The 278,780-nt window shown below is 42.6% G+C and overlaps 9 protein-coding genes, 1 long non-coding RNA gene, 1 other non-coding gene and 1 pseudogene across 30 annotated transcripts; 8 read left to right on the top strand and 4 right to left on the bottom strand.

Annotated features, from left to right (window-relative positions):
• Positions 1–41,406: 41,406 nt before the first annotated feature.
• LOC140599049 (uncharacterized) lies at positions 41,407–49,566 on the bottom strand. The gene is made up of 2 exons (XR_012001720.1): positions 49,526–49,566; positions 41,407–42,178 (listed from the first exon to the last, which is right to left on the bottom strand). It is a non-coding gene; the product is annotated as an uncharacterized lncRNA (long non-coding RNA).
• On the top strand, positions 49,320–97,289 carry NUP160 (nucleoporin 160). Its single transcript, XM_072758961.1, has 36 exons — positions 49,320–49,718; positions 49,985–50,096; positions 55,037–55,247; positions 55,782–56,004; positions 57,278–57,356; positions 57,858–57,972; positions 58,464–58,622; positions 64,735–64,812; positions 65,048–65,145; positions 66,730–66,814; positions 68,613–68,681; positions 70,976–71,059; positions 71,353–71,523; positions 72,266–72,365; positions 72,640–72,805; positions 73,407–73,534; positions 73,624–73,784; positions 74,805–74,938; positions 75,595–75,665; positions 76,559–76,718; positions 77,612–77,681; positions 78,289–78,387; positions 79,531–79,650; positions 83,779–83,874; positions 83,974–84,068; positions 84,177–84,273; positions 84,368–84,473; positions 86,960–87,120; positions 89,147–89,207; positions 89,957–90,067; positions 90,252–90,375; positions 91,007–91,108; positions 91,935–92,076; positions 93,870–93,995; positions 95,612–95,716; positions 96,321–97,289. The coding sequence occupies exons 1-36, from the start codon at positions 49,619–49,621 to the stop codon at positions 96,408–96,410; spliced, it is 4,209 nt and encodes a 1,402-aa protein (XP_072615062.1). The 5' UTR covers positions 49,320–49,618; the 3' UTR covers positions 96,411–97,289.
• A 782-nt stretch (positions 97,290–98,071) lies between these two features.
• On the top strand, positions 98,072–98,169 carry LOC140599144 (U6 spliceosomal RNA; annotated as a pseudogene).
• A 10,375-nt stretch (positions 98,170–108,544) lies between these two features.
• FNBP4 (formin binding protein 4) lies at positions 108,545–150,223 on the top strand. Of its 2 annotated transcripts, none has more exons than XM_072758960.1 (17): positions 108,545–108,919; positions 109,820–109,909; positions 115,083–115,219; positions 115,572–115,758; positions 118,965–119,112; positions 119,265–119,385; positions 120,870–121,211; positions 122,131–122,341; positions 125,605–125,726; positions 127,193–127,297; positions 129,290–129,423; positions 130,425–130,612; positions 135,248–135,558; positions 135,686–135,830; positions 137,267–137,610; positions 146,763–146,920; positions 149,153–150,223. In XM_072758960.1, the coding sequence occupies exons 1-17, from the start codon at positions 108,691–108,693 to the stop codon at positions 149,241–149,243; spliced, it is 3,063 nt and encodes a 1,020-aa protein (XP_072615061.1). In that variant the 5' UTR covers positions 108,545–108,690; the 3' UTR covers positions 149,244–150,223. The 2 variants fall into 2 exon arrangements, with proteins under 2 accessions (XP_072615061.1, XP_072615060.1); XM_072758959.1 differs by having other exon boundaries at positions 108,549–108,925.
• A 2,097-nt stretch (positions 150,224–152,320) lies between these two features.
• Positions 152,321–195,872, top strand: AGBL2 (AGBL carboxypeptidase 2). Of its 13 annotated transcripts, none has more exons than XM_026003975.2 (18): positions 152,321–152,387; positions 153,033–153,223; positions 153,384–153,447; positions 155,509–155,643; positions 160,431–160,484; positions 161,179–161,361; positions 166,240–166,347; positions 170,898–171,051; positions 173,367–174,149; positions 175,840–175,996; positions 178,528–178,654; positions 179,318–179,418; positions 181,144–181,274; positions 185,584–185,650; positions 188,605–188,730; positions 189,250–189,357; positions 192,233–192,322; positions 194,600–195,872. In XM_026003975.2, the coding sequence occupies exons 2-18, from the start codon at positions 153,131–153,133 to the stop codon at positions 194,771–194,773; spliced, it is 2,655 nt and encodes an 884-aa protein (XP_025859760.1). In that variant the 5' UTR covers positions 152,321–152,387; positions 153,033–153,130; the 3' UTR covers positions 194,774–195,872. The 13 variants fall into 13 exon arrangements, 12 of the variants coding, with proteins under 12 accessions (XP_025859760.1, XP_025859762.1, XP_025859761.1 ...); XM_026003976.2 differs by having other exon boundaries at positions 152,329–152,387; positions 153,033–153,166; XM_026003977.2 differs by lacking the exon at positions 192,233–192,322 and having other exon boundaries at positions 152,326–152,387.
• On the top strand, positions 169,540–169,646 carry LOC112924380 (U6 spliceosomal RNA). Its single transcript, XR_003235860.1, has one exon. It is a non-coding gene; the product is annotated as a U6 spliceosomal RNA (small nuclear RNA).
• Positions 195,873–215,273: 19,401 nt separating the features above from the next.
• On the top strand, positions 215,274–236,479 carry MTCH2 (mitochondrial carrier 2). Its single transcript, XM_026003980.2, has 13 exons — positions 215,274–215,506; positions 218,190–218,274; positions 218,430–218,536; positions 223,860–223,886; positions 224,849–224,911; positions 226,860–226,917; positions 227,182–227,233; positions 227,646–227,705; positions 229,361–229,454; positions 230,491–230,538; positions 231,320–231,387; positions 233,168–233,243; positions 234,994–236,479. The coding sequence occupies exons 1-13, from the start codon at positions 215,420–215,422 to the stop codon at positions 235,078–235,080; spliced, it is 912 nt and encodes a 303-aa protein (XP_025859765.1). The 5' UTR covers positions 215,274–215,419; the 3' UTR covers positions 235,081–236,479.
• Positions 236,480–252,122: 15,643 nt separating this feature from the next.
• On the top strand, positions 252,123–256,489 carry C1QTNF4 (C1q and TNF related 4). Its single transcript, XM_072760417.1, has 2 exons — positions 252,123–252,578; positions 255,350–256,489. Exons 1-2 carry the CDS (start codon positions 252,191–252,193, stop codon positions 256,327–256,329), a joined length of 1,368 nt encoding a protein of 455 aa, XP_072616518.1. The 5' UTR covers positions 252,123–252,190; the 3' UTR covers positions 256,330–256,489.
• A 442-nt stretch (positions 256,490–256,931) lies between these two features.
• FAM180B (family with sequence similarity 180 member B) lies at positions 256,932–259,711 on the bottom strand. Of its 2 annotated transcripts, XM_026003989.2 has the most exons (3): positions 259,158–259,711; positions 258,255–258,325; positions 256,932–258,034 (listed from the first exon to the last, which is right to left on the bottom strand). In XM_026003989.2, exons 1-3 carry the CDS (start codon positions 259,417–259,419, stop codon positions 257,639–257,641), a joined length of 729 nt encoding a protein of 242 aa, XP_025859774.1. In that variant the 5' UTR covers positions 259,420–259,711; the 3' UTR covers positions 256,932–257,638. The 2 variants fall into 2 exon arrangements, with proteins under 2 accessions (XP_025859774.1, XP_072616520.1); XM_072760419.1 differs by lacking the exon at positions 258,255–258,325 and having other exon boundaries at positions 257,495–258,069.
• A 723-nt stretch (positions 259,712–260,434) lies between these two features.
• Positions 260,435–267,746, bottom strand: NDUFS3 (NADH:ubiquinone oxidoreductase core subunit S3). 2 transcript variants are annotated; one of them, XM_072760418.1, is made up of 7 exons: positions 266,686–267,746; positions 266,506–266,575; positions 265,245–265,342; positions 264,887–265,036; positions 262,160–262,285; positions 261,904–262,023; positions 260,435–260,683 (listed from the first exon to the last, which is right to left on the bottom strand). In XM_072760418.1, exons 1-7 carry the CDS (start codon positions 267,316–267,318, stop codon positions 260,516–260,518), a joined length of 1,365 nt encoding a protein of 454 aa, XP_072616519.1. In that variant the 5' UTR covers positions 267,319–267,746; the 3' UTR covers positions 260,435–260,515. The 2 variants fall into 2 exon arrangements, with proteins under 2 accessions (XP_072616519.1, XP_025859772.2); XM_026003987.2 differs by having other exon boundaries at positions 266,510–266,575; positions 266,686–266,827.
• On the top strand, positions 266,795–272,069 carry KBTBD4 (kelch repeat and BTB domain containing 4). 5 transcript variants are annotated; one of them, XM_026003984.2, is made up of 4 exons: positions 266,795–266,913; positions 267,860–268,477; positions 269,949–270,055; positions 270,469–272,069. In XM_026003984.2, exons 1-4 carry the CDS (start codon positions 266,895–266,897, stop codon positions 271,327–271,329), a joined length of 1,605 nt encoding a protein of 534 aa, XP_025859769.1. In that variant the 5' UTR covers positions 266,795–266,894; the 3' UTR covers positions 271,330–272,069. The 5 variants fall into 5 exon arrangements, with proteins under 5 accessions (XP_025859769.1, XP_072616469.1, XP_025859770.1 ...); XM_072760368.1 differs by having other exon boundaries at positions 266,869–266,913; positions 267,864–268,477; XM_026003985.2 differs by having other exon boundaries at positions 266,885–267,084.
• On the bottom strand, positions 268,919–278,565 carry PTPMT1 (protein tyrosine phosphatase mitochondrial 1). The gene is made up of 4 exons (XM_072760420.1): positions 278,048–278,565; positions 277,854–277,934; positions 274,340–274,531; positions 268,919–272,744 (listed from the first exon to the last, which is right to left on the bottom strand). The coding sequence occupies exons 1-4, from the start codon at positions 278,441–278,443 to the stop codon at positions 272,586–272,588; spliced, it is 828 nt and encodes a 275-aa protein (XP_072616521.1). The 5' UTR covers positions 278,444–278,565; the 3' UTR covers positions 268,919–272,585.
• Between the last annotated feature and the right edge of the window lie 215 nt (positions 278,566–278,780).

The following is a 278,780-nucleotide window of genomic DNA, read 5'->3' as shown; positions in this document are numbered from 1 at the left end:
TGCCTTGCATATTTTGATGCTCTGTTATTAGGTGCATACACATTAAGGATCTCATATCTTCTTAGATGTTGACCCGTTTCTCGTTATGTAATCCCTTTCTTTATCTCATGTTTCCTTGGTCTGAAGCCTGATCTGTCTGAAATTAATGTAGCCTCTCCCACTTTCTCGTATCAGTGTTAACATGATCTTTCTCCATCCCTTTGCCTTTAATCTATATGTGTCTTTATATGTAAAATGGATTTCTTATAGACAAAATAGTCTTGTTTTTTGATCCCCTCTGACCATCTCTGTTTTAATTAGTATATTTAGACCATTGATGTTTAAGGTGATTATTGATATGTTTGAATATCTGCCATATTTATTATTGTTGTCTATTTGTTACTCTTGTTCTTATTCCTGTTTTTTCTTCCATACTTCTTCTGCCTTCTGTGGTTTTAATTGAACACTGTATGATTGTATTTTCTCTCTTTTCTACTAAGCATATCAGTTATACTTTTTAAAACGTTTTGTAGTCGTTTTCCTGGAGTTTCCAATATACATTTGTGACTAACCCAAGTCCACTCTCCAACAGCACCATACCATTTCAGAGGTAGTGCAAGTACCTTATCATAACCAAATATTCCTAATTCTTCCCTCCCATCTCTTGTATCATTGCTGTTGTTCATGTCACTATACATGAGCATATATACATGCAGAAGCATACATAATCAAAAATGCTGCTATCATTTTGAACAAGCTGTTATCCAGTAAGTCAATTAAGAACCATAAAAATTAAAGTATTTATTTCACCTTCACTTATCATTCCCCAGTGCTTTTCCTTTCTTTGTATGGATTGAAGATTCTGACCTTTATCATTTTCCTTCCCTCTAAAGAACATGTAACAACAAATCCTCTCAATTTTTGCTTGTGTGAGAAAGTCTTTATTTCTCCTTCACTTTTAAGCATAATTTTTGCAGGGTACACAATTCTAGGGTGGTGGCAATTTTTTTCTCAATGCTTTGTTTTTTTTAAGACTTATTTATTTTAGAGAAAGTGAGAGAGAGCATGTGAGGTGAGCAGGGGGAGGGGCAAAGGGAGAGGGAGAGAAAGAGAAGCAGACTCCCTACTGAGCAGGGGGCCTGATCCCAGGACACTGAGGTCATGACCTGAGCTGAAATCACTGAGCCACCCAGACACCCCTCTCTCAAAACACTTTAAATACTTCACTCTTTTTATTTGCATGACTTGTGAGAAGTCAGATGTAATTTTTATCTTCGTTCCTCTTTATTCTTTTTTAAAAAGATTTTATTTAGTTATTCATGAGAGAATCACAGAGATAGGCAGAGACATAGGCAGAGGGAGAAGCAGGCTCCCTGTGGGTAGCCCGATGTGGGACTTGATCCCAGGACCCTGGGATCACAACCTGAGTCAAAAGCAGATGTTCAACCACTGAGCCACCCTGGCATCCCTCTTCGCTCCTCTTTATTATTATTATTATTTTAGATTTTATTTATTTATTCATGAGAGACACAGAGAGAAAGAGGCAGAGAACAGGCAGGAGAAGCAGGCGCCATGCAGGGAGCCCAACGCAGGACTCGATCCTGGGAACTCCAGGATCATGCCCTGGGCCAAAGGCAGGCACTAAACTGCTGAGCCACCCAGGGATCCCCATTCCTCTTTAGATAAGGGTTTTGTTTTGTTTTCCTTCTGGCTTCTTTCAAGATTTTTTCTTTATCTTTGATTCTCTGATGTTTGAATATGATATACCTAGGTGTAGTTTTTTTGGTCATTTATCTTGCTCGTGTGGGTTGGAGTCTGACATAAATTTAGGGAAATTCTCAATCATTGCTTTAAATATTGCTTCCATTCCTTTTGCTCTGTTCCTTCTAATATTCCCATTACATATATGTTAAATCTTTTATAATTGTCCCGCAGTTCTTGGATATTCTATTCCGGATTTGTTTTCTTGGGTTGTTGTTGTTTTTTTTTTTTTTTCTTTCCCTAGTTTTTTTTCTCTCTGCTTTTCAGTTTTGGAAGTTTCTATTGTCATATCCTCAGGCTCAGAGATTCTTTCTTTCCTCAGCCATGTCGTGTCTACTAATGAGCCCATCAGAGACATCCTTCATTTCTGTTCCAATGTTTTCTTGATTGCTAGCATTTCATTTCATTCTTTCTTAGAATTTTTATTTCTGTTTACATTATCTGTCTGTTCTTGCGTGTTGTATACTTTTGCCATTAAAGGCATATTAATCATGGCTTTTAAAAATTCCTGGTCTGATAATTCCAACATTCCTACCCTATCTGCTTCTGGTTCTGTTGTTTATTCAGTCTCTTCAAACTGTGTTTTTTGCCTGTTAGTATGCTTGTAATTTTTGTTGTTGAAAGGCAAGCATGATGGGATTGCAAAAAATAGGCACTTAGTAATGTGGTCGTAAGGTGTAGATGGCAGGGACACAGTCTATAATCCCACAATTAGGTCTCAGTCTTTTGGTGAGCCTGTGCCCATGGACTGTGAACTTCACCAGTGCTTCTCAACTCCTCCCCCCCATTATAGGTGGGACAGGATGGCTGGAAGGACTGGGATTATGTATTTCCCTTCCCCCCAGACAGTTAGGTTAGGCTCTGATAAAACCCCAGCAGGTTAAGCTCTGGTAAACTAGTTTCTCCTGAGCAGGCCCTCATTTGAGAACAACAAAATGCAGGATGCCTGGGTGGCTCATTGAGTTAAGCGGCTGCCTTTGGCTCAGGTCATGATCTCAGGATTCTGGGATGGAGCAGACTCATATCGGGCTCCCTGCTCAGCGGGGAGCCTGCCTCTCCCTCTTCCTCTACCTCTCCCCTCTGCTCGTCCACGTGTTCTTTCTCTCTCTCAAATAAATAAATACAATCTTTTTAAAAATAAAAATTTTTAAAAAGAACAACAGAATGCTCTGACATATTTCAAAATGACTCCTTTTTTCTCCTTCATCTGCCAAGAGTATGAGTACTTTTCTCCAATATTTACTGAGAGGACCTTATAGAGCTCCTGAAGGTAAAACTCACAAAAACAGCCCCCACCTCCTCCATGAATGGGTCTCCCTAGAGTTTTTAACTCTGAGAGCTGACCACGCTGAGCCTCCAGCAATTTGTCCACTACAGTTCAGATTTTTCTACTCTGGCACTGCTTCCCAAGGCAAGCTCTGCTCCTGTAAGTTGTGATTCTCTGTATCTACCTATCTGTCTTCCCAATTCTGGGAATAGCAGTTTGCTCTGTGACCTTAATTCCTTGACACATCTAAGAAAAGTTGTTGATTTCTCAGTTTGTTCAGCTTTTTACTTGCTGTTAGGACTGGCAATTTCTAAGCTCCTTACATGCTGGACTTGGAAACTACAAGTCCCCCACTATAATTTTTTTCAATATTAAGGTTCTCCTAAAGGTCTTACTCTGCTCCAGGAGAACTGAATTTCAGTTAACATTTGTCAAGCACCATCTACCAGCCAGATGTCTGGCAAATACTTTCATACTCCTATCCCCTTAAGTCCTCACAACAGCCCTGAGAAGTGGGGATTAAAACTATCCCCATTTTACAGATGAGGAAGTGGGAACTGGAAAAATTTTAACCACTTGACATAATTACACAAGTGGAAAGCAGGGATAATATTAAAAACCAGGTCTACCTCTAACTCCAAGGCTGGGGACTTAGCTTTAGAAAAGAAAAAGTCTCAAAATGATTTTCTGCTCCTCTTCCTCTTCTCTCTGGAACCTTCACTCATGTTTGGGTTGGTACGGAGGTGGGGACATTGGGAAAGCTGAATCAATGTCATAGCAGAGGCTTAAGCAACTATATGGCAAATGCAGTTCAAGTTCATTCTGACCTCCCAAAATATACTCCCAGAATGAGTGGACAACTGTCACTGTCCCAATTTCAGCAAGCATTTCTTCCATTTTTTACTATATAGACCAGCAGGGTTTTTTTTTCTAAGATTTTATTTATTTATTCATGAGAGACACAGAGAGAGAGGCAGACACAGGCAGAGGGCGAAGCAGGCTCCATGCAGGAAGCCTGATACGGGACTCGATCCCGGGACTCCAGGATCACGCCCCGAGCCAAAGGCAGACGGTTAACTGCTGACCCACCAAGTGTCCCTAGACCTGCAGTTCTTAACCAGGGTCTACAGATTCCTCATGGGTCCTCAGAGCCCTCAAGAGGTTTGTGAATCTCTGAAAAAAAATCGTATTCCATTTTGTAGGTGTGAGGAAATAGGAATTCTTCGAGGAGAGGGTTTTTCTCTTTCATTAAATACTCAAAAAGTACTCTGATGCAAATGAGGTTAAAAAATAACCCATACAGGCTTTGTCCAAGAAGAGTTTGTTTTTAAATTGTCTAACTCCAGACCAGGGAGAGGACCAGATACAAGCAAGGAATGCAGCAATTCGTATCAGGAAATAATAATCACACTAATACTTAGGTAATTACTTTTTTCCTCTGTGCTGATAGAGACATAGATCTGGCTTTGGTGAAACCAGAAAAAAGAAACCCCAACAATTTGTGCTGAGACCAAGAGGATGCATCTGTTTCCTGAATCAACCAGATCAAATGAGCACTGCATCAAACGCCGCCTGTGCTGAGACTTTATTTTCTTCCAAAGAAAGATGAAGCACTTACACTCAAAGGGGGTGTGGGGGGGATATGCGAAGCCAAAGGAAAATATAATCTCTACTTTGGGGTAATGCCAATAGATTTCTTGACATGGTGCCTTCTCCAAACTAAATTTCACTCCTAACAGGTACCATTTCTAAAGTGCCTGTAAAGTAACTCTTTTGTCTAAGATCTTTATACAATGGAGGCTTTGGCTCCCTCTGATTTATTTCAGCCAGTGCTACGTTGTATATTTGCCCCCCACTCCTGCATCTTCCCCACTCTTCTTCATACCTGTCATGATCCAGGCATGCTTAACTTTTTTTTTTTTTTAGATTTTTGTTTATTTATTTCAGAGAGAAAGTGCACGAGCAGGAGGGGCAGTGGGAGAGCAAAAGAGAGAGAATCTCAGCAGACTCCACACTGAGCTTGGAGCCTGACCCAGGGCTCAATCCTGACCTGGGCTGAAACCAGGAATCAGACACGTTACTGACTGCACCACCCTAGGCGCCCCCAGGCATACTTAATTCTTTGCCAGGTTTTCAACTGCCTCTGCACCTTTGCATTTGCTCTTCCCTCTACTTGAAATGCACTTCAACCCTCTTGTCACCCTGGCTATCTCCTCCCCAGCCTATGGAACGTGTCTCCTAGAGAGTTTTCTTCAACCCCTTAGGAGGAACTGTCTACCCTTGATAGCTCCATTATTATGGTTACATTTCTCCTAGCACCCAGTGCACCATTCCATTTGAAGCTCCTTGAGGGCAGGAGCCACGTCTTGCACCTGGGACCTCAAAGTGCAACTTACATGTAATAAGCTTTTACTGAATATGTGTAGAATGAATGAGTAATTAATTTCCCACCAGTGCCTAAGTAAGAGGCATTAAGTAATAGACCCTTGTGTAAATATCCTGCTGTTGAAAGTAATAGAAATACTGTTCTCTCTCTCTCTCTTTTTTTTTTCCCCTCTTGGAACCTGGGCGTTTTACAAATACTGACCTTTCAATATCAAAAAGCTCAATTTGGGCAGCCCCGGTGGCTTAGCAGTTTAGCTCTGCCTTCAGCCTAGGGTGTGTTCCTGGAGTCCTGGGATAGAGTCCCATGTCAGGCTCCCTGCATGGAGCCTGCTTCTCCCTCTGCCTGTGTCTCTGCCTCTCTCTGTGGGTCTCTCATGAATAAATATATAAAATCTTTAAAAACAAAAAGCTCAACTTAACACCCCCACCCATATCAGAGATGCTGTAAGATAAAAAGAAATGATTGAATAATCTGACACATAAGAAAACATTATATAAGACAAAAGTTTTGGATTTTAGTCTCAAAAATATCTGTTTTCTTTTTTCTGAGGACATTACTGTAATGTTCAGGGTAAATGGCCACCAATAACCATTTCTTTAAATCTGCTCCATGTGACATATAAATTCCTTTAAGTATCTGGTTTTCTAAGAGGCTGAATCAGGGCTGCTTATTTAGTCATAATGATATTCAGCTCTAAGTTTGAGAAATGTGCTTGCAAAATAGAGAGAACTATATAAAGCATTTAACTTCCTTCCTCTAAGAAAGATAATGTGTGGAGAGAAAAAAGGAAAACGAACCAGAGATCAGTGACTTCAGTAATTACATCTGATTGGGAAGACCTGAGCCTGGTCTCTGATTGCTTAATGTGCTTCAGGCAAATGAAATTAATTGAATCGCAACAAAAAGAAAGACTCCAATCCCAGAAATAGGATTTGAAACAAATCCATATTCTTAAAAGAACAGAATAGCTGCTCTCTTTCCTGGAGGCAGGTAGCTGCATAAAATGACCAGCCGCTGCTAGGCTTCTGATTTTTTCATGCTGAAATGGTATAAGATCATAAGTTTTTAGATTTAGAAGGGACTTTGAAGATCAATCCCTCCAGCTCTCACTTGTACCTATCCTGATTTGACTCATATTGCTGTCATATGCCTGGAGAGCACATAGGTGGAATCCAACCTAAAGGAGGCTTCCTGAGAAGAATGTGGTCCTCTGAATATTTGCTCCAAGGATCATCTGGTCTAAATGCCTTCATTTCTCTCAGAAGGAAAATGATGTCTAAATATAGGCTCCCCACAGACATGTCCATTGCCTTATGATGAACAAAGTATGTTCTCATCACAGTATCTAACTCATTAAAGAATGACCCAACAGCTCTCCAAGGTCACCCAGCTTGTTAATGATGGAACCTGGACCAGAATTCCTGCTGTAATACACTTTCCCCTTTACCATGATACTTCCTGAAAACTATTCCAAAATTCTAAGCAGGAGGGTTTGGTCATATCCAGAGATAATATGGAGACAAGTTAAAAGTTCTGCTGTTTTACAATGAATTCACAAATCCCTTCATGAAGCAGGCACATTGCACACAGCCCTGAAACAATGAAATGTGAAAGAGGTATCTTAAAGCAGAGGGGAAACTGGTAACATCAAAGTTGGTGGTGTTTTGTCTTATTTTAAAACACTTCTCAAATTTCAGTGTACCTAGAGGCATCTCAGGATCATGGTAAATGCAGGTTCTGATCCACAAGTCTGAGGTGGGGCCTGATATCATGCATTTTTAACATTCTTTCAGGGTTTACCAATGCTTCTGCTCCAGGGTGCACGTTGTGGAAGGAAGAGCATCAGTCTGGGAAGCAGAAGACTTGTATCCACATCTCAGCTGCACATTTATGAGCCATGTAAATTTGGGCAACTCTTACTCCAAGTTTGTATCCTCATCTGAAAAGTGGGAGTTATAACCACATCTCTATATTTATCAAGAGCCTTGACACTGTCCTCTGCCATTCATTTTCTGGGGCTCTGTCCTAAGCATCTCTGCATATGGGTGTGCAGGGACATTTCAACCATCCAAGGTATTTAGCACAGTATTTTTTTTTAATAGTGAAAAACAAGAAGAGACCTAAATAACCAAAACTAGGGAAACATTTTAGTAAGCTAGGATATATCCATTAAGTTGAATATTAAGTAGCCATTTAAAATCATATTTAGAGAGAAGACATAAGAATATGGGAAAATGTTCATGCAATAACATACTGAAGTGTTTTTTTTTTGTTTTGTTTTCTGTTTTTGTTTTTAAGATTTTATTTATTTATTCATGAGAGACACAGAAAAAGAGAGAGAGAGGAAGAAACACAGGCAAAGGGAGAAGCAGGCTCCATGCAGGGAGCCTGATGTGGGACTCGATCCCAAGACTCCAGGATCATGCCCTGAGCCAAAGGCAGATTCTCAACTGCTGAGCCACCCAGGTGTCCCACATACTGAAGTTTTTAAGCCAAAACACAAAACTTGTATGTATAGAATAGTCTCTACAATAAATATATGAAACCCTTTCCCTTGCTAACTCATAGGGGCACTGAGAATAAAATGAGAATTGATAACTCACTATATAACTAGGAGGTATTATTATGACTCTTTTCTAATGGCATTGAGAAAATCCAGGTCAGGTCTCACTGCATTCTTTGGCAGCCTGCCCTAATTCTGCAACATAACATTTCCTAGAAGGGCCAGCTCCCATCTGAACATTCCCTGTTAGTAGGAAGAATTCATTCTGACTATGCTCTAAAATATGAATCTAAGGAGCAAAGAATGTGTATTTCCTATGTATGTTCTTACTCATGAGAAAAAGGAATGAGGGGACAATCCTTCTAAGAATTTTCTGGGTCAAACTGTTTAAAAGATGGGATTTGAAGGGTAGGAGCCTATTTTAAGATCAAACTTGGGCTTGCATCTCAGATTTGTGATTTATTGGTGAGACCCTGAATAACTCAAATACCAGTTTCTCTGAGCTTCAATTTCCAGATCTACAAAACAGCTTTCACAGTATTCATCTCATAAAGTAGTATGAGGATTAAATGAAACAATTCATGGAAAGTGCCTTGTATAGTGTCTGGTACACGGTAGATTCTCAATAAGTCATAGCTAATTGTGGAAGACAGGCCCTGAGGTGGCCCCTATGCTCACACCTTGTGTGGCTATGGGTGGGACATTTGACTTGCTCATAACCAGTAGAATGTGGCAAATGAGATTACAGTTACAATTATATACATAAGGCTCTATCCTGCTAGCACACACCACAGGAGCTTCACTCTCTACTTCTGGCTTGGAAGAAGTGAGCTGCTGTGTTGCAAGAGGGCATTCAGGGGGTCAAACAGCAAGGAATTGTGGGAATTGTCAGCTGCCTCTGGTAGCTAAGAGTGGCCCCTGGCTTACAGCCAGCAAGAAAACGAAGACCTCAGTCATACAACCAAAAGGAAATGAGTTCTACCAACAACCTGAATGATCTTGGAAATTAATTCTTCACTACTGGAGTCTACTGATTACAATGCAGCCCAGCTGCCACCTTGATTACTGCTTGATGAGATCCTGAGCAGAGGATCCAGTGAAGTCATGCCAAACTCTGAACTGTGACATAATACATGTGCTGTTTTAAGCCCCTAGATTTGTAGTAATTAGTTACACAGCAATACAAAATCAACACTCATATAAAGTAGATAACTAACACTTATTTTTTGCCCATTGCAATGAATAAGCTCACCTCTGTCTCGCCAATGTTTATTGAGCACCCACTATTCTGTTGGAGCTGAATCTTTGAATAGGGACAGAATCTACCAGTGGTGAGCTAAAAGTCAGTAGAGGAGACAGAGAAAACAAACAAACAACAACAACAAAAAACAATAAAGGGCAACAAGTGCTCTGATCAACAGAGTTAAGTTTCACAATGTGAACAGTTCAGCTAGATCATGAGGGAACTGGCTGAAGTAGAAATTAGGCAGAGAAGAAAAGAAAGGTATTCCTGATAGATGGCCTGGCACAGGTGAAAGCCTGGGCATGAGGCGGTACCCACTGTACCTCAAGAAAATCAAGTGGTTAGCAAGAAATTTTCACCAGGTCAAAGTACCCGTAGATATTTATTATATTATTTATATTATTATAGGGATCCCTGGGTGGCGCAGCGGTTTAGCGCCTGTCTTTGGCCCAGGGTGCAATTCTGGAGACCCAGGATCGAATCCCACATCGGGCTCCCGGTGCATGGAGCCTGCTTCTCCCTCTGCCTGTGTCTCTGCCTCTCTCTCTCTCTCTCTCTCTTTCTCTGTGTGACTATCATAAATAAATATATATATTTATATTATTATAATATTATTATAATAAATGAGAATTATAGATTTAGAATATCATCATTTTGTAACCTTAAGTCCCTGATGAAATAATAGATCTAAGCAATCATCACTAATGTCTGCTAAAAGAGAAACCACCAGATGTCAAGTGCTTTTTTTATTGTGGTAATATCACGTAATATTAAATTCACCTTTATTACCCATTTTAAAGTGTACAATTCAGTGGCATTTAGTGCATTCACAATGTTATGCAACCATCAGCACTTTCTAGATCTAGAGTATTTTCATCTCCCCAAAAGGAAACTCCATACCCATTAAGCATTCACTCACCATTCCCCGCCCTCCTCCAGCCTATGGCAACCTGCTAACTTGCTTTCCATCCCTATGAATTTGCCTATTCTGGATATTTCACATTAATGAGAAAATCACACAATATGTGGCCTTTATGTCTGGCTCTGGCTTATCTAATTTAGCAAGTTTTCAAGATTCAACCATGCTGTGGAATGCATCATGACTTTATTCCTTTTTATGGCTGGATAATATTCCATTGTATGGATATGCCATGTTTGGGTTATTCATTTACTATTTGATGGACATTTGGGTTATTTCCACCTTTGGGTTATTGTGAATAACACTACAATGAACATTTGTGTGCAAGTGTTTGTTTTCTCACCTGTTTTTACCTCTTTTGAGTCCATACCTAGGAGGAGACATATGCAGGGCCATATGATAATTCTACATTTATCCTATTGAAAAACTGTCAAACTGTTTTTCACTGCCACTGGGCCATTCCCACCAGCAATACATGATGGTTGAAGCTCCCCCACATCCTTGTCAATCCTTAGTTTCAGGTTTCTTTTTGACCATCACAGTGGCGTGAAGTGATACTACCAACTGTCTTTGGTGGAAGTACACCTGTGAAGTAGTATTCTTTACAAAGCTGAACTGACTTAGATGAAGCCCCTAGAGCTGTGGTGTTGGAAAAAAAAAAAGAAAGAAAGAAAACCACCAACCAGTAACTACCAGCCACAAGCAGCTGTTAACACTTGAAATGCAGACTACCAACGCTTCAAGTGCTAATAGCTATGACCTGTGGCTAGTAGTTACTGTTTTTTGCACAGCACAGATGTATAGGAAGTATATAACACGTGCTGGATTTCTGAGGCCTAGTATGAAAAAGAATGTAAGATTGAGTCCAAGAGGGCAGTGGGGGAAGAGACCTTAGTTTCGTCTGGTCCCAGGAATTCAGCTGTATCGCTAGGAAATCATGCTGAACACCACGAACTCAATCTGAGATCTGAGAAAAGAATAGCTGCAACTCTACAAATGAAAAGGGGACCACTTTCTGCAAGGTAGGAGGTGCGGAGACGCAATTGGAGCTGGTCTACGGGAAGATAAACCGCGGGGGAGGGAGCCTCCGGCAGCGGCTACCAGAACGTGATAGAACATCGAGGCACAAAATCGGAACTTTTAGAAGTTGGCTCTGGTGAGGGACGTCCCCGCCTGAAAAGTCCTCAGGTGGTGAGGCGTCCTAGGTGGGGCAGTGTGGTCTCCTGATCCTCGGGGTCACAGGGTGGCTGGGGGTGTGGCGGAGTTCCCGGGATCGGAGCAGGGAGGCCGGCTGCAATCCGCGAGCCCAGGAGCAAGTGCGCTGCTCCGGGTGGCCAGAGGCTGAGAACCAGGGTACAGTCCACCCCACCGCTCCCTGAGCAGGGGCCCAACAAAGGGCTGCGTGACACCCCCACCTCCCCCGGAGGAGCCCCACGAGAGCAGCCTTAGGAGTCCGCGGGGCTTGGGGACTCGAATGGAGGTTGTGTTCCTGAGATAGAGACGTTCAGTCACAGGCTAGATGAGCACCGAGTGTGGACAGGGACCAGGGAGACAGGAGGGATGGACTGCTTTACCCTACCGGGGCCTGAGGAGGGGGGCCTGAGCTTTTGGCTCCAGGGCCGGAGATGGGGAGGCCCCCATTTTCACACTCATCCTCTAAAGCAGCACAGAAAGCCTTCAGGGAGCAAAAGCCACACAGAGCAATCCAGAGCCACATCTGTAGCCTGCCACCTTCTCACCACCACCCCCACCACACACACACACACCCAGGAAGGGCACTGCAATTCTCACTGGGGCAGAGACACCTAAGGATCAGCAACAGGCCCCTCTCCCAGAAGATGAGCAAGAACATCCAGCCAAGGCCAAGATTCCCGATCACTGAGAACCGCAAAACTCCAGCCCTAGGGGAATATAGCATAGAGAATTCACCGGTTTCCCTTATGATTCTTTGGTCTTTCAATTTTTTTTTCCTCTTTCCCTTTTCAAGCAATGTTTTATTTCATTGACTCTTTTTTAAAAATCTTTTTAATTTTCATTTTTACAGTTACACCCTATCCTTTCATTGTATTTGATTTATATATATATATATATGTTTTTCTTTCTTATAGTTTCTTAAAGTTTTTCTTGCATTACAATTTTAGAGTGCAGTTTCTTTTAACAAACTGACCAAAATACACTCAGGATATAGTGTATTGCTCTCTTCTGTTCATCTATTATTCCTTCAGGTTTTTTTCTTTTAATTTTCATTTTAATAGTTATATTCTATCCTTTCACTGTATGTTTTTTGTGTGTATATATATGTATATATGTATATATATGTATACATATATAAGTTGTTTTTCATTACAATTTTGGATCTAGTTTTCTTTTTTTTCTTTTTAAGATTTTATTTATTTATGAGAGACACACAGAGAGAGAGAGAGAAGCAGGCTCCATGCAGGGAGCCTGACGTGGGACTCTATCCTGGGTCTCCATGATCACACCCTGGGCTGAAGCCGGCGCTAAACTGCTGAGCCACCCAGGCTGCCCCTAGTTTTCTAACAGACTAAAATATACACAGGACCCATTGTATTGCTCTTTTCTGTTCACCTGTCTGGTTATATTCTCTCTCTCCCTCTCTTTTTCTGGTTTCAGGTCTCTTCTTTTTTCAGATTTTATTTATTTATTCATGAGAGACAGAGAGAGAGAGAGAGAGAGAGAGAGAGGCAGAGACACAGGCAGAAGGAGAGGTAGGCTCCATGCAGGGAGCCTGATGTAGGACTCGATCCCAGGTCTCCAGGATCAGGCCCTGGGCTGAAGGCAGCACTAAACCGCTGAGCCACCTGGGCTGCCCTAGTTTCAGGTCTCTTATGATTTACTTAGTATGTATTTCTCCGGGGTCGTTGTTGCCATTTTAGTATTTTGTTCTCTCATTCATCTATTCCCCACTAAGAATGACAAGACAGAAAAACTCACCTCAAAAAAGAGAACAAGAGGCAGTACTGACTGCCAGGGACCTAATGAATATGGACACAAGTAAACTGTCGGAACAAGAGTTCAGAATAACTATTATAAAGACACTAGCTGGGCTTAAAAAAAAAATAGCATAGAAGACACCAGAGAATGCCTTTCTGGAGAAATAAAAGAACTAAATTATAATCAATTCAATCAAAAATGGAGGCTCTAGGGACACCTGGGTGGCTCAGCGGTTGAGCATCTGCCTTCAGCTCAGGGCACGATCTCAGGTCTGGGGATTGAGTCCCACATCGGGCTCCCCACAAGAAACCTGTTTCTCCGTCTGCCTATGTCTCTGCCTCTCTCCCTGTCTCACATGAATAAATAAATAAAATCTTTTTTAAAAAATGGAGGCTCTAACTATTAGAATAAATGAATTAGAAGAGAGAATTAGTGATATAGAAGACAAAATGGGGGGATCCCTGGGTGGCGCAGTGGTTTGGCGCCTGCCTTTGGCCCAGGGCGCGATCCTGGAGACCTGGGATCAAAAACCACGTTGGGCTCCCGGTGCATGGAGCCTGCTTCTCCCTCTGCCTATGTCTCTGCCATTCTCTCTCTCTCTCTCTGTGTGTGTGTGTGTGTGTGACTATCATAAATAAATAAAACTTAAAAAAAAAAAAAGAAGACAAAATGATGGAGAATAAAGAAACTGAGAAAAGAGATAAACAACTACTGGATCGTGAGGAGAGATTTAGAATTACAGACCAAGATCTCATGAGGGGAGAATTCAAGAGATAAGTGATACCATAAACCGAAACAATATTAGAATAATTGGGATCCCAGAAGAAGAGGAAGGGGGGCGGGCAGAAAATGTATTGAAGCAAATAATAGCAGAGAACTTCCCTAACCTGAGGAAGGAAACAGGCATCCAAGTCCAGCAGCACAGAGAAACCACCCCCCTCAAATCAATAAAAATAGGTCAATTGTGAATAGTGAAACTTGGAAATCTCAAAGACAAAGAGAAAATCTTGAAAGCAGCCCGGGACAAGAGGTCCAGAACCTACAAGGGTAGAACCATTAGACTGGCAGCAGACCTATCCACAGAGACCTGGCAGGCCAGAAAAAAAACTAGCATGATATATTCAGGGTGTTAAGTGAGAAAAATATGCAGCCAAGAACACTTTATCCAGCTAAGATGTCATTCAGAATAGGAGAGATAAAAAGTTTCCAAGACAAACAGAAACTGAAAGAATTTATGATCACCAAATCAGTCCTACAAGAAATATTAAAAGGGATCCTTTAGCCGAAGAGAGAACCCAAAAGTAAAATAGACCAGAAAGGAGCAGAGAAAATACACAGAAACAGTGGCTTTACAAGTAATACAATGGCACTAAATTCATATCTTTCAGTAGTTACTCTGAATGTAAACAGGCTAAATTCCCCAAAGCAGACTGGATAAAAAAGCAAGACCCACTGATATGCTGTCTACAAGAGGCTCATTTTAGACCCAAAGACCCCTCCAGATTTAAATTGAGGGGATAGGGGATGCCTAGGTGGGTCAGGTCTTAGAAGTCTGCCTTCAGCTCAGGGCATGATCCCGAATCCAGGGATAGAATCTCACATCAGGCTCCCTGCAGGGAGCCTGCTTGCTTCTCCCTCTGTCTATGTCTCTGCCATTCTCTGTGTGTCTTTCATTAATAAATAAATAAAATCTTAGAAAAAAAATAAAGTGAGGAGATGGAAAACCAATAATTATGCTAATGGACCTCAAAAGAAAGCTGGGGTGGCAATCCTTATATTAGGCAAACAAGATTTTTTTTTAATATTTTATTTATTTATTCATGAGAGACAGAGAGAGAGAGAGAGAGAGAGAGAGAGAGAGAGAGAGGCAGAGACACAGGCAGAGGGAGAAGCAGGCTCCATGCAGGGAGCCCGATGTGGGACTCGATCCTTGGACTCCAGGATCACACCCTGAGCCAAAGTCAGATGCTCAACCGCTGAGCCACCCAGGCATCCCACAAACAAGATTTAAAATGAAAGCTTATAATAAGAGATGAGGAAGGACACTATATTGTAATTAAAGGGTCTATCCAACAAGATCTAACAATTGTAAATTGAACTTGAAAGCAACCAATTATATAAGCCAATTAATAACAAAATTAAAGAAATATGTATAATACAATAATAGTAGGGGGGAACTTAACACCCCACTCACTGCAAGAGACAGATAATATAAGCAGAAGATCGACAAGGAAATAAGGGCTTTGGATGACACACTAGATGGACTAGATGGACTTCACAGATATATTCAAACGCTCCATCCTAAAGCAACAGACTACACTTTCTTCTCGAATGCACATGGAACATTCCCCAGAATAGATCACATACTGGGTCACAAATAAGGTCTCAACTGGTACCAAAAGATTGGGATAATTCCCTGCATATTTTCAGACCATAATGCTTTGAAACTGGAACTCACAAGATGAATTTTGGAAAGAACTCAAATACATGGATACTAAAGAGCATCCTACTAAAGAATGAATGAGTCAACCATAAAATTAAAGAAGAATTTTAAAAATTCATGGAAACAAATGAAAATGAAAACATAACTGTTCAAAACCTTTGGGATGCAGCCAAGGTGGTCCTAAGAGGAAAGTATAGAGTAATACGAGCCTTTCTCAAGAAACAAGAAAGGTGTCAAATACACAACCTAACTTTATACCTAAAGGAGCTAGAGAAAGAACACCAAATAAACCCTAAACCCTTTCCATGAGGCCAGCATTACCTTGATCTCAAAACCAAACAAAAACCCCACCAAAAAGAATTACAGACCAATACCCCTGATGAACATGGATGCCAAAATTCTCACCAAGATACTAGCCAATGGGGTCCAACAGTACATTAAAAGCATTATTCACCATGACTAAATGGTATTTATCCCTGGGATGCAAGGGTGATTCAACATCTGCAAACCAATCAGTGTGACATACTACGTTAATAAAAGAAAGGACAAGAATCATATGATCCTCTCAATAGATGTAGAAAAAGAATTTGACAAGATATGGCATCCTTTCTTGATTAAAACTCTTCAGGTATAGAGGGAACATACCTCAATATCATAAAAGCCATATACAAAAAGCCCACTAAGAGCTTTTCCTCTAAGGTCAGGAACACGACAGGGATGTCCACTATCATCACTGTTGTTCCACATAGTACTAGAAGTCCTAGCCCCAGCAATTAGACAACAAAAAGAAATAAAAGCCATCCAAATTGGCAAAGAAGAAGTCAAACTGTCACTTTTTGAAGATGACATGATCCTCTATATGAAAAACCCAAAAGACTCCACCCCCAAATTCTTAGAACTCACACAGCAATTCAGCAACATGGCAAGATATAAAATCAATGCACAGAAATCAGTTGCATTTCTATACACTAACAATGAGACAGAAGAAAGAGAAATTAAGGAGTCAATCCATTTACAATTCCACCCAAAAACATAAGATACCTGTGCAAAGGATCTGTACTCAGAAAGCTACAGAACACTAATGAAAGAAATCAAGACACAAAGATATAGAAAAACTTTCCAAGACTCATGGATTAGAAAGACAAATATTGTTAAAATGTCTATGCTACCTAGAGCAATCTATATCTTCAATGTAATCTCTATCAAAATACTATCAACTTATTTAACAGAGTTGGAACAAATAACCCTAAAATTTGTATGGAACCAGAAAAGATCCCAAATAACCAAAGGAAAGTTGGAAAAGAAAGCCAAAACTGGTGGCAACATAATTCTGGACTTCAAGATCTATTACAAAGCTGTAATCATTGAGACAGTATGGTACTGGCACAAAAACAGACACATAGATCAATGGAACAGAAGAGAGAACCCAGCAATGGACCCTCAACTCTATGGTCAACTAATCTTCAACAAAGCAGGAAAGAATATCCAATGGAAAATAGGTAGTCTCTTTAACAAATGGTGTTGGGGGGATCCCTGGGTGGCGCAGCGGTTTGGCACCTGCCTTTGGCCCAGGGCACGATCCTGGAGACCCGGGATTGAATCCCACGTCGGGCTCCCGGTACATGGAGCCTGCTTCTCCCTCTGCCTGTGTCTCTGCCTCTCTCTCTCTCTCTATGTCTATCATAAATAAATAAATAAATCTTAAAAAAAAAAAAAAAAAAAAAACAAATGGTGTTGGGAAAATTAGAATGACAGCTTCATCCAGAAGAATGAAACTGGACCATTTCCTCACACCAGACACAAAAATAGACTCAAAATGGATGGGGGTTCCTTGGTGGCTCAGTCAGTTGAGCTTCCAACTCTTGGTTTCAGCCCAGGTCATGATCTCTACATTGTGGGATTGAGCCCCACGTGGCTCTGTGCTCAGTAGGGAGTCTACTCCTCTTTCTCCCTCTGCCCCTCCCCACATCTAGAATAAATAAATATATATTTTAAAAGACTCAAAATAAATGAAAGACCTAAATGTAAGACAGGAATCCTTCAAAATCCTAGAGGAGGGGAACCTGGGTGGCTCAGCAGTTTAGCACCACCTTCAGCCCAGGCCCAAGGTGTGATCCTGGAGACCCAGGATCAAGTCCCATATCAGGCTCCCTGCATGGAGCCTGCTTCTCCCCCTGCATATATCTCTGCCTCTCTCTGTGTGTGTCTCTCATGAATAAATAAATAAAATCTTTAAAAAAAATCCTAGAGGAGAACACAGGCAGCAACCTTTGTGATCTTGGCCACAGCAACTTCTTACTAGACACATCTCCAAAGGGAAAGGGAACAAGGGCAAAAATGAACCACTGGGACTTCATTAAGATAAGAGGCTTTTACACAACAAAGGAAACAGTCAACAAAATCAAAAGACAATCAACAGAATAGGAGAAGATATTTGCAAGTGACACACAAAGAGCTAGTACCCAAAAATCTATAAAGAACTTATCAAATTCAACACCCAAAGAACAAATCCTCAAGAAATGGGCAGAAGACATGAACAGACATTTCTCCAAAGAAGACATACAAATGGCTAATGGACACATGAAAAAATGTTCAATATCACTTAGTATCAGGGAACTACAAACCAAAATCACAATGAGATAACCACCTCACACCAGTCAGAATGGCTAAAATTAACAAGTCAGAAAATGACAGATGTTAATGCGGACAGGGAGAAAGGAAAACTCTTATACACTCTTGGTGGGAATGCAAGCTGGTACGGCCACTCTGGAAAACAGTATGGAGGTTCCTCAAAAAGTTGAAAATAGAGCTACCCTATGACTCAGGAATTGCACCACTAGGTCTTTACCCCAAAGATACAAATGTAGTGATCCAAAGGGTTACCTGAACCCCAATGTTTATTGCAGCAAGATCCACAATTGCCAGGCTACGGAAGGAGCCTAGATGTCCATGGACAGATGAATGGATAAAGAAGATGTGATATATATATATATATATATATATATATATATATATACACACACACACACACACACACAAAAAATGGAATATTACTCAGCCATCAAAAGAATGAAATCTTGCTATTTGTAACCATGTGGACGGAACTAGAGGATTTTTTTTAAGATTTTATTTATTTATTCATGAGAGACACAGAGAGAGAGAGAGGCAGAGACACAAACAAAGGGAGAAGCAGACTCCATGCAGAGAGCCCAATGTGGGACTCAATCCTGGGACTCCAGATCATGCCCTGGGCCAAAGGCAGGCACCCAACTGCTGAGCCACCCAAGCTTCCCAGAACTAGAGGATATTATGCTAAGTGAAATAAATCAGAGAAAAACAATTATCATATGATCTCACTCATATGTGGAATTTAAGAAACAAAACAGATAATCATAGGGGAAGAGAGGGAAAAATAAAACAAGACAAAATCCCAGAGAGAAACAAACCATAAAAGACTCTTAATCACAGGAAACAAACTGAGGGTCTCTGGAGATGAGGCAACTGCATGATGGACATTAAGGAGGGCACATGACATGCTGAGCACTGTGTATTATATAAGACTGATAAATCACTAAAACCAATAATACATTTTATGTTAATTGAATTTAAATAAAATTAAATGAAATATTTCATTAAGGATCTTTTATATTTCTTACATGCTGAACTGTTCGTATTTTGGTTATATTGGGTTAAATAAGATACATTATTAATATGAATTTTGGGGGCACCTGGGTGGCCTAGTAGGTTGGGCATCCAACTCTTGTTCTCAGCTCAGGTCTTGATCTCAGGGTAGTGAATTCAGGGCCTATGTTGGGCTCCATGCTGGATGTGGAGCTTACTTTAAAAAAATAATAATAATTCCATCTTCTCTTTTTCACTTTATTATTTTTTTAAGATTGTATTTATTTATTTGAGAGAGAGTACACAAGCTGAGGGAGAGGCAGACAGGAAAAGAGAAGCAGATTCCCTGCTGAGCAGGGAGCCCAATGTGGGGTTCATGACCTGAGCTGAAGGCAGACACCTAACCAACTGAGCCACCCAGGCATCCCTCATTTTCACTTTATTAATGTAGCTACTAGAAAATGTTAAGTTGTCTTTGTGATGTACATTATATTTTTACTGTATAACACTGCTCTAAATCTAAGTACCTGTACCAGAGAACAAACATGCTAAACACCATAAGGTTGCCATCATCAAAATCTAATATGTGGATAACTCTACAAGACAAAAGATCCGGTTTCCTCAATAAATAAATTGCATGGTTAAAAAAAGTGGGTGGGGAGCCTACGGTTAAAAGAAATCGAAGAGGCATACCAGCAAACCTTGTTTGGATACCAGTTAGAGAAACCAGCTGTAACTATCCATAGAAATAATGTCTGCTGGTTATTTGATGATAGTAAGGAAGTATTGTGGCATTTATTTATTTATTTATTTATTTATTTATTTATTTATTTAGTATTGTGGCTTTTAGGGTCATAATGGTATTGTGATGATCTTGTCTTAGGGCTCCTTAATTCATTTTAATTTATACTCTCTGAAATATTTATGGATGAAATAGTATGATGTTGGAAATTTGCTTCTAACTAATCCATTAGGAAGAATAATGGGGGCATGGATGGAACAAGATTGGTCATCCATTGATAATTGTTGAAGCTGGGTGATGATATATGGAGGGGTCATCATACTATCCTCTCTACTTTTACATATGTCTGACATTTTCTATAGTACATTTTTTTTCAGCATGGAGTGTTCAGGCAGCTGCAAGAAATTTTAAGTGTCCAAAGAATACAATGTTGACATATAGCAGGGGGAAGGAAGAAAGGAACCAACATGAGATTAAAGAGTTAAGATGAGGAATGCCTGGGTGGCTCAGTGGTTGAGTGTCCACCTTCAGCTCAGGGCATGATCCTGGGATTGAGTCCCATATCGGGCTCCCTGCAGGGGCCTGCTTCTCTCTTTGCCTCTGTCTCTGCCTCTCTCTGTGTGTCTCTCATGAATAAATAAGTGAAATACATTTTTAAAAAAATTTTAAATAAAAAAATAAAAAGTTAGAATGAGATCAGGCTACAGAAGGCCTAATATGCCATACTAAAGCACACTAATGCAATTAGATTTTACCTCCAAACTCTGACCTCTTACAAACTTTACTGTGTGTTGGCATAGCCTGTGAAGTGTAATGAAGCTGCAATTGGTAACATGAGTTATTTTTGTCATATAGGGCACTGCCCCCTCCCATGCCATGTGGATCCTCTACCCTGGTTAGATGGCACAGGAACCAGTATTTCTGTCAATAGTGATTTGTTCAAGAGGTGGAATGTGATGTCAGTGGAGCCAGAGTGTCTTTCCCTAAGATTGATATGTGAATAACAGAAGAAAAAAGTTCCCTTTTGGATGGCACTGAGAAGCTAGAATTTTATAAGCCTGGAAATGCCAGCAGCCATTTTTGCAGACACAAAGAAGACTATTTGTAGTAGGAGACAATGAACTTCAAATATATTTTATAAAGCAGGATCCAGGGTGCCTGGTGTCCCAGTTGGTTAAGCGTCTGCCTTTGGCTCAGGTCATGATTCCCAAGTCCTGGGATCGAGTCCTGCATTGGGCTCCCTGCAGGGGTCCTGCTTCTGCCTCTTAGACTACTCAGCCACATCACCCCTGCTTCTGCCTCTTCCTGTGTCTCTGCCTCTGTATGTCTCTCATGAATTAATAATAAAATCTTTAAATAAATAAATTAATTAATTAAAAAAAAAAGCAGAGTCCATAGAGAGAAAGAGAACATTTGATACTGACCAGTGCTATGCGATAGAAATACAATGTGAACCACAAGTGCAAGCTACACATGCAATTTTAAGTTTCTAGGGTCTATGCTATGAAAAGTAAAAAGAAACAGATGAAATTCTTTTTCATGCTGTATTTAATCCAGTATTTTGGATTTTTTGTTGTTTTTGTTTTGTTTTTTTATAGCATAGGGAATATAGTCAATATTGTAATGATACTGCATGGTGACAGATGATAACCACACCCATGGTGGCAAGCATTGAGCAATGCACAGGATTATCAAATCACTGCACTGTACAAGTTTTCTCTTTGTTACCCTCCCTTTGAAAGTCAGTATATACCTCACACATCACATTTCAATTTGTGCTAAGTGTTCAACAGCCACTATGTAGCTCATGGATGCTTTTTTTTTTTTTAAGATTTTATTTATTTATTCATGAGAGACACAGAGAGAGAGAGGCAGAGACACAGGCAGAGGGAGAAGCAGACTCGATCCTGGGACTGGGATCATGACCTGAGCTGAAGGCAGACGCTCAACCACTGAACCACCCAGGCATCCCTCATGGCTGCTTTATTGACAGCACATCCCTAAAGACATTCCCACTGAAGCCAGCTCTTGTTCTGTGTTTTCTTAGATTCTGTATTGGTCTATTTGGAACCCAAACTAACAGCTGAAGTTGTTTATATCTCCTTTGAGATCCCAAAGTCCATACTCTGAAATCACCTCCTTCAGCTAACTCATATACCAAGCCCTTATGTCCCCTGCCCTAAATCAACCCAGGGCGAGGTTATTAGACACCAATTGCTATGCCCTAAAAGCCACCTGATTTATTCAAAGTAGCTAATGCAAAACTGCTTTGCCTTTCCTGCAGAAATCCCAGTAAAGGCTGGAGCCTATGCCTCCCCTGGCCATCCCAGCCCTTGCTCTCTTCTGCCTCCCAGCAAACGTGATACTTCTCCAAATAGTCCTGTGTGGTATGGCATTGCCCCCTCCTCTCAGGAAATTAATTAATACATTAGTCTTTCAATGATATTGACCTCTCCATGTCATCATTCAGTCACCTCCATAAATTAAAATCCTACGGATATGGTTGAGATTGTTTTACCCCCTAGTCAAAAGAAATAATGGATTCCTTTTTTTGACCTAAACTAGTTTGAGATGAGTTACTGTCACTTACAACCTAAAGAATTCAGGCTAACATATACAGATCCCCAGGATCTATTCCGAACTCTAGGAAGTACATCTGAATGCAATGATTCTTTTATAGCCAACCACACAGAGATTAGGCTGGAGTTTGGGAATTCTTACTGTGGGCCAAAAGGCCATGGGGAGTTCTTAAGCAGATGGAATGAAATGTTCAGACTTGCCTTTTAGGAAAGTCACTTCCAGCAGTTGGTTTGGAAGATGGCCCAGGAGGGCAAGAGATGAGAGAACAAGGCCACTTGAAGGCCTGATGGGGCCACACAAGGAAGGATTGGCAGTTCAGATTCCCCAAGCTCATGTGCCATTCCCAGGCCACTGGGTGTAAAAGGAAAGGGAAGGGATGTGGGCATTTGCTGACGCCGAGAGCTGGATCTGCTCCCTTTGTGCTGCTTGCCCAGGAGGGCGTATTTTTGGGAAGGGGTGTGTTCTGAGTGTAGGGAGGAAGTCGCCACCCGATTGGAAAGAATCTGCCACCCTGCCTTCCAGCTGAAATATCAGATAGAGTCTGTTCTTCTCCATGGGCAGCAGCAGGGAATGGAATGGTCAACGGGTTTTTTTGTGTGTGCGTTTTTTTTTTTTTTTTTTTTTTTTTTTTTGAGAGAGAGAGATTATATGAAAGAACATGATGTCTTAGGGCTCACAACGGGGGGGGGGGGAAGATAAGGGAAAAGTGGCAAGTTAGAAAGTCCATTGTGTATGTTATCTCTGTTATTTTAGATTAAGAAAAAGTAAATATGGCACAAAAGGTTTACGGTTCGTGCCAGCCTGGTCCAAAACTCTTGCTTTTATCCTTTTTCCTTGGTTTTGTGTTTTGGCAGACGTTTTCCCTGGGAATTTTCTGGTGCTCAGCACAACATAGCCTTGTAAAGGAAGAGATCGGGAGGCCCACTGAGTCAAGCAAGGGAGCAGTGCAAGAAAAAGAAAAAGACAAAAAAACATCTCCCAAAATTCTGGAGATATTTGGAAACCTGTGGCAGGCAGGTGCATAAGAACACATTACTTTCCAGTGGGTATATAAAATGCTTTCTATAAAAGCAGGGCTGGCATTGCAACACTGGGGTTCCAGACGGAAAGAGAAGGGAAGGGTTGGGCATATCTAGGGAGTGCAGCAAGCTGGCTCCTGAGAAGCCTTCCTGCTCTAGTAAATACAGTCCAGGCCAGGTCTGTTCTCAGCCTAGCCATTCAGAATCCAGATCTTGTTAGCACCCCAGGGCAGCCTTAGCTCTTAGAGGAAGACACACATTAGCTAAGCTTGTAAGACTAATGGATGAAACTAGAATGCCAATTTATTAAGTAGTACACTTTGAACAGTAAACTCACTGAGCTGGGGCTCAGACACTTAATGTACCCAAACTGTAATACATGACCAAAATAGGAAAAGTAACAATAAAAGCTAATTTTTACCAAGCTCCTCCTATGAGCTACTCACTGTACTCATGCTTTACATGAATTTTTTCACTTAATCTGAAATAGGTACATCTGTTATCTTCAAATTAGAGATTAAAAAAAATTAGGGGTGCCTGGGTGGCTCAGTTGGTTAAGTGTCTACCTCTAGCTCAGGTCATGATCCTGGGGTCCTGGAATCGACAGGGAGCCTGCTTCTCCCTCTCCCTCTGCCTGTTTTTCCTCTCCCTCTTCCTGCTGCTTCCTCTACTTGTGATCTCTCTCCGCCCACCCCGTCAAATAAATAAATAAAATATATATATTTTTTTAATTGAACTGAGGGACGCCTGAGTGGCTCAGTGGTTGAGCATCTGCCTTAGGCTCAGGTCATGATCCCTGGATCCTGGGATTGAGTCCTGCATCAGGCTTCCTGCATGGAGCCTGCTTCTCCCTCTGCATCTCTCATGAATAAATAAATAAAACTTTTAAAAAAATGAATTGAAATTGAACAGGACAGAAAGTTGACAGAAAACTCGAATGGGAGACTTTGTGAGCACAAGCATCATTACTTGGAGCATAGGTAGAGCACATAACACCTCCAAACCCCGACCCAGATCCAGTGACTTCTGCTCCTCACCCAGAAGATGAGTGGCTTTAGAAGCCTGAGGAAGAGGCATTGGCACACACTTGCCAGTTCTTACACTGAGACCCTTAAACTTTGGCCACAGGAATTCTCCATCAACTAGTCTCATGGACAGGGTGTCTGGGTAAATGGAAGCCACGCTGAAGAAGCAGACTGATAGGCTGGTTTAAGAACATGTGAGACATCCAGTAAAAAAAAATTAAAAAAAAAAAATATGTGAGACAGGGGCGTCTGGGTGGCTCAGTCCATTAAGCATCTGCCTTTGGCTCAGGTCATGATTCCAGGGAATTGGAATTCAGCCCCATGTTGGGTTCTCTGCTCAGCAGGGAGTCTGCTTCTCCCTCTCCCTCTCCCTCTGCCTCTGCCACTCCTCCTGCTTATGCACCCTCTCCCTCTCTGTCAAGTAAATAATTTTTTTTTTTTAATGTGAAATGTTCATCTCTGAGAGCTCACAGAAGTTATTTGGGAGCACTATAGTGGCACAAGCTAACAATGAGAAGGAACTGCCAGGAAGACCCACATGCCTATGTCAGCAGGACCAAGATATTATTTCCTTGAAGACAGACCCACAGGGAAAACCAAACTCTAATCCATTTAAGTGGATTCCTCCCTTCCCTTCTTCAGGTCCCATGTGACTGTAACAGACACAGCACCCTCTGCTTCTGATTTTAGCTCTTAGCAAACTGGAGTTGAATAAATTTCTCAACTGTCTTTCTCCTCTGCTGGACTGTCAGCCAAATGAAGACAGGAACCACATCTGTTGGCACTTGTGCTCCAATCTTTTTTTTTTTTTTTAAGATTTCATTTATTTATTCATGAGAGACACAGAGAGAGGCAGAGACACAGGCAGAGGAAGAAGCAGGCTCCCCACGGGAAGCCCAATGCGGAACTTGATCCCAGGACCTCAGGATCACACCCTGAGCTGAAGGTAGATGCTCAATCACTGATCCACACAGGTGCCCCTTCTGCTCCAATCTTGGCATCTCATCTGATGACAGAGCATAGTAAACATTCGATAAATAGTATTCTCTGCTCCTAAGCACAGACAAGCTTCTCAAGTCATCATCATCACCTATTCACTCTCCTGCCTGCTATAATCTGGTGACCCCTCATCATTCTGCTGGTGTCACTACCACCTCCACATGCCAAATCCAATAGACAATCTCAGACTTAATTTACCTGATCTTGGAGCAGCTCTTGACAGGGATGACCACTGTCTCTAGTTTAAAATGCTCTCTTCTGGGATCCCTGGGTGGCGCAGCGGTTTAGCGCCTGCCTTTGGCCCAGGGCGCGATCCTGGAGACCCGGGATCGAGTCCCACGTCGGGCTCCCAGTGCATGGAGCCTGCTTCTCCCTCTGCCTATGTCTCTGCCTCTCATTCTCTCTCTGTGACTATCATAAATAAATAAAAGTTAACAAAAAATTTTTTAAAAAATAAAATAAAAAAAATAATAAAATGCTCTCTTCTAGGGGAGCCTGGCTGGCTCAGAGCATGCCCCTCTTGATCTCGAGGCTTAAGTTTGAGCCCCACACTGGGTGTAGAGGTTACTTAATATTAAAAAAGGAAAAAGGGATGCCTGGGTGGCTCAGCAGTTGCCTTTAGCTCAGGGCGTGATCCCGGAGTCCCAGGATCGAGTCCTGCATCGGGCTCCCTGCATGGAGCCTGCTTCTCCCTCTGCCTGTGTCTCTGCCTTTCTCTCTCTCTCTGTGTGTCTCTCATGAATAAATAAACAAAACCTTGGGATCCCTGGGTGGCGCAGCAGTTTGGCGCCTGCCTTTGGCCCAGGGCACAATCCTGGAGACCCAGGATCGAATCCCACGTCGGGCTCCCGGTGCATGGAGCCTGCTTCTCCCTCTGCCTATGTCTCTGCCTCTCTCTCTCTCTCTCTGTGTGTGACTATCATAAATAATAAATAAAACAGGGATCCCTGGGTGGCACAGCGGTTTGGCGCCTGCCTTTGGCCCAGGGCACGATCCTGGAGACCCGGGATCGAATCCCACATCAGGCTCCCGGTGCATGGAGCCTGCTTCTCCCTCTGCCTGTGTCTCTGCCTCTCTCTCTCTCTCTGTGTGTGACTATCATAAATAAATAAAAATTAAAATAATAATAATAATAATAATAATAATAAATAAAAGAAAAAATTAAAAAAATAAATAAGCAAAATCTTAAAATAAAATATTAGAAAGAAAGAAAAAAAGATGGGAGGGAGGTAAGGTAGAAAGGTAGGAGGGTAGGAAGGAAGGAAGGAAGGAAGGAAATTAAACACTTTCCCCTAAACACAATGAGATACCACTTCACACCCATTAGGATGGTTATTAATTAAAAAAAAATTAAACAGAAAATAAGGCTGATAGGATGTGGAGAAATAAGAGCCCTGTGCACTGGTGCAGCTGCCATAGAATATAATACGACAGCTCCTCAAGAAATTAATCATAGAATTACCATAGGATCCAACAATTCTACTTCTGGGCATATACCTCCCAAAAAATTCAAAGCAGAGTCTCAAAGAGATATTTGTACACCCATATTCAAAGCAGCATTATTCACAATAACCAAAAGGTGGGTGCAGCCCAAATTATCCATCAAGAGATGAGTGGATAAACAAATGTGATATCATACAACAGAATATTTTTTTATTTTAAAGATATATATATATATATAAAGATTGATTTATTTATTCATGAGAGCCACAGAGACAGAGAAAGAGGCAAAGACATAGGCAAAGAGAGAAGCAGGCTCCCTGCAGGGAGCCCGATGCGGGACTCCATCCCAGGACCCCAGGATCATGCCCTGAGCCGAAGGCAGATGCTCAGCTGCTGAGCCACCCAGGTGCCCTATAAAAATATTTTTTAAAAGCCTTAAAAAAGGAAGTTCTGATAAACGCTAGATGAACCTTTTAGACATTGCACCAAGTGAAATAAACCAGTCACAAAAGGACAAATATTGTATGAATTCACTCATATGAGATACCCAGAGTAGCCAAAGTCATACAGGCAAAAAGTAGAGTGGTGGTTCCCAGGGACAGCTGGGAAGAGAGGATGGCGAGTTGTTTAATGAGTCTCAGTTTAGAAAGATGAAAAAAAGTTCCAGAGATGGATGGTGGTGATGGTTGCAAAACGATGTGAGTGTACTTAATGCCATTTGAACTGTATATTTTTAAATGGTTAAAATGATCAATTTTATGGGTTTTTTTGTTTTTTTTTTTAATTTTTATTTATTTATGATAGTCACAGAGAGAGAGAGAGAGAGGCAGAGACACAGGCAGAGGGAGAAGGAGGCTCCATGCACCGGGAGCCCGACGTGGGACTCGATCCCGGTCTCCAGGATCGCGCCCTGGGCCAAAGGCAGGCGCCAAACCACTGCGCCACCCAGGGATCCCAATTTTATGTTTTATACATATTTTCTTAATAAGCTTTACAATCAACATGGGTTTGAACTCACAACCCCAAGATCAATAGTTGCATGCTCCACTGACTAAAGCCAGTTAGGTGCCCTGTTATATATATTTTACCTCAATAAAAAATGCTTTATTTCTCAGCTTCTATTCTACTTCTTGCTCCTGGCTTCTCCTTTGCTACCTCTCTGGCCACTTTTCAGCCTCCTAGTCAATTCCTTCTCTACCTGAATGAGAGACACTGTAGCCCTCCCTTGCTTGCTTGCTTCCTTCCTTCCTTCCTTCCTTCCTTTCTTCCACAAATAAATTTGAGTGTCCACTGTGTGCTAGGAATAAGCAGTGACCAAAAGACACAAAGTTTCTCCTTATGGAACATATTGTTACCAAACAGGAGATACTCTATAAGCCAAAAAGTGACTAATAGTATGTTAGATAGTCATAAAAGACACTAGGAAAAAAAAAAAAAAGGTTAAGGAAGATTGGAAGAGCTAAGAATGGAGGGTGCAATTTTTTATAGGATGGTCTGATAAGGTTACAATTGAGCAGTGAAATGAAGGTAGTGTGAAATCAAAGAAGGTTATTATACAGAGGAGCTTTCTAAGTAGATTGCAAGTGCAAAGGCCCTGAGGCAGAATGGGCCTGACCGTGCTTGAACGATAGCAGAGGCCAGGATATGGGAAACAGAATGAGAAGAAAGAAGGCAATGGGGCAGGGGATGTAGGTCATTAACAGCCTGAGAGACAGTTTTAGTCTAAGTGACATAAGAAGCACGTAGAGTGTTTGGGGGAGAGGAGTGACATGATCTGACTAATGTTCTAACAGGACCACTCTATTCTGTGTTAAGAATAGACTGGAGGAGAGAAGGATAGAAAAGGGAGCTACTGCAACAATCCAGGGGAAAGGAGAAAACTGCTTGGATCAGGTAATTCAAAGTTTGGGGCTTAGGGGTGCACGGGTGGCTAAGTCAGTTAAGTATCTGCCTTCAGCTCAACTCATGATCCCGGGGTCCTGGGGTCCAGCCCCACCTACATCGGTCTCCCTGCTCCGTGGGGGTATCTGCTTCTCCCTCCAGCTCTGCCCCTCCTCCCTGGCTTGTGCTCGCTCTCACTCATTCTCCTCACTCCCTCAAATAAATAAATAAAATCTTTAAAAAAAAAAAAAGTTGGGGGCTTGAGCAATTGGGAGAATGGATGTGTCATTTACAGATTTAGAGAAGACTGAGAGGGTGAACATCAGAGTTGGGCTTTGAACACTGAGTCTGAGAAACCTATCAGACAGCCAAGTGGGGATGTGGGGTAGGCAGCTAGACACATGGACCTCTGTGTAGTTCAGCACAGACACAGAACTTCAAGGTCCCATCCTGGTCCCTTCCTCCCCTCTCTCTTCCTCCTCTATGTGATCTCATCACCTGTTTCCTCCGCTTTCAGTAGCCCCTGTAGGCTTTGTGGACATTTGCTCTATGCTGGTATTTAAACGTCAGACAGTACTATGAGACACTGTCTCCCTTCCCCGAACCTCTGTGTATGTGAGGTCAATGGTGGTTTCACTGCCCTCCCTGTGTGCTTTAGTGAGGTTGGCAATTGCTAACAGACGTGTGCCCTCATGCAGCTGTACAAGAAACAAAATATCACATTTTTTAGGGTTCCTGACTGTCCAGGATTTTTTTTCCCAAAAGTTTTCTGTAGAATTTTCAGAACAAAAATAGGTGTGAACTGTATGCACTCTGGAAAGGAATGAGCTGGCCACTGTAGGACTAAGATCGGTATTGTTCACAGAATGAAATTCCTGTTCACTGATGTTGTTTTGGGTTGGGCTGACCTTATGAACTGGATTTCTTTTCAGATGGGTGTATTTTTCCTTATTGCAAATTTCCTTCAATTCATCAGCAGAAATTCTAGCCACTTTGCTGGGAGCTTGTGACCCTGGGATGGATGGCTTATGTACTCGCCTTTTGACAAATGCTTATTTATTTATTTTTTTGGAGTTTCTGCTTGGCACTTCCTGCTTTCCCTCTGGTGACCTTTTCTATCACTGCTCTCTGGTTTCATTCCCTATGAATCACTTCCTTCAGGTCACTTGAGTCTTTCTCCTGTAGGAGAATCTAGTCATTTTTAACAATGAAGTTGAAAAAGACCTTCTAGGTCCCTGCTGTACCATTCATTCAGCAATTCCAGGGTTTCATGACTTGGGCGCAATTCGCACATCCGTTGCTATATTTATCCATACCATAGGAATTGCCATGGTATTCCAAAGGGCATTGCATTTTCTAACACAATCCATACAGCCCCGCGGGTAATTTGTGGCAGGCCCAGGTTTTCCCAGTGTAGCTGAGTGTGGCCTGAGACAATCCATTTTATCTGGATTTTCATACCCACAAATGTTTACTTATTTATCTATAACCTGCCTTCTTGGAAGAACACCACAAGGCTACTTACAAAAATGCATGCACCGTAGCAAAATAAATGTGAGATGAGAAACATACAGCAAAGGGAAAAAGGATGCAACTCATAAAGTCTTTGCTATAAATGGGACAAAAGTTGGCTCAGAGTCACTTCATAAGCAACACAAAGAGAGAAATACGAGTTACAAAATGCAGAGCCCCTAAAGGAGAAACACACAAGTTGCATGGACCCAGCACCACTGCTCTATCTCCCATGGGTCCTCCCAAGACTTTTAGAAAACAGGGTCCTAGTAATGACTTTCTGAAAGCACAGTGAAGGATTTCACAGGCCCGCCTTATAATACCAAAGCACCAGTTAGTAGAAATATTTCCACCTGAGGCTACAAAAACATGATAAACCGGGGATGCCTGGGTGGCTCAGTGGTTGAGGGCTTCTGCCTTTGGCTCAGGGCGTGATCCTGGAGTCCCAAGGTCGAGTCTCACATCGGGCTTCCTGCATGGAGCCTGCTTCTCCCTCTGCCGGTCTCTGCCTCTCTGTGTGTGTCTCTCATGAATAAATAAGTAAAATCTTAAAAAAAAAAAAAAAAGATAAACCTGCCACACTACCATAGGGCAGAGGACAGATGGAATGACCTCCATGGAAATATTGTGAGGGCTTCAGGGGAGAGAGATGAGAAAAGTATCTAGGGACAATCCTCCAACTTTTGGGGCACTATAAAAATACCAAACCCCACCCAGGAGCTAAAGATTTAATCAAATCTGTTATTGGGGACAATGATGACCAAAGAACTTGTTTGTCTTAGTAACTTCAGTGCTCTGAGTGCCACGCCCTCCCCTAATCCTTTTGTCCCCCCAAGAACAGGATAGGAGGACTCAGTCTTAGGAGAGGCTGAGGGACAGTCCCAAGAAAGGATATGTAAGAGGGCCTCATTTAAATAGGGCCTGATTGGCAGCCCCAATGCCCCAGCAGTTTAGTGCCGCCTTCAGCCCAGAGTATGATCCTGGAGACCGAGGATCAAGTCCCACATTGGGCTCCCTGCATGGAGCCTGCTTCTCTCTCTGTGTGTCTCAAATCAATCAATCAGTCAATCAATCCATCCATCCTGATAAACTTCCATGGGTTCCTTTGGTCCCATACTCTCTATTGTTTTTCAGCTTTTAATGAAATTCAGGTGGGTCAATTGTACATGTTGACACTGCCTAGCAAGGAAAGTAGTGTTAGACATTAGGTTTGGTTTATTCACTGTGCAAGTTCACATAGCATCTTTCCCACTAAAATCTGACTTAGCTTCTTCCTATCTGGGCCTGTTGGTCTAAATCTCATGATATAACTCAAAAGATGGACAAACTGTTTCCAACTCGAGGGGAAAAAATGAATTTAGATCACTAGAACTTAGGGACACTCAGTAATTGAGCGTCTGCCTTTGGCCCAGGTCATGATCCTGGGGTCCTGGGATCCAGTCCTGCATTGGGCTCCCTGCAGGGAGCCTGCTCCTCCCTCTGCCTATGTCTCTGCCTCTGTGTCTCTCATAGATAAGAAAAATCCTTAATTAAAAAAAAAAAAAAAAGATCACTAGAACTCAGCTCTTGTGGCCGTCATTTAATTGTTGCTAATGTGAAGTTATAGTGTTCTCATTCTTTTTTTTTTTTTTTTAAGATTTTATTTATTTATTCATAGGGGAGAAAGAGAGAGAGAGGGAGAGAGAGAGAGAGGCAAAGACACAGGAAGAGGGAGAAGCAGGCTCCATGTAGGGAGCCTGACATGGGACTCAATCCCGGGTCTCCAGGATCAGGCCTTGGGCTGAAGGCGGCGATAAACCGCTGAGCCACCCAGGCTGCCCCGTTCTCATTCTTAAGCCTAAAGAAATCGGTATGTAATTGGAACATGAATTTTTAGAACTGTCCTGTGAAGCCTACAAGGGTTCTAAATGAATCCAAGAACACGAGGCCTGTATGTTTCTCTTCGTTAAGGAAATGGAGAAGAGGAGATGGGAAGGACGGGAATGAAAACTCAGAAATACTGACAAATATTAATCATCAAAAATTGAAAGTCTCTCAAAAGGAAGGATAATAATAGCTTTCTCTGAATCACCATTCAATCTGCACAGAATATCATCACCAACAGGAATCCTGCACTTACAGGAGGTGGGGGAGGTGATGGGGGGGAAGCATTTTTTTCTAACTTATTTCGCAGACTAATGACTACCCTAATCTCCAGTATGGTAATTCAATATCATCTAAAGCTGAAACGAATGCTTCCATATAGGCCAAGGTATGCTAATAAATTTAATTCTGAAAAATTAAAAATAAAAAGAGTTTCAAAAGTATGTTACCAAACTTAGAAATTGAAAAAAAAATGCTAAGACTTTCAAAACTGTATGTTACTAAAAATAACACTGACCCTTGATATTTGTCTGAAGCATCCTCTGGAGAGAAAAGGATTTCATCCACTGGAGATAAACAGGGCCAACTCATCCACGATCTTTGGTTTAATTAGTTAAACTCTTCCAGATGGAGAACACTCAAAGCAAAGGAATATTTCTGAGCCCCCTGGAATTGTTAATAAGCATAACAATATGTTACATGTAAAAGAAAATATGTGTCTTTTATCTTGTCTTTAAAGGGCAAATGAGGAAGTACTTGGTAGCATTATGATTTTCAGTTTGATAATTGAAAAAAGAAATGCTCAGATTTTATTCAATATTGAACAAACAGGCTTTGAGTACATTTGCTTTACTCCTAGGCTAGGCCTGGGTTGAGAGGGGGTGGATAAGACAAGACCCCGGCCCTGATGGAATCCATAATTGAACTAGAAGATACATTCCAGGGCCTGGTGCGTAGCAAGGGCTGGATAACTACTTGTTGAATAAATGAGTGAATGATGTGGACACTTGTATAAGGGATTGCATTAATTAAGGTCTGAACAAGTTAGTGTGGTCAGAGGGGAGCACGGGGGACCCACAGACTGCCAGAAAAAGCTTCACAAAGAAAGTTGTCTGAAAGGAGTACAAAGGACTTTGAGACAGAGAAAACAGAATGCTTAACGGCATGATGGAGAAAGGGGTGCCCTGGTGGCTCAGTTGGCTCCGCAGCGGCCTTCTGCTAGGTCATGATCTTTGCTCTTTGCTCAACAGGGAGTCTGCTTCTCCCTCTACCCTTCCCCCTACTGGTGTGGACCCACTTGCTCGCTCTATCAAATAAATAAAATCTTAAAAAAAAAAAAAAAAAAAAAAACAGCACAGAGAGAAGAAAGAGTAATATGTGGTTAGGCAACAGCTAGTAATTTGGTGTGGCTGGAGCATAACGTGTATATACAGTGTGCCTGGAAGGTAGTGAGACCACAAAAATGAGTTGGCTCATGTAAAGAGGATCCTGAAAGCCTAAGGTTAGACTTGATCCTTTACTACGTTATCAGCATTTTAGAAAGATAACATGAGACACAGTAGAGGATGTATGGAAGAGGAGAAGGAAGTATAAGATTCTATAGGCTAAGTGCCTCTTTTGTGACTGGCTCTAGGATGGATCCTGCACATATTTACATTTAGTCTCCTGTAATCCTTGGAATACTCAGAGTTGAGTACCTAATACAGTCCTCATTTTCTAAGAGGCAGAGAGGTTAGGCAACTTTCCACAGATCATGCAGCTAAAGATGGAACTAGAATTTGAAATCAAGGTTCTAAAAATCGCTAAAAATACCATTGGACCCATATGAATTAGTATTAGGAAAAATACGCGTGGAAGTTTGGAGAAAGTTAGTATCAAGAAGACACATATGTAAGACAAGGAGAAAGAAAACCATGACTATACAAAAGGATATTTACAGTAAGGGAGATACAACACAGGAAGTGGGAAGATAATCATAGAAAAACCACAACATGTGTTTTTAAAATGCAAAGCCCCAGGGAGGAGAAAGCGAACGATACAATAATGCCATTCACTCTGGCATCCTGTGCATTTGGTTTTGCTCTTTACTTTTTTTTTTAACTTTAAACAATTTGTTACGAGAGTAACAAAGATACAGCTCATGATCTTGCAACTCTAATGCCCTAAATCAGAAACAGATGGTGCCTAGTGTACCCTGTTTCCTAGAAACTGCAGAATTTTGAGGACAACACCCTCTATGCACCGCACCACTGATTCCAGTTCCTTCACAAATACTAATACATGGCTAAATAATGTGGTTTCTGAGCATTGTATTGAAACATCTGTTTTTCTTGCTCGAGAACCTTCTTGAAGATCAAAACCTCTCCGTTTGTATTGGGTTTTTCTTCCCTCTGATTTCAAAACTAATTCATTCTTATCCTTACTGAACAAGGAAGAAAATTAAAATCCCCTGGAATCCTTCTACCCCGCAATAACCACTGACCATTTTAACATTTTGACATCCTTCTAGTTCTTTTTCTACACACATACACAGGCACACACACACACACGAACACACAAACTTCATAGAAAATAGGATGTGTACAAATTGTCTTTTGATCTGTTTTGTTCACCAAATGTATCACTGATGTTTTTCCATATCACCAAATATTTATGATGACCACTAGTATTTCATCACATTTTTAAAAAGATTTATTTATTTTAGAGAAAAAGAGAGCACAAGTGTGAGGGGAAGAGGTAGGAGAGAGAATCTCAAGCAGACTCCACGCTGAATGCAGAGCCTGACATGGGGCTCCATCTCACCACCTGGAGATCATGACCTGAGCTGAAACCAAGAGTTGTACCCTCAACCAACTGTGCCACCCAGGTGCCCTCTCCATCATATTATATAAATTATTTAACCAATCTCCTTTTCATCCAACCAATTCTATACATTCAACACCCGTATGTGTCAGAACTGTGCTTGGCACTCAGTGCATAGCTGGGAGTATAACCGGCAAAATTCCTGCCCTCATGGAGTATACAGTCCTTTTACTGATGTGTAGCTTATTTGAGAACTTTTATTATTAGAAAATAGCACAGTGAAATCTGACAAAACACTATCTCTGCTGTGTGATTAAGCTTAACATCATTGGTGAAAGCTCCTATAAACAACTTGTCCCCCAGATATGATGTGACATGAGTGGTACCTACAGCTGTGGCTTTCCTACCAAGAACCAATAACCCCAGTTTAATGATTTTTTAAGGGGCACCTGAGTGGCTCAGTGGCTGAACGTCTGCCTTTGGCTCAGGTCCTGATCCCATATTGGGATCGAGTGCCACATTGGGCTTCCCACAGGGAGCCTGCTTCTCCCTCTCCCTATGTCTCTGCCTCTCTCTGTGTCTCCCTATGAATAAATAAAATCTTTTTTAAAAATGATTTTTTTAAAATCAAGAGACAGTCTACAAAATACCTGACCAGCGTTCCTCAGAACTGTCAAGGTCATCAAAAATAAGGAAAATCTGGGGGGCCTGGCTGGCTCAGTTAGTAAGAACACGTAACTCTTGATCTCAGGGTTTTAAGTTTGAGTGCCATGTTGAGCATAGAAATTAACTAAAAATAGGGATGCCTGGGTGGATCAGTGGTTGAGCGTCTGCCTTCTTCAGCTCAGGGCGTGATCCCAGGGTTCCAGGATCGAGTCCCACATTGGGTTCCCTGAATGGAGCCTGCTTCTCCCCCTGCCTGCTTCTCCCTCTGCCTGTGTCTCTGCCTGTCTTTCTCTCTGTGTCTCTCATGAATAAATAAAATATTTTTAAAAATTAACTAAAATATTTTTTTTAAAAAAATAAGAAAAATCTGGCAAACTCTCACAGTCCTGAGGAACCTAGAGAGACATGACAACTAAATATAGTTGGTGTTCTACATAGAATCGTGGAACCGAAAAAGAACAGCAGGTTAAAACTAAGGAAATATGAATACAGTATGAATTTTAGTTAATAAAATGTATTAATACTGGTTCATTAGTTTCATTAGTTGTGATGAATGTAATATACTAATATCAGTTGTTAAACAATGAAGGAAATGAGGAGGAAAGACAGATGGAGTACAGAGGAACTGGCTGTACTATCTTTGCAACTTCTCTGTATATCTAAAACTATCCTACAATTAAAATTTTTTTAAACACAAACACTGTGACAGTCATCCTTGCAAATTGAAGCATGTCTCTGATTACTTCCTTTGGATAAAGCCCCAAGAGTAAAATTGCTGAGCCAAAGTGTATACAAAATCTTATTTACTAGAGATTTTTTTTTTTTTTTAAGATTTTATTTATTTATCTGAGAAAGAGAGCATGCACAGGGTAGGGGCAGAGGGAGAAGCAGATTCCCCATCGAGCAGAGAGCCCCAGGACCTTGAGATCATGACCTGAGCCGAAGGCAGCCACTTAATCAACTGACCCACCCAGGCACCTCTCTAGAGATTATTTTTAAAGTGTTGCATATAGTAAAAAAAAAAAAAAAAAAAAAAAAAAAGTGTTGCATATAGACATTTTGCTGGCTTTAAAAAAAAAAACTTTTTAAAAAAATTTTTGCTGGCTTTTTAAAGATGGGTTCACCTTATGCCTTTATCTCTGCATTTTCCTAGTTGCTGACCCAAAGCTGGAAAGAAACCTACGAGACCCTAAATCCCAACTACCTTGTGTCTCAAATGAGGAACCTGTAAATCCAGAGAAGTGAAGTGACTTGCCCAGGGTCAGGGACCTAGCGAACTGAAATAGGACCCATGTCCCTGTGAACTATAATGTGGGTTGGGCTATCTCTGAGTGGGCGCAAAAGAAATAAAATTTTCTGGCTGATGGTGGAATTAGTGATCAACAGCCAAATCTGCCTCTATTTTCCGTAGGTAAATATAAGGGTTTGCTTCCTTTGTCTTAGACACAGTTGCAAGAAACAAAAAGGATTTTTAACATTTCAGAATGGATTTTTAAGAAAGGATTTTTAAGTTTAAAGAATGGATTTACACACAGCTACCAGAATTGCTTGACTAAATCCCTGGGCAAGTTACTCCTTTCTGAGCTATTGCTTCCCAATCAGAAAAGTCAGAATTCCTAATGCCTACTACTTCTAAGTCTTCTACTGGGGACCTTGTAGAAATTAAGTAGCTAGGGCAGATAGATCTGCAGAAGCCTTGGAGACAAATGTCATTTAAGGAAAAGGCATTTGAATGAGAACAAAAGGCACCATTTCTGTTAAGCGGTCTGTCATATCCCAAGAAAGTTCATTTCCTTGCCTGTATGGTCTCTAGACAAGGAAAATCCCAGACTTGGCATTGGTAAGGAAGAAGAGGGCGATAGGAAGGAAGGGAGAGAATTGTTAGACTTCTTGGCTGGAAATCAGAAACAAATAGTTCCCGAGCCTGGCATTGTCAGGGGCCAGCGTCAGGACCAGCCCAAGAAGGCAGACGAGGAACATTACCGGTCCTGACTTGGCTCCACACACCGTTACTCAACAGAAAGTGGTGCGTAAGCAGGATCCTAGAGGATGCAAGAGGAATATAAACAATCTCTGGGTGGGGACCTGTGGTTGCCTATAGAAGCTTTGCCAGGCCTAAGATTGCAGGCATCCATTTTGCCTTATTTAATTCCCAGACATTCTTGCAGGATTTGGGCAATGACAAAGGCAAGCTAAAATGAACTAAAGTCTGGGATTTAGAAATGCCCTGGCCTCTGACCTCAAAATGGAGCCTCTAATCAAAATGCTAAGCCTGGCTCAGGCCAGTGAGCATCCTTGCTCTGCCACATGGAAATGACTTTATTTGCCTATACACATCTGTCAGCACCTGCACTGAAATGAAACTTGACAGACAAAATGAGGAAGGGGTAATACTGCTAAGAATTCTTCCTATTTTTATAATCTGAACCTTCTTATTTTTTGAAGCAGTAGGAGGGGAGAAAGATATAACTTTCAGGATCAGATGAAAGGAGAAAAGAAGTAAACAGATGGCTAGAAATCCCCCATTTTTATTCATTGCTGTCATTACTCTGCAGACGTGCAAAGACGTGGGCAGCTTGATTGGCACTGTTCGTGATTGTGTGGCAGCTAAAGAAGTGACAGCCCAAGGGTGTCAAGAAAGGACAGGATGAGATGGAAGCATCTGGGTGTGACCTCACAAGAGTCCTTAACTAAATGAGAATCTATACTTTAAAATGTGGGTTTCTAGCTTAATTGCATTGGCTTCTTTTACACAAAGTAGTTCTGGGCTCTATGCTGGCAAATCCAAACTTTACTGGATCGGCTATGACCTTGGTCTGTAAGGTCAATGTCAATCCTATTTTATTGATGTGACTTAACTGCCCCCTGTCGGGGCTACCTATGAATTCGGTTCCTTGTTGGTGCCTTCAATTCCACCACTGGAGTTCCATTCCTTTGAATTAGATGATAATCAGATGATGTACCACATGCCCATACCAGCCAACTCACAGCAGTTGTCTGAATCACTGTGTTGAAACAATACTAGAGTGGGAGAGGCTCCCACAACGAATTAGCAAGATGAGTAAGAGAGGGAAGAGAGGCAATGTCTGTGGCTTAAGGCAATGTGTCCCTCCTTCTGGAAAGGGCTATCTATTTAGCTTTTATATGTGGATCCATGTCAGATCACTTGGTAGATACAGCATTTGTATTTTTAGAAGCAAAACGCAGGATGTATATGGTTCAAGCAAGGATTTTCTTTTTCTGATTTTGTGAATTAAATCATGTGAAAGCTCTCCCAAAGATATAAAAGTACATTTAAGTATAAGGCGGTGCCTGGGTGGCTCAGTCGGTTAAGTGTCTGGCTCCTGGTTTTGGCTCAGGTCATGATCTTGGGGTTGTGAGATGATGCCCCTTGCAGGGCTCCACTCTCAGAAGGGTGTCTGCTTGAGATTCTCTCTCTTCATCTTTCTCTGCCTCCCCCCAAAATAAGTAAATCTTTAAAAAATAAAAGTAACATTTAGTTAAGCATGTAATGAATGAATCACAACCTACTGAAATTTGTGGGAAATATTATTACATGAGAGGTAATAAAAACAATTCAGAGCACATGGTCACCAAGAATAAATCCAAAGCACAGGAGGATCAGGTCTGGGTGGAAACCCTGGGCTTTCAGGGGCCATCAGAGGGACCTGGTCTCTGAAGTCATGGTGGTTTCATAAGCAGGTAGAAAGAATAACAAAAAAGGAAGTGAAAAGTCACTGACATACTTCACTTATTCCACAATTTTGCTTTTTAAATTTCTCTTGCATGTCTCTGCATTAGGCATTTCCTGGGGAGAGTTTCAGAATTCTAGACAGCATGTAGGGGTAATTACTAATTACTACAATGTCATCCTGGCTTCCCCACTAATTTACCAACCTTTATGGCGAAGGCTCCACTCTTTCAGCAAGGATCCTATGGTCCCACACATGCGAAGGCTCTCTATCCTAAGGTCAAATCAACCTTTCAAAAAAATAACCAACAAAGTTTGATTTGAGCTGAAATAAAATTCTTATATCAACAACAAGAATTTACCGAGCACTTTAAGCCCTGAGTTATAAGGAAAAATGTTTAAGTAAACTTGAAATCCTTGGCAAGAAAGGAAAAGCTCTCCTCTGTGACCTCAGTCTTTTCAACCACTCTTCACCCTGGTTCTCTCCATGCCTTCCTGACTTTTTGCCTAGAATGCTCTTTCTCCTCCTCATACATATCTTTTATAATAATGATCATACTTTACGGTATTTGTAGTTCTCCTTTGTCTTTCTGTTAAACTTCAAAAACAGAGAATGGGAAATGTGTATTCTGTCCAAAGATACTTCATGAACACCTCGTCAGTGCTGGGCACTGTGCCAGGCACTAGAAATACAACAGAAAACCATGTGGACAAAATCTCTGACTGCAGAGCTCAAATCCAGAGGGATCTTTCTAACCCCAGGGCCCAGCTCTTGGTAGGTGTGCAATCAAGACTGAAAGAATAGAGGCGCCTGGCTGGCTCAGTGGGTATAGCATGTAATCTTTGATCTTGGGATTGTGAGTTCAAGCCCCACATTGGATGTAGAGCTTAGTAAAAAAAAAAAAAAAAAAAAGAAGAAGAAGAAGAAGAAGAAGAAAAGGAAGAAAAGAAGAAGAAGAAAGGAAAGAATGGAAGAAAGAAAGAAAGAAAGAAAGAAAGAAAGAAAGAAAGAAAGAAAGAAAGACTAAAAGAATAAATGAAGCTCCTGTCAGGAATTCAGAGATTTGTCACTTTGGTTAATACCACAGCACGTAGGTAAAAGGCAGAAATAGAAAAATCTTAAGTCATTTGCATTGTGGTTGAATCCTGGGTCATTTCTGCCATTGCTAATAGCAAGTATTGAAAGTAACAGGCCAAACAGCAGGAAACCACATTCCTAGAACCCAAAAGAAAGTAGATTTTGTTAAAAGAAAAAATAAGTTTTAATATGGAATACTACTCATACCAATTAAAGAAATGATTACCTAAAAGCTAAGATTCATGTAAATATAAGTTATGACTACTCACTTACTCTGATGCTTTCTAAACTGTATCTAGAACACGGCAATGAAGGTCAAAGTAGGCTTTGTAGGCAGGAAATGCTGTGCGCTAATAGATATTTTTAACATATGGGGAAAATGACAAGAAAGCAGTGTCTCTGAAAACTTTTTTTCCTGTAAAACAATGGTCCAATGAGTTGTTCCTTGAAAAGAACATAAAGCATCTGGAAAACATATCACATATAAGCCTCTTGTAGAGCTTCACAAAGCACACAATCATATTAATGTTTCTGAAAAGTTCTGCAGAAGGTAAATACATTTAACTTTATTAATCGTCATTTCCCATACTTCTTAAACCACCAAATTCTCCTTTCAGGGAGTAGCTAGTGTGTTAGGTTAGGAAAAATCTGCTTTAAAGTTCTATTTACAAAAACGTTCATTTATACTTATTCATTAGTGGTGACTTATAGTGTCAAGTGATAACCACTAGATGGCAATATGATTCCATTTATATGACAACTACACCTTGCCAGCAAATCAGTGGTTCAAAGGGTTATTTCAGTTTTCTAAGGATGCCTATGTGAATTGATTCATTTATTAATTCCTTCAAACATTATTAGGTACTTTTAAGTATAAAGAACTCTGATGGATGTGGAAGATAAGTAAAGGAATGAGACAGCTCACTATAAAAATCTAATTACTAGGTTCCTGGGAAACTGTAAGACACCCCATCAACTTAACCACCACTTTTTTGGAAGGAACAAGGAAGGAAGGAGACTACATAAAATACGCATACTGATTACATGACATTTTATTTCTTTAAACATAAAAAAGTTAACTATCAACAAAGAAGAAAATTGTGCATATGGAAAGCACGGTGATAGACAAGGATCTAAGAAATTATCACAGTTTGAACTAAGTGTCCCAAAGGCCAAGAGTTGTGCAACCCAGAAGTCAATTTTGACTCAGGAAGGACATGCCTGTCCTCAGTCCTGGGGAGCTTCTGGAGGGGGTTCGGTTCTGAGCCTGGAAATTAGGGAGAGATGAAGGTGAAGATCCAACCTGTCTCTGGCTTTCAGGCCACAGACCTGGAGCTGTAGGGCCAGAGGTAATCTTGAAGATGAGTAAGTCCAACACCCTCTTCTTAAAAACGGAGGCAGGGATACAGGTGTCTTGACAAGAAGTCCTTAAGGCAAAGCTAGAACTTGAACCCAAGTTTTCTAATGCCCAGCTGATGTTCTCTCCAGTATTTCATCACCAATTTTGGAATTTAGAGTAGGTCCTCCCTTAACCTTTTTCCTTTTCCAAATTCTTTTTCTTGCTGGTTCCCAGCTGGCTGCCCATCCTTGGATAAGATGTTGTGTGCAAGTGTCTCATGTTGGATTCCCCAGGAAACAAACTCAAGGCAGAGATTTGCATGCAGGAGATTTACTGGAGAGTGGTCTCAGGAACAGTGCCTTGAAGAGACTAAGGGAGGCAGGATCAGGCAGAAAGGGAAGTTGAGGCCTCAGGTGATCCCATACAGCACTTTGGAGCTGAGATGGCCCTTTACGGTTGTCCTAGATCAAGACAGCGGGGCAGGACCTTTAGACTTTCCACGTTGATTACTCACTGGATACAGGGGGGCATTACCAAAGACAAGGCAGTTCCCTTTGTCTAAGAGCAAAAATCAACGGACTAAAATTGAGGTGTTGGGAAGGTTCCATCCCTTTCTGGAGGCTGCAGGGGAAAATCTGCTCCTGTGCCTTTCCCACCTTCTAGAGACTGCCCACATCCCTTGCTCATGGCCTCCTTGCTCCATCCCAAATGACAGCAATATCACACATGTATGACCTTTCTTCTGTCCTCACATCTCTTTAAAAGAAAAAAGATTATTTGAGAGAGAGAGAGCACAAGCAGGGTGAGGAGCAGAGGAAAAGGGAGAAGCAGGCTCTCTGTTGAGCAAACAGCCCAATGCAGAGCTCGATGCTGGGACTCTGGGATCGTGACCTGAGCCAAAGGCAGATGCTCAAGCAACTGAGCCACCCAGGGGTGTCTTGAATCTCTGACCTCAGAGGGAAAATCCTCCCTTCTTTTAAGGACTATGTGATTACATGGGGCCCATCTCTAGGTCCTTAACCTTACTCACACGTACAAGGTCCCTTTTGCCATGTAAGGTAACATATTACAGGTGGCAGGGATTAGGATATAGACATTGGTGGGAGACCATTATTCTGTCCACCAGACTCTGCATTGAACATTTTTGCAAGAATACTTTATATGTTCATAATAGCCAAAAAGTAAAACAACTCAAATGTTCAGCAACTGATGAATGGATAAATAAAATGTAGTCTATTCACACAATGGAATATTGTCTGGCCAAAAAAAGGAATGAAGTCCTAATTCATACTATAACATACATGAGCCTTAAAAACATTATGCTAAGTTAAAACTAAATGACCACATATGTACGACTCCATTTCCATGAGATGTCTAGAATAGGTAAATCTATAAAAACCTAATATTGAGGGACACTTGGATAGCTCAACTGGTTAAGCATCCAACTCTTGATTTCAGCTCAAGCCTTGATCTCAGCGTTAGGAGTTCAACCTGTTGGGGCTTGAAAAACAAGCAAACAAACAAAAAAAGGGGTGCCTGGGTGGCTCCATCCATTGAGCATCCAACCCTTGATTTAGGCTCAGGTCATGATCTTGGGGTAGTGAAATAGAGCACCGTGTTGGGCTCTGTGCTCAGCAGAGTCTACTTGAGATTCCCTCTGCCCCTTCCTTCTCTCTCTCTCTCTCTCTCAAATAAATAAATAAAATCTTTTTTTAAAAAACCATAAATTTTTTTAAAAGATTTTATTTATTTATGAGAGACACACAGAGAGAGAGAGAGAGAGAGGCAGAAACATAGGCAGAGGGAGAAGTAGGCTCCATGCAGGAAGCCTGATGTGGGACTCCATCCCGGATCCCAGGGTCACACCCTGAACCAAAGGCAGACACTCAACCACCGAGCCTTCCAGATGTCCCAAAAACCATAAAATTGATTAATAGCTTCCAGGGGCTGAGAAGGGGGGAAATTGGCAGTGATGTTAATGGGTATTAGATTTCTTTTGGCAATGACACAAATGCTTCAAAATTAGATTGTGGTGATGGTCACACAGCTATACAAATTTACAAAAATCATTGAACTTTGGACTTTAGAAGGGCAAATTCTATGATATGTTAATATCTCAAGTTGTTTAAAAATCTTTTATAGATAATGCCATATCCTTCACTTTGTACCACCCAAGAGACATTTTATATCTGGTTGTCCTTATTAGCGAGTAATGCTAAGACTGAACCCTGGGTTAAGATGGTAACAACTGATAGGAACTATATTTTTAACAAGTGCTTCAGAAAAGTTATCTACCTTACAAGAATAATACTACCATTCAAGGATGTTACAAAAATGAAATTAGAATAGGATATATTTAGTAAATCATAAATATGGTGGTTAGAGGGGCAGCCCCGGTGGCACAGTGGTTTAGCGCTGCCTGCAGGCCAGGGCGTGATCCTGGAGACTGGGGATCGAGTCCCGCATCGGGCTCCCTGCATGGAGCCTGCTTCACCCACTGCCTGTGTCTGCGCCTCTCTCTCTCTGTGTTTTTCATGAATAAATAAATAAATAAATAAATCTTAAAAAAAAAAAAAAGAATATGGTGGGTAGAAAAATGCCCCTTCCCCCCCACCCAAGAAAGATGTCCACATACTAATCCTTGGAACTGGTGACTGAGTTACCTCACATGGCAGAAGTCATTTTGTAGATGTGATTAAGTTTAGGAATCTAGAGATGGGGAGATTATTCTATTATCCAGGTAGGCCCAACCTAATCACAGCAGAGAACTCTTCCCTGAGGTCAGAGAGAGAGATGACATTGCTGGCACAGAAGATGAAAGAAGGAGCTACAAATCAAGGAATGTGTTGGCCTCATGACGATGGAAAAGATAAGGAAAGGGACTCTCTCTGACAGTCTCCAGAAAGAATACAGCCCTACTGACCCCTCAATCTTCGCTCAATAAAACCCATATTGGACTTGTAACCTATGTAACTGTTTAAGCCACTAAATCTGTAGTGACTTAGTATAGCAACAATGAAAAACTCATATAGTAAAGCACCAGAGCTCTACTAGGATGACACATACAAGTGAAATAGTCCAAACACAGTAAAACCCAAATTTCCCCAACCTGTGGCTAAAGCACAGTTACATTAAAAGCATGAATACAGGGATCCCTGAGTGGCGCAGCAGTTTAGCGCCTCCCTTTGGCCCAGGGCGTGATCCTGGAGACCCAGGATCGAATCCCACGTCGGGCTCCCTGCATGGAGCCTGCTTCTCCCTCTGCCTGTGTCTCTGCCTCTCTGTGTGTCGCTATCATCAATAAATAAAAATTAAAAAAAAAAAAAAAGCATGAATACACTCCACTGACTTCTGCCCCCACCTACTCAGGCTGGCAGATTGTCAATCCCTGCTAGAGTCCCTAAAGCATTTCTGGGAGTATCTGGGGAGTGTCTGTTCATGAAATAATCTGTTTATGAAATAATCCATTTCCAAGTAATCTAGGTAAATCCACCAAGTTACTATTGAGAATTGATTTGCTGGCCAGGCTCCAGTCTCCTTGGGGAACCACTCCTGCTCTATAGGACACCAGTCCTTGCCAGGTACTCACCCTACCTCTTTTGGTCACCAGACTTCTGGAAGGCACTCCCTCCAATATGCTGGAGTCTTTAAACTGGAAAAACTGCTCTGGGGTCATTTGCACAGGAGAGATACTGTGCAAAAAAAAAAAAAAAAGGCTCTCTCCTTTTCATGCACTTTCTACAAGAGCAGTCTCAATGCAGTACCCGAGGGCCTCAATGTTTTATAGATTTTGTAATGTACTTAGTCTTTTTGTCCTCCTAGTCCCTGACTCTGCTCTCCATAGGTATCAGATGCAAGTCCAGTAGAGGCCAGGGAGGCAGGCAAATCACAATGTACTCAGTGTACAATCTACTACAACTAAGCCCCAAATCCAATTACTACAGATTCCATCTGTCCTAAGGCAAAAATTTTTCCCAACTCCTTTTCAGTCCCTTAGCAAGTAGGCTCCGGGCATACCCATTACACAGATATGCGCCAGATGACTGAATCCCACTAGGACTGTATGAGAGGGTGGTCTACAATTGGGACAGCATAAGTCTTTCTCCTTCAAGGAGATGCAAGAATTTAAAGGTGGATAAGGTTGAATTGGGAAAAAAAACCTTGGAAGTTAAGGCAACAGGGAGCCCCTGAAAGATTTTAAGAAGTGCTGGAGGCTGAATGTTGTGTTCCCCCACCCATCCACATTCACCTGTTGAAATCTAATCCCTACAGTGATGTTATTTAAAGGTAGGCCTTTCTGAGGTCCAGTGTGTGGGATTTTCCACACCACCAAGCAATTAACTCAACTTCTCTGAACAGAGACCAGGTATCCCACAAGTTTAACTCAATCTTGACACTACCTACCTGGAAATAATGTCAGATCCCATAAGGTAAGGGCTCAGTCCCACAACACTGTTCCCGTTTCAGATGCCAATTACAAGTGGAGGTTGTCATGTGTGCTTCTGACCACTGGCTACAAATTGGAGGTTCCCATAAGCCCCACCTTGGGTTCGATTCACTGCTAGAGTGGCTCACAGAACTTAGGAAACCATTTTACTTACTAGATGACTGTTTTATTACAAAGATATTAAAGGATATGAATGAACAAAGAGATATATAGGGCAAGGTCCTGAATGCAGAAGCTTTTGTCCCCATGGAGTCTGGAGCACAGTACTGGATTCATTCTGGTCACCTACCTGGAAGCTCTCCAAACCCATCCTTCTGCAGTTTCATGGAGGCATAGTTGATTAAAACATTGGCCACTGATGACCGAACTCAATCTCCAACCCCTTAAGCCTCCCCAGAGATTGGGGGATGGGGTAGAGCTGAAAGTTCCAACCTTCAAATCATGTGATTGCTGCCCTTGGCAACCAGCCCCACCATTAAGTATCTTGGGGGCTTTCCAAGTCACTTCATTAACATTAAAAAAAGACACCTTTATCTTCTCAGCACTTAGGGAATTCCCAGGGTTTTAGGAACTCCATGCCCAGTATGATTCCTAGATTTCTAAATCAGGTCACTGGGTAGTGATAGGCACATAGAGAATCACATAATAGTGTGAGTGAAGTAAAATGAGTTATGTCTTAGATATGTTGAGTTTGAGGTATCTGTGAGGAAATCCCAGTGATGTTAGTAGGCACACGAATGTAAAGACTGAGAGCTCAAGGGGCACGTGGCTGGCTAAGTCGGTAGGGTGTGTGATTCTTGATCTTGGAGTTGTATGTTCAAGCCCCACCCTGGGCCTAGAATTTAAACTACAACTCTAAAAAAATAAAAGAATAGGCAGGTGGATGTCTAAAGTGAGAGTTCAAAGGACAAAGGCTTAGACTGAAGATATACATCGGGAATTATCAGAATACAGTAATCTAGTATTTAAAGCCAAAGACTGCATGAAATCCTCAGGAATTGCATACTGGAATGTGCAAAGACAGGACCAAGAACTGAGCTCTGGGACATTGCAACATCAAGAGGTTTGGGGAAAAGAGAAGCAACTAGCAAAGCAGTCTAAAAAGGAACAGTTTGTGAAATAGGAGGAAATCAGGAGTGTGGTGTCCTGGAAGCCATGTGAAGAAAGTGGGCAAAAAAGCAATTCGTCGGGCAGCCCGGGTGGCGCAGTGGTTTAGTGCAGCCTGCAACCCGGGGCGTGATCCTGGAGACCCGGGATCGGGATCGGGATCGGGATCGGGATCGAGTCCCACGTCAGGCTCCCTCCCTGCATGATAGAGTCTGCTTCTCCCTCTGCCTGTATCTCTGCCTCTCTCTCTCTCTCTCTGTCTCTCATGAATAAATAAATAAAAATCTTAAAAAAAAAAAAAAAAAAAGGAATGAGAGTTCAGTGTTCAGTAAACTGGATGTCATTGGAGATCTTGAAAAAAGCTCTTTCAGGGGATCCCTGGGTGGCTCAGCGGTTTGGTGCCTGCCTTTGGCCCAGGGCACAGTCCTGGAGTCCTGGGATCGAGTCATGTGTCAGGCTCCCGGCATGGAGCCTGCGTCTCCCTATGCCTGTGTCTCTGCGCCTCTCTCTTGCTCTATGTCTATCATGAATAAATAAACAAAATCTTTAAAAAAATTTTTTTTTAAAGAAAAAAGCTCTTTCAGTAGTAGAACAGGCACAAAAGGCCTGATAAAAGTGGGTTTAAGAGAGGCTGAAAGAAACAGAAAGCTCTTGAATTCTGCTGTCACAGTGAGGAGCTCTGAGGTTGTAGACAGTAACAAAAGAGTAGAGATCAAATGAGGGGTTTTGTGTGTGTGTGGTGAGAAGGAAAAATAACAGCATGTTTGTGTGCTTGGGGAAACAACTCAGTAAATGGGAGGAGGCAGAGATGAAGATGTAAGAGAGGAGAGAACTGCTAGAACGGTGCCCTTGAGCAGGTGATCTGGAGAAAATGTAAAAAGGTTACCGTTCCATAAGTTCAGAGACACTTCATTTTATAGTAACAGGAGAAGGCAGAGTATGCGGGTACAGATGAAGGCAGGTAGGGAAAGGTGGTAGTGGGGGAAATTCTCTTTTTGATTTCATTAATTTTTTAAGCAAAAAGGCAAGCTTAGAATGAGGAGGAAGGGGTGGTGGTGTTGCAGGGTGGAGAAGTTGTGAAATACTCGTCTAGGACAATAAGCAGACAAGGGAAATACAGCGCGTTTGCTGGGCCGCAGTATGGACCCACTGGAGGTTTAGAATCACGTTGGAGGTGCAGAATGGCCTCTCTGTATGGCTGTATATTTTTCTCCAGCCTTGCTCAGCTGCAGATTGGGATTCAAAGTTGTAGTTTTTATTACGGCATAACAAAGAGAGAGAGAGAGCGCTCGGCAAAGGAGTAATTCAAATGGAATTTAAGCAGAGCAAGAAGGAAATCTCAAGGGAATGGGGGGGGCAGTGAAAAGGTGGTACAAGAGTGATCATAGGTGGGCTGGAGGGATCGCATTGCTAGAGTTGAAGTCCTAGGAGTAAGCTGGAAAGATGGGGGGTGGGGGGCGGGTCGTGGTCAGAATAGGATCAATGCGACAGAGAAGGGCTGAACTCGCTGGGAATAAATAATAATAACAGAATTGTTTAACACACGTTGGCTATCGAGGAAAAACCCTTTCCCCCTGAAAATCAGTACTTTCCCCCAATACTGAGCATCCACTGTGCCCTACATACGGGGAGAGCCACAGTATCTTCCAAACATCCCGATCAGGAATGGAACGCAAGGTAAATTCCTTTCACGCAGGCAAGTGAGCATGCAGATCATCTCAGCAAGTCGCGCGAAGCCTTTCCCGAACGCGCGGTGTCAGAGCACGAGAACACACGAATACAGCCTCTTGAAAATTCAGATTCCAGCACAAAAGCTCCCTCCCCAAGAACTCCCCCTTCTCCCCATTCCACGTGTCGCCGAAGGCCGAAAAGTCGACCAGGCGATTTTTACCGACCGCCAAGGGCGACCGCGAACTCGGACCCCGGCAGAGGGCGCTCAGCTGCCCAGACTCCGCGGACCTCGCCCCTCCCGGGAAGCTCAGCCCCGAGCCCGCCGCCCGCGCCCGGGTTTTCAAAATGGAAACAAACCCGGCCCCGCCCCCGGCCCTGAGGACGCCGGGAGGAGGGTGCCGCCCCCAGGGGAGGGGGTCCCAGCCTGCTAGGCGAAGGTTCCCGCGGGCACAGTCGGCTCCCCCCGCCCCCCGGCCCCTTTCTCTTCTGGCTTCCTCCGGCCCACTCTCGCTCCCCAGCCAACTGACGGGAAGCCTCGTAACGAGCGGTCGGGAGCACCCTCCCTCCTCCGCAGCCTCCTCACCTGTCCGCGTCTCCGCCCGCCCCGCCCCCGGAAGTGACGGTAGCCTCTCGGCCCGGCTCGCGTCCCGTCGGGCCTTGCGGCAGCGGCGGGAAGATGGCGGCGGCGGGAGCCCTGGAACGGAGCTTCGTGGAGCTCAGCGGTGCTGAGCGCGAGAGGCCGAGACACTTTCGGGAATTCACAGTTTGCGGCATTGGTACGGAAAGAGCCAATGAGAATGAAATCCGATCCTTCCCCTCGGGCTTCTCCCACGGGTCCCTGCATGACCCCGGGTTCATACTCCTCTAAGTCCACATGCCCATAGCCCCGGGATCAGAGCTTCCGTAGTGTCCTACTTCGTCCTCTTTTCTTCCCTTTCTCTCTGTATGGATTGTCATTCGTCACTCTCTGCTTTCTCAGCGCCCTCAGTCTCTGTCATCCCGAGAATACTGGGTGTGCAGGCTGACCGCTCTCCTTTTGCAGGGACTGCAAATGCCTTGGCTGGAGCCGTGAAATACAGTGAGAGCGCGGGAGGCTTCTACTATATGGAAAGTGGCAAGTTGTTTTCCGTCACCAGAAATAGATTCATTCATTGGTAAGTGCTGTGGTCGCCCAACCTCCCTGGAAGGTCGGGTTTTGGGGCCTTTGAATTTTCGCGGCTGTTGCCAAGAGTGTCATTCTCCGAGGCGGTAAATGGACAAGTCAGGAAAAGAGAAAGACTGTTTTCTCTTGATTGCTGAATCAGGAGAAAATTAAGGAAATGCAGAGTTCTAGGAGAGATGCCTTTGCAGGCAGCACTGGAAGCAGAGGAAATGAAGCTTATGGGATAAAGCCCCAGAGACAAGTTTTCAACTTGAACTCATTGTGTTTTTATAGTGTATTATGGCTCTCTTCATTCTACAAATACATTTGAGCTTCTTCATGTCAGGCACGGTGCTAAGTTTACTAGACATGAAGTGGCGAACAAAAGCAACGACGTTTTCCATCACGGAAGAGGTTGTAGCTGTTTGAGAAAAGATGTGGAGCCACCTTTCATGGGGCAGTTTTATGAAGGAAAAAGACAGAAAAGTAAGGGGCCACAGTATAGGTGTATAAACATAAATTTTTCTTACTTGCCTCTGAGGAAAAGTGTAGGGGCTGTGAGAGGCTAATGAGAGGACCAAATGTTATTGGTAGAACAGAAATGCCTTCACAGATAGCACATTTAACCTGAGATCTGTAGGACGTGAAAAGTTGGCCAGGCAGGGGGTTGGGGAGAGAGTAGTCCAGCAGGTGGGATCACCATATATGCAAAATCTATGAGGTAGAAAGAACTGGGCAAGGTTGACAACTGACTGGTGGTCTTTGTGGCTTAAGTTCAGCGGGTGAAATGGAAAGTGATGTGAGAGATGCTGAGATGGGGTGGGGATGGGGGTGGTAAGCAGGATGCAGATCCTTCCTAAGGATTTTGGATTTTTTTCCCAAGTACATTGACTAATCATTGGAGGGTCTTAAAGAGTTACTGATTACTAACATCATCAAAATTGCATTAAGAAAAAGTCAGTTTAGGAAAATGGATTTGGGTTAGGTAGGTATGATACCAAAAAAATCTTGTTTTTATAATGTCTCAAGTAAGAGGTGCTAATGGCTCAGTTGTGGGAGTATCTTGGAAAGGAGAAATAGATGGATTTAAGACATGCCTTTAGAAGGTAGCTTTACTAGGACTTGGTGATAGATTGAATGTGGGGTAGAAGATGGGAAGAGAAATGGAGGGAGCAAAGACAGTTCCCTGGTTTCTGGTATGACTAACAAGATACTGGGTAGTAGGGTTGCCTTTAACTAATATACAAAAGATGGATTTTGGATAGATGTGAAAAAGTACCTATGTAGCAACCCCTCAGAAATATGTAGGCATTGAAATTTATAGGTATGAGGCTCAGAAGAAAGACCTATGTCAGACAAAAAAATTAAGAAATACTTTTCTAAGGCATCCTGGGTGGCTCAGCGGTTTAGCGCCGCCTTCAGCCCAGGGCCTGATCCTAGAGACCTGGGATCGAGTCCCACATCAGGCTCTGTGCATGAAGCCTGCTTCTCCCTCTACCTGTGTCTCTGCCTCTCTCTGTCTCTCATAAATAAACAAAAGTAAAATCTTAAAAAAAAAAAGAAGAAGAAGAAGAAAGAAAAGAAAGACTTTTCTAGTAAGTGTTTAGGGATTGAGAAAATAGGAAACAAAACAAAGTCCCTACTCTCATGGGAGGAGATAGGAAATAAACAATAGTAATCGCCCAAAATAAGTAAGTACAGCTTGTCTGGTGATAAGTGGAATAAAGAACAGGGAAGCAAGGTTAGAAGGAAAGGGGATGCCTGCAGGAGCTGATCTTTTATTTGGGAAAGACTCAGTGATAAGTTGACATTTGAGCAGAGGAAGTAGGTATCTGGAGGATGAAATTTTCAGGTAGAACCTTCCTTTAAAAAAGGAACAAAAATGTGAAGAATCCTGAGACAGGGGCTTATTTGTTCAAAGAATGTCAAGGGGCCAGGAATCTGCAGCTGCGTGATCACAGGATAGAACAATAAAGTAGCCGAGAATCAAAATCAGGGTTTTGTTGGTAATTTTAAGGCTTTGAGTTCTACTCTGAGTTAAATGGGAAGAAGCCAGTGGAGGGTTTTAAATGAAGAAGTGACATGATCTAAGTTGTGTTTTTAGAGGATTACTATGGCTGTTATGTTGAAAACAGTATATAGCGGGGAAAGACTGGGAGCAAGGAGACGGATTAGGAGGTTGGTGCCACAGGCCAGGTGAGAGACGATGGCAGCTTAGACCAGGATAGTACTGGTAGAGACAGTGAGAAATATTCTGATTGTGGATATGCTTTAAAGGTGAGTTTGTTAGAATTACTACTGGATCAGATGTAGGGTATACAAAAAGAAAAGAGTCAAGAATGACCTCCAGATTTTTCGCTTGAGCAACTGGAAGTTACAGAGATGCCATTAATTGAGTTGGAAAAGAGTGTAGGTAAAGCAGGTGTTTTTCAGGTGTGCTACTCTAGGCATTCTGTTTGGGACAGGTTTCATTTGAAATCCCTGGTAGATATCCAAGTGGAAGTGTTGAAGCAGTAGCCACTTCAGTGGAAAGTTTGGAAGATACAGATTTGGGGATTCCTGGCATTAGATGGCATTTAAAGCTGTTACACTGAATGAGATCACCTAGAGATCACCTGCACTATTGGCATTTGGGACCAGAAAAGTCTTTTAGTGGGGGACTTCCCTGTACATTGTAGAGAATTGAACAGCATCCTTGGTCTCCACCCAGTTCAGACCAATAGCAACCCCCTCCAGTTGTGACAAGCAGAAATATCTCCAGACACTCTTAAATGTCCTTACAGAGTGGGGTAGAATGACCTGCTATTGAGAACTTGTGTGGATGAGAGGAAAGAGGTCTGAGGACTAAACACTGGGGGCACTCCAGTATTTAGGAAGATAAGGAGACCAGAAAGTAATAGCTAGGGAAGTAAGAGGTGAATGAAACAGAATGGTGTCCCAGAAACTAAGGGAAATATTTCAAGGCAAAGAATGAAAAACTGTTAAGTACTGCATATAAGTCAGAGAAGTGAAAATAGACCTTTGAATGGTGGAGGTCATTGGTGAGCTTGTCAGAGACTGCTCCATTGGGGTACAAACACCCGAAGTGGCTGAGCTCTGGAGAGAAGAGGAGGACAGGAGTTATGAGAACAGAACAGCTCTGTAAGGGGCATTGCTGTGAGAGAAGCAGAGGACTCAAATGGTAGCACGAGGACCATGCAATGGTGTGGAAGAAATAGAAGAGTATATTTATATACATTCAACAGCAATCATTAAAGGAGGGGAACTGAAGAAAGTGAGGTGTTAGAAAAAATATAGATATGTCAGAGGGGGCAGCCCGGATGGCTCAGTGGTTTAGCGCCGACTTCAGCCCAGGGTGTAATCCTAGAAACCTGGGATCAAGTCCCGTGTCGGGTGCCCAGCATGGAGCCTGCTTCCCCCTCTACCTGTGTCTCTGCCTCTCTCTGTGTGTGTCTCTCATGATAAATAAATAAAATCTTAAAAAAAAAAAAAAAAAAGATACGTTAGAGGAAGTGTGGGAGTGACTGAGCAAGGAGCTAGTCCTTAAAGAATGAAAGAGGTCAGTAGGTAACTGCAGTGGGCAAGGGTCACAAGTGGTATCTAGTTGCACACACTTGAGAGCTGAGTGGTTTGGGCAGGGAAGGAGGAACAGTCACCCAGAGTGGCAGTGACGAGCAAGCAGGACAACGGTGCTCTACCTTGAGAACCCCTCCCTACAGGGAGTGTGATAGAGAAAGCTTACCACCATTAGAGAAGGCAGGTGGGATGGGGGTCCTCAGGCAAGATCCAGGACCTACCTTTAACCATAAGGCAGGAGAGTGAAGCAATTGCTCAGAGATGAAGATGAGGATCCAGAAAACTGTGCTGATGCCGTACCATGAGTTTAGTAGAAGGTAGCCTGAGGAAATCGTCAGAGTTCACATGGTACGTACAGCTTTGGGAGTAGATGAGATGTGCCTTGAGAGAATATGTACAGTAAGCAGATAAGATGACCCAGGATCAGGGTTCGAGGAAATAAAAAGTAGGCGTCAGGTCAAAGAAGAGAGAGAATGCCTAGAGATAGGAGAATAAAACCAGGAGAGGGTAGTATCACAGAAATCAAGAGACTTCAGGACAGCATGGTCAAGTATGTGGAATGCTGCTAAGAGGTCAAGTAGGAGCAGGACTGAGGAATCCAGTGGAATTGGTGTGGTGACATTGGTGAGAAGATGGCAGGTGGGAGAGTATGAGGGAGGCGAGGAAGTAGACAAGACATGGCCACAGAGGAGAAAGATACTGGAATAGCTACATCATGGCAGGAACAGGGCGATAGAGAGCAGCCAGGGAAGAGCATATCTGACTATGGAGAGAAAGTTTTAAAGAAGGAGAGATGGATGCAGGAAGGATATACTTGAGAAAGTCAGAGATTGCCATCAAATTGCTGGAAGGAGACTTGTTCTTTGGGGGAGTATGCAGGCAGTATGGTACACAAGGTAATGAGAAGTTAGGGCTTTCCCAGCATGGTGTTTTCTATGATTCAAAGCTACCATATGGCAGAGATGTGCCTGAAGAAGTCTGCCCTGCATCCCAGCAGGAACAAGTCATAGAAGGGGAAATAGTCAAATTTATTAAGGTCACTATAGTATGATGCTGTGGCACGTTTCATTGCAAGTAATGGAGGTGTGCGGTGTGGATTTCTTTATAGTGGGACTTAATTCCATTGAGTATCATCATTCTAAATAAACGGGCCATCAAGTTTGGAAATGGCTTTATTGTAATAAGATTTGAATTTTATGTTCTATGTTTTGTAAGTCAACGTATTGTGATGGTTCGGATTGTAAAAGTTGATCTGAATTTATTTACCCAGAGCTTTCAAATTAGGAAAGTTCACTTGGAAACTACTCCCATATATTTCAAAGCAACACTCAGAAGGAAAAGCATAAACTTTGTAAACAAATGTCTCTTTTTTAATAGGAAGACCTCTGGAGATACATTGGAGCTGGTGGAAGAGTCACTGGATGTAAATCTGTTGAATAATACAGTTCGCCTCAAATTCCAAAATTGCAGCCTCTTACCTGGAGGGGTTCACATCTCTGAGACTCAGAATCATGTGATAATCTTGATATTAACCAATCAAACAGTGCACAGATTACTTTTACCACACCCTTCCCGGATGTATAGGAGTGTAAGTTGGTTAAGTGTAATATCCTTTGTATCCCAAATTACTTTTCTAGCTGTCAGAAATTTAATGCAGGAGCAATATCCTTTGGAAATTGAAGGAAAATTGGCTTTGTTAGCCCTCACCAAGCATACTTTGATAGTTACTATTTAAAATGATCAGATACATTTTTAAGTTGAAGAAATCATTAAAAAAAAAAAAAAGAACTACCTTTCCTTTTAGGCTCAATTATTTCTTACTTAAAAGACTTGTAGGGGCACGTGGGTGGCTCTGTTAGTTAAGCATCTGACTTCATCTCAGGTCATGATCCCGGAGTCCTGGGATCCACCCGTTTCAGGCTCCTTGCTGAGCAAGACATGGCCACATCCTCCCTCTCTGTCTGCCCCTCCCCTGCTCATGCAGGTGTGCATGCTCACTCTCTCAAATAAATAAAATCTTAAAAACAAACAAACAAACAAACCTTTTATAGCAGTTGAAAGGAACTGAGGAAAATTCAGCGTATTCTGATTTAATGGATTTTTCTTTTTCATTATTCCACAGGAGTTGGTAATTGAAAGTCAGATGCAGTCCATATTTACTGACATTGGAAAAGTTGACTTCAGGGATCCTTGCAACTCTCAACTGATTCCCGCAGTACCTGGACTCTCCCCTAACTCTACCACCTCGGCAGCCTGGCTTAGCAATGATGGGGAGGCTCTGTTTGCTCTACCATCTGCTTCTGGGGGAATCTTTGTTCTTAAACTGCCTCCTTATGACATACCTGGTAAGAATGGGAACTGAAAAAAAAAAAGAATGGGAACTGAACTTGGACTTAATTTTAAAGAAGGAATATTGGCATTAAAACACCTTAGAAGTCCATATCCATCATCCAAGGCAGGAATCGCCTCTCTACACCCTTTGAATGATCATTCAGTGTTGCTTACCTAAGGAATCTAATGCTTTTACTGGGTTTTTGTTTTTTGTTTTCTGAGAAGGAAAGATTTTATACAGTGGATGAGGAATTGTAAACCTTTGGAGTGTGGGAAGACAGATGACTGTAAGCCTATTCTGAGGCCTGTAGTAGAGACGAATTGACTAGTTATCTATCTTCAGTTGAGGTTCTATAATTAAATTAATTGACACAAGGAAGTTTGCTGCTGATAACCTGCTCCAAGTCACCGCTATCTCTTGCCTGGGTTATTGCATTAGCTTCCTAAGTATCCCTCAGATCCGTACTTACCTCTCTACAGAGACTTTTGGGACAGACCTACACATTTAAAACCTTAGTAGAGTCCTGTCACTTCATTGCTCAAAGCCCTTGAATAAGGGTTTGTTCTTCATTAATTCTGAATAAAACCAAAGTCCTTGTATCGCTTTACAGTGACCCCCTGCTGCCTCTCTAACCTCAACTTCTCTTTCCCTTCACCCACCAGCCTCATGCCTTCTTGCAGTTCCTTGAACATACCGGGCATACTCCTCCATCAGGCCTCATTCCCTCAACTCCTCTAAGTCTTTAATCAGTGATTCCTCAGTGTGAGGATTTCCTTGACCACCCTTTCCAAACTGCACATACATACACATGCATCCCCCACCCCAGTATTCTCTGTTTTCACCTATTACCATTCTGCTTACTTTGTTTTGTCTCAGCTTCTGCCTTCCTCCCAGTGAAATGAAAGTTCTATGAGGATAGATGGTTTTTTATGTTTTGTTTACTACTGCATCTTCAGTACCTAGAACTGTGCCTGGCACATGAAAGGAAACCAGTGATTCTTTTGGAAAGAATGATTGTTCTGAGCAGTAGAGTTACTGTTTATAAATGGCACAGGTTTGCCCTAGGAATAGGTCAGTGTTATTTTTATTGATCCAGTAATGATTCAGAGTATTTTAAGTGGGATGTATGTGGATAGGCTGCATCTTAAAACTTTTTTAGTATAGAAACATAGAAGCTTGTCATCTTTTGTAAGGTCCTGATTCATGGTTGCATCCTTCTTGTTGGGTTTCTCTGCGTCTGGTCAAGAGGTTCCTTGGATATCATTGGTCTATTTTCAATCTTGTAGGGATGGTGTCAGTTGTGGAACTGAAACAGAGTTCAGTAATGCAACGACTGCTTATAGGCTGGATGCCAACAGCCATCAGGTAAGTGGTGGCTGGTAGGTAAATCAAAGGGCCCAAGAATTTAATGTTTGCACTGGTCAGCACCTATTAGTAATTCCAGTCTTACTTAAGGCAGAGAAGCATCATACTGGAAAGGAGAGGAGTCTGTAAAACATCACATTCTATCTTAGGAGAGCCACACTTTTGATAACTTGATAGCAAAAAGTGATTTTCTGTATATATCTTCACAATATTCTGTTCAGAGCTCTGCCCTGACTTACCAAATCCAATTTTATGTAATATTAGAAATAGAAAGTTTTTGATGATTAGAAGTCTATTCCTGTCTTATGTAGAACCTTTTTAAAAGTATCATAGTGATTTATTTTAAGTCAAATAGAAAATAGTCTTACACCAGTACACAAGTGCCTGGCTTTTTCTGTTGACTAAGAGTGTACATTAAAACTGTATTTTATCTTTTTAATTACAAATTCTAGTCCAATATTTATAATACTAAAACCCTAAAATCAGGTCTTATGTTTTTAGAGGTGATCAGGGGCCTTCAGATCGTCCCTTTGCTCTTGCTGTCCATTGTGTCGAGCACGATGCCTTCATCTTTGCTCTGTGCCAGGATCATAAACTACGAATGTGGTCTTATAAGGTAAATACTACATTTATAGTTACTGGAAGTTAAAATAGGAGTGTGAATTATAAGAAAATTGAGGTCAATCTTGCTGTTTCTCTCAAAGATTATTAAGATCACTTTTTTGGAAATCATGAGCCATTTCTAGACTCAATTCCATTTAGCTTTATTTTTCACACATTTCTCCTCTTTTATATATATATATTTTAAATTATGAATCCTACAGGATTAAAATAGTAGAAAATACTCTTAAGAGGAACAAAACTTTTAAAAAGGAACAAATGTCATTTTTAAATGCAAGTCGATAAAATAATTTTTAGGATTCATAAAAGTTAATGATTTTATCAGACCGAAGAGATTTTCATCTCAGCCTTTAAAAAAACCTGTAGTGTCCCACAACAGATAAAAGAGGAGGAGTGGTAGATATAATGGGTGCATCCTTTAAAAGAGGAGTTTGTTTTTCTAGCTTGGATATTCTTTGACGCTACTTGTTGACTCATCTTGGGCAGGACCAAATGTGCCTGATGGCAGCCGACATGCTGGAGTATGTTCCTACCTTTAAAGATCTTCGGCTTGCTGCTGGAACTGGACATAAATTACGACTTGCCTATTCCCCTTCCATGGGACTCTATGTAGGGGTATACATGCATGCGCCAAAACAAGGACAGGTATGAAACAACTAAGACATCTGTCAAGCTATGCTGTATGTACTGACGTGAAGAAATAGCTAGAGTTACTGGATCTATTTAACTCTTCACACCAGTGCAGGTACTTCAAGTGTTGTTTCTGTGGAGAGGAGGGGTTTTGTGCTAACATGTGAATTAAAAGATCTTAAAGAAGTCAAGATGAGGGGATCCCTGGGTGGCGCAGCGGTTTGGTTGCGACTCTCTCTGTGACTCTCTCTCTCTGTGACTATCATAAATAAAAAAATAAAAAATAAAAAAAGTCAAGATGAAAGGGAATAGAGAGTTTAAAGGAATTTGAAAGGAAAAGTTAAAGCCAAACAAGAAAGAGCCAATTTGGACATCTGGGTGGAAAAATGGATTTATGAAAGGGACATAGGTGTTATTGAGTGGTTGGAGGGAAATTAATTTTTTTTTTAAGATTTTATTTATTTACTCCTGAGAGATACAGAGAGAGAGAGGCAGAGACACAGACAGAGGGAGAAGCAGGCTCCTCGCAGGGAGCCCGATGTGGGACTTGATCCCGGGATGGGGATCACATCCTGAGCTAAAGGCAGATGCTCAACTGCTGAGCTACCCAGGTGTCCCGGAAATTAATTTTTAGAAATAATTTTGTTCATCTTCCAAACACAAGTTGTGTGTAGATGAGGTATTTAGGGTGTAATAAAATGGTATAATTATATAATAAACAACCATTTGTTGGATAGTTTGGCATGATGCCAGGCCCTTTATGTACATTAGTAGCAAATACTTAGGACTGTGCTTACTCTGGGCTCACATATTATCCATTTACACATATTATCCATTTAATCCTAATAATATTCCAGTGAGGTAGGCTCACTATGCTGAACGTGCCCATCTGGGTGCCCCCTTCACTCCTGTTGGGCTCTGATGCCCAACTACAGGTTGCCCCTCTATATGGATGCCTTCTTTACTATCTTTGGGCTGAGACTCTGCCACCCCCATTCAGTGGACACCCCTTTTTCCCCTTGGGCTCTAATCACTGGTACAGACTGCTACTTTGTGTGGACCCCCTCCTCATCCTGCTTGAGTTTTCACCCTATACCAGGCCTTCCATATGTGTGGAACCCTATACCTTACTCATGCATCTATACTCTAAGCCAAATGTGGATACTCTTTTTACTGTCTTGGGCTCTTTTTTTTTAAGATTGATTGATTGATTGATTGATTGATTGATTGATTGATTTGAGAGAGAAAGGGAGAGAGGCTGGGGGGTGAGGGGTGCAGAGCAGGAGCGAGTGAAAAAATCCTAAGTATACCCTGCTGAGTGCAGAGCCCAATGCAGGGCTCTATCTCACAACCCTGAGATGACCTGAGCCAAAACCAAGAGTTGGATGTTCAGCTGACTGAACCACCCAGGTGTCCCTTTACTCCCTTGGGCTCTTGATTCATCCCATGACCTGTCTTTGGTCTCAATTTCCTAGAGTAGCCCATGGAACTCAGGAAAATACTAACTTACATTTGCCAATTTACCATGTGATAAAGGATATAGATGAACAAATAGATGAAGAAGTATATAGGGTGAGGTCCAAAAGTATCCTGAGTTCAGAGGCCTCTGTCCCTGTCATGTTGTGGTGTGCCACCTTCTTGGCACATGGGTGTGTTCATCAATCTGGAAGCTCTCCACATACCATATTTTAGGGATTTTTATGGAGGCATTATTTAATTAAAAAAAAAAAAAAGTCTTTTATCATCCAGGAAATTCCAGGGATTTAGGAGTTCTGTATAAGATGTTCCTATCATTCTATCACTCAGGAAATTACAAGCATTTTAGTTCAGTGTCAGGAGCCAGGGAAAAAAAAAAAAAAAATATATATATATATATATATATATATATATATATATATTTCTTATTATTTGACAGATTCTCATAGAGATTATGTTGGTTCTATAGATGATACTGGAAAATATTGCCATCTTAGTATCATTAAGTCTTTTGGTCTGTAAAACTACATGGTTTTGTAGTTTTCAGAGTGTAAGTTTTGCAGTTCTTTTGATCAGTTTATTCCTAGGTATTTTATTCCTTTTAATACTAGTATAAATGCAATTATTGAAATAAAATTACTATTTTTTTCAGTTTTTACATTGCACAATGCAAGTTTATAGAAAAACAGTTGGTATTGGTATATTGATCGTGTATCTTGCAACTTTGCTGAATTTTTCTGTTCCAATAGTGATACAGTAGAATCTTCAGAATGTCTTTTTTTTTTTTAAGATTGATTGATTGATTTGAGAGAAGGAGAGCACGCATGAGCAGAGAGAGGGACAGAGAGCATGAGCAGGGAGGCTGATATGGAGTTCAATCTCAGGACCCTAGGATCACAACCTAAAGGCAGACACTGAACTGACTGAGCCACCCAGGCACCCCCTCAGAATGTCTCATATACAAGATAACCTCATCTGCAAATAAAATTTTATTATTTTCTTTCCAATTGAATCAACTGAATGCCTTTTTTTTTCCCCTTTAAATGCCCTGGATAGATCTTCCAGTACAATATTGAACAGAAGTAGGGAGAGCTTACATCTTTGTCTTGTTGCTGATCTAAGGGGAGAAAGCTTTCAGTGTTTCACCATTGAGGATGATGTTAGCTGTGCATTTTTCATAAATGCTCTATCGTATTGAGGAAATTCTTTCTACTCCTAGTTTATTGAGTGTTTTTATCATGAAGGGGCATTCTGTTTGGTGCCATTGCCTTGATTCATGTTAAAACACCAGTAATTTTACCCTGTATTTGGGCTTTTGCATCATCAATGCAAAAATATCAACACAGTGAAAAAGGCAAATAATGTGGTATCATTATGAAAAGATTTTCAGCCTTGAAAGGGGTCAAGGGGCTGGCTGGCTCAGTTGGTATAGCATGTGACTCTTGATCTCGGGGTCGTGAGTTTGAGCCTCATGTTGGATATAGAGAATACCAGAAAAAAAATAAAAAGAAAAGGATTTCAGCCTCCTCCCTGTTTCAGCAGTCTGTGGCCTACATTTTCAGAAGCAGGCTAAAAGATTCAAAATTGAATGTAGGAGTGCTGTCAAATTGAGCAGAGCTTTTTTTCTTTTTTTTTTTTTTTTTAAGATTTTCTTTCTTTGAGAGCGAAAGAGAGAGAGAACACATGAGCGGCAGAGAAGGGAGGGAAGGAAGAGGGACAAATAGTTTCCCCACTGAGTACAGAGCCCTAGGCAGGGGGTGGGGGGGAGGGTGACCCTGAGATGATGACCTGAGCTACCTGGGCACTCCTGAACAGAGCTATTAGTTCCTTTGTTTTGAGCATTATGTTTCTATATTTCCTTTGTTTTGAGCATTATGTTTCTATCAGTGAAGCCTAAAATCAGATAAGCTTGTAGTCCTTCTTTTTCCCCTTTATAAAAACTGCTCTACAGCCTGTTTTTTCCTGCTAATCTGCGCAGTTGAAGTTTTTCTTTTATCTGTAATATTTTACATCCATTTCTATTAATTTCATTTGTTTCTTGTTTCTCTTTTGGTTCTTTGGATTCTGATTCATTAGTAAGTGTATTTCTTTGGTCATTCCCAGTTTCTTGTTCTCATTGATATTATAGACATGCCACTTGTATTCCACCTAAGACACTAATACAACTCTCAGAAGTTCTGTAGACCTATGGAGTGTGATCTGTGGAATGGTCCTGGACCACAGATTCTTGGTTACCAGGTTGCAGTAAAATAACTGCAGAAAGTGAGAGAAAACTTTTAGACATTTATAGTGGTTTTACTTTGCTACAGACATCCACATTCAAGGTTTCTCTATTTTATAAAAGTATCAATCTGCAACAGGTTAAAAATTTAAAAACAACAACAACAACAAAACTAATCCTTTACCACAGGCAGTTTGAGAAGCTCTACACTAGTCCAGCATTTTTCCAACTTGTTTTTCAGCTAGAATCTATAATAAGATATATCTTGCTTTGCTACTGAGTATACATTGTGATGATGGACATGTAACAAAAATTTTCATGAAACATACTTAACCTTTACTGGGAGTAATGAACTGATGAACTCTGATACTTTGTGGTTTTTTTTGTTTATTTGTTTCTAAAGATTTTATTTATTTATTCATGAGAGACCGAGAAAGAGAGAGAGGCAGAGACCTACACAGAGGGAGAAGCAGGCTCCATGTGGGGAGCCTGATGTGGGACTCAATACCCATATTCCAGGATCATGCCCTGGGCCAGAAGGCAGACACTCAACCACTGAGCCACCCAGGTGTCCCTTTTTTTTTTTTTTTTTTTTTTTTTTGAATACTGGCTGAGACCTACTGATTTATATGCCACTAAGGAGTTGAGACCTGCAACTTGTAAAATACAGCTTTAGGCTAGGGTGAATATAAACACTGCATATGTTTTTCATATTTTATGGATTCTTATTTTTTTCTCAAAAGGGACTCTCACTGTATATTTTTCTTTTACTACTTTCTAATGGACAGTTGCTTGTGTTATAAGGACAGAACCATTGTCACTCATCAATTTATGGTGAATTTTCTTCATCCACAAAAAATTACTTAAAATATCCCTTAGGAGCACCTGGATGGCTCAGTTGGTTAAGTGTCTGCCTTAAGCTTGGGACATGAGCACAGGGTCCTTGAATCAAGCCCCACATCGGGCTCCTTGCTCAACAGGGAGCCTGCTTTGCCCTCTCCCTCTGCCTGTCACTCTGCCTACTTGTGCATGCTCTCTCTCTCTCTGTCAAATAAATCTCAAAATATCTATTAAATATCATTTTTGAAATTGAAAATTTCTGTTTTGGTAGTAGAATTAAATACTGTACTTGAATTTAGAGTTTTGTTTTTGTAAGGGTTAACTAATATTGATTTCTATTTCACATATATTTATTTTTATTTTTTTATTTTTTAAATTTTATTTATTCATTCATGAGAGACACACAGAGAGAGAGAGAGAGAAGCTGAGACACAGGCAGAGGGAGAAGCAGGCTCTATGCAGGGAGCCCGACATGGGACTTGATCCCGGGACTCCAGGATCACACCCAGGGCTGAAGGCGGCGCTAAACCACTGAGCCACCCGGGCTGCCCTCACATATATTTTAAATTGTCCCTAGTATAGGGCACTTTAATGCCTCAGTTGGTTGAGCAGCCAACTCTTGGTTTTGACTCAGGTCATGATCTCATGGGTCATGAGATTGAGCCCCACATTGGGCTCCGCACTCAATGAGAAGTCTGCTTGAAGATTCTCTCCCTATGCACCTTCTCACTCTCTTTCTCTCTCAAATTAATTAATTATCTCTAGTACTTTAGTAAAAATAGAAACTTAAAAGCAGGCTTCTGACCATAATGAGATACCATCTTACACCCTTGGGATGGCTACTATCCAAAAAAACCCCAGAAAATAGCAGGGTTGACAAGGATATGGAGAAATTGAAACACTTGTGCATTGCTGGTGGGAATGCAAAATGTTGCAGCCACTGTAGAAAACAGTGTGTCAGTTCCTCAAAAAATTGATCATAGCATTACCCTGTGATCCAGCAAATTCCACTTGTGGGTTTATACCCCAAAGAATTCAAAGCAAAGTCTCAAAGACATATTTATAGCATTATTTACAATAGCCAAAAGGTAGAAACAACCGAAGTCTTCCTTGACAGATGAAGGAATAAACAAAAATTGTTTATACATAAAATGGAATGTTATTCAACCTTAAAAAGGAAAGAAATTCTGACACATGCTACAACATGGATAGACCTTGAGGATGTTATGCTAAGTGAGGTAAGCCAGTCACAAAAAAGAAAATACTGTTAAGGTGCCTAGAGCAGTCAAGTTCATAGAGACAGAAGGTGGAATGGTAGGTGATGGGGGCTGGAGGGAGAGAGGAGTATGCAATTGTTTAATTAGTATAGTTTCAGTTTTACAAGATGAGAAAAGGTCTGGAGAGAGGTTGCACAATAATGTGAATGTATTTAACACTACTGGACTATATGTTAAAAATGGTTAGGATGGTAAATGTTTTGGGTATTTTACCACAATTTTTTAAAATATTGGTTTCTGAATGTTTATAACTCTTAGGAAAGTAGCATGTTGATTACTTCAAGTAATAAATTATCAACTTATGTTTCAACAGTTCTGCATTTTCCAACTGGTGAGCACTGAGAACAACCGCTATAGTCTAGATCACATTTCTTCCCTATTCACTTCTCAGGTAGGTTGGATCATTCTTTGCCATATCATGCACATACTGGAAACACGTACTGACTGATGCAACTATGTTATAAAGGGATGGAAATCTTAAAATGGAATATTTAACAATATATGCAAACAAAATTCCATGGTACTCTTTTTTTATGTTTTTACTTCTCATCTTGATAAAAATTTAAGTTACTATAAGCTATTAATCTTTCTTATTTTAACCTCTTTTTCCCCACATTTCCCTGTAGGAGACACTGATTGACTTTGCCATCACCTCTACAGATATCTGGGCCATGTGGCATGATGCTGAGAACCAAACCGTTGTGAAATACATCAACTATGAACAGTATGGATCACTTACTTCTGTCATGCTGCCTCACCCCAAGGAGTTTGATACTTAGAAAACAGCAGAGCTTTTTATGTAACCAAAGTCAAGTGTTTGCATTGAAAGGATTCAGCCCTGGGTTCGCCTGTTATCTGTTTTCTGAAACTTCCTTTTTTATTCTGTGTTATTTCTTACTTTTTGGTTTTAGAACAAAATGAAGGATACTTAGGGTTGGAATGAGATAAAGAAAATACCATATTTCTTTTTTTTTTTTTTTTTTAATTTTTATTTATTTATGATAGTCATACAGAGAGAGAGAGAGAGAGAGGCAGAGACACAGGCAGAGGGAGAAGCAGGCTCCATGCACCGGGAGCCTGATGTGGGATTTGATCCCGGGTCTCCAGGATCGCGCCCTGGGCCAAAGGCAGGCGCCAAACCGCTGCGCCACCCAGGGATCCCGAAAATACCATATTTCTTGAGAGAAATGGCATGTACCCGAAATACTTGTAATTTGGGATTTTTCTTTGTTTCTGAGCAGAATGTTTCTGACAGCCACAACTTCCAAAAGATGTTGCAGCCCCTTTGGGTTCTCAGTTTTCTAATAAGAAGAGAAATTGATGTATAAGTATAGTGCTTTTCAAACCTTAACACAACTTAACGTGTTGGTAATAACTAATATTATGTATATTAGGTCTCTAATATTTTTAGTGTACAGGATAATAGTATAAAATGTTTTAGTAGTTACAAACTACATTAAAGAAATAATTTTGAATCAAACATTGGTATACCCCTGAAATAATTTGTGTAGGATTCTCTGGAATACAATTTAATGCCTTAACTAAACTAATTAAACCTTAGGGATCTCTCTTAATCCTGTATTCTAGAACAGAACTATAGGAATAGTTGAGCCACATCTCAGAAAATATGAGAGTACTCCTTATAGATAGCATTCAAGCAAAGTGGTAAAAAGCAAAGACTCTGGTATCAGATGAGAGTTTGAGTCTGGTTGTGAAACTGAGTAGCTGTGAGATGCTCTAAGCCTCACTTTCACCATCTGCAAGATGGGGTTAAAACATCCTTCGGAGTTACCATAAGGCTTACATGAGTAATACCCTTAACTACATCTAGCATAGTGTCTAATATATAGTAAATGTAGACTATAAGTAAGCTATTATTTGTAGATTTGTGATTAGTGTTTTAATTTCAGGAGGATGCCTGTTAAACTAAGATACTTCTGTAAAGACAGACTACTGAAAATAAGTTTTATTTATTTGTTTATTTGTTTATTTATTTGTTTGTTTGTTTGTTTGTTTATTTATTTATTTATTTATTTTAAGACTTGAAAGATCAACAGCAGGGGTGCCTAGGTGGCTCAGTCAGTTAAGCATCTGCCTTCAGCTCAGGTTATGATCTCAGGCTCCTAGGATTGAGCCCCACATTGGGCTCCCTGCTCACAGGGAGTCTGCTTTTCCCTCTGCCTCTCCTCTCCACTTGTCCTCCCTCTCTTTCAAACAAATAAATAATTAAATATTTTTTAAAAAAATTAACAGCATAAGCTTTTAGTTATTTTTATGTAGACTGATGGCCTTTTTTGTTTCCCTGTAGTAATGCTGCAGGTCAATGGAATTCGGTTTTTATGCACTCTCTGCCAGAGGAAGAGATCATTCTCAGAGATGATCAAGACCCCAGAGTAAGCAACATTAAAGTTTTATATAAGGGTATGATTTACTCTGATCATTAGTTTGAGAAGAATCAGTTGTATTAGTCTGAGTTCTTTCAGCTGCAGGTGAAAGAAACCTCAAACTGACTTAGGCTTAAAAGGAAAATATATTGGGGCACGTGAATGGCTCAGGTTAAGCGTTTGCCTTTGGCTCAGGTCGTGATCCCAGGGTTCTGAGATCGGGCTTGAGTCGGGCTCACTGCTCAGTGGGGAGCCTCCCCTCTCTCTGCTCATGCTCTCTCTCTCTTGCTCTCTCTCTCTCTCTCTCTCTGTCAAATAAAACCTTTGAAAAGGGAGTGGGGGGAACCTATTGATTTGAGAAGCTGAGAATTACCTAGCTTCAGCCATGGCTGAAACAAGCTTTCAGAGCTTAATCTTTCCTTTGTCTCTATTCTGCTTTCCTCCTTGATGGGTTTATTCTCAGGCAGGTTCCCTAAGTATGTGCCTTCCATGAATTTAACAACCCCAGGGGAAAGAGAGAGCCTCTGTCCCTGGTCCTGAAATAGACTCATTTACCTGGCTTGAGCCATGCTGATTTCTGACATAGTGAGCCGAAGGAATAGAATAATCTGGCTTGGCATGAGAAACCTGTCCAACCTGCTTTTTGCTCCTGTGGAGATGATAAAGTCAGTTTGAGTATGGGTCAAGGAGGAATGGTTCCCCAGAGAAAGCTAGGGATTAGTTAGTAAAAGAAGGGAAGTGGATCGTGGGCAGACATGAACACTAAGTATCCACTATACTGACCATGTTGGTATATGCATATAAACTAGAAATCAGATAAATTCTGTTAGCAATATATGCTATGAAGAAAATAACTTTAGGGATGCCTGGGTAGCTCAACGATTGAGCATCTGCCTTCAGCTCAGGTCATGATCCCAGGGTCCCGCCTGTGGCTACCCGTAGGGAACCTACTTCTCCGTCTGCCTATGTCTGCCTCTCTTTGTGTGTCTCTCATTAATAAATAAAATCTTTTTTAAAAAGAAAGAAAAGAACTTTAATACAATAGCAAGCAAAACAGGCCAATCTCCCTGTTTTTCAGAGAGCTACCTTCAGGATAAGTAGAAGCAAAAACTGTCAGTTGATGTCTTCATGTTAAAATGAGGTTAAAGAAAAAAATAAAATAAAATAAAATAAAATGAGGTTGAAGGTGAGGGGCCCTAGGTCATTCCCTAGAACCTCAGTAGAAAGAAAGAAACTTGAATGAAGGTCAGTCAGGTTTGCTACTTCCTGGCAAATCTGATTTAAAAATTTGGGCAAAATAATTAGGCAACATACAACTAACCATTTTTTTTCTTTCTACTTCATTTCCCTAGCTACAGCTTATTGCAAATTTTTATTTGTTTTTACATGTAATGCCTATTCTTGGTTTCTTTTCTTTTATATGTGAGACACTTTGTGGATGGTGTAGAAGCCAGTTTAGTTTAATTGTTCTCTTCCTGTATCACCAATAAACTGGGTTTGCCTTTCCCACTTAAGGTTGGCATTTGACAAGCTGTTTCCCAGTGGAACTCTATGAAGTACTCCATGAAGAACACACTGATTTCTTATAGCATGCCTAATTGACTCAGAGGCACTGCAGTCTCCTCAGTGTGAATAGAACTACTCTAATACTTGGTATTGCTCAAATATAGAAAGGCCATGTTCATATAATGGAAACTCAAATGTTGGTGCTAATGTGATGAATTCTTCCTTCAAAATTTTCTAAATTATATCTATTTGGTGTTAATTTTTTTAAAATAATACTAATTTTTGTTTTACTGTTCTGCAGGAGATGTATTTGCAGAATCTATTTACACCAGGACGATTCATAAATGCAGCTTTATGTAAAGCTTTACAGGTCAGCAAGAAAATACTTAATGTTTATTTAAAACTACCTCTTATTTTGTCATTATCATTGTGTAATTAATAATTAATGTTGGGACGCCTGGGTGGCTCAGCGATTTAGCCCCTGCCTTCCACCCAGGGTGGATCCTGGAGTCCCAGGATCAAGTCCCACATCCCTGCTCCCTGCATTCTCCCTCTGCCTGTCTCTGCCTCTTTCTCTTTCTGTGTCTCTCATGAATAAATGGATAAAATCTTTAAAAAAACAATTACTGTTAACTTTTGTTGTTTTATATACACTAAACACCAAACCTATTTTTGCAGCTGTAGATACATGTGTTTATTAGCGTGATTGTAAAAAAATTTGTTTCCATTAAGTAAAGACTCCCAACAGGGAGATAGACCTCTAAGTACTTTCCCAATGACTAGTGAAGCATGCCAGTGGTAAAAAAGAAATTTGTGCTTATAGTATTATAAAAAGATACCATACTATACTACATATAATCTCAGTACTTGAAATAAATTTCAGATGTTTTCTTAGTTTTGATGGTACTCTATTTTTGCCCTTTTGTTAATACAGTGAAGGTCTGACTTAGTTCAGAATCAAAAAACCTCTGAAAATCTAATCTTCAAAAGTCACATGCCTTAAGAGATGCTTAATGCTTTACAAAAGGATTCTTTAAAGTCACTTTGGCTTCTTTAAATTGCCATTGACTTCACGGATTGCAAATAGAGTAATCACTCATAGAATTGGAAGGTTCCTCAGAATCTTCTCACCCAACCTTCTACACCAAGAAACCCTGCTGAGGCTTCTCCAGCAGCTGTTCAGCTTCTCATTGTCTCTGCCTCCAGTGATGAGTTTCTCACGGGCTCCTCTGTGAGTTACTGTTCCCAAGCTGTGTCATTTAAAAGCTCTTCCCAGGGATCCCTGGGTGGCGCAGCGGTTTGGCGCCTGCCTTTGGCCCAGGGTGCGATCCTGGAGACCCGGGATCGAATCCCACGTCGGGCTCCTGGTGCATGGAGCCTGCTTCTCCCTCTGCCTGTGTCTCTGCCTCTCTCTCTCTCTCTGTGACTATCATAAAAAAAATAAAAAAATAAAAGCTCTTCCCAGGGATTCCTTGGTGGCCCAGCAGTTGAGTGTCTGCCTTCGGCTAAGGGCCTCATGATCCTGGGGTCCAGGATCAAGTCCCACATCGGACTCCTTGCAAGGAGCCTGCTTCTCCGTCTGCCTGTCTCTGCCTCTCTCTCTTGGTGTCTCTCATGAATAAATAAATAAAATATTTAATAAAAAATAAAAGCTCTTCCCAGTATTGGATCAAATTTAGTCCTTATCCTTTTGGTGGGGACTTCCTAAAACATGTCTCTTTGCTCAAAAGCAACTAGTCAAATATTTTAGAAATCCTTCCATATTGTCTCTCTCCAGATTAAATACACCCTGTTCCTTAACTTTCTCTCAAGTGATACCCCTTCTAGACCCTTGACTTTTCTTTTACACACATTCTTAAATATATGCTTATTGGATGTTTTCTCTTTTCCCTCTGCTAAAACTTCAAAGTGACATGGTCACTCTCTCCTAAGAGGTTTTTTTTCTTTTCATTCCATCAGACTTTTTATTTGCTAACAATTAAATTTATGTGTTATGCTATCTCTTGCACACTGAAATAGTAAATAATCAATCTCTAAGGCATTTGTTAAATGCTCTCCTCTAGTAGTCATTTCTAGTAGAGTGACCAGCCACAAGACCAATTCCAGCTTGCTTTTGTGCCAGTCTTGGTTGTGTGTATTGAGCATCATTTTATATTTGCCTTCTAGCTGAGCAATAGTCTTTCTAGGTTTTTTCTCTTTCTAATCCAACTGTACCGTTATTATTCTGTCAGATTCATGTATATCTCTGGTTTACTCTGGTCTACAGAAATGACTTCAAAAAAAAGAAAGAAAAATGATTTCAAACTTGTGATTTTTTACATACAGAAATTACTTACAGTATTAGAAATAGATGGGTATTGGGATGCTTGGGTGGCTCAGCAGTTGAGCATCTGCCTTTGACTCAGGGCTTGATCCCAGGGTCCAGGATCAAGTCCCACATTGGGCTCCCTGCATGGAGCCTGCTTCTCTCTCTGCCTATGTCTCTGCCTCTCTTTCTCTCTCTCTCGTGAATAAACAAATAAAATCTTAAAAAAGAAATAGATGGGTATTTCAGCTATATTCAGTTTCTATTGTATTGAGAATGCCTCAGTGCCTTCTAAATTGAAATATTTTTCATTCAGTTTTAGGTAGTACATAATACTCTAAAATGTCTCTTAATTTTAGATTTTCTGTCGAGGAACTGAGAGGAAGTCCGATCTTTCCTGGAGTGAACTGAAGAAAGAAGTCACTTTAGCTGTTGAAAGCGAGGTGAGGTTTGGGTAGAGAAAGAATGGTAATTTCTTGATCTAGGGTAGATTGGTGCTGAGGAATTGTTCACATTGTTCACTGGACCTTATTGGTAGGAAGTATACATGTTTAAACCTTTTGAGAATTAGAGAGATGTATAGTCTATAGGGTGTAATGCGTAAAGGATATTTATTTGGCTATAACTGAGTAAAATGATATTAGATGATTATGTTTTAGGAAAGAAAGATCCCAAATGGTATTAAGAGTGTCTATCTCCCCCCACCCCCACCCCACCCCTTTTTCTTCTTTGCCAGCTCCAAGGAAGTGTGACAGAGTATGAGTTTTCCCAGGAGGAGTTTCGAAATTTACAACAGGAATTCTGGTGCAAGTTCTATGCCTGTTGTCTTCAGTACCAAGAAGCCCTCTCTCATCCTCTTGCCCTACATTTGAATCCACACACAAACATGGTGTGCCTGCTGAAAAAAGTAAGGGCACTAAAGCATGTAGAACTCCTTTAGATGGTTCAGAAGATTTTTCAGAATATCTGTCATATGTTGTAGTTAGCTTGTAGCACCTTTTTTTTCTTTTAGAATTATAGCTCATTTGTCTTTAGGTAGTCTTCTACATTACTTTAAATTTTTTTGCATTTTATTAAGTACCTTATTAAGTACTGAAGTGATTTCAAACTTGTAAGAATTACAAGAGTAGCACAAAGAGCTCTTGTATACCCTTCACCCAGATTCATCATTTATTAACTTCCATATGCTTTCCTTCTATACATATTTATTCTTCTTGAGCTACTTGAGAGTTAGTCATAAACATTATGCCCCTTTATCCTTAAGTATTTTATCACGTATCTTAAGAACAGTGTATTCTTACATAACCACAGCACAATTTAAAGATCAGGTAATTCGATATTGATATGATATTGTCCAATTACATTCTGATTTTACCAGATGTGCCTGTAATTTTTCTTCTGATCTAGGATCCAATCTAAGATCTTGGATATATTTGGTTGTCATGTTTATTTAGGTAAATCTTGTGCTTTTGTCAGCCTTTCTTTGTCTTTCATGACATTGACATTTTTTTGAAGACTATACCTGTTTTACAGAGTGTCTTTCATATTGGATATGTCTGGTGTTACCTCATAATAAGATTCAGGTCTCAATTTTTTATACCTGTAAACATTCATTGAAAAAAGTGTAATTGGAAGATTTGTATTTCCAGGGGTACCTGTCTTTCCTTGTGCCTTCCTCCTTAGTGGATCATTTGTATCTCCTGCCTGATGAGAACCTTTTGGCAGAGGATGAGGCAGCTATATCTGATGGTAATAATAATTATTGTGTCCATATTTAAGCCCCTTCCTACATAAATCCTATGCTATGTTTCAAGTGGATGCAAAAAAACTTTGATTGCCCCTATGACCTTTCCTGGTCAATTTACCACAATATAAATATAGTAAGGAAAACTGAAGAGGCCTAAGCATCTCCAAGACCTCAGATAGATCCTTGGCATTTAATTACTAATATTTTATTTTAGTATATACTAAATCAGTGGCTTTTCATTGACTTGAGTCATGAACGTTAACTTTCTCTTAATAGATGTGGATATTGCTCGAGATGTCATGTGTCTTATAAAATGCCTTCGGCTGATTGGAGAGTCAGTAACTATGGATATGGCAGCAGTGATGGAAATGAGTTGTTACAACCTACAGTCACCAGAAAAGGCTGCAGAACAGATTCTGGAAGATTTGATCACTATTGATGTGTAAGGAGAATTTAGGGTAAAGTGCATTTCCTAATAGAAATTTAGCAAATTTTAGTGCCAGAATCAAGTTTTTACTGTACATTCAAGTCTATGCAAAGTACTGATTTGAAGTTAAAATGAGTACTAAATAGGTGTCTCCATTTTTAAACAAAAAAATCTAACACATGAATTCAGATCTGGAAGCAGACTCAAATTATGGTCTAGGAGCACCGTGGTGGCTCATTTGCTTAGGCATCTGCCTTCAGCTTGGATCATGATCCTGGGGTCCTAGGATTGAGCCTCATATCAGGCTCCCCACTAAGTAAGGAGCCTACTTCTCCTTCTATCTCTCCCCTCAGCTTGGGCTCTCTCTCAAATAAAAATCTTTTTAAAATAAATAAATAAATTAGTCTATTAACTCTTAACTGAGCTATAAATTCTAAAACATAAAAGTATTTTCTCACATGCATTTTGTCTTTATTTCTGAAAAAAATGAGGAAAAATTTGCTATGTGAAGTAAAAGTATCTGGTCTTTCTGTTCCTTAGAGCGTTTAGCGTACAAGACTTATAGAGTCTGTGTTACATATTCTCAGTAGTAATAGTTTTCTAATTATCCTTCTAGAGAAAATGTGATGGAGGATATTTGCAGTAAGCTGCAGGAGATCAAGAACCCAATCCAGGCCATTGGACTACTTGTGCGGGAAATGGATTACGAGACAGAAGTGGAAATGGAAAAGGGGTTCAATCCAGGTGAATGACAACAAACATGTCTCTTTGATTTAGAGAAAATAATTTAACTCCTTTTACATTCTTTTCCTTTTTTTTACTCTTAATTATAGCTCAGCCTTTGAATATTCGAATGAATCTTTCCCAGCTGTATGGTGGCAACACGGCAGCATGTATTGTGTGCAGAGGTGTGTGTAAAATTGCCAGTACTCGCTTCCTCATCTGCCGAGACCTTTTGATCTTACAGCATCTGTTAATGAGGCTGGGAGATGCCGTAAGTACTGCTAGAGGGAAACTTGTAAAATCTACTTAACACAGAGCAGAATGTCAGCTCTGTGAGAAGTCTTTTGTCTTTGTTCACTGCTCTATTACGTTTGACCTTTAGTAGATACCTAAAATTGCAGATTAAGAACATACATAACAGGGGATCCTTGGGTGGCTCAGTGGTTTAGCCCCTGCCTTTGGCCCAGGGCGTGATCCTGGAGACCAGAGATCGAGTCCCACGTCAGACTCCCTGCATGGAGCCTGCTTCTCCCTCTGCCTGTGTCTCTGCCTCTCTCTCTGTCTCTCTCTCTCTTTGTCTCTCATGAATAAATAAATAAAACTTAAAAAAAAAAAAAGAACATACATAACAAGGGCACCTGGGTGGCTCAGTTGGTTAAGCATCTGCCGTCAGCTTAGATCACAATCCCAGGGTTCTGAGATCCACCCAGACGCCCCAGTTTATTGTACCTTACATAGCTTATCAGTATTTTCACATGTAGTTACCTAGCACAGTTTTATTCAGCCAGTCCTGTTTGTGGCCATCCTGTTTGTTGCCTTTTTTTTTTTTTTCATAAATGTAAATATCTGTACACCTCTGACTATATCTCTAAGATAAACTCTTAGAACTAGAATTGGTCACAGGCTATGCCCACTTTTAAGGCTTTTGATGATGATGATGCCAAATTTTCCTCTATGTTCACAACTATTTTTATCTAAAAATAGTAGCATGAGGAAGGTCTTAGATTTCCCTGTTCCTATTTTTGAATTCTAAGCTCAAAGATTCAGTGAAAGTTAACACCTTTGTTTTTTTCTCTTTCACCATCAGCATTTTTGTACTGTTAAATGTTTGGGTAGATATTTTTGCTACTCTAAAATTTAATAGGTGTGTTGCCTTTATGTACATATGTTGCTTTTTGTATGCCCTTTGTAACTGTGTTTGCTATCTATTTTACCTTTATCTGAACCTTAAGAGTTATCATCACTAATTGCTGTGTATGGTCTCACCTACCTACCTACCTATCATGTATAGGTGATCTTGGGAGCTGGTCAGCTAGTTCAAGACCAGCAAGACCTACTACACCGAACAACGCCTCTACTCTTATCTTATTATCTCATTAAGTGGGGAAGTCAATGCCTGGCAACTGATGTTCCAGTTGACACATTGTGAGTTTCATTATTTTGATTATTTTTAAAATAAATTGTGAGCTTGAGTATTTTTTTCATTGTCTTAAAAAAATCTCAAACATAATGCAGTTATGTGCTTATAATATTCAGAGAACGTTTAGCTGCTTCATTTTCCAAAGGTCAAAGGCAGCTTATAAGAATCAAAATACTAAGTATACATTATTGTATGTGGTTTTTTGAAAAGAAAAAAATGTTTATTCTGAAGTAGAGATGGAAAATATAATTTCTAAAATTTGTCTTTTCTTAGAAACTCATTTTTTATGCCTTTTTTTAATCGAACTATAGTTGACACAATGTTACATGAGTTTCAGGTATATAATTATTACATATTTGTGTGTGTTTGATGTAAAGATAAATCCTGTTGAAGGCAAAATAGATGAGGTCACAGGGCAAGTTAGACCACACACAGAAACGTACTAGTTATTAAAAGTAGGCTGAGCTCCTTTATAACCAAAAGAAAAAGGAAAAGCCATTATTTGCAAGAATTACATTTTCAATAAGATAAACTATCCTGTTTGGTAATGTGCTTTCAGTAGAGCTTTCATGTGCAACTCATTAATTAAAAGAACAGTGTTGTTGGGAAACTTTGTAATATTTGTGTAGAAGAACTGCTGTCTTTTTCTCTTTTCTCACAGGGAGTCCAATCTCCAACACTTGTCAGTACTGGAACTAACTGATTCTGGTGCTGTAATGGCAAATAAATTTGGTAAGGATTAGACTGTGTATACATTTGATTTTAAATTTGGCTTTTATTGCATATTCATTAAGGTGGTCCTTTGCCACCTCTGCCTCACAAAGATTAGGTAGGCTCTGCTTTCATTTTGGGAGGTTTATAACCAAGCTGTGGTCTGAGGGTTATTACAGGATGTTCATGAAACCCCGTGAAGCCTAAATCAGGCATAAACTAAGGGTGTTGCCTTATGTATGTATTGCTGCTTTTCCATTATATGTTGATGCTCTGAGGATTAATTCAAGAAAATTATTTTTAAAATTTACTAAGTTCGTGATAGCTTTTATAATCTAAATAAATATTTAAAAGATGTCATCTCTCATACTTGAGAACCATTCTGGAGAATTTTATATTATTTTGGTATAAAACTTGGAATCTGGGCAGCCCCTGTGGCACAGTGGTTTAGCGCCACCTGCAGCCGGGGGTATGATCCTGGAGACCCGGGATCGAGTCCCACGTTGGGCTCCCTGAGTGGAGCCTGCTTCTCCCTCTGCCTTTGTTTCTGTCTCTCTCTCTCTCTGTGTGTGTGTCTCTCATGAATAAATAAATAAATAATCTTAAAGAAAAAAACAAAACTTGGAATCTTGAGACCATATTTAGTGTAAATACTCCCTAAGGAAGAAGCTTAGGTATAATGAGATCAGTGAAAAGAAAAATGAGTACAGTGTTAAGTGGCTTTTTATTGTGTTTGTATAGTACTTCACACTTTACAAATTGCTTTTATTATATTGCTGTTACACCCATAATGCATTTTATGTTTTGAAATTATGTTCTTTATTACAAGGATAAAATGAATTGGTAGACTATCTTAATTGAAAATTGACACTTCTATCACAAGTTGATGATTGTCATAACTTTTTATTTTTAAGTATCTAGCCCTCAAACAATTGTGGAATTATTCTTCCAAGAAGTCGCGAGAAAACATATCATATCTCATCTCTTCTCTCAACCAAAGGCACCTCTGAGTCAAACTGGGTTGAACTGGCCTGAGATGATTACTGCAACTACCAATTATTTATTGCAGCTTTTGTATCCTTTTATTTAAAAGCCAATTAGGGATTCCTGGGTGGCTCAGTCAGTTGGCTAGGTGGCTGACTCTTGACTTTGGCTCAGGTCATGATCTCTGGGTCCTGGAATCAAGCCCTGCATCGGGTTCCACACTCAGCAGGAAATCTGCTTGTGGAGTCTCTCATCCCTCTCCCTCTGTTCCTCCCACCATGTGTGCATGCTGCATCTCTCTCTCTCTCTCTCTCTCAAATTGTTTTTAAAAAATAAAAGCCAGTTAAAAGATTTTTTCTATCTAAACAGCCTAAGGCTCTTATTCTCCCTATATAATGAAGATTTTTAATGAGATTGGGTGTTTATTGCCCAAACGAGATGATACTTACTTTCAGATATCCCAATTTTTATTTTATCTTGTTTTATTTCCTCAGGAATTAGCCAGATTTATTGGTACACAAATGTTAATACCTAGATCCCTTTAAAATATTATATGTAAAAAATAAATAAATAAATAAATAAAATAAAATATTATATGTTCAAGTATTTATTGAATGGCTCCATATGTCACACACTGTGGTAGGTGCTACCCAGCATCAGCAGTGCTATCCACTGGCACCAGCAGTACGAGCAGTATATCAGAATTGGGAGTGATCGCCCAGGGATAAAATATATGGTTTAGCCCATAGTTAATGGAGTTCTGAGCTAGGTAGGTGACTAGGCTTCTAGTATATAACCTTTAAACTGTATTTGTCTAATATTAAGGTTACGTAGTTATGTGGAATGAACACGTACTCTGCCATCTTCTCTACCTTCTTTTTTTCTCTACCTTAAGTCATTGCATGAAGTTTGATGTCCAATATGTATAAATATTTTTAAATTTTGCCCAAAAATTAGAAAAAATCTCCTTATCCAGTGACTAGATGGCCTAGCAATCCCGGTTGTCTCTTTCTGGAATGTTTGATGGGAAATTGTCAGTATGTACAATTGCAGGTAAGTACTATTGAATATTTCAGGTTTAATCATTCTTTTAAAGAAGGTGATTTCTGGACATTTTTTGTTTATAAATGTTACCTGCAACTTAGTTGTCTAATAGTAAGAACCACAAATAATTTAAACTTGATTGCAGCAAAACATACCCCAGAAACATTTTCTTTACTTATCTCTTAACATGTCATTCCTAACTATTTTTAGAGTATCTTGTTTTGCTTTTTTAATCCTGTTAGGTTCTCTTTATATTAAAACAAAGGTACCATTGTCTTCATGTAAATCATTTACTGGAGTCATCTAGTCATTAAACCAGTAAATAACAAAAGCTGGAAAATTGCTTAGTTGGAAAAGCGTATGTGTGTTTACATGTGGTGGTGTTACTGGAGTCCTGTTTGCTGTTTTAAAGTGTCTAACCTAATACAAGAATAGATTAATAGGATGAGATTTTAATTTACAGATAATTTTAGTAAATAACACCTTTTGTGTTGATTGACCACTATCCTCTTTCCCTCTGTGAAGAACTTGGGAATGGAAAAAAAAAAAAAAAGAACTTGGGAATGGTTATCTCATATTCATTCTCTAATCACAAAGCACCTTTTATGCCTTTAAGGATTATATTCAACTGCTACGTCCCTGGTGTCAAGTCAATGTTGGTTCCTGTCAATTTATGCTGGGACGGTGTTACCTCGTTACAGGAGAGGGACAGAAGGTAAATCGCATTCAAATGATGAACCAAATTCAGTGCAAAGAGGACACTCAGTCTCCATCTAACTAGTTAGGGGAGATGGGAGGCAGAATCCTCTAGATAAGGATAAAGATGATTAGTGCCAGCAAGAGCCATGTGGGGATTGTTCAGCTTTCATGTGCTTTGCAAATTAGTTAGAACGTGGAAAAACATGAAGAAGAAAACATGAAAACCCTTTTGCCACTGTATAGGTGTTTTTAGGGATGGATTTTGTACATCAAATTTATTACTCAACTACATTGTTTTTATTATATATATTTTTAAATTTTAGGCTGCTTTCTCCCCCCACCCCCATTATGGAAGTTTACCATTCTGATTTATTCCCTGACATCCTATTTATGTAAATTTTCAAACATGCAGGAAAGTTTAAAGACTTACTAAAACAATCAGATACTACTCAAATTTTACAAATGTTAACATGTTCCTCTGCTACCATATTTCTATCACTTTTCTTATTAAAGTTTACTTTTTAATAGCATTTAAGTTGGGCAGCCTCGGTGGCTCAGCAGTTTAGTGCCACTTTCAGCCCAGGGCCTGATCCTGGAGACCCAGGATCAAGTCCCACATCGGGCTCCCTGCGTGGAGCCTGCCTCTCCCTCTGCCTGTGTCTCTGCCTCTCTCTCTCTCTCTCTCTCTCTCTCTCTGTCTCTCTCTCTGTGTCTGTCATTAATGAATAAATAAAATCTTTAAAAAAATAGCATTTAAGTTAAAAAGTGAGATAAGTTAAAGAGAAATTCTAAATAATGTGTCAGAATTTAGAATGGCAGAAATTATAAATACAACCAACAGTCTTTTTTTTTTTTTTTTAAGATTTATTTATTTATTCAAGAGAGATGCAGAGAGGGAGAGGCAGAGACATAGGCAGAGGGAGAAGCAGGCTTCCCATAGGAAGCCCAATGTGGGACTTGATCCTGGACCCTGAGATCACACCCTGAGCAGAAGGCAGCTGCTCAACCACTGAGCTACCCAGGTGTCCCTATAGTTAACAGTCTTAATTTTTCTTTTTTGGCTTTCCTTTAGAACCCGAACACCCCCTTGCCCCAAATTTAAGCACCTAGAATTAGAACAGTCCATTTTAAGTCATTTTATATTCTTTTATTCCTCCAGGCTCTGGATTGCTTCCGCCATGCAGCATCTGAAGTGGGCAAAGAGGAATTCTTGGATCGCTTGATTCGCTCAGAGGATGGGGAAATTGTGTCCACTCCCAAGATGCAGTATTATGATAAGGTACATCACTGTGTGGTTTGGTCCCTCTACATCACCCTGTGTAAAAATGTACCTGAAATCGTTATGGTATTTGGAGAGAAAAATAATGTAAAAATTTAATCAGTCCCTGAATTTCCAAGATAAGAGAAATGAACTTACCTGGAGAAATTAAAGAAATGTACATTTTAATGAAATAAAATGTACATTTTAATGAAATGAATTGGTTCTTAACTTAAGCTAAAATCCCATCATGAAACCATTTTATTAGCCCAGTCATCACTGGAATTTTATTGATATTAGTCTTGCCAAAATCTTGAAGAATTAACTTAAAATGCTGTGTTTAGCCTTAGGTTAAGATTTGGCCCTTGATACCTCTCCTGATACCATAGCAAGAGTGGCCTACTTAACTATCTCATGCAAGCCAGGTATATACTCTATTCCCTTCAAGACCTTTCTACCTGCTGTTCCCTTTTTTCCATATACTTAAGCCCTCGTGTCATTGAAATCTCTGCGCCTGTGTCACCTCCTCAGAGTTCCTCTCAGCCTTTCCATGTAGAATAGCTGTGGTGCTCACCCTCTCCATGTTCACCTGCCCCCTCTTTCCCTCACATGCAGATTGAAGCACTGTGGGCAATTTCTGTCCTTGACTGGCTGTTTTATCTTCTTTATAACATTTAACCATGCATCAAGTTAGATTTTTAGATAACCATTTCCCACCAAAAAGTAAATGCGACAAAGGCAGGCTTAACCCTCTCTTGTTCAGTCCTTGAAAAAGAGACAAATGATTGTTTTCTTTTAAGTGAGCTCTACATCCATCGTGGGGCTTGAACTCATGACCCTGAGATCAAGAGTCACATGCTCTACTGATTGAGCCAACCAGGCACCCTGAGATAAATGAACTTACACTGAAATAGATTGTAGCTTTTTTTTTTTTTTTTTTTAAGATTTATTTAGGGCAGCCCTGGTGGCTCACCGGTTTAGCATCACCTTTGGCCCAGGGTGGGATCCTGGAGACCCAGGATCGAGTCCCATGTCGGGCTCTCTGTGTGGAGCCTGCTTCTCCCTCTGCCTGTGTCTCTGCCTCTCTCTCTCTCTCTCTCTCGCTCTCTCTCTCTCTATGTCTCTCATGAATAAATAAATAAAATCTTAAAAAATAAAAAGCTGCCCAATCGCTAAGCCACCCAAGCATCCCTAGATTGTATCTCTTAATAATCCTCCACCATCCATCTGATAAGAAAACTATTTAGAATTCTAAGGATTTTTTTAAAGATTTATTTGAGAGAGAAAGTGTGTGCATAAGCGAGAATTTTTTTTTTTTTAAGATTTTATTTATTTATTCATAGAGATGCAGAGAGAGAGAGAGAGAGAGAGAGGTAGAGACACAGGCAGAGGGAGAAACAGGCTCCATGCAGAGAGCCTGACATGGGACTCGATCCAGGGTCTCCAGGATCACGCCCTGGGCTGCAGGCGGCGCTAAACCACTGCGCCACCAGGGCTGCCCCATAAGCGAGAATTTTAAGCAGGCTCCACACTCAGCACAGAGCCCAACGCAGGGCTCAATCTCAGGACCCTGAAATCCAGACTCGATCACTTAACCCCACCGACTAAGCCACCCAGCCACCCCACTTTGAGTTTTTTTGCTTGTTTTTTTTTTTTTTTTATCTATTTATTTTTAAGTAATCTCCACACATAGTGTGGGACTCAAACTCACAACCCCAAGATTAAGAGTTGCCCACTCCACCTTTTAAGCCAGCCAACCACCTGAATTCTAAGGATTTTTAATGAAGCTAGATAGGTTTGAGGAATTGGTAAATCCCCTGAAAGTATGTGCAAAATGTTGCTTGTTTTGTTTTGTTTTGTGTTTTGTTTTTTGTTTGTTTTTGTTTTTGTTTTTGTTTTTTTTGTGGAGAAGCTCCATAGCTTTCATCAAAAGTAACTTTTTGATTCGGGGATCCCTGGGTGGCTCAGCGGTTTAGCGCCTGCCTTTGGTCAAGGGCGTGATCTTGGAGTCCCGGGATCAAGTCCCACATCGGGCTCCCTGCATGGAGCCTGCTTCTCCCTCTGCCTGTGTCTCTGCCTCTCTCTCTCTCTCTCTCTCTCTCTCTCTCTCTGCATCTCTCATGAATAAATAAATAAAATCTTAAAAAAAAAAAGAAAGAAACTTTATTGATTCAAAAAATATGAAAAATCACTGCTGCAGACTCAACCACTAAGCCACCCAGGCATCCCAAGATGTGCTGATGCTTAATAGAAGGATCAACCCTAGTGCTCTTAGTTGGTCCTTTTACCAGGTTGTCATTTGTCATTTAGTTTCAAGGCATCTGAAGGAAGAGTGAGAGTGTCACAGCTGGGGCGGGGATACAGAGTGGCCCCTAAACCACTCCATTTGATTTCAGTAGATTTGCTGGTTAATTTGTTTTACTTATGATACTGCTTCATTTTAATTAAAATCACCCTCACAATTTTTAAAAATTCCTGGGCAGCCCAGGTGGCTCAGTGGTTTAGTGCCGCCTTCGGCCCAGGGCGTGATCCTGGGGACCCGGGGTCGAGTGCCGCATCAGCCTCCCTGCATGGAGCCTGCTTCTCCCTCTGCCTGTGTCTCTGCCTCTCTCTCTCTGTCTTTCTGTGTCTCTCATGAATAAATAAAATCTTTAAAAAAAAAAAAAAGATTAAAAATAAATAAATAAAATCTTTTTAAAATAACTAAATTAATTTGCTTTTTAAAAAATAAATAGGGGATCCCTGGGTGGCTCAGCGGTTTAGCACCTGCCTTCGGCCCAGGGTGTGATCCTGGAGTCCCGGGATCGAGTCCCACGTCGGGTTCCTGGCATGGAGCCTGCTTCTCCTTCTGCCTGTGCATCTGCCTCTCTCCCTCTCTCTGTGTATCTCATGAATAAAGAAATAAAATCTTTTAAAAAAAAAAAATGTTATAGGGGATCCCTGGGTGGCACAGCGGTTTAGCGCCTGCCTTTGGCCCAGGGCGCGATCCTGGAGACCCGGGATCGAATCCCATGTCAGGCTCCCGGTGCATGGAGCCTGCTTCTCCCTCTCCCTGTGTCTCTGCCTCTCTCTCTCTCTCTCTCTCTGTGTGTGACTATCATAAATAAATAAAAATTAAGAAAAAATAAATAAATAAAATAAATGTTATATTTCAAGAAAAAGTATAAAATAAAAACTAAGCATCCAAAACAAAAAGATGTTTTATACTGTTAATAAAGAAAAGAATAAATAAGTACTAACAAGTAAAAGTAATTCAAAACTATTACTATTAAAAAAAAAAACTATTACTATTTTCTGTATTTCATCTTTCTTTAAAATTATTTATTCAGTATGTTATACATATTAGCTGTGTGTACATAAGTAAATACATGTGCGTACAGACATTAATGGGGAGATAATCAAAAAAGTTTGAAGAGCACTGCTCTGGGACTGCTGAGTGGCTCAGCAGTTGAGTGCCTGCCTTTGGCTCAGGGAGTGATCCTGGGGACCCAGGGTTGAGTCCCACATCAGGCTCCCTGCATGGAACCTACTTCTCCCTCTACCTGTGTCTCTGCCTCTCTCTCTCTGTTAGTGTCTCTCATGAATAAATGAATAAAATCTTTTAAAAAAAAAAAAAAAGGAAAGAAAAGGATTATGTCAAACATTATTCTCTTTAGGTTTTATAAGGCTATGGTGGCAATTTATTTTCTGGGCTTTAAAATCATCTGTAATCTAAATAGTTACTAGGAAAAGTTAGTGAAATTGCATGTGTTCCTTTAATAAATAATAAGAGCCCACTTTGTACTAAACATTGAACATACAGCCATGAACAAAAAGAACAATAGGAAATTGTACAGTAAGCCTGTTATTTGACAATAGAATCTAAAGGAGAGTCTTTCTTTTTTTTATTTCAATTATTTAAGTAATCGCTACACTCAATGTGGGGCTTGAGCTCACAACCCTGAGATCAAGAGTCACATGCTCTTCCGACTGAGCCAGCCAGGCATCCCTAAAGGAAAGTCAAATATTAACCAAATAATCCTGTCTTGTGGTCAACATCTTTGACTTAATCTTCATCTTACCTAGTTATCTTTCTGATTGATTTAATTCCTGTTTCAATTTGAAGTGCACTATCATATTAATTTTAATGGAAACTCTATTTCTCCTTAGGTTTTGCGTCTACTAGATGTTGTTGGTTTGCCTGAGCTGGTTATTCAGTTGGCTTCGTCAATATTAACTGAAGCAGGTGGTGACTGGAAAAGTCAGGTAAGAACTACCTGTAATCTAGTTATTTCCCATTAGATTTGTCATGAATATGGGATTTTAATTGTTATTATTCTTTTTCCCTCTATGTTTGACATTTAGGCTACTTTAAGGACATGCATTTTCAAACATCATTTGGATTTGGGTCACAATAGCCAAGCCTATGAAGCCTTAACCCAAATTCCTGATTCTAGCAGGTAGTCAACCCCAGTCTTTTTTTAGAGGAGGCAATTTACCAGCCCTGTTTATTAATCCACTGAGACAGTTTGCCCTTACATCCCCTTTTTTTTTTTTTTTCATTCTAGGCAGTTAGATTGTCTGCGGCAGCTGGTGGTAGTTCTTTGTGAACGCTCACAGCTACAAGATCTTGTAGAGTTTCCCTATGTGAATCTGCATAATGAGGTAATTTTTTTTTGTCTACTGATGACTGGACACAGCTGTCTGGGTTATCTTGCTAGCTACTAACTCTGATATCTAATTGCTTCCCCTTTATTAGGTTGTGGCAATAATTGAATCTCGTGCGCGAGCTGTGGACCTTATGACTCACAATTACTATGAGCTCCTCTATGCCTTTCACGTTTTTCGCCATAATTACCGAAAGGGTGAGCAGTTGAAGCCAACAGTCTTTGTTGGGGGCCACCTTAGAGAAGTTTAACCATGTTTTATAAAAATGCTGTTTGATTTGGTAATTTTTACCTTATTTCTGCCATTGAATGAGTGTTCTCTATAAGCATTTGGGGAAATTAAGCTTCACCCTTTTAAAGATTACCTGTTAGCCTTAAAAACATGTGCTTATCCCATTCTAGAACATTCTTGACACATTTCCAGTGAGATGGCATTCTGTCTATATCTTCTGTCTGATTTTTTTAAAAACTAAATTTTTTACCAGAGGCGTCTTGAATTCTTGTGGCTAGTTTTGAGTTCTTGTGCCAACTTGCTATTGGCCTTTTCTTCTTTTTGCTGACTCTTTTGAGAGTAAGTTGTAGATGTCATGTTGCAAGGCATAAATATTAAAGATGCATCTGCAAAGGACATTTTCTTACATGACTTCAATACAATTAACAGATTAAGGAGATAAAACTAATTTAATGAATTAAATGTAAATATAATGCTGTCATGTTGTTTTGGAGGAGGTTTTGGTTTGGGTTTTTGGTTTTTGGTGGGCAGTGCAAGCACCAGATATGGCAGGTACTTGGAAATATTTGTTGAGGGAGGAAAGTCAGTCAATTTCATTTTAAATAAAATTATATAAATTTTAAAACTGTTGGAATGAAAAATAGTTTCATTTGAAAACTAAAAGAAATGTTAAATGCTCTTTGGTTTTTGGAGTCTCATGCAGCCTCAAACAAGATGTTTTTCAGTATCTTATTCAACCTGTATAACTAAAGTATTATGAAACTTCTTAATACTTCTAATCATTCTTAATCAGAGAATCCAAACATTTCTTGGTCTCACTGGTTGGAATTAGGTAACAATATGGCTGAAAGTAGCACTCCAAACTACTCTTCTGTACTGTCTGGGAATGTATCTGAAAGTTAGAGGTAGGGACACCTGGCTGGCTCAGTTGGTAGTTTGTAACTTTTGATCTCAGGATTGTAAGTTCAAGCCCCAGGGGCACCTGGATGACTCAGTGGTTGAGCTTCTGCCTTCTACTCAGGTCCTGATCCCAGGCTACTGGGATCAAGTCCCGCATCTGACTCCCCACAGGGGCCTGCTTCACCCCCTGCCTATGTCGCTGACTCTCTCTGTGTCTCTCATGAATAAATAAATAAAATCTTTAAAAAAAAAAAAGTTCAAACCACATGTTGGGCTTAGAGATCACTTAAAATGAATGAACCAGGGTGCCTGGGTGGCACTCGGCTAAGTGTCTGCATTTGGCTCAGGTCATGATCCCAGGGTCCTGGGATCGAGCCCCACATCATCAGGCTCCCTGCTCAGCGGGGAGCCTGCTTCTCCCTCACCCCACTGCTTATGCTCGCTTTATCTCTCTCAAATAAAGTCTTTAAAAAAAAAAGTGAATGAATGTCAGAAGTAACATTTACAGATTTTATATACATAACATAAATTTTACTAACTTAACCAGTTTTTAGTGTTCAGTAGTGTTATGTATGTTGTATATATGGTTACTGTGTCACCAATGTCCAGAACTTTTCATCTTGCAAATGGAAACACTATAGTCATTAAACAACACGCATTTTCACCTCCTGCAGCTCCTGGCAACCATCATTCTACTTTCTGTCTCTGAATTTGACTACTGGAGTCATATGGTATTTGTCTTATTGTGGCTGGCTTATTTCACTTAGCCTAATATCTACAAGGTTCATCCATGTTACAGCATGTCAAAACTTCCTTCCTCTATTATATGTATATGTCACATTTTGTTTATCCATCAATGAACACTTGGATTGCCTACATCCTGGCTATTATGGGTAATGGCCGCTATGAACAGGGCATACAAATATCTCCTCAAGGCCCTGCTTTCAATTTTCAGTCTATATGCCTAGAGTGAAATTGCTGGATCACCAGGTAATCCCATTTCAATTTTTTAAGGAACTGCCATATTTTCCATAGCAGCAATACCAGTTTACATTTCTGTCAGCAGGGTACAGCTGTTCTAGTTTTCCGACATGCTCACCAACACATGATTTTTTTCTGGTTTTAGGTTAAACTCAATTTTGTTTTCAGTTTTAGTATTTGTGGGATGCCTGGGTGGCTCGGTGGTTGAGCATCTGTGTTTGGCTCAGGGCGTGATCCTGGGGTCCAGGGATTGAGTCCTGCATCAGGCTCACTGCAAGGAGACTGCTTCTCCCTCAGCCTATATCTCTGTCTCTCTTTCTGTGTCTCTCATGAATGAATAAATTAAAAAAAAAAAAAAAAACCAAGTTTTAGTATTTGCTAAGTATAACAAATTTTCTAAAACACATCTTTTTAAAAATATTTTTTTTTTAAGTAATCTCTACACCCAACATGGGCCTCAAACTTACAACCCCAAGCTTAAGAGTTGTGTGCTCTTCTGACTAAGCCAGCCAGGCTCCCCTCTAAAACACATTTTTGAAGTTTTGGTGTCTAATTTATTATTACCTCCTAGCTGGTACAGTGATGTTTGAGTATGGAATGCGTCTTGGCAGAGAGGTTCGAACTCTGCGGGGACTTGAGAAGCAAGGCAACTGTTATTTGGCTGCTGTTAACTGTTTACGACTTATTCGTCCAGAATACGCGTGGATTGTACACCCAGCATCGGGTGCAGTGGTATGAAAGCTTCCCACCTTGGGGTTTGGGGATCATTTAACTTAATTTGGTTTGGTCCTTTTGAAACCATCACCTCATTTGCTTCATTTTGTTTAAAGTTTCTACTGGGATATTTGTGAACTTCATCTATTTTTGCAGCAAAACCCTTGTTATATATTACCACCCCTTTAGTTCTCAAGTTTCAAATTATTTTAGGAAGAAGTATTGCAGTATGATTTTGGATTTAGACCTAACTTCAAGCGAATTACTTAATTTTTTGCTGTCCAGTTATTCTCTTGCATAAAATAGGGATGATGGTGGTGATAATGTCTGCCTCATAGGATTGTTTGAGTATTAAATGAGGCAATTCATTCAGATTGCTTAGAACAGTGACCCTGCCTGGGCTGCAAAAAATGCTCAGTACATGGTAGCTGCTTTTATTTTATTCATTTTTGTTCATTCAGTCTGCAATTACTGTTTTTGTTTTTTTGGGGGTTTTTTGTTTGTTTTTTTGCAACTACTGTTTTAAAGGATGTGTACTTTAAAAATGCTGATGGGGTCATATATATGCAGCTACTCATGTTGTATATAATTCCTGTGTTTACTAGACTGTTTCCCAGAGTCAGTGATAGATAATATAACTCTGGAACCAAGGAATGGCAGGTGGTTTATATTGGAGGTTAAATCTACATCCTTAGACCCAGAAACATGTTAGAGCTAAGTGGGCCAACTTGGCAAACAACTCCATTCCTTTGTCTGGTTAATTACAGTACCTTTGTAAAAAAAAGCCATACCAGGGGGCACCTGGGTGTCTCGGTTAAGCATCTGCCTTCAGCTCAGGTCACGATCCCAGGGTCCTGGGATCTAGCCCCACATCTGGCTCCCTGGTTGGCAAGGAGCCTGCTTCTCCCTCTTCCTCTTCCTGCTACTCCCCCTGCTTGTTCTCTCTCTCGTTCTCTCTCAAATGAATAAATAAAAGAAGACCCATGCTAGTTGAAATAAACATAATTTATATGGAGAGAATTTAACCATGAAAGCTCTGGATCACAGTTAGTGATATCAAAATAAGATACGGGGCAGCCCAGGTGGCTCAGGGGTTTAGCGCCACCTTCAGCCCAGGGCCTGATCCTGGAAACCCGGGATCCAGTCCTGTGTCAGGCTCCCTGCATGGAGCCTGCTTCTCCCTCTGCCTGTGTCTCTGTCTCCCTCTCTCTCTGTGTGTGTTTCATGAATAAATAAATAAAATCTTTAAAAAAAAAAAAAAAGAAGATACAGCTGACCCTTGAGCAACATGAATTTGAACTGTGCAGGTCCACGTATACATGATTGTTTTCAATAAATGCAGTAATGTAGGAGGTGCCTGGGTGGCTCAGTCAGTTAGGCACCAGACTCTTGATTTCAAATCAGATCATGATCTCAGGGTCATAGAATGGAGCCCTATATCACGCTCAATATGGAATCTACTTGAGATTCTCTCTCCCTCTCCCCTTCCCCCACTCATACATTCTCTTAAGAAATTTTTAAGGAATCTCTTTAAAAATGTAAATGTATTTCTCTTCCTTACGATTTTTTGAATAACATGTTCTTAGCTCACTTTATTGTGAGAATACAGCATATAATACAGATAACATAAAAACATGTTAATGACAGTTTATGTTCTTGTTAAGGCTTCCAGTCAATAGCAGGCTATTAAGTTTTTGCCGGAGTCAAAAGTTATATGCAGATTTTCTTTTCTTTTCTTTTTTTTTTTTTTTTTAAAGATTTGTGTACTCATGAGAGACACACGGTGGGGGGGGAGGCAGAGACACAGGCAGAGGGAAAAGCAGGCTCCCCACTGGGAGCCCGATGTGGGACTAAATCCCCGGACCCGGGATCATGCCCTGAGCCAAAGGCAGACACTCACCTGCTGAGCCACCCAGGCGTCCCTATATGCAGATTTTCAGCTACACAGGGCATTGGTGCCCCTAATCCTCGTGTTGTTCAAGGGTCAACTGTACTAATTTTTCAGCTTTTCATTAACTTTTAATCACTTATTTTGTCTTCTCAGTATGATCGTCCTGGAGCATCCCCTAAGAGGAATCATGATGGAGAATGCACAGCTGCTCCAAGTGAGTTGGGGGTCTCCCTTTGTTGTATTATAGTGTAATCTGTATTAAATGTGTGTTTTTATATAGTAGTTGTAATATGTATATAGCAGTGTAAAAATACTGTAAAGTTTCTTTTAGCTTATTTTCAGTATTTTAATTTGCTAAAAGTTGTCTGGTTGCTCTTTGAAAACTTCGTATGGCTGCATGAGAAATGAAAATGCTTTAAAAAGAGTGTTGCTTGCTGTTATTTAGATCAGCTTATTATCAAACTTGTTTAATCAGGGTCCTTGGATATTACCATGGAGAAATGCTATTCCTCCTTTAAGAGCCTGGGCTCTAGAGTTGGACACACCTTGTTTTAATTCTGCCTCTCTCACTATGGGCATGTTCCTTGCTTACTGATCTAGTAATAGCATCTCAGAGTTGGTGGGGTTTTTTTGTTGTTGTTTTGGTTTGGTTTGGTTTTTTTTTTTGCATCTCAGAGTTGTAAGAGTTAAATGAAATTCTGTGTAAAATACCTTGTAAGCATCTCCTTATCTGCAGCTGTTGTTATTCGAGTGGTTTGATTTGACTGAGCTGCATGCTGGAAGCAGGGCTGTTGCTTTATCTTTAAGGTTGCTTATATGGAGCCCCCTGCTTTCCCTCCAGTGCCTTTGGAATTGATGTTGAATTAATGTTTAGTGAAAATTGACAGGCTGAGTTAATAGGCACTGATGATAGGCACTTCCTTTGTACTTTGGGAATCAAAAATATTTTTCTTTGGCTTCTAGCCAATCGGCAGATTGAAATTCTAGAACTGGGAGACCTGGAGAAAGAGTGTTCCTTGGCCCGTATTCGCCTCACTCTGGCTCAGCACGACCCGGCAGCAGTTGCGGTTGCAGGTAGTGATGCGGCAGTCTGGGAGGAGGCTTCGGGGCCAGCCAGCAGATGCAGTGTGCTAGACCAGTGTACTAGATGGGCCAGGCACCTCTCACTGTTACTCTTACAGACTCGTCACCAGAGGCAGCTTTGGGTCATTGACAGGCACTGTTGTTGCCACTAAATAGCTCTTTTCCATTTCCACAGGAAGTTCATCAGCAGAGGAGATGGTCTCTCTCTTGGTTCAGGCTGGCCTTTTTGACACTGCCATATCACTCTGTCAGACTTTTAAGCTTCCCCTAACACCAATCTTCGAGGGACTTGCTTTCAAGTATGTATGAAATTGTCTTTCTCTAGTCTTCATTTTCTGCTGCAGAAATACTGTACTGCTGCTTAGTGTGAATGAGTAAATATAGCCAGTTGTGTTTTAAAGACGTATTTTTGTTTAGTCTACTACAGTGACTTTAAAATTTATTCTAGTTAATAATGACTTTTTTTAAATCTTGATATATAGCCTTTCTTGAGAAATAAAAAAATCTGAGATCTCTAGGCCCACATTCCCACAGGACAGTAGTTAACATGGCCTAAATAGGGGTATCCATTTTAGAAAAGGCATGTTCTCTTCAGTCCCTTAGGGACAGCCATCCGCCCCCATAAGCATTATTGAAAAGTGAAGTATTCTGAGTGAAGAAGCCTTGTATCTAAATATTAGGTAATTTGTGAATTGGAAATATTTTTTTAAACTTTGAGAATTTTTCCTTTGGAACTAAATTCTCTCTTAACACCTACCAATGGCTGTGTGGGTCATCCAGTTGTATGGCTGTGAGGAAAGGAAAGAGCCAATACCCTAATGGTGAATCCAGCGGCAGACGAGCACTAAAGTTATCTCATCTCTGGTTTTAGTAACAAAATAATGTTTTCAGCAAATTAGTTTACCATATGTGGAACGCTTTTCATTGCAGATGCATCAAGTTGCAGTTAGGAGGTGAGGTGGCACAAGCAGAAGCCTGGTCCTGGCTAGCCGCCAATCAGCTCTCATCTGTCATCACCACTAAGGAGTCTAGGTACAGCCCTAATGCTCATCCACCCCGAAACGGCTTATACCCTCCATACACTTACCTCATGCACCTATTTAGTGTCTACTGAATGCACTTCACCTTCTTTAGAATCCTTCCCTGGGTACCTGGATGGCTCAGAAGTGGAGTGTCTGCCTCCAGCTCAGGTCATGATTCCAGGGTCCTGGGATCAAGTCCTACATTGGGCTCCCCATAGGGAGTCTGCTTCTCCCTCTGCCTGTGTCTCTTTCAAAAAAAAAAAGAATCCTTCCCTAACCCTGATGTCTCAGTAAACTTCCCTTCCTTGAATCGCATTTATAGTTTCTATTGTACAGCTCAGCGCTTCAGAATTGGAACATTTTACAATTTGGGAGTACTCTGACAATAATTTACAATCCCTTAATAAGCACCCCAATATCACTCCTAAGACAGGTATATCATCCTCTGGTTCTAAATCAGAACTTCGTGATTCTTTTTTTTCTTCTCCATGATTCTAATACTTGATCAGGTTTGGAAATAGTGATCCGAGGCAATTTCCTTGTTTTAGAAATCTGGAACAAAGAAGTTAGTTGAATTGTGTAATCATGTTAAGATATGGTTAGTGAGAGAGAAATAGAATCCATGTCATTTGGTTTCTAGTACTACCCCTATGTCACATTGACCCTAATAATATTAGTTGCCATTTAGTTATATTATCAATTCAGTTGTGAGCTTCTAAAGATTTTTTTTTCCTTATAAAATGGCACTGGAAATACCTGTTAAGAATCTGGAACTCAAAAAAAAAAAAAAAAAAAAAAGAATCTGGAACTCACTGCTCCGTTCTGTTTTTCTCAAGTGCTACAGATGAAGCATGGAGACTATTATCAACTTATCTGGAAAGGTACAAAGTCCAGAATAATTTATATCACCACTGTGTAATCAACAAGCTCTTGTCTCATGGAGTACCTCTGCCTAATTGGCTTATAAACAGTTACAAGGTAAGTGGTATCTTGTATAGAGTAAGCTGATCTTTACCATCATGAATAAACTTCATGAGATGATTAAGAAGAAAAGGTGGTAATTTATGGAAATATACTGGTGTGTGCTTTGCGCAGCTTCTCAATCTTAGCTTAAAAACGCTAAGAACTGGGCAGTCCAGGTGGCTCAGCAGTTTAGCGCCGCCTTCAGCCCAGGGTGTGATCCTGGAGACCCGGGTTCAAGTCCCATGTCAGGCTCCCTGCATGGAGCCTGCTTCTCCCTCTGCCTGTGTCTCTACCTCTCTATGTGTCTCATGAATAAATAAATTAAATCTTAAAAAAAAAAAAAAAGAAAGTTCTGCAGGTTAGTGATTAAGCTAATACCTGCTGTGTGTTCACTGAACAACGAGTATATATTTAGAACAATGACTATGTGCATGACACGGTATTTACTGTTTGTTACTCAAAAAATTCACAGAAGTGGGTAAAGTACTTTTCAAAACCAAACAGGGTTTAAGTTTTTGTCAAACTTGGGTGTTTGGACTGTCTGCATCTGAATTATTTGGGAAGTGGACTTCTTCAAAATAAAGATTACTGAGCCCCATTCCACACTTAACACAATCAAATTAATCTGGAGCTAGCATCTGGGATCTATTTTTTTTTTTTTTTTTTTTTTTAAGATTTTATTTATTTGCTCATGAGAGACACAGAGAGAGAGAGAGGCAGAGACACAGGCAGAGGGAGAAGCAGGCTCCACGCAAGGAGCCTGATGTGAGACTTAACCCCAGGGCTGCAGGATCACGCCCTGGGCCGAAGGCAGGAACTCAACCGCTGAACCACCTAGGTGTCCCTGGGATCTATATTTTAACAAGCTTCTGATTTGATAGGAAGCATGCTTAAGTTTGAAAACTATATCTGAAATACATTGGATGGAATAGGGAAGAGAGAATGTAAAGTTTAAAATCAGGAAAGTTGATCTGGGGAAAAAAAAGAAAAGGAAAGTTGATCTGTTATTTCTTTTTGGGGTTTCATTTTTTTGTTTGTTTAAGTAATAAAGTAGAAAAGGTAGTTAACGATGGTAAAAGTTAAGAAAGTGAGCAATTCAGAATATAGAAAACATAATTACCTAATTAATCTTCCAAACTGAGGTTGTATTCACTTTTGTTTCACCCTGAGTTAAACCAACTTAACTCAAGTAATTAAAGTTGGTGATTCTGGGATCCCTGGGTGGCGCAGCGGTTTGGCGCCTGCCTTTGGCCCAGGGCGCGATCCTGGAGACCCGGGATCGAATCCCACATCAGGCTCCCGGTGCATGGAGCCTGCTTCTCCCTCCGCCTGTGTCTCTGCCTCTCTCTCTCTGTGACTATCATAAATAAATAAAAAAATTAAAAAAAAAAATTTATAAAGTTGGTGATTCTTTTAACTTCTTTTTTTTTTTTATTAACTTCTTTTGCTTTTGCCATTCATATATTTCTGAGAATTAGTGTGAATATATTGCTATTTAGTACTCAGCATTTCTGAAAAGGTGTGTTGGTTTTTACTACTGTGGAAACTGAAGTAGAAAACTATTAAATAAAATGTGTCTTAGACTGCAACACAGGGTGGGAAGGCCACTTAACAAATAGTCTCACAAGGTACCCAAAAGTGACTGGGCTCTTAGGAATCCAACCTTTATCCCAAGATAAGGAAACCCAGATGTTCATTTACTTACATTGAGAAGTATAATTGTCAGGTAATTAACATTCAGCATCCTTCGATCATTGCCCAGATGTAAGATGGAAATAGGGATGTTCTTAATCTCTAACTTTTTACAGAAGGTTGATGCTGCTGAGTTGCTCCGTTTGTACTTAAACTATGACCTTTTAGAAGAAGCTGTGGATTTAGTTTCAGAATATGTGGATGCTGTATTGGGGAAAGGACATCAATACTTTGGAATTGAGGTAGGCATGTATACATGTTTCTTTTTAATTCTGTATTATCACACTAATAAAGTCAGGATGTGAAAATAGATTAAACTATAGGACAGTGGATTTAAACTTTACTTTTGGTAGTAATACGACTAGTTTTCTCCATGAACAGAAACTGGCACTGTAGGAGACTCCAGTTTCCTGTTTATAAAATGGGAATACATTTCATTTTTCTCCATCAAAGGCAAGTAGCTTTAGTTAGTATTTGGAGGAGAGAAGTAATTAAGAACAAAATGCTGTTTTCTGTGTGCCAAAAACTGTGCAGTCTCTGCAAGTGTTTTCTTTTCTTTCTTTTTTTTTTTTTTTTTTTTTAAGATTTTATTTATTTAGCGCAGCCCAGGTGGCTCAGCGGTTTAGCACCTCCTTTGGCCCATGCCGTGATCCTGGAGTCCCGTGATCCTGGAGTCCCGTGATCGAGTCCCATGTCGGGCTCCCTGCATGGAGCCTGCTTCTCCCTCTGCCTGTGTCTCTGCCTCTCTCTGTGTCTCTCATGAATAAATAAGTAAAATCTTTTAAAAAAAAAAAGATTCTCTCTTTAAAAAAAAAAAAAAAGATTTTATTTATTTATTCATGAGAGACACACAGAGAGAGAGAGAGGCAGAGACACAGGCAGAGGAAGAAGCAGGCTCTTCACAGAGAGCCTGATGTGTGGGACGATCCCTGAACTCAGGATCATGCCCTGAGCCGAAGGCAGACGCTCAACCCCTGAGCCACCCAGGCAAGTGTTTTCTCATTAAATCCTTATAGCTGCCTCTGAGAGATTGTGATAACTCTTGTTTGTTTGTTTTTTACCTGTGAAGAAACAGGCTCAGAGGTTAAGTAAGTTGCCAAAGTTCACATGGATGGTAAAGAAAAGTGCATTTTTCCTTAATAGGCCTTAGGGCTCGGGCACCTGAGTGGCTCAGTAGTTGAGTGTCTGCCTTTAGCTCAGGTTGTGATCCCAGGGTCCTGGGATCAAGTCCCACATCGGGCTTCCTGCCAGGAGCCTGCTTCTCTCTCTCTGCCTATGTCTCTCTCTGCCTCTCTCTCTGTGTCTCTCATGAATAAATAAATAAAATCCTCTTATAAAAAAAAAGGCCTTAGGGCTCCTTTAAGAGAAGAGGAGACATGAATTTAAAAATACATATGAAATGGGATACCTGGGTGGCTCAATGGTTGGGCAGCTGCCTTTGGCTCAGGTCTTGATCCCAGGGTCCGAGATCAAGTCCCACATTGGGTTCCTGCAGGGAGCCTGCTTCTCCCTCTCCCTGTGTCTGCCTCTCTCTCTCTCTTTGTCTCTCATGAATGAATAAATAAATCTTAAAAATAAAAAAATAAAAATACCTATGAATAAGTAAATAAATACCTGAAAACACATTTGACTTAGCTGAGAAAAGGACAAGTTTCCCAGTTGAAGAGAAACAAGGGTGTTAGGAATGGTACAGTTATGTGTCTATATGTGTGTTTGTGCACACACACAAAATTTCTTATTGTGAAAAAAAAAAAGGATAAGTAAAGAGTTTTGTTATCTAAACCTGTGAAACTAACTACCCAGAAGAAATGGTCCACTTTTGAGATTTTCTTCAAATAGTAGGTATTTTCCCTTTCAGTTTCCACTGTCTGCAACAGCTCCAATGGTGTGGCTCCCATACTCTTCTATTGACCAGCTTCTCCAAGCCCTGGGAGAGAACAGTGCCAATAGTCACAACATTGCTGTAAGTCAGTCCTTTCATGAGGCATGCGTCTTTTATAAACCCTTGCACTGCCACATACTCTTAAAGCTTGCTCTCCAGTTCTCGAGGATTAAGAGGAGAGCAGAAGCCATTTGTTGCCCTTAATATGCTGGCCCGGTCCCTTTCTAAAATGATTAGCTAAGTCAGATTCAGTCTGGTTCTGAGAAGAGAACTAGTAATGCTTTTATTAAAATAATGGTGTGGGGTGGGGGCATTTGTGAGGGCACGGGATGTGATGCGCAGTGGGTATTACATGCAACCGATGAATCATTGACTTCTACCTCCAAAGCTAATGATGTACCATATGTTGGCTAATTGAATTTAAATTTTAAAAAATACTGGTGTGATTTGCATGTTGAGAAGATTCGTTAGGATGACTGGATTGGGATACTGCATGTAACAAAGAAGTCTGATTTGACCAATAGTCACAGAGCAGACTCCCATACTGAATACTGAATAAATGAAGCAGAGTGGCAAGCCTCTTTACTATGGGTAGTCTGGTTGGTGAAGTCAAAGTGCTTAAAAATTTCAGTCTTTTTTTAGTCCTTGACCTATTCTGTAATGATTCCCTTTTTTCCTCTTCCAGCTATCTCAGAAAATACTTGATAAATTGGAGGACTACCAGCAAAAAGTTGATAAGGCAACACGGGATTTATTATATCGTCGGAATTTGTGATCCGGATGGTTGCCCAGCCTTTGTAACCGCTTGGTGCCTCTTAGGGCTTAAGACTTTACCCTACAGGAACCGTGTATTCCAGGACAATTTTTATATCTGTAAATGATGTATACGACATCAAGCCTGCATTCTGTGCAAAAGAGGAGGGCAGATGAGTCAGAACCTGTGCTTGCTGACGGTGCTAACACACAATTTCTGGTTTTCAACCTTGGTCTCAAACAGCTGCTTTTGTATATGATTCACAAGCTTTTTTAGAGTTTCTATTTTTTTAAACTACCGAAGACATTCTTTATCTGCAAATTAAAACCCACCCTCACTTTCCAAAATAGCCGATGGTGGTTGGTTGGTTGTAGCTAACCACCAGAAGCAGTCACTGCAAATCCTGCCATTCTTCCCTATCACTTTTTGTATTTCAATGGAATTATTTTGGTCCAGAACTGACATGTATTTTCTGTATTGCAAACAGAGGCTAATGATTTTGCATACTCTTTTCATTATTTATTGTGGAGTTTTTGTATGATCTTCAATAAAGTATTAAATAATTTGCCTAGATTAAACCTAAAATGATGACCAGCTGTCAAAGAAGATACGTTATTTTGAATCTGGTTCTGAGGCTAAAGTTGAGTAAACTCTTAGCTAAGAAAAAAATTGGAAATTTTATCTATAAGAATAACCAGTTTTGAAAGTAAATTCTGTTAACTTATATGATTTATGATAATCAAGCCGGACTTGATCATACTACTTGTGTAATAATGTATTGGACCAAAATATAAACTTTCCTGGTCAGATTCTGAAGTATTCATGCCCACAAATTTTGGGAAAGGTGAAAAAAAAATCTTGGATTTTATTCTGTATATTAAAATTTATCTTTTAAGGAAACAGTCTGTATATTACTTGCTTGTATGCCCTTTGACCTCTCTTGAGTTTTCCATAAGCCTTTAATTTTTATACTGTCAATGCCGTATTTACATTATATATTTTAAATAACAATGTGAGCTTCACTGTGGTACCATTTACTGGTAGATATTGAGATGTATGGTTCTTTATTCGTTTTAGCTCTGCTATGATTAATATGAAATGTTTGATATAATTAGGGACTGGGAAAGCCCTCGCCCTGCCAGAGCTCTATAAACCTGTAGCTTCCAACTCTAGCAGGAAATACACATGTATAACCAAAGAACACATATAAAACCAAGAGAAAGATTTCACAGAATATGTATCCTCATTCACTATGTATTCTGATATTTTCATGCGTGACTAATGGATCATAACCCATAGTCTGAAAAATATCAAATCCTCTTCTAGCCATTTTGGAGAATAACAAGTAACTTGCGACTGGCCCTGTTCCAGAAACTTACCCACTTGTGTTGCTCATCAGAGCAGTGGTTTCCATGGGGCAGTTCACAAGACCCTGACCAGTTTTTCCTGTTGTCACTATTTTGGTTCAAGACCTAACCCATGCTAGAGCCAATCCAGCTCTTCTGTTCATTTTCTTCCAGACCAGAAGGTGGAAATTCTTTCACTAAACTTCTCTCTCTGCTTCAGGTCTGCATTTTTGTTTTCCTGGACCATGTGATAATTTAATAATAGCATTGTTATCCCTTGTTTTTTCCACCCCAAAATTTTCTGATAATCAAGTGTTATTAAAAGAGCTCCCTCCTTTGGTCACTTCAACTGCAAATAAACTAAAAAGGGAACAATACAGAGAATATTAGCGTGGCCCCTGCTGAATGATAACACTCAAATTGTGCTCACTTTAGCAGCACATATACTAAGATAACACACAAATTCATGAAGTGCTCCATTAAAAAGAAGGAAAAGACCTCCTTCCTTTTTTAGTACTTAGCTACCATTAGGGGCACCTGGGTGGCTCAGTCAGTTAAGCAGCTGACTTGATTTCAATCAACTCAGATCTTGTTTTGAGTTCAAGCCCCATGTTGGGCTCCACGTGGAGTGTGGAGCCAACTTAAAAATAAATAAAAATAAAGGTGTGACTCTTCTTTTAAAGAGATTTATCTATCTATTCGTGAGAGACACAGAGAGAGAGGCAGAGGGAGAAGCGGGCTCCTCGCAGGGAGCCTGATGTGAGACTTGATCCTGGGACCCAAGATCACGCTCTGAGCCAAAAGCAGACGCTCAACCACTGAGCCACCCAGGCGCCACAAAGTGTGACTCTTACAGGAAAAACGTAATAGTTTTTAGTGTAACTGATAAGGTACCTACCTTCCCAGCCATTGACGATAAAATGGCATAATTTCTGTGAATAGGATATATGACACACATTAGTTTCAGATTGACCATTCTTACCAAGTTTATCACTGATTTTTGTGATAAAACTAATTTGTTTTATAAGCCATCTCGTGCATGGGCAGCAGTACATTCTCACTGCTGCCTGTTGTCCTCACTATAATGCTCAAGGATCAGCTCTTGCCAGCTCACTACTGCCATTCCAATTCCCTCCCAAAGCCCAGGCTGTGTTCCTCCTAAATATCTCCTGAGCACTTAGGGATAAAGAAAAACAAGCTCGAGATGCCTGAGTGGCTCAGTGGTTGAGTTCTGCCTTCGGCTCAGGGCATGATCCCGAGTCCGGGGATCGAGTCCCACATTGGGCTCTCTGTGAGGAACCTATTTTTCCATCTGTCTATGTTTCTGCCTCTCTCTCTGTGCATCTCTCATGAATAAATAAAATCTTTAAAAAAAAGCTTAAATAATTCAGACACAAGATCTGGAAGCTTATAGAAACCATAGACTGTACCCATCTTCATAGATTCTACTATTTGGCCACGTTTTAGTTGCCAGCCTGATCCGGTATGGCTGATACCAACATTGCTCTCACAGAGGGGAATGTAAATATAAATGGGATTCCTATTAGTCAACAAATGAAAATTCTATCACGTGCTAGGTAATAGAATTTACCCAACTTACCTCAACCTGATACATTGTTTTCTATTAGAACATAGTATAACAGTTCTAAAGTGTCTTAATCTTCACAGTTCTTGGGGATCCCTGGGTGACTCAGCTGTTTGGCACCAGCCTTTGGCCCAGGGCGTGATCCTGGAGTCCTGGAATCAAGTCCCACGTTGGGCTCCTTACATGGAGCCTGCTTCTCCCCCTGCCTGTGTCCCTGCCTCTTTCTCTCTCTGTCTCTCATGAATAAATGAATAAAATCTTTTAAAAAAATAAATGAAGGGAAAAAAAATTAAAAAAAAAAAAAAAATGAAGGGATGCCTGAGTGGCTCAGTGGTTGAGCATCTGCCTTTGGCTCAGGGTGTGATCCTGGAGTCCTGGGATGGAGTCCCACATCAGGCTCCCTGCATGGAGCCTGCTTCTCCTCCCTCTTCCTATATCTCTGTCTCTCTCTGTGTGTCTCTCATGAATAAATAAATATTTTAAAAAAATAAATTAAATGAAAATAATCTTCACAGTTCTTTCCAATTTTGTCTGTACCCAGAAACTGATAGTCCTGTTACTGCCTTTTCACAAATTGAGACCTTGGTATAATAAGTAATTCATTAACCCCAAGCCACAAGAATGTATCTTTCCATAACTGCATGGAACTCTACCATAAAAGACCAATTTATTATTCAAATGACCCATCCCAGGGGATCCCTGAGTGGCTCAGCGGTTTGGTACCTGCCTTTGGTCCAGGGCATGATCCTGGGGTCCCAGGATGGGGTCCCAGGATCCAGTCCCGCGTGGGGCTCCCGGCATGGAGCCAGCTTCTCCCTCCTCCTGTCTCTGCCTCTCTCTCTCTCTCTCTCTCTCTCTCTCTATCATAAGTAAGTAAATCTTAAAAAAAAAATCAAAAAAACAAATGACCCATCCCAGTCTGTACAGACTAAGAGTAGGTATTCCAGGGAATGAGGTTTCATGGTTTAAATGAATTCCTATAAAACACAAGATCAAAAATAATATAGTATAATGAATAATATAGGGGGATCCCTGGGTGGCGCAGCGGTTTGGCGCCTGCCTTTTGCCCAGGGCGTGATCCTGGAGACCCGGGATCGAATCCCACGTCGGGCTCCCTGCATGGAGCCTGCTTCTTCCTCTGCCTGTGTCTCTGCCTCTCTCTCTCTCTCTCTCTCTCTGTGTGTGTGTGTGTGTGTGACTATCATAAATAAAAATTTTTAAAAAATGAATAATATATCGGGGCCTCTGACTGACTCAGTCAGTAGGGCATGAAATTCTTGATCTTGGTTGGGGCCATGAGTTTGAGCCTATGTTGGATGTAGAGGTTATATATATTAATACTATTAACATCAATTATTAATAGATAAAAGTTTAATATATTATAGTCATACACACACACACACACACACACACATATACGTCTATGGTCTTTGTCCTTGATTCCTGTCAGAGAGCTTCAAAAACCCTTGGAATTTCATGAGTGATAGAAGTCTCTGTTGGGGGGGAAAAAGTTTGTGAGGCTAATCAGGTGAGTAGTGGGGAACCCTTAGATAGCTTCAGAATTAAAAAAAAAAAAAAAAAAAAAAAAAAAAGGAAAGCTTCAGAATAGGGCCAATCACCAAGAGGACCAGCCCTGTGATGGTGATTACAGGGTTGGAACTTTGGGCCAGCCCAACCTAGGAGGACGGAGACTGGAGATGGAGTTCAAGTACAGTCACACTGGGCAATGATTTAATTAATCATTCCTATATAATGAAGTCCCAGTAAAAACTACACCAAGGCTGAACAGAGCTTCCTGGTTGGAGAATACTTTGTTGTGCTGGGAGACATGCTCTAATTCCACAGAGAGGCAGGCAGCATGGGAGAGCTCTGTGCTCCTTCCCAGACTTCACCCTACGTTTATCCTTTATAATAAAAGTGTAACCGTAAGTATAGTGCTTTCCTGAGGTCTGTGAATAGTTATAGAGAATTATCAAATTCCCAATAACGGGAACCCTAAATTTTATAGCCAGTTCTGGGGAACCTCACTTAGAGGTGGCTTCTGAAGTAAGGGCAGTCCTGTGGGGAAACTGAGCCCTTAAACCCATAAAATCTGATGCTAACTCCCAGAGGGAGGAGTCATCAGAATTTATCAAAATGCACCTACTTAAGGGGTGAGACTGAATAAGTGATACAATTTAGATAAAACACACAAAGCTTCAATCTACCCTCCTAAAGCTGGGAATTCTGGAGACAGTTCACCTCTGTAGGTGGCCTCTTGAAGTTTCAAAACCTAGAGCTTTAGGGCAGCTCTGGTGGCTCAGCGGTTTAGCGCCACCTTGGGCCCAGGGCGTCAGTCCCACGTCAGGCTCCCTGTGTGGAGCCTGCTTCTCCCTTTCCATGTGTCTCTGCCTCTCTCTCTCTCTGTCTCTCATGAATAAATAAAATACAAAGTAATAAAATAAATAAAATAAAATAAAAAATGGATTTAGGAATGGGGCCCTGGGTGACTCAGTCAGTTGAGGAGTCAATTCTTGATTTCAGCTTGGGTCATGATTTGAGAGTCAGGGGATCGAGCCCCCTGTCCTGCTCCCTGCTCAGTGCAGAGTTCACTAGAGATTCTTTCTCCCTCTGCTCCTCCTCCCTGTACTCACCCAAGCACTTGCTTTCTCTCCAAATAAAATCTTTAAAAAAAAAAAAAAAAAAAAGGATTCAGGACGGTCAGCTTTTTTTTTTTTTTTTTTTTTTTTAAGATTTTATTTATTCATGAGAGACACACAGAGAGAAGCAAAAACAGAGACAGGGAGAACTAGGCTCCCAGTGAGGAGCCTAACGTGGGACTCGATCCCAGGAACCTGCAACCACAACCTGAGTCAAAGGCAGACGCTCAACCACCGAGCCACCCAGGAAGGTCAGCTTTTGAAGTAAATATCAAACACCAAGCAAAGACATTGCCTCATTGCACACCAAATATAATTAAATATATTTGAAAATACGTGTTTATTTGGATGATTGCTCTTCCCATTTTTCATTTGTCAAATGTCAGCCCCTGATCATGTGGTTTTACTGAAACAATATTATCACAGCAACTAAAAATCTCGGTAAATCCAGAGGTACTAAGTCCCTGGAAAACAAGGATCAGGCCTCATTTTTCTTTAAAAGGAGTGACTGATTGCTTTGAGTCTAGATATATGCAAACTTTCCTGTAAAAAGAGCCATATAATAGTTCAGGCTTGGGATCCCTGGGTGGCGCAGAGGTTTGGCGCCTGCCTTTGGCCCAGGGCGCGATCCTGGAGACCCGGGATCGAATCCCACGTCAGGCTCCCGGTGCATGGAGCCTGCTTCTTCCTCCGCCTGTGTCTCTGCCTCTCTCACTCTCTCTGTGACTATCATAAATAAATAAAAATTAAAAAAAATTATTAAAAAAAAAAGTTCAGGCTTAATCTACATATGGTCTCTCTCATATAGTCTTTGAAATTTGTTTGTAGGGAACGCCTGGGTGGCTCAACAGTTGAGCCTTCAGCTCAGAGCGTGATCCTGGGGTTCTGGGATCCAGTCCCACATCGGACTCCCCGCAGGGAGCCTGCTTCTCCCTCTGCCTATGTCTCTGCCTCTCTCTGTGTCTCTCATGAATAAATAAATAAATCTTAAAAAAAAATACATTTGTTTGTTAGAACCCCTTAAAAGGCCTGATTTAACTACAATTTGCCTATACCTGGTACAGATCCTACCTTCTCTGAAGCCAATTATAGCATAATATGTCTCCTTCAAAAGCCAGTAGTTCTCAACCCTGGCTAAATATTAGCATAACCTAAAGAGCTCTTATTTATTTTTTATTTTTTAAAGATTTTATTTATTTATTCATGAGAGACACACACAGAGAGGCAGAGACACAGGCAGAGGAAGAAGCAGGCTCCCTGCGGGGAGCCTGATGTGGGACTCAAGCCGGGACTCCAGGATCCAGCCGAAGGCAGACTCTCAACCACTGAGCCACCCAGGCATCCCCCACAAAGAGCTTTTAAAAAAATAATTGATAGGGGAGCCTGGCTGGCTTAGTCAGAGGAGCACACAACTCTTGATCTCAGGGTCCTGAGTTCCAGGCCTACACTGGGTGTAGAGATTGTTAAACAAAAAAGAAAAAAAATAGGGGCATTTGGCTTGTTCAATCAGAAGAGCATGCAACTCTTGATCTGAGGGTGGTGAGTTTGGGCCCCAAACTGGAGGGAGAGATTACTTAAATAAATAACAACAAAAACTAAAAAAAATAATAAACTTTTTTAAAAAGTTTTTTTTAACATTTTATTTATTCATGACAGACACACACAGAGAGGCAGAGACACAGGCAAAGGGAGAAGCAGGCTCCATGCAGGGAGGCCAATGCAGGACTGGATCCCAGGTGGATAGGATTACACCCCGGGCTGAAGGCGGCGCTAAACCGCTGGGCCACCGGGGCTGCCCCCTTTTTAAAGATTTTATTTATTTATTCATGAGAAACATAGACATAGGCAGAGGGAGAAGCAGGCTCCATTCACAGGGAGCCTGATGTGGGACTTGATCCTGGGTCTCCAGGACCGCACCCTGGGCTGAAGGTGGCGCTAAACCGCCGAGTCACCCGGGCTGCCCTTAAAAAAGATTTTTAAAATTTGTTTGAGAGAAGAAAGCATGAGTGGGGCGGGGTTGGGGGGGCGGGGGAGCTGCAGAGGGAGCGGAAGAAGCATTGAGCAGAGAACCCAATGGGGGTGGGGGATTCAGTCCCAGGATCCAGAGATCTGAGATTTTGACCTGAGCTGAAGGCACATGAACTAAGCTACCCAGGTGCCCCTAAATAAATAAACTTTTAATATAATTGAATGAATGGATTAAATAAATAAATAAATAAATAAAATTAATATTGGGGTGCCTGGGTGGATTGCAGCTCTTTTTTTTTTTTTTTTAATTTTTTATTTATTTATTTATGATAGTCACAGAGAGAGAGAGAGAGGCAGAGACACAGGCGGAGGAAGAAGCAGGCTCCATGCACCGGGAGCCTGACGTGGGATTCGATCCCGGGTCTCCAGGATCGGGCCCTGGGCCAAAGGCAGGCGCCAAACCGCTGCGCCACCCAGGGATCCCAGATTGCAGCTCTTGATCTTAGGGTCTACACTGGACATAGAGCTTACTTTAAAAGAAAAAAATTGATATGGGCTCTGTACTTCCACCCCCAATCCTGATTTAGATTTTTATACTGCTTTAGCACTCACTCTCCAGATGGCTCTGTGAACAGTCAGGGTTGAGAACCCTGGTTATAAATATTATAGTTATTTCAGTCACCTCCAGAAATGTAAGTTTTCCCCCAAGGATAAAAACCTTCCCATTTCTGTGCACTCTGGTTTAGCTCATAATCTCAGCTTGGTTCCAGACAGTTTTATTTTATTTATTGTTTTAAAAGATTTTATTTTATTTATTTATTCATGAGAAACACAGAGAGAGGCAGAGACACAGGCAGAGGGAGAAGCAGGCTCCCTGCAGGGAGCCTGATGTGGGACTTGATCCCGAATCCCAGGATCACACCTGAACCAAAGGCAGATGCTCAACATCTGAGTGAGCCAGTCACTCAGGTGTCCCTCCAGCCAGTTTTATAATAGCATCTACCCTTCTGTGTACACAAAAAGCTTATTAATAGTAATAATAGCTACCATATGACGATTACCTATCTTGTTCCTGGTACAAGGCAAAGATCTTAAAACTATGATCTAATTTATTTATTTATTTATTTATTTATTTATGATTTTATTTATTTATTCATGATAGACACAGAGAGAGAGAGAGAGAGAGAGAGAGACAGGCAGAGGGAGAAGCAGGCTCCACAGTGGGACCCTGATGGAGGACTCGATCCTGGGACTCCAGGATGGTGCCCTGGGCCAAAGGCAGGAGTTAAACTGCTGAGCCACCCAGGGATCCCTAAGATCTAATTTAAACTTCACAATAACCCTATGAATACTGTTACTGGCATTTTACAGCGCTGAAACAAGTTTACAGTTTACACATTTTACAGTACTGAAACAAGTTTATAGTTGTTAAGAAACTCAAACTTGTTCAAGCAACCACATCTGAAAGGTGCTGAAGCTGGTTTGAATTCAGATGTTTAGCTCCAGAATTCCTATGTGCAATTACAATATTTCAATGCTTCTTCCCTCAAGAAATAAGTCAGAAAACTGCTAACAGTTTCAAAACAGAAAATTCTCCCATTTCTAGCTGCTAATTTTTCAGAAATCTTGGAAGTCTAAACTCAGGACACTAGTCCAGATATTTGTCCTATAGACAAGAAAAGAACTCTTGCTACTGATTTCAAGTCTGTATATATTCATGCACTATATTCATTTAAAAATTCAGTGCTTATGTTCCGGAAAGTGCATTTCATAAACAGGGAACAAAATGAACAAGTCACTGTTTTCATGGCTTTTGCATTCAAAAACTGGCTGGTTCATTCACAAGAGCATGCAGCTTTTGTTTTGTTTTGTTTTGTTTTGTTTTTTGAGCATGCAGCTTTTGATCCTGAGGTCGAGTTTGAGACTTACCTTGACTGTAGCGATTAAAAAACCAACTTAAAAAAATAAAAAATAAAAATAAATAAAAATAAAAAACCAACTTAAGGGGCGCCTGGGTGGCACACTTAAGTGTCTGACTCTTGATTTTGGCTATCAGGGTTGTAAGTTGGGCTCTGTGCTCAATGTGGAGTCTCCTTGAAATTCTTTCTCCCTCTTACCCCCTATTTTATTTTATTTATTATTATTTTTAAAGATTTTATTTATTTATTTATTTATTTATTTATTTATTTATTTATTACAGACAGAGAGATGCAGAGACACAGGAAAGAGGGAGAAGCAGGCTCCATGCTGGGAGCCAGGACGTGGGACTCAATCTGGATCTCCAGGATCACACCTTGGGCTGAAGGCTGTGCTAAACCTTTGGGCCCCAGGGCTGCCCTACCCCCCCCTTATAAAAAATTATTTATTCATGAGAGACACAGAGAGAGTGGCAGAGACACAGGCAGAGGGTCTTTCTCCCTCTTCCCATCCCATACCCTCTAAATAAATAAATAAATAACATAACATAACATAACATAACATAACATAACATAACATAAACAAAACCAATTTGGGGGCACCTGGCTGGCTCAGTCCCTACAGGACAGGACGTTGATGGCGGAACACAGGACTAGCTAAAGACAAAACACAAGCCTGGGCAGCACATAGACAAGTCCTTGAAACAGGCAAAGGGACATTCTTCTACAGACTCAACTGCCTCAATGTTAATACTTTGCTAAGGGCAAAAGGCAATCTTAGCCGGACCCCCAGGCTCCTGTAAGTCTACTCTAACATATAAAAATTCCGTTAGAGGGACGCCTGGGTGCGGGGAGCCTGCTTCTTCCTCCCACTGTGTCTCTGCCTCTCTATGTCTCTCATGAATAAATAAATCTTTAAAAAAAATTCCTTTAGAAATTTCCTTTTACCTGTACTTCCCAAGATACGTGTTGGCAATCATCCCCCAAACGTAAGACCCACCAATATACATCTGAAGGGTCTCATGACTCAGGTTTTATTAGACGGTAATAAGTGACTTTTTCCCAACAATACCTAGCCCCCTCAAGGTCCTGGAAAACTTGCTTCCAAAATTCCATAGAGAGTATGCTATCCCTAAACCCCTCCCAACTCCCAGGTATATAATCAGCCACCCCTCACAGGCCTGGGGCAGCTGCTCTTCCTGACCATGGGTCCTGTCCCCATCCTTTTTTTTTTTTCTTTTAAGATTTTTATTTATTTATTCATAAGAGACAGAGAGAGAGAGAGAGAGGCAGAGACACAGGCAGAGGGAGAAGCAGGCTCCCTGCAGAGAGCCCGATGTGGGACTAGATCCAGGGTCTCCAGGATCACGCCCTGGGCTGAAGGCAGCGCTATACTGCTGAGCCACCCAGGCCGCTTTAATAAACCCGTTGTTTTGCACCAAAGACCTCTCAAGAGTTTTCTTTCTTCTCAGGCCTCACCCCACCAAACCTCACCCACATTCCAAAACGTCATCAACCTCATCTGGGTTATACGCTTTCTTGATCTCGGGGTTGTAAGTTTGAGCTGCACTTAGGTATAGATATGACTTAACATAAAATCTTTTTAATTTTTTTATACATTTTATTTATTCATGAGACACACACACACACACACACACACACACACACACACACACACGCAGAGGGAGGTTTCATGCCGGGAGTCCGACGTGGGACTTGATCCCCAGGTCCTCAGGATCACACCCTGAGCCAAAGACAGGCGCTAAACCACTGAGCCATCGGGGCTGCCTTTAAACATAAAATCTTAAAACAAAACAAAACAAAAAACCCACACACACGTCCCGGGGGATCATCTATACATTATGGATCATGATTACCTACCATACAAGGTTGTAGGGAGAATAAAATACAATCGTACTTGTAAAAGGTGCTTAGTGCCTCACACATAGTAAGTGCCCAGTAAATGTTAGATAGTATTGGTGTGCTCCAGTAAGACCTGAGCTGCTGGGGATATAAAAATAAATACCACCCAATTTCTTAGGCTAAGTTAGAGGGAAACGGATACAGGGGTAGGCCAGGAGCCCTGGGGAGGAGCTCAGCACTGAGATGCAAGGTTGCCATAACGCCTGCCCCAGGTCTTGAGGAATGCAGTTTTGCCATGTGATGCCGCACGGTAGCTCGCGATCGACTGGCCGGCTCCGGGGTAGGGAAGGAGACAAGGAGGGGCGAGGGCTCAAGGAACGTAAACCTCAAACATCAAATGTGTGCTCTAAGAAAAAAAACTCACAAAAGCATAAAAGACCCGCTATTTTATTTAGTGTTCAACGTCAAACCCAAGGTAAGCCACAATAATCAGGACAAAACTGCGGGAAGGGCCCGAAAAGCAGCACAGCTTCCCGATGGACAAAAACAAAACAAAACAAAAAACAACGAACAGCCAGCAGAGAAGAAGGGCAAGATGGAGGACAAGAGGATAAAGAAAAGGACTCCGCAGAAGACGCATGGGTGGAGTCCGACGTAATGGAAAGTCATTCTAACTCAGGCCCTTCCGCGCTATTGGCTTGACGCTCACTCTTTTCCCTTTTCCATTGGCTTCTGGTTCCTTCAATAGATCAAAATAGCCAATCGTCTAGCAGCGTGGGTAAAGCCCGCCCTTCCCCTCTCGGGGGGCGGAGCCAGAATAGCGTCAAGAGCCCAAGGCGCTTGCGCGGGCGTGCGCTCCGCCGGTTAAAAGCGGATTCTCTCAGGAGGCGGTGTCGCGGTGCATGAATATTGATTACGCAGCGCCGCGCGGAGCGCCCGCCCCTCTCGGCTGGCCGACGCTCGCGGCTCGCGCTCGGGCTCGCGATGGGGAAGAAGTCCCGGGCGGTACCCGGCCGCAGGCCCATCCTGCAGCTCTCTCCGCCGGGCCCCCGGAGCAGCACGCCGGGCAGGGATCCGGAGCCGGAACCCGACACGGAACCGGACTCGACGGCGGCGGCGCCGAGCCAGGCAGCTTCGGCGGCACCACCGACCACAACGACGACGGCCACGGTGACTACGGCCGCCGCGGCCCCAGAAGACTCGCCTTCAGAAGGTAAAGGTGCGCAAGGGGCCCCGACACTCAGGTGGGGCGTCCAAAACTCGAGCTCGGGACTTGCGGCCTACGGCAGGGCCCTGGCACGAAGAGAAACCCGGGCGCGCGGGCTGCCTCCGCACCCGCGGCCTGCTGCGTGGGGCCCGAGGGGAGGACGGCTGGGGGCCTCAGGGCGGCGGAAGGGGCCGGCGGCGCCATCTCTGGCGCAGGGCCGGGCCTGGCTTCCCGAGTCTCCTCAGCGTGCACGCTAGGGTCTGCGTAATTTAGGGGGTGGTTGTGAGAGGACGAGCTTTGCATCCGAGGCCCGGTGACCGGGAGCCTGGCCTTTTCCACACGTCCTGCGCTTTCCCCTTCGTGAAGAAGAATGAGTTCGGAAGTGAGCAAACTCATTAATGCCGGCCAAGGCGAACGTAGCTCCGAATTGGCAGGTACCCCTCAAATTCCCGGAGAAGTAGAACTGGAGGGTTCCTGAGTACTTGTTTGTTTCTCCCCGGGACCGTATTTGGATTAAGAGCAGCTGTTCAGCGCTCCTTCGAGGGCCAGATGCCCGAGAAGTCGGCGGCCGTTTCCGGCGCTATCCCTGTGGTGTTGTAAAGGCCCGATCGGAGCCCGGAGATGTATTCTGTGCGTGTGTATTTTTAAAATTTCGAATTACTTCAGATGTACTTTCATGTACCGTAGTCCTGTTCTTAATGTTAAAACCACTAGTCACGTGGAAGAGTCTAGCTCTCCGCTTCTTTATCATCTCCCCACTATTTGGGTCAGCGATGGATTTACACACCCTGTTTTCAAATTGGTGAAATTTAGACTTGAAAGGTCAAATCGAAGATTATGTTGTCATCTTGTTTTCTCTAGTCCACCGGCAGATTAGTTTTCTTTTGTTCCTTTTTAAAAATCCAGATGAACAGGAAGTGGTGGTGGAGGTTCCCAGAGTTCAGAATCCTCCTAAACCAGTCATGACCACCAGACCTACAGCCGTGAAAGCAACAGGTACAGTTTTGTTTTTTCCTCCATCTTTTCTCCAAAGTCTCTCATAAGGATCAAATTGGGCTTTTATATAAAGTATTTCATTGAACGCTTCAGTGTGGTTAAATTACACATTCTCCCATAAAATGGAAATGTAAAATTTCCGAGAATAAAAATAGCTTTTTTTTTTTTTTTTTTTTTTGTCTGAGGGCTTGCTGGTATATACGCTTTAACCAACATAAAATTTGTTGCTTTTTTCCCTGTACCCAAAATACTTTGTGCTACTTCTCTTCTAATGCTTTTTGGTGGTTTTCTGGCTCCCCACTATCTGGGTGTTCCATGGATGTCTTTCATTCTGTGCATTTCTTTAAAGATCAAAATATGTTTGATACTAAATATCTTATAACTGATAATTCATTCTTTTCAGTTTGGAGTTCTCTCTGTGCTATAGGGCACCTGAAAAAAGATGCTCGTTCTACTCTTCCATTTGCTGCTTTTAAAAAATTGTTAAAATATGCTTTTATGATATAGTAGAGCAAGACTATCTAATGCTTTCATGAAGAAGAATATTATGGTAATAGCATGTGAAACTCTCCAAGAAAAATTTCAGAGTAAGCTCTGAAATTAGTTCAATAGACTACTGTGATACTTTTATCCTATTGAATGTTAATAGTTTCTGTTACCAGAAGAAATAAAACCACTGTTCAGATGTTAACAGTTGCTAGAAATATGACAGTTACTGTTTGAAGCTTATCAAGAAAGGTATACACCTAAGAAATTATTTTCTATCTATGTAGTTAGTTGATTTGCAAGTTGTGCTTATTGAGGATTGAGCAGTCAACACTCCTCAAAAAAAAAAAAAAAAAGCAGCAGCAGCTAAGGACTATGGCTCTGAAGAATGTCCTTGCTTCCTCTGGTTTTAAGTAGTAACAACATTTCAATAGTAGTCTGGGATAGGTCCTGTAAGTCTTTTATTCATTTATTTATTTTTAGTTAAACAACTTTACATAATACGTATGACTTTATCATTCCTGTTCCTTATCAAGGATGGAATGTCCCTTATCAGTGATAGACTAATTCATGCTTGTTCCTTATCAATGATGAACTAATTTTCATAGGTGTGATTAGAACTTACATACATTTCATGACTTGCTTTTCTGTCCCCTTAGCATTTTTTTTTTTAAGATTTTATTTATTCATAGAGAGAGGGAGAAGCAGGCTCCATGCAGGGAGCCTGATGTGGGACTCGATCCCAGGTCTCCAGGATCACACCCTAGGCTGCAGGCGGCGCCAAACCGCTGCGCCACCGAGGCTGCCCCTGTCCCCTTAGCATTATTTCATGTAGTCTTATAATGATCTGATTAATGTAAATTAATATTGTATCAGGTACTGTGCTGTAATTTGCTTTACTAGTCTCCTATTTGAGAGGATTTGAGGTGTGTACAGCTTTCATGTATTTAAATAAAGCTGCCAGAAGCTTTGTGTGAAAAGAATTTTTGAGTTATTTTGGGGGTTATATTCTCAAAGATGGAATTATCTAGCTGTAAGATTTTTTTTTTTTTTTAAAGATTTTACTTATTTATTCATGAGAGACAGAGACAGAGACACAGGCAGAGGGAGAAGCAGGCTCCCTGCGGGGAGCACAGATGTTGGACTTGATCCCAGGATTCCGGGATCATGCCCTGGGCTGAAGGCAGGGGCTAAATGGCTGAGCCACCCAGGCATCCTTCCCTCCCCACCCCCAAGATTTTATTAAGAAATTTGAAGAGGTTTGTGGCTCTTGGTATATGTGATCAGATTATTCTTAAATAATTTATGTTGTCTCTACAATATTAAATATGCCTATTTTTCCAAAATACTATGTTTAATCATTTTCATTTACTTTGCTATTTAATACCCATTGTTATTAGCTTGTAAGTGGTTTGATGTGTGTACTGTGAAAAGCTCTGAGGTGAAGAAAAAAGGAATAATTGAGGGGAGCCTGGGTGGGTCAGTTGGTTAAGCATCTGAGGTGCTTCAGGTCATGATTTCAGGGTCCTGGGATTGACCTCTTTTGTTGGGCTCCCCAATCAGGGGGGAAGTCTGCTTCTCCCTCTCTCTGCCATTCCCCTGCTTGTGTATATACACGCATGTTCTCTTTGTCAAATAGAGTAAAATATTTTTTTCTTTTTTTAAGATCTTCTTTTTTTTTTTTTTTTTTTTTTTAAGATTTTATTTATTTATTCATAGAGACACAGCTAGAGAGAGAGGCAGAGACACAGGCAGAGGGAGAAGCAGGCACCATGCAGGGAGCCCGAAGTGGGATTGGATCCCGGGTCTCCAGGATCACGCCCTGGGCTGCAGGCGGTGCTAAACCGCTGCCACCGGGGCTGCCCTTATTTATTTCTTTTGAGCGAGAGAGACAGAGCAGCTTGCAAGCAAGAATGAGCAGTGGGGAGGGGGAAGAAGGAGAAGTGGACTGCTGAGCAGAGAAGCAGACTGCTGAGCAGGGAGCCCTGACAGCTCCATCCTGAGCCAAAGGCCAACACTTAACCAAACCAACTGACTGAGCCACAGGTGCCCCTAAAGTAAGATCTTTAAACAGCAAAAAAGGAATAGGTGGAGCCTTGGCTAAACCTATTGACTGTTAGACCAACTTTAAGCATGGGAAGTTACCCCTGCTTGGGGAATTTTGTAATCAAAATTCCATGCAGCTCACCTGGTTGCAACCTTTTACCAAAGGATGTAGAATTAAGGCTAGTGATTCAGATGATTACATACATGATCATCTGTAAGAAGTGTTGTTTTTGTTTTGTTTTGTTTTTTAATTTTATTTCTTTATTCGAGAGAGAGAGAGAGAGAGAGAGAGAGAGGGGCAGGCTCCATGTGGGGAGCCCGACTCAGTCCCAGGTCTCCAGGATCAGGCCCTGGGCTGAAGGCAGCACTAAACCACTGAGCCACTCTGGCTGCCCTGTAAGAAGTGTTTTTATGTAAAAATACAAATTTCCCATCCTTTCTTCCTTCCCCCAACCTTGCCCCCCCCAAAAAAAAATCAGTGTTAATACTAAAGTGCAGATTTTTTTCATACAGAAAGGTCTCTCTCTCTCTCTCTCTCTTTTTTTTTTTTTTTTTTTTTAAGATTTTATTTATTCATGAGAGAGAGAGGCAGAGACACAGGCAGAGGGAGAAACAGGCTCCATGCTGGGAGCCCTGGGACCCGATCCCGGGACTCCAGGATCCACGCCCTGGGCCAAAGGTGGCGCTAAACCACTGAGCCACCCAGAGATCCCAGAAAGGCCTCTTTTTGTATTACTACTCTTACAAGGCTATTATTATCTCTTGTTCAGAAAATCAGAAAAGTTGACTGATGTGCCCCAAAATGTTGAGAAATAAAATATTTGGTAACCGGAAAAATGGAACACTGTCAGATGTCCACTTAAAAATCTTCCTAATCGGGATCTCTGGGTGGCGCAGGGGTTTAGCGCCTGCCTTTGGCCCAGGGCACGATCCTGGAGACCCGGGATCGAGTCCCACGTCGGGCTCCCAGTGCATGGAGCCTCCTTCTCCCTCTGCCTATGTCTCTGCCTGCCTCTCTGTGTGTGTGTGACTATCATAAATAAATAAAAATTAAAAAAAAAACTTCCTAATCATTTTTTTTTCTAATCAGTTTTAAATATTTTAGAAATTAGTATTTTAGTGTAAGGACTTACTTATATACTAAAGGTAACGAAGGCAGGATTTAAATGAAGCAATGAATGTGAACTACTATAAATGAAGCAATTTATGTTTATTTCTAAGTGATCCCATGAATTCATCTATGGAATTATGATAAAACTAGATTTTATCTACTTCCTGATAAATCTGTTCATTTGCCAAATATTTATTGAGAACATAGAATGTTACAAAGCACTGGGAAATTTAGTCTTATTGATAGCTGAAAGTTTAGCTGGAGTTGAACATTTAATGTACCTATTATAATAAAATGATCTATAAAAAGAGCATAGGTGCTTGCTTAATTGTGCCACAGGTGGTACAAAAAGAAATGACATACATAGCACAGCATTACAGAGGCCATACCTGATACTCTTGAGTTTAAGGAAGAACATTGATGATTGGTTCTAGCTGGATTTTTGTTGTCTGTTTTGGTTCTAGCACTTTGAATTCTATTATGATTTGATGCTTCTTGTTTGAAATCATTCAAAATGATTTTAACTTTAAAAATCTCTGTTTCTGGGTGCCTGGGTAGCTCAGTCTATTAAGTGTTTGACTTTGGCTTAGGTCATGATCTCAGGGTTGTGAGATCGAGCCCATCAGGCTCCATGCTATGTGGGGAGTCTACTACTCACTCTCTCCCCCTGCCCCTCACCCTGCTTGTGCTCTTGCTCTCTCTTTAATAAATAAAACCTTAAAAATTTTTTTAAAAACTCATTGTTTTCATCTACTAAACCCTAATTGCTTGTTTGAGATGGGCAGATAAAGCAACAAATTCTAAAATCACGATTTACTATGTGCTTTTTTTTAAAGATTTTACTTACTGTTTTTACGTTTATTTTTTTTTATTAAAGCTTTTATTCATGAGGGACACAGAGAGAGAGAGGCAGACACACAGGCAGAAGGAGAAGCAGGCTCCATGCAGAGAACCTGATGTGGGACCCGATCCCGGGTCATGCCCTGGGCCAAAGGCGGTGCTAAACCTTTCAGCCACCCAGGGATCCCCTATTATGTGCTATTTTTGACAGAGTGTGAGGCTAATTGAAATTGAGTGTGTATTTTGAGAAGGATGTCAAGCGGCTATGTGGATGATTTTATTAGCTCTAAATGCATAATGTAATGTATATCTTTCTGGTAGTTCAGTGATGATTTATTTTGAGGTTGTATTCTAATCTGTAGTAAATGTAATCTCTGGGCAGCCCGGGTGGCTCAGTGGTTTAGCGCTGCCTTCAGCCCGGGGTGTGATCCTGGAGACCCAGGATCAAGTCCCACGTTGGGCTCCCTGCGTGGAGCCTGTTTCTCCCTCTGCCTGTGTCTCTGCCTCACTCTCTGTGGGTCTCTCATGAATAAATAAACAAAAGCTTTAAAAATAAATAAATAAAAATAAATTCTCTCTTTTAAAAAAAAGGAAATCTCTGAAGAACCATGTCTTTTTTTTTTTTTTTGGAGTACTTCTGGGGCATACTGGCATTGTTGTTAAGGATGTTGTTTACCGTTTTATTTCTAGGAGGTCTGTGCTTACTTGGTGCATATGCTGACAGTGATGATGATGAGAGTGATGTTTCAGAAAAACCAGCACAGTCTAAAGAGGCGAATGGAAACCAGTCAGCTGATATTGATAGTACATTGGCCAACTTCCTAGCGGTTAGTGGTGCTTTTTGGATTTTTAGTTACTGAAGCCACTTTGGGACCTGGATCCCAGGTGGTTAGCCTACTTTTCTCAGTCTCAATGTCTCCCTCTCCCTTCTTTTCCCTTTCCTCTCTCTTCCTTAGTCCTCCCCACTGCTGTCTTCTCTTTTTTGTAAAGCTTGTAAACAGAGGGAAAAAATGGATAATTAAAGGGTTTGGGAGGTTTTATGTATTTGGAAGATGAGAGTTTTGATTCAAAAAGCTGAGAACTGATCACGTAGAATTTTTTTTTTTTAATGGTGATTGTCATTTCCTGTTTTCTGGTTTTGAGGTTATTAATGCATCTGTTAATATTTTCATTCTAAAGGAGATTGATGCTATAACAGCTCCTCAGCCTGCATCTTCTATAGGAGCTTCTGCTCCACCTCCAACTCCACCTCGACCAGAGCCAAAGGAATCCACAACATCTGCCCTTTCTTCTACTACTTCAAATGGAACAGACTCAACTCAAACAGCAGGGTGGCAATATGATACTCAGTGCTCACTAGCAGGAGGTAAGCTTAATCCTTTGATTTTATTTACTTATTTTTTTATCCTTTGATTTTTTTATTTTTTATTTTTTTAAGAAATCTAAAGTGCCATCTTTAAAGGTGTTGTAGGCGGCTTTGAGATTCCCAAAGATGAAAGCTTGTATCCTTTAGCTTGAGACTTTAGGATTCTGGCCCATTAAATACACTATTTGGAAGATGATAAGGAGGACTGTTTTCTCTGAGAATTACTAGGATAATAATTGTATCTTTTGAAAAATAATTGCAAAAAAGGAAAAAAAAATTGCTTGCCCTTTTCACCAGTTGGAGTTAGGCCAAGTGAATAGTAAAGGCCATTGTTTTAGAAATTGGGGAGGGGAGCATTGAAAATATATTTTTGGACTATCAAACTGCTTTTTTGAGCCATGTGTGCAAAGATGATTTGAGAAGGAATTGATCCCCAGGGGACATTTGCCAATGTCTGAAGACATTTTTGGTTTTCACAACAGGGGGTGGCAAATTGTTAATGCATCTAGTGAGTAGAATCTGGGATGCTAAACACTACATAGGACTGCCCCCACCACAAAAAGAACTATCCAGCCTCAATTCTTTTTTTTCTTTTTCTTTTTTTTTTTTTTAAGATTTAATTTCTTTATTCATGAGAGACACAGAGAGAGAGAGAGACAGAGACAGGCAGAGGGAGAAGCAGGCTCCATGCAGGGAGCCCAATGTGAGACTCAGTCCCAGGACTCCAGGATCATGCCCTGGGCCAAAGGTAGATGCTCAACCACTGAGCCACTCAGGCATCCCTAGCTCAAAAGTTAACAGTGTTATGGTGGAACCCTGTGTTAGATTGTTACAGCTTTGAGCTGGCTTGGGATAGGAGGTCAGAATTATCTGAAATTTGTGCTTTTTTTTTTTCCACTTTTAATTTATTTTTAATTTTATTTTTAATTTTTATTTATTTATGATAGTCACACACAGAGAGAGAGAGAGAGAGAGAGAGAGAGGCAGAGACACAGGCAGAGGGAGAAACAGGCTCCATGCACCAGGAGCCCGACGTGGGATTCGATCCCGGGTCTCCAGGATCGTGCCCTGGGCCAAAGGCAGGCGCCAAAGCGCTGCGCCACCCAGGGATCCCCTAATTTATTTTTAATTTATTATTTTTTTAATGTTCTTAGTTTATTAGTCCTCTCATGAAAAATCTGCACAATCACCACAGATAAAGCCACTGCAGAATCCTTATTCCTCCTTTTGTCCAATCTCCAGCTCACTTTTTGCCAGCACCAATGTTGGCTTTTGCAGTCCCCCCCGACTTTCTTCATTCTGTTTTTGCGTTCTTTGCGGTTTTCTTGAAGTCTTTTTCTTCTTATACAGGCCGTGTCTTGCAAGTCTACGTTTGGGTTCATTTTTCTTTGCATAATCCAAGGAATCATAAGTCATGCCGAAGTCAGTTATCTTGCTACCAGCATAATGGGTTCTGTATCCAAATACAAATATGACATCTGGTGTGGTCTTGTACGTTTTGGCTGGTTTTTCCCGAATTTCTTGCTTGGGTACTATTGCCTTCCCGGGGTGAAGAACAGCAATAATCATCTGTTTCCCCTGAAGCAGTCGGATGGTCATGAACTTCCTGGTCCGGATAGTTACAGTGTCGTTCATGATGGCAGCCGAGGTTCAAGCAGCCGGGGAGGAAAAGAGTCACTTTTAATTTTAATTCCAGTATAGTTAATATACAGTGCTATATTAGTATTAGGTTTACAATATAGTGATTTAGCAATACTGTCCTTATTCCATGCTCATAAGTGCATTTCTTAATCCCTATTACCTATTTTACCCATACCTACCTACCCTCTGGTAATAGTCAGTTTGTTCTCTATAGTTAAGAGTCTTTTTCTCGGTTTGTCTCTTTTTGTTTTTTCTTCCCCTTTGCTCACTTGTTTCTTAACTTCCACAGGAGTGAAATCGTATGGTATTTGTTTTTCTCTGACTGACTGAACTTTGCTTAGCATTATACTCTCTACTGTCTGTTGTTGTAAATAGCAAAAAAAAAAATTTTTTTTTAAGATTTTATTTATTCATGAGAGAGAAAGAGAGGCAGTGACATAAGCAGAGGGGGAAGCAGGCTCTGTGCAGGGAGCCTGATATGAGACTTGATCTTGGGACTCCAGGATCACTCCTTGTGCCGAAGGCAGATGCTTGACTGTTGAGCCACCCAGGCATCCCATAAATGGCAAAATTTCATTCTTTTTTTGTCTGAATAATACTCCATTGGGGGTGTGTGTATGTATGTATATATATGTGTGTGTGTATGTATATATATGTGTGTGTGTATATATATCTATATATATCTTTATTGATGGATCCTTGGGCTGTTTCCATAATTTAGCTATCATAAGTAATGCTGCTATAAACATAGGGATGTATATATTATCCTTTCAAACTAGTGTTTTCATAGGCTTTGGATAAATAACGAGTAGTGTGATTTCTGGATTGGAAATCATATTTTAAATTTTTTGAGGAATCTCCATACTATTTCCCATAGTGGCTGCGCCACTTTGCATTCCTACCAACAGTGCAAGAGGGTTCTTTTTTCTCCACATCCTCACCAACATCTGTTGTTTCTTCTGTTTTTGATTTTAGCCATTCTGACAGATATAGGATAATATCTAGTAGTTTTGATTTGCATTTCCCTGATGATGAGTGGTGTTGATCATCTTTTCATGTGTCAGCCATCTGTATGTCGTTTTTGGAGAGGTCTTCTGCCCATTTTTAATTGGATTTTTTTTGGTTGTGTAAGTTTTTTTTTTTTAATGTATTTGAGTATTTTTTTTCTTTTTTTCCAATTTTTAAAAAAATGTCTATTATTCATGACACACACACACACACACAGGCAGAGACACAGAAGGAGAAGCAGGCTCCATATAGGGAGCCTGAAATGGGACCCGATCCCGGGTCTCCAGGATCACGCCCGGGCTGAAGGTGGCACTAAACCGCTGAGCTACCCAGGCTGCCCTGTATTTTGGGTATTTTTTTTTTAATAATAAATTTATTTTTTATTGTTCAATTTACCAACATACAGAGTAACACCCAGTGCTCATCCCGTCAAGTTGTATTTTGGGTATTAACCATTTATCAAATATCTTCCCCCATTCAGTAGGTTGTTCTTTAGTTTTGTTGATGAGAAATTTGTCCTTTTTAAATTTTTTAAATTTTGTTTTATTTTCTTATAGTTGGAATTGAGATGGGAGATTGGCAGGAAGTCTGGGATGAGAACACAGGATGCTATTATTATTGGAACACACAAACGAATGAAGTGACTTGGGAGTTACCCCAGTATCTTGCCACCCAGGTACAGGGATTACAACATTACCAGCCCAGGTAAGAATAGACTTGAAACATAAATTACTTGGAAGTTAGAGTCTTATCTTTTGTTGATAATATTTGTCTCTGTTTGTCTTTTTAAGTGTGTGTGTGTGTGTGTGTGTGTGTGTGTGTGTATACATATATACATATTTTTTGTTTGTTTTTAGTTCTGTAACAGGTGCTGAAGCTAATTTTATGGTTAATACAGACGTGTATACTAAGGAGAAAAACGTTTCTGTTTCCAGTAGTAAAAGTGGACCAGTGATAGCAAAGCGAGAAGTTAAAAAGGTCAGTTTTACCAACTTATTTCATTTGCTTATTTCAAATCTAAAGAATTTGTTACACTGGCACAGGTATAGAAATCTTCTCTTGGGCCCCTGGGTGGCTCAGCGGTTAAGCATTTGCCTTTGGCTCAGGGCATGATCCTGGGGTCCTGGGATCGAGTCCCACATCGGCCTTCCTGCATGGAGTCTGCTTCTCCCTCTGCCTGTGTCTCTGCCTCTCTCCATGTCTCCCATGAATAAATAAATAAAATCTTAAATACAAAAACCCTTCTGTTAATATTTTACAACCAGCTATGAAAAGAGAATAAATGCCGTTTTTTAAAGCTTTATTTAATCTAATGTTTATATTTAATGTGTAGCATTTATGACAGTTGTCCATCCAGTTCAGTGGTTCTTTGGAACCTTAGGGTGCCATGCTCATTGGGTCATTTGAAAGATGTGTGAGCAGCCAAGCAGGCAAGGCTTCCCATTTCCTTCTCCAGTTCAGAATAGTACTTTCAGGGGGTGCTTGACTGGCTCAAGTTGATAGAGCATGCAAATCTTAATCTCAGGATTGTGAGTGTAAGCCCCACGTTGGGTGTGGAGTTTACTTAAAAATAAACATATACATACATACTTTTAGAGTAATTTGGTCTTTGCAACTCTAGGAGGGAGGTAGACTAAGTATTACCCAAAGGAGGAAATGGGTGCTTTTAAGTATAATCACATTTCATTTTAGAATTATTTCCCTTTCCTCTAAATCACCTTTCTAGCATTTCTGTCATTATATAGAGGGTGGCTATTTATCCAGTCATATGTTGAATTGACAAAACTCAGATCTTATTTATTAAAGGTTTTATTTATTTATTCATGAGAGAGAGCGAGAGCAGGGCAGAGACACAGGCAGAAAGAGAAGCAGGCTCCATGCAGAGAGTCCGATGCGGAACTCGATCCCAGGACTCCAGGATCACACCCTGGACCAAAGGCAGGCGCCAAACCGCTGAGCCACTCAGGGATCCCCAGATATTAATTATTTAAATTCTGCTTTTTTTTTCTATGATTTTATTTATTCATGAAAGACGCAGAGAGGCAGAGACAGGCAGAGGGAGAAGCAGGCTTCCTGCAAGGAGTCTGATGCGGCACTTGATCCTGGACCGGAGGATCACGCCCTGAGCAGAAGGCAGACGCTCAACCACTGAGCCACCTACGCGTCCCTAAATTCTGCTTCTGCTAACCTGCCTTTAGATTTGGAGAATAGAGGGGAGGATATGTATGAATCCCATCCAGAAGTAGGTTCTAGTCCAATAGTGCTTTCTAAAGTAAACAGTGTTCATGATACGTTCATGTGAAGAGAATGGTACAAATATATGTACTGACCTTTTGGGAGTTAATGGTTTTTAAGAATATCCAGTGATTGAAAAATCGTCATTTCTGGCATGAACAATTGGATATATACTTGGGTGAGATTTTGTTTTGTTTTAATAAATGAGGTTATTTTAATTTTCATAGGAAGTAAATGAAGGAATTCAGGCTCTCTCAAATAGTGAGGAGGAGAAGAAAGGGGTGGCAGCATCACTGCTTGCTCCTTTGTTGCCTGAGGGAATAAAAGAGGAAGAAGAAAGATGGAGAAGAAAAGTAATTTGTAAAGAAGCAGAGCCAGTTTCAGAAGTGAAAGAAACAAGTACAACAGTAGAAGAAGCAGCAACAATAGTAAAGCCACAGGAAATTACATTAGACAACATGGAAGACCCTTCTCAGGAGGATCTTTGTAGTGTTGTTCAATCTGGAGAAAGTGAAGAAGAAGAGGAACAAGATACCCTTGAGCTGGAGCTTGTTTTGGAAAGAAAAAAAGTAAGTATTTTAAAATGCTTTTTCTCCCCTCAGTACTGTTACACTCTGGTATCATTGTGCTCAGTGTATTACTTTTATTGGTGTGTTTTCCTTAACCTTTTTTCTAGATAGGTTTAAGCTTACACGATAAAAACTTAAATTAGGAAGTTGTAATTCTTTTGGTTCCTGATGATGCTTTTGATAGTTGACAACTAATAAATACCCATATTGCTCTGATTTAAAGATAGCTGGATACAATGAGTAACGTATCTTTTATTTAGCTTCTTAACAAATGAGCATTTTAAATTCTTGGTGATAACTTGGTTTTTAACACATAAAGTATAGACTGACTTCCAGTGATCATCCATGGCATTGTTTGCAAAGTTAGTACATGGGCTTTGTAAAATTAAGAGGAACCAGTAGTTTCATGTGCTTCCCTTTCAAAAAAGATGGCTCACAGGAAACTTTCCTGATTGAGAGGTTGATTTTTACTTATTTTCAGTCCTGGCTTTTCTTGAAACAGTTTCATCTGCTACTTTTGAGTATGAACAAAATCTTAACAGGTGTTAATGACAGCAATATCTTGAAGCTTTCCCCCTTTTGAAAAATTTTAAGTTATGGAGAGGGACAAGCTAAGCTAGACTTTATTGTGTTCATGTATTGGAAAATTTGTCTCAGTGGATCTCTAGAACCTATCCCTTAGAATCTATCCCCTTTAAATTGATAATTGTTAACTACAATCATGAGTAAACTTACTGAGTAATAATAAAATACAAGCATATAATGCTTGGCTCTCATGGAAAAATGTATTAAGAAATATTTCTATTCTCAAAAGATTTTAATTCTTGTAACACATGGTTCTCATTCTTGGTACTCACAAATTCTTAAATGTTGATAAACAGTTAATGACAATCCAACTTTGTTGTCATGTTCATCACAGGCAGAGTTACGAGCCTTGGAGGAAGGAGATGGTAGTGTGTCAGGGTCTAGTCCATGTTCTGACATCAGCCAGCCAGCATCTCAGGATGGAATGCGTAGACTTATGTCTAAAAGGGGGAAATGGAAGATGTTTGTTCGAGCTACAAGTCCAGAATCTACGAGCCGGAGTTCTAGCAAAACTGGACGGGAGACTCCAGAAAATGGAGAAACTGGTAATACATGTGTTACATTAAACTTTCAGAGTTGAAAGATACAAAAGGGAAATCTTTACCCTTCTTTGGATCCCTCTTTAGCAAAAAGGAGGAGATAACACTTTGAGCCTTTTATTTTTTTAAAGATTTTTATTTATTCATGAGACACACAGAAAGAGAGGGAGAAGCAGGCTCCATGCAGGGAGCCTGATGTGGGACTCGATCCCAGCTCCCCAGGATCACACCCTGGGCTGAAGGCGGCACTAAACCTCTGAGCCACCAGGGCTGCCCTGAAATTTTTTTCAATCACAATATATAATATGAAGTAGATATCTAAAAGTCTCCCTTATTCTTTTCCCTATTCTTATTCCCTACCCCTGAGGTCTATTTTTGCTGTCCTTTACCTACCTATATCCTTCTAGAACCTTTCCCTCTATATTCATTTTCTAGTTGTGTATGTATGTATAGTACACATGTGCATATGTAATTTTTTGCCACAGATGAACCACATGGATTGTTAGGGGACATACTTTTTTCACTTAAAGCATTTAAAATTATTCTGTGGTATAGATATTTTCATTTAACTATTCTCCATTCATGGACATTTAAGTTATGTCCAGGTTTCACTGTTAACAATATTGCATTTGTATTATCCAGCAATATGTACAAGGCCATTCAAATCTCCAAGATAGAATGGATAAATTCTAGTGTATTCTTGAAATTGAATACTAAATGACAGTGAAATATGGATGATCTACAGTTAATATATTAACATGAATCTAAGAAACAATAGTGTTGAATTTAAAAAACTACAGGAGAACACATATGTTAATATTTCCTGTATATAAGTTGGAAAATTGGGACGCCTGGGTGGCTCAGCGATTGAGCGTCTCCCTTTGGCTCAGGGTGTGATCCCAGAGTGCTGGGATTGAGTCCCACATTGGGCTTCCTGCACGGAACCTGCTTCTCCCTCTGCCTATGTCTCTGCGTCTCTGTCTCTCTTATGAATAAATATATAAAATCTTAGGGACGCCTGGGTGGCTCAGCAGTTGAGTGGCTGCCTTTGGCTCAGGGTAAGATCCTGGGGTCCCGGGATCAAGTCCCGTGTTGGGCTTCCTGCAAGGAGCCTGCTTTTCCCTATGTGTGTCTCTGCTTCTCTCTATATCTCTCATGAATAAATAAATAAAATCTTAAAAAAAAAACCCTTAAAGTTTAGATTAAAAAATAAGTTGGAAAATGGACAAAAATACTGTGCTTAAAGATCTATCCATGATGAAACTAAAGGAAGGTACTTAACACCATTGAGGTAGAGATGATGTCTGTTGTGGACATGATGGCAGAGACATTGGGAACTTAAGAAGTGGCAGTGATAGTCTTCTATTAAGCTGGGTTGTAGTTACTTGAGTGCTCACTTCGTTGGTTGTATTTCTTATGATATTTAATGATTAAAATAAAGCTCTAATAAACGTGCTGGTGTATATATATCTTTATGTAGATTTTAGTGTTATGGTACAGATTCCTAAAGATACATTGCTAGGTCAAGGGGTATATACATATTGATCTAATTACCCTCTAAAATATTCTAATTTTAGGGATGCCTGTGTGGCTCAATTGGTAGGGCATCTAACTGGCTTAGGTAGTGATCCTGGGGTCCTGGGATCAAGCCCCACATCTAGGTCCCTGCTCGATGGGGAGTCTGCCTCTCTTTCTCTCCTTCTGCCTGCACATGCACACACACTCTTTCTCTCTTTCAGATAAATAATAAAATCTTTTAAAAATATGTATATATATTCTAATCTTAGAGCTCTAGTGGTGCTTTAAATTGTTAAATTCTTATACCTGCCACCAAATGTAAGATCTTTAATATACAAATGAATTATAAACTAATAAATGGAAGAGAGAAGGAGTTGGTTCCAATTTGAAAACGCAGAAGGAGTATTAATGATAAGAGCAAGGCCATTATATGATGAGGTTAAATACTTAGGATATAAACTTTTAGGCTAATAAAAGCTGTTGAAAGTGATGTTAAAAACACGTTACTTCTTTAGATCTAAGATTAACCAGAGTCCAGAAAAAACTTAAATGTGGTTATTTTATTTATTTATTTTAAGGAAAGAACACAAACAGGGAAGATAGGGAAAGAGTAAGGGAGAAACAGACCCCTGCTGAGCAGGGAGCCTTTCAGGGCCTGATCCTACTATCTGCAGGATCATGACCTGTACCATGTGCCACCCACACACCCCTGGTTTGTTTGTTTGTTTGTTTTTAAAGATTTATTTATTTATTCATGATGGGGGGGTGCAGGTAGAGACACAGGAGGAGGGAGAAGCAGGCTCCATGCCGGGAGCCCGACGCGGGACTCGATCCCGGGACTCCAGGATCGCGCCCTGGGCCAAAGGCAGGCACCAAACCCCTGAGCCACCCAGGGATCCCCTGTTTTTTTTTTTTTTTTTTTAATGACTGAAAACTTCATGACAGAATGATCTTACATTGTATATGTGAATTAGTTTGGTAAGCAAGTGGTAAGCAGGTAACACAGTTCATATATTTTACTCCAGTAGACATCACCAATCAGAAGAGTAAGTGTGTCCAATAAAGACTGTCTGCAAGGGCACCTGGGTGGCTCAGTGGTTGTGCATCTGCCTTTGGCTCAGGTCATGATCCCGGGGCTTGGAATCGAGTTCCACATTGGACTCCCCACAGAGAGCCTGCTTCTCCCTCTGCCTATGTTTCTGCCTCTCTCTGTGTGTCTCTCATGAATAAATAAATCTAAAAAAACAAAAAAAAAAAAAGACTGCAAGCCTTAATCAGTTCAGAAAGGAGGTTATTAGGTTGTTTAAAATTAATGTTCCTCTATTCTGAAAGCTTTTTTTTTTTTTTTCCAAAACCCAATTCATAAAGAACCCTTATATCCTAGGTTTGATATATAGCCTTGAAAAGTAATTGAGTCAATGGTATTCTGGAATAGAGGATTAGAAAGGATAAACAGATGAGGCAGAAAGGGAAAGCAGAGACTGCAGTAGTAAAATGAATTAAATGTTAAAGAATTTTTGTTTGTTTGTTTGTTAAAGACATTTTAAGAAAGATTATAAAGGTTAAAGTATTTTTATACTTTATAAAGATGGTAGGTAAGTCATTAGGGTTTCTTGAATAAGGAAAACCACAAGCATAGGAAAAAGACCTAAGAACTTTTTTCAGATATGTGCTACAGGGATAAGAAAATATATATGTAGGGTACTATGTATTTGTCCTTTTGATTTAATTTCACATGGTTTCTTTTATAGTAATTGGTGCTGACACTTCAGAAAAAATAGACGAGAATTCAGACAAAGAGATGGAAGCAGAAGAATCTCCAGAAAAGACAAAAGTACAAACAGCACCTAAAGAAGAAGAACAGGATTTGAAAGTATGTATATTAATACAGCTTGACAATTTTTTTAAATTTTTAAAAAGATTTTGTTTATTAGAGTGAGTACAAGCATGGGGGAGTAGCAGAGAGAGAGGGAAAAGCAGGCTCCCTGCTCAACAGGGGACGCCCGATGCAGGACCAAATTCCAGAACCCTGAGATGATGACCTGAATGAATGTAAGACAGGTGCTTCAGGGTTCCCTGGGTGGCTCAGTGGTTTAGCACCTGCCTTTGGCCCAGGGCGCGATCCTGGAGTCCCGGGATCGAGTCCCACGTCGGGCTTCCAGCATGGAGCCTGCTTCTCCCTCCTCCTGTATTTCTGCCTCTGCCTCTCTCTCCCTCTCTCTCTCTCTCCATAAATAAATAAATAAATCTTAAAAAAAAAAAAAAAAAAAAGATGCTTCAGCTGTCCAGGCACCCCAGCAAATACTTTTAAATGGGGGTAACCATTAAAGTAATTCTTCATTAGCAAGTAGTAAGAGTGATCTTTACTTCTCTCCATATATAAATAATTTATGTCGTTAGTTGAAAAGGTCATAGGTCACGCTGAAACATTAAATTATAGGACTGACTTGTTGTAGAGAAATTATCTAAAGATAAATTTTACTTGTCTTAATTGCTTTCTTAAAAGTTAAGCCTTCATTGGAAAGCAATAACAGCTTATCAAATAGGCTTTCTCTAGTTTGGATGTACTAAAGAAACAAAGTTACAAGTTTAATTCCTTTGTGAACTATTTGTCCTTACACAAGGGCAAATTTGGTTCTGATTTTATTTCAAGCCTAATATGAGAATGGATCACATAGTATGTGGCTATTTAAGGATGGTCTGTTATAAAAACCATTTAACACATTCTTTTGAACTGAAAGAGTTTATCCAGTCACTGGCTAGTGTATAACCATGTGAAAGGGACTGGGAGAATTAATTTTGTTCAGTGTGTAGCTAGTGTAAGCAATTAGTAATGGATAAATGATAGTTTGGATACTATCAGGAGTTGTGTCATTTAATATCTGTTCACACCTGTTGAATCCTGTGTTGTCTCAGAGTACATATGCATTTAATTTCTCTAGACTTGTCATTTGTCACTTGTTATGTGAATTCATTTAAACTAGAATCTTGTCTTCTGTACATAACTGTTTATATGCAGCTGTTTAAGAAAGGCTGTTTCTAGGCAGACCCATTTTTTAAAGCATATTTAAGAGTAAATGAAACATTTTACATAATACAAAGAATATTGCTCAGGATACCTGCATGGCTCAGTGGGTAAGTGCCTGCCTTCGGCCCAGGGTGTGATTCTGCAGTCCCAGGATTGAGTCCCACATCGGGCTCCCTGCATGGAGCCTGCTTCTCCCTCTGCCTGCGTCTCTGCCTCTCTCTCTCTCTCTGTCTCTCATGAATAAAGTCTTTAAAAAAAATACATTGCTGATTCGATTTTATTTCTTCCTCTTTTTCTTTCCCACATTACAGTTTCAGATTGGAGAACTGGCAAATACCCTGACAAGTAAATTTGAATTCCTAGGCATTAATAGACAATCCATCTCCAACTTTCATGTGCTGCTTCTACAGACTGAGGTAATTTAGCCGTTTTTGGTATAATTGGTATTTGAGTAAAATGCTGTATTTGTGAGGCATTTGTCTTATGCGTTTTAATCCTAAATTTAAATTTTTAACATTGGATCCCTGGGTGGCTCAGCGGTTTAGCGCTGCCTTCCGCCCTGGGCCTGATCCTGGAGACCTGGGATCAAGTCCTGCGTTGGGCTCCGGCATGGAGCCTGCTTCTCCCTTTTCCTGTGTCTCTGCTTCTCTCTGTCGCTTTGTCTATCATGAGTAAATAAATAAAATCTTAATTAATTAGTTAATTAATTTTTAACGTTGACGCATATTTGAACCACCAACCCAGGAAATAAAACTGTGTATTACCCAATGCAAAATATAATAATGAAGATAGATACTGAGATTTTATGTGTGGTGATACTACCTTCAATAGGCATATATTGGGGACACCTAGGTGGCTCAGTGGTCGAGCGTCTGCCTTCAGCCCAGGGCATGATCCTGGGATCCCAAGATCAAATCCCACATCGGGCTCCCTGCATGGAGCCTGCTCCTTTCCTGCCATGTCTCCACCTCTCTCTGTATGGGTCTCTCATGCATAAATTTTTTTAAAAATAGGCCTTTTTTTTGTTGTTAAAAATTTTTTTGAGGGGCACCTGGGTTTAGTTGATTAAGTATCTGCCTTTGGGGCATCCCCAGTGGCGCAGAAGTTGAGCGCCGCCTGCAGCCCGGGGTGTGATCCTGGGGACCTGGGATTGAGTCCCGTGTCAGGCTTCCTGCATGGAGCCTGCTTCTCCCTTTGCCTGTGTCTCAGCCCCCCCCCGCCCCCCCCCAAATAAATAAATAAATAAATAAATAAATAAATAAATAAATAAATAAATAAATAAATCTTTTTTAAAAAAAGTATCTGCCTTTGGCTCAGGTCATGATCCCAGGCTCCTGGGATTGAGCCCTGCATCAGGCTCCCTGCTTAATGAGTCTGCTTTTCCCTCTTCTGTTGCCCTCCCCCCTGTTCATGTGCTTGCGCGCGCTCTCACATTAACTCTCTCTTGTACTCCCTTGCTCAAGTAAATAAATAAAATTTTTTTTTTTAAAAATTGGGGGTTGGCTCAGTTGGTTAGGCATCTAACGTTTGATTTCAGTTCAGATCCTGATCTCAGGGTGGCAAGACTGAGCCTCATGTCGGGCTTTGTGCTCAGCATATCAGGTCTTCTTTTCCCTGTCTCTTGCTTGTGCATGAGTGTGAGCTGTCTCATAAAATCTTTAAAAAGTGTTTTTTTGTTTTGTTTTGTTTTTTTGTTTTAATGTAAGCTTTATGCCCATTGTGGGGCTCAAATTCAAGACCCTGAAAAAAAATTCAAGACCCTGATATCAAGAGTCACATGCTCCACCAACAGAGAATGGGATGTATTTTAATATCGACCTGTTTTCTAACAAAATTCTATTGATAGTGATCAGATGAGGCCATGTAATGTTGAAAGACTTTATAAGTGCTATAGGGTTACAAATCTTTTTAAGGAGAAAAGTTCTGAGTCCTATTTGTAGTTTGCATAGTTCGTAACGTGGCAGGATAGGATTCAGTAAGGAACAGTTCCCATAGGAAGCTGACTTCCCTAAGGACTGAACCTTTGGGGTTTTTTTTTTTTTTTTTTTTTTTTTGAATCTTTGTTTTTTATGAATCACATTACTGAACTGGCTGAACTATCTACCAAACAAAGGTAAAATTGCTAAGGAATTAATATAGTCCAAGGGGAAAACAAAACTGCTACTCATTTTTAGATACTGGAGAGTTGGCAGTATAAAAATGTACTATAGTCCAGTCACCTTTTTTAGAACTCTACAGAGCAAACAAGATTTTTTTATGAAATTAAGAGCAGCTTTAGCTCTTCTTTTTTTGGTCTGTTGTCCTTGTGAGAATCCAGCAATATGGTCATGGACCAGAAAACATGTCCCTTTTACTTCTGCTTCCTGACATAACAATAAGCCTTTAACTTCTCCATTTGTTGATTCTAGACTCGGATTGCGGACTGGAGGGAAGGGGCTCTTAATGGAAACTACCTTAAACGAAAACTTCAGGATGCAGCAGAACAACTAAAACAGTATGAAATAAACGCCACTCCTAAAGGCTGGTCCTGCCACTGGGACAGGTACGCACTCTTCTCCCCTTTTCACCTTTCACCTTTGACATCTCAGACATGATTTGTGATCACCACCACCTGACGACATGACAGCCTGTCTGGAGACTGAGAGCAGCTGCAGTTAGCGGTGCCGGGCAGGCAAAGCACCGCAAGCACTTACAGAGTCTGGGCCAGCCATGGAGAAACAAAAAGCAATGTTTAAAGTGTTCCATGTAACGGATTTTTTCCCAAGATGGACAAAGCTGGTTTTTACTCTCCAGAGTGTTGTTGCACGGAGTAGGGCGGGCTTGGGGGTTAAGCGCATGCGAGAGCTCTGTGCGCTTTACAGGACCTCTGGAAGCAACTACTCCTGATTAACCTCGGTGAAGTTAAGGAAAGCTTCGTGCCTGAAGATGTGAATGAAGAACAAGATTACTATCTTCTGCCAGCAGGTCAGATGAAAACATTTCTTTTTATATTTGGCTTTTCTTGATTTTTTTTTTTCGTTATTTGAAATCTTTGCTCTTTTATTTTTCAGCTCCCAGATCCTCTCCCTCTCTTTAGCTTTCACTGTGTTTGATATCAAGAGTATGAAATGTGAATTCCACGGTCCAAGAGGGGAAGAGTCACCTTTCGCAAACTTCGTTGTTCTCTTCTTTGGAAGGGAAATTAGTGTTCTAGGAGATTGAGTCCCTTCGTTAATGAAACTTGAAACCCTGTTAAGCATTGGCAAAAAAAAAAAAAAAAAGAAAAGAAAGAAAAAAGTGTGAGAGGTGTTTTCTAAGTCATCTGTTGGAATGAGAGGGCTCAGGGCTGTATTCACAGAGCTGCTGGCAGTGCAAATAGCTTTGAATTATCCTTGGTTCTTCATCCTCAATTGTCAAAGCTCTTTGTTGCCTTTGTGAATAGCAGTCCATTAAGAAGAGGTTCGTCCCTGTGAGAGCAGACTGCTGTCCTGGGACAGGACCAAATGGAAGTGTCTTTGTAGGAGAATGGGTCTTAAAACATGTGTTTTCTTTCTTGTAATTTAGGGATCATAGACGATATTTCTATGTAAACGAACAGTCGGGCGAGTCTCAGTGGGAGTTTCCAGATGGTGAGGAGGAGGAGGAAGAAAGCCAAGCACAAGAAAGTAGAGACGAGACTCTTCCTAAACAGACCTTGAAAGACAAAACTGGCACTGATTCAAATTCTGCAGAATCCTCTGAGAATTCCACAGGTGGGACAATTTACCCTGTATTAATTGGAGAGAAATAATTTTGAAGGGAAAAAAAGACTTGTATTAGTTGATACCATAAAAGGAGAAAATAATTCAAATCATAATAACATTTCTGGTTAAAAAATAGTGGCTTGACATAAAATTGTAAGAGTTAATCGGGAAGAAAACTAAGGCAGTGACTGCTTGGAAATCACACTATTAATATCAGACTTTGGTAAAACCTGAAATGATGAGCCAGTATATTTTGATTTTAAGAGTGTCCCATGCATGCTCCCATCTACTTGCTAGGTGGGATGCTTTCCAATTCTTGAATCATTTAATAAAGCCAGTTAGATTAACAAAACGATTGTCCTATAACCACTCTCATTCCACAGACAAGGCTGTGTATCCACTAATAAATGGTAGTTAATATTAAGGAACTAGTAACTGAATTGTCAGTATTTATGTGGAATGATAATGGGAGATTTATTCTGCCTGTCTACAGAAACCTTTGTTGATATTTCAACCTCATTTTTCACTCCACTAGTCTTAATAAGGCATGGTTTGCTACAAATCAAAATGTTCTGAAGAAATGGTATGAAACTATGACCATTATTTCAGAGAAGCAAAATAATTGGTGCAAATTGCCAACAGTAATCCAGTATAAAACAATCAGGGTGGCTCTCAACCCATTTAAAGTTCTCATAGTCTTTAGTTTCATTACATACATCTGAAAAGCTTTCATAGCTCCTCAGTTACTTTGAGAATCTGAGAGATCCTCTAAAGAGAAGTGGCTTGATTTCCCCATTAGTGAAGATGTGCTCCCCCCGCCCCCAATCTACCATTCTTGGAATGACAAAAATAAGTGAAGAGTGAAGCATAGTCAAGACTATGATTAGCAACCTTTTTGATCTAAAAAACTAGTGGCTGTTTGTTAAAAATGATAGCAGATAAAGCAAGAGTCTGTGGTTTGGCTTATAAAGTAATAAACCTTTGAAGATAAAGACATGGAATTTGTTGGTAATGTATGAAGAGCTGAATTCTTTTGTCTTCTATTTATCAAAAATAATACTTTGGGATCGGGGACCCAATTGAATACAATCAAGAAGTTGGTAATGTGCCAAATGAAACTGATAGGTTACCAAATGATTTTGTTAATTTCTTATCTTAATTTCTTAATAGCCTAGGGGTAATTACCAGATGAGTAAATAAAAACCTACATTGGCTGCAGTGATTTTGCACATAGCAAAAGGGTGGTTTCATTCTACTTCATATTTCAGAAATATATTTTCTAAAGTTCTCGGGTATTTCAACATTTTCATGAAGAGATTTCCTTGATTATTTTCCTCATTCTTTTGGTAGTAATGATAAATGCATCTAATAAGTTGGTTTTATGATTTGTTTGCTTTTGAGTACTTAGTAAATTGAAGAGAGGCTTGATGGTAGTGCTGGGTGGTCGATTTTACTCCTGACCACTGCTTCATGTCCCTTGTATGTTACTGAGCTGAATATTCTAGAATTACCAACTCTTATATGTTCTGTGAACACCTTAGAGCCAAGTTTTTTGTTTTTATTAATAACAAACACAGTTGGGTACTGTCTGGTAAAGGGAAGACTTGGAGACATAACTGATTAAAACAAAACTAATTGCGCTGTAGGAAAAAGCCACTGATATATTTGCTTATATTCTTAAGCCTCTTTAATGAGAGACACTAAAATTTGATAAACTTGATTTAAATAAAACCAAATCTTGTACTAAGGTCTTTGGGATTTAAGAGCATTTCTGATGGCTATTTTAAGCCTGTAAAGTTTTTTAAATATGATCTGTTTGTCATCCCAGCAGTGGTTAAAACCATATTTTAAAGAAGAAAAGTTATGTTATGGGGAACTAGGAAGCTTCCAAGTTCTGTTCATTTTTAATAACTTGTTCATTAATGTCCTGTCTCTAAAGACCAGTGAGATTTGAAGATATCTAATACATCTGTCTTATTAGATTTTGTCACTTAGGTTAAACTTAGCTTCTTTTCAAAAGTCTGTGGAATTATTTTTTGTATAATAAGTCCCTTAAATTGCTAAACTGGCCTCTTGGTTCAAAATACTAAGCAAAAATTTTCTCTTTGGAGAAATATTGGAAACCAATAAAGGAAGCCTGCCTACAAATAGAAACAGAGATGCATAGAAAAAGTAGGTTCTTGAAGAGCTCAAAAATAGGTCCCCACACTATTCTAAGTCTGTAGTTTTCAAATTTATTAGCATAAAAAATAAAAGCTGTTTACTTTTTTGTTAAGATTTTACTTATTTATGAGAGAGACAGAGAGAGAGGGGCAGAGACACAGGCAGAGGGAGAAACAGGCTCCATGCAGGGAGCCCGACATGGGACTCGATCCCGGGTACTAAACCTCTAAGCCACCCAGGCTGCCCAAGCTGTGTTTACTTTTAATCTCTCCTTGGACTTCAGGCTTAAGTGTTCTCTTAAATGGCAAAATATACCAAATAGGTTATATTGAGAAACCAAGAGAAGCGTCATGTAATAGGACATCTGTGGATATTCAGATGGAGATTTCTTAAGTTCTTTATGTTTAAGATAAAGAAGATAATTATTAAGACACAGCTTTTGTGTTTTCAACAAACTTAGTATGGGACTCAAATATTAACCAAAAATGCTTCCTATTTGCTGCCAAATTTGTCAAGTCTAGTTTATCTCATATTTACACAAAGTTTAATTCTGATTATCTTTGCTGGAGGTTGTAAACCACATTATTAACCTTGAAATCTGTATTTCCTTGAGTTGCTTTGCATAGCAACACCTTACTATCCTGAGTATATCCATTGCATTATCTTTCCAGATGAGAATATGTAAAATTCAACTTTATTACCTACCAAATGTTGTTGAAAGTTTAGTAGAAGGAAGTTTGTTATTAATCCTCGTTATTTATTATCTTCTGATGTAATCTTGATGTTCTATTATTATGTAATAGATTGCCTGGTCATACCTAGACTTTATTTGTCTGAAAGTTAGTGTGCAAATTCATATTAGATATGACCAAATATAAAAGTTTAATGAGGCATTTGAAGTCTTTCTAGCTGGAAAACTACATTCCTGTTTTCTGGTACTTTCTTTTCAGTGCTCTTTTCTTTTACTGAGTAAGCAACTTCTCAAAATAATTCCAGTAACCTTGTGAATCATCATCTTGAAGTCTTTTACATAATGTATTATTTATCTGTTTCATAAAAACTAAAACTATCCTAAAAGCCAAATGGTTTATGGTGGCTTTGGTTTTACCTTATTGAGAACCAGTGGTGCTTTTTGAGGCAACTAAGGTGGTAAAGGATTCAATCTTTATTGTGGAGCCTTTTGTTATAGAGCCTTTATTTAACCCACTACTTTTGACCATGAAATTTAACAGTTGATTCATTTGGAACTCTATTCCATGAGAAGTGAGATTTGATTCAACTGTGATTGCTAATGCTTTTAGACCCCTGGAATTTTATGAGGACTTCCTGGTAAAATATCACTAGACTAGGAGTCAGACCTGGCCACTGAGAGCTATATGATGTTGGGCAAGTCATTTTCCTCCTGGGTTTCATTACCTTTGAAGTGAGAGAGTTGAACTAGATGATTTCTCATGTCTCTTCTACTCCTAAATTCTATGATTTTAGGGAGAAAATTCCCTTCAGCATTCCTGGGATATATATCTAATAGTCCCATATATTGTGAAACTTCCCTATTGACGATAAAGAGGGATGGGGAAGGCTACAAGTAAGTATATCCTCCTATTTTCTCTAACCCTTAAAGCTCTTCCCAGGAGAGAGAAAGGACAATGATGAACTGGCTTTTGCAGAATTTGAAGAAAGCTGGTCCTGCAGCCTTTGAGCTATAATTTTTTAACTTACACTCTAGCAGCAATTTCAGATTCTCTGTATCTTCAAACACCTCTTTTGTGTGTGCCTTAGTTACTTACCTTGAAGATATGTTGCTCTAAATTTCCCTTTTCTCATTACAGAAATAAAAAAATTACCCTTCCTGATTTGTGTTGCTATGATTTAGCAAATATAATTCATACAAAGGTGCAAAGGAATGATAGAGTTGACAAGAGCACCTTGTAAGTGGATTTTTAAAATTTTGTAATCCAAATTAATTAAAGTAGGTAGAATTCAAAACTGGTGTTTTGAATGGGTACTTATCTGGGTCATTCCCAAACAGTTATCTGGCTCACTAAAAAAAATAACATGGGATCAGTATTGCAAATATACATTATTCATTCCCCTCTTCTCTCTTGAAATAAAAAAGACCCAGAGTGTTGCCTTCTACTTGTGTGTGTTGAAACTGAATGTTTGAAATAAAAAACTTTAGGGTTCAGAGGACCAAATTTCTCATTGAATTGATGTGGTGTGCTTCATTTATTTATTCATAGATCTGGACCCAAAGACTAGTACATAATATAGCTGGGGCAAGTGCTAACTGTGAAGTTCATAAATTTCATCTTTCCATGGTAGTCATTTTTGAATTGAATTATTTAATATTTCAGTGACCTTAATGTAGAATAGATGCCTGTGGGTCTGATTTTGTATCACTAGTCACTTGAACATTGCTGTGAATGTAAGGCACAGAGTTTTTTGTATTCCCTTTTCCCTGACTTATGTTTGTTTTCATAGGTTCTCTTTGTAAAGAGTCCTTTTCTGGGCAAGTTTCTTCTTCATCACTCATGCCACTTACTCCATTCTGGACCCTCCTTCAGTCAAATGTGCCTGTGCTTCAACCTCCATTACCTTTGGAAATGCCACCGCCCCCACCTCCCCCCCCAGAATCCCCTCCTCCCCCCCCTCCTCCCCCTCCTCCTGTAGAAGATGGTGAGATCCAGGAGGTAGAGATGGAGGATGAGGGAAGTGAGGAGCCTCCTGCCCCAGGAACAGAGGAAGATACTCCATTGAAACCTTCAACACAGACCACAGTTGTAACTAGCCAGGTGAGAAATACCATTTGGCCTTTTGAAGAGTTTTGGGAGACTGGGGCATGATTGACACCATATTTTATTTTAGAAGAAAATGTTTAATCAGGCCTTTTAGCCACTAACTAGATTCTCTGTGTTTCAGAGTTCAGTCGATTCTACCATCTCTAGTTCTCCTTCCACTAAAGCGGTAAAAAGAAAAGCTACAGAAATTAGTACTGCAGTAGTTCAGAGATCAGCTACCATTGGTAGTTCTCCGGTACTCTACAGCCAAACAGCTATAGCTACAGGTAAGCACTGTGATTAAAATAAGTTTTCCATAATCTGTTATCTTTGTTTCAGAATTTTAGATGTCATCAAAGGCCTATAGGTGTCATGTAAAGGCTCTTCATTTCATTGTTTTGTTTTCCCTAAGTAGGTACCACCCCCCAGTGTGGAGCCCAGTGTCAGGTTTGAACTCACAACTTTGAGATCAAGAGTCAGAAACTTAACCAACTGAGCCACCCAGGTGCCCCAAGGGCTTTTCATTTTAAAAACTCGTGGGGCACGAGATGCCTGGGTGGTCCAGTGGTTGAGCGTCTGCCTTTGGCCCAGGGCATGATCCCGGAGTCCTGTGATCGAGTCCCACATTGGGTTCCCTGCATGGAGCCTGCCTCTGTCTCTGCCTGTGTTTCTTTTTTTTTTTTTTTTTTTTTCTGCCTGTGTTTCTATCTCTCTCTCTCTGTGTCTCTCGTGAGTGAATAAATAAAATCTTTTTTTTTTTTTTAAGATTTTATTTATTCATTCACGAGAGACAGCAGAGGGAGAGGCAGAGACATAGGCAGAGAGAGAAACAGGCTCTATGCAAGGAGCTTGATGTGGGACTCGATCCCGTGACTCCAGGATCACACCCTGGGCCGAAGGCAGACACTCAACCGCTGAGCCACCCAGGCATCCCCCATATTGTTTTCTGTGCGATTACATGACTTGAGTAATTTTGATGTTTCAGTACTTTAATGCTGGGGCACCTTAGTGGTTTAGTTGATAGACCATGCAACTCTTGATCTTGGGATCACGAGTTTAAGCCCATGTCAGGGGTTGAGCTTATTTAAAAGAAAAGACAACCAAAAAATGTACCTTATTCCTAAAGTATCAAAAATATTTTGCTACCAGAAAATGTGGCTATATATATATAGATTTTAATTTACTTAGTTGAGAGAGAATTCGGGCATGTGCACAGAGTGCTGGGGAGGGGCTGAGGGAGAGAAATCCTTAGGCACATTCCCCACTGAGCACAAAGCCCCATAGCAGGGCTCAATCTCAGCTATCTGGAGATCATGACCTGAGTGGAAACCAAGAATCAGTTAACTGAGCCACCCAGGTGCCCCATGGCTATTTTTTTAAGATTTTATTTATTTGAGAGAGAGAGCATGAGCAGGGGAAGAGGGGCAAAGGAGGGAGAGGGGGGAGAAGCAGACTCCTTGCTGAGCAGGGAGCCCATTGCAGGGCTCCATCCCAGGACCCTGGGATCATGCCCTGAGCCAAAGATAGACACTTAACCAACTTAGCCATTTAGGCCTCCCACTGTGGTTAATTTTTTTTTTTTTTTTTTTTTTTTTTTGAGGAAAAGGTATCATTTTGACGTCATTTTGTAGGTAATCTAACCCTCATTTCTCTCTTTCATCTTTTCCTTGTTTTTGCTTTGTCACAATGTCCTTACAGTTTCATTTTGTGTTTTCTGTGTTAGGTCACCAAGCAGCAGGGATTGGACACCAGTCTGCAGGGATTGGACACCAGGCAATATCAGTTAGCCATCCGGCAACAGGAATGGGTCATCAAGCCAGAGGAATGAGCCTGCAGTCAAATTACCTAGGACTGGCATCAGCTCCTGCAATTATGAGCTATGCTGAATGTTCTGTTCCAATGGCAGTGACTGCTTCCACATTGCAGCCAGTCCAGGCCCGAGGTGCTGTGCCTACCACTGCCATTATTGAACCACCACCTCCTCCTCCTCCTCCTCCACCACCACCACCACCACCAGCTCCCAAAATGCCACCACCGGAGAAGACAAAGAAAGGGAAGAAAGATAAGGTATAGTAAATCTGTCTTAAGTTCCTATTCATTCATTCATTCATTCATTCATTCATTCATTCACTCACGAGAGACACAGAGGCAGAGACATGGCAGAGGAAGAAGCAGGCTCCATGTGGGGAGCCCGATGTGGGACTCGATCCCAGGACTCCAGGATTACGCCCTGGGCCAAAGGCAGGCACTAAACTGCTGAGCCACCCAGGTGTCCCTTAAGTTCCTATTTAAACATTTTTTTATCATTGAAGTAATATTCATGTAAAATTCATCATTTTAAATTCACCATTCTCCAACTTCATATATATCTTTTCAATATTGACTGTCCAAGTTACCGTGTAATTTCATATGAATTTAAAGCTTTTTGTGCTCTCGTCAGCAGCACGTATACTAAAGTTCAGCTTTTCCATTACTGCATAAAAAGCCAGTGGAGGGATGCCTGGATGGCTCAGCGGTTTGGCGCCTGCGTTTGGCCCAGGGCGTGATGCTGGAGTAGTGGGATCGAGTCCTATGTCGGGTTCCCCGCGGGAAGCCTGCTTCTCCCTCTGCCTGTGTATCTGCCTGTCTCTCTCTCTCTCTCTCTCTCTCTCATGAATAAATAAACTTTTAAAAAAGCCAGTGGAAGTTGATAGAGATTGTATTAATCTGTAGATATGTTCGGTTGTGTTGCCATTTTAATATTGTGTTGTTTAATCTGTGAATGCAGATTCTTTCCATTTAAGTCTTTGATTTTTTTATTTATTATTATTATTTTTTTTTGTAGTTTTCAGTGTAGGAGTCTTTATTTTCTTTACTGAGTTTATTCTCAGGTATTTTATTCTTTTTTTTGTTGGATACTATTGTAAAAGATGTTTTAATTTACTTAAATTTACACTTTTAGCATTACATAATATTCTTCATTATTTTTTTTTCCATTATTTCTTGTAACGCTTTTTGATTTAGTCTCTCTTGTCTCATTAATGTTGTTATCCTTGCTTTCTCTTGGTTACTATTTGCATGGAACATTATTCTGTCCTTTCACTTTAAACCTGTATATGTCCTTAGAAAGAAAATTAATTTCTTATAAACATCACTACTTGGATTCTGGGATTTTGTCTTTAAATTTTTTTTTTTTTAAGATTTTATTTATTCATGAGAGACACAGAGAGGGGGATGGGGCAGGGACACAGGCAGAGGGAGAAGCAGGCTCCATGCAAGAAGCCTGATGTGGGACTCGATCCCGGAACTCCAGGATCACGCCCTGGGCCTAAGGCAGGTGCTCCACCACTGAGCCATCCAGGGATCCCCCCCCACTTTAAGATTTTATTTATTTATTTTTTAAAAAAGATTTCATTTGTTTATTTATAAGAGATTTTATTTTTTTTAAGATTTTATTTATTTTTTAATTTTATAATATTCATATATTTGAGAGAGAGTATGAGTGGAGAGGGACAGAGGGAGAAGAGAGAGAATCCCAAGTAGATTCTGTGCCAAGCACAGAGCCTGATGTGGGGCTTGCTCTCATGACCCTGAGATCATGACCTGAGCCAAAATCAAGAATTGGATGCTCAACCAACTGAACCACCTAGGCACCCCACGATTCTGTGTTTTTAAAATCATCCTGGCAGTATATGACTTTAATTGGAGTCTTGACTTCCTTTCCCTTCCCTTCCCTTTTTTCTTTTTTTTAAGATTTTATTAATTCATGAGAGACCCAGAGAGAGACAGAGACGTGGGCAGAGGGAGGAGCAGGCTCCCAGAGTCCCATGCGGAACTCGATCCCAGGACCCCGGGATCATGCCGTGAGCCAAAGGCAGATGCTCAACCACTGAGCCACCCAAGGGTCTTATGGGATCTTTCATTTATATCAGTAAATTACTAGTTTATTATCAATAATCACTGATAGAGAAAGACTTACTGTTACTATTTTATTTGTTTTCTGTATATCTTATAAAGCTTTTTGTCATTTTTTTCCCTTACTGCCTTCTTTGGTGTTTAATTTTTTGAGTGACACGTTTTGATTCCTTTATTTCCATTTGCATATATTCTATGTTTATTTTCTTTATGGTTATATGGATATTATATATAAGGTGCTAAAGGTAAACTACTCTATTTTTTTTTAATTTTTATTTATTTATGATAGTCACAGAGAGAGAGAGAGAGAGAGGCAGAGACATAGGCAGAGGGAGAAGCCGGCTCCATGCACCGGGAGCCCGACGTGGGATTCGATCCCCGGTCTCCAGGATCGCGCCCTGGGCCAAAGGCAGGCACTAAACTGCTGCGCCACCCAGGGATCCCAAACTACTCTATTTTAAACTGATAATACTCCATTGCAAACAGAACTGCTATATAGCTGCACCTCACATTCCATTATTGGTGTTACAAATTACATCTTTATGTACTGTATACCCATATATTGTATACTCATTAATATAGATTTATAATTAATATCTTTGTTTTTGTCTTTTGAATTTTGTAGAAGAATAAAAAGAGTTAACAAACCAAAATCATAATCATACTAGTTTTTATACATGTCCCTATATTTACCTTTATCAGAGAACTTTATATATTTTTGAATGACAAGTTACTAACTGACATTTTTTTTTTCTTTCTTTTTTTTTTTTTTAACTGGCATTTTTTCATTTCAATTCGCAGGACTCCGTTAAGCATTTCTTGTAGGGCAAGTCAAGCAGTAATGACCTCGCTGAGTTTTTGTTTATGTGGGCATGTCTTAATGTCTTTATTTTGGAGTTCAGTTTGCCAACATATAGCATAACACCCAGTGCTTGTCTTCCTCAATTTTGAAGGAAAGTGTTGCTGGTATGCAATTCTCAGTTGACCTCTTTTTTTCTTTGACCCAACTTTAAATACAGCCTCCTGCCTTTTGGCCTGCACCATTTCTGCCAGAAATCCTCTGATAATCTTATTGAGGATCCCTTGTACATGACGAGTCACCTTTTTTTTTTTTTCCTGCTTTGAAGATTCTCCTTGTCTTTTGGCTTTTGACAGGTTATATCACAGTGTAGTCTTTTGAGGTTTATCCTATGTGGAGTTTGTTAGGCCTCTTGCATATGTCTATCCATGTCTTCCTTAAATTTGAGAAGTTTTTGGTTATAATTACTTTTCTTTTTAATAGTCTTCATCTCCAGCATAGAGCCCAGTGTGGGGCTTGAACTCATGACCCTAAGACCTGAGTCAATGCCAAAAATTGGATGCTTAAGGGACTGAGCCACCCAAAAGTCCCAAGGCTATTCTTAAAATAAGCTCTCCTCTTTTCTTTCCATCCTCCTGGGATTCCCCAAATATATAAATTGATCTACTTAATGGTGTATTTTAAGTCACTTAGACTCTGTTCTCTTTGCTTCATTCTTTTTCTTTTTTGCTCTTACAGACTCTTAATTTCAAATGACATACCATAAGTTTTATTGATCCTTTCTTCTGCCTATCAGAGTCTTCTGTTGAGCTTATGAATTTTTCAGCTTCAGAATTGCTAACTGGTTTGGCTTTTTTTATATATATATCTTTTTTTTTTTAATCTTTGTTGATAATCTCGTTTTGTTCCTGTGTCTTCTGTTTCCTGATTTCCACTAATTCTTAGCCAGTGTTTTCCTCATCTCCTTGATTGAACACATTTAAGACGACTGCTTTAAAGCTTTGTCCAGTAAGTTTTAAGCATGTGTTTATGGTGGGTTTCTAGAGATGAATTTTTTTTTTTTGTCATTTCATTTTTCATTCCGTTTGTGTGATTTGTGATTTTTTTTTTCCTTTGTTGAAAATTAGGCATTTGAAAAAAAAAAAAGAAAAAAAGAAAATTAGGCATTTGAGGGGTGCCTGGGTGGCTCAGTCAGTTCAGCATCTGCTTTCAGCTCAGGTCATGATCCCGTAGTTCTGAGATCAAGCCCCGCATTGGGCTCCCTCTGCCTGTAGCTCCCCTTGTGTGCGTATGCGCATGTACACAATCTTTTAAAAAGGAAACGAAAATTAGGCATTTGAGAAAACAATTCTTCCAGTCTCTGTACCCGGGCTCTATTTGTAGAAAGACCTTCATTAATTCACCCAGCATGAAGGCCTAAGATCTTTTTGGGCCTTTTCTGGGCATTTGTATTCGCTGGATTTGTGCTTGTTCTTTTTTTGCCATCCCCTTCTATACATTTAATTTTAATTTTTCTTTTCTTTTTTTTTTTTTTTTAATTTTAATTTTTCTAATAGTCTCACACCTGCATTTTTCCTAGGAGCTTTACATGCTGTATTGTATTCCTCTGCCCATAATCTCTCACTCCCAAGTATCCACATGACTGTAGTTTCCCTGTGGTTTTCATATACTACAGTGTCTGCCACTGCCTTTCATGGCTTCCAACCAGAGATCCAAAACATGCTGCCATTCCTGCTTGAGCTCCAGGTTAAGCAGTATACAGAAACCAGTCCCTCAGACAGCCACAGACAGGCTAGAATATTTTACTCTTTTTTTCTTCCCTCCTGAAGGAGATAACTGAGAATTGGATATTTTTCCCCAACGACGTGGGAGAGGGTGGTGCAAGGGCAAGCAAACATGCCACACAATTTTGTATTGTTTTGAGTGTGGATGCTGCTGCTTTTCTTCTTTTTTAATATTTTATTTTTACATAATCTCTATATCCAGTGTGGGACTTGAACTTAACCCCAAGATCAAGAGTCACATGCTCTACCTACTGAGCCAGCCAGGCATCCCAAGTGAGGCTTCTTGTTTGAATATTCTCTTGGTTGCTATAGATTCTCAGTTCGTCTCCTAAATCCATTTTAGTTTGTATTTGTTTACAGTGGTGTTTCAGTGAAGAAGCAGGGCCTGAAGCTTCATAGTCTGCCATCTTTCTGCTGTCACATCACATTCCTGGGTACTTTTGAATGTCCTGATCACCCAAAGAAACTTTATCAGCTTTTATCCTCTGTATTGGTACTTTATTTATTGTCTGCTTCAACTGTAATCTTTTGCCCTGGTGGTCAATTCATTTGCCTTACCTTGGTTCAAGGAACCTTTTTGAATGGGTTATTGTATTCACACAAAATAGACAATGTTTCCAGATTAAACCACTTGTCCAAGTTGGTACCATAGTTTCAGAAATTATCTGGAAACGAAGTGAATATTATAGAACTCAATAATAAGAATTAAGACAATGACTAGACTGTCAAGCCCTATACCAAAGCATATATAGTTCTCCTGAACCAAAATACTGTTTATCACTTCCATGTCTTTACTTTGTCCATCCGTCCCACTACTGTTTGTTCTTTACACAATTAAATGTTACAGATTTTTTTTTAAGATTTTATTTATTCATGAAAGACACAGAGAGAGAGAGAGGCAGAGACTGGCAGAGGGAGAAGCTAAGCTCCATGCAGGGAGCATGATGTGGGACTCCATCCCGGGTCTCTAGGATCAGGCCCTGGGCTGAAGGTGGCTCTGAGCCGCCCAGGCTGCCCACAATTAAATGTTAGAACAACTAGTTCGCAGGAATCATTTCTTTGTGAAGCCTTCTTGACACTCTTGACACTCTTCTTCCAACCTTCCAGAGATAATTGTTTCCTCTTTTCATGGAGTAATTTCTTAGCCAATCATGCTTTTATGGTCTTATAAATAATAGTTTGGAAAATCCAGAATTGTAACTTGTTAATATATCATTTTTACATACTTTATTAAAACAAGTAATGGCCTATCTCTTTTGAAAACAGGCCATTTTAAAGGAATATAAAACAGTGCTTGGCTGGCTTAGTTTTAGTTTAGGCGTCCTACTCTTGATCTCAGGGTTGTGAGTTCAAGCCTCATCTTGGGCTTCATGCTGGGCATAGACCCTACTTTAAAAAAAGGAAAATATGCTTAATGTCTCAAATGTCCAAAAATATTTGAAATATATGTTTTCAATCTTCTTTGCTGAAGAGTTTTATGTGCAGCTTACTAGAAAATAAACTAGAAAACATGGGTAGCGTGGGTGGCTCAGCAGTTTAGTGCCGCCTTCAGCCCAGGGCCTGATCCTGGAGACCCAGGATCGAGTCCCAAGTCAGGCTCCCTGCATGTAGCCTGCTTCTCCCTCTGCCTGTGTCTCTGCCTCTCTCTCTCTCTGTGTCTCTCATTAATAAGTAAAATCTTAAAAAAAAAGAAAAAAGAAACTAGAAACCAAGTCCTAACCATTCAATCTAGATTAATTCATCTAACTGCAATGTTTCCCTATGAAAATGTGCTTAAACAGGCAGTGCAACTCTCTATGGGTTTGAATGTGATTGGCAATAAATAACTTCTAAAACATAACTAATTTTCCTATGACCAATGGGAATTAAGTGTGATAAAAAAAATTTTTTCCCCACAAAACTATAGAAGTCCAAATGAAACCACACTGACTTTACTCAGAGCTTTGGTTTTTGAGCCTGTTTACGTGTTCAGTGAGTTACACCTCAACTTGCCCTGTGTGCACATGTGACCATTATAAGTTCATGTTTCTTTTTACTCAGTTGGTTCCATGCTAAGCCAGAATGGGCTGTCTTGGAGTTTATTGGAAGAGTGTGAATCCAGTGTGTTGAGGTTGTGCCACAGGTGAAATGACTGACTGGAATGTGGGAAGGTGTGTGGAGCTAAAGGTGTAAGCACAGCATATAGGCACTCATTTCCCCAGAAGATTAAGAACTGTGAATTATAATCAAAATAGAGTATCCAGGGATGCCCCGGTGGCCCAGCAGTTTAGTGCCTCCTTTCGGCCCAGGCCGTGGCCCTGGAGACCTGGGATCAAGTTCCACATTGGGCTCCCTGCATGGAGCCTGCTTCTCCCTCTGCCTGCGTCTCTGCCTCTCTCTCTCTGTGTGTCTCTCATGAATAAATAAATAAAATTGAAAAAAAAAATAGAGTATTAAATAGGGAGCCAAGTAACAGAAGACAAACTGAAAATATTCTTATTTTCTCAGATTTGGGGGGACTTAAGAAATCTCTCTCAAGGCAGGAAGAACAGGTTGGGCCCCCATGCCCTATCCAGTATGAGCAGAGCAGCAGTTAATCACACTTGTACCACTCAACTGCCTGCCTGTCGTGTTTATAGTGTGACTTGGTCAGGCCTTCAAGCACACAGCTCTACTGGTCTTCAAAATACAGGGATAAAAATGGATTTTTTTTTTCAACGTCTAATACAATAGTTATTGAATTTCACATAACTAATCACAGATTCAACAGGTTTGGGTTTTATTTTTTTTTTTATTTTTTTTTAATTTATTTATTTATGATAGTCACAGAGAGAGAGAGAGAGAGGCAGAGACACAGGCAGAGGGAGAAGCAGGCTCCATGCACCGGGAGCCCGATGCGGGACTCGATCCAGGGTCTCCAGGATCACGCCCCGGGCCAAAGGCAGGTGCCAAACCACTGTGCCACCCAGGGATCCCTGGGTTTTATTTTTTAATTGAAGTATAATTGGGACACAGTGTTACATTAGTTTCAGGTCGAGTATATTTTTAGTGCAAACGATTTATCAGATGTTCTCCTTAGAACCTTGGGATTCAGTAGTGAATCAAACAAATCTGTTTTTTGGAGATTCTGTTCTTGAGGATTGGAGAAGGGCGAATGGGGTGCTTCAAAATGCAGTGAGAAAAAGTAAGCAGTGTTAGAGGACAGAAAGTTGGTCTTTGGGAGGTGGTGCTGTTTCAGAGAGGGTCAGGGAAGGCCTCTAAGCTAGAATGCCATTGATGAGGAGCCTGAAGGTAGTGCTAGAGCAAACCATGTTGGATGTATATACAGTTCTACTTTTATAAGTATCACAAGTATTTTTTGTTGTTTTGCTTTTGCTATGAAAGGACATATTATTTTTTTTTTTTAATTAATTTTTATTGGTGTTCAATTTACCAACATACAGAAAAACACCCAGTGCTCATCCCGTCAAGTGTCCACCTCAGTGCCCGTCACCCATTCCCCTCCAACACCCGCCCTCCTCCCCCCTTCCACCACCCCTAGTTCGTTTCCCCGAGTTAGGAGTCTTTATGTTCTGTCTCCCTTCCTGATATTTCCCAACATTTCTTCTCCCTTCCTTTATATTCCCTTTCACTATTATTTATATTCCCCAAATGAATGAGAACATACACTGCTTGTGAAAGGACATATTAGGGCAGCCCTGGTGGCACAGCGGTTTAGCGCCGCCTGTAGCCCAGGATGTGATCCTGGAGACCCAGGATCAGGTCCCAGGTCAGACTCCCTGCATTGAGCTTGGTTCTCCCTCTGCCTGTTTTTCTTTTTTTTGTTTTTGTTTTTGTTTTTTGTTTTTTTTTTTGCCTGTTTTTCTTTCTTTCTCTCTTTCTCTCTCTCTCTCTCTCTATCTGTCTCTCTTATCAATAAATAAATAATAACATTAAAAAAAAAGAAAGTACATATTATAGACAGTTAGAAAATGAAGATGCAGGACACCTGAGTAGCTCAGTTGGTCAGGCGTCTGCTTTCAGTTCAGGTCATGATCTTGGGTTCTTGGGATCAAGCGCCACGTTGGGCTCCCTGCTTGCCCAAGGGGAACCTGCTTCTCCCTCTCCTCCCTGCTTGTGTTCCCTCTCCCTATCTCTCTCTCTCTCTTTCTGTCTCTCTGTGTCTCCTATGAATGAATGAAAGAGAGAAAAAGAAAATGAAGATGAGCCAAAAGAAGAAAAATAAAATCTCTTAGAACTAATCATATTAATATTTGATGTAACTGTGCTATATTTTATATCTGCTATCATTGACTATGTTGCTTTTTCCAGAAAACCTGGCCATTTATTTCTCAGCTCTGTTTTTCACTTGATGTGAATCTGGCATCTATTTAAATTTAGCCAAAGGAAAGACTAATTCTGAGACCAGGGCAACAATTTTGAATTCTATAGAATAATGAGGCTAAAGGAAATTTTTCTGATCTCATTTAATAAAAATACACTTAAAGTCTTTAGATTTTTTTAATAGTTTGTAGATTTTTATTTTTTTAATTAAAAAAAAATTTTTTTTTAGTTTGTAGATTTTTAACCAAGCATTACATTTATAGTTGGTAGAAATTTTTGGCAAGAACTTATAGTGGCATTCATTTTCTGTGTTTCTGTCCTTTGATTTTAAGGTCCACTTATTCCTTAGATCTAAGAAGAGATCTTGATCTTGTATGGCTCTCATTTTATGTATGTATTTTATGTATTCTCTTCTTTCTGATCTTTAACCTTTGCCCTAGGCAAAGAAGAGTAAAACCAAAATGCCGTCTCTGGTAAAGAAGTGGCAGAGTATCCAGCGTGAGTTAGATGAAGAAGAGAACTCTAGTTCCAGTGAAGAGGACCGGGAGTCAACTGCACAGAAGCGAATTGAAGAGTGGAAACAGCAGCAGCTGGTCAGGTAAAAGAAGATAGGCCACAGAGGAGTGGGAGCTTTTAGAGTAGCAGTCATATTTTTTGAATCACAGTCCTTAATTTTTTTTTGATATTTTGGTACAAACTTTCCTAAAAGTTTATAATTCACAGTAATTTTTTTCCCTGTAAAAATTATGATTTACCCTTTTTCAAAATTAGAAACATCAGAGCTTTAACACTTTATCCTACTGATTGTTCCTTTTTTTTTTTTTTTTGATTGTTCCTTTTAAGAATAGGACTGTCTTTAACTCTGAGCATACCAGGAAAAACAGATGTCCCTTTTATCATGTAGATCCAACAGGCCCTCCTATAAATTTTTAAAAAAATATTTTACAGATTTACAAAAATAAAAGATCAGGGCATCTGGCTGACTTAGTGGAGAATGGAACTCTTGATCTTGGGGTTGTCAGTTCAAGCACCACATTGGGTGCAGAGCTTATTTTTATTTTTATTTATTTTTTTTTTTCAGAGCTTATTTAAGAAAAAAACTTTAAAAAGGAAGGGGAGAAAAACTTCACTATCGAAACTTTGCAAAGAATTTAAACATAGCTAACTAAGATATTTTTCCTGGTTTTGAAGGTATATAGGCTAAACTGAGAAACATTCTTTGAAGGCAACTAATTGTTTGATTGTCATGCATGACTTGGAACATAAAATAGTGCTGCCATATTTCCCATTCTTCTGCTAGGTTCTAGCTTATCATTACTTCTGATTCTTAAACTTGAAACATCAATAAATGCAGTACTTATGAAAACATTTGGAAGAGGATCATCATCTTTTGTTTCATAATTCAGAACATTTTTATTTTTAGATACATGAACCAATTGGAATGGTCATTATAAGGAATTTTTTTGTTCCTAAAGTATCAACTTCTCCACAGTTATTACGCACCTGCTTTCAGCATTTTTCTACTTATGAACTCTCTGAAATGAATTGTAGCATACAGCATCATAAAACCCGGAAGATTCCTATCACGTGTTATCTTAGGGAAATGAAATAGTCTTAGTTCCTGTTACAAAATAACTGATGTTCTTTTTTTTTTTTTTTTTTTTTTTTAAGATTTTATTTATCTATTCATGAGAGAGGCAGAGACATAGGCAGAGGGAGAAGTGGGCTCCCTGTAGGGAGCCTAATGTGGGGCTCGATCCAGGATCACGCCCTGAGCTGAAGGCAAACGCTCAACCACTGAGCCACCCAGGCGTCTCTAGACCATGCAACTCTTGATCTTAGGGTCGTGAGTTCACACCCCTTGTTGGACATAGAGCTTACTTAAAAATAGTAATATTGGGGTGGGAGGGTACTATGAAGAGGCCTCCGGACTTCTTTACTTCCATGAAAGGTTGTATACTATTTTGTACTATTTTGGGTAACAATAAGGAAACTGAGGAATGCTATTAGTGACATTTTATTATACTGTTGCCTCATCCTTGTAGGTGATTCCATTATTGTTTTCCTATTATTTTAGGTTTTTTTTAGTATTGCTGGGAATTGAGTAATGATTAATTCCTATAATGATAAAATAGACTATTTCAAGATGATAGGTGGGGAATCACAAAGATCCTATAATAAGATTATTTTAGATTTATAAAAGGGTCCAATACACCCATTCTGGTTATTGTAGACCTAAACTCTAATCAGAGTTTAGGGCACCTGGATGACTCATTCAGTTAAGCATCTGCCTTCAGCTCAGGTCATGATCTTGGAGTCCCTGGATCAATTCCCATATAGGGCTCCCTGCTCAGTGTGGAGTCTGCTTCTCCTCTGCCCCTTCCACTGTTCCAGCTCTCTCCTTTGTCCCTTTCTTTCTCTCAAATAAATACATATATGTGCTGCCAAAGCGAGGACTCTCAATTAAATAAATAAATCTTTAAAAATCTGAATTTAATCTGCTTTGAAAATTATTGAATAAGCCTTGAGGTATCAGTCCTTAAGTATTTAGAAGTGTTCAAAGGAGAATTTTAAAAATCCAGAGGTTCCTGATGGTAAGTTGAGGGTTAAAATATATCTTTCCTAAAGAATTGAAACTCTTTGGGGCCAAGAAAAACTTTCACAAGAATTGTTGTGATCCTTCAGTGTGACTTTAATGGTTACTGGAGGTAGATAAAGATAAACAATGCACTTAAGTATCCATAAAATTGTAGAGAGGCTGTGTGTGTCTTTGGTTGACCCATCAGAATTAAGAAATTTGATGAAGAATATGTTGGTGTTGTCTTCACAGTGGCATGGCAGAGAGGAATGCTAATTTTGAAGCACTTCCTGAGGATTGGCGTGCAAGGCTGAAGAGGAGGAAAATGGCTCCAAACACATAGTTTTTGGGGGGAAGGGGTTTTTTTTATTACTGTTTTTTTTGTGGTTTTTTTTTTTTTTTTTTTTTTTTTGCTTTCAGTTAAGAGTCTTCACAAGTTTTACTGTTGTCAATAAACTATAAATGTTATGAGGGAGAGCATATGAATTTCCTGGGCAAAAGCATACATGTATAGAGCTTTCACATTTGTGAAATGTCATTTTTCTATTTTGCTGAAGGGTGAGGTTGACCAAATGCTTTGACATAGCCGCCTTTATTCTCACACTGGCAAACTCAGCGTATCAGGTACATTAACCTCATCAATCTGGAACATGTGATTCAGGAGTGTGATACCTCAGCAGAGGACTCACTGACAATAAGTGAAGGATTTTCCTGTTTCATAGAGGCTCCTTTAGTTCCTAGTGCAGCTCTCTCTCATTCACTTCTACTCCAGATCAAGTGCAATTAAGAAGGCAGCTCTGTATTCTATTTTGCTGAACTGGGATTTTCAGAATCTCTGACCTCTTCTAGCCTGCCACCCCTGAAGTGCTGAGGTATATGGAGGTGTTTACTTTTTCTGACAGATGGCCACACTCTTTAGAGAACTCTTTCTCACAAATTCTAGAACTGGTAGCTCAGTCATTTCACATACTAGTGATGTATTCAGATTTCATTACAGGCAGCAGCAGGCGTTCAGATCTTTAATTTTGAGGATTTCCCCTCATGTATGTGGCAGTAAATGTAATAAGAGCCACTATATGTATTGTGTCTCCATTGTCTTTGTTCCAAAATTCACCTCCCTTTTATGTGAATGTACTCTCCATAAAATTCCAGTATTTAAAAAGCAGTTTACTGTTCTGTACTTTCTATTGTATCACAATCAGGTAAAAGTCACTTTAAACTGAAGAAAAGGCAAATTGTGTTTTAAAGCTCTTTGTATTTCTCCAGTTTCTGACCTTGTAAATTTGTACATATGCTCTAATAAAGCTTTTTTTATACTTCTGATTTGTTATCCTTTTTGCTCTTCTAAGCCTGTTATTTCATTGTTGTGTAATCAAGATTTTAAGTCCAATCTTTTTTTTTTTTTAAGATTTTATTTATTTATTTATTTATTTATTTATTTATTTATTTATTTGTGAGAGATACAGAGAGAGAGGCAGAGACACAGGCAGAGGGAAAAACAGGTTTCATGCAGGGAGCCCGACGTGGGACTCGATCCCGGGACTCCAGGATTGCACCCTGGGCCAAAGGCAGGTGCTAAGCTGCTGAGCCATCCAGCCTGCCCCCTAAGTCCAATCTTAATTGTTTTTTTCTTATCAAATACAGCATAAGGCAGGTGTAAATACTGAAGGATCGCTCTCAGGAAAACAGGATCTTGAATCAGTGGAGGTGAGAGGTGGTGGGGGCAAGGGGAGAAAATAGGCATTATTTGAAAGAGCATGAGTAAGGGGGCACATAGGGGCCCAGAGGCGCAGAGGGAGATGCAGGCTCTCCTTTGAGCAGAGAGCCCAATGCAGGGCTAGATCGCAGGACCCTGAGATCATGACCTGAGCCGAAGACAGATGCTCAACTGACTGAGTCACCTAGGTGACCCCAGAATGGAGCATTCTAAAATCTGACAATCTGATGGTCAAAATGTGTGGATTCCGTTTTCCTGTAAGTTTTCAAATCTAGCTATGGGGTGGTGAGATATAAGGTCAAAATGATGTAGTTTAGGAATGTTGAGGTTTGGTGGGGTGAGGTCAAGAGCCAATGACCAAGAATGAATTCTTGAGACGTCTTTGGTACAAAATGGTGGTTTTATTAAAGCATGGGGACAGGACACATGGGCAGAAAGCTGCTGCGGTTGTGAGGGGTGGCTGATAATATACTTGGGAGTTGGGGGTAGGGGAAAAGGGAGGTTTTCAGAAGAAATCACATATGCTAAAGACCTACCTAGAGGATACTGGAGGCCTTGCCTTTGTCAAGGTTTTTCCCTCTAGTAAGACAGGAACTTCCTGGGGAAATGTCACATGTCCCACCTGGGAGCGGGGGTGCAGAGGTTGCAGGATGTTAGCTTGTGCTTTATCAACTATCCTGCACCTTCATCAAAAGTAAGAGACAGGGATCCCTGGGTGGCACAGCGGTTTAGCGCCTGCCTTTGGCCCGGGGTGCGATCCTGGAGACCCAGGATGGAATCCCACGTCGGGCTCCCGGTGCATGGAGCCTGCTTCTCCCTCTGCCTATGTCTCTGCCTCTCTCTCTCTCTCTGTGTGTGACTATCATAAATAAATAAAAATTAAAAAAAAAAAAAAGGGACAGGCAAGGCTAGGTAGGGAGAAGTAGGGGGGACTATGTGATCAGGCTCACAGAAATCTCCAAAATGAGGTAAGAAAACCAGAGATAAGCGAACACACCAGACCACGCTGCCCTAGGTGTCCAAAGGCTGTGTGTGTCTTCATCACAGCGTCCTATGGTCAACAGAAAATAACCAGACCCTAAGAAGAAGTAAGCGATTAAAGATGTTAATCACCAGTCCTTAATGGTGCTGCCAGTAGAGAAGCTAAAAAGATACAAGTTCCCTGGTTAGCTTTCAATAAAAGACTGAACCTGAAAGCCCTCAGTGGCAACCTGTCAGGACCCCTCCCACTCCTGATAAAACTCCTTGCTTTACTCCCTTTTATCTACGAGATTCATTCTTTGACTAGGTGAGACAAGATCCTGACTCTCTGGCTGAAAAAGGAGAGGGGAACCCACTCCCTTTGAGCAACCCCTAACAGTTACCTAGTTTTAACTTAATTTTAAAGATTTTATTATTTTAGAGCACGAAAAGGGGAGGGAGAGAGAATCCTAAGCCGACTCCTCGGAGGCCCTAAGATCACGACCTGAGTTCAAACCAACCAGGAGTCAGATGCTTAAGAAGTCTGGAACATCTTTGAGGACCACTACTGGCCTTGTATTCAATCCAAATTCGGTAACCCAGAAGCGGAGCTGCAACACCGAACCAAGGCAGAAAAGCTTCCGAAACCTCAGAGGCCAGCGGCGCGGGACCCGCCCCGGCTTCACAGCCACGCCCACGCCCTTGCCCTGGAGGCGGGGCCTCGCTGCCGGAAGCGTCCAGCCGCCCCGCCCTCCCGCTTCCGCCTCGCGGTTGCTAGGCTACCGGGTCCCCAGCGGAAAGCGGTGGCAGGTGAGCGCCGGGAGCGTGTTCTGCGCGGGCTGCGGGGCTGGGCCGCTGTCCCCGCCGTGCGGTGGCCTCTGCCGCTGCAGGCGCCGCGCACACCCTGCTGCGCGAGACGGGCCGGGGAGCGGGGGCCTCGCACCCTTCCTCCCCTCTGCCCTCCTAGGCAATCTCTACGCCTCCTCTCCGACTCAAGGAAACTGCTCCTCACCACCTTCCCCGCGACCAGAAAACCCTGAGCCCCTGAATTCCACTTTCAGGGCCCACGGTCCGGGCCCCCTGACCTTTCTTTTATCTCCTGCGAGGCGGCTCCGTTGGATCCCTCCGTCCCCATTTCTTTCACTTTCCTGTTGCGTCCTGGTGGTGGGCATCTCCCTCCTCCGAGAGGGAAGCATGGCACCCCCGCAAGGGTCCTGGCGCCGCGGGAGGCGGAGGCCGCGGGACTGGCCGCCCTCGCTCACTGCTCAGGTGTGCCCCCGAGGCCTCGGACTAGGTGCCGGGAGCCTGCGGCTTGCACGCCCGAGAGGCTAGGTTGCCCGGGCCGAGGGAGCGACGCGGCAGGCTTTCCTGAAATCGCTTGGGGCGACTTTCGGCAGTTTTTTTCAGGTGTCCCGTTCTGCCTTTTTTTTTTTTTTTTTTTTTTTTTTTTTTTAGCTTCTGTGTAATCAGCTGCCCTTTTGGAAGTTGGGCAGGGGTTGTGGCTGGATGCCGGTGTCACGGACTTATCTTCAGCAAACCATGCGGAAGTAAACATGTTCCCAGCATTGGAAACAGAGCTAAAGCAGGAGGTCGGTACACTCCCTCTCCGGGAACTCCACAGAAATCCAGTACTGCTAGATCAGAAGGTATATTCTGGTGGCGCCTTTTTCTGGCAGGAGATCTTGAGCCCCCAAGATAGAATAACGTGCATGAATGTCGCTCACTTGGTTTGTTGACGCAAGTCCTTGGGGACTCAAGAACGGTTTGGAAGGACTTTGCTGATGGAGATGGCTTTTCCTTTCACAGACTTGCCCTGATCCCTATGAAGACTTTATGTACCATCATCTTCAATACTATGGCTACTTTAAAGGTACTATCTCATTCTTACCCAGCATGGCCTTTTCTGCCTTTGTGAACTGTTTGATTAACTCGGGAGTTACACTTGGATACACTAATGACAGATTTTTCTAGGGCCAGGAGGGAAAGATGAAGGGGAAAGTACCTCCTTTCCCCATTGATGTGCTATATCACCTCTTTTGAGGGCCTGTGTAGGCAAGGACCTGTCTGTCCTTGTACCAAGGCCACACACTCTTCCTTAATTTCACCATAGGACATCAAAATCGTTTTACTGATCGGCAAAGACACATCACATCCTCCATTCTGTCCTTCAAATTCTCTTGGCCATTCTCGCCTTTTCCGTGTAATTTTAGAATTAGCTTGAGATGTTTTTTTAAAAATGGAGGTTGCATTGAATCTACAGATCAAATTTCACAAGAAATGAGAGTTTTCCAATGTTGGGTTCTGCGATCCATTTTTATTAAATTTTAATTTTTATATTTTGGGAGTTCTGCGATCTATGAATGTACTCTATTTCTTCATTTACATAGGTCTCACTGTCTGCCCATAAGATTTCTAATTTTGGGGATCCCTGGGTGGCACAGCGGTTTGGCGCCTGCCTTTGGCCCAAGGCGTGATCCTGGAGACCCAGGATCAAATCCCACGTTGGGCTCCCAGTGCATGAGCCTGCTTCTGTCTCTGCCTCTCTCTCTCTCTCTCTCTCTCTCAGTGTGACTATTATAAATAAAAAAAAAAATTTAAAAAAAGATTTCTAACTTTTTTTTTAAAGATTTTATTTCATTTATTCATGAGAGACACAGAGAGAGGGAGGTGGGGCAGAGACACAGGCAGAGGGAGAAGCAGGCTCCATGCAGGGAGCCCGACGTGGGACTCGATCCCCGATCTCCGGTCTCCAGGATCAGGCCCTGGGCTGAAGGCGGCGCTAAACCGCTGGGCCACCAGGCTGCCCCAGATTTCTAACTTTTTCATGAAGCTTCATATTGTTATGCTACCATAAATGGTATTGCTTTAAATTTTGATTTTTGGGGCACCTGGGTGGTTTAATGGTTGAGCATCTGCCTTTGGCTCAGGTCATGATCCTGGAGTCCTGGGATCTAGTCTTGCATCAGGCTCCCCATAGGGAGCCTGCTACTCCCTCTGCCTGTGTCTCTGCCTCTCTGTGTCTCTTATGAATAAATAAAATCTTAAAAAAAAATTTATTTTCTAATTTTGTTCCTGGTATTTAGAAATAAAATTAAGTTCAATATTGATTTTATTTCCATCAACCTTATTAAACTTTCTTATTAACTATTTCATTATTATTATTATTATATTAGTTTTTATTTATTTATTTGAGAGAGTGAGTGATAGTGAGAGAGAGCACGAGCAGGGGGGAGAGGGAAAAGCAGGCTCTCTAATGAGCAGGGAGCCTGAGGCAGGGCTCCATCTGAGGACCCTTGGGATCATGGTCCAAGCTAAAGGCAGACGCTTAACCGACAGAGCCACCCAGACACCCCTTAACTATTTCTTTTTAATTAATTAATTAATTAATTAATTTTAAAGATTTTATTTATTTATTCATGAGAGACACAGAGAGAGAGAGAGACAGGCAGAGGGAGAAGCAGGCTCCATGCAGGGAGCCCAATGTGGGACTCGATCCCAAGTCTCCAGGATCACACCCTGGACTGAAGGCGGCACCAAACCACTGAACCCCCTGGGCTACCCAACTATTTCATTTTTAAAGTGATTCCTAATTTGTTGAAAACTGAAATTCCAGTTTGCCAGATTCAGCAGAGCCCTCGAGACGAAGCAGCTTTGGGCATTTTTCTCTTTCTACTCTACCATGCTGCTTCTCAAGTCTCTCCTCACCGTGCAATGGAGAAAATGATGCTTAAACTCATGTAAATTGTAATATGGAAAGCTCTTTGGAAATGTATTCTCTTTGGAATGTATTCATTGTAAAGGCCTGTGGTGGTGATGGGTGGTAACAGATGTAGGGGCAGTTTTGGTAGTAGTGATACTTTTGGTATTGATCTAGATGTTACAGATGATGAACCAGCCTTCCAGTACCTTTAATTAAATTGCATATTTGTAGCTCAGAGAGGCAGTTTACCAAACTCAGCTTCACACCAGCATGTTCGGAAGAATAATCCTCGATATGGGCTGAGTGGCTCTTTTGGAGAAAGAGAAGATGTGATACCAGACCCCCTGCAAAAGGAGAAGCTACTATGTGAGTAATGATCAGTGTGTGTGAACCCCAGAAACCTCACTGCCAGAGCAACTCCTTGGGTATTCAGGAGAATGTGGGAAAAGCCAGAGGAACAACTTTGGCCAGTTTCTGATACCATTCAAAAATGTTATATTTAGATCCACTTTGGATTACAGGTTTAATTAAAATACTATACATTCTGGATTATTTTTCTTCAAATATTTGGAAAATTTGTTAGGATTCCTTAGTTAAGAGTAGCACATTGATTTTTACACAATTTTTAAAAAAGATTTATTTTATTTGAGAGAGAGAGCATGAGCAGGGTGAGGGACAGAGGGAGGAGCAGACTCCCTGCTGAACAGGGAACCCGGTGCAGGGCTCCATCCCAGGACTCCCAGATCATCACCTGAGCCAAAGCAAGATGCTTAGCTGACTGAGCCATCCAGGTGCCCCGATTTGTATATGGTTTTGATGGAGATATTTGTTAAGGCACTTTGTGTAAGAGTGGTGGAAACCAATTTCAGCTAGCTTAAGCAAAACTATTTTATTTTATTTTATTTATTTATTTGTTTATTTATTTATTTATTTATTTATTTATTTATTTATTTATTTATTTATTTTAAGAGAGAGAGAGAGAGAGGAGGAGAGGGAGAAGGACAAGCAGACTCCCTGCTGAGTGTAGAGCCCAATGCAGGACTTAATCAAACAACCTCAAGATCACCACCTAAGGTGAAACCAAGAGTTGGAATGCTCAGCTCACTGAGCCACCCAGGCACCCCCCAGAAATAATTTTTCATAAGAATTTCACAGATTCCTTCTGGAATTTAAGGAGGGAGTGCAGTTGAATTTCTCCCTCAATGCATAACCAACCAGACATCACTTCACTTTTCTTTTCCCCACATCCTCCCTGATTCCAGTTGGACTTAACATCATTTCTAACTATTCAAACAGCCTCAGTTACTAGTCTCTTGAATTCCTCTCTTATTTCATACTAATTTCTTTCAATCCATTTCCCACATAGCATTCTTTTTTATTGTGAATCTGATTGTGTCCTTTTTCTAGTTAAGACCTTTTATTTTTATTTTTTTTAAGATTTATTTATTTATTCATTCATTCATTCATTCATTCATGAGAGACACAGGCAGAGGGAGAAGCAGGCTCCCTGCAGGGAGCCCGTTGTGGGACTCGATCCCGGGTCTCCAGGATCACGCCCTGGGCTGAAGGCAGCGCTAAATCACTGAGCCACCCAGGCTGCCCTAGTTAAGACCTTTTAAAAAAAAAAAAAGATTTTATTTATTTATTTTACAGAGAGAGAACAAGCAGGGGGAGCTGCAGAGGGAGAGGGAGAAGCAGGTTCCATGCTGAGAAGAGAGCCCAACTCGGATCTCGATGCCAGGACCCTGGGATCATGACCTGAGCCGAAGGCAGACGATTAACCAACTGAGCCACCCAGGCACCCCTAGTTAAAACCTTTGGACCACACAAAAGCCAAAAGCTATAAAATACCATTAGTAGAGTAGAATAACAGGGACACCTGGGTGGCTCAGCGGTTGGGCATCTGCCTTTGGCTCAAGGCGTGTTCCTGGAGTTCCAGGATCGAGTCCCACATCGGGCTCCCTGCAGGGAGCCAGCTTCTCCCTCTGCCTGTGTCTCTGCCTCTCTCTCTGTCTCTCATGAATGGAAAAATAAAATCTTTATAAAAAATGAATAAACAGTAACAAACTGAAAAGAGTTTGTGACAAATGTCAGAGGACTACTTTATTTAACATAGTAGCTCTTACAAATCAATATGTAGAAGATGACCAAATTAAAAAAAAAAATGAGCAAAAGACATGATCAAGCCTTTCATAAAAATAAATAGGGTGCTGGGTGGCTCAGTCAGTTGGGTGTCAGACTCTTGGTTTCGGTGCAGATCATAATCTTATGGGTTGTGGGATTGAGCTCCAAATCAGGCTCCATGCTGGGTGGAGAGTCTGCTTGAGATTCACTTGCTCTGTCTCTCCTCCTGTGTGTGCATGCTTATGCTCTCTCTCAAAAAAATAAATAAATCTCTAAAAAGCCACACACTTATGAAAAGATGCTCTTTTAACCACACTTAAGCTTATGAAAAGATGCTCAATTTAACTTCTAATTAAAGATACAAATCAAAATATCAAGGTACCATTTTTTAATTAGTGGGATTTGTGCAAAAAAAATTTTTTTTTAAATTACATCTAGTATATATATATATATATATAGGTCAGAGTGTGGGGAAACACTCCTACACTGCTGTTAGGGCTGTGCATAGGTAGACTATTTTTTTTTTTTTTTTTTTTAGGTAGACTATTTTAGAAAGGCAACTTGGCAATATCTGGGAAGTTTAATATAGCACATAACCCTTGATGCAGTAATCCCATTTTCAGAGAGATGTTTGCTCACACCTCAGTGCCTTGAAATCTTGTATCCCAAAGCTCCTGGCAGGGAGTAGAAGGGCTGTGGTTGAGCAAAGGAGACTCATCTGGATGGGATGGCTTACAGCTTGCCCCTCTTCTGTTTCCTTCTGCCCCATTAATAACTCAACGTTAATAAGAAACATTTGAAAAAAAAAAAGAAACATTTGGCAGTGTCAGTATCATAAAAACCATGAAATTAAAAATCAGCTAGTAGGGATGCCTGGGTGGCTCAGTGGTTTGGCATCTACCTTCATCCCAGGGCATGATCCTGGAGTCCCGGGATCAAGTCCCGCATCAGGCTCCCTGCATGGAGCCTGCTTCTCCCTCTGCCTGTGCCTCTGCCTCTCTCTTTTTGTGTCTCTCATGAATAAATAAATAAAATCTTAAAAAAAATAATAAAAAATAAAAGTCAGTTGGTAGAGGTAACAACAATGTGAATGAGTTTTATTTATTTGTTTTTTAATCTTTTTTAGATTTATTTGTTTATTTATTTATGAGAGACACACAGAGAGAGGTAGAGACACAGGCAGAGAAAGAAACAGACTCCATGCAGGGAGCCCGATGTGGGATTCGATCCCAGGACCCCGGGATCATGACCTGAGCCGAAGGCAGATGTTTAACCTCTGACCCACCCAGGCATCCCTAGTGAATGAGTTTTATTTTTTTTTTATTATTATTATTTTTAAAAGACGTTGCATGCCATATAATATTTTTATTTTGAAAAATATTTTGTTTACTTATTTTTTTTTAAAGATTTTATTTATTCATGATAGTCACACAGAGAGAGAGAGAGAGGCAGAGACACAGGCAGAGGGAGAAGCAGGCTCCATGCACCAGGAGCCCGACATGGGATTCGACCCCGGGTCTCCAGGATCGCGCCCCCGGCCAAAGGCAGGCGCCAAACCGCTGCGCCACCCAGGGATCCCGAGTTTTAGAATATATTGATAATAGGACTTCTTTTTTCCTGTTTTGATCATTTGCTTGAAGAAGACATTTTTTTCATCCATCTTTGTAGCAAAGCATTTTATTTATTTATTTATTTATTTATTTATTTATTTATTTATGCAAAGCATTTTTTTTTTTAAAGATTTATTTATTTTGGAGAGGGAGAGAGAGAGCATGAGCAGGAGAGGCAGAGGGAGAGGGAGAGAGAGAGAAAATCTCAAGCCGACTCCCCGCTGATCATGGAGCCTGATCCCACATTCCTGAGACCATGACCTGAGCCAAAATCAAGGGTCAGACATCTAACTGACTGAGCCACCCAGGCATACTACCAGTTTGCCTTCTTGCCAGGCAGGTTCTGAGAGTACCTGTTTACTTACACTTGTGCCAGGATGAATGTAAAAATACATAAATGTTTTTCATGTCTGTTAGGTAAAAAACATATCTCCTTGTCATACTGGTTTACATTTCTTCATGAGTGAGATTGAGCAGCTTTACCATCTTTTCAAATGTTCATTGCCCTCCCCCACCACCATCAAACTAAGGAAAAGATTAAGAGATGGAAAAAACGAGGCCCTAAAATTTAAAAAAAATTTTTTTTTTTTTTTTTTTTTTAAAAGAAGGAAAAGAGGGATCCCTGGGTGGCGCAGTGGTTTGGTGCCTGCCTTTGGCCGAGGGCGCGATCCTGGAGACCCGGGATCGAATCCCACGTCAGGCTCCCGGTGCATGGAGCCTGCTTCTCCCTCTGCCTATGTCTCTGCCTTGTGTCTGCCTCTCTCTCTCTCTCTGTATGACTATCATAAATAAATAATAAGAATTAAAAAAAAAATAAAGAAGGAAAAGAGGGGTGCCTGGGTGGCTTAGTTTGGTAAGCCTCCAACTCTTGATTTCAGCTTAGGTCATGATCTCAAGGTTGTGAGATCAAGCCCTGAGTTGGCTTCAGCCCTCAGCATGGAGTCTGGTTGTCCCTTTCCCCCTGCTCCTTTCCAGGTTCACACATTCTCTCTAAAATAAATAAATAGGGCAGCCTGGGTGGCTCAGGGGTTTAGCACCACCTTCAGCCTGGGGCCTGATCCTGGAGACCAGGGATGGGGTCCCACATCGGGCTCCCTGCATGGAGCCTGTTTCTCCCTCTGCCTCTCTCTCTCTCTGTCTCTCATGAATAAATAAATAAAATCTTTAAAAATAAATAAATAAGTAAATAAATAAATAAATAAATAAATAAATAAATAAATAAAATAAAGTCTTTTTAAAAGAAGGAAGGAAAGAAAGAAAAGAAAGGAAGAAAAAAAAATGGAGCCCTAACTTGTAGTTGAGGGGTGGTAGAAAGGGACAGGGAAACAGAGGGGGGGGGTTGGAGGGGGGGGATCTGGGGGGGGGGTAGCAAGTCACAGATCCCTAGGACAAACCAGGCCTCCTCCTTCCTCTTTCTAGGGCCCACCTGTCTATCTTCAGCAGCGCACAGACAGATAGAAGCTGTGAGCAGAGGTATTCCATATCCTTCCAGACCTGAAAACTCAACCTGCTTTACGGTGTCTTCACTTGCTGCTCTCCCTGCCAGATATGGCACTCCCCATGCCAGGGACCTTTGACCTTTCCTCTCCCTTCTTTCCTTCCTTTTCCTTCTTCCCCTCATTTTCCTTGTTCTCTACCCTGGAAGCCTCTTTTCCTCCCTTTTCTCTCATCCTGTTTCCCAAGAGTTCATCTCTCTCCTGCCTGCTTGTTCCTCTGCCCTCCCCTAGGCCCCCATGTCATTCATCTCTCTGTCCTCCCAACCACTGTATTTTGAACTCGAAAGTTAATTTATAGAGTGTTTCACCCTAATTAATAGAGTCCTAGCTACTTTTCTCTACAATGCTAATGGGTGAAATGAAAGTTTCCTGTTTTGTCTCTCTCTAAACAAAAATAATATGACATAATTTGATTTAAAAAACAAAAAATTTCTCCAAGCTTTACATTTAAATATTTAATAGACTGCACAGAATGTGTATGTAACTTTGGCAATTTTGATGCTGTTATCCTGGCCGAAATCTAATTTTTGAAGGAGATGCACGTCATAGGATTGTGCACCTGTGCTCCTAATTCTAATACAGTGCTTCAAGTCACTTAGTTGTCACAGTCGAGCAGTAATGTCCCCGGAGAGGAAAAGAAAGCTGCTCACTCATTCCCTTTCCCTCCGCAGATCCCCTTATGCTTAGTTCACCTCTTAAGAGCAGACAACTTCTTCATGATGAATTTGGTGAAGTAAACCCATGTCTTCGAGAACCCCGAGATCTCTTTACCTTCTTCCCTAGCAGTGGACCACTGCAGGCACCAAGGTGGCCAATAGAATGTGAAGTCATCAAGGAAAACCTTCATCATATCGGTAATGTGACTTATGTGTCGCAGCCATGCTGTTCTGACAGACACTGTTATGAGAATCTATTAAGTCCAGCATAAGTACAAGGCAGGATAGATTCAACATCTGTTAACTCATCTGGAAATGATTAAGCTATGGGAAGCTGGTACACACTGGTCAAAGTAAAAAGTTATACTAGTGTGTAAACATAGATGCTTCTGAGGTTGTTGGAATGGAGGATCTCTTTCTAAAAGCCAAAATATATCGATACTTAAATCAGTTTTCTAGTATTCCTATCTCAGTATTAATATGCTTGGTTGAGTTTTATGAGTTGTATTTTTTTTTAAATATATATATATATATATATTTATTTATTTATGATAGTCACAGAGAGAGAGAGAGAGGCAGAGTCACAAGTGGAGGGAGAAGCAGGCTCCATGCAGGAAGCCTCATGTGGGACTTGATCAGGACTCCAGGATCATGGGATCACACCCTGAGTCATAGGCAGGTGCCAAACTGCTGAGCCACCCAGGCATCCCTTGTTGGAGTCTTTTTATGGAAATGGTGGAGACTATTTTTGTGAGATCACTAATTATATCTTTGAGCTGTTAGTGGTACAGATACAATCTATAGCCTTATTTATATGAGGCCTTTCAGAAGTGGGTTGCATTAAAAAGTGGGCCCTTTTCTAATGGCTGGAACTCTTCTATCAGGCATTGTATCTGTCTTAGACTGCTAGATAAACAACTGGATGTTTCTTACTTTCACACTTCCCCTGGACAATTTCCACTCAATATGTATTTATTAAGCATCTACCGTATGGAAAGTACAGTACTTGGTGTTATGGACATAAGGATGAACCAGGTGAAGACACCCAAATTTTGCCTACTGGTAGGGTTGTTGAAGATATAACCAGGCAATTGCATAGAGTTTAGTCCCTCTGGGAACACTTAACCTGAGCCTGGAAGATTAGGGAGGGTTTCCCAGAGGAGTTGACATGGTAAGCTGAGATCTGATGATAAGTTACAAGTGATCCAACTGAGAGGGTCAAAAAAGGGATTTTAGTTAGAGGACATAGAAAAAGAGCATGGCATATCTGGACAACCATGGAGCACTGAGCCTGAAAGACAAAGAGTTAAAGCTAAAAATACAGGGATGTGCTCAGTGTAACTGGGCACAGAACTGTTCTTAAGGTGTTTGGAAATGTGGGGAGGAGGTGGCATTTTGCGTTAGCACAATAGCTAAGAAGTCCTAAGATCATCTGTTCCTACCCTGTTCAATTTTTATTTTTTTTTAAAGAGAGAATCTTTTTTTTTTAAGATTTTATTTATTTATTCATAAAGACACAGAGAGAGAGAGAGAGGCAGAGACACAGGCAGAGAGAGAAGCAGGATCCATGCAGAGAGCCTGACGTGGGACTCAATCCAGGGTCTCCAGGATCACACCCTGTTCAATTTTTAGATAAAAGTTCCAGTTTGATCAGGATGAACAATAGGATTTTACTATTATTTTGCTGTATCAAATAGGCAAAATTCCTGTGAGGTTTTTGGACTCAGTTCCAAGAGACGAAAAAAGTGGGAAACTAGAATTTAATAACCACATTATTGCAGTGATAATCGACCAAAGCTCGAGATATCTCTCTGTCTCTCTCTCTGTCTTTTTAAAGTAAGCTCTAGGCCCAACATTGGGCTTGAACTCACCACCCCAAGATCAAGAGTTGCATTCTCTACTGACTGAGCCAGTCAGGTGCCCTAGTTCTAGATTATTTATTTATTTATTTATTTATTTATTTATTTATTTATTTATTTATAAAGATTTTATTTATTTATTCATGAGAGACAGAGAGAGGCAGAGACACAGGTAGAGGGAGAAGCAGGCTGCATGCAGGGAGCCTGATGTGGGACTTGATCCCAGGACTCTAGGATCACACCCTGGGCTAAAGGCAGGCGCCAAACCACTGAGCCACCCAGGGATCCCCATACTAGATCTTTTAAAAAGCATTTTTTTTTAATTTCAAGGAAATTTATTTTATTTTATTTTATTTTATTTTATTTTATTTTATTTTAATTTCAAGGAAATTTAATAACAAACACCTTATGGTTTAAACCAAATTGACAGCCTTATCACTCCCTATCACCTTAAAAATAAGAAATTAGCATTGTTTTTTACTGAGTTGTGTAATTATTGTTTTTTCTTTATTTTTTTTAAGTTCAGTCAATCAAAAGATAATATTAGAAGCAGTAAAGAACAGCAATTTTAAGCACAGATTTTGGAGTAATTCCAATAAGGTTCTGGGCCCAGATCTATCACTTACTTGAGCCATATGACCTTGAGCTAGTTTTTTTTTTTTTAATTCAAGTTTATTTAAACTGAAACAATCGGTGTCTAGGTGGCTCAGTTGGCTGAGTATATGACTTTTTTTTTTTTTTTTTTTTTTTTTTGAGTATATGACTCTTGATCGTGGCTCAGGTCATGATCTCAAGGTTGAGAGGTTGATCCCCACATCAGGCTCTGTGCTTAATGAGGAGTCTGTTTGAGATTATCCCTCCCTCTCCCCCTACCCCTCTAAAATAATAAATAAACAAATCTTTATCTTTTTAAAAGGTTTTATTGATTTATTCATGAGAGACACACAGAGAGAGGCAGAGACATAGACAGAGGGAGAAGCAGGCTCTGTGTGGGGAGCCTGATGCGGGACTCGATCCCAGGACCCCAGGATCATGCCCTGAGCCAAAGACAGATGCTCAACCACTGAGCCACCCAGGCGTGCCTGGTAGTTCAATTTTTAATCTTTGGAGGAACCTCCATACTATTTTTCATAGTGGCTGCACTAATTTACATTCCCACCAACACAAAGGGTTCCCTTTTCTCCACATCCTCAGCTAACACTTATTATTTCTAGTCTTTGGGAAGGAGGATAATTTTTTAATAGATTTCTTTTTTTGTTTAGTTTCTTTTTAAATTTTTATTTTATTTAAATCCAATTAATTAACATATAGTAGACTTTAGTGATTCATCACTTGCATATAACACCCAGTGTTCATTATATCATCATATGCCCTCCTTAATGCTCATCACCCAGTTACCCATCCCCCCCCACTTCCCTTCCAGCAACTCCTAGTCTTTTTGATTATAAGCCTTTCTAACTGGTATGAGATGATTCTTATTGTAGTTTTGATTTGCATTTCCTTGATGATTAATGATGTAGAGCATCTTTTCATGTACCTGTTGGCCATCCATATGGTTTTTTTTTAAATTTAGATCTTCTAAATTTATCTTTAGAATAAAATATCTTTAGAATAGATATTTTGTTTGCTATGAAATTGTATGAATTCTTTTTTTTTTTAAGACTTTATTTACTCATGAGAGGCAGAGAGAGAGAGAGAGAGAGAGAGGTAGAGACACAGGCAGAGGGAGAAGCAGGCTCCATGCAGGGAGCCTGATGTGGCACTCGATCCTGGGTCTCCAGGATCACGCCCTGGGCCAAAGGCAGGCACTAAACCGCTGGGCCACGGGGCTGCCCTGAATTCTTTTTTTTTTAAGATTTTATTTATTTATTCATGAGAATATACGAGAGGAGAGAGAAAGGCAGAGACACAAGCAGAGGGAGAAGCAGGCTCCATGCAGGGAACCTGACATGGGACTCGATTCCGGGTCTCCAGGATCATGCTCTGGGCTGAAGGCGGCACTAAACCGCTGAGCCACCCAGGCTGCCCAATGAATTCTTTATATATTTTGAATACTAATCCCTTATCAGATACTTGACTTGCACATATTTTTTCCCACTTAATGGTTGTCTTTTCATTTTGTTTATGGTTTTCTTTGCTGCAAAGAAGCTTTTTAGTTTGATGTAGCCCCACTTGTTTATTTTTGCTCTTGTGTCTTGTGCTTTTGGTGTCAGATTAAAAAAAATCATTGCCAAGACCAATGTCAAGGAGCTTATAGCTGCCTGTGGTTTCCTCTATGAGTTTTATGATTTCAGATCTACATTCAAATCTTTAATCTATTTTTTTAAAGATTTTATTTATTTATTTGAGAGAGAGCACATGCACAAGAGCACAAGCGGTACAGAGGGAGAAGTGGGCTGCCGTTCGATCGGAAGCTTGATGTGGGGCTTGATCCCAGGACTCTGGGAACATGACCTGAGCTGAAGGCAGCCACTTAACCAACTAAGCCACCCAGGCGCCCCCTTTGATCCATTTTGAGTTTATTTTATTTTATCTATTAGAGAGAGAGAGAGAGAGCATAAACAGGGGGAGTGGCAGACAGAGGGAGAGGGAAAAGCAGGCTCCCCATGGCAGGGAGCTCAATGCAGGGCTCCATCATGGCCTGAGCCAAAGGCAGACACTCAACCGCTGAGCCACCCAGGCGTTCCATATATTCTTGACTTTAAAAAGAAGCTTGGCACACCTGGCTAGCTCAGTCTGTGAAGTATGTGACTTTTGATCTTGGGGTTGTGAGTACAAGGCCCATGTTGGGTGTAGAGATTACTTAAAAATACAATCTAAGGGGATTCCTGGGTGGCTCAGTGGTTTAGCGCCTGCCTTTGGCCCAGGACGTGATCCTGGAGTCCCGGGATCGAGTCCCGCGTTGGGCTCCCTGCATGCATCTATTCTCCCTCTGCCTGTCTCTACCTCTCTCTGTGTCTGTCATGAATAAATAAATAAAATCTTAAAAAAAATAAAGTTTATACTTCTGTTGTATATGCTTTTTGTTAAAAATCTCTTCATAGTCTTTATGGAAAGAGAAGCAAGACAGTTAATTTACAAACAAATTAGAAACAAGGTGAAAATCTGGTTTGATTCAACTAATCACTTGAATAATAATTATGATAATCATATATTACTTTTAGATAAAACTTTATTTATTTTGTGGGTTTTTTTTTTTTTTAATGTTTTCTTTCAGAGTGGGTTCCACCTCAACCAGAATATTTCTATCAACCTACAGGAAATGAAAAGTTGCCAGAAATTGTGGGAGAAGAAAAAGGCACAGTTGTCTATCAGTTAGATTCAGGTATTGTTATTAAGTTGATGATTAATCATGACAGAGTTATAATAAATATATTTTGTATAATAACAATGGTTTTTAAAAATCTATAGTTTTAAAAAAATAAAAAATAAAATAAATAAAATAAAATAAATAAAATAAAAATCTGTAGTTTAGTGATAAATAAATAGTCTTTCCAGACCAACCTGAACAGGGAGCCCTGAAATTCATGGCCAATCAGCTTTAAAATTTCATTTGTATTTTAAAATGACAGTACCAGGCAGCCCCGGTGGTACAGCGGTTTAGCGCCGCCTGCAGCTCAGGGTGTGATCCTGGAGACCTGGGATCGAGTCCCGTGTCGGGTTCCCTACATGGAGCCTGCTTCTCCCTCTGCGTGTGTCTCTGTCTCTCTCTCTCTCTCTGTGTGTCTCTCATGAATAAATAAATAAAATCTTTTAAAAAAATAAATAAAAAATAAAATGACAGTACCTTTTTCTAATAATTCTAAGCCCATTTTAGAGCTTCTTCTGTGGGGCAGCCCGGTGGTGCAGCGGTTTAGCGCTGCCTGCAGCCCAGGACAGGATCCTGGAGACCCTGGATCGAGTCCCATGTTGGGCTCTCTGCATGGAGCCTGCTTCTCCCTCTGCCTGTGTCTCTGCCTCTCTCTCTCTCTGTCTCTATGAATAAATAAATAAAATCTTTAAAAAAAAAAGAGCTTCTTCTGTGTCATTCCCCTTCTTAAAAATCAGATTATTGGATATTCGGGGAACTTGCTCTTCTTTTCTCCATCTTTCTATTCATTAATGAGTACTTTGTAGTATATGCATATGACTATCATTTACTATGTGGTTTAAGGAAATTCCATTAATTTGCAGACTTCCTACAGTAAAATCCGTGTCTTTTTTTTTTTTTTTTTTAAGATTTATTTATTTATTCATGAGAGACACAGAGAGAGAGGCAAAGACATAGGCAGAGGGAGAAGCAGGCTTCCTGCAGGGAGCCCGATGTGGGACTCGATCCTAGATCCCATGAGTCAAAGGCAGATGCTCAACCATTAAGCTACCAGTCATCCCAGAATTCATGTCTTTTAAAAAAATGTGTAGAACACTGTACCCAACAAAAATAGCAAAATACGTATTTGTTTCAAAAGCACATGGTACATTCCCCCAGTATACACTATATGTCGGTTGTTAAGAAAGTCTTGAAATCATACAAAATATATTTTCTGACCACAACAAAATTGAATTAGAAATTAGAGCCTAAAAAAAAACCAAAAAAACAAAAACCAAAAAAAAGAAATTAGAGCCTAGGTGGCTCAGTCAGTTGAGCATCTGACTCTAGGCATCAGTTCAGGTCTTGATCTCAAGGTTGTGGCTTTAAGCCCAAGTCATGGAGCCTATTTAGTATTAGAATTTTTAAAAATCAACAACAGAATGAAATCTGGGAAATATACAAATATGTGGAAATTGAATAGGACATTTCTAAGTAACCCATAAGTTAAAAAAACCATAAGAAGAGTTAGGGGATCCCTGGGTGGCGCAGCGGTTTGGCGCCTGCCTTTGGCCCAGGGCGCGATCCTGGAGACCCGGGATCGAATCCCACATTGGGCTCCATGGAGCCTGCTTCTCCCTCTGCCTATGTCTCTCTCTCTCTTTCTCTCTCTGTGACTATCATAAATAAATAAAATTAAAAAAAATAAAAAATAAAGAAGAGTTAAATGTTTTCAACTGAGTAAAAGATAAAACAGCATATCAAACTTTATGAGATGCAGGTAAAGCATTGCAGGGTAAATATATGGCTTTAAATGCCTGTATTTGAAAGGAAGAAAGATCTCGAATCAATTACCTAAGGTTTCATATTAACGAATTAGAAAGATAAGCACAAACTAAGTCCAAAGAAACCAGATAGAAGGGCATAATAAAGATAAGAATGGGGATCCCTGGGTGGCGCAGCGGTTTGGCGCCTGCCTTTGGCCCAGGGCGCGATCCTGGAGACCCGGGATCGAATCCCACGTCGGGCTCCCGGTGCATGGAGCCTGCTTCTCCCTCTGCCTGTGTCTCTGCCTCTCTCTCTCTCTCTCTCTCTCTCTCTCTCTCTCTTCCCTGTGTATTCTCATGAATAAATAAATAAAATCTTAAAAAAATAGACAGAAAGGAAATATAATGTTCAAGAGTAATGAGCCAGGAAATAATAGGAACCTTCCCAAGGAAGAAGAAGTAGTTTTGAATTAATAATGTCAGGATGGGGGCACCTGAGTGGCTCAGTTGGTTGGGCACCTTCCTTTAGATCAGGTCATGATCCCAGAGTCCTGGGATCAAGCCCTGAGATGGGCTCCCTGCTCAGTGAGGGGCCTGCTTCTGCCTCTCCCTCTTCCTGCAGCTCCCCCTACTTGTTCTCTCATGTTCTCTCTCTCTCTCTGTCACATGAAGTCTTTAAACAAAAAATAAAATCAGTCTCACTGAATTTGTCTGAAAAATTGCTACCCCAGGGGCAGCTGGCTGACTTTTCAGTGGAGTAAATGACTCTTGATCTTAGAGTTGTAAGTTTAGGTGTAGAGATAACCTAAAATCTTTTTAAAAATTGCAGGGGCACCTGAGTGACTCAGTCAGTTGAGTATCCAACTCTTGGTTTTTGCTCAGATCGTGATCTTAGGGTCATGGGATTGAGCCCTGAGTGGAGCACTGTGCTCAGCAGGGAGTCTGCTTAAAGATTCTGTCTGTCTCACAGCATTCTTCCTCTTCCCACCCCCCAAATAAATAAATAAACAAACAAAATTTTTTAAAGATTTCATTTATTCATTTGAGAGAGAGAGAGAGAGAGACAGAGCATGAACAGGGGAGAAGAGAGGGAGAGGGAGAAGCCTACTCCCTGCTGAACAGGGAGCCTGATGCAGAGCTGGATCCTAGAATCCTAGGATCATGACCTGAGCCAAAGGCAGACACTCAACTGACTGAGCCACCCAGGCACCCCAAGATATTTTTTTAAACCAAAATATATTTTTTTAGGTTTAATTAATTAATTTGTTTGTTTGTTTGACAGAGAGAAAGTACAAGCAGTGGGAACAGCAGAGGGAGAGGGAGAAGCAGATTACACCTGAGCCAGGAGCCTGATGCAGGACTTGATCCCAGGACCCTGGGATCATGACCTTTCCTGAAGGCAGATGCTTAACCACTGAGCTACCCAGATACCCCTAAAATATTTTTTTAAAGTTACAACCCCGTGCTCGCTTCGGCAGCACATATACTAAAATTTGAACGATACAAAGAAGATTAGCATGGCCCCTGCGCAAGGATGACACGCAAATTCGTGAAGTGTTCCATATTTTTTAAACCCAACAGACAATTTAGTATTACTGAATCTAGGAAACCAGAATTTTAATCTATACAATAAAACTTAGCAAAGCAAAAAATAAATAAATAAATAAATAAAGTTACAACCCCACCAAAGAGATAGAAAGAAGTGATTGTTATCTAAATTTTGTTAAAATAAATTTTATACTTTTTTTTTGTTTTAGTATCAGTTTATTTTATTTTTTTATTTATTTTTATTTTTTTATTTTTTATTTTATTTTTATTTATTTATGATAGTCACAGAGAGAGAGAGAGAGGCAGAGACATAGACAGAGGGAGAAGCAGGCTCCATGCACCAGGAGCCCGACGTAGGATTCGATCCTGGGTCTCCAGGATCGCGCCCTGGGCCAAAGGCAGGCGCCAAACCGCTGTGCCACCCAGGGATCCCAGTTTATTTTATTTTTTTAAAGATTTTATTTATTTATTCATGGAAGACACAGAGACAGAGAGAGAGGCAAAGACACAGGCAGAGGAGAAGCAGGCTCCATGCAGGGAGCCTGATGCGGGACTCGATCCTGGGACTCCAGGATCGCACTGGGCTGAAGGCAGGTGCTAAACCACTGAGCCACGGGGCTGCCCTTAGCATTATTTTATTTTATTTTATTTTATTTTATTTTATTTTATTTATTTTTTATTTTATTTTATTTTTTCTTAGCATTAGTTTAAAGATAAAATTTTAATCCTAACCTTTTCTTTTCTCTAATTACTACGATATTTTTGTTCCCTTCTTAATTTAGCCATGCCAATTCTTTTTGAACTTCTAATTTTTTTTATATTTAAATCTGGAAGGATATTCCAAAAAAATTTACATAGAGTATATTTTATTTTCTCTTTTTTTCCTCCTTTACCTTTTTTTAAATTAATAAATAGGTGCTTTTTTTTTTTTTTTTTAGAATTAAGATTGTAAACTTTTTCAGATGCTGTATGTGGAATATCATTTGTCAACCTGCTTTTAATTTAGGGCTTAATTGGGTACAAACAGTATCTGATGCCAGGGGCACAGCCACACAGCAAAAGGCAGCCACACAGTCTCTACACCACCGTAAAGGTCCTCAAAGAAATCTGATGTTTCAAATGAAAAATCTCAGCAAGGATGGTTGAAAATCTGCATATTCATTATTCTTGACCTCGAATGGCATTGAACACACAATGGAACTCAGTAAATACTGGTTGGATAAATGGAGTCTAAGTGGAACCTACCCTAAATATAGTGTGTCTCATCCACAGTGCCCACCGAGGGTTCCTATTTCACCAGTTCCAGAGTGGGAGGCAAGCGAGGGATTATCAGGGAGCCGGCTGTCACGCTGCAGGGACCCGAGGATAATACTCTCCTGTTTGAGTCACGGTTTGAGAGCGGGAATCTGCAAAAAGCTGTCAGAGTGTGAGTAACAGGAATTTCCCAAAGGGGCAATACCTGGAGTGACTGACACATTCTCTAGGAGTCATATTAGGAATCAGGAGTGTTTTCAAGAAAAAGAGAGGTGGTGAGAAAAGGTCATGGGAATCAAGAATGGAATAATTGTGACTCATTCTCCCCCAGAGCACAGATTTATCTACATTGTTTTTTCTGCTTGTGAAAGAAATTAGTGCTCATTTACAATTTGTATTAATAGGGGCACCTGGCTGACTCAGTCAGTAGAGCGCCCAACTCTTGATCTCAGAGCCATGATTTCAAGCCCCACTTGTAGGTAGCAATTACTGAAATAAATGAAATCCTTAAAAAGTTTTTTGTATTAACAAAAATGCATAACATTAAAAATATAAAGTCTTATAATCATACCTCCCCAGATTCAGCAACTGTTAATAGTTCAGTATATATGCAGTAATTTTCCCCCTTTTTCTGTGTATGTAACAAACAGAAATTATTCATTTTTTAAAATAAGATAATGGTATGCATACTGTTTTACAAATTGCTTTTTGCTGGGATAGCTCAGGTGGTTCAGCAGTTTAGCACTGCCTTCAGCCCAGGGTGTGATCCTGGAGACCCGGGATCGAGTCCCATGTCTGGCTCCCTGCATGGAGCCTGCTTCTCCCTCTGCCTGTGTCTCTGCCTCTCTCTCTCTCCTCTCTGTGTTTCTCATGAATAAATAAATAAAATCTTTAAAAAAATTGCTTTTTTGCCAATTGATAAATTTTACTTTTAAAGATTTTTATTTATTTCTTTGAGAGAGAGAGAGCACAAGCAGAGGGGTGGGGCAGGGGGTTGAGGGAGAGGAAGAAGCAGACTCCTCACTGAGCAAGGAGCCCAATGCAGGACTGGATCCCAGGACCCTGGGATCACGACCTGAGCTGAAGGCAGATGTTCAACCAACTGGGCCACCCAAGTGCCCACCAATTAATAAATTTTAGATGCTTTCCTATAGTAGTACCACAGGTTTATGTCCTTATTTTTAATAATTCATATTATTCTATTTTATGGGTATTCCATATCTTATTTAGCTTGCCTTCACTGATAGAAAATTAAGGTGTTTACTATTTTTTGTTTAAATTAATAGAATTAACATTCTTAGGCATTTATATTTTTATCATTTATTTATTAAGATTTTTATTTATTTATTCATGAGAGACACACAGACAGAGAGGCAGAGACCCAGGCAGAGGGAGAACCAGGCTTCATGCAGGGAGCCTGATGCGGGACTCGATCCTGGGTCTCCAGCATCAGGCCCCGGGCTGAAGGCAGTGCTAAACTGCTGAGCCACCCAGGCTGCCCGCATTTATATTTTTAAATATTTGTGGTTTTACAGGATAAATTTTAGAAATAAATTTGGTAGGTCAAAGGGTTTGAATACTTTAAGTATCACTATTTTTTCCTAAACTGCCCTTGAACATGATTCTAGTTCCTGTCACTAGTGTGTGAGAGTGACTGTGTCCCAAGCTGGAATATTCATGAGTTGGAGGGAAAATAACAGCCTACTGTAATTTGCATTTCTTTATTTCTTTAAAGACCTTATTTATTTATCTGAGAGAGAGAAAAAGAGAGATAGAGCAGGCACGCACAAGCAGGAGGGAGGAGCAGGCTCCCCACTTAGCAGGGACCCGGATGCAGGATTCACTCCTAGGCCCCTGGGATCTGAGCTGAAGGTAGCCACTTAGCCAACTGAACAACCCAGGCATCTCTGTAATTTGCATTTCTTGATTTAAGCTTGTGGGTGAGCATCTTTTCAGGATTTGGGATTTGTATTTCCTCTTCCGTACACTCATCCTTCTACTTTTCAGTAAGGTGAATGCATTCCAGAAGTGCCCCCTCAATGATCAAAGGTACAGTAACACCAGAGGTGGAGGGGTCTTCACAGTGGTTACCTCCAGGATATAGCCAATAGCCAACAGAGGGCTCTGGCTTTGCTGCTATTCAGGGAAATGTACTGAAGTGCTACTGAACACTCCAGAAAGATACTAAGAAGCTCACAGAGCTTCCAAACACCCCAAGTAAAGTTTCTTTACCCAAATTTCTTTTTTTTATTATAAATTTATTTTTTATTGTTGTTCAATTTCCCAACATATTTACCCAAATTTCTACCAGCCTAATAGTGTAAGTTGGGGAACTATGTAAATTAGAAAATTAATAGTTGATGTAGTAGGCTTTCTGGTTGTAATAAGATCTGTTTTTGCCAGCGGGAAACAATGGACTTTTTGGATTTGTTTTTTGAGAGAGGGATGTGGGGTTACAGAGATACTCTTCTATTTTCTCCATTGCAGAGATACCTATGAGTATGAACTCACCTTGCGAACTGACCTCTACACAAACAAGCACACTCAGTGGTTTTATTTTCGTGTTCAGAACACTAGAAAAGATACTACCTACCGCTTCACCATTGTCAACTTGCTAAAACCCAAGAGCCTTTATACTGTAGGGATGAAGCCACTCATGTACTCCCAGCTGGATGCCAACACCCACAACATTGGCTGGAGGCGAGAAGGAAATGAAATCAGGTACTATAAGAACAACACAGATGATGGACAGCAGCCCTTTTACTGTCTCACGTGGACCATTCAGTTTCCACACGACCAGGACACTTGCTTCTTCGCACACTTCTACCCCTATACATACACTGACTTGCAATGCTACCTGCTGTCAGTGGCGAACAACCCGGTGCAATCTCAGTTCTGCAAGCTTCGAACGTTATGCAGGAGCCTCGCTGGGAACACCGTCTACCTGCTCACCATCACCAACCCATCCCGGACCCCTCGAGAGGCAGCTGCAAAGAAAGCTGTGGTCTTGAGCGCCAGAGTCCACCCTGGAGAAAGTAATGGCTCTTGGATCATGAAAGGCTTTTTGGACTTCATCCTTAGCAACTCCCCAGATGCCCAGCTCCTCAGGGATATCTTTGTCTTCAAAGTAGTTCCTATGTTAAATCCAGATGGAGTGATTGTGGGGAATTACCGGTGTTCGCTGGCCGGAAGGGACCTGAACAGGCATTACAAAACCATTCTGAAGGAGTCTTTCCCTTGCATCTGGCACACCAGGAACATGGTCAAAAGGTGAGCCCCTTTGTCTGTTGATCTTCTTTGAACGCCAGGTGGGAGGGCTCTTCTCATGTAGGACTCTCATGTAGGGCGGGGCTTGGGAGACCATCTTTACCATTCTGTTTGCAGTTATATGGGTGTGTTCAGTTTCAAATTTTTAAGTCCTGTTTCATCTTTGGGTTGAAGCTGAACATGCAACATTTCAGCCAGAGGCATTTAAGTCAGAGAAGTTCATAGGCCTTCATCATGAAGCATGTATAGTAATAATAGTACCTAACAATTAGGCAGTGTTTGTATAGAGGGGGCAGGCAATATTCTCAGTGCTTTACACATGGGACCCATGTAGAGGTTGAGCCTTCACGTTAAACCTTTGACGTAGGCACAGTCGGTATCCCCAGTATGTGAGTGGTGAGGAAATTAAGGCCCCAGAAGGTCAAGCAACTTGCCCAGGTCATAGAGCTAAATAGTGGCAGAGTAGATAATTGAACACAGGCTCTCAGGTTCCAGAGTCTGAGTTCTTCATTGCCTCTTGTAGTGCCTCTCGTAGAGAAAGAATAGTAAATAAATCAGTTCATATTTTCCAAGCCTGTGTGAAAGCAGTTGAAGGCTATGGTGTAATGGCACCCATCTTACAGGGAATGGAACCATAGCATAGAAGAATCTATGGGTGCACACCCCCAATAACCAGATCTGTGTGAAAGGGTGGGAGTTGTGTTGGGCTTTCAGGCTAAATGGCTAAGAGCACGTACTTGGGAGTCCGACAGGCCTGGCTTTGAGACCTGGTGTCACTACTGGCTGGTTCTATGACCTTGGAAGTGATTGTACCTCTCTGTGCTTCAGCCTTCCCGTCTGTGGAGTAGGGCTAGGCTCATCTGCCCAGGTGTTTAGCTGTGAGGATTAAAGGAGAGGATCTGTGTCACCTGCTCGGCACAGTGCCCTGAACGTTTTATGTGTCATTACTGTCATCCTCTTCATGCTATCATCATCATTATGGAGAAGGTGACCATGTTTGGAAGACTGAGTAGGTGCCCTAGGTGAGCAGGAGACCAAGGAACTGAGCCTTACAGGAACTGGCCCCAGAAATTCAGGAACCCAGGCTTTCTCTGTTTCTCTTTTTCATTCTGACACTGAACAGCCTTTCTACTTCTGTCCCTCTTTCCCCAGGTCTGCCCCAGAGTGGGCTTTCTTTCAATAGATTTCTTCCACTTCCTTGTCAGCTTACACAAGGCCTACCCACCACCCCCTTCCACGTCAGGACGTTTTCATTTCAAGTACCTCTGGCTGGCAGTGGCGAGGAGTGCTGGTAGCATGTTGCTTGAGGGTGGGGGTATGCAATGGCTGAGGGTGGAGATAGGGTCCTTTGAAGGGGTTGAGATTTATTTTATTTTATTTTATTTTATTTTTTAAGATTTTATTTATTTATTCATGATAGTTACACAGAGAGAGAGAGAGAGGCAGAGACACAGGCAGAGGGAGAAGCAGGCTCCATGCAGGAAGCCCGACGCAGGATTCGATCCCGGGTCTCCATGATCGCGCCCTGGGCCAAAGGCAGGCGGCAAACCGCTGCGCCACCCAGGGATCCCTGACATTTTTTTTAGAGGGAAGGTAGCAACCACATATTTATTAAGGTAGAAACTATAAAAGGTCCTTGATTATTTCATGCACGTGGATGTCCACTGAGTCCTTTGTTTACCCCTCTCAATAGACTTCTGGAAGAAAGGGAGGTTCTCTTATACTGTGATTTCCATGGCCACAGCCGCAAGAATAATATCTTCTTGTATGGCTGTAAAAACAACGATCGCAAGTACTGGCTTCATGAGCGCGTCTTTCCTTTAATGTTAAGCAAAAACGTACCAGATAAGGTAAGCGCATAAGGTAATTATCCATCCACTGCCTAAGGAAGAATTCACTGCATCCTATATGCCACTTTGCATCTCTTTTCAAGGTGAACCTTGAAAACTTGTTGCACAAAAGAAGCCAGACCCAAAAGGCCATATTTTTGTGATTCTATGAAATGTTCAGAAGATGCAAATCTGTAGAGACAGAGAGTCCTTTAGTGGTTGCCTTTGGTGCGGAGGGGGAGGGTGGCATCACTGCTGAGAGACGCTGGGTTTCTTTTGGGAGATAATGAAAATGTCCTAAACTTAGATTGTGGTGATGGCTGCTCAACTCTGTGAATTGTGAAAAGAATGAATTTTATGGTATGTGAATTGTATCTCAATAAAAAGCGGGAGGTAGGGATCCCTGGGTGGCGCAGCGGTTTGGCGCCTGCCTTTGGCCCAGGGCGCGATCCGGGAGACCCTGGATCGAATCCCACGTCGGGCTCCCGGTGCATGGAGCCTGCTTCTCCCTCTGCCTGTGTCTCTGCCTCTCTCTCTCTCTCTCTCTGTAACTATCATAAATAAATGAAAAAAAAAAAAAAAAAGCGGGAGGCAGACGGAGAGAGAATCTTTTTTTTTTTTTTTAAGATGTTATTTATTTATTCATGAGAGACACGGGGGGAGAGAGAGAGAGAGAGGCAGAGACACAGGCAGAGGGAGAAGCAGGCTCCATGCAGGGAGCCCGATGTGGGACTCAATCATGGGTCCCCAGGATCATGCCCAGGGCCGAAGCCAGCGCCAAACCGCTGGGCCACTGGGGCTGCCCCTGGGAGAGAGAATCTTAAGCAGGATCCATGCTGAGCCTGATGCAGGGATCGATCTCACAATCCTGAGATCATGACCTGAGCTCAAATCAAAAGTCAGATGCTTAACTGACTGAGCCATCCGGGTGCCCCAGGGATCTATATCTATCTATCTATCTTTCTTTCTTTCCTTTCTTTCTTTTCTTTTCTTTCTTTATTTCTTCTTTCTTTACTTTTCTTTCCTTCTCTTTTCTTTCTTTTCTTTCTTCCTTTCTTTCTCTTTCTTTTTCTTTCTTTCTTTTTCTCTTTCTTTCTTTCTTCTTTTTTTCTTTCTTTCTTTCTTCTTTCCTTCTTTTATTCTTTTCTTCCTTTCTTTCTTTTCTTCCTTTTCTTTCTCTTTCTTTCTTTCTTTTCTTTCTTTTCTTTCTTTCTTTTCTTTCTTTCTTTCTTTCTTTCTTTCTTTCTTATTTCTTCTTTTTTCTTTTCTTCTTCCTTTCTTTCTTTTCTTCCTTTCTTCTTTTCTTTCTTTCTTTCTTTCTTTCTTCCTTCCTTCCTTCCTTCCTTCCTTCCTTCCTTCCCTCCCTCCCTCCCTCCCTCTCTTCCTCCCTCCTTTCTTTCTTTCTTTCTTTCTTTCTTTCTTTCTTTCTTTCTTTCTTTCTTAGTTTTTATTTATTCATGAGACAGAGAGAGAGAGGGGCAGAGACACAGGCAGAGGGAGAAGCAGGCTCCATGCAGGGAGCCTGATGTGGGACTCGATCCCAGGACTCCAGGATCACGCCCTGGGCCAAAAGCAGGCACTAAACTGCTGAGCCACCCAGGGATCTCTTTCTTTAAATAAAATGGCACCCAAATAATCTGTCTTGTTAAAAAAAATACATAAAAATTTTTAAAAATGATGTTCAGAACCCAGTATTTAAAACAATTAAAAGCAGAGCTGTACTCATTGAAGACAGATACAGGGCTTGGAATCTTGCCTAGTTGGCCTCGTGTCAGGAATGCCCGAGGCTCCTCAGTAGAACCCCTGGATTCCAGGGTGCAGAAATTAAAAACCACTAGGTGGAAACATACCTTCCAACTGTAAAGCATTTTCAGCAGGATAAGATAGGTTGGGATGAGTGCCAAGTATGTTACAAACCTCAATAAGGAAAGAGGGTTGGATGGTCATGAAAGACAATGGAGCATATTGAACTCCGAGCTGAGAACAGTAAGTCAGAGGGAGTGAGAGTTCCGGGCAGAGATTACAGGGGTGAGGCATACGTCAACCATAAATAGAGGATAAACCCAGTTGGATCCAAAGACTCAAGTTGGGGAAGAATAGAAAATAAATCTTAGAAAAGTTGGCCAGTGTCTTGAATCCCGAAGTAAGCCAGCATTCCCAAATAGGAGTTCAAGGAACTCTAGTCCTTGAAAATGTCCCTGGGAAAGATGGGGAAGGGAAAAAGGGGACCCAGGGAGTAAGAAGTAGAATGTGTACTCTCTCTCCTTTGGAGACTCACAGTCTACAATAACATATTAAATGCTCTGAGAAGTCCTGCACAAGAGGTCTGTGTAATTTTGTTCACCCTTCATCCTCCTGACTAACATGACCACAGAACTCATTTTCTCTTCTGTAAAACCTGTTAACATCCTGTAGAATTACTATTTTAAGGAGCATACTTTAGGAAATAATATATAGACTTCCAGGAAACCATTCTTGTATCATATAAATGAATCTTAGACATCTTACATTTGCCAGTTTAGGTTTAACAGAGACTTTTGGTTTCTCTTTAGTTCTCTTTTCAGAGTTGTAACTTTAAGGTGCAAAAGTGCAAGGAAGGAACAGGCCGAGTTGTGATGTGGCGCATGGGGATCCTGAATAGCTACACCATGGAATCTACCTTTGGGGGGTCCACCCTGGGTAAGTTCTATTTTTTTTTAATTTTTATTTATTTATTTATGATAGTCACACAGAGAGAGAGAGAGGCAGAGACACAGGCAGAGGGAGAAGCAGGCTCCATGCACCGGGAGCCTGACGTGGGATTCGATCCCGGGTCTCCAGGATCACGCCCTGGGCCAAAGGCAGGCGCTAAACCGCTGCACCACCCAGGGATCCCAGTTATCTTGTATATCGTAGATCAGCATGACAAGGGGAAGCCAAGCAAAGTACAGAGGGCATGAAATCCCTTTGAGTGCTGGAGAGATGATTGACCTACAGGATTTTCTTAACTACTCCTTATGCTGAATTTGATCAGTGTAAATATGAGTGTGAAATGTAATCCTTGATGGGGCAGTAGAGCAAAGTGGTTGCTGGGGACCTAGAATCAGGCAGATCCGGGTTTGAATTTCAGCTCCATTTACAAGTTGTGTGATCCTGGTGCAGTTACTTAACTCTTTTTTTTTTTTTTTTTTTTTTTTAATTAACTCTTCAAACCTCATTTTTTGTAACTGTCAGTAATAGGTAATAATACCTGCATTATAGGTACTACCTAATGAGATAATGCACATAAAGCCCTTGGCACAGTGCCTACCACAGATGAACTCATTAAGATTTAATAAGAAATGTTTATGGATTTTTTTTCAGGTAATAAAAGAGATACACACTTTACCATTGAGGATCTAAAGTCTCTAGGTTATCATGTTTGTGACACTCTTCTGGATTTCTGTGATCCTGACCGAACCAAGGTAAAAATGGGCTTTCAAGAAATGTGGTGATGGGAGCACCTGGGTAGCTGAGTCAGTTAAGCATCTTCCTTCGGCTCAGGTCATGATCCTAGGGTTCCGGGATCAAGCCCCATGTCAGACTCCCTGCTCAATGGGGAGCCTGCTTCTCCCTCTCCTCTCCACTTGTGCTCTCTGTTGCTATCTCTGTCCCTCTTTCAAATAAATAAATAAAATAAAATAAAATAAAAAATAAAAACACCCTGCAGGTCTACTGTTATTTTTTTAAAATTTATTTATTTATGATAGTCACAGAGAGAGAGAGAGAGGCAGAGACAGGCAGAGGGAGAAGCAGGCTCCATGCACCGGGAGCCCGATGTGGGATTCGATCCTGGGTCTCCAGGATTGCGCCCTGGGCCAAAGGCAGGCGCCAAACCGCTGCGCCACCCAGGGATCCCCTACTGTTAAAAAAAAGAAAAGAAAAGAAATGTGGTGATGCTACTGTGATCAGTTGCACTGGGTCTCAGCCCAGTGAGATTATAGATGGTTTTTATTTTCCTCTTAATATCATTCTGAAGTTTTTATAATCAATAAAAGTAAGAAAACCCCAAGCCTGCATACTCTCAGCAAATGCCAAGACCTCATAACTCACCAAGAAGGTAGAAGCCTTCATACCAACTATCCATCAGCACATACTCCCTCACTTTGCCTTTCAGAAAAGCAGGAGTCCTTTCTCACCTCCAAAACTGACCCTACCAGCTTTTGTGCACCTGCCAGCTCCCCAGCCATGCCCCTCCCCCCGACATCTTGCCTCATTCATTCTTTCCTCCTTTTTCTGTGTCCTCAGCGTTTTCATCTTCTTATTTCTTCCCCTAAACTGCACATGTTCGCAGGCTGCCCCTATCCTGACACATGCACAGGTTTCCTTCTGTCTCATTTCTCTAACAGAGAGTCAGGATGGTATTTCTATTTCCCTTCATCACTCAGCTTCTTTAAAGGGAGTCTGTGCTCATGGGCTTGATCTAACTCTTCTCCTATGTCCCCTCTCAGTTGGGGCACTGGGGACATGTGATATGTACTGCTCTGGGTGCAACTTTTCACCTGTTTAATGAAACTTACTTACTTACTTACTTACTTACTTACTTACTTATTTATTTATGTATTTATGTATTTATGGTTTTATTCATTCATTTGACAGAGAAAGAAAGAGAGCACAAGAAGGAGGAGCAGCAGGCAGAGGGAGAGGGAAAAGCAGGCCCCTTGCAGAGCAGGGAACCTGATGCAGGGCTTGATCCCAGGACCCTGGGATCATGACCTGAGCCAAAGGCAGACACTTAACTGACCGAGCCACCCAAGTGCCCCAATAAAACATATTTAAAGGAGAATTTGACCACAGCATGGCCTGTTAAATCACATCTGCCATAGGCCAAAATCTGAATAACACTATTCTAATGTTTCCTTCCTTGCAATTCAAAAAAATAAAATAAATTAGACCTCCGCATTATTTACTATTGCTGATAGCCAGGGGAAAGTGCCTAAAGCAGTGTTCACTAATGTTCTGCCCTAGAAACACGTTTACTACAGTGCATATAATTTATATGTTAACATTTCCTAACTAGCAGAGGTAACAGCCTGCTCATCTTTTATGTCCCTAGCAATAAATAAAGTGGCTTTCAGCGTATACTGAGTAAAATGTTTGGTAAAAAAATTAATGAATAAACAAAAATATTCTTTTTTTCACTCCCACAGTTCATGCAGTGTCTAGCAGAGCTTAAAGAGCTCTTAAAACAGGAGATCCATAAGAAATTCAATGAACTTGGACAAGATATGGATTTAGAAGGAAATTGGAGTGACATCTCTTTGTCTGACATTGAATCCAGGTAACTTCATTTCAGAGAAGAACCGGAGAAGTTCAATTGTTTTTTATTTGTTTTCATTTGCTCCGCTGTATCATTGGTTTTGAACCTCAGGTGCACAATATTGATTAAATCACAGCACGCTTAATATATTTCATTTCTTCAATAACTATATACTGAGTGCCTGTTCTTTGACAGCCTCATTTCTCGGTTAAGGAAGTGGGCAGGCAGTATGTCTAGGGCCCTTAGGCAATTGTAAAGCCTTTGTCTTTTACTCCAAGGGATGCAGAAAGCCTGTGGAAGGTTTTAAGTAGAGAAGAGTCATGTTCTGACTTGGGTTTTAGTTTCAGCAGGAATACCTTGGTTGCTATGTGGAAAATAGATTGCAGAGAGGAAGGATGTAAGCAGGGACATTCATTAGGAGCCTCGTGCAGTAGTACAAGTAAATATAGATGGTGGTCTAGACTTGAGTAGTTATAGTGGTTAGGGGTAGATGTAGATGGTAGGGGTAATTCTAGATGTATTTTGAAATTTCAAACCTTAGGATTTTCTTATGGATTGGATATGGAGCATGAGAGAAGGAGAATGAGTCCATAATTGGTTGGATAGAGTTGCTCACTGAGATGGAGAAGACCAAGGGGTGGAAAAGGTTCGGGAGTGGTGAAGATCTGGAGGCTAGTGTTGGACATGTTCAGTCAGAGACATCTATTAGAATCTTAATGGAGATATTGGATGGGCAATTGAATATATGAGTCTGAAGTTCAGTGGAGAGGTCAAATAGAGTTATCACTGGATGGATGATATTTAAATCTTAAGACTAGGAGTGGCTGGGTGGCTCAGTCGGTTAAGCATCCAACTCTTGGTTTTGGCTCAGGTCATGATCTCAGGGTTGTAAGGTCGAACCCCTCATCAGGCTCCACACTCAGTGCAGAGTCAGCTTGAGATTCTCTCCCTCTGCCTTTTTCCCTGCTCGCATGCATGGTCTCTCTCTCAAATAAATTAATAAAATTAAAAATAAATAAATAAAAAGACTAGATGAGATTCCAGGCGTAAGTGCAGATAGGACAAAGAGGAGGTCTAGGTCGAAACTGAGTATCATAGCTCTAAGAGATCACAGAGATGAGGAGGAGCCAGCAAATGAGGTAAAAAGTCCAAGACCCCATAGTGACTTCCAGGCTATAGGATCTAGCCATTTGATACCTTATAACCTCTACCCTCACCCTCTCACACACTGCTGCAGCTACACTTGCCTTCTTACTCTTCTTCGGACTCACCAGGCCCTCTTCTGTCTCAGGGCCTTTTTTTTTTTTTTTTTTTAGAATTATTTATTTGTTTGTTTATTTATTTATTTACTTATTCATTCATTCATTCATTCATTCATAGAGACACAGAATGAGAGAGAGAGAGGCAGAGACACAGGCAGAGGGAGAAGCAGGCTCCCTGCAGGGAACCCGATGCGGGACTTGATCCTGGGTCTCCAGGATCACGCCCTGGGCTACAGGCGGCGCTAAACCGCTGCACCACCGGGGCTGCCCTGTCTCAGGGCCTTTACGCTAGCTCTTCCCCCAGATACCTACATGGCTCATTCCTCACCTCCTTCAAGTCTTTGTTTCAATGTCAACTTTGTCAATGAGGCCTACCCTTGTTACTCTAATACAGCCACTTGCTCTCCTGCCTTTGTCTTCCTGCCATTCATTCCCTATCCCCCTGCAGTGCTCTAGCATTTTATCACCTTCGGTCCTTCTATGTTATTTCCATCTTTATTGAGTTTACTATGTGTTATCTGTTTCCCCCTATGGATGTAGGTTCCACAAGGTCAGAGATCTTTATTTTGTTCACCTTTGTATCTCATGCATCTAGAACAGTTACCCAGCACATAGGGAGAGCTCAATAAATATATTTATTGAATTAATTTCACTTGTAGGATCTCAGCCCCACCCTCATAATCTCCACAACTATTTTAGGAAGTCCCCAGGTGGGTGGGTATCTCACAGGTGTGCAAGAACACCTTCTACTCTAGCTTACTGGCCAGAGTGCCTCAAGCCTGCCCCAGTGCCCTCAGTCGGATCTCTGGGCTATGCTGTAGACTGTAGTGGACAGGGCAAAGGGGATGGCTCTCCCTCCTACTCTATGTGGCACATTAACTTCCGGACCCTAAAGCAGTTCTGCTGCCTGCATCTCCCAAATGTCTCCATAGGGACTTTAAATCAGGCTGGGCAGTGTGCCCAGTCACCATGTTGCCTTTTCCACTCTCCCAGAATTCTCTGCCTAGCTCTCCATGACGGCCACACAAACCACTCTTCACTTTCAGCCTCAAAAACAAAAAGCCCGGATCCCTGGGTGGCGCAGCGGTTTGGCACCTGCCTTTGGCCCAGGGCGCGATCCTGGAGACCCAGGATTGAATCCCACGTCGGGCTCCCGGTACATGGAGCCTGCTTCTCCCTCTGCCTATGTCTCTGCCTCTCTCTCTCTCTGTCTCTCCCCCCCCCCCCCCGTGTGTGACTATCATAAATAAATTAAAAAAAAATAAAAACAAACAAACAAACAAACAAACAAAAAGCCCCTGCCTGTTGACTCATTAGTATAGAGCCCAGGGGGAGTCAACTCAGAAACAGGAAGTCTACATTCTAGCTGGCTCAGCAGGGTACTCTGATATACTTAGTTAAGAATGATTGAAACCAGTTTGTCAGTGTCTGCATCAGGAAACCATCTATCACAGCCTCCACGGGGCTCCACCTGTCCGCTCCCACCATGACACAGAAAAGCAGACTGTGAGTGTCCAGGCCCAGCTTCAGTGTGCCTTATGTGTGCATCTACACGGTCGTCAACATTTTCTGGGACACACTGCATCTAATGCTCTTATCCTGTTCATTAAAGTTTTCTGTTTTCTCCAAAAGGGACTTCAGAGACTATTATCTGGAGGCCTCAAAGGCTACTCCTTAGACTAGAAAAGGCTTTTGAGGACAGGGAATTGGGAATGAGATCAGAGAAGAGAGGGCTATCTTCCCGCTGTCTTACTGTGGGGCTCCGCATTGTGTACCGAACAGAGGGAGGTGGAGCATGAACAGGATGAAAGGCCTAAGCAAAAGAATGGTTTGAAATGCCGTCTTGTCCCAGGGGATCTGAATTTTGTGCCTAAGACATTTTTTAATATATGGAGGCTAGGTGGTAGAGCACAGTTCCCAATTCTAGCCAGCCACACCCCAGGAAAGAGGAAAATGTAATGTGACACTTGAACAATGGATGTGATGAAGGCAGCAAGGATGGATTATCTGAGCCCTAGGCCTTGCAGGAAAGGGGCAGACCATTTGTGGGGGAAGACTGTAGATCAGTCTGGACATGCATCCATAACCTTTGAAGCAGGAATTGGGATAATGACAGCAATATTCTTGGTCTCTGACCTATGGATATCTTGTTATCAAATAGGTTTATGTGTATATTCAATACAGTTTTAAAGAGCACTTGGTAGGATCCTTGTTCTCTGAACTGGTCCTGGCCAGACGGAACAAATGAAACAAGCCATGCTTCCAAACAAATCACAGTGTCCTGGTATTCTCTAGGGCTGCACAGTAAGAATCTTCCAGCATTTTACAGGCACTGCCAAGGGCAGCTTTGCCCACCTGGCCAGTTATTTTGCCACATTAATTGCAAACTCCTTGGGGGCAGGAGGTCTTTCACATTCATCACTGTGCTTGATGCACTGCCTGGCATGAAATACATGTTCAGAATAAATGAAGAGGGCAGCCCAGGTGGCTCAGCGGTTTGGCACCGCCTTCGGCCCAGGACGTGATCCTGGAGACCCGGGATCGAGTCCCATGTCGGGCTCCCTGCATGGAGCCTGCTTCTCCCTCTGCCTGTGTCTCTGCCTCTCTCTCTCTCTCTCTATCTCTGTGTGTGTGTCTCTCATGCATAAATAAATAAAATATCTTTTTAAAAGATTTAATTAATTAATTTATTTAAAGATTTGATTTATTTATGCATGAGAGACACAGAGAGAGAGAGGCAGAGACACAGGCAGAGGGAGAAGCAGGCTCCATGCTAGGAGCCCAGCACGGGACTTGATCCTGGGACTCCAGGATCGTGCCCTGGGCCAAAGGCAGGCGCTAAACTGCTGAGCCATCCAGGGATCCCCCCAAAATCTTAAAAAAACAAACAAACAAACAAACAGAATGAATGAAGAACATGCTAGTCAAGAATTCTTAGTCATTGAAACCCAGGCTTTGAGGGCAAAGCAGACTGGATATCCTAACTCCATGCTGCTGGTCTGGTGGTTGTTATCTTTCCTAGACATTACTAACAGATATTTTCCTTTCCTCCTTCCTTTTGGAAACAGCACCAGTGGTTCTGACAGTTCCCTCTCAGATGGTCTCCCTGTTCACCTACTGAGCATGGCAGATGAGGTAAGATGGTACAGACTCACACCCAGGAAGTAGCAGCCTTAAGGAAAGGATGACCCTCCCAGGTAATTCCTGGTGGAATGTTCCAACTAAAATCTGTGAAGGGACTCCTGGGTGGCTCAGTGGTTGAGCATCTACCTTCTGCTCAGGGCGTGATCCCGGGGTCCTGGGATCAAGTTCCGCATCAGTCTCCCTGCAGGGAGCCTGCTTCTCCCTCTGCCTCTGTCTCTGCCTCTCTCTCTCTGTGTCTCTCATGAATAAATAAGTAAAATCTTTTATTTATTTTTAATTTTTTAAAAAAGATTTTATTTATTCATTCATGAGAGAGAGAGAGGGGCAGAGACACAGGGAGAGAGAGAAGCAGGCTCCATGCAGGGAGCCCGATGTGGGACTCAATCCCAGGTCTCCAGGATCACGACCCTGGGCTGAAGGCGTCACTAAACCGCTGAGCCACCCAGCCTGCCCAGTAAAATCTTTTTTAAAAAATCTTCAAAAAATATAGCAACCTGGTTACCCTACCCTAGAGTCTGTCACTTTGTCCTCTATAACTTTCCTTTTAAAAAATCTAGGGAAGGGCAGCCCAGGTGGCTCAGTGGTTTAGTGCCGCCTTCAGCCCAGGGCCTAATCCTGGAGACCGAGGATCAAGTCCCATGTGAGGCTCCCTGCATGGAGCCTGCTTCTCCCTCTGCTTGTGTCTCTGCCTCTCTTTTTTTTTTTTTAATTTTTTAAAAGATTTTATTTATTCATAAGAGACAGAGAGAGAGAGAGAGAGAGAGACAGGCAGAGGGAGAAGCAGGCTCCATGCAGGGAGCCTGACGTGGGACTCGATCCAGGGACCCCCGGATCACGCCCTGGGGTGAAGGTGGCGCTAAACCGCTGAGCCACCAGAGCTGCCCTCTGCTTCTCTCTCTCTCTCTCTCTCTCTGTCTCTCATGAATAAATATACAAAATCTTAAAAAAATAAAAATAAAAATAAAAATCTAGGGAAAAATCTAAGGGAAAAAAATGTGAAGACTCCATGTTTATTAGAAAGTTAACTAAAACAAAAAAAAAAAAAAGAAAGTTAACTAAAACGAGAAAAAGAGTTTAACTAAAAGTGAAAACCATCTTAAGAGAGGTTGTTAAAAATGACTCGTAATTATTTAAGATTTTATTTTATTTATTTTTTTTTTAAAGATTTATTTTTATTTATTTATGATAGACATAGAGAGAGAGAGAGAGGCAGAGACACAGGCAGAGGGAGAAGCAGGCTCCATGCCAGGAGCCCGACGCGGGACTCGATCCTGGGACTCCAGGATCCGCCCTGGGCCAAAGGCAGGCGCGAAACCGCTGCGCCACCCAGGGATCCCTAAGATTTTATTTTTATATTCATATCTCTACACCTAACATGGGGCTTGAAATCACCACCTCAAGATCAAGAATTGTATGCTCCACCCAGGCGCCCTGATGCATACTTTTTAAAGAAGTGTGTAGTTGTAGATAGTTTTTTATACTTCCATACATTAATTTTTTTTGCTCCATCTTGTTCACAGACTTTTTCTTGTGTAAATTATATAAGAGCTTTAGAAACAGCAAAATATTTGTTGGTTCATTATGCACATGATTTCCTAGTTGCATTAAGAAATATCTCCATCATAAGCTGAGGTTAAAGCTGTGTCAGGGGCAGCCCTGGTGGTGCAGTGATTTAGCGCCGCCTGCAGCCCAGGGTGTGATCCTGGAGACCCGGGATCGAATCCTATGTTGGGCTCCTTGCGTGGAGCCTGCTTCTCCCTCTGCCTGTGTCTCTGCCTCTCTCTCTCTGTGTCTCTCATGAATAAGTAAAATATTAAAAAAAAAAAAAAGGCTGTGTCAGGTGGAGCCAGCCAGATCAGATTAGACTCTATAATGTTTTTTTTTTTAATATTTTCTTTATTTATTCATGAGCAACACAGAGAAAGAGAGAGAGGGAGAGAGACGCAAAGATACAGGCAGAGGGAGAAGCAGGCTCCGTGTAGGGAGCCTGACGTGGAACTTGGTCCCGGGTCTCCAGGATCACACCCTGGGCTGCAGGCAGCGCTAAACCGCTGTGCCACAGAGGCTGCCCACTATAATGTTTTCAAGCTGGATTTATAACAATATCGATATAAGCTTCACCCTAGCATAGGTCTCTGGATAATTAGTCCTTAGCCTCATTTGCTTAATTATTAAAGCCACCTTGTGGTCAGAGCCAAATGGGACGCCTGGGTGGCTCAGCAGTTGAGCATCTGCCTTTGGCTCAGGGCGTGATTCCGGAGTCCTGGGATTGAGTCCCACATCAGGCTCCCCGGAGGGGAGCTTCTCCTTCTGCCTGTGTCTCTGCCTGCCTCTCTGTGTTTCTCATGAATAAATAAATACAATCTTTAAAAACATTTTTTAAATCTTTTTCCTTTTTTTTAGAGAGAAAGTGAGTGTGAGGAGATGGGGAAGGGTCAGGGGAGAGCCAGAGGGAATGGGAGAGAGAAACTTAGCCAGGCTCCTCCACACCCAGCACAAAGCCTAACAAGGGGTTCAATTCCACAACCCTGAGATCATGACCTGAACCGAAATCAAGAGTTAGACACTTAACTGACTGGGCCACCCAGGTACTCCAACCAAACTGAATCTTTTAACCACAAACCTGATAATATTATATGTACCTGACATTATTGCTGTAAGTAATCTGGCTTCATATTGTAAAAAACAGATATTTGGTTATTAGTGTAACTGCCCCTTTTGCAGTATACCTATTCTAGAGGGATTTGGGATGTTAAATGGGGAGTGGACTCTGCTAAGGAGGTAACTGAACTGTTTGCTCTCCAAACCAGCAGCAGTTCAGTACCATGAGGACCTCCATACTGGACTAGCCATCGTGTCTTGAGTGTCGTGTGAAAGACTGTTCCATGTGGTGGGCGTACCTCGGGAATCCTCAGTGACTACTTTCTCTATGCTTTCTGGAATAGGTGAATCAAAAGAAGAAGATATATAAGAAGAAGAAAAAGAAGCCACTTCAGACTAGGAAACAGCGAAATGAACAGTATCAGAAAAATAATTTGATGCGGGAGTTAAAGTTAATAGAAGATACCCCGGTAAGAACGCTCGGTTGCCCACTTCTGCTGTCTGGTTAAAGAGCATTCCATGGAGGGAGCAGGACAAGGGGTTAAAGTTTACTCTAAACCAGCAAGGGAATGGGATGTAAGGAAGCTATTTTGAGTTCAGAGCTCTTTCCTGAGTCTTCTGGACATCTCTGAGCAGATGTCAGCCTTGACCCACTGATTCTGTACTACACTCTGGAATGGTACTCTGGTCTGGGTATTGACCGTGTCTGGATTTCCAGAGGAAAAGGTGGTACTGGAGAAGTGGTGGCTGGAGCCAGTCCAGGGTCCCCACGTGGCTGAGGTGTCAGGCCTCGTCCAGTATGAGGATGCCGGGCTCCTTCCCAGTCTCCTCCCAGCCACTACCCCCACATCATGCTCCCTGCTTCCTAAAGATGAAAATGCTTGCTTTCAGACGTGGAAGTGTTAACAGAAGTGAATTGGGTCAATTATGAGTAGATTAATTACAGTAGATCAATTGAAAAATATTCTCTTTGCGCTCAATTCTTCCAGGAAAGGGCAGGGTTTGCTTCTACTCTGCAAAAACAGCCTACCTTTTTCAGAAATTCAGAGAACGCCAGTTCTTCCATGATGCGAAATGAAAAACCAAGGTTGAATAAGGTAGTAGTTTTGCTTGCCCTTTTTTTTTTTTAAAAAAAAAAAAACTCATTCGTGGAAAATTTATCAAAACATTTTTTGGGTAATATACTTAAAGTGTACAACATGATATTTGATATATTTACACACCATGAGAGGGTTCCCAGCACTGAGTGAATTAACACATCTACCTAGTATACCTCTGGTGAATTAACACATCCTCCACCTCATGTAGTTACCTCTTTTTCCTTTAATAACTGAAAGGTTATGCCCTTTTATCATCTCCTCCCTATTTCCCCCACTCTCCAGCAACCACCATTCTACTCTCTGTATCCATGAGTTTGACCTTTTTTTAGGCTCCACACATAAGTGATACCATGCAGCAGTTGTCTTTCTCTCTTGGGCTTCCTTTACTAAGCATAATGCCCTCCAGCTTCATCCATGTTGTCACAAATGGCAGGATTTCCTTCTTTTTTAAGACCGAATAACATTATTTGCAAATACTTTCATCCCACAGGTTTCCTTCTGATTCTGTTTTTTGAGGGGGAGGGCTAAAAAAAAAGATTTTTTAAGTAACCTCTACCCCCCACTAGTGGGGCTTGACTTCACAGTCACATGCTCTGCCAACTGAGCCAGGCAGGCACCCTTGCCTTCTGATTTTGTTGATGATTTCCTTTGCTGTGCAGAAGCTTTTTAGTTTGATCTAGTCCCACTCTTAATTTTGCTTTTGGTGTCACATCCAGAAAATCATTGTTAAGACCAATGTCAAGGACCCTATGTTTTTTTCTAGGAGTTTTATGGTTTGGGGTCTTAAGTTTAAGGTTTTTTGTTTGTTTGTTTTTTAAATTTTTTTAAATTTATTTATGATAGTCACACAGAGAGAGAGAGAGAGAGAGAGAGAGAGAGAGAGAGAGGCAGAGACATAGGCAGAGGGAGAAGCAGGCTCCATGCACTGGGAGCCCGATGTGGGATTCGATCCCGGATCTCCAGGATCGCGCCCTGGGCCAAAGGCTGGCGCTAAACCGCTTGGTGCGCCACCCAGGGTTCCCTAAGTTTAAGTTTTTAAGCCATTTTGAGTTGGCATTAGTGTTGGTATAAGCTAGGGGTATGATTTCATTCTTTTATATGTAGATATCTAGTTTTTCCCCAATACCATTTGTGGAAGAGACCATCTTTTCCCCATTGTATATGTTGACTCTTGTAAAAAAATTAATGGATGGTATATGCATGAGTTTATTTCTGGTCTCTATCCTGTTCCATCTTTGACTCCTTGTGGCAGATTCTCTGATTTTTCCAATTAGCATGTCTCTCCCACAGGCTGAAGAATACAATAGGCCTCTAGGTCACTCTTACCTGTCTGTGCCACCAGGAGCAGAGGAACATTAAAATTACTGAGGACATTGACATTGCTTTGGATTAGACATTACTAGTCTGGCAATAAATACTGGTGATTTGATTTTATACCTAGAACATAAGAACAGGCTGCTCCATCATCTGTCCATCCCTCCATTCAACAAATTGAACTGTGTAGCCACTACATGCCACATGCTCTGCTGCCTGCTGAGAATGTAACATTGAACAAAACACTATCTCTGCCTTAGGGACCTTAAAGTCTACTGGGAATTTTAATAAGGACACAGGAAATTACATTCACATAGTAGGATGAAGTAGGAGCACAGAGGAAAGACGCCCAGTCATTTTTTTTAGTACTTTGGAATTATGTGGCTATAAAATCCTTTCTTTTAAAAGATATATTTATTTATTTTAGATTGAGAGAGAAAAGATATATTTATTTATTTTAGATTGAGAGAGAGAGAGAGAGAGCAACCAGGGGGAGAGGGAGAGGAGAGAGAGAGAATCTCAAGCAGACTCCTGCTGAATGTAGAGCCCAACAACCTGGGGCCAGATCTCATGACTCTGAGATCATGACCCAAGCTGAAATCAAGAATTGGACGCTTGACTGACCGAGCCACTCAGATGCCCCCCTTTTGTTTTTTTTTTTATGTCTAAAAATAAGTTTTGGGGGTACCTGGGTGGCACCCATTCAGTTAAACATGTGCCTTCGGCTCAGGTCATGATCCTGGGGTCCTGGGATTGAGCCCTGCATTGGGCTCCTTGATCAGCAGGGAGCCTGCTTCTCCCTCTCCCTCTGCCTTCCTGTACACACTCACTCCCCTCTCTCTCTCTGTCTCTCTCTATGTCAAATAAATAAATAAAATCTCTTTAAAAATAATATGTTTTGGTGGGGAGCTTGGTTGACTCAGAAGAGCATGGAACTCTTGATCTCTGTGTGATTTCAAGACCCATGTTGGGTGTAAAGATTACCAAAAAGAAAAAAATAAACTTAAAAAATCTTTTAAAATAAGTTTTGGTATAGTAGTAGATAACTCTTAGTGTATATGGTACAAAATAAGCCCTCATGCAAAATGCTACCCTGTGGTTAACAGTGATATAATGAGGTCCCACTGTGTTACACTGAGGAATCCCCACAGAGCACTGCTCCACATTGAGGGCCATTTGGTGTCTAGTGTGATAGTAGCAAGAGCACAGCTTTCAAGTCTGTCTTGAGTTCAGATTCCAGCCTATCATTTTCCATGAGTTACTGAACTCTGGGACTCAGTTTCTACATCTAAAATATTGGGGTGATAATACATACATCACAAAGGTTGTTGAGAAAATTAGATGTGAAACTGTGTAACATGCCTGGCAAATAATAGGCACTCCATAAATATCAGTTTCCTTCTTTTCTTCAAATTATCATTCATTTGCATTTTGCCTCTCTATCTGTATCATATGTAATGATCTAACATGCAGGAATAAAAGAACCCTCACTGTATATTCTATGTAATCACACTTGTGCAAGTGGAAGCTTTAGTGAGATTGTGTTTGCTTATCTCAGTCACAGCTACGTGGAAGAGACAAGGGCACCTCCTTGGACCCATCAAAAATGACCTCCTTGATTCTGACGAAGAATAGAGAGGGGATGCAGGTATTTCACTACTACGTATACATATATGCCAGCCACTAATTTGATTTGGCTTTTTAAGTATATGACATGGTTTGGAGAGGTAGCGATCCACACTTTCACCTTCTAGAATTCATTCACTCAGGTGAACGTCTAAGCCACCTGACCATCAAGGTATACAATCCACAAGGGGCCACAAGATGGGAGAAATCCCACCTAGGGCTTAAAGCTTGCCCTGGAGGGATCCCTGGGTGGCGCAGTGGTTTGGCGCCTGCCTTTGGCCCAGGGCGCGATCCTGGAGACCCGGGATCGAATCCCACATCAGGCTCCCGGTGCATGGAGCCTGCTTCTCCCTCCGCCTGTGTCTCTGCCTCTCTCTCTCTCTCTGTGACTATCATAAATAAATAAAAAATTAAAAAAAAAAAATTAAAAAAAAAAAAAAAAAAAAGCTTGCCCTGGAGAATTTAGTTTTTATTTTAACAAACATTTGGTAGGTGGCTATTATTTTGTAACTCCATGGCAACAGTTGAGGAAACAGTGATAGTGAATAATGTGGTGGTTCTCAACCCTAGGAGATGTTAACAACAAACAGGGGTGCCACCATCAGGCATGAGGTGTGCCTCACACACAGTATTACCAGTGATCATTCAATACCGAGGTTTGTGAATGATTTGCTTTTTTAAAGGAATAAGTTAGAATGAGTTAGTATTTGTCCCCTCTAATAAGTATCTCTCTTGCACATTTGCATTTGCATATTCTTTCCTGAGAAGGAGGAATAGAGTTGGAGAAACAGCTAGTAAGCTGTTATGTCAAATAGCCCTGGGTACGTCTATGGGAGGGTGCTGCTCACAGGCACCCAGGGTGAACAAAGATTGAGAACCATCAGACTAACATGGCTACACTAGATAGAAAATGGACAGTTGTCCCAAGGGGAGGTCCCTGTTGTTTTGCCAAGGCTGTCGTTTGGGACTTCTCAGACTGTGCTCCCATTTACCCCACAGTATCTTATAGAGATCCTATGAGATGCGGGACCACTTGAGGACTGGAAGACCTGATCCCTCCCTTAAGGCAGCCACCCTCTAGGAGGGGTGGTGAGACATAGTCCAGTCACTGTGGCATAACAGAGCCTGGAGAGCAGTGGGAAGAGAGGTGTAGGTAAATTCAAATCAAAGAGGATTTCTGGGGGCACCTGAGTGCCTCAGTGGTTGAGCATCTCCCTTTGGCTCAGGGCGTGATCCCCGGGTCCTGGGATCCAGTCCTGCATCAGGCTCCCCTCAGGGAGCCTGCACCTCCCTCTGCCTGTGTCTCTGCCACTCTTCTCTGCGGTGTCTCTCATGAATAAATAAATAGAATCTTAAAAAGCAAACAAACATGGATTTCTGTCCTGCCAGGCAGGGGAGCCACAAACTGCCCCCTTGCCTCTTTGGCATTCACTGCAGGAAGCCACATCCCACAGTTGAAAGCTGCTGGTTAGGCTGTAACATGTAACCAGGGATTCAGTGAAACCCAGTGTAGCAGGTAAATGCCATTCAGGCTTTTCTCTTCTCTTCTCCCCTCTCCCCTCTCCCCTCCCCTCCTCCTCTCCTCCCCTCCTCCCCTCCTCCCCTCCTCCCCTCCTCCCCTCCTCCCCTCCTCCCCTCCTCCCCTCCTCTCTCATCCTCTCTCCTCCTCTCTCCTCTCCTCCATCCAGGCTTTCTTACCTTTACCTCCATTTTCTTACCATTTCTGGCAGAATGTTTTTCTAGCTGAGACATAAGCATTTAACTCACAGGTGTAATCAGATAAGCAGAGTCACAAACAGTGGGGCAGTCTCCTATCTTGACAGATCAGGTTCTTCTCTTTGTGTAATGTCTCTAGATGGCGTATGAAAGCAATCGTTGAGCTCAGGGCAATTAAGGACTTTTTTTCAGCTCTCCAAAGGACTTGGGCAAATGCTTGATTAACCTCTGCCCTGGTGCAACATTAACTACTTTGTATTTTGGTATTTGGGGGAAAATGCAAATACTTCTCACTAACTCCTTGTAAAACCAACTCCAACTCTGACTGTAACTTTAGAAATTGAGGGATGCCTGTGTGGCTCAGCGGTTTAGTGCCTGCCTTCAGCCCAGGGCGTGATCCTGGAATCCCAGGATCGAGTCCCACGTTGGGCTCCGTGCATGGAGCCTGCTTCTCCCTCTGCCTGTGTCTCTGCCTCTCTCTCATTCTGTGTCTTTCATGAATAAATAAATAAAATCTTAAAAAAAAACAAACTTTAGAAATTGCAACCTAAAGCGATTCAACCTTTCTATCTTGTTTGCACAGACACAGAAGCCGAGATTCACAGTGTCATGCTGTCCAAAGAGAAGCACAAACTCCAGCCAAGAGCCAGCTCCAGATATGAAGCCACTCTGGTCCAGGAACAGATATCCTGCCACAAAGAGAGGTCGCGCCACCATGATGGTGTACCCATCCTTGCACATATACACATACCCCTAGGATGCCTTGGCCATGCCACACAGGTGCTTCCTTGGCCTGTTTTGGGTTAGATACATTTTGTAATGAGAGGAGTTGTATGATTGGGAGCTACATTGACTCGAGACATACTGTGTTGTGTGTTCATCGCACGCTGACCTTATGCTATGTGCTTACATTGTGTGCATGCCCCTGGGATGCATATCTCATGAATTAGATTGCTCTTTTCACAAAGTAAAATTTTATAATGATGTATAGAAAAGCATCCTTTATCAGAAATTGAAGTGTGTGCTCATGAACCTACAGCACAGATATACCTCATTTTAACCAATAAATATTCTCTCTAAAATTAGTGCAAATAAATATTAAGAGCTCAAATTCCATTCTAAACATAATATGGGAGCGTGCTACGTTACAAAAGCAGTCTTGTGTCAAAGCTTTCTAGCAACAAAATGGCTAGTCAATGATTTATCAGGTTTGCTGGTGCTGAGGATTACCACATAGAGAAAACAATACATGTATTAGCTGGAATTCAGGATTACATATATTATGTTCAACACAGTTACATACATTTTTAACCCATTGATTAAAATTCTGTCTCAGTAGCCAGTTGCTTCCTTTGATTGGTTAATCTTGTAACTTTAAGTGAACAGGTACTTTATATTTTTAGATCTCTCGCAAGCATCAAGTGTAGCCTGCTGGCAGCAGCCTTTTACATCAACATGCTGGAGTCATGTTGAAGAAAGGTCACTCTAGCTCATCCCAGGTCTCCTGTTTTGACTTTCCCCTCTTCCTATCACATTGGATTGAAAGTTTCCTGTTTCTTTTTTTTTTTTTTTTTTTTAATTTTTTTTAAGTTTATGATAGTCACACACACAGAGAGAGAGAGAGGCAGAGACACAGGCAGAGGGAGAAGCAGGCTCCATGCACCGGGAGCCCGACTTGGGATTTGATCCCGGGTCTCCAGGATCGCGCCCTGGGCCAAAGGCAGGCACTAAACCACTGCGCCACCCAGGGATCCCGAAAGTTTCCTGTTTCATGTGTTTTTTATGACCACTTGTAAACTCCTTCAGCCACCAATCACCTGGATGACTAATAATCAGAACCACAAATTTTATTACAATTCCAGTGTCTGTGCTATTTTGTGTGTGTGTGTGTGTGTGTTTATAATTAATAGGTTTTATTTTGAGAACAGTTTAGATTTACCGAGAACTTGAAGGGACAGTACTGAGAGTTCCTATATACTGCCCACCTCACCCCCCTCCTTACACACTGTGTGTCTTTTTAAGGGGAATATCTGCCCGAGTTCCTTTTCAGTTGTTTGGTTTGATTTCTAATTTGGAACACTTTACAAATTTTCATGTCTTCCTTGCACAGGGGGCCATGCCAAATCCTCTCAGTATCTGTACCCACGTTAGTATTTGTGCTGCCAATGTGAGCATCTGCCCTCCTATTCCATACCTTACTCACACCCTAAAACCTAAACTCACAGCTTAAAACTCAGCATTTTAAGTAGAGAGCACACAGCTAAAACCTCACCTTTTGTCCCTAAGAGGATATCTTTCAAGGACAAATTCCCAAACAGCTATAAACTGCTGAGGGCAAACCTTTGTTTGAAAGTTGTTCAGAAAAAAAAAAAAAAAAAAAGTTCAGAAATACTTTTTTTTTTTTTCTTATCTTTTTTTGTTTCAAGTAATTTTGGAGAAAGTTTATAAAAAGCACCCCAGTGTGATGATATTTTTGGAATAAAAAAATCATATATGGGGCCACCTGGGTGGTTCAGTCAGTTAAGCATCTGACTCTTGATTTCAGCTTAGGTCATGATCTCAGGGTGGTTGGGATTGAGCCCCGCATCCATGTCCATGCTCAGCTACGAGTCTACTTGTCCCTCTTCGTCTGCTTCTTCCCCTACTCATGTTCTCTCTTTCTCTAAAATAAATAAGTAAAATCTTAAAAAATAAAATAAGTCAATCTGTAAAAAAATCAGAATATGTGATCAGATTTTTTTCCCCAAAGGTATGAGATTTCTGTTTCATAAAACATGCCCTTTTATATTCAATACTGAGGATTTTATGATCTGAGATGGTTGGTGATAGGGAGTTGATGACAATGTATAGAAAAGAATCATAATACAGTTATTGTACTTCACCCATTAGACTACTGGGAGTGATGGCATGAAATTTTGACTGCTTAAGCAATCAAGATCTGTGGGGTTATCAGATTTTTAAAGTACTTTTTTAAAAAGAGATTTTATTTATTTGAGAGAGACAGCGCTCATGCACAGGAGGAGAGGGGCTGACAGAGCGGGGGAAGAGGAGAGGAGAGTCTCCAGCCCACTCCGAGCTAAGCACAGAGTGCAACACAGGGCTCGATCTCATGACCCCTAGATTGTTACCTGAGCCAAAATCAAGAGTTAGATGCTTAAGGGACTGATCTACCCAGGTGCCCCAATAAGTACTTTATCTTCCCGAGGTGGGGAAGTAAAAATCTTCCCGAGGTGGGGGAAGGGGGAAAGATTCCTGAGAGATGTGGTTTGGATGATAAGGTATCGAAGGGGCAAAAAGGAGAGAACACTGGGTGTTATGCTATATGTTGGCAAATTGAACTCTAATAAAATATACAAGAAGAAAAAGGAGAGAACCCTTGCCTTCAGGCACAGCCTCCACATCCGGTAGCCTCCACAAGGCTGTGCAGTTGGAGTTTGAGCCGGCTCAGCTCACAGGCCTGCAAACGAGCAGCTATTTGTTTTCTTTAGAGGAGAGGCAAGAAGTGCCCCATAGGGCGTTTGAATGCTGCAGCGTCTAACAGCCAGTGTGCCCGTCATTTCTCAGTGTGAGTTCGGGAGGAGGCTTCAAGGACTGCCCCTAGCTGGAAGCTTTAAAATGACAAAGATCGGGGACCCCTGGGTGGCGCAGTGGTTTGGCACCTGCCTTTGGCCCAGGGTGAGATCCTGGAGATCCGGGATCGAATCCCACGTCAGGCTCCCAGTGCATGGAGCCTGCTTCTCCCTCTGCCTCTCTCTCTTTCTCTGTGACTATCATAAATAAATAAAATTTAAAAAAAAAATTTAAGGAGAAAAATTGTTTATAAATAAATAAAATGACAAAGATCATTGATTCTGTGTGGACATAATAAATCTCACACTGAAAATAAAATCTTTAAAAAAAGGGTGGGGGGGCAGCCCCGGTGGCGCAGTGGTTTGGCGCAGCGGTTTAGCGCCGCCTGCAGCCCAGGGCCTGATCCTGGAGACCCGGGATCCAGTCCCACGTTGGGCTCCCTGTATGGAGCCTGCTTCTCCCTCTGTCTCTCGCTCGCTCGCTTTGTATCTCTCATGAGTAAATAAAATAAAATCTTAAAAATAAATAAAAAATAAATCTCACGCTGGACAAACCACCCAAAGCATTTTTTAAAAGATTTTATTTATTTATTCATGAGAGACACACAGAGAGAGGCAGAGACACAGGCAGAGGGAGAAGCAAGCTCCATGCAGGGAGCCCGAAGCGGGACTCAATCCAGGACTCCAGGTCATGTCCTGGGCCGAAGGCAGGCACTAAACCGCTGAGCCACCTAGGGATCCCAACATCTTGATCACTAAGAGTGAATCATGAGAATGGAATCAGGGAAAAGTAGAAAAAAGAGCATTTTGGGCAGCCTGGGTGGCTCAGCAGTTTAGCACCACCTTCATACATATATGTGTATATATGTGTATTATATATGTGTATATATATATATGTCTTTAAGGGAAAAATAATGTAATTTATACTCTTTCCTTTATAAATTAAATGCACAGTCACTAATAGCATGTTTTAAGATTCAAGATGATTTCAGGTGAACATGTTTTCTTTAGAAGTCTTACTTTTGGCTGGGGATCCCTGGGTGGCTCAGCAGTTTAGCACCACCTTCGGCCCAGGGCATGATCCTGGAGTCCCGGGATCAAGTCCCACGTTGGGGTCCCTGCATGGAACCTGCTTATCCCTCTGCCTGTGCTCTGCCTCTCTCTTTCTCTCTCTCTCTCTCTGTCTCTAATGAATAAATAAAATCTTAAAAAAAAAAAAAGAAGAAGAAGTCTTACTTTTGGGACCACATGGTCACAACTAAGGTCCTGTGTCAGTACTCCTTTCTATCTTTGGAGAGGTGACAACAGCTCTTGGAAGTGGTAGAAACGAGTCCAAACAGGTAAGGTGATGACAATAAGCATTCCCCTTAAGTTTCTGATGGAACATTAGCTCTAGGAACGCAGTATGGACATAGAGGCTTCTTTAAAAAAATTCTAGGTGGTTTTTATTTTCCCACTTGTCATTTAAAAAGTGCAAGAATTTTGGAGATCTCCTGGTACCTGGCCACTCTGATACCAGTGATCTCTGGTTTAGTGACGTCACCAATTTTGATCCCAGCTCTCAGCAAACATCCCACACAAAAGTCTCTGCTTTACAGAAATAGAATTGCTACTTCTGGTTTTCCAGGCTGTTCTCAGACTAGTTCTGCTTTCATTACCTAGAATAGCAGAGATGTTTCCAGAGCACAGAGACTTGGCACCTTCTGCCCAGGATGCTTTTGACTCCACAAAGCCTACTCTGTCCTCTAAACTACAAAAGCAAACTGTAAGGCATGGCTAGCTTTAGCTGAGCTGCTTCCCATCAGGGACCTTTCTATTTCTTAGTGGAATATTCCTAGGGAAGATAAGCTCTTCTCTATTGATGCTTGCCAAGGCCCATCATCTTTGTTCCCTTTTCCTCACCTTGGTGCTGCCTGATGAACTAAAAGGAAGCTCTGGGGGCCCCTGGGTGACTCAGTCAGTTGAGCATCTGCCTTCAGCTCAGGTCATGATCTCAGGGTCCTGGGGTCGAGTCTCACATCAGCTCTCTGTTCATTGGGAGTCTGCTTCTCCCTCTCTCCCTCTATGCTCTCCCTCTCTCTTTCAAATAAAATCTTTAAAAAATTAAAATAATAAAAGGAAACTCTGAATTAATTTTCTACTTTAAGTGGGTTCCAACTAAACTTCGTGCAGCTGAGTCATGTGGTCTGCAAGAAACAAGCTTCCTTGTAAAACTGGGTTCAGAAAAGCATTGCTTTATTTATTTTTTTTAGTAAAGCATTGCTTTAATTCGTACGTCTGCAGATGAAGCTCTGGTGACGAAGCATACACCGCACGTCCAGAGTAATGCTGGCTTAACAAGGGTCAAAAGAAAGGAAGATCCCTATGAATATAGAAAGAAATAATGCTACTTGGAAATTCGGACTCCCCGGGATACTTCTTCCCGAAAATATGCGCTCTTCCCACCAATTCATCCATCAGAAAGCAAGCCCCAGGCAGCAGTGAGGCGGGAGCTGTGGAGAAGGCAGGGAAGCCTGGACATCTTCAAACCCAGGTACAAACCAACTAGAAAACCAAGACTCGTCCTGCACTAAAACGAGCCAGGCGGGAAGACGCTCTGTGAACTTCAGAGCGTGGTCCTGGGCTAATCAGAGGCACCAACTTAAAGCTCCTGGGTCTGAACCCCATCCAGGCTGGTGGGGGCGGGGGGTCAGCTGCTTTGCAGCCCTTTTTTTTTTTTTTAAAGATTTTATCTATTTATTCATGAGAGACACACAGAGGCAGAGACACAGGCAAAGAGAGAAGCAGGCTCCGTGCAGGGAGCCTGATATGGGACTCGATCCGGGACCCCCGGACCACGCCCTGAGCCAAAGATAGATGCTCAGCTGCTGAGCCTCCCAGGCCTCCCTCTCTCCTGCACCCCCCCCTTTTTTTTTTTTTTTTTTAAGATTTTATGTATTTAATCATGAGAGACATGGAGAGAGAGAGGGAGGCAGAGACACAGGCAGGGGGAGAAACAGGCTCCATGCAGGGAGCCCCCTGTGGGACTTGATCCTAGGACTCCAGGATCACACCCCGGGCTGAAGGCAGATGCTCAGCCACTGAGCCACCCAGGGATCCCCCTCTCTCCTGCCCTTAAGAGTGAAGCAACTGTCTTGTCCTGATGAAATAATCTCCAAGGTCTCTTCACTTTCACAAAATCACATTTATTCGGACCTCCTCGGGGCTGAGGATCAGGCCAAGGCGGCCTCCCTTGTCAGCTGGGGCCAGGCTGGTCTTGTCCCTCAGCCTCTGCTCCCTGGGGGAAACAAAGGCTCTGGGGGGGCTCAAAGTCCAGCCCCTCCCATCTCTGCCACGGCCAGATTTGGTCTGAGCTGCCTCTCCCCCCAGTCCGGGGAACTGGCTATTCCCAGACGGTGGGATGTGGTGACCAGAAGTGACTTCAATAAAGTCCTCCGCAGCCCAGCGCAGAACCCCCCAGGGGCTCTCCTTTCTCCCTCCTGGCTTCACTTCCTCCCCATTCAGCCCAGACTGCAGGGCACATATGTCAAGCGCTCTCTTGCCAGCACCCCAGCGTCCTCCATCTCTGTCCTTCTGCCGCACCCACCTGGTAGTTCCCAGGCGCCGGATCGGTCTAGCCATCCCAGCCATCTGGCCCCTCTCCTCCGTGCCCAGGCTGCCAAGATGCTGCAGGAAACATGCCCTCAAGTGAACTGGGGCCACTCCTCAGTCATCCCCTCCAGCCTCTGAAATTCATTTTCTGCTTCTGAAACTGATGTTCCCTCAATGCCCCCCCCCCCATTTAATATTTTATTTATTCATGAGAAACACAGAGAGAGGCACAGACATAGGCAGAGGGAGGAGCAGGCTCCTGGGACTCGATCCCAGGACCCTGGGATCACCTGAGCCGAAGGCAGACGCCACACCACTGAGCCACCCAGGTGTCCCTCCCTCATCCTCCCCCTTGCAGGGCTATTTCCTACCCTTTGGTTCCTGAGTGCTCTGCCCCTCCCTGTTACCTGGATCTCCCTCCCAGCGAACAGCCTTCCTAGAAGGTGTGGTGAAGAAGCCAGGCTTTGATGGGGTGGAGGTGGGAAGGAAAGTTCAAGCAAGTTCTGAACCATCCTTAGTAGTAGGTTTGTTTATGTGCTGGTCTTAGCAGAATGATTCTGAAACTCTTGCAGATCTGTTATATGATTGAGCAAATGAATACACGAGTTGATGTTGAGTCAGGGTTCTGGGTAGCTCAGCAGTTTAGCGCCGCCTTCCACCCAGGACGTGATCCTGGAGACCTGGGATCGAATCCCTCTTCTCCCTCTGCCTGTGTCTCTGCCTCTCTCATGAATAAATAAATAAAATCTTTAATAAAAGGGGGGGGGGTTTCTCAATGTGGAAGAAGAAACATGTATTTAATGGAGGGAAACAAGAAAAACTGACAGTGGATTGGAACTGGAGACATCAGCATAGACTCATGATTTCCAGCATAGGTATAGGTAAGTATATTCATAGTCTATATACACCTATGTATGTATATCCAGCTCTGTCTGCTAAAAGGGCCTAAAATCAATTCCACTCCATTAGCAATAAGCACATTTTGCCCTGAGATCTGTTACCATTCCCCTCTAAAAGGAATCAAGGTATTTCTTTTTCTTTTTCTTTTTTTTTCAGAGAGAGAGAAATGGCTGATTCCAGTTCTGGGCATTATAGATATGAGATGAGGAGCCTGGAACATTATATTATGCCAAAAAGTAAGAAAGTACTTAAAAAAAAAAAGTAGGAGGCATGTCACAGGATAAAGGAGCCAGCTTTGAAGGGGCTGCCACCAGTCAAATCTGGGATATTAGCACCAAAATGATTAAGGACATTAATAAATTATATTCCATTGGAAAAAATCAGAATCAATGAGTTCATCTCCTGAAAGAGGAAAGAAAGAGGGTTCTTGCTCAAGTAGAATGACACTGAGAGCCAAACGGGGAGGTGATGGGAGTGTAAGGGGAATGCAGGAGGTTTGTAGCCATCACAGTGAAATGGATAAGAATCATCCATGGAGGCTAAATTCAGGAGAAAACATGATGAGGAGCAGGATGAGGTTTTAAAGTGTCCACCCAAGCACCTTGGTGGCTCAGTCAGTTAAATGTCTGACTTCAGCTCAGGCATGATCCCAAGGTCCTGAGATTGAGCCCTGCATTGGGTTCCCTGGTCATAGGGAGGGGTATGGGGTAGCTGCTTCTCCCTCTGAGAATGAATGAATGAATGAATGAATGAATGAATGAATGAATGAATCCACTCAATTGCTTATTAGTTGAAAAAGAAAAAAATATGGAACGGAGAAGTTGGATGCACTTTGGGCAAGTCACCACCGAGGAAGCAGATAGACATGACACACCATGTGATGCTCCAGAAGGATGCGTCACTTCTAGAGTCTTAGGGTCAGAAATGCATACCCCAAATCCGATCATGAAGAAACACAAGGCAAAGCCAAAATAAGGAACATTCTACCAGGGAGAAGGATCTAGACTCTGGCATCGGAATGCCTGGGTTTGAATGCTGGTCCTACTAGCTTTATGACCACAGGAAAGCTACCCTCTCAAACACTCCATCTCCTGCTCCATAAAGGGGATCACTAGCAGAACCCACCTTTCAGGGGAGTCGGGAGGACCAGATGGGAACATGCACACAACCACGGAGTGCCCTATGCACAGAGTGCAACTGGGAATGGTTAGCGAGCACGGCTCCTGTCCACCCTGGCTTCCTTCCGTTTGCCCTTAAAGGAAACAAAAGTGCCCAGCTCTGGGGTTAAGGCTAATTGTCAATTCCATCTCCCTCTGTTATCTTCTCAAACTTTCTGCATTACCTTATCCCTTCTTCCATATGTTTCCTTCTTTACCAGCAACTTCTCTGTAGCCTAAAAACATAGTTAGCTTCTACCATCTCTGAAGAAAACACCAAACCTTCAACTATTCCTTACCGTCTCTGCTGCCCACCGCCCCTCAAGCTCTCCCCTCCCTTCATAAAAATCACTGAGCCTGCGATGTGTCATGAACTTTACCCTACATGGTGGATGGCCATGATACCCTGTTTCACAGATGAGAAAATTTGGGCCAGGAGAGGATTTGAACCTGGATCTGCCTCAGACTAGAACTGTCTGATGAGGTGGCCACGGAGCACTTGAAATGGGGCTGGTCCAAACGGAGCTGTGCAGTAGGTATAAATACATACCAGATTCCAAAGACTTTATACAAGAAAAAAACACTGCAAAAGATCGCATTGATATTTTTATACTGATTACATGTTGAAATAATTTTGGGGATATTTCGGGTAAAATAAGATATATTATTAAAATCAACTTTTGGGGGAAAAAATCAACTTTTGGGGCACCCAGGTGATTCAGTGAGTTAAGCGTCTGCCTTTGGCTCAGGTCATGATCCCAGGGTCCTGGGATGGAGCCCTACATCCGGCTCCCCTCTCAGCAAGAAGTCTGCTTCTCCTTCTCCCTCTGCCCCTCCCCCCACCCTTTCTGTCTCTCTCTCTCAAATGAATACATAATATCTTTTATTTTATTTTATTTATTTGAGAGAGAGAGAGCAAGAATGAAAGTGAGCGAGCAAGAGAGAGAGACAGAGACAGAGAGAGAGAGAATGAGTAGGGGGCAGGGGCAGAGGGAGAGGGAGAAGTAGACTCCCCACTGAGCAGGGAGCCCAACCTGGAACTTAATTCCAGAACCCTGGGAGCATGACCTGAGCCAAAGGGAGATGCTTAACTAACTGAGCCACTCAGGCGCCCCATGAATAGATAAAATCTCTTAAAAATTTTAAAAATTAACTTTTACCTGTTTCTTTTACTTTTCTAATGTAGGTACTAAAATATTAAAATTGTGGATGGTACTATATTTCTATTGGACAAGCACTGTTCTAGGATATTCATCTCACTCTGAAATATGGCCTCTTGTCTTCCATAATACCGTTTATCTTAGCTCCCTGAATGTACCCTGGGTTCCAGGGCTTCTCCCTCTACATACCCTACTTGGGTGATCTCCACCTGCCCTTGGCACCTGTATGCCATGATGATGCTGGGTCAGGCTTCCACCCTCCACCCCCGTGTCCCAACTTGGTCCCACCCCAGACCACTAGATTCAACTGTCTCCCCTCCATCTCTGTTTAGTTCCCTTCTGTACCTCAAAGGCAACATGGCCAAAGTGAAATTATTCTTTCTTTTTCTTAAACCAGAGCTTCCCTCTAGATCTTCAATCTTGTGAAACAGTAACACCATTGTTACCACGCTTATAACTTCTGCCACATCCAGACAGAGGCCACATCCTATGGACTCTACCTCCTAAGTACACCCATAAACCTCTCTCCATAAACTTTCTGAGAATTTCAGGTTATCATTGCTCTCCTAAACTATTCAGTCTTGTCTCCCAGCCTCCAGTCTTTGGGATCCTGACCTTCCTTTGATAGAGTGACCGAGGTGAGCCCATTACAAGGCAAATCTGGTCACGCTGGCCCCCTTGCAGGGCACTTCTCTTCTGCAGGACCACCCATCTCTGACACAGCCCTACAGCCCCCTCAGCCTCCAAGTCTGGGTTCCACCTGTTCTGCATGAATCTGGAACATTAACTGCTTCTCCCTACTTCCTCCATGCCCACTGCCTCTATGCCCACTTCCCAAACACGTGTCACAGGTCAGTTATATGTCAATTATAGCTCAAGTTAAAAAAAAAAAGACTTGGGGCGCCTGGGTGGTACAGTTGGTTAATTGTCTGACTCTTGGTTTTGGCTCAGGTCATGATCTCAGGGTCATGAGATCAAGCCCTGCACTGGGCTCCAAGCTCAGTGAAGAGTCTGCTAAGGTTTCTCTCTGCCTTTCCCTCAGCCCTCCCCCACTCTGTGCGTGCTTTCTCTCTCTCTCTCTCTCTCTCTCTCTCTCTCTTGCTCTAAAATAAATAAATCTTAAAAAAAACAAAAAACAAAAAAAGACTCAGCTGGGGAGCCCTGGCTGGCTCGGTTGAAAAAGCATGTGATTCTTGATCTCAGGGTTGTAGGTTCAAGCCCTATGTTGGATGTTGAAATTACCTAAATAAGTCAATAAAGTTCAAACAAAAAAAAAGGGCCTCAGCTCAATACCAGCCCACTATGCGAAACTGATCTTGATGCTGTTTCCCAGGCAGACCTCACCAATCCTTCCTTTTCATCCTACAGATTTCTACCTCAGCACCTGGACCACATCCGTGCGCCACTTTCTGTACTTGGCTGCCTTTCTTAACCAGAAGGATTTCAACGACAGTCCATAAGAGAGAAGGAAAAAACAACAGAACTCAAAGAAAATGCAATTATCACGTCACAAAAATAAGTAGTCCAGATGTAGACTAGCCTCAGGGCTAGTTAATTTATTCAGTAGTTCACTGGCACCATCAAGGGTCTGGGCCTTACTGTCTTCCAGCTCTGCCACTTTGGTGCCAACTTTGTCCAAGTCTGTTGGCTGGATAGCAGTAGCAGATCCAGGCAAACCACCACATTTAACAATGCCCAGTGGAAGAGAGCATTCTTCTTTCTCTTCTTTTTTTTTTTTCTTTCTCTTCTTTTTAATAACCTTTTTATTTTGGAACAATTTCTTTTAGATCATTTATTATTTATTTGAGAAAGAGGGAGCATGAGCAGGGGGGTAGGAAGGGCAGACGGAGAGGGAGAAGCCTGATGCGGGGCTCAATTCCAGGACCCTGAGATCATGACCTGAGCTGAAGGCAAAAGTTTAACCAATCCAGGTGCCCTGGAACAATTTTTGATGTATAGGGGCACCTGGCTGTCTCAGTCAGTGGAGCACATGACTCTTGATCTCGGGATTGTGAGTTTGAGCCCCATGTTAGATGTAGAGATAACTTAAAAATAACTTATTTTTATTTTTTATTTATTTTTTATTTTTTTTTTAATTTTTATTTATGATAGCCCCAGAGAGAGAGAGAGAGGCAGAGACACAGGCAGAGGGAGAAGCAGGCTCCATGCACCGGGAGCCCGACGTGGGATTCGATCCCGGGTCTCCAGGATCGCACCCTGGGCCAAGGGCAGGCGCCAAACCGCTGCGCCACCCAGGGATCCCAAAAATAACTTATTTTTAAAAAAGAAGAAGAAGAAGAAAAGAAGGGCACCTAGCTCAGTGGTTGAGCATCTGCCTTTGGCTCAGGGGTCCTGGGGTCAAGTCCCACATCAGACTCCCTGCAACAAGCCTGCTTCTCCCTCTGCCTCAGTCTCTGCCCTTCTCTCTGTGTCTCTCATGAATTAAATATAATAAAATCTTTTAAAAAAGAAAAGTCACCAAGATAATAGAGTTCCTACATACCCCTCACTCAGGTTCAGTTTCCCCTAATGTCAACATCTTCCATTATTGTGGGCCATTTCTCAAAATCAAGAAAATATCAGTACATTACTGTTAACCAAACTCCAAGCTTTCTTCAGACTTCATTTTTTCCTTTAAAGTCCTCTTTCTTTCCTGGGATCCCATCCAGAACACCATATTGCATTTTGTCATCGTGTCTCTTTAGCTTCCTCTGGTCTATGGCTGTTTTCCAGACTTGCTTTATTTTTTATTTTTAATATGTGGTGAAGTTTACTTTGATGATTTATCTATTTATTTGAGAGAGAGAGATAGAGAGATAGAGAGAGAGAAAGAGAGAGTGCACAAGCAGGGGGAAGGACAGAGGGACAGAGAGAATCTCAAGTGGACTCCCCACTGAGCACAGAGCCTGACTCGGGGCTCCATCTCAGGACCCCAAAATCATGACCCAAACCTAAACCAAGAGTTGGATGCCTAACTGACTGAGCCACCAGGGCACCCCTGAACTTTCCTTATTTTTCATGATTTTGACAGTTTTGAGGGGTACACCAGTTAGGTATTTTGTAGAATGGTCCTCAAATTGGGTCTGATGTGTTCCTCATGGTTTGACTGAAGTAAAGGGCTTTTGGAAAGGATACCATAAAAAAAAAAAAAAAAGGAAAGAATACCATAGAGAAATGCCCTCTTCATCACATTTCAGAGGCTTTGAAAATTTTGTGGGCAGGTGTGGAGATCTACTTGTCTCGTAGCCACCAAGATAAGCTTCAAAACAATTTCCCTTGTTAAAATGCCATTCACCAACCTGGAGTGAACAGCCTCTTCCTTGGTTTCTCTTTGCCCTCTGAATATGGGGGGGGGGTCCAGTTTCCAATTTCATCTGGGAAGCTCCCAAGGGGGTTGCAAACCAACACCATATTATTAAGTCAAAACATAAAAACCATATGACCATTTCTAAACATGCCAAAAAAATCTCCTGGTAATATTCAGCTTCTATTTTGTATTTGTAAAAATAGTCACTAAAATAAAAGAGGTAAATCCTTTCTTTCTTTCTTTCTTTCTTTTTTTTTTTTTTTTTTTGGTAAATCCTTTCTTAACATGATAAAACATAACTGTTTTCAATTGAAAAACTAGCATCATGCTCATTGGGAAGCACAAGAAGTATTCTTGTTGAAGCCAGGAACACAGGATGTCCATCCACTATTACTATTATTACTTAATTTTGTTCTGGAGTTAATATCTAATTCATTTAAACAAAAAAGCTAAAGAAATAAATATTTGTTTCCAGGAAAGGGTTTAATTCCGTACTTGGAAAAACCATGAGAACCAACCAAAAAAACACAAACGAAAAAGAATTCAGCGATTCCCCTATGTACAACACCTATATGCCAAAAAATTAAAATCTTTCAGATATATAAGCAGCCAATTAGGAAATACAATGATGTAAAAGTCTCCATTTACAATAGCCATCTAAAACAATGTGGCACTTGGGGTACCTGGGTGGCTCAGCCAGTTGAGCACCCAATTCTTGATTTCACCTCAGGTCATGGTGTCTGTGTCTTGGAATTGAGTCTTGTGTTGGGCTCCATGCTCAGCATGGAGTCTGCTTGAGAGTCTCTCTCTCCCTCTCTGTCCTCCTGTCCCTCCCACTGCATGTGCACACGTACTTTTTTCTTTCTCTCAAATAAATAAATAAATAACTTTTTTAAAAAAATTAGGAATGTGACACTTAACCAGAATGTAAAATCAGAAATGTGAAATGTCCAAAAGAAGAGAAAAGTTAAATGCCAGGAACACAAAAATGTTGACATATGGAAATATTCTTGTATGGGAAGACTAAATGTCATGAATATGTCAATTCTCTTTAACTTCAAATGCTAATTTAATGTGAATTTAAATTTCAAGCAAAAATACTAATTAAAAAATTTGCTAGGGCAAGCTTACTTTGAAGTTCAAGTGAAAAAAATTGAGAAAGCTGGAAAATTCTGGAAGCAAAGAGTAATGAGAGACTGGCCCTCCCAGATATTAAACCATAGCCTACAATATTCAAAGCAGTTTGGGACTAAGTTATAAATGGATGGATAGATCAATGAACCAGAAGTCCAGCAATAAGAAACAAAAAAGTGCAATGAAGAGAAAATAGTTAAAACCATAAGAAGGAAAATCTAATTTTTTAAAGTTTTTTTTTTAAGATTTTATTTAATTATGCATGAGAGACATAGAGGGGGAGGGGGTGCACAGGCAGAGGGAGAAGCAGGCTCCATGCAGGGAGCCCTACATAGGACTCAATCCCAGGTCTCCAGGATCCCACCCCGGGGCTGATGGTGGCACTAAACCGCTGAGCCACCAGGGCTGCCCAAAATCTAATTTTTTAAAATGGAATCATTTAAGGTGCCTGGCTGGCTCAGTTGGTAGAGGATGTGACTCTTGATTTGGGGTCATGAGTTTGAGCACCATGTTGGGCATAGAGATTACTTAAGGGGAAAAAAAAGGAAAAAATGGAATCATTTCCATACTTGCTGGTAACTTGGTAGTCACTAACCTTTCTGAAATTGTCTTCTCATCTTTTTCTTTTTTAAAAAAGATGTTTTAAAAGATTTTATTTATTTATTCATGAGAGACAGAGAGAGACAGGCAGAGACATAGGCAAAGGGAGAAGCAGGCTCCCTATGGGGAGCCTGATGTGAGACTCAATCCCAGGACTCTGGGATCACGACCTGCGCTGAAGGCCAATGCTCAGCCACTGAGCCACCCAGATGCCCCTTCTTCTCATGTTTAAAAAAGAGACAATCCCTTGCCAGCTCACTTCACAAGATTGTTCAGATAATTAAATGAGAATAATGCATACAAAGAAGCATTGAAAATTGTGAACTGTTCTAAAAATATGAGGTGTTGGTATTACAGTAGTAAGAAGCCAGAAGGAACATTTATTGAAAACCTGCCAAGTTGCAGGAATAAGTTAATGCCCATAGCACCACTGCGGTAGGACACATGACAATGCTTTCCCCTGCCCAGTGGTCCAAACTGCTCCCCACAAGAGGTTACCCTTTTCTCAGTCCCTCTCACTACTCCATTTGCCTTTCCTTTGATTTCAGCACCTCAATTTATCTTTCAGGGAAACTGTGCCACTCAATGTACTTTGGGTAGGCTCCCCACTTGATATAATCTGCATTTCAGCTCTAAAGGAAGGCATATGACCTATGCCTCAGCCAGACTGCATATCCCAACCTTCTGATCACAGTGTGTAGTTTAGAAATATGTATATAATCCAACCTAGCACCCCCCACACACACACCAAGGATGTCTGTTGGGCCTTTTGGGTTGAGAGTAGCTTCTCTCTCTGGTCTTAGGACTATGACAGTATAAGATGGAAGCTGCAGGAAGCTTCCCTGAAGAATGATCCTATCTGCAAACAAAATCAATAAAGAAGAGAGGAGAACTAAGAGATAAAAAGAAACCCAGTCCAGGTAACATCCCCTAAAATCCTGGATGCAGCCATCCCTGAAGCTATCTACTTGCAAGAGTCAATACATTTCCTTTAAAAAAAAAATTCCTTCCTCCCCTGCGTGCCCACCATCCCAAAGCAATTTGGGTAGGATTTTACATTACTTGCACATAGAAAGTTCTAATTAAGACAACAGATGAGGGGTGCCTAGGTGGCTCAGTCTGGTAAATTTCCCACTCTTGATTTCAGCCAAGGTCTCAGGGTTGTGAGATCAAGCCCTGCAAAGAGCTCTAAGTACAGTGTGGAGTCAGCTTGAGATTCTCTCTCTCTCTTGTTGCCCCTCCCCACTTTGCGAGTACACACTCTCTCTTTTAATCGTTCTCTCTCTCAAAAAAAAAAAAAAAAGACAACTGATAAGAATTTCAGTTGGGACTAATGCAATTTAAAAACATATATGAGGGGGATCCCTGGGTGGCTCAGCGGCTTGGCACCTGCCTTTGGCCCAGGGTGCAATCCTGGAGTCCCAGGATCAAGTCCCGCATCGGGCTCCCAGCATGGAGTCTGCTTTTCCCTCCTCCTGTGTCTCTGCCTCTCTCTCTCTCTCTCTCTCTCTCTCTGTCTATCATAAATAAATAAATAAATAAATAAATAAATAAATAAATAAATAAAATAAAATAAAAAATAAAAACACATATGAGAGGGATGCTTGGGTGGCTCAGTGGTTGAGCATCCCAACCCAGAATCCGGGATCAAGTCGCACATCGGACGCCCTTCACGGAGCCTGCTTCTCCCTCTGCCTGTGTCTCTGCCTCTCTCTCTGTGTCCCTCACGAATAAATAAATAAATCTTTAAAAAATAAAAATAGGGATCCCTGGGTGGCGCAGCGGTTGGGCGCCTGCCTTAGGCCCGGGGCACGATCCTGGAGACCAGGGATCGAGTCCCGTGTCGGGCTCCCAGCATGGAGCCTGCTTCTCCCTCTGCCTGTGTCTCTGCCTCTCTCTCTCTCTCTCTCTCTCTCTCTCTCTCTGTGTGACTATCATAAATAAAAAGAAAAAGAAATAAAAATAAAAATAAAAACATATATAAGGAAGGAAGGACTTTGAGATGCAGAATTTCATCTATAATTAAGTGAAGAACATGAAGGAACTCAGAGGAATAATAAGCAGGCTGGGCCTGGAAAGGAAACTGACACCACTCTCTAGAAATTCCAGAGTTCCCACTGGAATAATTATTCCAACAAATATGTACTGAGTGCCTAGTATGTGCTTGGTAATAATTCTGTGTTTGTTAATAATTCTAGAATGTTGAAGGCAGGAGAACCAATTTAAAAATTATGTGGGACTCTGAAAGGTGATAAAGGCTACAGAGAAAAAGAAAGAAGAGGGAACAGGGAATGCCAGGTCACTTTCGAAATTTTCGCAATGAGCCAGTGAAGCAGGGCTTATTCATCCCAACTTCAGCACAAAGAGGTTAAGTGACCTGCCCAAGGATGTCAACTACTAAGTGGCAGAATCAGAATCAAAGAATAAGGGTGGGGGGTGGGGGTGGACAGGGTGGGTGTGGGTGGGTTGTTATAGGACCTTTGGTCTCTGTGGCAGGTTGGGCCACCTCCTAGCCCAGGGGTCTTTTCACTGGCAAATCCACTCATCTTTCACTGGGCTTCATTATTATTATTGACCTCTTAGCAGGTTTGACATTACTGAGCATCCTTCCTTTTCCAAAACTTTTTCATTTCAGTGACATTGCTGTTCTAGTTCTGTTTGTCTTCCCAATTAGTTCTGCCCCTTTTGACTTTTCTTCTTTTTTTAATATTTTATTTTTATTTTTATTGTTTTTGGGTTTTTTGTATTTTTTTTTTTTTTAAGATTTTATTTATTCATTCATGAGAGACACAGAGAGAGAGAGAGAGGCAGAGACACAGGCAGAGGGAGAAGCAGGCTCCATGCTGGGAGCCCGACACGGGACTCGATCCCTGGTCTCCAGGATCGTGCGCCGGGCCTAAGGCAGGCGCCCAACCGCTGAGCCACCCAGGAATCCCCGATTTTATTTTTATTTTTAAGATTTTATTTATTTATTTGACAGAGAGAGCACAGCAGGGGGAGCAGTAGAGGGGAGGGAGGAGCAGGCTCTCCACTGAGCAAGGGAGCCCGATGTGGGGCTCACAACCTGAGCTGAAGGTGGATGCTTAACCAAATGAGCCACCCAGGCACCCCTAAAGATTTTATTTTTGAGTAATCTCTACATCCAACGTGGGGCTCAAAATCACAACCCCAAGATCAAGAGTTGCAAGCTCCACTGACTGAGCCACCAGGTGCCTCTTGACCTCTCTTATTCCTCTCACCACTTGAATATGGGTCACCAACCACAACTCCTCATGTTGAGGGAACACCACACATTCAGATCATAGCCCTTGTGAGTTGTGCAGTGCACAGCTTAGGCAGCTGTATATAACAACCGTATACCTTTTGTACTTCTTGTTTCTGGTTTTTTTATTTTTTTATTTATCTAAGAGAGACACAGAGAGAGAGGTAGAGACATAGGCAGAGAGAGAAGCAGGCTTCCTGTGGGGAGCCCAATGCGGGACTTGATCCCAGGACTCTGGGATCACAACCTGAGCCAAAGGCAGATTCTCAACCACTGAGCCACCCAGGTGCACTCCTGCACTTCTCTATCTACTGATTTCAGTTCCCTTTCCACAGATTTTCCCAAAACTTTATAGGTAGTTTCTGCCTTGCACCATTGGAGAATATGGTAGAGCAGTTTGCATCTCCCACCCACCCATCCTTGCAAGAAGCTCTTTACCTCTCACTGTCCACCAGGTATCAGTGGGGCACACAGTGGATATTTCGTTGGCACCACCAGGGTGCAAAACCAAGAATAAAGGGAGCCCTTGGTAGATGGTCTCTATTGGTAATTATTGTCTGGTGACAATATTGTTAGATATCAATTGCACTGATGTTTAAATAATTTCTGGATTTAGTTAGAAGCAAGTTGTAAGTTTTTTATAACTCTAAAAGCTACAATTTAATACATTTTTGTAAGCCAAGATGAGTGGGCATATTATTTCATTCAAACCTCACAACCGCGTGGAACAGACATTACTATATTTATCTGTCTAAGAAGATTCAAAGAGGTCCTGTGATTACTTACCATATAATTAATAACTGGTAGAAATGGAATTTAGACCAGGTCCATTGGCCTTCAAAGACCATGTTCCTTCTGGCTTTGTAAGGTGCCTCCCAAGTATCACCTAGCACCATGCTGAGTACAGGATAATAATAATTAAAACTATTTCAGGGGCGCCTGGGTGGCTCGGTGGGTTGAGTGACCAACTCTTGACTTTAGTTCAGGTCATGATCTCAGGGTTCTGAGGCAGAGCTCCGCATCAGGCTGAGGTCAGTGCAAAGTTCACTTGAGAGTCTCTCACCAGAAAGAAAAAAAAAAAGTCTCTCACCCTCCCTCTGCTCCTCTCTGCTTGCTCATGCTCTCTCTCTCACTCTCTCTAAAAACCCCCCCAAACTATTGCAATATCTTTTTTAAAAATCTTATCCTATGCACAATTCCACCTACCAGTCAATAATAACCCCAAGAGGCACCTGCATGATTCAGTAGGTTAAATTAAGTGTCTAACTTGATTCCCCCTGGGGTCATGATCTCTAGGTCCTGAGATGAGTCAAGCTCAGGGCTACCCACTCACGCAGGAGCCTGCTTGAGATTCTCTCCCTCTCCCTCTGACCCTCCCAGCACACACTCAATCCCCCCCTCTCTCTCTCTCTCTCTCTCTCAAATAAATAAGTACCCTGACAGGTAGGTAATAGTGTTATCCTTAGAAAAACTGAATAACAGAAGATAAAATGTTTTCGGAATCATTTATATATAAAGGAGAGCCAGGATCCAAATACAAGTCTCCTCTAGGTACCTCATTCTCTGAGCCATGCTCTACCTCAGTATGTGTTGTTGGCTACAGACCACGTGAACTGGAGGCTGAAGGGTTAAGGACAATGCCTTTCTCCTTTTTCCTGCAACAGCCTGTAGCCTCTAGGGCACTGAAGTGTTTGTTCATTCATACAATAGTCACCGAGCACCTAGTATGTGCCAGGCGCTCAATGTACAACAGTGAACAAAGGCTGTCCCAGTTCCTGAACTCCCAGAGCTTGCATTCTGGTGGAAAACACAAACAAATAATTTCATACAATAAGTGCTACCGGACATTGTGGTGGAAATAAGGGGGGGGAGCATTTTTTTTTTTTAAGATTTAATTTATTTATTTATGAGAGACACAGAGGAAGAGAGGCAGAGACACAGGCAGAGGGAGAAGCAGGCTCCATGCAGGGAGCCCGATGGGGGACTCGATGCGGGACTGGATCCGGAACTCCAGGATCACGCCCTGAGCCAAAGGCAGATGCTCAACTGCTGAGCCACCCAGGCGTCTGGGATGGTGGGTGCGGGGGGCATTGAAATAGAGGTCAGAGAAGCCATTTCCGAGGAGGTACCATTAATTGAATGAATGCATGAATGAATGAATGAATGAATGTCAACCCCCTGATGGATTCATTGTTCGGTATCAGGCTTAACTAGTTTCCGTCGGCCATTAGGTTGTTTATGGTACTGAATACCCTTGTACCTTATGTTGCTGATGCCCAAAGGGCAAGTGTAGAGGCACAACGCAACAGAGAACTCTTTTCAACTTTTCCATTCCTCTGACCTTGCCTTCGCTGTCAGGGTCACAACCCCCCATCGCCACGCCCATTCTCCTCCTCCGGACGCTCCGGCCTGCGCAAGCGCAAGAGAAACTGCCGTTCCGAGTGGAGAGCGCGGATCCCGCCCCAGGGCGCATGCGCGCCTGCCCGTAAGCCCCGCCCCGCCCCGCCCCGCCCCGCCCCGCCCCCTGCGCCGGCTCGCGAGCGCCTGCCGTTTCTCGGGGCGGGGCGGGGCGGGGGGCAGGGCCTGGGCGGGGAGGCGCGCGCCGCTGCGTGCGTGCGCGCGCGCCGCGGGCGGGCCAGTGGAGCCGGCGGCCCTGGCACGTGATCCGGGAGCGGCTCGGTCGCTTAGTGGCTCGGTTTGTCTGTCCGTCCGCGGGTGCCATCATGGCGGACGCAGCCAGTCAGGTGCTCCTGGGCTCCGGCCTCACCATCCTGTCCCAGCCGCTCATGTACGTGAAGGTGCTCATCCAGGTATGAGTCGTCGCCATCCCCTTCCCCGCCCGGCGCCTCGTTCGGTCGCCGCTGCCCTCGGCGCTTGGCGATCGGCTCCAGCCTTCCCGGGCCTTCAGTCCCCTGAGATGCTCCTTCCCTGCTGCTGCCCCTTCCTTCCCCGCGGGCACAGCTTGCACTGCCCGCGGCTCCCGTTGTACTGCCCGTGGGCTTTCCCCAGGTCTCGCCTCCCTGCCTAAGCCGGGAGGCCGGATCCTTTCCCCGCAGCCAACTGCCGTCCTGCTCTGCCCATCCCGGTGGCTCCCGTGAACTTTGTTTTTTCTTCCCTGAGGTTGGTCCTGGCCAGTTGCCACCACAAGCTTCCCAGCCCTCCCCTCCTGCCTCTCAGAAATCAGCATTCACCTCCTCCTCCGCCCCAAACGCAGGACATGAGATCTGTTAAAAACCAATTTGAAATTCGAGGGGAGCCAACACTTTATTAGCCTTTTTTTTTTTTTTCATTTTTATTTGCTACTGTTACTGCTGCTGTTCTGTTCCGAGATTTTAGCCCCAGATACCCAGGTAAACACAAGAAGCTCATTCAGAAGTGAGAATGGAGTGGTTGCTGATTCAAATTTCAGGTTTCACACTGAGCTCACTGAGCACTCTCCAGCCACAGCCCATGTGGCTCATGACAGTGAAAATCACATCTGTCTGGGCTGGGAATAGTTCAGATGGAAGAGTTCAAGCATTTATGTTAGTTTCTGATCTACTGTAAAATAATCCGAAGCCGTATTTTATATTCACAGGCAAGTAAGTCAGGTTTTAACTGATGATACACTATTTGATAGTATTTTTAATTGCCTTTCTAGAATTCCCTGTGCTGGGCATGCCATTCATTTTTTTAAACCTTTTTTGAGCGTTGACATAATTGTGTCATGCGTTGTACCAAAAAAGGAGTTGTTAGAACCCCTGTCCTTCCTTTCCATCAGAAATATGCAAGATGATAAAGAGAGCCACATTTCTTATTCAGCAGTTGATGCTGCTCCAAATTATGTGTTACTTGGTTGACCCATTGGATTCAGGTTCCATATGTAAAAGGCTACTATATTTTAACTAAGAACAAAACTTTGAGATGTGCTGTGACATCTAAAAGAGAATAGGCACATTTGTAGCTAGATCATGTCTTGAAGCAGCATTTTGCAGTCAATCTCATAGGAGCCCATTACTCAGTACTTCTTCTATGTATTGCTGAGTGTCTTAAGGGTTTTGGTGTAATTTCCAAATACTCAGTTTTAAAAATAGTGGTATGGTAACACTCTCAGGGAGTTCAGTCAGGAGTTACTTAATTGAACAGGTTAAGAATCACAGTAATAGCGAGTCAAAACCAAGTCCTGTGGCACTCATTCTCTAAAGTTTCCCTTTAGCACCAAAAATGCTGAATATACTGTAAAAATAAAATGATAATTGTTAATTCTAATATGGTCGTCATTGGATTGTTAACGACAGTCTGCTTGTTGAACATGGATTTAGCTTATACTTATTTTCTAGTTGTATCTGCATTTGCTTTTTGAGTGTTTCATCTTGCTAGACAAATACAAAGTTGATGGTGGCTTAGTCTTCTGTTTTGTCCAAATATTAAAAAATGCTTTTGTGATGCCTGGCTCAGTGGGTATAGCATGTGTCTCTTTACCTCCCAGTTCGTGAGTTCAAGCCCCACATTGGGTGCAGAGATTACTTTTTTTTAAAAAATGTGTTACAGGGGCACCTGTGTGGCTCAGCTGGGCATCCCAACTCATGATTTCAGCTCAGGTCGTAATCTCAGGGTTGTGAGATTGAGCCCCTGTAGGGCTCCATGCTCACTGTCAAGTCTACTTGAGATTCTTTCTCCCTTTCCCTCTGCCCCGCCCGCCCTCCCTCCTCCAGCAAGTGCCTGCAGTCTCTCTAAGATAAATAAATCAATCTTTTTTTTTTTTTTTTTAAGTGTTAGATTTTCGGGCACCTGGATGGCTCAGTCATGTAAGCGTCTGCCTTCGGCTCAGGTCATGATCTCAGAGTCTTAGGATCAAGTCCCACGTTGGGCTCCAGTCCCTCATTGGGCTCCCTGCTCTGCATGGAGCCTGCTTCTCCCTCTCCCACTACCCCTCCCCCTGTTCATGTTCTCTCTCTCTCTCTCAAATAAATAAAATCTTTAAAACAGATAAAGTGTTAGATTTTTCTTTAGAAAATATTTTTGAGCCTCCAACATAAACTGTAGCTTTCCTAATGCAAAAGTTCCCTTATTCTATTTTCAATTTGATATTAGTCTATCTCAGCTACATGGTTTACTTTATAGAATTTGAGCCAAAAGAAAGCTTGGAGTTTACTGAAACTAGTCTTATCATTTGACAAAGTAAGAAACTGACAAGGATGATACTTCATCATTGCCTTAGAAAACATACAGTGCATTTTAACTGGGGTTAAAAGTTACAACCTTGCGGGAGGCCTGGGTGGCTCAGCAGTTGGGCATCTTCCTTTGGCCCAGGGCGTGATCCCAGGATCCGGGATAGAGTCCTGCATTGGGCTCCTTGCAGGGAGTCAGCTTCTCCTCTGCTTGTATCTCTGCCTCTCTGTCTCTGTGTCTCATGAATAAATAAATAAAATCTTTAAAAAAAATTTATAACCTTGCAACCAAGACACTTTGGGGAATATTGCTTAGTATTGATATATTCTCTTGTTTCTAAAGGTGGGATATGAGCCTCTTCCTCCAACAATAGGACGAAATATTTTTGGGCGGCAAGTATGTCAGCTTCCTGGTCTGTTTTGTTATGGTAAGTGTTTTTGATTTATTTGGAATTTGGAGGATATTGAGGACGGTGATAGGCAGAAGTTATTGAAAGAAAAGATACAGAAACCATGTTTACATGAAATTTCTATGTAACCATTTCTTTCAGCTGGAATTTAAATCTCTGACTTGTATTCTTAGCTCAGCACATTGCAAGCATCGATGGGAAGCGTGGGTTGTTCACAGGCTTAACTCCAAGACTGTGTTCAGGTGTCCTTGGAACTGTAGTCCATGGTAAAGTTTTACAGGTAAGAAAATCAATTAATCTTCCAAAGATTTAGATTATCTTTTATGCAGTTTGTTGTACTGACCAAGACCAATTTCAGATGTATATTTATGACCATGGCTTTCTTCCTCTTGAAAACATTGACTTCAAATACCCATTCTTATTTCTTTCCTGGGATACAAGGGGAATTTGTATAAAATGAAGTGATTGATTTTGATCTGCACAGCCTTCTTCCTCTGAACCAGTCATTCTGAACAGAAACACCTTGATCTCCTGTATAGCTCATTTTATTTCTTTGAAGGAGGAAGGAAGCTGATTAAAATAGACGTATTTCTTTCTGAAGGTATTTTCCTCTTATTTCTAACATTATCCCTAGTAAGATCTTTTCTGATACAAACTTATTTTTTATATTTATTTTTAAAAACCTTTCATTTATTTATTTTTAAATTTTATTTATTTATGGTAGTCACACACACACAGAGAGAGAGAGAGAGGCAGAGACATAGGCAGAGGGAGAAGCAGGCTCCATGCAGGGAGCCTGATATGGGATTCGATCCTGGGTCTCCAGGATCGCGCCCTGGGCCAAAGGCAGGCGCCAAACCGCTGAGCCACCCAGGGGTCCCTAAAAAACTTTTAAAGTAAGCCCCACTCCCAACATGGGGCTTGAACTCACAACCCTGAGATCACAAGTCACATGCTGAATTGACTTGGGTTAGCTAGGCACCCCAGAAACTTATTTAAAAACAAAACAAAACAAAACAAGATAAACATCAAAGTCAAGGTAGTGGTTATTTGTGGGGAAAGGAGAGAAGATCCATACATGGGGTTTGGGGGTAATGGAAATGATTTTCCTTGACCTGGATCACAACTGTATGGATATTGGTCTTTTAATTATTTATTCCATTGTACATTTGTATCTTGTGCACTGTTTCTGCAAATGTATTATATAAATTTCGGGGGAGAAAGCCTTTTTTTTTTAAACCTCACCAAAATGTGCATCAATCTCAGGCTAGTGGTTACTTCAGGAAAGTGGGAGAAGAAGTGAGGGGTGAAACTTTGGCTCTCTGGATCTGTGGTATTTTGTTTCAAGAAGGCCAGAGATCTGAAGCATAAAGGGCACAAAGTTAACATGTTTAACCTTGGTAATGGATATGTAGATGAATTATTTTCTTGATTTTTCTTATGTTTGAAATGTTTCACAACATGTTTGTTAAAACATCAAGGTTACATTTCTTTCTCAGTGATCCTTTTGTTTTGCCATCTTCTTTTCACCTCAGATGCCAAACCTAATGATTCTGATGGTACTGGTTTCTCAGTTGTACAAATTACCATGTAGGTCAAACAGAATGGCCCCTTATTATATTTATAAAGGTGTTATGAATACAAATTCTGTACCATTTAGAACAGTCCACGGGAAGGTATTTAGCATGAGTGTGGTGGAGAATATAAAACTAGTGGATTTCTAGTTCATTATTCTGTCTCCTACTGGCACCAAGGTATGTTATCCTCTGTGCTTTAACTCAATAAATGTAGCAGGATGTCCTAATCAAATCTATGTAATAACCTACATATCAGATGTCCTAAATTCCAAATGTTTACTAACTGCTTAAATAGTACTCAGCACAATCCTTCATTTACTTTGTAGGCTTTAACATTACTTCTAATATTTTATCATCCGATGAGCACGTCTTGATTTTGTTGAACAGTTTCATGATCTCATTGGCTTAGATTTTTTTTTTTAAGTTTTCATGTGAATTCCAGTTAATTAACATACAGTGTAATAAAGTTTCAGATGTGCAACATGGTGATTCAGCACTTCTATGCAATACCTGGTGCTCATCGAAAGTGCTCTCTTTAATCCCCATCACCTGTTTCACACCTCCACCTCCCCTCTGGTCTCCATCACTGTGTTCTCTCTAGTTAAGGGACTGTTTCTTGGTTTGCCTCCCGCCCTTTTTTTTTTTTCCCCTATGATTGTTTTATTTCTTAAATTCCACATATGAGTACTAATTGGCTTAGATTTTAAATTCTCTTCAACTTTCCTTGATTTTTGAGTTGGAGAGGTTCCTCATTAGGGTCCTCACATGGAAGCTATTTCCCCCTTCAGTTGTTTTGTTATTCTTTACACGTGTTCCTCTTTTTTTTTTTTTTTTTAAAGTAAGCTCTATGTCCAGTGAGGGGATTAAACTCACAAGCCCCATAACCCTGAGATCAGGAGTTGCATGCTGTACCCACTGAGTCGGCCAGGCGCCCCACTTTATACTTACTCTTGTTGTCCTTGTAGGTTGAATGTGGAAACATGCTGGTGACCCATGGGTCAGAGTAATGGAGTCTTAATGGGCACATGTTTTTGGTGGGTTGACAACTAGTCTTTTGTCCCCAGCCACACCCTCCTCTGGGCTCAGTGAAAATGTTCCCCTTACCCAAGTAAACTTTACATAGGGAAAGGCAGCCGTTTCCTAGTCAGGGGGCTCTATGGCTTTACATATGGACTTAGAGCAAAACTGTAAGTACTGCTTGAAACAATTCCTTCTGAACGGGAAGAGTAAGATAAAGTCGAGTTAACCAGGTTCCCTGAATATGCATTTCACATGTAGCCCAGGGAAAATATAACAAGGGATTGGTACTACACTTAGTATCAAAAGCAGCTTTGTGCGGTCAAGAAGAAAGACCAATTCAGGGTCGGTGAAATTGTTAGCCTTTATAAGAAAGAGTTCTGTGTATCTGAGAATGAAATTGAATTCTGTTCAGAATAATGTAGAAAGGACAGGTAGACAATTTTACTAAAAATGAGTGAGAATTTTTAAATATGCCTGAAACTGAAACTATTAGAATTACTCTGAAGACATGGAATTTGACCCCAAAGCACCATTTTGCTTAGTCTTGACATTTGTTCTCTTTCTTATGATTTTTTTTTTAATCTTTTTACAAAAGAGGGATCCCTGAGTGGCTCAGCGGGTTTAGCGCCTGGCTTCGGCCTGGGGTATGATCCTGGAGTCCCAGGATCGAGTCCCACATCGGGCTCCCTGCATGGAGCCTGCTTCTCCCTCTGCCTGTGTCTCTGCCTCTCTTGCTCTCTCTCTCTGTCTCTCATGAATGAATAAATAAAATCTTAAAAAAAAAAAAAAAAAAGCAAGTGTTGTCTTATCTTTTTAATCTGGTAGGACAAGTGGCTTGGTTGCTGCTTATATTTCACTAGCCCATCTTCTATTTCTGAAATACCCCACAAATAATATTTCCTCTTCAAATATAGTCTAAACTCTGGCAGTATCCAGTATTCTAGAAGAGAACAAAATCTCTCTCGCTTGTTTTAGAAACAGATACAAAAGGAAAAGTGAGGCGATTTTAGCTATTGAGACTTGGCACCAATTCTCTGTTTTGTACTGTGAAGGAAAGAGACTTGCCCTAATTTGGTATTGGTACTACTTTTGTTTTGTAAGTGAGGTAAAATCAGCACATAACTTTGTTTCAGGTGTACAACATTATTATTTGACATATGTATTCATTACAAAGTGATCTTCTGGTTACCATCCATCACCATACATTTGACCCCATCCCCATTTCACCCTTCCTTTCTGGTAACCTGTTCTTTCTGTCTGAATTGGTTTGGTTTGGTTTATTTGTTTAGATTCCACATGTGAATGAAATCACAGCTTGCATCTTTCTCTTTCTACCTTAATTTCTTTTTTTTTTTTTTTTAATTTTTTATTTATTTATGATAGTCACAGAGAGAGAGAGAGGCAGAGACACGGGCAGAGGGAGAAGCAGGCTCCATGCACCGGGAGCCTGACGTGGGATTCGATCCCGGGTCTCCAGGATCACGCCCTGGGCCAAAGGCAGGCGCCAAACCGCTGCGCCACCCAGGGATCCCTCTACCTTAATTTCATTTAACTTGATACCCTCAAGGTCCACTCGTGTTGTCCCAAATGGCAAGATTTTCTTTTTTAATGGCTGAGCGATATTTCATTTTGTGTGTGTGTGTGTGTGTGTAATTTCCTTATCCATTCATTCATCAATGGCCATTTTAGGTTGTTTCTATATCTTGGCTATTGTGAATAATTTTGCGTATATGTTATCAAATTAGCGTTCATATTCTTCAGATAGCTAGCCCAGAAGTAGAATAGCTGAATTTTACGATAGTTCTTTTAAGTTTTTTTTTATTAAGTAAATATGCGCAGTGTGGGGCTTAAACCTCACAACCCCAAGATCGAGTCAAACGCTCTACCAACTGAGCCAGTCAGCCCCTATGATAGTTTTATCCTTAACTTTTTGAGGAATCTCCAAACTTTTCCACAGTGGCTATACCAGTTTACATTCACATCAACAGTATCGGGGTTCATTTCTCTTCACATCATCTCTAACACTTCTTTTCGACGATACCCAGTTTATTTTTTATATATATATATATATATATATATATATATATATATTTTTTTTTTTTTTTTAAGATTTTATTTACTTATTCATGAGAGACACAGAGAGAGAGAGGCGGAGACACAGGCAGAGGGAGAAGCTGGCTCCATGCAGGGAGCCCGATGTGGGACTCGATCCTGGGTCTCCAGGATCACACCCCGGGCTGGAGGTGGCGCTAAACCGCTGAGCCACCCAGCCTGCCCAGACGATAACCAGTTTAAATGGTGTGAGGTGATATCTCATTGTGGTGTTGGTTTGCATTTGCCTGATGATGAGTGATGTTGAACATCTTTTCATTTGCCTTTTGGCCATCTGTGTATCTTCTGTGAAGAAATGTATATTCAGATTCTCTGCCCATTTTTTAATCAGGTTGTTTGGCGTTGGTCCTGCTTTTTCATGAAAAAACTCAGGTTTTTTCCATAGCCTTAGTGCTAGGCTATGTTTTTACCAGCTTATTTTTGCTAAATGTGTGCGTGTAGTAAATAATGCCCTTGGATTTTTATTCGGATTTGTTTTCCTGTTTCTTCTTTTAGATGTGTTTTCATTTGCTCATTCCTCTGTCTGGCTAATGCCTTAAACTTAGCAATGGGATTATCTTAGAGACACTTCTTTCCATTGATTAATTAGAAATAGAAATTATTGGGGACACCTGGGTGGCTCAGTGGTTGAGCGTCTGCCTTTGGCTCAGGGCATGATCCTGGAGTCCTGGGATCAAGTCCTGCATCGGGCTCCTTGCATGGAGCCTGCTTCTACCTCTGCCTGTGTCTCTGCCTCCCTCCCTCTCTCTCTCTCATGAATAAATAAATAAAACCTTAAAAAAAATTATTGGAGATACCCAGCCAAAAAACCCAACATGTTTTATTCTCATTTTATGTCCTCTCCCAGTGACATTGTGACAGCCCTAATCCTCCTTTCTTTTCTCTTCTTTGTAGCATTACCAGGAATGTGACAAGGTCAAGGTATGTTGGAGCTGACTTATGCATGAGCGCCTCTCCCTTGCAAGTTATTATTGCTATTTGGTCCTCTTTAGGAGAAAGGGACAAGCACTAGGCACCTGGGTGGCTCAGTTGGTTAAGCGTCTGCCTTCAGCTCAGGTCGTGTCCCAGGGTCCTGGGATCGAGCCCTTCAGCCCCTCAGCATAGAATCTGCTTCTCCCTATCCCTCTGTGTCTGTCCCTGCTCGTGTTCTCTCTCTATCTCTTTGTCTCCAATGAATAAATAACATCTTTTAAAAAAAAAGAAGGAACAAGCAGTCAATTCCCCTTTCATTTCAGTGAGTGTTGGCATACATGGTGACCACCAGTTTGAACAGTTCTATTTAAAACCATCAAGATAGGAGCATCTGGCTGGCTCAGTGGAGTGTACAAGTCCTGATCTTGGGGTGGGAAGTTCGAGCCCCATGTCATATGTGGAGATTATTTTTAAAAAAACAAAATCTTGGGGCACCTGGGTAGCTCAGTCAGTTAAACATCTGCCTTCAGCTCAGATCAAAATCCCAAGGTCCTAGGATCAAGCCCTTCATTGGACTCCCTGCTCTTTGGGGAGCCTGCTTCTCTCTCTGGCTGCTCTTCCCCCTGCTTGTGCTTGCTCTTTCTCACTCTCACTCGCTTGCTCTCTCAAATAAATAAGATCTTAAAAAAAAATCCTTCGAGGCGCCCAGGTGTCTTAGTCATTTGAGCATCTACCTTTGGCTCAGATCATGGTCCCAGGGTTCTAGGATTGAGCCCCACGTCGGACTCCCTGCTCAGTGGGGAGTCTGCCTCTCCTCCCTCTCCCTCTCCCACTCATGCAGGTGCGCATGCGCTCTCTCTCTTTCTCAAATAATGCTTTAAAAACAAAATAAAAGCTTTTTTTTTTTTTTTTAAATGACAGTAATAAATACAGCCATTAAGATATCTATCTTCTTTCATTTTAATGTCTAGGATTTAGGCTCTGGAAATGTACAGAAAGAAGTCACACCTTCCTTCGACCAAGTTATCAAGGAGGTAAGAGACTGATTGTTTCCTATGCTCTTTCTCTGAAACACAGTGTATACACTATGGCAGTTTGTGAAATCAGGATTATCAGGCCTGTATGTTCAGTGTTTATTCCAAATGAAATTAGACCGTCAATTTAATTTAGGCTTTTCTACATGTATATCATAAAAAAGAGAAAAAAAGCATTGCTTGCTATTTGAATTAGATGCATTCCTTTTTTTTTTTTTTAATTTTTTATTTATTTATGATAGTTACACAGAGAGAGAGAGAGAGAGGGGGGGGCAGAGACATAGGCAGAGGGAGAAGCAGGCTCCATGCACCGGGAGCCCGACGTGGGATTCGATCCCGGGTCTCCAGGATCGCGCCCTGGGCCAAAGGCAGGCGCTAAACCACTGCGCCACCCAGGGATCCCTGAATTAGATGCATTTCAAGGAAACTAATTTTGTCCGCTCATCTTTAAAATCGAAGAGGTTGGGACGCCTGGGTGGCTCAGCGGTTGCGCGTCTGCCTTCGGCTCGGGACGTGATCCCAGAGTTCCGGGATCGAGTCCAACATCGGGCTCCTGCATGGAGCTTGCTTCTCCCTCTGCCTGTGTCTCTGCTTCTCTCTCTGTCTCTCATGTATAAATAAATCTTAAAAAAAATTTTTTTTTAAGAAATAAAATTGAAGAGGTTTCTACTGAAAGTATTCTTCTAATAGGGGTGTAGACCTCTGGCACAGTTGTGCTAAACCAGTGGCTAGGCCCTTTGTGTGTTGTATATTACCTATCAGGAGATGTTCTTATAGCATTATTCAGACCCGTAATTGTTCCTCATACCCATTTCCCACTCCCTTCTTATGCCATTGGAGTTTGTTTCATGCCTGACTTCATATTTATGGCTTTCAAAGCTGCTCTTTTATTTCTTAGTCTCTACATTGTCTAATTGTCTTTAGTGAGATCACAGTCTTGTAGTAAATGCTGCTTTCTAAAATATACCTTTCAAAAGAAGCAGGTCTAGATGTCAAATGAATCAACTGTTTTCTGTCAGTTTTCTACTTTAATAAAAAAGTAGAGCTATGGAATGCCTGGGTGGCTCAGTGGTTGAGCGTCTGCCTTTGGCTTGGGGCGTGATCCTGGAGTCCCAGGATTGAGTCCCACATCAGGCTTCCTGCATGGAGCCTGCTTCTCCCTCTGCCTATGTATTTGCCTCTCTCTCTGTGTGTGTGTCTCATGAATAAATAAATAAAATCTTAAAAAAAAAGAAAGAGTAGAGTTATATGTATTAATATGTTTTCTTAACTTTAATTACCCCATCCTGTCCTATGGGCTCTTCTCAAGACTATCATCGGCATGGGGTTAGGGATATCTTAACTAGATGATCGAGGATAATGTTTAAATGCATAAATGGATAATTGACCTGCTGTATTCACAACCTACCTCTCAAATGTTGAATATTTAATTTTCTTTGCTACTTCTCTACAGAGTCCTGAACAAGAGAGAAACTAAGATAAATAGCAGCTCTAAGATACTACACAGTTACGGGGTTGTGGTGGAAAAACAATTCAAAGTTGTTTTGTTGGCACAGATTAAACAAACAGAGCCTGACATTTGTATAACGTAGATATCAGAATCTCTGAAATCGTTCACAGCAAGAAAGCAACTTAAAAATCTAACAGGTCTCATAGTTTCATTCCAACTTGGTTATTGTTTGCTAGTGACTCCTCTGTTTTTTTTTTTTTTTTTTGGTTTTGTTTTTTTTTCAATCTATAAAATTGACAAGATAACAGAAATCTGCTTTGCGCATCAATTTTGAGAAATAACCATAACCGAAATCTGTGAGTTAAAGGTATGAGAGGATGACAGTGTATTTTATTGTATCACATTCAGGGTAGGAGTGCTGTGTCGCCCACATCACTTCTCATAGGAATTTGAGTGTCATTTGTTTAGATTTCAGAAGTATGTGTTGATTGTTTCTAGACAACTCGAGAAATGATGGCCCGTTCCGCTGCTACCCTCATCACACATCCCTTCCATGGTAGGTTTGCAGTTGGTAACTGAAATCTGATTTGTTACCTTACTTTTCATAGCATGCTCTCCCCTGACAGCTTAGATAGGTTGGTACGGGAATTCACTAAAGAGCCTTGCCTGCATGTTTTTTTGTTTGCTTGCTTGTTTTGGCATTTATCCAGCTTATCCAGAGACCAGAGTGTCTTTAGATGGAAAAACCTTTTTTCTTTTTCAGGGCTATCAAAATTTATCTCGACGTAGTTTTAAAAAATCTTTTCTCTATGTTCTGCAGTGATCACACTGAGATCTATGGTACAATTCATTGGCAGAGAATCCAAGTACTGGTAAGTGTTTTTGTTTTCAAAGAGATCTATTGAAGTGCCTTACATTTTTATGGTTCCTTAAGAGTTAACAGAACAAAATGATCTATCATTTGATCTGTGCAAAAGTGAACAAACAAAAAATGGTAAAATAGAAGAAAATGGCCCAGACAGATTTAAGAGCTTATTACCCAGGATCTCAAGAGTAAGTTGCAGAGCCACTGAAGCCAAAATTCACCCTGACTCCATGTGACTACACCCTTAGGTAGGAATACCTCCACTCTGTCTCCAAATTCAGCTATCTTTGCAGAGTGTAAGTGGCAGAAAAGGGAGTGGGATATAAATTTCCTTGTCAAAAGTGATAATAAGAACTTCTTTTTTTACTAGCTCCAAAATAATCCTCATGTATTTTTGCTTTTCCATCTTTTATACCTAGTGGACTTTATGATTCCATAGTAACCATCTATCGCGAAGAGGGCATCCTAGGATTTTTTGCGTAAGTAAATTGTTGATTTACGTATGCAGTTATTTGTGGGAGTGGAAAGCTTTAATGAGAATCGGGCACAACTCCTTGCTTAACTTCTATTAAAGCTCCTTTTTTTAAAAAAAAAAAAAAAAGACTTTATTATTTATGAGAGACACACAGAGAGTGAGAGAGAGAGAGGCAGAGACACAGGCAGAGGGACAAGCAGGCTCCATGCAGGGAGCCTGACGTGGGACTCAATCCCAGGACCCCAGGATCACGCCCTGGGCTGAAGGGGGTGCTACACTGCTGAGCCCCCGGGCTGCCCTATTAAAGCTCTTCTTATTTTATTTTTTTAAAGCTCCTCTTACTTTAATTCTGTTGTAAAGATCCCAAAATTTTGCTTGTGGGTATCTAAAACATTGGAAATTAGTGTTTTGTTTGGGAGTTTTTGTTTTGTTCAATTCCGTTAAAATTTTGTTAAGTTAATTCTAAGTTTCTGGGATCCCTGGGTGGCTCAGCGGTTCGGCGCCTGCCTTTGGCTCAGGGCGTGATCCTGAAGACCCGGGATCAAGTCCCACATCACGCTCCCTGCATGGAGCCTGCTTCTCCCTCTGCCTATGTCTCTGCTTCTCTCTCTCTGTGTGTCTCTTATGAATGAATAAATAAATAAAATCTTTAAAAAAAATTAATTCTAAGTTTCTACCTTTATAATAAGTTCCTAATGATGTACAGTTGATAAACTGAGGAAACTTAGTTTTTGAAAAATGGGAAAATTCTCTTCCTTACCCTGAGAGTAATACATTTTTGTAAGGCTGTATTTGTTCCCTTGGGTTTCCTTTGGAAGAACTTAGACTACCATCTCATTCTTTTATTAACAACAGAAATTATTGAATTTAAATAAAATATTAATTAATTAATCAATTAATTAATTAAAAAACAGAAACTAGAAATGGTCCTTTTTAATTTTCACAATGTTTCCAAGTAACCGTTTTTATTTGCACGTCATAGCCTGGGAGGGGGCACCTGGGTCACCCAGTTGGTAGACCATGTAGCTCTTGATCTCAGGATTGTGAGTTCAAGCCCTACATTGCGTGTGGAGGCTATTCTTATTTTAGAGATTAGAAAAAGTTAGTGTTCTGCAAAGTTCATTTGCTGCCAGTCATGCACCTGTAAGTGGCATTTGAACCCGGTCTCTGGTCTGTGGGGTGATTTAATCCTGCTGCTCCATGCTGCCTCACCAAGGCCACTCAGGCCTTGGGAATATGGTTTTTGGTGTCCCTTACTTCTCTCTTTTTGGGCCATTCCTGTTTTGTAATTTTGTTGTCATTTTCAGCATTGTCAAATTTGAATATCATGTAGCTTAGCTAAGATTGTATTTGATTCTCTTCTCCAAAACCGGTACATTTTTGTTCCCCTGCTCATATTAATAGTAAGGTGAACCACTGGGTGTAGTAGCTTTGAGGGGTGTAGCCAGCCTGCATTTGAAAAATGGGAATGAAAGTCATTACAGATTAATCTCAAATACAGTTAATTAACTATAATGAACTAGTTAGGGCTAGCTTCTGGCAGTGTCTTCTCAGTTCTCTAGAAGACTGAAATCTCTGAGAAGTGTTTGTATTGAGTAGATTATCTCTTCACTGATCACGTTTCTTGGTTCTTCTTATTTTTATTGTTTCTTCATGTAGGGGTCTTATTCCTCGCCTCCTAGGTGACATCATTTCTTTGTGGCTCTGTAACTCACTGGCCTACCTCGTCAATACCTATGCACTGGACAGTGGGGTAGGTTGTGATCTTGTTAATATGTACTGGTGCTGACTTTATTGTTTTCACAGGGCAGCTTGGTTAGCTTTAAAGTAAGGTGGTTGGGGTGCCTGGCTGGCTCAGTCAGTAGAGCATGTGACTCTTCAACTCAGGATTGTGAGTTCAAGCCCCAGGTTCAGTATAGAGCCTTCTTAAAAACAAAAAAAAAGAGGATAAAGTGGCACTTTGTTACAATTTGCCGTACTCATTGATATATGGCTAAACATTATCAGTCCAGTTTTTAAAGGCTCATGGGATGGCCTATACTATTTACCATAGAAAGATGCACCTAAAATTTCCCTAGAGTATATGAGTAAGCCTAAGAAATCTAGCCCTATCTCTGTGCTGGAGATCGCATCTGTATTGATAGGTAATTTTCAAGGACACTGTGAAGGGAGACAGTTTTATAGCATAGCAAGGGTATATTTCACCTCATCTGTAGTGTTAAAGGGACTCCTGGTTTGGGCTTTTTAGAAACCTCAGCCTAGGAGGTTTTGAGAATTGGCCTTCCCTGGAAGCTGTGGGCTTCTCTATACACAGGCAGCCCTATAGCATGATGGGAAATAGAACACACAGAGGGAGGACTGAACCCACGCTGTGTCCCTCTAGAGTACGGAGACTGGTCTCTTCAGCATCTGGAACACAGGAACACAGCTGGGCACATATCCCTCAGATAACACTACAACTGTCATTTCCAAGGATTGGGTTTCTAGGACTTGGGGAAAGGTTACCAGTCTCACTGCCCTTTCTTTTTTTTTTTTTTAAATCCTGGGGCTATTACATTTGTTCCTCAGCCATCATAGTCATGTGAATTTGTCTCCTCATGTTGAATCAAGTTGATCATTTTGTCCCTCATTGGTATTTTATGTTTTCATCTCAAAATTAATTTTTGGGCTATCAGAGAAACTAAAAATTTAAAGATAGAATATATATTGATGTGGTTGGTGGCAGTTCACTGTTAACATCATCATTTTTTTTTTCACTCATTCTAATAAAGGTTTTCTTCCTGTTTTAGGTTTCTACCATGAGTGAGATGAAGAGTTATTCCCAAGCTGTCACAGGAGTGAGTTTTTCTTTAAATCCTCTTAACCTTCTAGGAATAGTTGTGTTTTGTTTCGTTTTCTTTTAAATTTTACTTGGGTCATGTGTCATCACTACTTCAAAGCAACCAGGTGATGTCTCCCAGGAGAGTCTCCTAAGTTTATTAATGTTTGTCATAGGTGAGAATAACCCAGGATTCCTGTGTCACAGGAATGGCACTGACAAGCCCACATGGTTTGGTCTGTTCAGCTTTTGTGGGGCATGTGGGCGTTTCTCACCACAGCTGTGCCCCCAAGTCTCAGGCCTGCTTCCCACCGCACCCTGCTGGTCCTGCCCCAAAGAGCTTTACCCTCTTGAGTCATGCGGAGTCTTCCAGTAGTTAACTTCTGAGGCAGTTTCCATCATCTTTGGAAGGACACTCACATTTTCTTACTGTTTCCAGGTTGTTGTTTTTTTTGGGGGGGGGGGGGTTTTGTTATTGTTTGTTTTTTTTTAATGCTTTGTTGTATTTAATTGCATTTACTTTTTCTCTTAAATAATGTGGTTCAGTTTACTGGAAAGAAGCCTCAGTCACAACAAGAAAAGCCTTCTGGCCTTTTATTAAATTGTTGGATGCAGCAGTATGTTAGGAGGAGGCATCCAGGTTCAAAAATGTGTAATTTCATTTTTCCTGGGTTGCTGAGAAAGCAAAGCCAGTGTTGGAGTATTGACCACAATGGCACTAGAACTTTAAGGGAGAAGAAAGAAGAAACTAAAGATGCAGAATGACCTAATAACTTAGCTGTCTTTTTACCACTTTACAGTTTTTTGCCAGTATGTTGACCTATCCTTTTGTGCTTGTCTCTAATCTTATGGCTGTCAACAACTGTGGGTAAGTGCCTTGCATTTCCTATGCTGGTAGTTGGCTGCCTGTGTATGTCTGACAGGCAGAGCAGTCCAGGAAAGAGTTTTGGGGAAGAAAAGTACAATTGTTGCCATTACTAGGTTTCCTAAATGTTTTCTCTATGTGCTCCATGCAGCAGCAATGGCATCAATTTGTATTATAAACAGCCACTTCATATCCTCTTAGGGCCATAAAGGCTATTTCTCAAGTACTTACAGATAGCATACACTTACCTATAGTTTAGGTCCTATTCTGGAAAGGCAGGATTGTGATTAGATTACTCTATTTACACATCTATCCTTTATTTTAAACCTATGTCCTTTTTATGAAAGTTACAAAGGTTATGTCATGGATTGAAAGGCAGCCTGTATACACTGTTTTTCCTAGAAGGCCCATAGAAAAAATAAGTCTTAAAGATAGAAAATTTAGGAAATTTAGGTCCATAAAAAGTTTCTCTTTTTCTTTTTTCTCACAGAAAGTTTCTTAACTTTGACTGTATTGGTTGGGAAGTGTGGGTGGTGATCTCGTGGCGGACATCACTGACTTCCAGCTTCTAGATGCCAAGTGCCTGCGCCACATTGGGCAGAAATCTTGTCTTGTGTTTAATTCCAGACTGTTCCAGTACAGTCCCATTAGACTTGTTTTCAAACAAAATGTTAATTAGAATTAGCCCCTGTGGAGTTTTGAAGATAGCTATCATATTTGATGTCATGTCTCATTCTTTTTGTTTTGTGATCAATAGGGCAGCAGCCACATTTTAGCCCAAGACACACTTTAAGGATGAGTTGAATGTCATACTATTCCTTAGAAATTTTTTAGGGAGGAAGTGATTATGGGTTATACCTGTGTAAGGCATGTAGTCACCACAGTTTGTTTGTTTGTTTTTTAACGATTTTATTTATTCATGAGAGACAGAGAGAGAGGCAGAGACACAGGCAGAGGGAGAAGCAGGCTCCATGCAGGGAGCCCGATGTGGGACTCAATCCTGGGACTCCAGGATCACTCCCCAAGCCAAAGGCAGACGCTCAACCACTGAGCCACCCAGGCACCCGTCACCATAGTTTAGATGCATTATTGTTCTATTAGGTTCTTTTGAACACCCATCTAATTTTTAAATCCCTTTTCCCTGCATTTTAATTATATAATTGCTAGGTTCTGAATTGTATTCATCCTCAAATTAAAAACCCAGATTTAGAAAATCCATAACTGGTTGGAGTTTCTGTTTACTTGCTGTTTCAAACCTAAACATGAGGGGCACCTGGTTAGCTTAGTCGGGGGAGCATGGAACTCTTGATATCGGGGTTGTGAGTTCAAGCCCCACATTGGGTGTAGAGATTACTTAAAAATTTTAAAAAAGGGGCAGCCTGGTGGCTCAGCGGTTTGGCGCCGCCTTCGGCCCAGGGCGTGACCCTGGAGACCTGGGATCCAGTCCCACATCGAGCTCCCTGCGTGGGGCCTGCTTCTCCCTCTGCCTGGGTCTCTGCCTCTCTCTCACTCTTTCTATCTCTGTGTCTCTCATTAATAAATAAATGAAAATACACTTTAAAAAAATCATTAAAAAAAGCACCTAAATATGAGGAAGGGAAATCCTTTTTGTATGCTTATTCTTTTCCCTGCTGCGATATAATTGTTCCATTGGAACTCAAATTGCCTCTTGGGGAGCTTTCTAGGTAGGAGAATATTTTGACAGAGATTTATGGAACTCTTGAGAGAAAGCTTTGGAAACATTAATTGGAAGAGCTAATCTTTTTTTCCCCCCCTGTTTCAGGCTTGCTGGTGGATCCCCTCCTTACTCCCCAATATATACTTCTTGGATAGATTGCTGGTGCATGCTACAAAAAGAGGTACTTCTGTCTCAGTCTCTCTCTCTCTCTCTCCCTCTCCATTCCTCCCTCCCCCTTCACCCCTCCTCTCTCTCAGACTTGATTTTATCTTGTTTGTGTTTTCTTAAACAACATCTCTGGAATTCCGAGTTAATTTTTATAGATTACTCTCCAGCTACCAGTCACTGTACCCTTTATAGTGTTCTCTGTATCACTCCAGCATAGTTGTAGAATGTGCTGCTTAGAAGTCATCAGGAGTAGTAATGAATTAAGAAGCCCTAGATGTGATCTAGAAGTTTCTTGACCGATCACATTCAAGTTACAAATAGGGTCTGGGTAGACAGTTACCCTCCTTGTTAAAATGATGGCAGCAATGTCAGGTTATTTTTTTTCTAATCTCACCTTTTTGTAACTTCTCAGAATCGCCTTATCTATTCATGTGTTTCCCTAGAGTATAGTAGAGAGGAAACTGAGAAACAGGAAGTTGTTTGTTTATGACATTGTCACAGTGATGATGATGGAGCTGGTCTCTTACTTTTAATTTTTTTAGAGAATGATCTTGTCCAGACACCAGTTTCTTCTTTATTATTGCTGTGAGGTATGTCATCTGCAACCAGAAATTCTCAGTCTAGATAAAGCTTTATTAGGAACCTAAATAATGGGTGGCTGTGTGCTAAATTCAGCACAGGATCACTTTAAATGGCTAGCAGTTTAAAGCTGCTTTTAAGTGGGAAGCACTTTTTCAAGGATTGTAAAAGTGTATAAGGAATCCCTTTGTCACATTATAGCACTAGTAATGCATGTGAGAAAGGCCTCTGTTCACAGCCCAGGCTTCCTTAGCCTTAACTCCAAATAAAAAAGCCTAAGTGCTGTTTTTGCTCAGCATGCATGCCAGGCCAGCAGGCCCCTATGTGAATCCAGGCTAGAACACTTGAGTGATTTCCATACAGACCCACCATGAACATTCTGGGTTTCGTTCTGAGTCTTACACTCTCTATTGGGGAATCTCCTGTTGTGTTCCCCATTTAAAAGGAAAAGTGGCCCTTCTTTCCCTACTTTCTAACTAACCCCCTACTGTAGAAAGAAAGATAGAAAATGTATTAGGGTATCAAACACCTTACCTAGGGAGTAATCAGTCCCCTAAATGCTTAGGACAATAGCAAATCTGGATGGGGTATTTACTGTGTATCAGGCATTGTGCTGAGAGCTTCGCATGTATCAGCTCTTATAATCCTCAAAATAACCATATGAGGTTAGGTACCATTCTTTTTGTCCCACTTCACATCTGAAGAAACTAGGACTTTGAACCATTAAATAACACGAATTATATAACCCAGTGTTACACAGCCTGTATTTGTGAGAGCAGGATCTATGTGCAGTCTCACTTCAGAGTCTGTTCAATTAAGCTTAACAACATTATGACCTAATTGTGAGATTCTATTATACTTCCTAGAGATCTGACCATTCTGGGTGAAAGCTAGCCCTTAGCGAGCCATGGGACTGTCTCAGCACTTTATATGATTGACTCATTTAATAACCCAGCTAGAGTCCAAACTTGCCTCATCCCCATGGCACACCTGTAGTTAGTTTCACGAAGCTTTGTCGCAGTTGGAGTGCATAGTGCTTCTCCCTAGTGAGAGCCCTGGGCGAGTCCTGGCCCTTTCAGTGGGTCTCCAGAAATATGTCCGGTTGCATCTCTCTGCTGATTTGGACTGGCTGACCTTGTGTTCACACTAGACTTTTATTTGTTTCTATTTTATTTTTTTTCCAGGGAAATATGAGCCGAGGAAATAGCTTGTTTTTCCGGAAGGTCCCCTTTGGGAAGACTTATTGTTGTGACCTGAGAATGTTAATTTGAAGATGTGGGGCAGGGACAGTGTGACATTTCTATAGTCCCAGATGCACAGAATTATGGGAGAGAATGTTGATTTCTATACAGTGTGGCGCGCTTTTTTTAATAATCATTTAATCTTGGGAAAATGGAGGTGTTCGGTGTCTGCCTTTTTTGTTCTTTTTCCCAGCACTACATAATTTACCACTGATAGTCCCCTTCTGCTATTCTGAAACGGGACGTTTTTGCTCCAGAGTCCTTATTTAAACAGGGAAGAAAAAAAAAGTTGCATTTTACAAGAGGTATAGGCAGGTTGTCATGTGATTTGAATCTTATTTTTAAGGCTTTGTAAAATTGTAAGGCTTTCTCAAGAAAGAAAGAATTCCATAAAACTTAAGAAATATAATAAGGTAAATTACATGGGAGATTATTAATTACCTTTCTTTAGTAGACCCTAAAGCCTCAGCATCCATCAGAATCTGCCTCCCATTAAATGCTTTTAAGCTCGTTTGATTAACTGTCTCTCATCCTTCAAAAAAAAAAGAATGTATTGCTAAATGACCCTGGAAAATCTCTCCACTGGGTATCCTCTCCTTCAGTCTCTTACTGCAAAGTAACAAATTGTTGCCAACAACAAAAACAAAGGGAAAATTACAGAGAACAAGCAAGATTTGGAAAGGAAGCCATAATGGCTTCCTCCCTCCCACCCGGCGGCCACGCAAAAGAAACTTGTAAAAATATGAGAAGCAAATACTGTAGCAGTAGCCTCTTCTGTAAGAGTGAAGTCTTTGTATATCAGATTTTCTGTACAGATTATCATCTTATAATCTTTTCTTCAGTTTTTAATTTTCGTTTTTGTTGTTGCAGAAGGTGAGTAATTTGCTTTTCCTTCCTACCTGGTAATGCACACTTAGATCCACAGGGCACTTAGGATATTGACCACCTCGCATGTCATACTCTCAGTTAGGCATATTAGCATTCATAGGAGAAAAAAATACCATTTTAGAGGGAAATAATTTCAACTCAAGCATAAAGCTCCTATTTACTCAGGCCTTTTTAAAGCAGGTTCAAATGCTCTAGGATGAGAAAGCATATGGTTTCACTAATTTAATCCACTGGGATGTTGCCAAATGAATAAGCACTTAATTTGCTGCTTCTCAGACTTCTCTATCAAAAGAGCAGCGCCCATAATATTAGAGTGAGCATGCAGGGGTCTCCTCTCTCCCTCAGGGTTTAGGAATACAGCCTGAAGCTCATGAGAAGCCTACCTTGAAATGTCTTTGATGTCTCTTACTTTGTCTCAAAAAGTAATGTAAATTTTATATTCTATTCAATATTATCTGCATTTGTTTTAATATAAAAATGTTTTGCATTACCCACTTTTCCCCCCAAAAAAAACCTTCAGTAAAGATGATCTAGGAAAATGTGCCATGTTTATTATCCTGTGGCTTCTGTGCTTTTTCCTAGTTGAGAAGCTTAGTGGACTATAAGCACCATCTGCCACCAGAGGGCACCGGGGCTTTGGTTTTGCCTGTGCAAGTTGGGCCATGAAGGATTTTAGGAAGTAGTGTCCAGTGAGTCTGACTTCCTCCAAGCTACAGATCCAATAAGGGTACTTATACCAGTGGTCCTCCATAAAATTACATAGGCTGTTAGCGGTCAAACATCTAGAATATATTCAAGGGTTAATTAAACACATGCAGGGACTCTTAAGGTTCACCTGCAAAAATAATAAACAGATTCCTGTGTAAATAAGAACTGAGATAAGGATCATCTAGTAAGTTGCATCTGTGAAACTGGGTGGGTGGTTTTCCCTGGCAGTGCTGAGGTGAGTTGCCAAGAAATAATCCCCCAGGAAATGTGATGGTCGTTGAAGCCTTGATTGAAGAAAAGAATCTGGGGGTTTCCTACAACTTTTGGAGTGACTAAATGGGGATATATGCAGGGCATAAAAGCAGCCTTAGGGTGAAAGAAACTTTAAACATAGCCCTATATGGGGCACCTGGGTGGCTTAGTCGGTTAAGATCTGACTCTTGATCTCAGCTCAGGTCTTTTTTTTTTTTTTTAATTAATTTATTTTTTTCAGCTCAGGTCTTGATCTCAGGGTCATGAGTTTGAGGCTCAGGATGGGCTCCACGCTGGGCATAGAGCCTGCTTAAAAAACAAAAAACATAGCCCCACGTTCCAGCTTCTTACTGAACCTAAACACAACCTCAGTTTCTATAGTTTTCTACTCTAAAATACCCTCCTTTCCCTCTCTGCATTGAGATTGTCCCTGTACGGTGAGATTCCATCCTAGTATAGTCTCTCAGTCCTCCCAGCCAGGTGAGGTCGGCTTCTAAACTCCTCTCCTTCAAGGCTTGTAATTACAATACAAACTAGTCTGACAAAATGGAAACTGCATCTGTTACTCAGTGCTAAGTTCAAGGCTGACACAGCAGTAGCATTACTTCTCTCTGATCTGAAAATCAGGGTGGGGCGAGGTGGGGGTGAAAATCCTATTTAGCCCTTTAAAGCAGGCCCACCAAAACGGCAGCTTTGCTGGACTTAGAAAAAGTAGCCTGTCCTGTCGGAGTCCATGCAGTTGGTCAGGTGAAGGTGCCGTGGCAGGTTAAGGGAGCAAGAAGAAAAAAAACATTGGGAAGGAATGAAAGTAATGACTATTGAGCCTGTTGTGTAAGTTTTAATTCTCAGAATCTTTGGTAGAGTAGGTATCCCCACTTCAGAAGGAAAGAAAAAATTTAGGAATAAGGAAAATTAGTAACTCATTCAGAATTACATAAATAATTCCAAATTGGATTCACACCTGAGCCTTTTGAATCCAAGGTATGTTTTCTGCTTTACGGAGGCTGTGAAATGCTGAGAAGAAAGTAGCTATGGGACCAAGCTAAGTAATTCAGCCATGTAAGCAAAAAGGCCCTGCATTTTGGTCAAAGCAGTAAAACCAACAAATATGCCGCCCAGAGTTGAGTAGACTGGTCTTAAATCAGGAAAGACCACGCCTCTGCCTCTGCAGAACCACAGAGAGGTAAAGCAGCCGAGACTTGATGATCGCCATTGCTTTTCTTGACCATTTTGATAGTTTATGCAGATGGAAGGCTGAGTTATTGTATCCTGCAGATCCCTAGGAACACCATCAGTCCATGTGTGTGGACTTTCCACTACATTTGGGGGATTACAGTTCTTGAAAGTGATTGATGTGTCAATTCCTCTGGTGGATTCTTCTAGAACATTCTTGTATATTGACCGGGTTCATTCAGACTGCCTCCTTTTTTTTTTTTCTTTTTTTTTCAGACTGCCTCCTTAAGTGTGCCATAGTGATTTATATCTTTGGAAGTTTTTGTCTTTTAGATATAAACAAAGACGTGTGTTTTATCTCTTTGCAAAGATTTTTAGGCTTACCTAAGGATGTCACATGTAACCTCTCATTTTTTTCTCCCTCTACCAATCCCTCATCTTACTGTCTTCAGATGAGTCTTGCATTCTGGTTTTTGTCTTGGAAACTTGTGAATGAAAGATTCTTCTGTTACCAACCAAAAAATACTCCCTTTCAGGAAAATATCTTTGGTAATAGCGATTAATTTTCTAAGGCAACTGCGAATGTTTTCCTTCCAACCACCTCTGTGTGTGAGAATCAGCTTCCTAATCTGTTTGCTGGAGAAGGCCCCCTAGCAATGCATGTGTTCAGCCTCCCCAGCAGGCGCTGCTAGTTTGCCACCATTGCATGGCTAGGAGATAGAATCTGAAAAGCCCATTTGTCCTTCGTCTTGTAAGTGGATTCGATTCCTCTGTAGTCCAGACCCCAAATGTCCTGGGGACCAGTTAGACAGATTTTGCATTAAAACCACAACTGGGGCAGCCCAGGTGACTCGGTTTTAGTGCCGCCTTCAGCCCAGTGCCTGATCCTGGGGACCCGGGATCGAGTCCCATGTCAGGCTCCCTGCATGGAGCCTGCTTCTCCTTCTGCCTGTGTCTCTGCCTCTCTCTGTCTCTGTCTCTGTCTCTGTCTCTCTCTCTCATCTCTCATCTCTCATGAATAAATAAAATCTTAAAAAACAAAACAAAACACAACTGTTCTGGAATCGACATACTGCAACCCTGAAAAACAATGTTCTCAGATAGATGCAGATCAGTAGCAAACAGCAAAATGTGGGAGAACAAACAGTTCTTCAGAGGGTGGCAAGGGAAAGAGGGAGAGAAACAGAAATAGGACCCAGAGGTGCTCTTCAAGATTCGCCACCTTCCTGAGAGGGAGAGCAAGTAACGAAACCAGCCTTGCCCTTTCCAAAGTCTGCAATATGACAATGGGTAAGAGAGTTTTCTAGCAGCACCAGCTCCTTCCTTGCTCAGGCAGCCAGAAGAATGGATTCTTCTCTGGCAATGCCACATTTTCACAGAAAAGCTATTAGGTTTTGCAGTTTATTTCCAGTGTAGCGTAAGGAGCCAGAGGTTAGGTAAGGACAAGAGAGAAAGTACCTACTTGCTTCCTAGCCAGTCTGGGGCCCTGCCCTCCTGGCGTCAAAAGACTGGAGAGAATGTGCTTTGGCTGAAAGCGAATAAGGAGGGTGAAAACTGAAAGAACAGCCGCACCTAACTTCAGATGGCTCACCTCCCCCTGGAACACAGTTCCAGTGCCGGTGTCCCCGCCCCGCCCAGGGACCCACATTTAGAGTTTGGGAAGGCAGCGCCCTGATTATCAAGGGCTCAGCCTGTGCACGGACCTATGCTGGAGGCAGCGGGGGTCCAGAGGCCTGTGATAAATCCGTCCCAGGCGCTGGCTGGGCAGCGAGGGAGGGGTGCGGCATGGCAAGGACGGAAAGGCCAGGAATGTTGGGAGGATTAAGTGGAACCATGTGTGGAACAGCAAAGCCTGGTCGGTTGGAAGGGCCCTCCCGAATCTCCGCGCTCACTGGTGGCGTGCACAGAGCGGCGGGCACCAGCAGAAGCTGAAGCCACGCTCACATCTTCGGGGGAGACTTTATGAAAGAGTAGCATTTGAGTTGGTTGTTTTTTGTTTTTAAGGAGAGTGAGGCTCCTGAGAGCAATTTCTCATGCTGTCACTTAGCAGCCCCACCAACTTGGGCGAATTGCTTGACTGAAGCCCCGAGCTCCTTATCCCTAAAACGAGAATACTAACTCTCTTGTGGTGAGTGTTAAGGTTAGAGCAGTGCCTGAGGGAGTACCTTTGGAATCAGGAGTTGCTATTTAATTCGAAGGGGGGAGGGGTACTTTAGGAATATAGACCACACAGATGAGGTCACAGGCCCGAGTGTCCTGACCTGTCCCGAGTGCTGCGCTTCTGCCTCAGAAGGAGCACCCAGAACGGGACCTAACATGTGGCACTCACTAAGCCTTTGTGGACTGACTGGACCTGAGGACCTGGAGGATTCTCGGACAGGTAGATCTCAGCCCCCCCCCCCCCCCCCCCCCCCCCCCCCGTCCCCAGGCCTGCCGTGGTGGTACATGTATATGCAAAGGTGACCAAACCCCTCATGGTGGCCCTGTTTTCCCTGACTACATACCCTGGAGATGACCTGGCGTCCTCTCCACCCCTCCCCCTAACTCTGAGGAGTCACAGCTGGATTCTCAGAAATACCTCTTGACTTTGTCATCCCCAACCACCAGCGCCTGGGAGCCTGTCTCTGCTCTGCAGCAGCCTCCTATCTCATCTTCCTACTGCCACTGTGGCCCTGTACGCCCTAGATAAAGCTGCAGCACCCGGGCTCCCCACCCCCACCCCGCCCTGGGGCAGGGCAGACACCACAGCACAGCCTTCCAGCAAGGGATCAGATGCTCTCTGGGACCCAGTTGCTTCAGATTCCGTGCCATTTCATCCTTAAATCCTTACACGCTGAGCCCAAGCCAGTCCCAGTTCTCCTCCTACGGCCTCCTCTGCGCTGCACATTTGTACCCACTACCAGCTGCTCTGTGTTATCTTCCACCGAAGCTTTATGCGGGCGGAGCTAGGCTGAGAGACAGGGATATTTATAAGTAGAAAGTGGGTGTAGACTTCTGCAGTAGCAAACGTTTTAAAGCAGCCGAATTCCACCTCCCCTCCATGCAAACTTTGAAATGCCTGTCCACCTCCTCATCTTCTATCTCTTTCTCGAGCCTGTGAGTTCCTGTCCTCTTGATAAACCTGGAAACCTTGGTGGCTAAGAGATGTGACCTGGGAAGAAGTGTGGGGAAGATAAATGAATTCAGCCATTGACCATTGCACAGAGTAAAAGGTATTGAGCTGACATGAATGTACCTGCCACCTAATAATAGATGGCCCATCTCATGTCCTGCCCTTATATCCATTAGCTAACACCCATAAAACACCCACATAAACAAAATATATATATTTTTAAGATTCTATTCATGAGAGACACACAGGCAGAGACACGGGCAGAGGAAGAAGCTGGCTTCTGGCGGGAGGCCTGATGCGGGACTCAATCCCAGGGCCCCAGGATCATGACCTGAGCCCAGGGCAGACACTCAACCACTGAGCCACCCAGGTGTCCCCACACATAAGCAAAATATCACCCCCATTTTACTGAGAAAAGTGAAGCTCAGAAGGGTTATGTCACTTGCCCAAAACTAGTAAGTGGCAAGGCCAGGATTCAGACTTGGGTCTGCAAGTCCGAGGAATTTCTAATAGAATGCTGTGCACACCAATTGAGTCCTGCTATTTTTTTCTGCATAAAAATGAAACAGACTAGAGTTAAACATGAAACCTGATTGGGTTGGGGGGGGTTTCTCGTGACTTTCTAATAGTGAAAGGGTCAATGTCACATAGGCTTGCATACTGAGAAACCCAACAAACCAGCTTAAGAAAAGGAATTTATTGGCCCAAGTAACAGAAATGGCCAGTAGTTAATCCAGAGATTGGAGCAAAGGCATCAGGATTCCCGTTGTCCTCGCCCCTTCTGTCTATGGGCCTCTGCCTGGTTTCCCTCTCAGACGGACTCAGTGTAGCAGCAAGAGGCCAAATGGCAGCTATATTCACATGACTTCTTAGAGCTTGTAATTCTAGAGAACAAACAAATATCTCTTGGGGAAGCTCCAGTAAAAATCCCCTGGAGGACTCTGGCGCAAAACACATGTCAGTCTGTAAACCATTCAGAGTCTGGCGCACTCTCCTACTCTACTGGCCAGACAGGAGTCACAGGCCCAGCCTGAAGGGGTCAGGATCCAGCGTCCACCCCACTGGAACCATATACTCTGAGCTGGAGGGGCATGGCTCGTCAAGGGAAGATTCTCCAGGCAAAGACACTGTAGCCTGACCAAGAGAAAGAGTTTGAATAGAAAGGGGAAGAAAACACAGTCCACGAAGAACATATAACCTTTGAAAGTCCATGAACCTGAGATGAGCACAGGGGTTGGTGTGAAACCTATGCGCTGGTATGTCCACAGATTCTGTCAATCGCCCCATCAAGCCAGAAAATATCCCCATTTTTTTCAAGCATGAAAAACTGAAGCTCACATTGAAACAACTTGCTAGTAAGGGGCAGAGCTAGAATTCAGACCCCAGTATGTTTGACTCCAAACCCTGCGTGCTTTACACTGCAGCCCACTGCCAACCTGGGAGGAACCGGTCACAAGGAGCCTTTGGGTAGGATCGATAAACACTTGGGAGCCATGTGCCTCTGGAGTTCATTTCTGAGTGCCCAGCTGTGCTCTTGAGGGCAAGGGACACCAAGCTGGGAGGGCTCCTGGCCTGGCAGCCACAGCCCTGCATAGCTACCAGCCGAGCAGCTGAGAAATCCTTCACGTGCATTAGTACAGTTTCCTCTCAGTGGGAAGAGAACATTCCCCAGGGAGCTGCTCTCAATCCTTCTTTCTTTTTTTTTTATTTTTTAAAAAATTTTTATTTATTTATGATAGTCACACAGAGAGAGAGAGGCAGAGACATAGGCAGAAGGAGAAGCAGGCTCCATGCACCAGGAGCCCGACGTGGGTTTTGATCCTGGGTCTCCAGGATCACGCCCCAGGCCAAAGGCAGGCGCTAAACCGCTGCGCCACCCAGGGATCCCTCCATCCTTACTTCTGACCAAGGAAATGAATTACCTGGAGCTGTTGTTGTGGCAGGAACCACAGGAGAAAGTCGGATGGAGAAGGAAGGGCAATGTGGGGGTGAGGGGCAGGCATAGAATGAATGGGTGAGTAAATAGTCCTAGAAAATAAGTGGAAAAAAATTAGGGAAAAGTTATGATCCCATGTTTAGAGACCTAAGTGGGAATGTGGCAGGAGAGGGATAGAAAACTCTAAAAATGGAATATTAGGACAGCCCATTTGCAGAAATCCTTGCCTTGTGCAAGGCAGTGAGCGAAAAAAACCAACATGGCTCAATAGAAAGCGCTCTGACACTCGAACACTAAAAGGCAGGGGATAAGAGGTGGCAGGAAGGGAAGTCCTTGATAAATTGAGGCTTGGAAAAGGTGCAGACAGTAAAAGACACCTTTGGGTATGTGCAGATCAAGGGGAATAAAGAGAGGATTTATTATATAGGGTCCCCCTTGGGAGTGAAAGTGTCAGGTTAACAGTCCTCAGCAAAATCCTCGCCCCTGACTTGCTTCATTCTTCCCCAAGGAAGAGCATTTCTAAAGTGGGTCGAGTAAAGCAAAAGGATTTAGAGGGTATTGAAACTCCAAATAGAAGAGAAGATAGTAAGCGAAAACCTAAACACCTAGCCGTTTATGAACTGCAAATCCCAAAGTGTGGAAAAATATTTGCAGAGAAGATCCTGGAACCCTGGTCAAGGAAGTGAGAGAGCTGGGGAGAAAAAGAAAGGAACCGAAGAGCTAGAAGGCTGCAGATGTCCTGATGCTGAGAAAAGAGGAAAAGGTAGATTCTGGAAACTCGACATCGGTGTAATTGAGGTGAATCCTCCCTAAATTTATTCTAGAATATAATATTAAACTGGGGGTTTGAGAACCCCTAGAAAATTGATACCTTCACTACGAGCAAGATACGGTAGATAATAATACCAACAATAAGTTATTATTTATTTGGATGGCCACTAGGAAATTCCCTGGACATGGTGTGCCTCATTTCCAGTTAGACATTGAGCGTTTCCTGATTGAGGAGACAACGGAGAGCACCCAGCCAGGTGGATGTATTGCCCAAGCGCCACCGTGCGTGGAGTTGGTTGCTCACTGGATGTGCACCTGGGCGGAAGGGTTAAAGTTTCATGCTCCTGACCCTGCATTTGGTCAGCTCAGTAGTTTCCCTTCTGTGCCTGCCACACTCCCCACATTGGCAGATGGCACTACTATTGGGAGGGAAAGTTAACACTTGGGTGTCAGCAACAATATTCTAAAATACTTGAAACAGGGCTGAAAGCAACAATGAACCCACAGTGCAAAGACTTGCATGTATTCAATCTATTTACTTTAGCTTAAAACAGTGCACATTCATCGTCTTACGTTTCTATAGGCCAGAAGCCTGAGGATGCATCTTACAGGGTTAAAATCCAGGTGTTGGCAAGGCTGCATTTCTTCTGGAGGCCCAAGGGGAAGATATGCCAGGCTGGTTTTAAGCTTCTCCAGGCTACTGTGTTCCTTGGCCTCTGGCTTCATCCATCCTCAAAGCCAGCAGCATAGCATTTTCCAGTCTCGGAAAGACCTGCATTTCTATTTTCTTTTATTTTTTTAATCGGCTGCACAAGCACAGGATGAAGGAAGTGTGGCTTGAGAGCGGTGCCTATTGAAAAGGCTGGAGGCTTTCAGTCATCATCAGTTGGAATTGAACCAGTAGGAATGGAGTAGCTACCAGAAAAGACAGTGGTTCTCCCCCATCCCTTCTTATTTTAGGTGCGAAAGGGTGAAACTGAAAAGCATGTTTCTCTCCCTGTAGCCATCTCTCTCCCCAGGAGGAATCAGCCTCCCGTTAACAGCTTACAGTAGAGCCTCTGAGAGGTGTTCTATGCACATAAAAGCAAATACATACTTTAAAAAATAAACGTAAAATCCCTCTTTTGTAGTATTCGAATTGCAGTATCTATTTCGATCTAATACTGGATTTTACATTCCATTCCACTGATCTCCTTCTTTTAATATATTTGAAAGAGATTGTAGTTTATTGATCTTTTAAATTCCATTTCAAGTGAAAGCAATAAATATCTGTTGGGAAAAGTCTGGGAAATAGTAAAAATTATACAGAGAAAATAAATATTATCCCTGAACCTACCATAAATAACTAAATATTTTTGTGTTTATTCATCCAGTCTTTTCCTATGTAATTGTATTTTTTTACCCAACTGAGATGATACTATGTAAGTCTTTTTTTTTTTTTTTGCTACTATGTAAGTCAATTTTCCAACTGCCAAATCTAGTGTGACCTCAGTGCTTTAAGTGGTGGAACCAGTGATCATCTTACCAAACCAAATCCACTCCTCTTTTGCCGTCTTCCCAGATACCTGTGCAAGACATGGACTCTTGAGGCTCCTTCCCAATCTCCTCATCCTAGTCCCTAAGCCCTATTTCCCCTTCATAGACTCACAGGCCCCCAACTGTGAAATCCTCTCAATATACACTTGTAGAAGACCCAGAGAGGGGAAAAGAATTTGTAAAGGTTAGAATTTTTTAACTGCAAGAAACAGGATTCAACTCAAAATGGTTCAACCAAGTAGTAGATTTATCATCTCCCTTAATGAGAGGTCCATAGATTGATAGGGTAAATCCAGAATGTATTAATTCAGTGGCTCACTGATATCATCAAGGACCGTGATCCTTACCATCTGTCCGTTATGTCATCCCCAGTGTATCAGCTTTTGTCCTCACACTTTTCCCCACATGGTTGCAAGATGGTGGCAATAGTTCCAAGTACCATCTTCTCACACAAATTACATAAAGCTCAGAAGAGAGCATGCCCCTTCCCGATCCCACATTGCCCAAAGCAGAAGCTGAGAATAGTTGGGAAAGGGAGGAAAGCATTTTTGGTTGTCACAATGATCACAGGACACTTTTGGCATCTAGTGGGCAGTGGCCAAAGATGGTAGATGTCCTATGATGTTTAGGACGGTTAAGTGAAACATTAGCTCTCATTCCTTACAACATTAATGTAGGTAAAAACAAAACAAAACAAACCTGTTTTTACATCTAAAACAAGCTTCTTTGCATGGCTATAACGTACACTGAATTTTCCAAGAATATAACTTCTCTGTAAATGGGGAAGGATTGTAATTTGTTTTGTTTGCAATTTCACAAAGACTCCAGGGTTAGATGTCATAATGGTATTGGGGCTCTGGACGGCACACCCTTGTATCAGTGTGTGTGTAGTTGTTGCACTTGTGATTCTATAGAAGATTCTACACTTCCAGAAGTATAAACATCCATCTCTATTTGGTGTTTATTCTAGTGTGACAATGTGCAAGTATTTACATATTGAAAGATTATTATATTAAAAGTATCACAGTTGGAGAGTTATATTGATTTTTTTGAAATTATGTGTCAGTAGATTTCATTCTCTGTGAATTTCATTTCAGTGTAGGAAAGGAGGCATTCCAAAATACTTGTAAAAAAAGAAATTAGGTCAGACAGGATTGAGATCCATCGGCTAGTGGAATAAAGTCTAGACAGCTTAGCCTGGCACTTAAAATCCTTCATGATCAAATTCAAAACCCATTTTTCTGGACCTGTCTCCTGGAAACATCCCTGGATTTCGTAGTTCAGCCACACGAAGATTATTCATTTTTCAAACACACCAAGCAGTAGTAATGGCACATACTGAACACTTAAAATAGGCCAGGCTCTGTGCTGAATACTTTACACCGAGTATGTCTTTCAGTGCTGATGACAAGCCCATGAGGCCTAGATACTTTTCATGTCCCCACTTCACAGGTGGGGAAACTGAGGTCACAGTGACAGAGATGGGATTCAAACCCAAGCAGTCTGATGCCATGACTGTATTGCCTCCCAGGGGGCTACTCCTGCTCACTGTCCTTTCTCTCAGGATGCCTTTCCCATCTTTTGCTACCTGTCAAGGTCTAGTGCAGCCTTCACAACTTCTTTACCTGTCACTTTGTTCATTACTTCTTGTTGGATCCCTCCACTTGGAATTAATTTATTTTCCCAGTGCTCTTGCTGCACTTTATCTCTGGTTTTCCTCTGGTACTCTAAAAAAAACTGAGTTGGCAGTGATTAATTGCTATCTGCCACTCATGTTTTCCTGTCCCCTCCCTCCTACTCTGTTACTCAACTGCGTTGTGGATTATGTTTGCTGTCCCCCTGCACAATCACTCAGGACTGTCCTGATCTGCCCACTGGCTGGCACTGCACTGAGTAAACACAAGCAAAGTGCTTCAACCCCCACCCCCCCGCTGCCACCGCCCCCTCCACACACATGTGTTTAGCATCAGAATGCAATGCCAGTCATGGAAGGATATTCTTTAACTGTCAGGGATCAAGATGCCACGGGGCCACAGGGATTCTCTCCCTTACCCACCTTGGCAGGACATACCTTTCCTCTCTTCCCCCTTCCCATTTTCCAGCAACTGTCACTTGCTGAGGTTCCTGCAGGCCATGAAGACCAAACCATCGTCTCCGTCTCCTGCCAGGGCCACTGCCACCACTGTGTTAGCTCGAGGAAGAGTGGGTCTCTCCTTCACTTGAAAAGCTGACATTTGCCCCCAAGGGTGTATCGATCACGGTGTCAGCATACATTCGGTGGCCAAACAGATAGGATTGGGTCTCTGACAGCCTGCGGTTATTTGTCCCTCCAGTGTCCTCTCTCAATGTAGGTCAAAGAGAACTTGCAACAAGAGTTCAGAGAATAACCCTGGGTTTGGGGAGAAACTTAAGTGACTGTCCTATATCTTCACCCCAGGGTTGCAACCATCTGTTGCTTCACTAACCCAAAAGTTATGGTTTAAAATAATCCTCTCTGGGCCACCTGGGTGGTTCAATTGGTTGTCTGCCTTCAGCTCAGGTCATGATCCCGGGGTCCTGGGATCAAGCCTCACGTTGAGCTCCCTGCTCAGCAGGGAGCCTGCTTCTCCCTCTCCCTCTGTTTGCCACTCCCCTTGCTAGTGCTCTCTGTCAAATAAATAAAATCTTTAATAATAATAATAATAATAATAATAAATAAAGTAATCCTATCTATCCCTTGCCAGCCTGCCACACAGTTGCAGTCAGGGTTGCTGGGTGTGGAGTTTTCTTGAAGGCTTCCTCCCTCTGTGAGAGGTTGATGCTGGAACCTTCCCTGGGGTCACGGCCAGCATCATGGGATGCAACTTTTGCAACTAGATGAGCCCCACCCTCCAAAGGGCTCAGTGCCTGGTTGAATGCTCTGTTGGCACCATTTAAATTCTTACTTTTTGGAAAAAAAGGCCCAGCATTTGCATTTTGCACCAGACCTTGCCAATCTGGTAGCTGGTCCTGACTGGAGCTCTTGGCCCCACATCTACACGTGGGCTTTCCGTGTGGCCTGGGCTTTCTCACATCAAGAGAGTTTTGAGAGAGAGTGAGGGCAGGCAGAAGCAGTATCTCTCTTTATGACTCAACCCAAGGGCTCCTCTCAGAGGGGCGTGGCAAGGTCACGGTCTAAAGAGTGGGGAGTGGGGGGAGAGGAGACACTGTTGCAGCTCCCTTTGGAAAATGCCATTTGCCACATCTGATAAGAGCAGGTCACCTCTCCAGCCTGGCCTCAACCTCCCCATGTGTAGGAGGGGGCTGGGGGCTCAATTCCCCTCTGGGAAAAGGCCAAGGCAGAGTTGGGAAGCTGATCCTCACAGGCACCCCCAGGTGTCTGGGTCTGGGGTCAGGGTCACTTACCAGGCCTCAGAGGACCTTCTAGCCCCCCAAAGCCCCGGAGCTCTAGGTGCCTGTCCCCCGAGAGGCCTGAAATCCCTGAGGAAGGCGGAGCAGCTCCTCACCCCGACATCTGTTTCTCCTGCCAGCATCTCTGCTAGGCTAACAAATCCTCCTCATTCCCTTCTCCCTGGGGCATGTTGTTGTCTTTCTCATTAATTTCCCCTCAACTCCCAGCAAGCTCCCCAGACTCTGAGCTCTGCTAATTCCCCTGGAACCCACGGGGCAAGCCAGGAAGCTAATTAAATTGTGAGCTGGTGCGGGTGCTCTCTCTGTCAGTCTCTGAATCTCTGTCTCTCTCTCCTTGATCTTCTCCCTTTTCCTTTCTGAGCAGGCCTGCAGAGTTCAGTTTCATCTGCACACTTGGAGTGTTTTCTTGCAGGTCGGCTCTTCTTCTGTCTCCTGTCTCTCAGCCAGAGTAATCTTAAAATACAGCCCTGAGTACTGTCCCCTCTGCTGCAGGATATCCGAGCTCCTTAGCTGCCTCACCTGCCCTAACTCCCATTCACAAACCCTTCCCACCAGAGGTGAGCCATGGGAGGTCTCCTCCCCAAGCCCTGTCCATGCCACCTCCACACCTTTGTTCATATTCTTACCTTTGATGGGTTCCCACCCCCTACTCTTCCATCTCAATCACAAATCCTTGCCATTATTTAAAATTGCCTTCTCTATGCGGCACCTGCCTGACTCAGTAGACCATGCAACTCTTGATCTCAGGATTGAGTTTGAGTCCCATGTGGGGTGTAGAAATTACTTTCAAAAAGTTTTTTAAAAAGAGAGAAAAAGAAATAGGCTCCTCTGTAACATCTTCCCTAAGCAACCCTCCAGTCCCCACCACTGGTGGTTTCTCCCTCCCTGAGCGCTCATAGCACTTACCAGCTCAGCTCCTGATGCTGAACCACCTATTATGGTTCTTTCTATCCACATCCAGCCACTCCCACTAAATGATTAGCAACTTGGACAGGGCACAGTCTCCAGGTCTTTTTCATCTCACCTTCTTCCTGAGCACCTACTGAAGATTGTGCCTTCAAACACTTCATTGGTGTCTCCTGGCCCCAGATGGCCACTGAGGCTCCAGCCTTCATGTATGTATATTCTGGGAAGAGGGAAGAGAAAAGGGAGGGCAAAAGAGAGGGTCTCCTAGCTGAGTTGGTCCCTTGCAAGCACTTTCTCTCTTGATAGCTTCTGTTTACATCTCATTGACCATGTCTAGCTGCAGTAGAAACTGGGCACATGGTCTTCCTTCAAACTCAAGAACCCATCCCTTGTTTTACAGATGAAAATTTAAGACGCAGAGAGGATGAGAGAATTAGGCTGCTGAACATAGTGCTTAAGGACCAGGTTTTAGAGCTAAACACACGTGGGTTTGAATCCTGCCCCTCCCTGCATATAACCTCTTCATTCCTTATTTTATTTATTTTTCCTCATTTTATTTTTTAAGATTTTATTTATTTATTCATGAGAGACACAGAGAGAGGCAGAGACACAGGCAGAGGGAGAAGCAGGCTCCATGCAGGGAGCCTGATGTGGGACTCGATCCCGGGTCTCCAGGATCACGCCCTGGGTTGAAGGTGGCGTTAAACCGTGGAGTGACCCAGGCTGCCCTCATTCCTCATTTTAAAACTGGGTTAATGGTATCTACTTCAGGGGTTAAGAAAAGTAAATAAGGTAATAGATGTGAAAAAGCACTTACCACAGTTTAAGACACAGCTATTGTCTGTTGTCTTAGTTTGGGTTCCCCCCAAAAGCACACCTTGAGACAAAGATTTGGGCGTGAATAGTTTGTTGAAGAGGCGATCCCAAGAAGCAGGGTGAAGGAGTAGGGAAGTGAGAGGGAAGGGAGAAGGAAGGGAGAAGGAAGGGAGAAAACTAAATAAAGCATACAGAGAAGAGGGGGGTTTTCCCATGGATGACTGAAACTTCATGCTGGAGTCTCTCTGAGACGGGAACATGGTTGGAAATTGGGAGTTGTCCCCCTGAGGGCCTGGAACCGGGTGTTTACCCACTAACTCGGCCCTGCTTGGTTGAGGGTTACCCGGGGGATGTTAACTCTCCTCTTGTAGCCTGCCCCACAGTCACTTCCCCAGAAGATTGTCCCCAGAGAGACAGGGAAGCAACTTCAGGAACAGTGTGCAGGTGACCTCCAGTTAGGCCTGGGGTGGGCACAGTTAGCATCGGCTACACTCAATAAAAGGAGTGTATTAAAATTATTATTATCATCGATGCACAACAAAGTAGGAGCAGAATGAAATGAAAGAATTCATTTCTTTCCATTGAGACTCATAATCATTCATCCTTCACCTACTACCCTGAAGAAAACTTAATGGGCCCATCATCATTGTCAAGGCCTTCATGAGGACTAACCTGCATCAGACTAACTGGGGTCACATAAGTTTTGAGAGTTCCAGAAGGAAAGCTCCAGAGGGCGGAGGGCATCCCGGGGCACCAGGCTTCTCTGGGTCCATGCACAGGGTCTGTGGCAGAGCTGGGACCAAACAAGATGCAGGCCTTTCACATCAACCAGGGGCAGACAAAGGGCACCGGCTCTTGGCAGCTGAGAGTGGGGCCCTTCTAGAGCCATCGATGCACTTAGTCAACACTTACCCAGTGCCAGGCAGGTGGACACTCCCACAGCTGTTGGGAGAGAAGAGCAGCCCCAATGAAGGGAGTCCAAGATGGCAGGAGGGCTCAAAACCCAGAGTGGAGGCCTTAAGGAGCCTCTGATGAGTGCTGAGGGGGGAAGACAGCTGTTCCCAGGGCTGATGTACAGCTGGATCCTACTATGCTAGCCCTAGCTAGACAGGGTATCAGTGTCCCTCTGCAAACAGGCCCTCGGAGCCCTCCCAGGGCTTTCCTCAACCTTCTCCCTTCTTGCAGGCACCAAGAAAGCAGCCTCACTCGTTCTGTCCCTAAGAGGCCCTTGCTTGGCATCCCCTCCCCAGGGGGCCCAGGCTGACCCTCTGATGTCTGGGGACTCAGTCTTTCTCCTTCCTTCCTAACCAGCTAGGGGCATTTTCAGATTCAGAGGCAAGGAGGAAAAACTGGGTCACTTCAAGCTTTTTCTTTACTGGTGACATTGACCCATTTATACTTCCCTACCTCAGACCCCCTCCCCCAGGGCCTCTCAGCCTGGACATCTGTCCCAGCCCAAATCTCACCTTCCACTGTCCTTGCCGCCCCCGGGGCTCGTCCAGTCTGTTCTGCTGCAGTCCCCTCTCCTCAAACCAGGGAAGGGGGCCCCGGGCCACCCCCAGTGTGGCCTCTGCCTCAGTTTCCCCGTCTGCTAACGGGTTGACCATGCGTCTTCTGTCGAGCCCAAGGATGGAGCTCCAGGAGGGTCACGGATGAGGAAGAGCCCAGGGCTGGGCGCAGCGTGCGCGGGGGCCTCCTGGGTGCGGTGCCCCAGGCCCCGCGCGGCTCCCCGTCCTCGCCGCGCCCCTCCCTCTCCTTCTCCTCCCCGCTCCCCTTCCCGCCGCTCCCCTGCCGCTCCTCGAGCTGCTCGGCTCGCCTCGCTCTTCAGCTGTCCTGTTCCCGGGCACCTCGCCGCCCCGCGCCCGCCCCGGGGTCCCGGGGTCTCAGCGCTCCCCGCCGCCGCCGCCGCCCCCGCCGCCAGGCCCGGCCCGCCGCAGCGCGAGCGGTCAGTGCGCAGCCCCGGCGCCCGCCCGGAGCCCGGAGCCCGGAGCCGGATCGCGGGCTCGGAGCGGACCCGACCCGCCCGCCGCCCCCAGCCAGGTGAGGGCAGCTCAGGGCCCGGGAGCCAAGCTTTCTTCCGTGCGGCAGCGGGGGCGGCCGAAGGCGCGGGGAGGGGCGAGGGGTCGGCCCTGGTGCGCGGAGAGGAGGACCCGGGAGCTTTTTCATAAAAGAGGCTCGGGCTCTCCCTCGGAGGGGATGGATGAAGGAGGGCTGGCGGGGGGAGGTCTGCGGGGTCCCTTCCGGACGGGTTTCCTTTTTCAGGAGAAAGGGTTAATTGGCTTCTGTAAAACGGGGACTTATCTTCCTGGGAACGTGAGGGGCTTTCAAGGTGGGAGGCGGCTCTGGCGGGGCTCGAAGGAGGGGGTCATCGGAGAGCGGGGCTCTGAGGTCCCCTTAGCCTGACATCGCGGCCCTCCCCCGTCGGTTTCGGGGCTCTGGGTCTGCCCGGCTCTGTGTCCCAGTTTTGTCTCTTTGTAGATGACTATTTCGAGCCTCACCTGGACAGAGCTAGGAACAGCCATTTCCTTTCCTGGAGCCCTTTCCCGGAGCTTTGAGGCCCACCTGACACCCTCCCACGTCTGACCTGACAGGGAAGGGGGTTGAAGGAAGAAGGATGGGGACCTAGGGATCTGGGAAATGGCAGTGGTGGGTGAGAAACCGGCAGTGTCTGGGGACTGGACACACAGGAGGACCCTCCGGCCCTCGTGGGATGCGCTGGACTCTGCAGGGAGATTGCCCAGAGGAGGGTGGGCAGGTGCGCCTGGGCAGGACCTGCTTAGGGGAGGGGCAGGGTCTGAAAGGGTTGAGACCTTCCCATACTCCCAGAAGGCAAAACGCTAGAGGTTTTGCTTGTTTCGCTGGTTTTATTTGCTTTTTGCTTTCTTTCTCCTTCACCTGGATCCCAAGATTCATTCCACTTTTCTCCCCTCCTATTTTTGCAAAAAAGGGAAACTGAGGCTCAGGACAGGTTGGCTGGAAATACCTGTATCTACGAGGGAAAAAATGGTAGAGAGGAAGGCATACTGAATTTGGAGGCAAAAGACCTTGGTTCAAGGTTGCCTCAGCGTGCATGATTACCTTGGGCCAAAATGCTTTCCTTGTTTGGGCCTTGACTTACTCATCTATAAAATGGGAGAGGGTCCACCTGTCTCGCAGGTTTGCTGTGAGACCACATATGTCCAGAGAGCTTTGTAAAGGGGACTACTCAGGAGATGCAATCTTCATCACTGTAGCTGGGTGCCCTCGCTCCTCCCTGCCCTCATCAAGGGTATCAGCTAGCCTGTGGGGTGCCTTTGTAGGACTTACAAAAGATCCATCCTCCAGAGGGAGAGGAGGTTCAGCTGGGTTAGGGACTTGGGGCCTTTATTATGAAGATTAGGAAAAGGCACGCTTTTCCCCAGGTGCAGCAGCTCCACACAGTTGGGCAAGTAGAAGGCGGGCTAGACTCCAGTGTCCACTTACCCTAAGATGAATGTCCTCTGTAAGGTACAACTGCCCCTGGCAACCCTTTGTAGCAAGCCTCCAGTGCCTCTAAGGGACACAAAGCTACACACACTCCCAGGGTACTTCCCATAGAAGCCCACATCATAGGCTGCTGCCAGGTCATTTTCTTTCCTACTTTGTCTCCACTTTAGGGCCTTTGGGTATCAAGCCCCAAAACCTGTGCCCTACTAAGAAGCATGATGGAGTTAAGTACTGCCTTCCCAAGTTCCCAGGGGTTGGAGTTGCTGAGTCCCTAAACTTCTTATCAAGAACTTGATCAGATCCCTTTTCTCAAGGCCAAGAACAGAAGCATCTGCACACACCTGCGCAACACTACCATTCACAAATGGGAGTTCACAACTGCTATCTCAGAGCATCCTCACAGTAAGATTGAGGCAGGTCTTTACATAAGAGAAGCACTGCCCAGAGAAGTTAAGGAACTAGCCTAAGGTTTCACAGCATTTAAGCAGTGGAACCAGGAACTGTGCCCAGGTCTAGCTGTCAGTCTTTCACTCCAATACTAAGGAACAAGGCTGCTGACTTCACAATCTTGCCAAAGCCATGCTGGAATCGCTGTTCTCCCTCTTTATTCACAGCAGCTCCTGGTTCTCTTCTTCTGCTCAGTGACCAGCCCTCAAGCCCAGAGGAAAGTCACTGTTACTCTGATTTCACTGGGCAGGGCTGGGGGTGGGGGTAGTATGTCAGAGCCCAACTGCTCTGGCCTCTACTGCAAGAAAGGCCCCTGGGAGTCCAGAGGTCCAGAATGGGGGGCCGGCCAAGGTCCACAGAATAGTCAAAGGAAAATTCAGCAAACAAGGCTGAAGGAAACTCAGAGACCTCCTGACCACCTTCTGTGGTACCAAGGTGGGGGGAGGTGGTAAGCCCAGCAGACAGGCTATAATAGACCCTTTCAACCAGAGCATTTCTGCTTGTATCTGTGGTACAACCTTATGGGCTTTCACTTGAGAAAGGGGTTCGTTTCTTACACAAACAAACTCACTGGCCTAATCTACTGGTTCCTAAAGTGTAGTCCCTGGACCAGCAGCATCTGCATTACCTGGAACTTGTTAGACATGCAAATTCTCAAGCCCCACCCTAAACCTACTGAAGGGAAATTCTGGGGGTGGGGGGCCCAACAATGTCTGTTCTAACAAGCTCTGTACAGGACACTGAGGCGCGCTGAAGCTTGAGAACCGCTGGCCTAGTCCAAGCGTGTGGGAAACGGAATCCTAGCTGTGAGGCAAGGGCAGGGCTGTGGAGTTCTGGGCACTTGGAGGCCGCCCGGCACAAGCCCGCTCTGCTTCCCCTTCTGCCCCCCCCCCCCCCAGGCACCATGCTGCTGCTCCTGCTGGGCCTGCTGGGCCCCGCCGCCTGCTGGGCCCTGGGGCCGGCTCCCGGCTCCGCGGAGCTGCGCTCGGCCTTCTCGGCCGCACGCACCACCCCGCTGGAGGGCACATCGGAGATGGCGGTGACCTTCGACAAGGTGTACGTGAACATCGGCGGCGACTTCGACGCGGCCACAGGCCAGTTCCGCTGCCGCGTGCCGGGCGCCTACTTCTTCTCCTTCACGGCCGGCAAGGCGCCGCACAAGAGCCTGTCGGTGATGCTGGTGCGCAACCGCGACGAGGTGCAGGCGCTGGCCTTCGACGAGCAGCGGCGGCCCGGGGCGCGGCGCGCCGCCAGCCAGAGCGCCATGCTGCAGCTCGACTACGGCGACACGGTGTGGCTGCGGCTGCACGGCGCCCCGCAGTACGCGCTCGGCGCCCCCGGCGCCACCTTCAGCGGCTACCTGGTGTACGCCGACGCCGACGCGCCTGCGCGCGGGCCGCCCGCGCCCCCGGAGCCGCGCTCGGCCTTCTCGGCGGCGCGCACGCGCAGCCTCGTGGGTTCGGACGCCGGCCCGGGGCCGCGGCACCGGCCGCTCGCCTTCGACACGGAGCTCGTCAACATCGGCGGCGACTTCGACGCGGCGGCCGGCGTGTTCCGCTGCCGCCTGCCGGGCGCCTACTTCTTCTCCTTCACGCTGGGCAAGCTGCCGCGCAAGACGCTGTCGGTGAAGCTGATGAAGAACCGCGACGAGGTGCAGGCCATGATTTACGACGACGGCGCGTCGCGGCGCCGCGAGATGCAGAGCCAGAGCGTGATGCTGGCGCTGCGGCGCGGCGACGCCGTCTGGCTGCTCAGCCACGACCACGACGGCTACGGCGCCTACAGCAACCACGGCAAGTACATCACCTTCTCCGGCTTCCTAGTGTACCCCGACCTCGCCGCCACCGGCCCGCCGGGCCTCGGGCCCCCGGAGCTCTGAGCCTCGCCCGGGGAGGAGCCCGGGGGCGGCCCGGGGCGTGCATGCCGAGCCGAGCCGGGCCCCGAGCCGGGCCTCGGCCGAACGTCCCGCCGGCGCGAGCATGAGGCCCGCCCAGGGCGGCTGACTCTGCCAATAAAGTGGGCCTGCGCCGGCGCCTGTCGCCTGGGCTCCTGCGCTCTGTCGTGTCCGCGACGCTGCGGTGTCGGGCCGGGGTGGGGGTCGGGGGGCCGAGGGCAGGTTCGGTCAGGCCCTGGGAGGCCGAGGAGACAGGAAATCTGATGGAACTGAACCCTACTCCCCCAAGCCCTGGCGGGACGCCCCTTCACGTTCCTTTCCAGTCAGTTCCTCCAAATCCTCCCCACTGGCCTGCGACGTCACTTGGGGTCCAGCTGGTTCTTGTGACAGGGGGCCACACCCTGCTCCCTTTCTGGGATATGGGATTCAAGGAAACAGAACGTTCCTTCCTCTAGCAGGGTGTGTGGGGGATGAGCAGGTGATACCTGGTTGCTCCAACTCCTGCCCTCCCAGCACAGGGAGGGTGATTCGCCCAGGGCAGGGGTTAAACAACTTACTCTGGCGTAAAAGGACACAGGCTGCAGGAGGCCAGAACAGAACACTTTATGGGACAGCTACACAGGAGCAGGACCACACACCAGCCAGCCTCCGCTTGTCTCTCTCAGCCAGGCCCCTCGCAGCCTCTCTGAGGTGTTCATCTGAGCCTGGTTGAGAGGGACCAAAAACCTGCCCCCCTCCCACCTCCACCAAGAAAAGGTAATGTTCTTCCACCTGCATTCCTCCACTCCTGGAGCATACCAAACTAAAAATGTCCAGTCTGCTCTTGTCCAGATGGACACAGGGACTCCAGAGCATCAGTTGCACTGGAGTCCCAAATTAGAACTGGGTGCTGACCATTCACAAGGTTCCTATAGATCCCATAGGACTTGTCACAGACTGCCAGGGTAGGAGTTGGAGCCTCTCTCTGACTTGGCCTTCCTTGGGGGCCGATTTCTTTTCAGCATCTCTTGAACACACTCCTCAACCGTGACCCCAACACACACTCACACATTGCCACACCTGCAAGTCCTGCCTTTAGCTCTGTGTCTGCTGCCTGAGACCCAGGCTCTTAGTCTACCAGGGCTCAGGGAAGAAAATGGAGGACAGGTAAGCTGGGTCCAGGGTCCAGTCCAAGCCCAGAGACCTGTACATAGCGGGAAGAAGCAGGTGCTAGATGGAAGCCATTGCCCAGGATGGGTCTGTCTTGGGCCACGAGTTGGGAGGCAGTCGTGGGCTGGCAGGTGAAGGGGGAGGGTCAGGGAAAGGGGTCAAGGATCAAGGCCCAGGGCCCCAGAGAAGGGGGCTGCCCCTGGGGGCAGAAGCCCTTGCACAGGTCCCAGAGTGTTTCCTGTGCCAGCAGGGCAAAGACCTGGGCCCAGTGACCCCTCTCCTCAGCCTCACTAGCCTTGTGGAGCCGGTAGACACAGGACAGGCCTGTGAGGAGCAGATGTTCAAAGTCCCAAGGGCTAAGAGGAGGCCCTTTACGCAGGTCCTGGAACTGCCGCAGCCGCTGCTTAGCACCCTCCAAGTCACTGGGCACGTGGTGCTGCAGGAGAAGCCTGAGTCGGCGGCCTGGATGTGTGGATGCCAGTTCCTCATCTTGGATGTGCAGCTGCCCCATGACATCCAGCTCCAGCCCAGCCCAGAGCAGCTGCAAGGGGAGCCACGTAAGGGGTGGGCTGGGGCCTGAGGGGGGCAGGGCAGGGAGCAAGAGTGGGCAGGTGGGGTGGGGTATAAAGAGGCAGTAGGACCCATGCTGGGTTGCCCCCCCCCCCCCCCCCCCCGCAGGCCCAGCTTGATACATTCCCCTTCCCAACCCTGAGGGACCTCTGGACACTCCCTCCCCCATATCCCAGGCTGGAGGAAAAGACCTCAAACATCACTTCCGGGGCCTCTGGTTCCTTCAGGCCACCTCCCAGGCTGGCGCTGTCCATGGGCTGCCCTGGGGCAGCAGAAAGGAGTCAGGCCCCTGCCAAGCCCCACCCTGAACACCCCAGCCTCCCAGAAATGCCCGTAGCTATTTGGTAGGGATGCCTGGAGTTTCTTCTATCTACAAAAGAGCAGGAATACTATCCCCTGTCCCCCTTCCCTTAGACACACATGCACATTGACATTTACCCTCCCAGGCATAGGTCTTGTGATCCCAAAATCATCATCTTAGGCCCAGATACCACCTTGGAAAATGTCCAGGACTCCTCCTCGAACTTCTAGAGTTGCTTTGGCAAAGAGCTCCAGACCACTGGGTCACAAGACACTTCACTTCCCTCTCTAAAATCATCTGGGACAGTGTGATCTAAAACAGTGCTGGTGCCAGTAACTCTCCCCAAGGGTCAAGGACCCCTTTAGGAAGAATATACTCCTCCTTTGCTCCTCAGTTGTGATTATGTGGAAGGCAAGCAAGGCAGGCAAGGCAAGTTGTCTGCTGCAGCTTCTTCCATCTCACACTCTGGTGTGCTGCCCTGCCCAGACCTTAGATGATAGTCCCAAGCCTAGGGCAGGTCCAGAGGTCCTGGTTTGCACATCAGAATAAGGCCACTGCCCACTTCTGTCCAGGGCTGGCATTGAAGGCACTTAGGACTACCTCGCTTCACTTCACTTGGACCTTTCTGGTTCTGGGGTTGGGGCCCAGATCAGTATCCCTGCTGCATAGGTCAGTCTGGTACCCACCATGCCCACAGTGCCTAGGCCCTGCTACGTTCAGATAGAACCAACATTAACTTATCAGTCGGCAGCCTTCCTTGGCTCCCATGCACCCCACCCTAAAACCCCGGTACCTGGATGGTGCTGGGTTGTAGTCACCCCAGGGAGAAGGCAAATGGCTACTATTAGCCAAGCCAGGAGCTGCATTGTCCCAGCAATGCCCCACCACGTCCTTTGAGTGTTCCTCTCTCCAGCTGCTCTCTGCTCCTGCATCCGCCTGCCACACACCGCGGCTCCAAGTTTCCACTGCAGGCTGCCCAGGCGTTCCCTGTTTTGTGTGTCAGCCTTCAATGCTAAAGAGGGAGGGGCTGGCTCTGACTTCCAGGACCTTTCCATCCCATGGAAATGTGGAATCTTTAGTTGTTGGCAGTAGGAGCCTGGCTCCCTGCTTGTCAAGCCCTCAGCCTATTCCTGTCCAGATGGGCGGGATGCGTAATTAGAAAAATGGTGCTTGGTAACAAACAGCTCTAGCTTGGCCCTCCCAAGAGATAGGAAAGAACCCAGGCAGTAACACTACCTTACTGTCTGTCCTCACCCTCAAAACATCTTGCAGCTGAACTCAGGCTCTAACACCCAGTCAAGTCCAGCCCAACCCAGCCTCCAGGGAGCCCCTTGGCAGCCAAAAGCATCAGCTGCAAAGCTTGGTTCTATCACCAAGGCATTGGCCCTCCAGCTACATCGTAGGCTGGCTGGGTGGCCCCGTGGACCGGCAGAGCTGAGCACTTGCACCTCAGGCACTCAGCCACCAGCCGGACAGACCCCAGGCTGCCAGGGGTAGTCCTGGCACCCAGAAGACAGATCTGCAGCTTCAAGTATCTTTTGCGTCAGCCCTGGGACCTTCTTTGCTTGCTTATGACATTCTCAGCTCTGGCTAGAGTCCAGGAAGATTACCTTAGCCCAAGCATGATGAGCTGTTAGATTGGAGGGAGCAGGAGCAGGGTTCAAGACTCAAAAATGAGCCATGGCTCATGGAATCCTGTGGATGCTTGGATGGGATGAAGGTGGGTGGGGGTTTCCCTGGTTCCACCCAGAACTTTCAATCCATCAACTGCCACCACACAGTCTGCTATGACAAGGGGTTTTCTTCAGTTGTTGAGGGCCCTCGCTTTCAGGAGACGCCATGCCACCCCATCCTAAGCCCTGTAGACAGCGAGAACTTTCCATTTCAGCTCCAGAATCCCTCTCTCAGAAGTCTGTCCAAGCCTACAGGTCACCGTATCTGCACCCACACTATTTAGTCCCAATAAGAGAGATGCCTGGGTTGGTAGTCTCTTTAAGGGAAAGGGGGAAAACCCCTGCTAAATCTCCCCTCCCAAGTCAAGCTTCACCTCTACCCTAAGCACACAAGAAGTGGTTGGTCTACAGATTTTATTTACAGGGATGCTCAGTTAGAGGTTAAACACTTTCTAGTATCCACATGCCTTCCCTGAAGCTACTTGGTTTCAGGTTTCTTGTCTCCGGCTTCAAGCTTGAGACTCTCAGGGGGCTGTCGATAGGCAGGAAAGGCCTCCCACGGGCTGTTCAGGTCGAACTTGCGGAACTCCTGGGCCAACTCGACCGGCTCGGCCACCACCCGCTTCACTTCGTCATCATACCGTAACTGCAGAAGAGAAAGACAAGGAGGAAGACCTTGTTCAGAGCCACTAAGCTGCTTAAGGAATCTACTTTCCCCAAGCCATGGGTGACTTCACCAACCCCATTACTTCTCTCTCAGCAAGTCTCCACGCACACCTGTATTACCAATCCAGTCACATCCCACCCTTAATCCAAAAAGGCCTGCCATCACCCAGCCAGGCTCCCCTGCTCACCATCCCATCACAAACTCTGATCTCCGTTTCCAGCACAGCTGACTCTGCTCACCCATCCACTCTTTACAAGGATATGGTAAGCACTGGTGAAGGACTAGGAAGCAAGCCAGTGGATGAAAAAAGTCAACCTGAACTGGCAAGCACTCATGTCCAGACCATATGGCTTTGGCATTATCACTGTCAAGATGCAACGCAGTAAATTCGGCATTGCTTTTTTCGGTGGGAGATTCAGTTAGGTAAGGTAAAGACGAACAGGTGCTGGGTGAAGAGGCAAATCAGATAAGGGAGACTGTGAAAACAAGGAGAGGGAAGGAGTCCTGACCAGAAGTAGCTGGAGAAGCAAATGAGACTGAAAAACATCGAGAAAGCAGGCATATTCAGCCTGCTGTGGAAGAGAGGGCTGGATTGTCACTATCTCAACATTTTTAAAAAGGTACTTTGCTGCAAAATCACGTGTGTATGTATGCAGTAGACTCATCTTCCTGCTCATAAACAACCTGTAGCACAAAGGTGGTAAAGCAAAGCACCAAAATTCTTCATAAGGCCCCTGTAGTCACATGTTACTGGTCCTGCCTCTGACCATTCTCCATTTAGTGTCTTCCCTATCAGCTTCCTTCTCAGAGATCCAGAGCAGGGTAAAATGGTCCTTCACTTTCAGATCTTGCGGACAGACTGTGTCCTCAGGGTTGCTTTGGTCATTAAAATGATCATTATGATAATGGCTAATGCCAACTGAGTGTCTACAGTACACCAGGCTTTAAGCATCCATCATTCAGCTCATGATAAATCTTGTTAAGTACTACTGTTCCCATTTTACAGCTGAGAAAACTGTCATAGAGAATTTCAGTAACAGGCCCTAGATTACATAAGTGATGCTGGGATTTGAATCCAGAGCCTATGCTCTTAAACCACCACAATCCACAGACCAGGTTTCCTGCCATGCCCAGGACACCCCCGGTTCCCTGCCAGTCCTTCCCTGAGGCTGCTGCCCCAGTTCCAAGGTTCCTTCTACCTCAACGTAGCCAGACAGTGGAAAGTCTTTCCGGAAAGGATGTCCTTCAAAGCCATAGTCTGTCAGGATCCTTCTTAGGTCAGGGTGGTTAGCAAAGAAGACTCCAAACATGTCCCAGATCTAGAAAAAAAAGAGGCTCTCAGGTAACTAGTCCATTAAGGCCAACACAGAGGTGAGGACATGGCTGCATGCAATAGTTTCAACCAATTCTGCAAATCTGGCCTAGACACAGGATCCACCATGTCCAGTAACTTACCTCTCTCTCATACCAATTAGCTGCCTTATACACAGAAACAGTGGACTCAATGGGTGTCAGCTCATCTGTGTAAGTCTTCACACGGATCCGAGAGTTGAAACGCAGAGAAAGCAGGTTGTAAACAATCTAGGGAGAAGAGAAGGAGCTGGAGGACCAAGATGGCCACAGGGTCTGAGATGGGAGTCCCTGAGTGAGAACAATGATGAGGACACAAGGTGGGTTAGGGTTCTCTACTTGTGAACGTGTCTTCTGTCCTGAAGCTCAAAAATTTCAAGATCCTCCTACATTTACAACTACTTCCAAAGGCCTAAGCCATGCTATAGCTTAGCGAGTCAGCATGCTTGTCTTTGCAAATGCTATTCCCTCTCTGGGATGACTCTGGACCCCCCTCTCCCAGCCCCAATCCTTACTGGGGTAATTCTGGTCTCTTGGTCATTCACAAAGATTCAGCACAAACATTCTCCATTCAAGGCCTCCCAGATAGAGCTAAGTGCCCCTCCTGCGTTCTCATAACATCTAACGTCCCATGTGTTACAACAGTCAGCTTTTTATGTATCCTTCTCCCTCACTAGAGTTGGGGGACTCCTTGAAAGTAGGTATTGCATGTTACTTCTCCCTTGTTCCAAGAGCTGACAAATAGCAGATGATCAGTAAAAAAAAAAAAAAAAAAAAAATTTTAAAGATGTATTTATTTATTCATTCAGAGAGAGCGAGAGAGAGCAGAGACACGGGCAGAAGGAGAAGCAGGCTCCATGCAGGAAGCCCGATGTGGGACTCGATCCCGGGTTTCCAGGATCACACCCCGGGCTGCAGGCGGCGCTAAACCGCTACGCCACCGGGGCTGCCCAGATGATCAGTAAAGTATCAATAGCTAAATGTATTGAGAACTTACTGTGTGCTGGCAATCTACCCATACTATCTCATTTCATCCTCACAAGCATTCTATGAGGTAGGGACAATTTTATGCTTATTTTGCACGTAAGAAATCTAAAGCTAGGGGCATGTCAAGGACTCAGTCAGTTAAGCACCTGACTTTGGCTCAGGTCATGATATCAAGGTCCTGGGGTTGCACTCCCTGCTCAGTGGGATGTGTGCTTCTCCCTCTTCCTGTGCTCCTCCCCTCGTGCATGTGAGTGTGTTCTCTCTCTCTCTCAAATAATCTTTTTTATTTTTTTTTTAAATTTTATTTATTCATGAAAGACACACAGAGAGAGAGAGAGGCAGAGATATAGGCAGATGGAGAAGCAGGCTCCTGCAAGGAGCCCGATATGGAACTCAATTCTGGACCCTGGGATCCTGCCCTGAGCCAAAGGCATGAGACCCAGGATCGAGTCCCACATTGGGCTCCTGCATGGATCCTGCCTCTCTCTCTCTCTCTCTCATGAATAAATAAATAAAATCTTAAGAAAAAAAATATGTTTATTAATTTGAGAAAGCATGAGCAGGGGTGAGGGACAGAGAGTCAGAGAAGCAGACTCCCCACTGAGCCCAACATGGGACTCAATCCCAGGCACCTGGGATCATGACCTGAGCCAAAGGCAGCTGTTTAACCAACTTAGCCACCCAGGCACCCAAATAAATAATCTCAAAAGAAAAGAAAGTCCTCTTAAGCTTAGAAAGGTTAAGTAAACTGTTTTAGAGTCACAAAGACTATTAGTGGCAGAGCTAGGATTCAAACTTGAAGTTTGCTTGATCTGAGGCCCTAGTTTGTTGTTTATTTTATAAGATTTTATTTATTCATGAGAGAGAGGCAGAGACAGAAGCAGGCTCCATACAGGGAGCCTGATGTGGGACTCGATCCCTGGACTGGGATTGTGCCCTGAACCAAAGGAAATGCTCAACCACTGAGCCACCCAGGCATCCCTATTTATTTATTTATATATTTTAAGATTTTCTTTCCTTCTTTTATTTTTTTAAATATTTATTTATTCATAGAGACACAGAGAGAGAGAGAGAGAGGGAGACAGAGACACAGGCAGATTGGTCATTCACAAAGATTCAGCACAAACATTCTCCATTCAAGGCCTCCCAGATAGAGCTAAGTGCCCCTCCTGCGTTCTCATAACATCTAACGTCCCATGTGTTACAACAGTCAGCTTTTTATGTATCCTTCTCCCTCACTAGAGTTGGGGGACTCCTTGAAAGTAGGTATTGCATGTTACTTCTCCCTTGTTCCAAGAGCTGACAAATAGCAGATGATCAGTAAAAAAAAAAAAAAAAAAAAAAATTTTAAAGATGTATTTATTTATTCATTCAGAGAGAGCGAGAGAGAGCAGAGACACGGGCAGAAGGAGAAGCAGGCCCCATGCAGGGAGCCTGACATGGGACTCGATCCAGGGTCTCCAGGATCATGCCCTGGGCTGCACACGGCGCTAAACCGCTGCACCACCGGGGCTGCCCTAAGATTTTATTTCTTTGACAGAGTGTGTACTAGCAGGGGGAGGGGCAGGCAGAGGGAGAGGGAGAGGGAGAAGCAGGCTCCCACTGAGCAAGAAGCCCGATGTGGGGCTCAATCCCGGGAGCCTGGGATCATGACCTAAGCAGAAGATAGATGCTTAACCAACTGAGCCACCCACGTGCCCTTAAGGCCCTAGTTTAACTGCTGTTGTATTGTATGACCCGAACTGAAACTAAGGAGACCTATGGTTCCCACTGGTAGCTGTCACCCTAAAACTTCATCTGTCCCTTTTTTTTACCCATCAAATCTTCTCAAATCTCCTGATTTACCTCAAAACGGTTCTGCCGGGTGGGGATGTCCACTGCTGTCAAGTCAGCCAAGGATTTGAATTGTGCATTGGTGTGATCCCTGAGGAAAGTCAGCACTGGGATGACCCCATCAGGATGGATACAGATCTCTAACTCATTGAAGCAAGACACCTGCAGATATGGACAGGGAGAAGAGAAAAAACAAAGATCTACTGAGAGAGCAGCTAACTTCAGCTGGAGTCTTCTGGTTTAAGAAAGAAGTCCAAGTGGGATAGAAGAGACTGGTTTCTTTGATACAACAAATTGCTGCCTACTCCTACATGCTCTGAGAACACGGTTCTTTCTTGACCCACAACCAAACAACAGTTGTGAATATTACCTGAACTTGTTGGACATACTTGGGCAGGATTTCAGCCACATACTCTCCAAAAGCTGAAAGCTGCTTGTGGGCCACATCATTCCGTGGTCTGACAGTGGCTGGAAGGAGAAGGCATATTTAACAAATGGCAGCAGCCAAACCTGCATTCAGTCTCTTGGGTCGTAAGGGGTGTTGTCTCCCAGCAGAACCTTGAGGAAGGTAAGGGTGGAGGATTCCTCTTCCAGGGAAAACTTAGGGAAAATGTCACTTACAGAGACCACAAAGACTCTCATTACTGCAGTTGGGAAGTTTGCCTCTTCTCAAAGCTGCTCTCTGGTTCTCCCTTCACAACACCTGCACTTCTGCTAAAGCAGCATATCTCAACTCTCCTACCAGACCAGGAACTTAAAGAGTTGGAACCAGAACTTTTGTTTCTCTGTATCTGCTTAGCACCTGGCTCACAGGAGGTTTTCAAGCTAAGAACTTCAGGACTGAAGAGCCCTCACAGATTACAGGGTTGAGTCTGCTCAGCAGGGAGCCTACTCCTCCCTCTCCTCCCCACTCCTGTTCTCTGTCACTACCTCTCTTTCTCAAATAAATAAAATCTTAAAAAAAAAGAAAACTTTTTTTTCCTCCCCATTGATGAGGAAACGGAAGGCGAGAAAGGAAGAAATGGCAGGTCTCCTAACTCTCAATCTGTTTATGTTGACTGTAATGTATCTCCGCACACTAACTCATGCATCCCTCAATCACTGAAAACCCACACATCACAGGCTGCACACACCATGGTTTAAGTGTTCTCTGCCTTTGACAGCAGGGAGGCCTGCTCTGTCACTCACTAGTTCTGTGTCCCTGGGCAAGTTATTCCTCTGGATTGTTTCCTAATCTACAGTATGAGATCACAATGCTACCTACCTCATAAGATTGTCCGGAGGACTAAATAAATCACTCGCTAAATCGCTTTGCAAGCTGCCTAGCACACACCAAGCCCTCAATGCGAGCTACTATCATAACAGGGCTCTAAGACCCAAACGTTTCCTGGTCTCAAAGAGCTGACAGCTTAATCAGAGAGAAAAGGAATCGTGGAAATGGACAAGGGGTAATCAGGGTCGTAACAGGGAGACACGAGGGCAGAGGGAGAGGCCCACAGCAGTCAGGTCTCCACGCGCAGACACTTGCCAGAGGACGCAGGGAAGGGTATCCCAGGGCAAGGGCAAACACCTGACGGAAAGAACGAAGGGGCCCCGCCTGCAGTCCCGAGAAGGGCCCGGCCCGCACATACTCACGGCGCGTGTCGGCCGCGGCGCTTTCCCTCCTCGCCGGCAGCAGCAGCACCGAGGGTCGCCCGGCCACTGCACCGGAAGATAAAAAGACACAAGCGCAAGGTGAGGCTGGATGGGCTTCCTGCGCTAAGCGCGCCTCCGCTCCCGCCCCAGGCCTCAGCCAGCTGCCCCCTGCTTACCCCTGGCCAGCGCCACGGACCCCTTGATCCCCTGCCACCAGCCCCTGGCCGCCGCCGCCGCCATGCTTCAGGATGCAACCAGAAAGCCAAGGCGAGACCCACAGGACACGGAGCCCCAAGGGCACGGACCGGAAGCGGAAGTGTGCGTCTGATTTTCTTCCGGGCGGACGCGGGGCCGGAAGCAGAGGTTCCGGATTCCGGGCTTCGGAATGAAAGGAGGGAAGGCAGGTGAGAAACCGAGGCAGGCAGGTGGGGAAATCGTGAGGTGGACGTGGTCCTAGTTTGGTGTAGCAGAGGCTGGAGAGAAGGCGAGGACTCTAAAGAACCGAACGGGTGAGAGGAGGGCAAGGGGTAGAGGTTCTGGGTTCTACATTCCACTCCCCTCCCCCGCTCCCTGAGGTAAGCTTTTGACGACGGCCGGCGGGCATGGCCGGGAGGGGGCGTGGAGAGGAGCCGGGGCGGGGGTATGGGGGGGGTGGAAGGGGGAGAGAAGAACGGTTTCCCTAGCGACCGTCTCCTAGGCGACTCTAGGTGGAGTCGGGACGCCCCTCGCGGCGATGGGCCTATTAGAACCCCGTGCTGGGGACGGCTGGGCTTCGTCTCGAGTTCTGGGACGGAGTCTTGGGGAATCATTAGTGCGAGCAGGCAAGTGCAGGGGAGAAGCAGAAAAGAGAAAATGTGGGGCTAACAGATGTTCCAGGCCAGGCCTCATATTAGAAGGTCTAAACTCCATGCCCGGGGAAACGGGCTTTGGCCCAGAACGCGGGTGGTCGATCTTGTTGGGTTCTGCTGCCCAGAGCCTCGCTAGTTTCATGCCCAATAGTCATGTGGTTAGTAAGGGGTTTTGCCAGGCTTAAGATAATAGGCTTCCTCCAGCGCCTTGCTTTCACGTGTTGACCTAAATACCAAGTCTTTTGTTAGATCTTGGAAAGGAATATTCTGTTTTCTTAGGGAAACACCCAGAGTAGGAAATGTTACTAATTTCATTAGGGATGGAGTGCCACCGCAGGGGAATGAACTCAGCTTTGGCTGAAGGAGAGCTTCCAAGATGTCCTTAGGACTGAGGCCAGTCTCAGCCCACTTTACTGTCATCTTTACCTTCTCCCTCCCTGAATTGAACAGTTGGATTCGTAGATTGTGGATTCCCCATTACTCAGGTGGTGTTGCTTTGCAGACAGCTGGCAGAGAGAGAGGTTGGCTACCATGGAATCACCAGAAGAACCTGGAGCATCCATGGATGAGAACTACTTTGTGAACTACACTTTCAAAGACAGGTCACACTCGGGCCGCGTGGCTCAGGGCATCATGAAACTGTGTCTGGAGGAAGAGCTCTTTGCTGATGTCACCATTTCAGTGGAAGGCCGGGAGTTTCAGCTCCACCGGCTGGTCCTCTCAGCTCAGAGCTGCTTTTTCCGGTCCATGTTCACTTCCAACCTGAAGGAGGCTCACAACCGAGTAATTGTACTGCAGGATGTCAGCGAGTCTGTTTTCCAGCTCCTGGTTGATTATATCTACCATGGGACTGTGAAACTTCGAGCTGAAGAGCTGCAGGAAATTTATGAGGTGTCAGACATGTATCAGCTGACATCTCTCTTTGAGGAATGTTCTCGGTTTTTGGCCCGCACAGTGCAGGTGGGGAACTGCCTTCAGGTGATGTGGCTGGCAGATAGGCACAGTGATCCTGAGCTCTACACTGCTGCCAAACATTGTGCCAAGGCCCACCTGGCCCAGCTGCAGAGCACAGAGGAGTTTCTCCACCTGCCCCACCATCTACTCACTGATATCATCTCGGGTAAGTTGAGGGAGTGGGGCCCATCATACTCAACTACCTGGGTTTGATGTTTAGTAGATGTTCTAGTTTAGGAGAAAGGAATTTTCAGGTTTTCTAATAGGGAGTTAGATACTTTCTGAGAGACTGAGGTGAGATTTAGCTGCTGTCACAGGCAGTCCCTTCCAGAGAAAGAACCCTAGAAAATGAAAGTGGTACTTTGCCATATATACAGTTAACCCTTAAACAGTGTGGGGATTAGGATTGGAACCTCCACCATTAAAATCCATGTATAACTTTTGATTCCCCCAAAACTTCACAAATACCCTGTTGTTGACCGGAAGCATTATCAATAACATAAGCAGTCAATTAACATACATCCTGCATATTGTATTATGTGCTGTTTTTAAAACTAGAGAAGAGAAAATGTTATTAGGAAAATCATAAAAGAAAGTACACTTACAATACTGTACTATATTTATTGAAAAAAATCCACATAAGTGCACCCACACATTTCAAACCTATGTTTTTCAAGGGTCAACTATATATAAAAGTATTGAATTAAAAAAAAAAAAAAAGCAGTGCTCACCCCTAAAAGGTAGTGAGGAGTTGTTTGTATTTATACTCTGGTCTCTTTTGTGTATAAATGTTCTCATCAGTCCTGCATTTTGCATGTACCTGTGGGACAGGTTACCTGAGTAAGCTGATAATAAGTCAAGATATTACATAAACTTAAGTGGTGGGCCAACTTTGGTAATAATCCTGATCCTGGGGTGCCTGGGTGGCTCAGTTGGCTGAATCTCTGACTCTTGGATTCAGCTGAGGCCCTGGTCTGGGTATTGTGGGATCAAGCCCCATGGGGAGCTCCACATTCAGCGAAGAGTCTGCTTGAGATTCCGTCTACCTCTGCCTCCCCACTACCGCCCCACACTCCTGCTTGTGCTTTCTCTCTCTCAAATAAATTTTTAAAAATATATTTCATTTATTTGAGAGAGAGTGCACACTCTCGGTGCAAGCAGGGAAGGAGCAGAGGGGGGAGGGAGAGGGAGACAGAATCTCAAGCAGACTCTTCACTGAGCAGAGAGCCCCATGTGGGGCTTGATTTCACAACTGTGAGATCCTGCCCTGAGCCAAAACCAACAGTCAGATGCTCAACTGACTGAGCCACCCGGGTACCCAATAAATAAATCTTTAAAAAAACAGGCAAGCAAACAAAAAAATGATCCTGACCCTGCAAGTGAGGTATAGCCATACTTTAGGTGTGAGTTCTGCAGCCTGTAGATTGCTTCTATGACAAATGGGGACCTAGCAAGCTATCCATTTTGGTTAAAAGAAATAATACAATTAGGTTAATTTCGCACACACAAACACACACACACACACACAGATGTGGTAGTCTAACAGTGTGATTCATATCTTTAAAGCCACTGGCTCTAAATTTCCCTTTTGTATTGTTAGATTGCCATTGACCAGGTCTTTCCTCTGGCTCTCACAGATGGAGTTCCATGTTCCCAGAACCCAACAGAGGCAATAGAAGCCTGGATCAATTTCAATAAAGAAGAAAGAGAGGCTTTTGCAGAGTCACTCAGAACGAGCTTGAAGGTAAGGAGTATTTCTCTTTTGAGTTGGGACACCATAATATGCACACTATTCATTCCAGCTACTGATGTGGCCTCTTTTGTAGCTGGTGAGTAAGTCATCTCTGGCTCGAAGTTAAGAACTGGGGAGGAGGATGTGTGCATGAGCCCAGAAACCACCAGCCTCTGAGCTCCCCAAAGTTCCTTGAGAAAACTGCATTAATCCTAAGCACCTTTTTTCTAAAGCACCAGCTGCCTCAGCATAAAATATCTGAAAGAAAGTGATTGGAGGACGGTCAGGATGGCACACAGTAACTACAGGGAAGTAGGTTAGCATAGGATTCGAGTGTGTGGTCTGCAGCCTTAAGGATAGGTGTCTCAGCTGAGCCTTAGCCTAGAACTGATAGATGTCATCTGTGATTTTAATTTTGCCAATAGGAGATCGGGGAGAATGTGCACATTTACCTGATCGGGAAAGAATCATCTCGTACCCACTCGTTGGCTGTGTCCTTACACTGTGCAGAAGATGATTCCATCAGTGTAAGTGGCCAAAACAGCTTGTGCCACCAGATCACTGCAGCCTGTAAGCATGGCGGAGACTTGTATGTGGTGGGAGGGTCCATCCCACGGCGCATGTGGAAGTGCAACAATGCCACCGTGGACTGGGAATGGTGTGCGCCTTTGCCCCGAGACCGGCTCCAGCACACCCTGGTGTCTGTGCCTGGGAAAGATGCTATATATTCACTGGGTGGCAAGACACTGCAGGACACGCTCTCAAATGCAGTTATCTATTACCGGGTAGGTGATAACGTCTGGACAGAGACAACTCAGCTAGAGGTGGCTGTGTCAGGGGCCGCTGGTGCCAACCTTAACGGGATCATCTACTTACTGGGGGGGGAGGAGAATGACCTGGACTTCTTTACCAAACCATCCCGACTCATCCAGTGCTTTGACACAGAGACAGACAAATGCCACGTGAAGCCCTATGTTCTGCCCTTCGCAGGTCGCATGCACGCAGCTGTGCATAAGGATCTGGTGTTCATCGTGGCTGAAGGGGACTCCCTGGTGTGCTACAATCCCCTGCTAGACAGCTTTACCCGGCTTTGCCTTCCTGAGGCGTGGAGCTCTGCCCCATCCCTCTGGAAGATCGCCAGCTGTAACGGGAGCATCTATGTTTTTCGGGACCGATATAAAAAGGGGGATGCCAACACCTACAAGCTTGACCCTGCCACTTCAGCTGTAACTGTTACCAGAGGCATTAAGGTGCTACTTACTAATTTGCAGTTTGTGTTGGCCTAAGGCTGTGGGGGGGAAGAGCAGCTGACTTCTGCCCTCCCCTTTTCCAGCACCTATCCATCCAAATTTGAAGTCCCTGGGGCCCCAATCAGAGTGCTACGTTATTTTTTTGGCACATGTTATAAAGGGCAGCACCTCAGTCCTTGCCGAACCCATCGGGGTGCTCCATTTGGGGCTTTTTAGACTGCTGCTGTTCAGCTGGCTGCTCAGAGTAGGGCCAGCCTATCCTCTGCTATTCCCTGGTATCTTGTGCCTCACTGCAGATGGCTCGAGCAAGCCATTTCTCAGACAGTAGGCACAGCCTCCCCTCATTCCCTGATCAGTGTTAAGTAGAAGCACCTCTGATCCCAGGACAGAAGGAAAGATGCCCCATCTTCCTTTTTTTCTATAACCTGCAAAGTGGCTAGTTGGTAATTTTCCCACAAAGAATTAGGTGTTAGAGTTTTCATTTGGGCTTTGGTTGGGAGAATGGTCTAAGCTGAAGGTGTCCTTCACCAGCAAGCGCCAACTCTAGAATTCAGGATGTTGCGTCTTGTGTTTTCTCACCTGTCAGGAAACGTACACTTTGGTTTTATTTTTGGTATACTCCAAGGAGTAAGCCAGAAAGAAGTAGGAAGGATTATTTCTGATTAATAGCAGAAACTTTTTTCAAACTTAAATATATAAGGTCTCTACTCTTTTAAAAGCTCTAAGGTAAGCCAAGAGCTAGGAGCTGTTCATACAAATAAAAGTTTTTGAAGGGATATGTGTGTCTGTTTTGAATTCTGAAGGGGTGACTTCCTAAGGTAAATGGATTACATACCTGCCACAGTACTGATTGGATCCTTTTCTACACACAGGATCATTGTTCCAAAAGGGGAGGAGAGCCCCATGGGGCCAGTGAATTGGGATCTAACAAAGTGCAAAGAGACTGAGCTGAGTATTTCTCCTCTCTTTTCCCATGTTAAATGTTTCTGAGTCATGCTAAATATCATTAAGCACAGCATTGCATACACAATAGATTTCTTTGACTCTACTTGAGAAAACAAAGACCCTCATCCCATATCCCCATAGCCAGTGAATTGAAGCCACACTAAATCTCTCTAGACATACAACAGTGTTACTTCAGAAAAGTGAAACAAGACAAAGGGAGCAAAATTATCCATTACTTAGCACATTTCTGCTATGTCAAGTCTGGGCTTAGGGCCCCTTGGTCCTGTTAAAACTATTTGATTCTGTAGCAAGCAGCGTTGTCTTGAGTTCTTTCTAATCTGTGTATTTCACGTCTGTGATGTGTGACAAGTTTTATCCTTTGCTGCCCCTGCAGTAATCTCCTTGTGGAACTCTTTGAGAACTTCCAACTGGCCAGATCTGATGTGGATGTGTGACCGGATCTTGGTGATGGCTCTTACAGCCTCCTCTGGACTCCAGTTGTACACCTGAAGTACAGGATTGGGAAATCAGAGAAAGAAAGGAGCAGGTGTTAAGGTGTCCTTGACCTAATAACAGGTGCTAACGGACTCTCAGAATTTCATTATTTTAAAAACTTCATTTGGGGAGGGCGGTAGTTCAAAAACATGCCCATATATCATAAACAGAGGGGAGGGGGCACTGTAACTCCCTCAGTCAACCAGTTCCACAATACTTTGCAGTAGGCTGGGGGGAAGGGGCAAGTCAGTCTTTCTGCCAAACCTGGAAAAAGTCAGTCTTTCTTTCCAACCCTGGAAAAAGAAGGTTTAACATGCAAAGCTGAGATCTAAATTCAAGCCTGCATAGGTCTATTAGATGTCCTCTGGGAGCTGGGCTGTTGGTTATAAGTTTCCTGGGGAGAGTATATGGTGGATGTTTTTATTCAACTTGTCCCCATGGCTAAGAAAACAGCACTTTCAGATTTAAGTAGGAGGGTTATCTTTGTATCCCTAATGATACCTCTTGGTTTAGATCTCAACAAAAGCAAGAAACTACAGATTTCAGCCCTAGCTGTGTCAATTCTCCCTAAGTCCAAAATATCCTCCTGAGAACCCATTTCCAGTAAATGGAGTCCTAATGATCAAAGCTTTAATATTGTTAAATCACATACTTACCAGTCCACAGCAATTCAAAGCCAGGCCTGTTACCTCAACATTTCCTTTTTCCTTAAACTATCCACATAACTTAGTAAATGCTCTACAGGAGCCAGACAGTAATAAGAATAAGTCATGTTGGGGGTTGTGTAACAAGGAGTAATGACTAGAGAATATTTGCTTATAAATAGTTTTAAAAGCCTCACACTTGCCAATCATAAAGTGATAGACAAAATTCGGTTAGATCCTGTTTCTAAAAACTGATGTCCGGAACTTTATCCTGAAATACTTTAAGAAATCTTTTTTTTTTTTTTTTTACTTTTTTTTTTACTTTAAGAAATCTTGAGTCTGGGGGATCCCTGGATGGCTCAACGGTTTGGCGCCTTCCTTTGGCCCAGGGCGTGATCCTGGAGTCCTGGGATTGAGTCCCACATCCGGCTCCAGGCATGGAGTCTGCTTCTCCCTCTGCCTGTGTCTCTGCCTCTCTCTCTCTCTCTCTCTCTATCATAAATAAATAAATCTTAAAAAAAAAAAAAAGGAAAAAAGAAATCTTGAGTCCTACAAAGCTGTAAGTGACCAGCACTATTATCTACAATACTAGATTTCCTGGCATGCTATTTATAAGAAGTGTTTTTATTTTAGCCTTTTACTAGTGTTAACATCTTTTGCAACTTCATTTTTTGAGTGCCTGCCATAGGTCAGTGCTTGACATTCTTTCTCATTCAACCTTCAAGACATATTTAGTTTGAGGATCAGGGAGGGGACGCCACTTTTGCCTAACATCACACAGCTGGCAGGTGGCAAAGCCAGAGGTCAGCCTATCTACAAACTTCAGGTGCTTTCCACCTCCCAACAGCCTGATATTGGGGACTGCCTGAAATGGCTCCTTCTAACAAGGCCTTCAGTAGACCATGCTACTGAAGTTCTAGAAATATGCTGTAAATAAACCAGTCCAGAAAGACCTTTCCTACCTGAATCAGATACGCTGCCACCATAGTGGCACTTCTGGAGCGCCCAGCCTTACAATGCACGTAGACAGACTGGCCCAGCGACTGGTACTTGAGAGCAAACTGGACTCCTTTCTGGAGGTTAGCCAAGGTTGGGACTCCAGTCATGTCTACTGTGCTGAGCCGCAGCTGTTCGACTCCTACTTTCTTCCATTCCTGGAACCAGGTCCACCAGCATAAAAAAGAGAATGAAAAAAGCCTGATGTTTACTATTTTCTAAACAAGAAACTTCTTACAGAGTTGTCTATAAAATGGATAACCCGCATTGCTGGTCTTTTATCAAACAACAGCTGTGCTACTGAGTTAGAATTATGTTCAAGATTTTAAATGTTCCCAAAGTACCGTTTGGGGGATGCCTGGGTAAATCAGCAGTTGAGCATGTCTTCAGCTTAGCGTATGATCCCTCGGTCCCGGGACTGAGTCCCACATCAGGCTCCCTGCATGGAGCCTGCCTCTCTCTCTGTGTCTCCCATGAATAATAATTAAAAAAAAAAAAAGTGCCCTTTGGGTATTTGAATCTTTTTATTTTATTTATTTGAGAAAGAGCACATGCATGGAGAGCACAAGCAAGGGGAGCTGCAGGCAGAGGTAGTGGGAGAAGCAGGCTCCCCACCCAGCAGGGAGATGTGGGGGCTCAATCCTAATACCCTGAGATCTTGACCTGCACAGAAAACAAATGCTTAACCAACTGAGCCACCCAGACACCCGTATTTGAATCTTTAGCTACAAAATATTAGCTGTATAAAATTCATCTACAAAAGTTGTGTAACTGTTTTTGCATAATCTTGGCACCTGTGCAGTGACCCAGCTGCAGGGTTGGGCTACTGAATTTTGCAAGAGCTTTCTATTTTTCTGTCTATAAGTCTCTTCTTTACCACTTTTTTTTGGAGAGAGTACATGGTAGAAAATAAAGTTACCATTTCAAAATTAACACACCTGGGGTGCCTGGGTGGCTCAGTTAGTTAAGCAAGCATCTGCCTTCAGCTCAGGTTGTGCTCCCAGGGTCCTCGGATTGAGCCCCACATTGAGCCTCACATCAGGCTCCCTGTTCAACGGGCAGCCTCCTTCTCCCTCTCCACCACTTGTGCTCTCCTGTGAACACATACTCTCTCAGATAAATAAAATCTTAAAAAAAAATAGTAATAATAAAAATAAAACAACACACCTACCTTTGTTAGTACATTATCACTTCAGAAGAAAAGAATAAGCAATAGGAGAAATAAGGCCTCTGGCATATCAATAAAATTTATTTTTATTTTTTAATTTTTTGCCTTACAACTCCAGATAAGGTGATGCCTGGGTGGCTCAGTCAGTAGAGCATGTGACTTTTGATCTGGTTGTAAGTTCAAGTCCCACCTTGGGTATAGATTACTTAAAAAGTAAAATCTTAAAAAAAAAAAAAAAAAAAAAAAGGACGCCTGGGTGGGGCTCAGTGGTTGAACATCTGCCTTTGGCTTAGGGCGTGGTCCTAGAGTCCCAGGATCAAGTCCCGCACTGGGCTGCCCTCGAGGAGCCTGCTTCTCCCTCTGCCTATGTCTCTGCCCCTCTGTCTCAATAAATAAAATCTTAAAAAAAAAAAAAAAAAAAAAGACTCCAGATAGGCTCCAGTTAATGGTTATTAATCTGCTTATTTCTTTTTTCTTTTAAAAAACATTTATTTATTTGAGAGAGAGAGCACACCATCAGGGGCAGAGGGAGAAGGAGAAGCAGGCTCTCCTGCTGAGCAGGGAGCCCCACCATGGGGCTTGATCCCAGCCCCATGTGACCTGAGATCATGACCTGAGCCTAAGGCAGTGGCTTAACTGCCTGAGCCACCCAGTTGCCCCATTTAATTTTCTTTTGGTTATTTGTTTGGCTGAACTTTATGACTTAAGACTTTATGACAGAGGGAAGGTCATATACTGCTCATGAAATTAACAAAAGAACAGCATTTTGCAGCATGGGGCTTTGTATCCATTATGCCAGAAATACCTGGGGAGTTAGCTAAATATTCAGATTCGTGGACCCCACCCTAAAGTTCCTGAATCAGAATTTCTAGGGGGTTGTACTTAGGAATCTGCTATTTGAACAATACTGCCAGATAATATTTATGTTTATTAAAATGTGAGAAGCACTGCCTTGGAGATTTCTTTTCTCTAGGCTAGTTGGGTACTATAGCTGCATCATACAAGTGTCAATGCCTCAGACCCAGAGACCAAGTATTTTTTGTGACTCTTACTCCACAGGACTGACCACACTAAGGAACATTTAACATTTTGGCTAATAATTCCTGAAACCTTGTAGCAAAGTACTTTGGGAAATCCAAGAAACTGTTATCCATTTCGTAGAAATGTATGTCATCACTAATGAATATATTTTAAATGTGAGTCCATTTCTAAGGTTACAAAAACTATCAGTTGAAGTAACAGCATCTTCAACAGGCTATATCAACACAGTAAACAAGAAAGATGACTATGTAGTGAGTGCTAATACATGTCAAACGGAATAAAGACAGGGCAACATCGTTATTTAATTATTTTGGGGGCCGGCGGTCTTAAGCGGGCTCCACACCCAAAAGGGAGCCAGAGGCAAGGCTGATCTCAGAACCCTAAGATCATGACCTGAGGGAAAAACTAAGAGTTCCAAGCTTAACTGACTGGGCCCCCAGGCGTCTTAGGGCAACATCTTTATATAAAGATAGGGCCATGTCTGATGACTGTTGTGGAGAGTTCCACAAGCACTGAAACCTAGTGAAAATTGTTTTAGGGGGCAACTCGGGTGGCTCAGCGGTATAGCACTGCCTTCTACCCAGGGCCTGATCCTGGGGACCCAGGATCGAGTCCCACGTTAGGCTCCCTGCATGGAGCCTGCTTCTCCCTCTGCCTGTGTCTCTGCCTCTCTCTCTCTCAATGTGTCTCTCATGAGTAAGTAAAAAAATTTAAAAAGTCTTTAAAAAAAATTGTTTTAGGTCTGAACTCTGTTGTGACAATACTTCCACTCTATCATTAACATATGAATAACAATTCCCTGAAGTCGATGCCAAAAATTGAAGCCTGTATAATTTTTCAAGGGATTGTTTTATGATAAATTACTCTTGGGGACCGAGAGGGGGCTTTTGTTCTTGGTTTATAGGGTCTCGGTCTTGGGTGCCTCACGAACTGCCCGGCAGCGCTCACTAAGTGTTGAATGAATGCAATCAGCAAGCCTTGGGAAAGCGGCCTTCCGATTTGGTTACTGACTCGAGTTCCGGAAATTAAGGAAACCTTTGTGCATAAAGGAGTAGTCAGACTTGGTTCTACTTTTAAACGCCTTTCTCACGGGTTTCTCTTTCACGATTAGTTTCTACCTCCGGCCGCAGCCATTTAGGCCGGGAGCGCGGACGCCGCTCCCGAGGCGGAGGAGCCGGCCGGGGCGCGACCGCAGGGGCCGGGTGCTCGGCGACGCCTCTCCCGCCTCTCCCTCCGCCCCCGGCCGCCCCCGGCCGCCCCCGGCCCCTCACCTTTGAGGAGTTACACAGGAACCGCGTCTCGTATTCCTCGTTCATGGTGATCACCCCGCGCACGTTCTCGTCCTGAACCAGCTGCCGAGGCAAAGACGGGGCTCAGGGAGGGCCGCGGGGGCGCGGGCGGCGCTCGCCGGCTCCCGGTCCGCCGCGGCCCGGCCTCCCGGCCCGGCTCCCCCGGCGCCGCTCACCCGGCGCGTCATGTTCCGCAGCGGCAGCGCGCCCAGCAGCACCGTGGGGTCGATGCGGTGGTACCAGTCGCGGTGCGCCCGGCCCGGCACCTTCCCGCGGAACAGGGTGTACAGCAGCGTCGGGTAGAAGAGCACCCGGGCCAGGCCGGCCTCCAGCAACCCGCCGGCCGCCATCCTGCCCCCGCCGGCCTCACGCAGCCGCGCCTCGCCCACGCCGAGGCTCGCGGGCCGCGGCCGCGGGAGGAGCCCCGAGGGCGACGGGGACGAGGGCGGCCACTCGTCCGCCGCCTCCCGCGAAGGCGCCGCGGTCGCCGCGGGCCCCTCCGGCGCCGAGGCTTCGGGCCCGGCCTCTCGGCGCTCGGCGGCGCAACCCGAGGCGCCCGCGCCGGGCTCCATGGTCCGGGAGGAGGGGCCGCCGGCCGAGGGGAGGGCCCGGGGAGTCCCGGGCGGGACGGCGGGGCCCGAGGCCTGGGGCTCCGCCGGGCCTGACACGGGGGCCCCTGCCCGCGGCCGGCGGACTCCCCCCACCCGAGGGGGGCCCGCGCCGCAGGGAGGGGGCGGCGACCCCAGCGAGGGCAGACCCGTCGGGGAAGAGACCCTGAGGGGAGGGCTGAAGAAGGGGCGCTGAGCTTCTAGGCCGGGCTACCTTGGCGGAGAGGGCTGACGGGGTCCCGCCCTCCCCATCTGCCTGGACTCCCTGCGCCCTCCTCCTGCCCGAACCCCAGTGTGTGTG

The sequence above is a fragment of the Vulpes vulpes genome, chromosome 5 (assembly GCF_048418805.1).
Source record: "Vulpes vulpes isolate BD-2025 chromosome 5, VulVul3, whole genome shotgun sequence".
NCBI lineage: Eukaryota > Metazoa > Chordata > Mammalia > Carnivora > Canidae > Vulpes > Vulpes vulpes.
Note: the sequence above shows the minus strand (reverse complement) of the source record. Positions and strands in the feature narration are given on the sequence as shown.

Excerpts from the sequence above, each read along its gene's own strand:
- NUP160 (XM_072758961.1), top strand. The coding sequence starts at position 49,619 with ATGGCGGCGGCGGGAGCCCTGGAACGGAGCTTCGTGGAGCTCAGCGGT. Across the intron at positions 71,060-71,352 it reads CTTTAGCTGTTGAAAGCGAG|CTCCAAGGAAGTGTGACAGA; the intron begins GTGAGGTTTGGG and ends CTTCTTTGCCAG. Across the intron at positions 93,996-95,611 it reads ATCAATACTTTGGAATTGAG|TTTCCACTGTCTGCAACAGC; the intron begins GTAGGCATGTAT and ends TTTCCCTTTCAG.
- FNBP4 (XM_072758959.1), top strand. The coding sequence starts at position 108,691 with ATGGGGAAGAAGTCCCGGGCGGTACCCGGCCGCAGGCCCATCCTGCAG. Across the intron at positions 115,759-118,964 it reads TCAGTGCTCACTAGCAGGAG|TTGGAATTGAGATGGGAGAT; the intron begins GTAAGCTTAATC and ends ATTTTCTTATAG. Across the intron at positions 119,386-120,869 it reads CAAAGCGAGAAGTTAAAAAG|GAAGTAAATGAAGGAATTCA; the intron begins GTCAGTTTTACC and ends TAATTTTCATAG.
- AGBL2 (XM_026003975.2), top strand. The coding sequence starts at position 153,131 with ATGTTCCCAGCATTGGAAACAGAGCTAAAGCAGGAGGTCGGTACACTC. Across the intron at positions 188,731-189,249 it reads AGTTAATAGAAGATACCCCG|GAAAGGGCAGGGTTTGCTTC; the intron begins GTAAGAACGCTC and ends CAATTCTTCCAG. Across the intron at positions 192,323-194,599 it reads AGAATAGAGAGGGGATGCAG|ACACAGAAGCCGAGATTCAC; the intron begins GTATTTCACTAC and ends TTGTTTGCACAG.
- MTCH2 (XM_026003980.2), top strand. The coding sequence starts at position 215,420 with ATGGCGGACGCAGCCAGTCAGGTGCTCCTGGGCTCCGGCCTCACCATC. Across the intron at positions 218,275-218,429 it reads TCCTGGTCTGTTTTGTTATG|CTCAGCACATTGCAAGCATC; the intron begins GTAAGTGTTTTT and ends TTGTATTCTTAG. Across the intron at positions 223,887-224,848 it reads AGGAATGTGACAAGGTCAAG|GATTTAGGCTCTGGAAATGT; the intron begins GTATGTTGGAGC and ends TTTAATGTCTAG.
- C1QTNF4 (XM_072760417.1), top strand. The coding sequence starts at position 252,191 with ATGAGGAAGAGCCCAGGGCTGGGCGCAGCGTGCGCGGGGGCCTCCTGG. Across the intron at positions 252,579-255,349 it reads CGCCCGCCGCCCCCAGCCAG|GCACCATGCTGCTGCTCCTG; the intron begins GTGAGGGCAGCT and ends CCCCCCCCCCAG.
- FAM180B (XM_026003989.2), bottom strand. The coding sequence starts at position 259,419 with ATGGAAAGGTCCTGGAAGTCAGAGCCAGCCCCTCCCTCTTTAGCATTG. Across the intron at positions 258,326-259,157 it reads TACAACCCAGCACCATCCAG|GGCAGCCCATGGACAGCGCC; the intron begins GTACCGGGGTTT and ends CTGCTGCCCCAG. Across the intron at positions 258,035-258,254 it reads CCCCGGAAGTGATGTTTGAG|CTGCTCTGGGCTGGGCTGGA; the intron begins GTCTTTTCCTCC and ends CTCCCCTTGCAG.
- KBTBD4 (XM_026003984.2), top strand. Across the intron at positions 268,478-269,948 it reads ACTCACTGATATCATCTCGG|ATGGAGTTCCATGTTCCCAG; the intron begins GTAAGTTGAGGG and ends TGGCTCTCACAG. Across the intron at positions 270,056-270,468 it reads CACTCAGAACGAGCTTGAAG|GAGATCGGGGAGAATGTGCA; the intron begins GTAAGGAGTATT and ends TTTTGCCAATAG.
- NDUFS3 (XM_072760418.1), bottom strand. The coding sequence starts at position 267,318 with ATGATTCCCCAAGACTCCGTCCCAGAACTCGAGACGAAGCCCAGCCGT. Across the intron at positions 265,343-266,505 it reads GCGGCCGACACGCGCCGTGA|CCACTGTCAGACCACGGAAT; the intron begins GTATGTGCGGGC and ends TTCTCCTTCCAG. Across the intron at positions 265,037-265,244 it reads AGTATGTCCAACAAGTTCAG|GTGTCTTGCTTCAATGAGTT; the intron begins GTAATATTCACA and ends CCATATCTGCAG.
- PTPMT1 (XM_072760420.1), bottom strand. The coding sequence starts at position 278,443 with ATGGAGCCCGGCGCGGGCGCCTCGGGTTGCGCCGCCGAGCGCCGAGAG. Across the intron at positions 274,532-277,853 it reads TCCTGTGTAACTCCTCAAAG|GAATGGAAGAAAGTAGGAGT; the intron begins GTGAGGGGCCGG and ends ACCTGGTTCCAG. Across the intron at positions 272,745-274,339 it reads TGGCAGCGTATCTGATTCAG|GTGTACAACTGGAGTCCAGA; the intron begins GTAGGAAAGGTC and ends CCTGTACTTCAG.